General features: G+C 45.0%; 2 protein-coding genes and 2 long non-coding RNA genes across 6 annotated transcripts; 2 read left to right on the forward strand and 2 right to left on the reverse strand.

Moving 5' to 3' along the window:
• Nucleotides 1–27,879: 27,879 nt before the first annotated feature.
• LOC135369999 (uncharacterized) lies at nucleotides 27,880–183,106 on the reverse strand. 2 transcript variants are annotated; one of them, XM_064603644.1, is made up of 8 exons: nucleotides 182,868–183,106; nucleotides 159,909–160,051; nucleotides 130,955–131,011; nucleotides 130,768–130,898; nucleotides 97,157–97,215; nucleotides 88,346–88,436; nucleotides 41,676–41,729; nucleotides 27,880–28,192 (listed from the first exon to the last, which is right to left on the reverse strand). In XM_064603644.1, exons 1-8 carry the CDS (start codon nucleotides 182,962–182,964, stop codon nucleotides 28,006–28,008), a joined length of 819 nt encoding a protein of 272 aa, XP_064459714.1. In that variant the 5' UTR covers nucleotides 182,965–183,106; the 3' UTR covers nucleotides 27,880–28,005. The 2 variants fall into 2 exon arrangements, with proteins under 2 accessions (XP_064459714.1, XP_064459715.1); XM_064603645.1 differs by lacking the exon at nucleotides 88,346–88,436 and having other exon boundaries at nucleotides 28,034–28,192.
• Nucleotides 123,209–124,866, forward strand: LOC135370272 (uncharacterized). Its single transcript, XR_010415275.1, has 4 exons — nucleotides 123,209–123,316; nucleotides 123,454–123,548; nucleotides 123,618–123,789; nucleotides 124,787–124,866. It is a non-coding gene; the product is annotated as an uncharacterized LOC135370272 (long non-coding RNA).
• Nucleotides 183,107–243,425: 60,319 nt separating the features above from the next.
• Nucleotides 243,426–246,919, reverse strand: LOC135370357 (uncharacterized). 2 transcript variants are annotated; one of them, XR_010415310.1, is made up of 4 exons: nucleotides 246,726–246,919; nucleotides 246,467–246,532; nucleotides 246,318–246,402; nucleotides 243,426–243,614 (listed from the first exon to the last, which is right to left on the reverse strand). It is a non-coding gene; the product is annotated as an uncharacterized LOC135370357 (long non-coding RNA). The 2 variants fall into 2 exon arrangements; XR_010415309.1 differs by having other exon boundaries at nucleotides 246,318–246,532.
• A 6,200-nt stretch (nucleotides 246,920–253,119) lies between these two features.
• LOC135370451 (uncharacterized) lies at nucleotides 253,120–256,354 on the forward strand. Its single transcript, XM_064604197.1, has 6 exons — nucleotides 253,120–253,124; nucleotides 253,891–254,263; nucleotides 254,326–254,490; nucleotides 255,621–255,807; nucleotides 255,875–256,117; nucleotides 256,179–256,354. Exons 1-6 carry the CDS (start codon nucleotides 253,120–253,122, stop codon nucleotides 256,352–256,354), a joined length of 1,149 nt encoding a protein of 382 aa, XP_064460267.1.
• Nucleotides 256,355–288,358: the final 32,004 nt, after the last annotated feature.

Genomic DNA, 288,358 nt, shown 5'->3' on the forward strand with positions numbered 1-288,358 from the left:
ACCGGAACTGCGGCCGACCCTTCTGCTGGCATCCATACTGCGATTGCTCCCATTCCCAGGAACAAGTTCGAAGCCATCCTCGCCCAGTACCCTGCGTTGACGATGCCGTGCAATCTACGACTCCAACCCAAGCACAGCGTGACACACTGTATCGAGACCGACGGTCCACCTGTTTTCGCCCGACCTCGACGCCTTCCGCCGGATCGTCGCGCGGTAGCACAAAAAGAATTTGAAAGCATGCTTGAATTGGGAATCGTCAGACCGTCATCCAGTACGTGGGCGTCTCCACTACACATGGTCCCCAAGAAGACCGGGGACTGGCGGTCCTGTGGAGACTACAGGGCGCTTAACCGTATTACAAGACCCGACCGGTATCCCATCCCTCACATCCAGGATTTTACCTCAAATCTGCACGGCGCCACGATTTTTTCCAAGCTTGACCTTATTAAGGCGTACCATCAAATTCCCATGTACCCCGACAGCATTCCCAAGACAGCCATCACTACACCGTTTGGATTGTACGAATACGTCCGCATGCCCTTCGGCCTCCGGAACGCGGCACAAACGTTCCAGCGCTTCGTCGACTCAGTCCTTCACGGTCTGCCCTTTGCTTACGCATACATAGACGACCTACTTGTCGCGCGCGACCTACCGCGAACCGCGAAGAGCATGAACACCACCTGCACCAACTCTTCGCTCGCCTTTCTGAATACGGCATAGTTGTCAACGCCGCGAAATACCAGTTTGGAGTAGACCATTTAGAATTTCTTGGACATCATGTCGATAAAGAGGGCGTACGACCTCTACCAGCCAAGGTCCAGGCAATCCAGGAATTTCCGCAGCCTACCACCCTCCGCCGCCTCCGGGAGTTCCTGGGGCTCATCAATTTTTACCGCCGTTTCTTGCCCAGGTGCGCAATGCTACTTCAACCGCTAACCGATATGCTGGCCCACCTGACAGATCCCAACGAGGATTTGATTTGGACACCCGAAGTTGCAGAAGCCTTTCGCACGGTGAAGGGCCTTCTGGCGGATGCAACTATGCTCGCACATCCCCATCCTTCTGCACCCACCTCCATCACGGTTGACGCCTCAAATGTCGCCATCGGCGCCGTGCTTCAGCAGCACGTCAACGGCGCCTGGGTTCCCCTGGCGTTCTTTTCTAAAGTCCTCAACTCTACACAGCGGCAATACAGCACGTTCGGTCGGGGGCTACTCGCGGCATTTAAGGCCGTCAAGTATTGTCGCTTCTTCGTCGAAGGACGCGAGTTCTCCCTTTTTACCGACCACAAGCCACTCGTCGGAGCCTTCCGTGCCGCTGGATCAGGGTTATCACCGAGGGAAATACGGCATACCTCTTTCGTGCTTGAATTCAGCGCTGAGGTGCGGAACACAAAGGGACAAGACAACACTGTCGCCGACGCTCTGTCTCGGGCCGTAGAGACGCATGCCCTGACGGTGCCCGATCTGATCGACTTGAATGACCTTGCGCGCGCTCAAGAGCGCGACCCGGAACTCGCGGGCCTTCCACACCCTGACTACTCACTCCGACCGGAACGCGTTCCCTTCCCTGACTCAGACGTCCAACTCTGGTGCGACGTCTCCACCAACTCTCCCAGAGTTTATCTCCCCGCCCGTACGACGCACTATCTTCGAACACCTCCACAGCTTATCTCATCCCGGCATCCGTGCTTCGCAGCGCCTCATATCATCTCGTTACGTGTGGCACGACATGCGAACCGACGTGCGCAACTGGGTACGATCCTGCATACCTTGCCAAGCTTCTAAAGTACATCGTCATACCACTCGTCCTCTCGTCACATTCCCTATGCCAGACGCCCGGTTTGATCACGTTCATCTGGATCTTGTTGGCCCATTACCATCTTCGCAAGGCAACAAGTATATACTGACCATAATCGACAGGTTCTCCCGCTGGCTCGAGGCCGTGCCCCTGCCGGGCATCACTGCTGAGCAAGTGGCCCGCGCATTCGCGTCTTCCTGGGTCTCAAGGTACGGCGCCCCTCTCAGGCTCACCACGGACCGCGGTTGGCAATTTGAATCCCGCCTATTCCGGAACCTGGTCACACTTCTGGGCTCTAAGCATATCAGAACGACTGCGTACCACCCCGCAGCGAACGGACTCGTGGAACGATGCCACCGCCAACTTAAAGCCGCCCTCCGGTCCTATCCGTCACCAAATGACTCGACGGAGCATTTGCCATTGATCATGCTTGGCCTCTGATCCGTTATCCGCGATGACCTAGGATGCACCATTGCGGAGCTGCTCTATGGTACCACCCTGCGCTCACCAGGGGATTTCTTTTCATCCTCACCCCACGACCCTGAACCTACCGCCGAATTCGTCGAGCGGATGCGACGAAGCATGGCGCAGCTCCGCCCCACCGCTACGAAGGCCTCCGCGTCCCGACCCACATATATCCCCAAGGAACTACAGACCACCAAGTTCGTCTTCCTGCGCCATGACGCTGTCCGAAAGCCCCTGCAGCGGCCCTACGACGGGCCATATGGAGTGATTGAGCGTGGCCCGGCCACCTTCAAACTTAAAATCGGCGATCGCCTGGAGACAGTCACCTTGGACCGCCTCAAGCCCGCCTTTGTGTTTACGGACTCCGATCCTGGCCTCCTTCCTCCGCCTTCTACTGCGCCCTCTTCTCCTAAAAGAGTGCGCTTCCGGATTCAAATGGAGGAGGGAGAGTGGTGTAGAGAAAGAAGACGTCCTGCGCCACAGAGGCGCGAGACGTGACTGCATCTTCCCCTTCTACGTTCGGCCTTTGACCAGTAAAGACGTTCTCTCCCCCTTACAGGCTCGTCCCTTCACTCCTTTACTCATCATCAGTGATCTTCTTTACAAAAGCATATCGTGTTAGACTTTTTTGTTTACGTTTCACAGACAGGGTGCACGAGGTCCAAAATGACAAAAGCACAACTGTTTCAAGCTCCAAATCGTTCTCTTGCAATTTGCAGACAATACGTGTGTAGTGCAAGAGGGCCCTTGCACATCAAAGGGTAAGATGGGAGTCACAGTTAATGCAAAGGTTCCTATGAGAGACTTCGATGCTGATGAAAATTGTGCAAACTGCGGAAAGTGCCATAGAAGATCTCCAGAAAGCGTGTCTGGTCTCACAACGGTGCCCTTTTAGATGACGATGATACTGATTGGAGTTTCAGATGTGGAGCTGCATTTTTTGTAACGCGCTCCACATAACAAGCATGACAAAGCCAGTGCTGGATAGCAGGCTCCTGTCCCTAAGCAGCTTTGCTCACGCTGCAATTGTATTCAGCAAAAGCATGTGAGTACTCAAGATTGACATTCAGTTTGGCACAACCGCGCCTGCAAATACGCAGAACAAATGAAGGAAGAAACAAACATAGAAGGGCTGTACTTCAAAAAGAGATAAGTCCTGTGTCTCAAGCAGGTGTCACCACTTCCTAAGTAACTTAATTGATTAAGCTTACATCTCTACCTGATTAACTGTTCTAACGAGCGCGAACGAATTGCGTGAAGTAATTATTTGAGCTGCTTCGATGTGTCCATATTTGCGAGGCATGGTACCCATGTTATTCAAATGCAGATTTATTGTACTCCTGCCCATGACCATAGGGCTGCCTACAACCCCAACACATGTCGTTCACTAAAAGACTCTTTCTGCGGCGATGCTTGATATGAATCATACTAAACGCATACACGGCTAAAACAACGGCTCAGAGTCTACAGAACGATATCTTTCTGTCATACGAGTATATCTTTTCCCGGACCGTTCGTGACGGAACAATTTTTGTCCAGAACGCAGCACGGGATATTATATACATGGTTGTTGTTAACCTCACATCGTTTCATATTGAAATATTGGCTGGGAAACGTGCTATAGTACAATTCCCAGTGCTGCACTGAAGTGACGGTCTAGTTTCGGAATGCAAAACATAACGTGACTAAGAATCGACAAGCAGGGCACCTGCGAAACACTGTTAGGATACATCAGTATACTGGCACCTTACGAAATCGCGTGACGACAAACAATGATCAACGCCTGTAGCGCAATAAATACTCACAATCTCTGTTGCCTCTCATTGTTTCCTATGGGCACACACAGCGTTTTAGGGCCCACCAACATGGCGGCCCGAATGCGTGCCTCTCTCCCACGAGCCCCTCTCCCATACGCGATCCAGCCTTTATACAGAGATCAGTGGTCAGCGCTAGTGGTGGGCGCAAGAATTTGCACTTCAAACGACGTAATATTCCAAAAAGTGAGCAGCGAGGATTGCTTGCTCATTTGTCATTATTTGGGCCTGTAATCCACATCAGGGTTCAGAAAGGCTGCTAAATGCCGATGGCCAGCACAAGAAAAACGTGTTTGCAATGGTTTTTGTCCCGTCGCGGTTCAAGCGCATATACCTTTTTTGTGCTCCCTTCCTCTCTTTTCTTTCTTCTTTTTTCTTTACCGTTTTTTACTCTTGTCGGTTCGTTCCGGAGCCCTAGCTTGGGAAGCTGCTCCTGTTTAGTTTCGGTATAAATCGGAATGTGGGGGCAGGGGGGAACAGTCCACCGCTCCTCGGGTTTTCACGGTGGCTCTGCACCCCCCCCCCCCCCAAATTTTCGCTCTGAGGACATTCTTTTATATGCCGCACTTTCCAATCTCTAACTCCATGTCCCGCACTGCTCTCCTTCAGGTTAGGTTAGGTTAGGTTAGGCTCTCTCCCCCTTGCCGTGATGGATACTTTAGAGTTAGAGCGAGGTACGTGTATCTCCGCAATGGAAAACCTGAAACGGTGCCCTACAAACAAATGTCACCTCTGTGGATAATAATTTGAAGCATGCAGATGAAGGATTCATCTCACATCTACGATTGCCAGCAATTCTGCTCTTTCTGTTTCTCGAAAGAAAGAAAAACAGCTTCATAAAAAAAAGAAAAAACATCTTAGTGAATTATGAAAATTAGAATGCCAAAATACCTTGCAGATAAGGTTTTCCTCCACTTAGTGCGAAACTAATGTACACGTAGTCCTAGTTGTCTTATTTAAAAAAAAATTCTATTAAAAATGGCTATGACCACGAAGTACACATTAGTGGCACGTTCCTTTTCACGTCATTTTCACAGTTGAGTTCTACGGGCGCGTCTTTTCCAAGAAGGACCAAAAGATGACTAATCAATTAAATTCGTTAATTAACTCTAATAAGGACGTCTTGAACAAAAGCCAGATACTGATATGGGAAACTGTCCTAGTTAAAACCACACCATGTTTAAAATTTTTAAAGCACGTACGTGTATTAAAATATACATCCCTGAATTTTGCCATGCAAATGGGTCAAAACCGAAACCGTGGCAACTACGGTTGGGGTGGTGGTCTTCACGGTACGGGATCTGTATATACTTCTGTATGTCAACTGCGCTCGCAACTATATTGTCTTGGCTCGGAAACCGTATGTTTCTGGAACGTAGAGAGAGCAAGAATCACAAAACAGGAATATACTTCAAGTACTCTTCTCCTTAGGGAAGCGACAGATTATTAACTCTACGTTGCACTAGTGTCAGCGCGCTGAGCGGTTGAGCTGGAATTGGAATTAGAATCGGAAATGAATCGAAAATAATACTAAATAATACTAAAAAGAAAAAGAATGAAAAAAGCGTTATCTGAGCTGATCGAGGTCGGTTCACTCTCGGAATTGTTACACCGACGAATAGCGCCACGTACGTTCGAACTCACCTAAAATTGCTCCTCTGTTGAACTGTCCTTCTCGACTCGCATGGCCGCGCCCATGAAATCAGTAATCAGCTGTTCTCGTTTTGTAGAGTGTGCACCAAACTGTTTGTAGTTTAAGCTACAAGTACTTAATACGAGTGGGAGAGCTTCGGCAGTCTTCCTAGGGTTTCGTGGGTGCATCAACAAAGATGGGCATAGCTTTCGGGATGTGTGTGACAGCCGGTGCCTTTCTCCGTCTGTTACGTCGCCAGACAACTGAGATCACCGTCTTTGCGCGCTCAGGAAGCTTGAAATCTGCCCTGATACATATACAGTATACCTTCAATATACCCTGATATATATACGGTCAATAAATTGGGACTAGCTCCACTGCAATCTTTCCCGGAGTTTCACAGGAGACATTGTTTGTGGATTTATGCCTTACATTTAATCTATCGCAGGTCGTTCCACATCCTGCCCGAATAATTCATGCCACACAGTCAACCCTTGACTTGGTTTTAATTAACCTCCCATCCTGAGCACATCACTTCTTTGCATGTCACTGATGGTCTCAGTGACCACAAGGCCCTTTTCTTCGATATCTCTTCAAGTCGTCCAAATGTTCGTAAATTCAACGATAAAACCATATACGACTACGCTCGGGCTAACTTCCAAGCCATCAACAAGGGTCTTGAAGCTCTGTATGAAAATTCCTTTCATGGCACCTCGCCTCACTCCATTGAGGGTAACTGGTCCCTCTTTAGTGACAATATAAACTACCTTCCCGAGTACCATGTTCCAAGATAAGAGTGAAATCTTATGATCACAATCCTTGGTCCACGAAAAGTCTCAAAACCTTCCTAACCAAGAGAAAGCGTTTATTCAGGAAGGCAAAGCGTCTTGGTGACGACGTATCATGGCCTAAATTTCAGTACTGTAAACGGGAATACAGGCGCTCGATCAAGGAAGTGAAAAATAAGTTGTTTACCATCGACCTCCCGTCTCTCTTGACGAATAAACCAAAACAATTATCTCTGCCAAAATCGCACCTTCTCAGTCTAACTGACACCAACGGGGATACTATTGCCGACAGTGACCTCTACAACGCTTTTATACATCTGCACAAGACATTTACACAAGATCTATTTCCAACAAGATTCTATGTTGCATATTTACTCAGTGACTCCGAGATCCTGCTTTACTGCAGGACTGGAAGACGGCGAAGATTGTCCCTATATTCACAAATCAGGCAGCTGCCACATCGTTAATAACTGCCGCCCCATTTCACTCACTTCTATAGTATGTAAAATTCTCGAACGCATACTCCAATGTAGTTAAGTACCTTGAAGAAAAATGCTTCTTCAATCCCTTGCAGCACGGGTTTCGAAAGCTCTTTTCGTGTGAAACTCAACTAGCCAGTTTTGTTCAAGACACCTTTCTCCACGCAGACAATAATCATCACACTGACGCTGCTTTCTTAGACTTTTCCAAGGCCTTCGATATGGTGCCGCACTTCTATATGCCGCAATTCTTCTATGGTGCTTGGCTTCTATACAAACTCTCTCTGCTTAACCTCGACCCATATGTCGTCCATTGGATAGCTAAATTTCTGACTAATCATTCGTTATTTGTTACTTGCAACAAAGACCTCTCCCCAGATGTACCTGTGCTTTCTGGTGTCCCTCAGGGCTCAGTCCTCGGCCCTCTCCTTTTCCTTATCTGTATAAATGACCTTCCTTCAGGCATATCTTCCACGGTTCGTCTCTTTGCTGACGACTGTGTAGTGTACAGGCAAATCCTCTTTCTGACCAACTAACCTTACAAAGCGACCTTTCACTAATCCGGCGTTGGTGCAATGAGTGGCAAATGCCTCTGAACATTGCAAAGTGTATAACATAAATAATAATAATAATAATATATAAAATAAATAAAAAATAATAAATATAAATAATAATAATAAATAATAATAACATAATAATAAACATAACGGCATTTTGTCGTTTTCTTGAAGACGGGTCTCCTGTCTTCCTCCCTTTCCCTACACTCTAAATGATATCACATTCAGATTCTTACAAATATCTTGGAATCCACCTTTCCTCCAACCTAACTTGGAACGAGTACATCAACCACATAATAACTAACGCTTCTCGCTCCCTAGTCTTTGTTAGACGCACCTTCAGGTTGGCGCCCTCTATCTTAAGCTCCTAACCTTCACGGCTCTTGTACGAAGCAAGCTGGAAGCTGGAATATGCATCATCTATTTGGGACCCTCCCCAAAAGTATCCCTGTGATGCCATAAAAGCCATTCAGAATCGGGCTACCCGTTTGATTTCCAACGACTGCTAATCCAATATTTCTGTAACCGCATTAAAATCAAATCTTAATCTCGACTCACTCGAACACCGTTGCCATCTTGCCAAGTTAGCCCTCTTCCATAGGTTATTTTTCATCTTGCCACCGCACCGATCGCCCATCACTCGCTCGAGTGTCATTTTTCCTCGCATCGACCACACTAACAGGGTCACACGCTTTCATTGTAATACCAATGCATTATCCAGAACATTCTTTTGTTCAACTGCCATCGAACGGAGCAACCTCCCATCATCTCTGGCAACTATACAGTACTATACAGTACAGTATTTTGTAACACCCTCTCCCGTTCACTCCACCCACAAGACCACCACGCTTGTATGTCAGTTGCTATGAAATTTTTCTCCTCCCCCTTACCATATTTATTAACTATCTGTACTTATTGAACGAACTCCCTGTTTCATGCTTTAATACTTGTTTTCATATAAGTTTGATGGTCGTCGTTTCTTCATTTTCCTGTTTACTTACCGCTGATTGTGTTGTTCTTTTTTGCTCGCTTGTTTGTTTTGATCAAGTTGCTGTAAATGTATGTTACGCTCGAGTTCCCACCCCCATATAATATCCCCCGGACCTTTGGGGTTCTCGAAATAAATAAATAAATAAATATGAATGTTATATAGTGTGCGCAAGTAGCGTCTGATGTAGGTCCACGGTCTCGTCATGATACAGTGAGGAATACTGCGACACACTTGATTGAAAGCATTGCTGCGATTTAGCTTGTTTCCCGACTCATTGTGCGCTGAACTGAACTTGCATTTTTGTAAAACAACTTCAATATAATGCAGTCGTAGCGAGATAGTTTCCTTGGTTTTGTGGCATATTGCGCTCACTTCATCTTCTTTCACTTGGGCCTCGTTTGGGCTATCGCGGCCTCAATGGGGGTCCTGACACATGGTTTGGGAAACACTGAGGTATGCTGTATATTGTTACATGCAACATATTGTAGTGTACTGAAGCCAGCTTCACTGTTGTATTGCTTCTTCGCACGGTTACCTCTTCAGCGTTACTTGAATGAGGAATGCGGAGAATGAGGAAATGTATGCCTTGCATATTCTGGATGTTCTCTAATTGCGGACCCCCGCTGTTGTGCTAAAATCCAGCAACTACACAAAATGATTAACAGGTGCAGAACAGGAGACAGAAACACGGACACAATGGCACGATTGAGATAATGATATGCTGCCAATTTTTTCTGTGTCTCTGGTTCTACATCTTATGAACATGTGCCATATTGCCAGCACCCTTTCCCTCTAGCTACGAAGAGAGCCTCTCAGTAATAAAAATGCAGGTTGTCAAATACACCTAAACAGTGCTTACATTTTTTTGCGTCTTCGCTCATCTAATTTTTATGGCAGAAAATGCTCCTTAGTTCACATGGCATACTGAATATGAGTGTGCTCCTCACCCACATTGTAAATTAGCACTGCAGTATGTTTATTGGCACAGATTAAATTAACTTTCGTAAGTGCATCATGCAAGCTCATTGATTCTGATGCTAATTGCTCATGAAATAACATAGGGTGGGGCGAAACACACTGGAATCCCATGTTGCGTCACACAGTAAACTTTTTTACACTTTTTTGGTGTAAATGGCTTGTCCCATGGCGCACACCTTTTTGGTGTTGCCTTTACACTCAAATGATGAGTGTTTTCTAATGCACCCTTTAGTTAAGTGTATTCCTAATAAAACACTGTTATAATGGGTGTTTAAAAACAGAAACACCCTTAAAATGGGAGTATTCTATTGAAAACACCTTTTATGATGGAATTATTTGCTAGCAAATATTCCCTCGCAAATAGTGTAATAGGAGTTTCCGCGGCAGCATACCGACACCACTGGCCGAGACATACAGTTCGACGTTCTTGCTTCTATGGCAAGCAGCACCGCGAGCGCGGTAGACTTCTATCCGTCATTCCATCGTAGAACCTAAACCGGAGTGCAATGCGTCGCAGGCACGCCTCGTTAGCTTGTTAACACTGTGGGACCAACGTGAGTGCAGAGGCATAAAGAGACCTGGGGCACCCTCAGTAGCCTATATTGGCGTGTCGGATGTATCATATACTGAAATAAAATTTCTTGGGGCACGTTCGTTACATGTGGTGGGGCGGGAAACGTTTGTAACGGTGGCGGGAATGTGTTTTTGCAATTAGCACCCACGCTTGCAACGAGTCAAAGGTATAAGCTAAATTTCTAATATCCCTCCCTGTCAAATACTGTGTTTTTAACTCAGGTTATCGTCTATAATGTGATTACTTGCTGAGCGGAGCTGTGAAACCAGCATAATTTTTCTCTCACGAAATAAAACACCATTTTTAACACCATACTCCCAATTCAAATGAGTGTAAAAAAGGTGCATTCGACGGAAAACACCTGTTTCAACACCCCACTTTACACCCTTAATGATCCACATTGGATAAGACGTGGTGTATGTCGATATTACACCTTTAGTTATGCACTTTTTGCACTCTTTGTGGAATAGAAAAGGGTGTTTTTATAAGAATACACCTTGTTTGAGCCAATAAAGGTGTAAAATGATTTACTGTGCACTAGCAGTGCCGTACTCACTCAGCAGTGACATCAAAAGCAGTGATTTTTTCCACTGAAGCCTGCAACACAACGATGTAATTCACATCTTGATTGCAGAAAAAGTAAGCACATGTTTGTTATTACTTGGTATACAGCTGAAACTTGTTAATGTGATGACGGTCATTCTCGTGGATTTTGGCAATAAAACCATTTTAGGATAGAAAAACACCTGTCAAGGTGTGTCAAGGTAAATTGAGTGAGGCATTTTAAATTGCCTTTTTTCCTTTATATCTTCAATGCTGACATACATCAGCTTGTGTAACTGTCAATCTCGGCTATTCCAGCCAAAACAAGCCAGAGTTGTAGCTTGACTCTCTGAAAAAAATTGTGTGCATTTTTTACGCGATGCATATATCGAATGTAAATCATCATTTTGTTTTCTTGAACAATGGGGGCGCATTAAACTGTGCCGAAATATGAAGTTGTCGCTTACGAGCTTCCTTCTGACATCTACGTATACATCATTTGTGCGCTTTCCTTGCCTGGTGTTAGAGGGGAAGCACGGGTCTGCCATCTCAAAGGGCATGTAGAACGAGTATAAATCTGGTGACGTAATGTGAACTCAAGAACGGAGCACATTTTGGGTAAAATTTACGACAAATTTCCGGCAAATTAGCATTCTTGAAGGAGCCCCAGATTATTTATGCTTGTAACTGATTGCTTGTGATTAGCTTCACATAAAAATATCAAGCAGATCTATATCTACACTTGCAAAAAAAATTTTTTTCAGAAAGTATATTCACATATAGGTCGTCTAAAAGAAATCTTCCCTTATTTGTATAAGTCGTCCTCTCCTGTAACATATTGAAAATCTACAGGTTTATTTTTCTTTACAAAAACAAAAAATTTGTCACCATAATGTGCTGCAGCTTGTTCATCAGTTGAGGCCATCAAGGAAGAAAAAAAAAAGATGCCTTTGTGGCTGTCTCCCACGAAAATCGACACTCTGCTTTTCCATTTTGAGAACCTACAGGTGTATTTGTCCTTACGCAAGAAAAATGTTTCATCACCTCATTCATATCCCATCTGTATAACATTATAGCACACTTTGAACAAATTTTGCATTCAGCTGTTCGACAGATTAGTTGCAGTCGCTGCTTCATAACACTTTTGTCAACATTTATGATTGTTTTCACATACCTGAAGTCATCTGGAAAGTGAACAAATCTCATCATTTCATGGGCATACCCTCTCCTATAGCATGTTCAGAAGCTGCTGGCATGTGTTTTCTGTAGATCTTATAGCATCAGCTGACCATATTGGCTCAGATCATGTCAGAATGCGACGTAACAGCTTTTGGAAACAATTTATTATGATCTCGTGTGCCCTTCAACCACAACAGAAAAAAAGCCCACAGTCTATATTTCGGTGGAAATAGGTGTTTTTGCTGCATTAACAGAAGGTGGCTCAAAGTAATAGTACCTCCTTGTGGCCTGGGTGGGGCATGCCTCACTGTGCTTTATGTCCAGTAATTTATTCTCCAACCGTATATCTTTGGCAGTGAGCCACAACGTATGCAGTCTTCAATCTTTCTTTCATCAGGAAGAACAGTTTAGAGTCTGCAGGCATCAGAATTTCTGCACGCAATAGGGGGCTGCAATCTAGCCCTATAGGTGCCAACGTTTTAAATGGTACTGCAAACGCAGTCATAGTACCCTTTATCACGGCACAAAGCAATTATGTCAGCCATGCTTGTGGAGGCAAAGCCATGCTTGCCTAAGCCAAACTGATGCTTATGGACGGTTTTATTATGCCCTGCTGCTCAATGTATGGCTTCTGTTTTCAGCTGGAACAAACCAATAAAAAAAATCTCAGGAAAGAAATATGTCACCTTCAATTGCCATCGACCAAGCAAACTAAGTCAATAATGGTGGTTGTTATTCACTCTGCTATGTGATTGTGTTCATGATAATTCACCTGTTTGGTACTGTGGTACCAGCTAGCTTCCTTGTAGTGTAACATATATGTGACCGCATGGAGGACAAAGAGGGGGAATTAGCTAGTCTAGCGTAGGAGCTCTCACACTGGCATAGCCGGTCAAAAAAAAATGTGGGCCATACATCAATATAAAACACAAATACCAGTATATTTTCAGCAACCACTGGTTAATTTCTAGTAGGTGTGGTGCATATAGCGTGTCCATGGATTTTTTTATTCTTAGAGAAATCATATTTTTGTAGTTATAAGGGATGAAAATATGTTCTACATCCGAAGTGGATGTACTAAGTAGGTCTCGTTTAATTATTGGGAAATAGAAGGTCGGTGCAAATGGAACGTCGGTTTCCCTATGTGCCGCTATAGTTTTCAAAAGTATGCTCGTTACCATTTAGTGCGAGGACATGGCCCCGAAATAATGGTTGTGTGAGAGTAAGTCTCGGAGCGTTCTTTTTGCCTTTTCACTTGAACGGGAGGAAGAAACAACGCTGCAGAACTGCAAGCAGCACTTTTATTGTAATGTCATGCATGATGCAAGTTTTACAGCGATTTCATATTTCAGCACTAAATTTATCAGCTGTAAAAATAGGTGTAAGGGCACCATACAATGAAGTAGCTGGTACCGTAAATTTTAGACCTCTTCTTGGCGTGGATGCTTGGCATAATGAGTGGTCTGCTAATAAACGTAGTTGGGGATTTCTGAATGTGAAGATCATAGGAGAGAAAGGAAGGCAAACAAATACAACAGAGGGTGCCATTCATTTCTCACACTTCTGATTTCAGTTACTTATTGCGCTTGGGTTTCATCAGTTCCGACATCTGATAACCATGATTTCTGTGAGAAAATTTCATGGTTTTCCAGACCTTGAACATGGCGTTCTTAAGTTCCAGGGTATTCAAAGACCAGTGAAAACAAAGTGCTTGAAGTATTATGTCTAGATACATTTCTTGCAGCTTTTGCATGGCAAATCGTTGTCTAGGAAGGTGCGCGGATCAATGTGAATGTTCCTGAAATTAGAATCTTATTTCGTTACACTTTGGGATTGCCATATGCCGGTTACAAAAAATTACGGCACCTCTGCTGACTCAAGTTATTCATCCGAGAGAAAATAGTTTTTTTATTGCGAACAAACAAACAATTTCTTCACATTCATATGCAGCTTATTTGCAGAAATGCATTTCGATAGTCTATCCAGTACCTGTTCCCTGCATTTATCAGAACGTAGGCTCACAAGGAAAACCACAGGCAGGTTCCGACTTCACGATTCTACGCTTCTGAGGCTGGAACACACACAAACACATATAGACGGACAAACACAACACATCCACACGGTATCAGAATCAGGCTTTTTCGTCGATCGTCACTTTTGAACTCTACGATTTCACAACCAAAGGCAGCCCTGCAGGAGAATGGCGATGTTCGCGACAATGTTCATAATATAGCAGGTGTCCACCACAGCTGGAACAAACACCGGGAACTTCTTTGGTGACACGGCACGAATTGAGAGTTCGACATACTCAAATTTGACAGGCGGGCAGCAAAGCATTAACTGCAGTGCTAACAGAATCCTGATAGCCGGCGGAATATACAGTAAACGATTCGTCCAGACACGGTACTCTCGTTCCCAGCCCACCGCAAAAAGCCTCACCCTGCAGGAACTATTTTGAGACCCGGGAGACAAAAGCCTTGGCTGCTCTGAGGCTGTCGTGCCTGTCGACCAATCTGAGACGATTTATTTTGAAAGTTTGAATCTGAAGCATTTGTATCGCAAAAGTTGATTTTTACGGCTTTATCTTTACACCTTGGGTTTTTTCGTTATTTATTTCGAGGAGCTTATTCTCGAAGTTTATTTTGCGAAGTGTAAACCAGAGTGATCCCATCTGATACAAAGAAAAGGATGGAACTTGAAATCATCTGCATCTTAGCTACAATGTGCTGTATGACTTTTATTAAAATTTACATGATTGCATATCTTTCTTCCGCAATTTGGGATATCTTTTTAGCCACATTGGTAGCCACAATTGATCATACAATTGACAATTGATCGATCATCACGGACATATTGATCCAGTTGTGCCAGCGCAAATCTATACAACTGAACAGTTTAATGTAGTGAGCATGGTGTACTGTATCATCAAGGACAAAGCCTGGGAGCAAATGTATGGGACACAATGCTGAATTCGTGGTAAAATAATGTAGATGCCTCTGCACTACTAGCCATCTGACTTCAGTAATGAGTGGTGAACATGCAGAGTCTTCAGGCAACTTCTGGTAATTATTACATGACATATGGGAGATGGTTTCCAAGATACCAGCACCCAAAGCAACAGTTTCACAGATTCTGGTCATATGCATTACGTTGGCACACAAGAAGAGCATGTAACTACTTCGGTCCACTTTACTGAACTTTAGCACCCCTAAGAGTGCCATAGAAAATGTGTGTGTGTGTGGGGGGGGAGGGGTTCTAAAAAGAAACAGTAGTAGAGTGAATCTTCCACTGAAAAGAAATGAAAAATTCCACACACACAACCACAATATTTATGAATCTATCGTGAAGCTAGCTCTTACAGAGACATGTTTTTTGTGGGGCATGGCATGGTATGCCTATGCTAATGCCAGCCACATATTTGAATAGCAATACATTTGTATAGCAATTATTTTCTTCACGTACGGCATTGAAGAACTGCTTACCTGAAACAAAATAAATAATCAGGTCTGACACATATAAAATCGTACGTCACAGGCGTTTAGCGCCAGTCATGCTGTGAAAGCAGTGTGCATGAGACGCCACATATTCTCCTGGTGATGATGTGAAGCTTTCTAGCAGTACATGTATGTACATGGTATCTTGTATTGCAATAGCATTCAGGCACTGTTTGACAGCTCCATAGATGTTAGAATCATTTGTCATGATGCTGGTGACACATTCTTAGTTACAAAAGAACGTTGGGACCGTAGTACGCCCATATTCTGCTTATCCTCCCCTCACTGCTGTACATTTATGGGTGGAGTGCGAGTCAAGGAAGAGGAGAGCTGGTGCGAAATGAGAATACCAATGTGCAGGACATGTCATACAGCAAAAAACGTGAACACTTAGCATGCACCTGAGCTGGTGCAAGGAGAACAATTTGTAACTTAATTGAAGGTAAAGTGATGTTCTACACATATGCATATCAGCAGGATATTTGTTTGGTTCACTATTTTGTAACTCAGCTATTCAGAACACGTTGAAGACATGCACAACACAGCCAAATCAGAGGGTAGTGTTTCGGGTGTGTCGTATGTTGTTCTCGTCAATAAATTGTCCTATTACTATTAGAGGCATTGTGGCATTTGGAATAAATAGAAGCAGGATTGCAATGTGGATGCAGGTGTATATGATAAATCATGTGGCATGATTCCATAGGGATGTGTTTTTCGATTCGTAAGATTTCCCTGTACAGGATATGAGGCTACAGAGAAAGAGTGCACAGATCACACCATTGTAAAGCCGCAGTGCATCGAGCAATTTTTAACAGTCCTGCTCACAAAATGATGCAGAACAGCATGCGTACATTTTTGCTTGAAAGAAAAACCTTGAGCTTCAGGAGACACAAAAGGGACTCCGATTTTTTTTTTTGCTTTAGCGCTGTATTCACACAGAACAGATGAGCACATGGATAAACTCTGTGGCCATATGACAGCTATCAATGACGTAAATGGAGGGGAGCTAGTGTAACATGGGTGCTTGTTTACCATGCTTTACTGCTGTCGTCTATATCCACACTGAACACATGAGCACAGAAATAAACTATGCGGCCATACGGCAGCTGTTAATAACGTAAAAGAACGATCGACTGTTAACATGGGTGCATGTTCTTCCACGTGCTCGTGTGCTCAGTGTAGATATAAACGGCTGCAGTGGCTGGAAAAATCTGTACCCATGTTAAAGCAAGGTAACTTTCTTTTAAGTAGTTGAGAACTGTCATGTGGCCATGTACAATTTATCCATGCGCTCATGTTACAGTATGGGAGAACCACTTTTCCATTTCGCATGTTGCATGTTGCATGCATGTTCGCATGTTGTTTCCATGTTGCATGAACCAGCTGACTCCTATTATAATTGTCAATATTATCTAATGATGAGTCTATAGCCTATGTTTCTTTATATTCATCTGGAAGGTGCTCTAAGCAGTACTTGCAGTTGATCTAATTTTCAACTTTAAGTGCAGTTCAATGGGGGCAAGGGCGCTTTAAAGTTTCTGTACACATTGCCCTCTATGCCTGTGCAATTCAACTGTATTGCAGTACGACACCTCAGATATATTGGTTGAGCCAGCATGTGGAATAAGGGTATAAGAGAGCCATTCAGTGTAGGTCCATGCTGGCTTTGTAGGTTTTCGCTTCATTACAGGATGACGTCACGCGTACCTGGACCTCGTGTGTGAAGAGTGCTTGAAGGTAACGAAAATCATGCGTGCCAGGGATGGCTTTCGCCCTCTCGTAACATCTTTTTAGCCTGGTCTGTTCTTCCAGTACTTCTGAGCAGGAGACACACAGTGGGAGAATGTTGCGAACATTCTCTTGAGCCCACAAAAATAGTTCCTGCGAGGTTAGAATATGGCGATCGAATGGTCTTTAGAGACTGGCTTTTGATGCGAGTATCTTTACTGAGCCTCGAATCCCGTCGCAAGCACTTTTCCCATGCGATGTTTCGAAAAGGTTTGAAGTCGCACGTCGCATGAAGACCGAAGTCTTCGTGATGAAAGAAGAGGTTGGTGAAGTTTTTTTTGTTTTGTTTTGTTTTGCTTGGGAGGCAGCTCCGCTCGAAAAGTAGTGCAACCTTTTAAGAAAGTCGGTGAGAGAGTCGGAGATGACGGCATAGGATGAATGTTGCAATTGGTTACCTGCTCCATCTCAAGTACAGTGGAATGGAGTGTAATGTTTCCTGCGCCGTATTCCAGTGAAATGACTACAGGGAATTTTGCGCTATATATGTGCGGTTTTCTGAGCACCCAGCTGCACAACGGTTTCGCCTTGAGGAAGGCCTTGTTAAGCTCTTCAGATATGCGAACTGCACAGAACTTACAAAGTGGTGATTTTTCAAAACTTCGAGTGCATGGATGGGTTTCTCACAAAACTATTCAAGTGTTGCAACGAAGGTTTCCAGTGTTGCGCGGACCCCAGCTACCCACTGCTCGTAGTTGGTCTGGTCGCAGAACTCAGACGTTCGCAGTACATGTTCTTCAATCTTGACATGAAGCGTTCCAGGCCCAGGGCAGGCATGGCAAGCGCCCAGCGTCGATGTTTATTCGCAGATACTATATACCCTTAACTTCAGAAGCTCTTTGAAGGATTTTTGTACCCCTTCGGCGTTGAGCATCAGTTTCAGTGTCTGATGATAACTGCAAACACAGAGAATGCGCTCTGGGGCTCCCAGCAAGCACACACCAGGAAGCTCACAAAGAAGCGAACTTTGAAAATCTAGTCTTTTATGTAGGATTGCTGGCTTTCGACAGCTCCAACGCTTCATTTAATCCAGTCAGCATCAAGCGCTTCGGATGTCCCCTCAAGACATCCTTCTTTCCTGGCAAGCAGTATGTTATGAAATGGTCTCCGTCGCCGTCGTCGTCGTCGTCCTCGCACTCACTGATTATTTGGTTTCATTATCAAATGGCTGTTTTCCTCTTGCGGATGTCGGTTCTCTGAGGACGCCAGTCTTTTTCTTAATGTCCCTGGCTTTACGCACTAAAACGTCAGACGTTCTGAAGTAATCCATGTGTGAGACAGATACCATCCTCGCCGTTCTCCTCATTATTGGCGAGCTTCCAAAACATCCTTGCTCCGAGAGGATAGAGAGGTAGCAAGCGAGCTGGTGGTATAGATCCATAACTTAAAAACTTATTAGAAATGATTTTCGTTTAGACTCGTTGACACCTTTTGAAAGAGTTGAAACTTCGTGTAAAACCCACAGAACTGTGTATGTGAACTGTCGTTCTAATATTGTATATCAGATACCTCTGAAATGTGGTTTTTGTTATATCGGCCAAAGTAAACGCTGCCTTAATGATCGCTTGCGGGAGCATGCCCCCAAAGTAAAAAATAACGATTGTTCTTCCGAATTGGTAAAACACCTACAAGTCTGTAGAGGTTGTGCGCCCAGATGGCGTGAAACCTTTGTAATGTCCAGTGAAAGTGACCTCAACAAAAGGCTTATGAAGGAAACGTTGTTCATTATCTCTGCTGGGAACTGTGTCAGCAAGCCTTCCCTGACCTTCCCGTTGGTTTTGGGGACGTTCTTACGTTCTCCTCACCCTTCATTCTCACCCACTTGAACCCTTATATGTTTACCCTTATATGTTAAACCCAGCGCTGTTTAGTAAACTTTCAGCTGTGTTTGAGACCTTGTCTGTGTTTGTCGTTTTTTTGTCCCCTACTCTCGGGGTTTTTAAGTTATGGATCCTTGTTCTGTTGGTGGTCTGCCGGCAGAACAAGCTCGTTACGTTGGTAGTCGTTACAGAGCGACTAAGGTTTGCTGAACGTAGTTGCATCAAGTAATCGCGGTCCCACAGCCTCCAATCCCTGTTAAGAAGCTTCTTCCTTGTTTGCAGAATCTGGGTACGTGTGCTACCAGGATACAGCGGTGATATTCGCTTCTGTAAGGGCGGTAAAGCCATAAGTCACCTCCCAAGAATCAGGTGAGATGGAGATAAGGCTTCATATTCATTGTGGTCTTTGACAGCTGCGTAATCGGTCTTGAGTTTACAATGGCCTCGATCTCTGTCAGCACAGTTTGCAACTGCTGGAAATCAAACTCACGACGATGTAACGTTCCCCTTAGGGGCTACTTCACTGAGCGAACCACTCGCTCCCAAAATCCCCCCACAATGCAGCACGAAATTCCCATGAAATTTGATGTTGGGCTCTCTTGCACGTCTTGGAACTGAGAGGACATCATCGCAGGATACTCCTTTGCTGCCTTCTCAAAAACATGAGGAAATTGCCAGAGTAGATCTTGGTTGGTAGCCCCCAACGTGATGCGAATCTTGACGTGATTGCGAATCGCGAAAGAAAATTGGGGCGCTACGGGAAGAGAGACACGAAGCGTTTCTCCGTGTCCTTCGACGGGTGTCAGCTGTAGCAGCTTGACAAAGGGTTCCGGTACATGCATCCCTTTCAACGTTTTCAGAGAGTAGACGTTATCCGCGAATTCTAGCGAGGCGTAGAGCTTGTGCGTCTGAAAATACTTGTTGAGTGTGTTACGTAGGGACGTGGTTTCCGAATTCAAAGTGGCGTCACCGAAAGCGACGGGTGCGGCGTGCTTGAGTAAGATGGAGGTGGTTTCGCGTTCGCTCAATTTGGGGGGCTTCGCGCGATGCTAGCGAGGAGTCGAGCGCTTGTGCGAGCCGAGGGTCGAATTCCACGCCTTTGCGTCCACGGGTAAGACGAAGTCGTATCGCGAGTTATTGTACGCGAAAGAAACGTTAAATTCGGAAAGGGCTTTTCCCAAATCCCTCTCGAGATCCGAGGAGACACGAAAAGTTCTCCCGGCTTCGACCGTGTCCTCGAAAGAAACCTCGAATTTCTCATCTTCCCATTCGTACCCGACATTTTAAAAATTGTTGCTTATGCTGATATCCATCAGTACGAATTTTTAACGATTCGAGAGCTGAAGCGGACTATCGAATCCTACCGTGAATGCGTTGAGTTTATTCGAGGGAAACTTTTCCATGCTGGCGTTCGACAGGGGGTGGACGTAGATGTGTGACGTCATTTCCCAATCTTGAACACTTCACGGAACCCAACTGTCATGTTCTTTGTCATAACCGAACCAGGGAACCAAGGAGAAGCTCTGGCCGTTCACTTTCTTCTTTCGCAGCACTTTCGTTACTGGCCAAGGCTGATTGGCATCTCGGGTTTCGACGAGTACCTCCTCGGCTTAGAAAGATCCGTCCACTTCCTTACCCCGATAATCTCTCAGGTGCACGACGGGAGGAGAGGTGTCTCAGGCGGGAGACGGTGAAAATCAGAAGCGACCAACTCCCTTCCGAGCTCTTTTGAAAACATTTTCTGTGTAGTAGTACCCTAACTTTATCCCCCACTTTGAGCTTCATTTTTACGGAGGGTACGACGAGCTTCCCATTTATCTGATTGAACAGCTCCAATTCGTTTTCGGGTCGTATTTCGGACGGGCTCATGCCCAACATCCTATGTTTGGTGTTGTTGCAGTCCTGTACAATCTTGGGAAGCGCGGAAATGAAGTGGTATTTTCCTGTTACTCTAAAATCGCAGAATATTCTGTCGCGTAAAGTGCGTATCACCCGTTCTCTCTGCGATGCCTTGATTACGGGAGAGAAGGTGGAATACATGTGGACGTTCTTTCGTGACAGGTACTCCTTGACCGTCTTGTTGTAGAATCCCCTCCTCTGTCGCAAAAGGTGCGTGTAGGTGTTTTACCTCCCCGAAAAACTCTTATCATGGCCCTTTTCATTTCGGCGGGGCGCTTCGTCTTTAGCGGGAGGGTGCGCAGAAACCGGGAGAGGGAAAAGATCGCCACGAGAATATAGCGGTGGCTACCGTTGAACCTCTTGTATTTTGAAAAGTTGGCGTGATCCATTTGCCGCACGTAGTTGATCTTGAGCGCGATGATGCGTCCTCTATTAAACTTTCTTCTGGCCGGATGGTGTAGCGCGTAGGCGTGCAGCTTTCTCAGAATGGCGATAGCCTTGTTTCTGCCCATGTGACGCACTTTTCTATAGCGGTCCACTACCCCCAAACCACCCTCTGGCTTGTCATATCCCTCCATAAGTCGTCCATGCAATGGAGGCTTGCTCCTGCTGTTGAGGCTCGCGAGATTTGGGCAGAGAAATCAGGCGCAATAGTTTCGAGACTCTGGGGAACCATGAAGGTTTCTTCCCCATCTTACGTTGCGACAAATAATTGACGAGTTCGTAAACGGAGGAGTGCCTGATGGTCTTGCCCAACACGTAGACACAACCCTCGCGATCCCAGGAAATAACCTTCTTTACTTCCGAGACGACCTTTTCCGCTTCCTGTTCGTCCACCTGTCGAGAGAGGAGCGAATAGTCATTTGCAGCGTCGGACGCGTTTTCATTGTCGTAGGGGTCGAATGCGTACTCCTTGAGTATGTGATACAGTGCTTGCAGTATCAGTTTCGCTAACACGTCGTCACTCTCTTTCGAGGAAAGAATATTCCCGATAGAGGAGATGGTCACTTCGATTCTCTTGGCGATTGGCGAAGTGGTTCAACACAGTGGAAAGTAGGAGACGAACCACCGACGAAAGAACGCCCTGTCCTCGCTGCTAAGACAGATAGCGCTTCAAAAGCTGCGGATTATTATGAATCTTTTTGTAGGCGAGCCGACGTAAGAAGCGTTGGTGCCTCTTCAAACACGCGAAAGTGTCTGGAGCTAAAGCCACGTTTCCAGCCAATACATTGAGGCAAACTTCGGAGAGGTGTTTCATGTCGGACGAGGAAGTACGCCTCAAGACGTCGTGACGGCGCAGAGGGGGTAGAGTGCAGAGTACTTTGAGTAAAGTGAGACTCCAGAGTATCTGGAGTGAGACCAGAGAATACTCCAACCTTTCTCTGCCAAATAGCTGTTGCCCGAAATTTTCCATCTGGTGCATGCTGCGCACGGGGCACCACAGGACGACGTAACTGGCGTTGTAGGATATAGTTCTAAGATGGCTACTGTCGAAAAAGATGTTTTGAATGAGTAAGAAGATCGACACGTGGGCGCGGTGAGAATCCCGTATGAAAATATCAGTCGCCTCCTTCAAGGAACCCGCGGCGGTCATGTGATCGTCGACGACGATGAGCGCAGCGCCCGACGTGTCCCACTGTCGAGGTTGCTCCTTGGTAAATTTTACAGAGTCCCCAAATTCGTCCTGCATGCGCGGTGAAGCACATTTCTGTACGTATAATATATGTTACGGAACCTTGTCCGCCCTGTCGTTCAGATCCTCAGCTCGTTCGCAATAAAGGGGCCGCACATGGAGGGGCCACTTATTTATTTATTTATTTATTTATTTATGAGAATACCTCACGTGCCCTCGGGGAGCGTTGAGTGAGGGGGGGGTTACATCAGCAAGTCAGAACAGAACAGAACAGATCAGAATCATCAGAACAGAAGCAATTGAACACTTTGCAAAAAAACAAACAAAAAAAAAACACTTATGTGAAAACGTTAAGAAAACATATGCGATGATAATGAAATTAGACACCAAAACTGGCAGCTAGCTGGCTGCGAAAAACTGAAAAGTCGGAGTTAGCTACGATAGACTGGGGAAGGTCGTTCCAAGCACTGATGGTTTTGGGGAAGAAAGAAAATTGGAAATGAGATGTACGACATGGAATGTGGTCGATTTTATGGGCATGATCGATCCTAGAGGAGATGTAGTGGGCCATAGTGATGTACCCTGGACGGATGGTTGTGGTGTAGTAGAATTTGTGGAATAAACACAGACAAAAATATTTCCTACGGTGTGCAAGAGGAGGAAGATTGATAGAGGCCTTTAAAGATGTAATACTGGACGGAAAAGAATAGTCTGATAAAATAAAGCGAGCTGCCCGATTCTGTAAGGATTCAAGAAGGTCCACAAGTGTTGACTGGTAAGGATCCCAGATACTACATGCATATTCCAACTTCGGCCTGACTAGTGTTTTGTATGCAAGACGTTTCACTTCAGGTGGAGCAAGTTTAAGGTGGGGACGGATGAAACCAAGTTTGCGATTTGCATCGCGAACAATGGTATGAATATGATCTGACCAAGGGAGGTTTGAGGAGAAATGAAGCCCCAAGTACTTGTAAGTATGAGACTCACGGATGACATCCTGGCCTATGTGATACTGATGTGTTAGCGGTGACCTAGACCGTGAAAAGGGAATATAACAACACTTATATAGTACAGTACTTATAGTACAGCGAACAGGATGACGAGAAAACGAATAGGTTCGAGGGGCAAGACATGTCGCGTGCGTACAGGTTGCACGAAGAAGAGACTGAGACTCGTAGAGAAATGCATCGCTTTCATTTATGCGTCGTCGTCGTCCTCGAGATCGGAACTGCGTTCTCAATACAGATTATCCAGGCTAAAGTTGGATTTCTTTTTCAACAGTCTGTCTGCCGCTAAGATGCGGTCGAGCGTCTTCATCTTGTCCTGACACATTTCTTGACGTGCTTGCAACCATTCCAGGCGATGGACTTGGAAGACTTCCTCCACGATGCCGCGAGTACATTCGCGAAGTTCTTGGTTTTTTGTCTTTCCTCGTCGACGAGAAATGCAGGAGAATAAAGGGAAGGAGAACGTCGAAGGAGCAGAGAGCGAAAACGGAACTGCCCGCGTGACCCCCTCCAAGACGGCCAGGAGGGCGGGCGGACGGCGCAGAGGGCGCTAGGAGCCTGCGCGCGCGCGCATGCGTATCTGCCGCCGTGCGGCGCCCCAGTCACTTGCTCGCTGGATCTCGCGGAGCGCAGACATGCGCTCGATCGCTCCGCGCCATCTCAGTTTGTGCCTGGCTGCCGTGGGGAGCGGTCGCATTGTCGCCGCGGGGGAAAAGGTGAGTGATTTCCCGATGTTTGCGCGTTGTTTTACCGCGCTCCTTTTCACGCATGTTTGCCGTGCCGCGTACACGCATGCATAGACTTGTTTAGCAGTGAACAAGCCTTTTGTTCGTGTGGTCACATGTTTCGTGTTGTGTGTCTGGCGTTTTGCGGTTTCCGCCTTATGTTAGCTGTGTAGTGTTGTGCGGTGACGCTGTGGTTAGGCCTATCCGGTCGCCCTAAGCCTTTTCACTGATATGGAGTCTTTTCTGCGTGCTGTTTAGCAGTAGCGGTTAGGCGTTTTCTCTCGCATGCCTAGACTTGTTGAGCAGTGTTACAATTTTACCTGCCGCTAGTATCTTGTTGTTCTCGGTCTTTTTCGCATAGAGCTATTATGGTGGCGCCATCCGGTGTGATGCCTTGCAACTAAGAGGCCACCTGTCGTTGATCTCTGCAACTGCCGGGTGTCAACAAGCAACATGGCAGACGCTGATCACTCGGACATTCCGGAGCGGTTTCTTCGCCATGGCGTCCTTGATTTTCGAATAAATTGTTTCTCTCCACTCTGTTCCTATCTATTTTTTTTCTTTTTTATGGACTCTCGTAGCCCACAACGCACATCTTTGTCTAGACAAGAGTTAGATGCTCCCCAATTAGGCTCACTGGAGTGTGCTGATTAATGTGGGGGTCCCGATTAGCTCTAATTGCCAATTAAATCGTGTTTAGACCAAGATGAGCGTTGTGAACTACGAGAGTCGATCCCATACTTCTGTCATGACAGGCCGGCCATCAGCGCAAGACTCCTCCCTTAACTCCCGGTCCCCTTCAACCTTTACTGCCAGCTGTCCATCCTTTCCAACGGGTTGGCTTCTATGTTTACGGGCCGTTATCCCTATCGGTCTCGGGCAACCGTTGGATGGTCACTGCCATCGGCCACTCGACTCGGGATGTCGTTGCTTCTGCGCTGTCTACAGCTGCCGCCGCAGAAATTACCAAATTCTTCCTTCTCCGGATAGTTCATCAAGTTCGGCTGCCGTGCCGAAGGGTGCCACCAAACTGCTCGCTATCGCACTTTCGATGTCGAAACTTCCGCAAAGCACCGCTACGACAAAACCCATCCTCCAGTGACTTACCGTGCAGGAGACCTTGTCTGGCTATGGGTTCCCCTCCACAAGTCTGGACTGTCACCTAAATTCCTCTTCCACTACGTTGGCCCGTAGAAAGCCATACGCGCGCTTTCCGACGTAACATATCTCATTCAGCCCCTACACTTCCCCACCGACCATCCTCATCGTTCCTCTGAGTCCGCCCATGTGTCACCCCTCAAACCGTAAGTTGACCGTGCTTCATGGACGCCCGTCCTAGATCTACTGTGCTTCGCCCGGGGTGGCTCATTCGACCGGGTGGGTGGGGGGGGGGCAACTGTGAGACGAATATCATCCTCGTCTTTCTCATTCTCATCGTCATCGCAATAAAGCTCGCTTTTCGAAGCAACCTGACACATGGTTTGCTGTCTGGATCACGACGCCGGTACCAGCATTAATATCATCGCTCTTCGGGATGCGCTTTCTTCTGTGACAGAGAATTTCCCCATCAACCCTTGCAGCAAAGTCTTATAGTCAGCGACGAGGATGGGGCAGGGCTCTTCTGATGTCGATGGCGTTGCTATGCCGATGCCTAGCGTTGTCTCTTTTCTTGTCCTTTACTCTATTTTACGAAATTTCACTGCTGCGTATCTCTGTCGTTCTCCTATAGCCCTTTTTCATGTTACAGAGGTTTCACCAAACATTACGATTGATTCGTTCGGTGAATGGAGTGAGTCTGCGGTAGGCCCCCCGATGGCGTCCCAGGGCTCAACGCCATTTGAGTTTCACTTGATGTGCTGTCCTCTTAATTGTGCTTACATTCCATGTAACGATTTGAACACAGCTTGTCTACACGGACCATTTGAAGGGACACTCTGCGCTTAGCCAGCGTTGAAGGTATCATATTTGTCCCACGCAGGGTCTTTTTGTGTTTACCGAACAGGTTGACACAGCACTTTGGTGCCACCTTCTGGCTGTACTTTCGAATGTACAGCGAGTGATGAACCCCCCCCCCCCCACACACACAGCACTGATTGAAGGCGGCGCGCGCTTTGCACGTTCGGATATTAAATACTGGCCGTGTTCACTAAGATCGTTGGACTTGCTTAGAGAAGGTGTACGTGCGTAGGTGATCCACCCATTCGGGCCAAATGAGCGCACTGAGTCATCGATAGCCAGCGCTGAAGTCCATGGCACATCCATCGTCACGCCTGAAGAAATTCTGATTCCAGTAGGAGCGCTAGTAAGAACGTGGTTTTTTATGGCAACACTCTGAGCGTCTATCCTTCTGCTATACGCAATGAGGGATTGACATGACCTCGCTTGCGAGTGAGGCAGTGCAACCTGCGTGCTGCGTTCTGTGTTGTTGTTGATGATGATGATGATTGAGGTTTTATGGCCCACAAGCAACTAAGGCTATAGTGCGACAAAACAGCGGTGAAAATTATGACCAATTAAAAATCTAATGATTACGGCAGAGCAATATGATTTGGAAAATGACACACACAAATGTTTTGTATTGTGTTTTTGCAGTTTATTGCACGGTGCTCCCTTTCTCAGGTCTAAGGTCCGACCGGAAGCAAAATACTTCCTCCGCAATAGTACGTAACACCTCAAGCTTTGGTGTATTGCGGAATAATCTTCTTACAATAATGAGCAGTAAAAATTGCCGACACAGAGAGCGTAAGACTGCTATAGTTTACGACGACAGCTGGATTATGGTGTTCATATCTTTACAGCATCTATATTTTTTTCTGTTCACCAGCAAACGCGTCTTTCAACAAGAACGACCTGAGCCCGGGAGGCTCCAAATGTGAGACCAGCATCTTAACCGACATTTCGGCGCCATACGGAGCTGTAATGTCCGAAAGTGAGCCTGGTGCGCCAAAAGGTATTCTTGGCCCACAAGTTCACTTCAAAAAATGTTTACTAAGAGACAACAAATATAAGCCTTTCAGTTTATTTGCAGGCTTGATGTAGGCAGATAGCACTTCGTTTTGCCGTTAACGAACCGTCCGAACCAGGACGCCCGCATTGCGTTTTTTTTTCGGTCCAGTATTGCGAATTTTCGTAAAATTGCCATATTCGGCTAAATATTTCCCAGACTTTTCTTACACTTAGCAAAATGATTTTTCCACGTATATTCCATTCCCCGAACTACCAGCTTACCGAGTTGCATGTTCCTACCTCGAACTAGTGAGCAAGAAACAGATGTTGAGAAAAACAAAAAGTTCTCGTAAAATTGTGTACTTTTAGGCCGCCAGTTCGATACGAAACATGATTACGTCTGGGATATTTTTCATCAAAAATGAAAGAAACATGCTCTCTGTAATCGCTGACGGTGGCGGGACCCTAATATATTCAGCCATTTTTCCTGGAGACTTACTGATATGCACTCCACTTTGAGGGTAGGAGTTGACTTCCAGCGCCGCCTTGCGCTTCAACCATACCGAATCCGCCAAACTATTCTTTAGATATCTCTATATCCATGATACCAATCCGAAAAAAAAAAAAATGGTGTCAAAATCTGTGATGTTCGAGCCACGCCATGGGATCCCTTCTTGTGGAATGACCCTGCTGGAGTCTTTCACCCACAAATATCGTTGTGCTTCACATCTCACGTGAAGTTCGAAAATGTTGTAGCAATGCCGCAAAATGAAAGAACTCCAGAGAGCAATTTTATTTAAACAACAAAATAAACGTTTTAATGTCGTTGTGCACATTCGTGGGCATTCAAGCTGCAAAGCTACGCACCGTAGTCACAGTTATCATACCAATGACACTAAGGATATGAACCATACTCAGGATATTGAAGAAACTCAGGGTCATACTCAGGATATTGATGATACTTAGGATCATACTGAGGAAATGGATTATACTCTCCTGTGACCATCCCCTCCAATTTCACATCGCAGCACACGTGCTTCGTGTTATAGCACTGGTACCCGTCCAGTCCCATGAGTATCCTTCTGAAAAACCAAAGGCATCGTTTTGATTTTTTTTCACCTACGTCTAACCCAAAAGGCTTGCCACATAAAAATATAACATAATCCTACACTGGAATCCTACATAAGTCATAGTCCCACACTCTAAAAATATGACTGAACAAGATCTGCAGCACTAGGAACTCGTGTACCCCGCACCGACTACTTGTGACTGGTTCCAATGTTACCTATCAACGACAGCAGGGCACATGATCTAAAAGCTGAAGACCGACCAGCACTCTTCAGAGAGCACGGCGCCAGCTCAACGAAGGTGATAAAAATTTTTATTCTACCTTGACTGCAGATAACGCAACTATTCTCGGTCGAGTTTCCTATCACAACTGAACAAGATCTGCAGCACTAGGAACTCGTGTACCCCGCACCGACTACTTGTGACTGGTTCCAATGTTACCTATCAACGACAGCAGGGCACATGATCTAAAAGCTGAAGACCGACCAGCACTCTTCAGAGAGCACGGCGCCAGCTCAACGAAGATGATAAAAAATTTTATTCTACCTGGAGTGCAGATAACGCACCTATTCTCGGTCGAGTTTCCTAACACAACTGAACAAGATCTGCAGCACTAGGAACGCGTGCACCCAGCACCGACTACTTGTAACTGGTTCCAATGTTACCTGTCAACGACAGCAGGGCACATGATATAAAAGCTGAAGGCCGATCGACACTCTTCAGAGGGCACGGCGCAGCTCCACAAAAATGGTGCCAACTTTTCTATTATCTGCAGTGCAGATAACGGAACTATTCTCGGTCGAGTTTCCTATCACAACTGAAGAAGATCTGCAGCACCAGGAACCCGTGCACCCAGCACCGACTACTTGTGACAGGTTCCAATGTTACCTGTGAACGACAGCAGGGCACATGATATAAAAGCTGAAGGCCGATCGGCACTGTTCAGAGGGCACGGCGCAGCTCCACAAAAATAGTGCAAAATGTTCTTTTATCTGCAGTGCAGATAACGCAACTATTCTCGGTCGAGTTTCCCATCACCACTGAACAACATCTGCAGCACTAGGCACTGGTGCACCCAGCACCGACTACTTGCGGCTGGTTCCAATGTTACCTGTCAACGACAGCAGGACACACGATATAAAAGCAGAAGGCCGATCGGCACTCTTCAGAGCGCATGGCGCAGCTCCACGAAAATGGTGCCAAATTTTCTTTTATCTGCAATGCAGATAACGCAACTATTCTCGGTCGAGTTTTCTATCACAACTGAACAAGATCTGCAGCACTAGGAACGCGTGTACCCAGCACCGACTACTTGTGACTGGTTCCAATGTTACCTGTCAACGACAGCAGGGCACATGATATAAAAGCTGAAGGCCGATCCACACTCTTCAGAGGGCACGGCACAGCTCAACAAAATGATACAAAATTTTATTCTACCTGGAGTGCAGATAACGCACCTATTCTCGATTGAGTTTCCTATCACAACTGAACAAGATCTGCAGCACTAGGAACTCGTGTACCCAGCACCGACTACTTGCGACTGGTTCCAATGTTACCTGTCAACGACAGCAGGGCACATGATGTGAAAGCTGAAGACCGACCAGCACTCTTCAGAGAGCACGGCGGCAGCTCAACGAAGATGATACAAAATTTTATTCTACCTGGAGTGCAGATAACGCACCTATTCTCGGTCGAGTTTCCTAACACAACTGAACAAGATCTGCAGCACTAGGAACTGGTGCACCCAGCACCGACTACTTGCGGCTGGTTCCAATGTCACCTGTCAACGACAGCAGGACACATGATATAAAAGCTGAAGGCCGATCGGCACTCTTCAGAGGGCACGGCGGCAGCTCCACGAAAATGATACCAAAGTTTCTTCTGCCTGGAGTGCAGATAACTCAACTATTCTCGTTCGAGTTTCCTATCACAACTGAACAAGATCTGCAGCACTAGGAACTGGTGCACCCAGCACCGACTACTTGCGACTGGTTCCAATGTTACCTGTCATCGACAGCAGGACACATGATATAAAAGCTGAAGGCCGATCGGCACTCTTCAGAGGGCACGGCGCAGCTCCACGAAAATGGTGCCAAATTTTCTTTTATTTGCAGTGCAGATAACGCAACTATTCTCGGTCGAGTTTTCTATCACAACTGAACAAGATCTGCAGCACTAGGAACGCGTGTACCCAGCACCGACTACTTGTAACTGGTTCCACTGTTACCTGTCAACGACAGCAGGGCACATGATATAAAAGCTGAAGGCCGATCGGCACTCTTCAGAGGGCACGGCGGCAGCTCAACAAAATTGATACAAAATTTTATTCTACCTTGACTGCAGATAACGCAACTATTCTCGGTCGAGTTTTCTATCACAACTGAACAAGATCTGCAGCACTAGGAACACGTGCACCGCGCACCGACTACTTGTAACTGGTTCCATAGTTACCTGTCAACGACAGCAGGGCACATGATATGAAAGCTGAAGGGTGATCGACACTATTCAGAGGGCACGGCGCAGCTCAACAAAAATGATACAAAATTTTATTCTACCTGGAGTGCAGATAACGCACCTATTCTCGGTTGAGTTTCCTATCACAACTGAACAAGATCTGCAGGACTAGGAACTCGTGTACCCAGCACCGACTACTTGTGTCTGGTTCCAATGTTACCTGTCAACGACAGCAGGGCACATGATATGAAAGCTGAAGGCCGATCGACACTATTCAGAGGGCACGGCGCAGCTAAAAAAAAGTTATACAAAGTTTTATTCTACCTGGAGTGCAGATAATGCACCTATTCTCGGTTTCCTATCACAACTGAACAAGATCTGCAGCACTAGGCACTCGTGTACCCAGCACCGACTACTTGTGTCTGGTTCCAATGTTACCTGTCAACGACAGCAGGGCACATGATGTAAAAGCTGAAGACCGATCAGCACTCTTCAGAGAGCACGGCGGCAGCTCAACGAAAATGATACAAAATTTTATTCTACCTGGAGTGCAGATAACTCAACTATTTTCGGTTTAGTTTCCTATCACAACTGAACAAGATCTGCAACACTAGGAACTGGTGCACCAAGCACCGACTACTTGCGGCTGGTTCCAATGTTACCTGTCAACGACAGCAGGACACATGATATACAGATACATGATACACAAGAAATCTGCCACTACACCATAGTAAACTGTTGCTGCGAGGTGTGGAATTACGAATGGCAGCTGTGACTAAGTTCCTGGGGGTGCACATTGACTCACACTTATCCTGGTCATTCCACATAGATCATGTGCGTAAAAAGGTTACGAATGGACTATTTGCTATTTCCCGGTTGAAGTTTGTTCTACCACTACAAACATTATTGATGGTGTATCATGCTCTGATCCAAAGCCACATAACATATGCCCTTGAAGTTTATGGTGTTACGTATGAGTCCCGACTATCTGATCTTTACGTATTACAAAAACGTGCGTTGCGCATAATGTTACATGTGCCAGCTCGTGACTCAATTACGTATGCTTTCAAGTTATTGAACATTAAGCCCATTTTTGTTCTACTTAAATATAAGTGTCTATTACTTTTGTATATGATTACCCATAATATAGCAAGTTCATGTATGGTACAACCCAAGTTCCTGATACATGGACACAATCTCAGAACAGATACTTTAATGCTAACTTTGCCTTGTCCTCGTACTAATTTTGGATTGTTTTCCTTTTATTACTTCTCAGGTATATTACGGAATCGTATTCCCTATGTTATCCGTGATACCCCGTCATTCTTCTCATTCCGCCGCAAATTGCAAGGGTACCTCGGGTAAAAAACTTGTTGTTGTTCCCATTTTCGTTTTTTTTTTCTTTTACCTAGGGTATTTCTTTTGATATGCAATGTCTTCACCCTTAAGTCTATAGCAGAGGCGGTGCCTCTTTTTTGCTCCTTGAAATTTCATTGAAGAGCATACGAGTGTTATATTGTATGATTGGTGTCTTTCACCTCTTTTTTTCTGTATTGATACTTTGTAATTCTATTGTGCCCTGATTGCTGCAAGAACCACGTCACAGGCTTGCCTTGTGGTTCTGTTTATTTTGTATTTCTAAATATTGCACAAAATAAAAGACATCTGACCTCTGACCTCTATAAAAGCTGAAGGCCGATCGGCACTCTTCAGAGGGCACGGCGGCAGCTCCACGAAAATGATACCAAAGTTTCTTCTTCCTGGAGTGCAGATAACTCAACTATGCTCGTTCGAGTTTCCTATCACAACTGAACAAGATCTGCAGCACTAGGAACTGGTGCACCCAGCACCGACTACTTGTAACTGGTTCCATAGTTACCTGTCAACGACAGCAGGGCACATGATATGAAAGCTGAAGGCCGATCGACACTATTCAGAGGGCACGGCGCAGCTCAACAAAAATGATACAAAATTTTATTCTACCTGTAGTGCAGACAACGCACCTATTCTCGGTTGAGTTTCCTATCACAACTGAACAAGATCTGCAGCACTAGGAACTGGTGCACCCAGCACCGACTACTTGCGGCTGGTTCCAATGTTACCTGTCAACGACATCAGGACACATGAGATAAAAGCTGATGGCCGATCGGCACTCTTCAGAGGGCACAGCGCAGCTCCACGAAAATGGTGCCAAATTTTCTTTTATCTGCAGTGCAGATAACGGAACTATTCTCGGTCGAGTTTTCTATTACAACTGAATAAGATATGCAGCACTAGGCACTCGTGTACCCAGAACCGACTACTTGTGTCTGGTTCCAATGTTACCTGTCAACAACAGAAGGGCACATGATGTAAAAGCTGAAGACCGACCAGCACTCTTCAGAGAGCACGGCGGCAGCTCAACGAAAATGATACAAAGTTTTATTCTACCTGGAGTGGAGATAACTCAACTATTTTCGGTCGAGTTTCCTATCACAACTGAACAAGATCTGCAGCACTAGGAACTGGTGCACCCAGCACCGACTACTTGCGGCTGGTTCCAATAATACCTGTCAACGACAGCAGGACACATGATATAAAAGCTGAAGGCCGATCGGCACTCTTCAGAGAGCACGGCGGCAGCTCAACGAAAATGATACAAAATTTTATTCTACCTGGAGTGCAGATAACTCAACTATTTTCGGTTTAGTTTCCTATCACAACTGAACAAGATCTGCAGCACTACGAACTGGTGCACCCAGCACCGACTACTTGCGGCTGGTTCCAATGTTACCTGTCAACGACATCAGGACACATGATATAAAAGCTGAAGGCCGATCGGCACTCTTCAGACGGCAGAGCGCAGCTCCACGAAAATGGTGCCAAATTTTATTTTATCTCCAGTGCAGATAACGCAACTATTCTTGGTTGAGTTTCGCGTCACCACTGAACAAGATCTGCAGCACTATGCACTGGTGCACCCAGCACCAACTACTTGCGGCTGGTTCCAATGTTACCTGTCAACGACAGCAGGACACATGATATAAAAGCTGAAGGCCGATCGGCACTCTTCAGAGCGCATGGCGCAGTTCCACGAAAATGGTGCCAAATTTTCTTTTATCTGCAGTGCAGATAACGCAACTATTCTCGGTCGAGGTTTCTATCACAACTGAACAAGATCTGCAGAACTAGGAACGCGTGCACCCAGCACCGACTATTTGTGACTAGTTCCAATGTTACCTGTCAACGACATCAGGGCACATGATATAAAAGCTGAAGGCCGATCGGCACTCTTCAGAAGGCACGGCGCAGCTCCACGAAAATGGTGCCAAATTTTCTTTTATCTGCAGTGCAGATAACGGAACTATTCTCGGTCGAGTTTGCTATTACAACTGAATAAGATATGCAGCACTAGGAACTCGTGCACCCAGCACCGACTACTAGTGACTGGTTCCAATGTTACCTATCAACGACAGCAGGGCACATGATATAAAAGCTGAAGGCCGATCGACACTATTCAGAGGGCACGGCGCAGCTCAACAAAAATGATAAAAAATTTTATTCTACCTGGTGTGCAGATAACGCACCTATTCTCGGTTTCCTATCACAACTGAACAAGATCTGCAGCACTAGGCACTCGTGTACCCAGAACCGACTACTTGTGTCTGGTTCCAATGTTACCTGTCAACAACAGAAGGGCACATGATGTAAAAGCTGAAGACCGACCAGCACTCTTCAGAGAGCACGGCGGCAGCTCAACGAAAATGATACAAAGTTTTATTCTACCTGGAGTGGAGATAACTCAACTATTTTCGGTCGAGTTTCCTATCACAACTGAACAAGATCTGCAGCACTAGGAACTGGTGCACCCAGCACCGACTACTTGCGGCTGGTTCCAATGTTACCTGTCAACGACAGCAGGACACATGATATAAAAGCTGAAGGCCGATCGGCACTCTTCAGAGGGCACGGCGGCAGCTCCACGAAAATGATACCAAAGTTTCTTATACCTGGAGTGCAGATAACTCAACTATTTTCGGTCGAGTTTCCTATCACAACTGAACAAGATCTGCAACACTAGGAACTGGTGCACCCAGCACCGACTACTTGCGGCTGGTTCCAATGTTACCTGTCAACGACCGCAGGACACATGATATAAAAGCTGAAGACCGATCGACACTCTTCAGAGAGCACGGCGGCAGCTCAACGAAAATGATACAAAATTTTATTCTACCTGGAGTGCAGATAACTCAACTATTTTCGGTCGAGTTTCCTATCACAACTGAACAAGATCTGCAACACTAGGAACTGGTGCACCAAGCACCGACTACTTGCGGCTGGTTCCAATGTTACCTGTCAACGACAGCAGGACACATGATATACAGATACATGATACACAAGAAATCTGCCACTACACCATAGTAAACTGTTGCTGCGAGGTGTGGAATTACGAATGGCTGCTGTGACTAAGTTCCTGGGGGTGCACATTGACTCACACTTATCCTGGTCATTCCACATAGATCATGTGCGTAAAAAGGTTACGAATGGACTATTTGCTATTTCCCGGTTGAAGTTTGTTCTACCACTACAAACATTCTTGATGGTGTATCATGCTCTGATCCAAAGCCACATAACATATGCCCTTGAAGTTTATGGTGTTACGTATGAGTCCCGACTATCTGATCTTTACGTATTACAAAAACGTGCGTTGCGCATAATGTTACATGTGCCAGCTCGTGACTCAATTACGTATGCTTTCTCGTTATTGAACATTAAGCCCATTTTTGTTCTACTTAAATATAAGTGTCTATTACTTTTGTATATGATTATCCATAATATAGCAAGTTCATGTATGATACAACCCAAGTTCCTGATACATGGACACAATCTCAGAACAGATACTTTAATGCTAACTTTGCCTTGTCCTCGTACTAATTTTGGATTGTTTTCCTTTTATTACTTCTCAGGTATATTATGGAATCGTATTTCCTATGTTATCCGTGATACCCCGTCATTCTTCTCATTCCGCCGCAAACTGCAAGGGTACCTCGGGTAAAAAACTTGTTGTTGTTCCCATTTTCGTTTTTTTTCTTTTACCTAGGGTATTTCTTTTGATATGCAATGTCTTCACCCTTAAGTCTATAGCAGAGGCGGTGCCTCTTTTTTGCTCCTTGAAATTTCATTGAAGAGCATACGAGTGTTATATTGTATGATTGGTGTCTTTCACCTCTTTTTTTCTGTATTGATACTTTGTAATTCTATTGTGCCCTGATTGCTGCAAGAACCACGTCACAGGCTTGCCTTGTGGTTCTGTTTATTTTGTATTTCTAAATATTGCACAAAATAAAAGACCTCTGACCTCTGACCTCTATAAAAGCTGAAGGCCGATCGGCACTCTTCAGAGGGCACGGCGGCAGCTCCACGAAAATGATACCAAAGTTTCTTCTTCCTGGAGTGCAGATAACTCAACTATGCTCGTTCGAGTTTCCTATCACAACTGAACAAGATCTGCAGCACTAGGAACTGGTGCACCCAGCACCGACTACTTGTAACTGGTTCCAATGTTACCTGTCAACGACATCAGGGCACATGATATAAAAGCTGAAGGCCGATCGGCACTCTTCAGAGGGCACGGCGCAGCTCAACAAAAATGATACAAAATTTTATTCTACCTGGAGTGCAGATAACGCAACTATTCTCGGTTGAGTTTCCTATCACAACTGAACAAGATCTGCAGCACTAGGAACGCGTGCACCGAGCACCGACTACTTGTAACTGGTTCAATAGTTACCTGTCAACGACAGCAGGGCACATGATATGAAAGCTGAAGGCCGATCGACACTATTCAGAGGGCACGGCGCAGCTCAACAAAAATGATAAAAAAAATTATTCTACCTGGAGTGCAGATAACGCACCTATTCTCGGTTTCCTATCACAACTGAACAAGATCTGCAGCACTAGGCACTCGTGTACCCAGCACCGACTACTTGTGTCTGGTTCCAATGTTACCTGTCAACAACAGAAGGGCACATGATGTAAAAGCTGAAGACCGACCAGCACTCTTCAGAGAGCACGGCGGCAGCTCAACGAAAATGATACAAAATTTTATTCTACCTGAGTGCAGATAACTCAACTATTTTCGGTCGAGTTTCCTATCACAACTGAACAAGATCTACAGCACTAGGAACTGGTGCACCCGGCACCGACTACTTGCGGCTGGTTCCAATGTTACCTGTCAACGACAGCAGGACACATGATATAAAACCTGAAGGCCGATCGGCACTCTTCAGAGGGCACGGCGGCAGCTCCACAAAAATGATACCAAAGTTTCTTCTACCTGGAGTGCAGGTAACTCAACTATTCTCGTTCGAGTTTCCTATCGCAACTGAACAAGATCTGCAGCACTAGGAACTGGTGCACCCAGCACCGACTACTTGCGACTGGTTCCAATGTTACCTGTCACCGACAGCAGGACACATGATATAAAAGCTGAAGGCCGATCGGCACTCTTCAGAGGGCACGGCGGCATCTCAACAAAAATGATACAAAATTTTATTCTACCTGGAGTGCAGATAACGCACCTATTCTCGGTTGAGTTTCCTATCACAACTGAACAAGATCTGCAGCACTAGGAACTCGTGTACCCAGCCCCGACTACTTGTGTCTGGTTCCAATGTTACCTGTCAACGACAGCAGGGCACATGATGTAAAAGCTGAAGACCGACCAGCACTCTTCAGAGAGCACGGCGGCAGCTCAACGAAAATTATACAAAATTTTATTCTACCTGGAGTGCAGATAACTCAACTATTCTCGTTCGAGTTTCCTATCACAACTGAACAAGATCTGCAGCACTAGGAACTGGTGCGCCCAGCACCGACTACTTGCGGCTGGTTCCAATGTTACCTGTCAACGACAGCAGGACACATGATATAAAAGCTGAAGGCCGATCGGCACTTTTCAGAGGGCACGGCGGCAGCTCCACGAAAATGATACCAAAGTTTCTTCTACCTGGAGTGCAGATAACGCAACTTTTCTCGGTCGAGTTTCCTATCACAACTGAACAAGATCTGCAGCACTAGGAACTGGTGCACCCAGCACCGACTACTTGTGACTGGTTCCAATGTTACCTGTCACCGACAGCAGGACACATATATAAAAGCTGAAGGCCGGTGGGCACTCTTCAGAGCGCACGGCGCAGCTCCACGAAAATTGTGCCAACTTTTCTTTTATCTGCAGTGCAGATAACGGAACTTTCTCGGTCGAGTTTTCTATCACAACTGAACAAGATCTGCAGCACTAGGAACGCGTGCACCCAGCACCGAGTACTTGTGACTGGTTCCAATGTTACCTGTCAACGACATCAGGGCACATGATATAAAAGCTGAAGACCGATCGGCACTCTTCAGAGGGCACGGCGCATCTCAACAAAAATGATACAAAATTTTATTCTACCTGGAGTGCAGATAACGCACCTATTCTCGGTTGAGTTTCCTATCACAGCTGAACAAGATCTGCAGCACTAGGAACTCGTGTACCCAGCACCGACTACTTGTGACTGGTTCCAATGTTACCTGTCAACGACAGCAGGGCACATGATGTAAAAGCTGAAGACCGACCAGCACTTTTCAGAGAGCACGGCGGCAGCTCAACGAAAATGATACAAAATTTTATTCTACCTGGAGTGCAGATAACTCAACTATTTTCGGTCGAGTTTCCTATCACAACTGAACAAGATCTGCAGCACTAGGAACTGGTGCACCCAGCACCGACTACTTGCGGCAGGTTCCAATGTTACCTGTCAACGACAGCAGGACACATGATATAAAAGCTGAAGGCCGATCGGCAGTCTTCAGAGGGCACGGCGCAGCTCCACGAAAATGGTGCCAAATTTTCTTTTATCTGCAGTGCAGATAACGCAACCATTCTCGGTCGAGTTTCCTATCACAACTGAACAAGATCTGCAGCGCTAGGAACTCGTACACCCAGCACCGACTACTTGTGACTGGTTCCAATGTTACCTGTCAACGACAGCAGGGCACATGATATAAAAGCTGAAGACCGATCGGCACTCTTCAGAGGGCACGGCGCATCTCAACAAAAATGATACAAAATTTTATTCTACCTGGAGTGCAGATAACGCACCTATTCTCGGTTGAGTTTCCTATCAGAACTGAACAAGATCTGCAGCACTAGGAACTCGTGTACCCAGCACCGACTACTTGTGACTGGTTCCAATGTTACCTGTCAACGACAGCAGGGCACATGATGTAAAAGCTGAAGACCAACCAGCAGTCTTCAGAGAGCACGGCGGCAGCTCAACGAAAATTATACAAAATTTTATTCTTCCTGGAGTGCAGATAACGCACCTATTCTCGGTCGAGTTTCCTAACACAACAGAACAAGATCTGCAGCACTGGGAACGCGTGCACCCAGCACCGACTACTTGTGACTGGTTCCAATGTTACCTGTCAACGACAACTGGGCACATGATATAAAAGCTGAAGGCCGATGGCACTCTTGAGAGGGCACGGCGCAGCTCAACGAAAATGGTGCAAAATTTTATTTTATCTGCAGTGCAGATAACGCAACTATTCTCGGTCGAGTTTCCTATCACAACTCAACAAGATCTGCAGCACTAGGAACGCGTGCACCCAGCACCGACTACTTGTGACTGGTTCGAATGTTACCTGTCAACGACAACTGGGCACATGATATAAAAGCTGAAGGCCGATCGGCACGCTTCAGAAGGCTCGGCGCAGCTCCACGAAAATGGTGCCAACTTTTCTATTATCTGCAGTGCAGATAACGGAACTATTCTCGGTCGAGTTTTCTATCACAACTGAACAAGATCTGCAGCACTAGGAACTCGTGCACCCAGCACCGACTACTTGTGACTGGTTCCAATGTTACCTGTGAACGACAGCAGGGCACATGATACCAGTGCGCTCGTTTGTCCGTACATTCTTTTATCCGTGCCGTGTACTCATGGATTTTAATGCGGAGTTCGTACGTTTTTTGGATTACACAGGAAGCGATGTTCACATTTCGAAGCTGTAGGCCAAGATTAACGCCTGTGAACAGATGAGTGCTGTGCATCCCGTGTTGTTGGCCCCGAGGATAAAAAATGGTCTCGTGATAGCAAGACCAACCATGATAGCGTGAGTGTTAGCGAATCAGCGACGCACCAACGATGCCATGGTTTTTGCAACGGACCCATTGTGAGAAAATACAAACAGCTAATCACTACCTGCCTGTACGTGTAGGTCTAGGTTAGGAATGGACATTGAGTGAAACTTCCTGTTTATTTGTGGTTAACGTACCCTTCGTCAACACCTGTGATAACTCTATGTATTTCGAACTGATATGTGTCATTAAACCTGATGTGATTTATTCTTCTCTGTTCTCGTCTGGTACTGCTGTCCTGGGTGACTAGTATGGTTCGATAAGGAAAAGGGGACCACGGATACAACGCAAACGAAGTACGCGTATGCGAACGTGGCATGGATAATTATGCACTACTTATTATTCATGCTGCGGCGCGGTGCCCCACTCACTTGCTCGCTGGATCTCGTGGGGTGCAGACGTGCGATCGGTCGCTCCGCAGTCCCCGCGTTCGCTCAGTTTGTGCCTGGCGGCGCTTAGGATCGGTCCCACTGTGGCCGCCGGGGAAAAGGCGAGTGATTTACCGATGTTTGCACGTTGTCTGACCACGCTGGTATCAAGCCTTTTCTCGCACGTTTGTCGTGCCCTGTACGCATATGTTTAGACTTGTTTAGCAGTGACCCATAGCGGCCTTTTGTTCGTCTTGTCGCATGTTTAGCGATGTGTAGCTAGCGTCTTGCGGTTCCCGCCTTGTGTTAGCTGCGTAGTGTTGTGCGGTGACGCTGTGGTTAGGCGTAACCGGTTGCCCCTAAGCCTTCTCCTCGATGTGTGCTGCTTTCTCCGTGCTGTTTAGTAGTAGCGGTTAGACCTTTTCCACGCGCTCTGGCATGCCTAGACTTGTTGAGCAGTGTTGCCATTTTTACCTCCCGATAGTATATTGTTGATCCTGATAGTATCCTGATATTTTTACCTCCTGATAGTATCCTGATAGTATCTTGTCTTTCTCGCATAGAGCAATGGTGGTGGCGCATCTGGTGTGATGCCTTGCAACTAGGTGGCCACCCGTCGTCGATTTCTGCAACTACCCGACGCCAACAAGGAACATGGCGGGCGTGGTCACTCGGGCGTTCCGGAGTGGTTCCTTCGCCACGACATCGTTTATTTTCGAATAAATTGTTTCTCTTCACTCTATCTTTGTCTATTGTTCTTTTTTATGGACACAGGTTGCCACCAACTCACAGCTTGGTCTGGACACAAGTTAGATGATCCCAATTAGTGTGGTGACACGCTGGAGGGTGCTGTTTAATATGGGGGTCCCTATTAACTCTAATTGCTAATTAAATCGTGTTTAGACCAAGATGTGCGTTGGCGGCAGTCTGTTTCCAGTGATTGCTACTACACAGATAGTCACCATTACGCTCGTTTCCTTAGCAACTGACTTCTCATTCAAATTATTCTAGTGGCGGTAACGCAACATATCGAACCCCATTATATCGATTGGAAAGCACTTTCTCATTCATACATATTAGGTCAGTTCCTCATTCTTTCTATTGGCGCAGTCTGTAATACACATCGCTTCGGATCTCATTAAATCAGTAGGAAATCAACATTTCACGTTGACGCCTTCTAAACCAATTCGTTGAATGTGTCCCTTGCTTCATTGATGTAGTGTTCGCTACACACCACGGCGGAGCCGGGTTTCGCAAAGGCAGTTTCCCTGCTTAACTTCCCATTCAGTCAATAAGAAAGAGTCGGTTTTCACACGATAAACGAATTGGTATTTTGATTTCTCATTGAATCTCATCAAAATTTCGCGAAGAAATGAATGAGATCGAGTCTACCATTACCAGCAGGGAAAGTTACCTGTTGCATGAAAGTTCTATCAAAGTAGGGCTCATCTTTCGTCCGTTCCAATTTAGCTTATGTGGAGACCATGAATGGTGCATCATGTGTGAACTTACCTGTAGGCTTCCAACCCCCTGGCTTGTACTGCACCGTCGACTTCGTATCGAACCCTGAAATAAAAACAAATATGTCAACGACCAAGGAATACAAAAAGTACAGCAACACGTCTACAAACAGTTAAATTTAAGTTTTCTTGAGTAGATGCTGATTACATAAGTTTATTGTCTATATCTCCAGTGGAATGTGATTGGCTTAACAGCGCCATAAGTAATTTGTTTTCGCACAATTTCCTAACAATTCGCGAGGAAAACGGCCTATAGGTGGCGATGCGGTGGGCTCCTAGAGTGTGGATAGCTCGTTGGATCTGCATAGCGTGCGAAGCAAGTGTGAGAAAAATGAAAACAGCCTGTCCCTGTTGCGTTCCGCAGGATATAAAGCCGTTCTAAGGCAGGGACATGGAAGGCTGGACAAAACATCGCATCAAGTTGGCGTACAACATGCAAGGAGCATGGAAAGAAGATTTGGTTAGGACTGAAAACGGCTTTTAATTTGTCGTTCAGTGTGTACAAATCATTCTCGGAAAATATTTCGGCTGTCGAATGTTTTGTTACGGCACATTTCAATTTATCAGTTGCTCCCGTGGCCCGCCTCTCCTCATATTCGTTCCACGAAAAACAAGAGAGTCAAAATGTATTCTTCCTGTCTACGACTTATTGAACTGGTTGTACGATCGCAACTTTCATTCGCATTGCACTTGGACATCCTCAGTCCCTATTGGACGAGTGTTGGGCTCAATGCACACGAGTTCCTGATTTCGTTGTAGTGCGTATCCTGGTCGTGCAACCATAAAGAACCGAAGAAAGTTCACTGGAGAAATACGGTTCCGATGACCATGTTTCCAACGCCACGTTTACTAAAAGGGGCAAGAGTATGTGATAAGCATGCGTCTCTCGGGAGAACAGTGTGCAGAAAGAGCGAGCTGCAGCCAGTCGCTTCACCTGGACAGGTGTCGGTGTCCGATCGCAACCGACGTCACTAGCGAGCGCCAGGAGTGGACCCACATATAATGCCACATCATAACGGAGTGCCCGTCATTAATCACGTGGCCTCCACAAGAGTAGGAGGGAGGTGTCCGCACTGTTGAGAATCAATCGACTGCTGTGCGCGATTTTTTTCTACTATGCTCATATTTCACGTGTGAAAACGCCTTTTAGTGATGGTACATACCATCACAATAAAAAACTCTTCTTTTTTCTCTATCTTAGACTAATCATCCAAATATAGGAAGATGGTAGAGGTGAAAAAATAATTCATGGTGCAGTGACTTTCCTTAGTGCAATACATAGTGCACTGAACTCGGGATTAGTTTTGATGCCTACCTGAAGGACAAGAAGCACCACAAATTTCAGTGTGTCAAACTCAGGATTGGGAAACTGCTCACAAAATATGCGATGATGTGTAACAAACACTTCGCCAATGAACATTTGAGTACAATAAATCAAAACAACGGGGATACAGTTCGTTTCTGAGATCATCTTTGCCTTCCCACATTTTCCCGGTCCTCTGTGCTACTTGGGGAGGATCTTCTTTCCTGCCGCGTACTTCCTGAGAGCATTGTTGTAGAATTTCTCTCCTCTGTCGCAAGAGATGCATGTAGTAACACACTAATCAAGCTAAAAGCAGCCTTGAAGCTTGTGAACGCCGGCTCGTCCCCGGGAGCCGATAGAATCAGCTATGCCGCACTGCGAAACCTTGACGGGCAGTCACTCCAAGCTCTCCTTCGTGTGTATATTACTTCTTGGCAACAAGTATCTTTATCACCTACCTGGAGACGGCATAGGTTGTTCCCATCTTCGAACCAGACAAGCCCCCAAATGATAATATCCTCCTTTCGCCCTGTGAGCCTGACAAGCTGTATGGGGAAACTGATGAAGAGAATGGTTTCGCAACGCCTTGACTGGTGGCTCGAAAAACAACGTGCGTTCCTTAACGAAATGACTGAATTTCATCGCCACCGAAACTCCATGGATCCAGTTCTCGACCTAGTTTCTGCTGTCCAACATGCTCGTGCCCGTCGACGGATCGTCCTATGGGGTATCCTCGACATCGAGCGCACATATGATACCGTTTCGCACATTTGTGTGCTGCACGCCTTGAGCTCGTTTGGGGTATCCGGTCCGCTCTTCATCTGGCTCCAAGACTTCCTTACGGACCGAACTGTCGCTGTCCGTACGTCCCAAGCCCAAAGCCCTCAGCATCCTGTTCCTCAAGGAGTCCCCCAAGGAAGTATTCTAAGTCCGACACTCTTTAATGTAGTGATGGCCGGCCTACAATCAGTAATTCCTTGCAAAGTGTCGCTTTCCGTGTATGCAGATGACGTCGCCCTTTGGACAGTAGGAAAATCACGCTCAGCCATACAGCGCCACCTGCAGCTCGCTTTAAATAATGTCCACACGTACCTCACGCACCTGGGGATGGACCTTTCACCCGAAAAGTGTGTCGAGCTCCCTTTCACGCGCAAAGCTACGGCCAATTCCCCTCTTTGAGTTGGGGGAAAGAAGCTTGTACAGGTGCGCTTCCACCGCTTCTTTGACGTGGTAATCAACTCGGACTTGCGCTGGGCTTGCCACATTCAAACTAAACACCTTCAAACTAAAGTGCAGCGATGGCTCCCCGCAATTCAACATCTTTCTGGCTCAGGATGGGGCTGTGATCAGCGTTTTCTGCTCGCAGTTCACGCGGCGTTGGTGGAGGCGATTGTGCTTTACAGCCTTCCTATTCTGCACAGCGTATCAACAACATCATTAAATACCCTTCGGTCGCTATTTGCTCGAAGCCTTCGTCGCTGCCTCGGCGTTCCAAGAATGGCTGAAACACGGCGAGTACTGGCTGAAGCTGGTGAACTCCCGATTGAGGTTCTACGTGAACGTGAAACGGCTCGGCGCTTCCTACGTTTGCGTACTCACATTCCCCGTCACCCGCTCCTCACGAAAATTCGCTACCGCCCTGAAAGCGACTTCTATCGAGTACCGCAAAGGACACGCCAAACTCTCACTTGCTTCATAGCTAAGGACATAATACCGCCAGAAGCCCCCTGGTCTCTGCCGGTACCGCCGATTTTTTTAAGCCTTCGAAACCTTCTGGAAAGAAGAGATGAGGTCCCCACCCCCTCAAGTCCTCCGAGCCCATTTTCATGCTCAGGTAGACGAGAAGGTTTCTACGTTCACGGCAGCATATACTGATGGCGCATCCCGAAACAACAAGTCAGCTTGAGCATTCATCATACCATCCGAAAGCGTAGTGCACGGACGACGCCTGTCACATCCAACCTCCTCCACAGCTGCGGAACTCTATGTCATTTTTTTCTTTCTACAACACAACACTGATTTCACACCGCAGGAATGGGCAGTCTTCACAGACTCCAAATCTGCACTTCAAGCTATTGAAAATTCCGGCATACGAAGCCCATCCGCACCCCTAGTCACAGATGTGTTAATGGCTTACTACACTGTCTACACAGCAGGCCACAGACTAGTTCTCCAGTGGGTTCGAGCCCATTGTAGTGTCGTGGGGAACGAGCAGGCAGACAGCGCCGCAGAAGCAGCACTCTCATATCAGTACGGACCAGAATTGTTCTGCTGAGAGGAGACCGCCGTTCCATTCCGCGACGCTTCGTGACACCCTTGGCTTCCCGCCAATAGACAACCGACATTATCCCCCCCATCAGTGTTGAGCAGAGTTGATCCAACGCTCGCTTTCCGTATGCCATGAAACACCTCTCGTCAAGATGCTGCATTAATCTACCGAATGCGCCTTGATGTGGCCTTTACAGCTCAGTGGCGTTGCCGCTTGAGACAAGTTGACTCTCCCACCTGCTGCCACTGTGGTGCTCGTGAGGATCTGGAGAACATTCTTCTTCATTGCCCCCACTACCAACCTTCCCGAACCGCACTCTCCGAGTCTCTTCGTCAGCTGTACTCTCACCCCTTCTCCCTATCGATATTGCTTGGTCCCTGGCCCAATCCAGCAAGCAACGATCTGCGCTCAAAGTTCTTTTGGCATTTCTGGACACCATCGGACTTCGATCGTTATTGTGAAGGGGCTAGTTATTTTATTCCTCAGACCCCCACCAGCAATGGGGTAGAGTATCGCCTCTGGCGATGAACCTCCCCACTCTCCAAAGTCAAAATAAAGTTGTTGTTGTTGTAGTTGTTGTTGCATGTAGGGACATTACCTCCCCGAAAAAGTCGTACCATACCCCTTTTTATTTCGGCAGGACGTTTCGTCTTTAGCGGAAGGGTGCGCAGAAAACAGCAGGGAATCAAAACACAGGGAATCAATCGCCACGAGAATGTAGCGTTAGCCACCATTGAACCTCTTGTATTTTGAAAAGTTTGCGAGATCCATTTGCCACACGCATTTTATCTATAGCGCGATGACGCGTCTTCTATTAAACTTTCGTATCGCCAGATGGTGTAGCGTATAGGCGTCCACTTTTCTGAGAATGGGGAGAGCCTTCTTTTTGCTCAAGTGTCTTGCTCTTCTATAGTGATCCACTCCCCCATACCACCCTCGGGTTTCTCATATCCCTCCATAACATGTCCACGCATTTCAGGCTTGCCGCTACTGATGCTGGGTAAATGAGTCTTGAAATATGGAGCAAATGAGTTTCAGGACACAAGTTCTCATTGAAAGTCATTGGTTCCCATTGAAAAATTAGCCCCTGATTTCCGGGAAGACTCCTTCACTGTAACGTCTGTTGGAGCGTTCAAACATAAAGGCAGCTTTCTCACAAAAATTCTCATTACTTCCACGAGAAATAACTGCTTTATTCACATTAAATGTATTTGATGCATAAATTCTCATTGAAACTGTTCTAAATTGATGCGGGCGCTGAATGAGATCGAGCCTGCTTTTTTTCAGCAGGGGAGCGTGTACTGCCATTTTAGTTCTTTCGTGGTGTATGATGCATTGGCTCCGCCAGCGAAATCCGCCTTTCGAAACGATCTCTGAGGTGAGGATATAAGCGACGAAGACTACCAGTACGCGCTTCAAGTATTTGAACGCTTTGGATGCTCGAATCTGTGGGATTACAATGCATTATACCTGAAAACGGATGCTCTTTTACATGCAGACGTAATGCAGCTCTTCTTACGTGTGTGCTATGCCGCGCGTGGATCGCAATTGCTTCATTGTGTTTCTCTGGCGTTCTGTTTATTGCAATGCGCATAAATTACACGCGAGCAAAATTGGAGTTAACCATCGACGAGGTCATGTAGACAACAATTCAATGGGGTGTTAGAAGCGGGCTTGTCGGGCGAGCAGACGTCCTTTACGGGCTAACAACCCTCTGTTGAGTGAGTATGATCCCGATAAAGAGGAGGTGTGCATATCATAGGTAGATTGCAACCATCTTTACGGGTTAAGTATGATAAAGGACCTCCTGTCGGCGATTCCGAATGGGTCAGGGATTTTAGCTCCGTGAATTGTATGCGTCACCCCACGAATTTAGACGTGAGGTACGTGTGTCTATATGACTTGGAGTATTCAAAGTCTGTCCACGCTAAGACGCGGTACTTCCCTCTAGCTCCCGAGAAGGCGGCCGTCCCAAGGGCCCTTCGGAGGATTGATCTATCAGCCAGCTAACAGCAAAAAGCTGTTGCTCACGTGCAAGCACAAGGTCGAGTATGTCGTTCATTACGCGCTGCTTACACTCTATTGTAGATTACTGGTGAGTGTCACGAAAATCCACCGAATTCTAAAATTTCGTCAGGAACCGTTGCTGCGTCCCTACATTGAGGACAACGCTGCCAAACGCGTTGGCTCGGGCACGACGTCTGAGCAAAATTTCTAGAAAATTTCAAATAATGCGTTCTGCGGAAGAACGCTTTAAAATAATTAAATTGAGGGGTAATAGAGTAGCCCCCGATGAGGATATGGCGATTCGCCTCGTACGTAGGGCAAAATGTGTGAGAACGCTAATTTTATCTCCCCATTGCGTCATATACGAAATGCGCAAAAGAAAAGCGCGATGAGATTTCCCAATGCAGATTGGCCTTACAATTTCAGAAGTGAGTAAATTAGCGTAAATGCGTAAAATAGCGTAAATTAGAGTAAATGTACTCGTTCTACTACGAAGCTGAGAAAGCTCACTTGTCCGGTGATTACCTGCTACTTTGACACGGATTCTGTGACCGTCGGCCTATTCTGCAAGGACCACGAGGATCAGTTACGAGCGATCGCCGACCACCTTTTAGACTTGTCTTCCTTCGAGCGGGATCATCCACTGTACAGCGAGAGGAATCGTGGTAGGCTCGGCGCCTTCAAAAGTGAAACTGGTAGCATGCCCATACAGGAGGTAATGTGTTTGAAAGCCAAAATGTACTTCATCAAATTAGCCAGGGAAAACAAATTGCAAGAGCTAAAGAGCCCAAAAAGAACACTATGACCAAACACCTCCTCCATGATACGTACCGCGATACCCTATTCAAGCACACTTGCGCATCGCACGAGCAGGTGTCAATAGTGGAAAATAAACATTGCATGTACACCACCAGATATGGAAAAGAACTCTCATGGCGTACGACGACAAGCGATACTTCTACAATGATTTTGACTCTACCTATACGGAAAGTCCGAATATGGTAAGCTGGCGCTACATAGCTGGATTTCACCCCGTCTTCTTCCCCCCTCACATGATATAGATGATGAGAAGGAACAGTGTCACTTGGATTGTGTCACTGGAAGGATTTGTACCTTGTCACTCAATGCAGCACTCAGACGGGACGAGGGGTGGTTAAAACAATGAGACAAACATATCTGCAAACTCTCAACTGTCAGGAATTTATTTGCGCAGGCATATCTAAACAACAACAAGAATCTTTCTACCTATCTTTCTTATTGTTGTTTAAATATGCCTGCGCAAACAATTTCCTGGCAGTTGAGAGTTTGCAGTTACGTTTGTCTCCTTGTTTTAACCGCCCCTCGTCCCGTCTGAGTGCTGCATTGTAGCGACGTGAACTATCACCAACTCCCACTCTTCCTCCCTTCGTGGTACCTTGTTCGCGTCTCGCTCGTCTCATGCACGCTGGCAGTGGACGACAGCAACAGTAATAGAAACATCAAGGTGGAGAAGGATAAGCACACCTACGCACACGAATGCCCGGGCCATATTTTGGCCGTTAGAGAGTAAGATAGTACTATAGTGTGATAGTATGACAGTAGTCAGAGTATGACACCTATGCGGTCCAGCATTTACCTGGACAGGGATGCTACTTGATCGCTGTGCACGTGCATTCAATCGCTGGACGTGAGTGACAACTACGAAGATATCCAGTGCACGTGGAAGTGTCAACTTACCGAGGACGAAATTTTTCTTAGCACCTGCCCCAGAGACGCCTACATGATCCGACACTTCCGAGGAACAATGACCACCATCAGGGAATCATCTTTCGAAGACTGCACCCGCTCAAGGTTCAATAAACGCATTTCTCTTGTCTCTCTAAGATAAAGCTACAGTGGAGCCACTGCGGAGCACGCCATCTGGCTCTGTCAGGATGTGACAACCTGAAGGAACCAGCCACTCGTCGTGAAATGAGCGGAGCCAAGCGATCGATAGGCTGAGCATGGGGCCAGTCAACGTGAAGCGCCAATCGCTAGACTTAGAATCAGTGGGGAGGAGTTAGATGCGCCCAGTCACACATCTTCGAAGTATGGAAAATGGGGAGAGCCAATCTACGATCAGTAGAGTTGCAATGGACCAAACAAGTTGGACGGGCCAAGCCAGCTGCTTAGCATAAAGGGTAGCACAATCAGTAATCAGAGGGCTTAGCACGGACCAATCAGCATGTAGTCGGTGGAGCGAAGTTAGCTCATTAGCACAAAGGGTGGAACCAAGCTACCCAATTATCGATCAGTAGATTTGAAATGGGCTAATCAACGTTAAGGGACGGAGCTGAGCCAGCTCATTAGCGCGAACGGGCAGAGCCAAGCTGATCAATCATCGATCAGTAGGTTCGAATTGGGCCACTCATCATTGAGGGCACAGCCAAGTCAGCTGGTTAGCATAAAGGGATGAGCTACGATCGGCCAGTAGAATTTGCTGGTGTTGGATTAGATCAGGTCCCAGGTTACAGCTTGATTGAGTTCGATTAGAAATGAATTAGAATTGGCTTCTTTTGGATTAAAATGTATTGGCTGTCTGCTACTATTCCCCATTACTGATGACATAATGAAGTTACATAATTTCTATGCACCTTTGTTATCAGCCGGGGCGCAGAATAAATAAACCTGGATGAACCCATCACGAGAGTGAAAGCGTCCTGGATGGACCAAAAGTGAGTTAAGGAAATGCTATCGCATTTCACAACGGACCGAACCCTCAACTTTGGATCAGCAGACGAACCAGCTGATCCACCGAAGCGAGTATGTGAACTGTGATCGTAATATCCTGTCTTCATTGCTTGTCATTGGAAACAACGCTGCTGGAAATAGTAGGCACGATCTCATTCGTTTCTCCACGAAATTTCAATGAGATTCAATGAGAAATCAGACTGATAATTCGTTCAACGTGTTAAAGCCGCCTCTTTCTCATTGACTGAATTGGAAGTTGAGCAGGGAAGCTGCCTTCGCGGAACCCGGCTTGACCGTGTTGCGTGGCGAAGACCACATCAACGAAGCAAGGAACCAATTCCACGAATTGATTTAGGGGGCGTCAATGAGAAATGTCGATTTCCAATTGATTTATTGGGATCGAACGTGTTGTGTATTACAGACTGTGCCAATAGAAGGAATGAGGAACTGGCCTAATGTGTATCAATGAGAAAATGCTTTCCAATTGAATAAATGGGATATGTTGCGTTACCGCCACTACAATAATGAAGAAGTCAATTGCTAATGGAACGAGCCTAATGGTGACCAACAGTACATCATCACTCTCAAGTTAAGCAATAAGGTTTGATTGGGAAGAACGCTGTACATCCGTTTTGAGGATGAACTAATTCGAACAAATTCAAACAAATGAAATTCCAGGACACAGACCACATCAAAAATATTCAAGAGAAATTTGAATAAAAATTTGAAATTAAAATTTATTCTAAACAAATCGACTAAGCAGGCGACCGGACCGTCGGCCGCGATGTCGCCAAGAGGGAACGCCGTAAAACATTTCCCTGCCGCAACACATAGTGGCTCGTGCGAGCTGAAAATAGTTCGTGCGCGTTATTTTAAATGTTTGTGAACATATGCTCAGAAGTAGATGTGCCGTGGTACATTGGTATTACACCTCTTATTATAAGCTGTTTTTAATGCATTCCGTACAAGATTCAGTTGATGTATGTGGACGCGTTCTCCGTCAATAGTCAATGGATCAAGCTCTCACAAAATGTTGGAGCATTAGGATGTGCGCGTTCGCTCACAAGCATTCGGCGTCATTCGTGCTTGATTGCGAGGATTATATCTCCAGCATGTATGCTGTGGTGTTTTCTCTAAGTGTAAGTCCAAAAAATGCATCTCAGACGTCAATCTGAGCCCCACGGCACAACTCCTGAACACATCCAGCACTCCCTCAGCTCCCATCTCACCGGCTTCGTCATAAACCACTAAGAAATCATCAACGTACCTAAAGTTATGGCACTGACATACGTTGTTCAATTCCCCCTCAATGCGTTCGTCACATTTACCAAGAAAGATTTCACAGAGTATGGGCGAAACACCTGAACCAATGGGAGTGTCGCTTTTTTATCTAAAACGTGTCTTTGTGTTTGATCATTGTAGCTGCAAGGTAGGTAGACAGTAATTCATGAAATGGGCTTCCGGATCTACCAGCAGCATTCTGAAAACCTATCAACCCATGTCTCTCAGTTTGGGTTTCAACCGCTTGTTAAACGGCTGCCTGCCGGATTGAATAGAATAAATCCTCGACATCTATAGACAAGAATTCCCACCCTGAAGCACCATCCTGCTGAAGAAACTGCACATCTTCAGGTTGTCAAGTTGACTTTACAGCCTTGGAGAGCCCTTCTGGATTCTGAGTCTGGCAAATCCTACTAATGGATTAAACGCCGTTCTTTCTTGTAGCGGGCTTGTGGTCACAAAGTTCTTTTGCAAAGCCTCCGCGGTCGTCTGAAGAAAAACCTGCTCCGGAATCACAACGAAACGCCTTCCTTGTCGGATGTAATGAACTTCTTCACAGTGGAACTGAAATACCGCGTGACCTGGGAGGGACAGGCTCATGTGGCCCGACGTAGAGACAAGTATCGTTCCAAGTGAAGGAACCATCTGGTCAATGCAATCTGCCTGCGTTTACGGTGGAGCGCGCCCGCAATCCACTTGACCACAGCAAGCAACTCAGGCTTAGTGACTTTAGGCTGGACACTGAACTTGGGTCAAAGCTTCAGGATGCTCTCGACACTCTTTGGAACGGTCACGCCACCCATGTTAAACACATCCTGCTGGGGCGGGGAAGTTCGCGCACCAACTAAAAACAAACGGGAAAACGAAGAAGAACCCCCCCCCCCCCGCCCCATCAGGATGTGTTTAACATGTCGAAAGCATCCTGAAACTTGGACCCAAGTTCTGTGTCGAGCCCTTATGGCGTCTCCAGGCCTTGTTCACGCTTTGTAAGCTTGGACATTGCATTGCTACCACCCAAGCTGAATTCTGCTTCCTGGGCCTCCAGCTGCGGAAAAGACGGTTCGTCTCGTCTATTTGTGGCCATCTTCAACACCAGGACCTACCTTAGCAAAGGAAGAAGCTTCTGACATCACACTGACTTGTTGTGAGTGAGCAGTTTAAGTTCCTTGTTTCATCGGCGGATACCCTATGGGTACTGCTTCTGGGCCAAACTTTCGTCATACCGTGGAGTTTGCTCAGTGGACTGCCCTATGCAATTTTGCCTTCTCTTTCAAGTTTGCAGCATTGAGATCTTCCGTCCGTGCGCCTGCTCACCAGCCAAATCCAAAAAAAGCCGCCTTCTTGCTTTATAAACCCTACTTGTGCTTCCGTGTCTGCTCGCACAACTGCGATTTTATCAAAGGGCCCTAAGTTTTGTTTAAACTTTACCCCTTCCCGTTTAGATATAGCTGCTTGCAGCTATAAGGTTTCGTCTGTCATAACTGATCCGCCTTATCCTCGTCTTTCATTACTCAGCAGTACGCCACATTTCGCACACTCTGGCTTCCAGAAACCGTTCCGTAAACCGTAACCTCTCTCCTGTTAAGTTAGTTCGTAATGAATTGTCCAAAAATAACTTATGCCTGTTGCAAACAGACAAGTCTGCAAAATTCGCTGTTCTACCTGAAAGCGTTTTTGCATCTCAGAGGTCGGCAGCTGCTGGAAATGTTTTGAAACCGTATAACCATGATTAAGCAAGATCAAGAAGTCGATTTGCTCTGTTGTTCTTGACAATGATCTGACTGGCCACACTCTCTGCTTCCTCTGCTTCTCATAGAACTTTCGCCGTAAAGCTCCCGCTCAAGGATCAGAAAGTTGAAATGCCGCTTAGAATTGTGATCAATGAGAATCACACCTGGCAAAAAACTGTTTAGACCTTTTTACAAAATGAGTTTTCTTCTATATTTGTCCCTACTCTCAGAAACGAAACGAATAAATTTACGCTTACGTCCACTCTTACGCTTACTAAGCGTAAATTTCGACAAAATCGCAGACGCCGTATCCGTCAAGCTCTGTTTTATTCCTAGTACCCGTAAACGCGCTCGCTGTAAGCGTAAAGGGCGGAGTTTTATGCGTAAATGGCACGGGGAACATGATTTACTGTTTGTTTGTTTGACGGATAAAGTGAGGCTCTGCGTTGAAATATTACGCCTTTACACCTATATTGACGCATATTGTTTTTCAATTGTTATACGGGCCCTGCCTTTTGAGAACACGTGCATGGTTTCGTGTGCAAAGCGTCTTTTCTTTCGCTTGGTTAACGGTCACTCTGGCTCCTGGCGTCTCATGGTCTCAAATAATGCACGGTCTAGGAAATGTAAATTGTCACATTTGATCTGGGTGTCTGTAGTTTTTTTTATTTCTTATTTGATTTGTGTCAAACTTATCACAGGGAGAGATGGCATCGAACGAGATAACGTCGCACGATATGTGGCCAAAGCACGAGGACGCTCCTTGAACAGTTGTGATTCTCCAAGCTATCCCCGCGCTACAAATTCGCATGCGTACGCCCATTGTCCACCTGGTGATACTCTTTTTGTTCTCGTTTTTCTTGAATGTGCGTTTCTCCCCGTCGAAGCATATGTGTTACGTGGGGAAAATCCTGGGGATTTTCCCCACGTAACACATATGCTTCCACGGGGAGAAACGAGAAACGGGGAGAGACGGGAGAAAACTGGGGTTTTCCCCACGTAACCGCTAACCTCCTTATCTTTCGCTGTGTTTGCCAATTCTTTCCTGTTGTCCCGTTTCGTCCACGTGTTCGTGAACCTCCCATTTTCCTGTAACCGGTCAGGAGCCTAGATCAGTTCATTCATATAATCTCCCCCACACTCTAACAAAGCGGGCATTCACTCCGGCCGTAGAAGCCCGTAGGACCCTTTCTTCCCTCCGGACTGCTGACCCACAATTCGCATGAACCTTTAAACACGTCACACCTAACCCTTTAAATACCATGCCAATGATGAGGACGGTGCCCAGAAGAAGAACAGTCTCTGTTCGAAATATCGGCGGCTCCTGTCCTGAGGCAACTCCCTTCCTTCATCTTTACCGGTTCGCTATCTTTGACGAACAGTTGCTATGGGATGAACAGATTGAATACGTTCGTTGATGGGCAGGTTGGTACATGATCATTCGATGCATCGAAACTGGAATGAGGACAAGCATGAGAGACACGCTACGTTTAACATTGAATACGTTCAGAATAAACTGTGCAAAATATTAGGCATGACCGCTAGGCATATACATATGTTTGCTTTTGGAATTAAGCTACTACTATACCGTTCACTGTTCATGTCTCACCTAAACTATTGCCATTTAGTCTGGGGTACGACAACTAAGAATAGTCTAAATAGGCCTCCACATCATGCAAAATAAGATAATTCGTATTGTGGTCATTATTGGTTATTGTAACTCTGTGAAAGCGTATTTTAAAAAGTTTAATCTTGTAAGTGTGTTCAATCTGTATAACCATCGCTTAATATGTATGCACAGAAAAATGCCTAAGTTTCCTCATCTATTTACATTACAGACAAACGATTCCCCTTGTAATGTTGGGCAAAAACAAAAATGGCTTTTACCTATACAGTCTTGCTTTTACCTTAAATAGATGCTTGGAACATGGCATTGAAGCTGAGCCATGTCATTTCATTTCTCGGGTTGCAGTCACTTCTGGAACCGTGATAGTGTGTTTTATATGTGTAGTGTGTATGATTACTGGGCATTGTTTTCTTGTTATTGCGTTAGTTTGAAGGCTAAACTTTGGCATTGTTTCTTATTGTGCTGGTTCGAAGTGTAAACTTTGGGGATGAGAACCTGTCAAGCTGTCCTACAGCTTTTCTTCCATCTCCACATCCTAATTGTATTGCGTTGAGTCATTGTGTTCGTCTTGAAACGCCCTTTCTTCGCATATCAAGTAAACCGTATCGCAAAGTAGGGCAACGCCCCCAACAGTCTTTTTATGAAGGGTATCTACGGAAAATGCGTAAATTCGACAGCGCGCATCCCACATATTCCCACTCGTGACAACGTTCATTTTACTCACAAAGGTTCATCATGCGACTCAAAACAGCACCACAAAGGAAAACAAACAAACAAACAAAAATAAGTGCTTCAGAGATGGTCGAAGTGATGTTGCGAACGACGTTGAGTTACGAGCCTAACTTCGACCATCTCTGAAGCAATTTTTTTATGTGCTTTTTTTGGTCGCCATGATGAACGCTTGCGAGAAAAATGACAGATATTACGAGTAGTAATATATGGGATGCGCGCTGTCGAATTTATGCATTCTCCGTAAATATCCCTCACAAAAAGCCTGTTGGGGCGTTACCCTAGTTTACAATACGACGTACTCGCTATGCGAAGAAAAGGCATTTCGAGACGAACACAATGATGTAGATTACTTTCGGGTATCACAACTAGGGGATGACTAGTGAGGTTCCCAAAACATACCATATTTTACAAATGAGGCAAATTTGCGATTTTTTATCTCCTCGAAAGCAAATCTTAGGATCTTCACAACCTAGGATTCAATGCTACCTACCACAGACAATACGTGAAAAAAAAAAGTTATAAGCTGAGTATGACAAATAGCTTGAAGATGCGGGGCGTCAAGCTGCATATGAAGCTCACATCTGAATGATAATTCCTTAAAAATATCCACCAATTATTTTCAGCTACTTTCAGCGCCAATATGCCTCCTAAGGACAAGGCTTTAATATATGTTTAAAACAAAACAAAAATTGAAGATGTCGACGGGACCACTCTGCCTGATCCGGCGTGGAATCCCCCTATAGATAATTAGTTTATGACATGTCTACTATGGATTTCTTTTTGTATATGTCTGATATTCTGTGTACCTCGATGCCTCATACTGTGATATAACGCTCATTAAATGTTTTTACATTATAAACGTAATTTAATCAATTACTAGCTCATATAGCTAGTCTACAATTTATATTTTGTTGTGTTGAGGTGTTGTAAAGATGCACCGATGTCATTTCATATTTGTCTAAAATATTGCAGGTATTGTAATGTGTTGGTTTATGGCTAGTATGCTGTTCCCATTTTTTAAATGTTTAGTAGTAGTATGGGATGGACTCTCATAGTGCACAACGCTACAAGGCTTCTGGACACGTTTAATTAGCAATTACAGCTAATTGGGACCCCCACATTAATCACCACCCTCCAGGGAGCCACCACATTAATTGGGGAGCGTCTAACTCGTGTCCAGACCACCCGACAGTTGTGCACTACGAGAGTCCATACAAAATAAAATAAATAGGTATAAAATAAAATAGATATATAGAAATAGAGTGGAGAGAAACAATTTATTCGAAAATCGACGATGCCACGGCGAAGAAGCCGCTCCGCAACACCCGAGTGACCAGCGCCCGCCATGTTGGTAGTTGGCACCCAGCAGTTGCAGAGATCGACGACAGGTGGCCACTTAGTTTCAAGGCATCACACCAGATGGCGCCACCATGGTAGCTCTGTGCGAGAAAGACACTAGCGACAGGTAAAAATGGCAACACTGCTGAACAAGTCTAGGCATGCGGGAGAAAACCGCTACTGCTAAACAGAAAACAGTACGCATCGGGGGGAAAAGGCAATCAACTAGGCCTAACCACAGCGTCACAACACTATACACAAGGCGGGAACCGCTAAACGTGCGTCAACACGGAGAAAAGGCTTGGTCACTGCTGAACAAGTCTAAACATGCGAGAGAAGGCTTAACACGAGCGCAGTCACACATCGGCAAATCACTCGTTGGCCACCGCTAAACACGGCAAACATGCGAGAAAAGGAGCGTGGCAAATCACTCACCTTTTCCCCCGCGTCGACTGCTCATCAGCCAGGAGAAACTGAGCGAGCGCGGAGCACCCGAGCGTACGTCTGCTCTCCGCGACAGCCAGCCAGAAACTGACTGAGGCGATGCGCCGCGGCAGCTGCGCATACGCGCGCGCCCTCTGCTCCATCCGACCGCGCATGCGCGCGCGCGCTCCTAGCGCCCTCTGCGCCGCCGCCCGCCCGCGGGTGTTTTCGGTTTCGGCTCTCCGCTGCGCGCGCGCGCTCCTAGCGGCGACGGGTGGCTTCTGAGTTTCGGTTTCAGTCTCCTTTCTTTGCGCGCGCATTTGTCTGTATAAAGGCAGCGCGCACCGCGCTCACGTCATCAATACGTGAAGATGTTCAGCTACCACTCGTTACAAAATTGTTCCCGCACCCACGCTTCTTGGGAAGAAGTGGAGAAGGAATGTTTCAGCAGCGAAAGTCCCCGCAACGAGCTGGTCATCACTGCTTTTCGCTACGTGATCGACATGGTAGGCTTTGGCAATATAGGAGAGATCTCGCCGGGGCCGCTGCAGGAGATGGTTCGTCGGATCTACGCCCGTTACAAGAACGTCTGCATAACGGTTCCGGACGGACCCCTGGGACTGATGAGCGAATTTGTGAGTCTGCCCAACGCAGAATTCAACTACATCGCTGCAGACATCGTGGACCTTCTCGCTCGTGCCATCGCTCATATTAAGCACGCCCTGCGGAAGCATCGACATTTGCAAGCAGTCTACATCGCGAACTTTGTCACCGACTTATTGAAATACTGATTGGTTATTGACATGCAACGCATTAAACAGTCCGAATAACTTTGACGAGACTCTGTCTTTTCTTTCACTGAAACATGTTTATTGAATACATACAAAGGAGTTGGTCGATAGATGCCTGCACCCTCCCTGACCTACCTCAACAGAAAGGATGTGTGGAATCTTCATCGTGACGTCGTCATTGCGCGGGTCACGGTGCCAGTACGATGACGGAATGGTCATTCTTTTCGTACACCCATTCCGCTACCACACTGCCACGATGACCCGTGCTTCATCTGTCTGCGAGAGAGAGAGAGCGAAGCATGTCTCCGACTTTAACTTTTATTCTCGATTACATGCGCGTGCAGCTCTTTGTTCCATGGTTACTCGATGTCTGAGGACGACGCTCTCGGGCTCTCTTCCGGGTTTTCCGGTGCTGCACAAGGATAGAGTACTATCGTAATTGTATACTTGTCAAAACATAACAAAGCTCACCGTATTCGCAGCTTCCGTAAGGGAAGGAGTGTACGGCATCCACAAGATAGCGTTTGTCGTCGTAGGGGACGAAGCTCTTCTTGAGTCTCGAAATGGTGTACATTGTTTGCTTTATACTCTGGATGGTGCACTGCTTCTGAGAGACTGTCTTTTCATTGAACAGAGAATCTCGGTACACTTCGTGCAATAAGTGTTTCCTCACCACGTCTTTCTTAACTCCTTTCGCTCTCGCGATCTGTTTGTGTGACCCAGCTAAGAGAATGCTGTACATTTTGGCTCGGATGGCTACGACTTCCTGAATAACTCCGCCTCCCGTCTCGTCTTTGAAGTACTCCATCTGATTCGCGTGCTCGTCGTTGAAAGCGGGTGGTCCGGTGGATAGGAGACAGATCTAACTCATTCTCAATCTTCATCAGCTGTTCTTCCAGGCTTTCACACGTGAGAGAAAAAATTATGCTGTCCGTATCGCTATAGATCAATTGCACTGGACACGTTAAGCGAGAAAAGAGCGACTCGTAGATGAAGCTGTACATTCGGACTTTGGATATTTCTAGAATGGCAAAGCCCACGTAAAGGGGGTGCGTGCATTTGATGCGGCGCTGTTTCATCTCATACAAAATGCACTTGTCACTCAGAATGAGAAAATGCTGACTGTCGACGGAGCTAGCCTTTCGTAGTGCACTTTCTTTGTTGTAGGCTATAGCGTACCTTTTCATGCGTCTCACATTTGTATCGACTTACCGAACGTGCTGTTCCACATGGTTTTGTACAGAAGTCTCTCGAATTTCGTGGTCGCGGCATTCCTCAACGCGACGTTTCTCTGCACGAAGGTTCGCAAAATGTTGTCTTGGCGGAACGAGAGGATGCTGTGAACACGTTTTATTTTCATGCCCAACCTCACGTACAGAGCGAGCAATGCATAATGAACGACGTAGCGTTCTTTGTCGTAGCACGTCAGCAAGAGTTTCTTTGTGGGAGGGGCGTTCAGCGCCAACGCATCTTTCAGGTGTCGCTGGTAGGGGACAGTTCGTTCTCGTCCACGCTACTGTGTTCGGGTGCCAGGGGAAAATCCTTGGTGAGCGCGTGCAGTTCTTCGGGATACAACAAGTCTACCACATACACGTAACTCACGTCCGAATCGTGAGGAATGTTGAGAAAATCGATCTCGCTCCACCTCGAAGGATCGACCCACTCAAAACCACCTGTCGGGAGATGGAAAGTCATCGCGTACGGGTACAAACTGTTCACGTCGAGGTACTGGATAAAAGTCTTTTCTTGCTGGGGATCGTAATCGTCGCACCCCTCGTGATTAGCCCGACAGTATCTGTGGAAGCTGTTACAAATGCCTCCCCTGATTCCCTTCTCGATCGTTTCGTACATCTCGCGATCGCTCATGAGCTGGAGTTTGACTTTGGTGAGCTTCAGAGCGTTGCCCCACGCGTAGCTGGCGAGGGACACGGTGCGTAGGATATCTAACCTATCTGTCTCTAGTGCAATCTTCCTGAAATGCAGCACGACGTCGCAGAGCTGACAGGCGTCGAGCGTGACGTAGAGACGCGTGTAACCACCGAGGTTCTTACATTCGAACAATTCGAAAATATCGAGGGCGTACTGATAGTCCTCGTCCGTGATCTCTTGGTCGTTCAGGTCACTTTTGAAAGCTTCCTTTGGCGGTAGTGCGGGTAAATTGTACGCTTCGAAACTGTCGACGAAGGTGTACGGGTAAATGCCCGTCCTGAGGAGGCGTCGGAAACGGTCACCATACATTTGACGGGTACAATGAAACGCGCTCTCGCCACCGCTGGCGAGCAGGGTTTCCACCAGGTTCGACAAGGACAGGTTGAAAAACTGCGTGGTATCGCGGAAATGGAGATCGCCAATGTTGAACCCTCTTATCTTTTCCGTACACGAAGCTACCCAAGCAGCACAATGTACTGAAATCCGAGTGCAACAGGGGTGGACGGGTAGGTGGAAGGCCTTGAACACCCTCTTGCAACTAAAGAACATTGATAAGACACATACCGTCCACCCCTATTGCACTCGACTTTCGGTACATTGTGCTGCCTGGGTAAGATAGACGGCTCGCCCAGATTTAGAACGTCCATGTGGCGGAGAAGGGAGCTCAAATCGTATTGCAGGTTGTGCACGCACACGACGAGTTCTTTGGTATTACGACACGTAAGGTTACACGTATCACACAGCGTACCACACAGTAACAAAATTCGAAGAACCGGGCTCTACGAAGCGGGTGTGGTCGTGATGCGATACCTTCCGCGTTTGTCGGTTAAATTCGATTCCACAAAATTCGCAGTGCGTAGCGCTCGCGTGCCGAAAGTGGTCTTCCATACTCATGACCAACGGCGAGGGACAACGGTTTGATCGCTAAATCGCTTGAGCGAGAGCAAGCATTTCTCTGCCGCGTTGGGTCCCAAATAGCCATCTAGGCCTAGTATTTTTCCGTCCCAACTTCTCACTACAACGATGCAGTACGAGCTCATCCTGTGCACACTCACGGCGTCCTTCACGAGCGCGCCCTTTTCCAAAACGCTCTCCGTGTCCAACACCGCAAAATAGGGATAGGGATGCATGTACTGTATCTTGTTGAAAGAGACACGCTCCCCCGGTTTTGGCATTTCGAGAATCACTTCGTTTCCGTCGCGACACAGACGTTCGTGTTGCTGCAATGCCTCTCTCGTCCCGTAACCGGACGTGCATTTCTCGCAATAAAAGTAGTCACTTCGTCCCATGAAAGTGCAAAATTTTCTGATTCCATAGAAATGCTCCCTAACCTCGAGCAAGTGGACTTTATCTTTATAGAGCGTGCAGGGAACCCGTCCTGTTGTTATCGAAGTCGTCTGCTCGTCGAACACGTAGATGTACACGGAGATTTTGTTTTTTTCTCTCCCACAGGGAAATGTCTTCGTAAGTGACTGGGAAGCAGGGCGGCCAGTACGTTACGCGCGTCTGCGGATTCGAAGGGTTCATGTACTTGCGGTATCTAACATAATCGTTTGGGTTGTTCCTCAACGGATGCAAGAGCGCCAGCATGCTATACTTGAAACACTCGTTTCCGTGATTCGGCGGAAGTTTGATGTTTGTGAGAGTCGTTCGTTTTCTTTTTAGCAGCTCGGGAAGCTCGATCGTGCACCCAATCCGCTTCGGTTTCAAACGCATTTTTTTAGGTCGACACATTGGACGTCGTTTGAGGGGAAACCAGACCCTTCTCTCGCATAGTTTTCTACGCGTTGCGAGGACTCTGCGATGGCAGCATTTATCGCGCCTTCGATTTCTTGGCAGTTATGAACCACTCTCAACTGAAGGTTCACGTGGAGGAGATGAGGAGTCAACCCATCGGCTCCGTCCTTAATCATGAGCGATTTCGAGCACAGTCAAAATTTGAAAGGCATGGGATAAGCTTCGAGGACGCGCGTGATTACTGGAGCTATGCTCGGTAGATAAAGTCGCAAATCGTCGACGTTGTCGTCGTGTGGGGAAACAGGGAAGCGTGTACCTAGTAGCCGTTCCGTCAAATGCCTCATCTGTGACAAAAAAGGAAGGAATCGTCTCTCCGTGACGGAGGGATGATTCTGTACGACGTGTTCTCGTAATTCAACGATTCGAGGACCCTGGACAGGGTCAGCTTCGTTTCGAAATTCTGGGCTTGCATCTGGTGATTCATCTCTAACCCTACCAGACAGGAATGAAATCTGCATACGACTGATCCCCTTCCCACATGAGCAATTCGTCTGCATTGTCGTGCCCATCTAGGGGTTCGTCGTCGTCGTCCGTTTCAGGTATTACGAAAGGCGGACTACTGACTGTCATCGTCATCTGAAAGGACGGCTGGACTGTTACCGAGATTCTCTATTCTAGCTTCGTGCTCTCTTTCTACGGCCACGAGCATGGCATCGATGGGGTCGTACTGACATACGAGACAGCGTGGCACTGCGGTCAAACAAAATCAGTACGAGATTTCCTCTCACGAAACAATGCTCACTTTTCCCTTTAGTTGAGGAACGCTTGAGATTGATGATGAGAGAGGATGGGATGAGTCTTGTGTTCAGTGTCATGCGGTGACAGCGGCTATTGGTTCCTGAAAAACAATGTCATACATAGAATACACTCTCACAGCAGAGACGGTCAACTTACATTTTGCTCCACGAAATGCCTCGTGTCGTGGATGAATGCCCCTCATGGGCTTTCGATCAATCGACGTAGAACCAGCGCACCTTTTATAGTCGCTACACCGCTTTCCTCCTCCTCGCATTGCGACGGTGTCGTCTGTACTTTGACCACCCCGCCTTGCGTCTTTCGCGCCTTTTTGCGATGTCGCATATGACAATGATACCATCGACGTTGAATAAAACATTACACTAATTTCTAGCTAACACTGTGGGTCGACTTGTATATGACGACGAGAAGACCCAGAGTGGGATTCGAACCCAGGATCCTTCTACACTGGGCGCCACACACTAACCACCAGTGTAATTCGTGCCGCGTGACGTTTTTCGTATTGCGGGGTTCGTGTCTACACACGTCACAACATGTTCAAACATGTTCAATGACGTCATAGAGAGGGAGAGAAGAACTAGTGCGTGTCCAGGACCGACTTCGGCGGTTCGCCAGTGTCTGAACACGTCCGAACATGTTCAAACACGTCTTAACATGTCCAAACACGTTCAATGACATCATAGAGAGCGAGAGGAAAATCTTTACTATCTTTACTATAAATGTCGAAGCGAACGTTCGATCGTCATTCTCGTGCCATCATGATCAGCTTGGTAGATCCTCGTAAGTAATACCCATGACGTCATCATCGTCGAAATGTTTGAAGAGTTTCGTTTCCAGTTTACAACACTTTCGCTGCGCGTGAAGTCGGTTTTTTTCCGCCTCACATATTTCGGGAGATTGGCAACGCCCGCTTCTTCTGCACCAATTGCGGTGGATTGTGGTCCAAAGGTACGCTTCCTCGTTATTTTTCATACGTTCTATAATCGATCACATTTTTTCAGAGCAAAAGCATTGGACGGACCGATTGATTCGCCCGTTTCTCGGCTGTCGGACGGTACCGTTCGACGTACGCTGCGAAGGACTTCGACTATTGAAGGAAGATGGAGAAGATGGACCATCAGTGTCACTCTGTGACTGAAGAAGATTTTACGAGTGTGTTTGCGATAAAAAAAAAACACGCGTTTCTCACGCTCCTTTCGTTGCAGATTACGAATGGCTACTGACGGGAGACCTACCCCTGGTCCTAGCCTTCAAGCCTCCTCCGAAGACCTTCTTTTTGCGGATCGGCGATCAGCTGACCACCTGTCGTTGCGGTGGACTCTGGTCGAGAAACCCCAGCTATTGGTTAGACTCGAGCCTTCGTCCGTATTTGGGCTGTCTTCGCGGCTACGAAACCAAAGCTGGAGCCTGATTCATGTGTAACCTCTCACGATCAATAAAAAAGGTTGTCTACTCTGATTCCGTCTCAGTCATGAGGCCCGAGCAGCGGTTTGCAACGTTCGTGCAAACGCGAATGTATCGGGACTTGCTGCGATTACGCGATTATATTCATGGCGATAGCTGCGAGGGAGACTTTCGCTCCATTCTTAAGACGATACCCTTACGTCTGTTCACCGTCAGTGGGAAGATTGCAAAGAAAATGAAGCGTTTCGTAGATTACAAGCTCGAGCTGTTGGAAAAGTATAGACGAGGAGAGACAGTCGACCCGTGTCTCATCAACGCGACTTTCAACCGACCTATCGTCCGTCGCTACTGGCTTCTCCACACATCCCTCGACGTCACGGTGACCGGCGACGACGAGCGTCGGGTCAGCACGTTGGAAGATCGTCTCGCAAGCGTCTTGTGTATGTCGTGAAAAAGATAAATAGACTATTTTACGAAACGAGTTCGCTCACGAGGAGACGTTTTATTGTTTCGTCATTCTCTTCGAGGTTACAGGAAAACATGGATACACAATTTTTCAAGCTGTAGCGTTTCGACATGCGCGTGGCTACGTAGATACAAAAAATCCCGCAGTAAGGCGAAAGAGGCGATTTAATACACTTGTCGTTATACTCGTTCACTGCAGGTAAAGTCCTTCGAAGGTTTGCTTTGATGGGGGGAAGTCCATAGCTGTCGAAAAACACGGCAGACCGGTCGTAGTTTTTCAGGTAGAGCACCCAGTGCTGCCCGCGCTTTCTTCACTCTTCGGTTAGATGATTAAATAGCCGGGCTCGCGTAAAACGAAGGCTTCGTCAGAAGCGCAAATGCCTCTCAGCATGGAGAAAGCGAGGGGGTTCAGGGACACGAGTTCCAAGATGTCGCTCTCGTACATCTTTTCTATGGGAAGGTGACCGTACGGTCCTTGTCGACTCACATGAGCTTGGGACACTCGGAAATCAAGAGGACGGTGACCGCGTGTGGAAGGGCTTTAGCGAAGCGTAATTGCAGGCGACCGTTTCCTTTTCGCCACTCGTTCAAATGCGAAAGAGAAGAACACTTGTCCACGTCCAAGTTGAAGTAGAGAAGGAACCCGTTCGTTTTAAATCGCTCGTAGCTATACTTGAAATGTTTCTCACCCAGTTCTTGCAAGAAGTTAAAGCTCGCTGGCCGTCCACGGAGAGCATCGAATGAGACAGGTCGTAATGGCGGAATTTGTAGGGGTTCGATTGGATGTCGCCGAGAAAGTCGGACGTGGCGAGCAGGGCGACGCATAATTTGGAAGGTACCCTTTCGGGGTAAACGTTTTCAAAGTGAGCGTCCAAGCTCCCGGCACTCAAGCTCCGCACCTTGGTTTCCAATCCGCGTAATACGTAGATGGCCGGCGTGGTCTGAAGCCGGTGCTCGTATTCCAAAAACAGGGAAGGTGCCAGCGTCACCTTTTTCAAGTGTAACGTCATTTCTTTACTGTCCACCTCGTAATTGTACGTTTTCTTGTCGTTCGGGACCGATATGAGTTTAAATTCGTCGTTGTTTAACAGGAAAACGACACAAATCTCGACGGCAGGTACTATCAGGCGCGGCTGTTGAAACAGGTCGGTATTGATCTGACCGACCAGGTTAAAGTATTTTCCTCCCTTCGTCGCTTCGTGACGTTGTTTCGGACCGCGAGACGAGACGTCGTAATCGTTCTTTAAATGTTCGTCGTCCTCGACATAGAATCCAGCCGCGTGCACTGTTTCTTGAGCCAGGGGCGTGGAATGAATCACGACGTCCAAAATACTCCTGTAGGCGTACAACTCGTTGGAACTGACGAGCTTGTACGTCGCATAAACGGTGACCGTCTTAAACATGCCACTCAACAGATGGTTTATTGGGAAAACGACATCTTTCTCGTCCATTTCTTCCCCGCCGTCGCGAACAATGCGCGCGGTCAAAGACACGAAACTGCCATAGAGATCCAAGTGTGTCCTTTGTAAATTTTAAATAGAAAATTCGATCACGGAATTATTTACCCCGTTGACGGGATAAAAGAGTTGGTACGAAGTATCTTCCACACCGTATTGAATGGAAGGGGGTTCGAATATCATCACGTCACTCGTAAGACAATGCGGTGACCGTTGCGTCTGTATTTTTCCTTTCGTTGACGTCATGATGGACGGAGCGCGCAGCGGATGTGTGACCTTCACGGCGTACCAAAGATATCTGCAGGTGCATCGTGTGTCGGCGCCTTTTGTTGTCTTTTGCGACGTTTCTTTCCATTGTTGTTGTTGTTGTTTCCAGAGCCCTCCATGGAATCCAGCACGTCTCTCCCCGTTGCTATGGCCGTCTTTTTTACTGCGCGCGATATTCCTTCGCCATCGGCCAAATTCCGCGCCAAGCGCTTCAACGTTCTTTTGGCGATCGGTTTTATTTGCTGCCAGATGGGAACGATAAACTTGGATATGTTGCTCAACACACCGCCCCCTCGTTGGAAAAGGGGTCCCGTGTACACGGGAATTATTTTGGGGGAATTACGGTACATATTTGAAATGCAACGTTAAATTGGTTCTACTTTTGGACCGCAACGGTAAACGTCTTCCCGTTTCGTCCGCGAGAACGATCGTCACTGAGGGAATTTCGAATTGAGACAGGTTAAAAGCGTTTCTCCGTGTCCCTCGACGGGTGTGAGATGTAGCAGCTTGACAAAGGGTTCCGGTACGTGCAACCTTTTCGGCGTTTTCAGAGAGTAGATGTTATCCGCGAATTCTAGCGGGGCGTCCAGCTTGTGCGTCTGGAAATACTTGTTGAGTGTGTTCCGTAGGGACGTGGTTTCCGAATTCAAAGTGACGTCGCCGAAAGCGACGGGTGCGGCGTGCTCCAATAAGATGGAGGTGGCTTCGCGTTCACTCAGTTTGGGAGGCTTCACCGCACGACCTGCTTCGCGGGACGCTAGCGAGGCGTCGAGCGCCTGTGCGAGCCGAGGGTCCAATCCAAGGGTCCAAGCTTTCACGTCCACGGGTAAGACGAAGTCGTATCGCGATTTATTGTACGCGAAAGAAACGTTAAATTCCGAAAGGGCTTTTCCCAAATCCCTCTCGAGATCCGAGGTGACACGAAAAGTTCTCCCGGATTGGACCGTGTCCTCGAAAGAAACCTCGATTTTCGCATCTTGCCTTTCGTAACCGATATTTAAAAAAAATCGTTGCTGATGCTGAGGTCCATCACGCCGACTTTATAGCGATTCGATAGCTGAAGCGGACTATCGAAAGCTACCGTGAAGGCGTTCAGTTTATTCGAGGGAAACTTATCCATGCTGGCGTTCGAGAGCAGGCGGACGTAGATGTCTGACGTCATTTTCCAATCTTGACCACGTCGCTGCTCGGAACCCAACTGTCGTGTTCTTTGTCGTATCCGAACCAGCGAACCAAGGAGAAGCTCTGACCGTTCACTTGCTTCTTTCTCAGCCCTTTCGTTACTGGCCAAGGCTGATTGGCATCTCGGGTTACGACGAGTACCTCCTCCGGGTAGAAAGATCCGTCCACTTCCTTACCCCGGCAATCTTCCAGGTGCACGACTGGAGGGGAGGTGTCTCTCAGGCGGGAGACGGTGAAAATCTGAGGCAACCAACTCCCTCCCACTTATGAAAACCTTTTCTGTGTAGTAGGACCCTCACTTTATCCCCCACATTGAGCTTCTTTTTCACGGAGGTTACGACGGGCTTCCCATTTACCTTATTGAACAGCTCCAATTCATTTTCGGGTGTGACTTCGGACGGGCTGATGCCCAAAGTCCTGTGTTTGGTGTTGTTGTAGTCGCGCACGATCTCGGGAAGCGCTGAAACGAAGTGGTATTTTCCGGTTACTCTAAAATAACGGAATATTCTGTGGCGTAAAGTGCGTATCACGCGTTCTGCGTGCGATGCTTTGGTTACTGGAGAGAAGGTGGAATACATGTGGACCTTCTTTCGTGACACATAATCCTTGACGGTCTTGTTGTAGAATTCCCCTCCTCTGTCGCAAAAGATGCGTGTACGTGCGTTACCTCCCCGAAAAAGTCGTATAATGGCCCTTTTCATTTCGGCGGGGCGCTTCGTCTTTAGCGGGAGGGTGCACAGAAAGCGGGAGAGGGAATCGATTGCCACGAGAATGTAGCGGTAGCCACCGTTGAATCTCTTGTATTTTGAAAAGTCGGCGAGGTCCATTTGCCACACGTCGTTGATCTTGAGCGCGGTGATGCGTCTCCTATTAAACTTTCTTCTGACCGGATGGTGTAGCGTGTAGGCATCCAGCTTTCTGAGAATGGCGAGAGCCTTCTTTTTGCTCAAGTGATGCGCTTTTCTATAGCGGTCCACACCCCCAAACCACCCGCTGGTTTCTCATATCCCTCCATAAGTCGTCCACGCAATGGAGGCCTGCTGCTGCTGCTGTTGAGGCTCGCGAGATTTGGGCAGAGAAATCAGGCGCAATAGTTTCGAGAGTTTGGGGAACCAGGAAGGTTTCTTTCCCGTCTTACGTTGCAACAAATAATTGACGAGTTCGTAAACGGAGCAGTGCCTCATGGGCTTACCCGACACGGAGACACAACCCTCGCGATCCCAGGGAAGAACCTTCTTTAATTCCGAGACGACCCTTTCCGCTTCCTCTTCGTCCACCTCTGGAGAGAGGAGCGAGTAGTCAAAGTCATTTGTAGCGTCGGACGCCTTGTTTTTATTGTCGTAGGGGTGAAATCCGTACTGCTTGAGTATGCGATACAGTGCTTGCAGTATGAGTTTCACTTTGACGTGGTCACTCTCCTTCGAGGAAAGAATGTTTCCGATGGAGGAGGAGGTGCTCACTTCAATTCTCTTGGCCATTGATGAAAAGGTTCAACACGGCGGAAAGTAGGAGAGGAACCACCGACGAAAGAACGCCCTGTCCTCGCTGCTGAGACAGATAGCGCTTCAAACGTTGCGGATTCTTCTGAATCTTTTTGTAGGCGAGCCGTCGTAAGAAGCGTTTGTGCTTCTTCAAACGCACGAAGGTATCTGGAGCTAGAGCCACCTTTCCGTTCAATGCATTGAGGCAAATTTCGGAGAGGTGTTTCATGTCGGACGAGGAAGAACGTCTCAAGACGTCGCGACGGCGCGGAGGGGGTAGATTGGAGAGTACTTTGAGTAAAGTGAGGTGAGGGCGGAGATTCATGTCGGAGCGTAGATATATTGACGTTCACCCGGAAAGATATTGCTACGCAACCTGTGGTCCTCGTGCGTATAGTTGTGAAGATCCACGAGTAAATAAGCGTGGGCGACGACATCGCTTGTTTATAAGCGTCCAGAAAATACTCCAATCTTTTTCTGCCAAATAGCTGTTGGCCGAAATGTTCCATCTGGTGCACGCTGCGCACGGTGCGCCACATGACGACGTTGTAGGATATATTTCTAAAATGGCTACTGTCGAAAAAGATGTTTTGAACGAGTAAGAAGATCGACGCGTTGGCGTGGTGAGAACCCCGAATGAAAAGATCGGTCACCTCCTTCAAGGGACCGGCGTCGGTCATGTGATCGTCGACGACGATCAGCGTAGCGCGCGACGTGTCCCACTCTCGCGGTAGCTCCTTGGTAAATTTCCCCAAACTTGGTCCCCAAATTCGTCCTGCATGCTCGGCGAAGCATATTTCTGTACGTAGAATATTTGTGACGGAGGCTTGTCCACGACGTCGTTCAGGTTCCTCAGCACGTTCGCAACGAACCTAGATTTGCCGCACATGGAGGGGCCGCTTAAAGCTCAGCTCCGCCGATTTTCGACTGCGACAGAATGGAGCCATGCTTGGGCTGTGCGATCGTTTCCGCACAGGGAGCATACATGTGAAAAACTTTCACCCATTTGTTTGTAGTTTTTAAGAAAACAATTTTTTAAATTTTCCTGGCACGGCGGTCCTGTGGTCGGCAAACCCTGACCAATCCCGGCTTCCTCCTGGCTTAGCCACGCTCGTGGCTTGGCTAACGCCAAATCGTCGATGCGATGGCGGAGATCTATGGGCAAAGGTGAATGTTTTGGGTGTGTTCCGTGATAATTGCTGTCGTTAATAGCCTCAAAGATAGTTTTGCCGGTCTTCTTTAACAAGCCTTACAGGATGGGCTCGTTGTGCAACGACGGCCGTCGTGAGCGGACATTCTGTGCCGGCACTGCTTCATGCTACCAACAACACCTAACACCTAACGTGTGACATACACTTACGCATTCTCAATAGCTTTGGCAGCGCACTATGCGCGGACTTGCTGCGCGTGCAGAAAGCACCACGAAAGCTATTGAGAACGAGAACGTGCTCGAAGACGAAGTATTCCTTATAAGAAACATGATAAAACGGTGCGGTGGTAGCGGTGGTCCCCAATAGCTCGTGACAGCTATTTCAGCACGATACAGCGGCCATGACGGAGTGTAAACACAAACTGGTTGCCAGGCAGAGCTGGCTAGGTGTGGCTATCCAATCCGCGCAGTTCCAAGTATGACGTCACAAGTGGAACCGCCGACCGGTAGTTTTTCTCAAATTTCTCACGAAGGAGTATGGAAATTTGGAAAGCAATGTGCGTTTATGAATGAAGTTGGGACCACGGTTCTGAATATCTCAACGTCTTCATACTTTCGGAACAGCAGCGGAGCTGCACTTTAAGATACAGCGAAAAGGATGACGGAAACAAAAAGGTTCGGGGGAAGGCATGTTGCGTGCCTACACGTTGCACGAAGAAAAAGAAGAGACTGAGACTCGAAGAGAAATGCACACTGATCTCTATCTATAAAGGCTGGATGGCGCATGGGAGAGGGGCTCGCGGGGGAGAGGCGTGCATTCGGGCCGCCATGTTGGGAGGCCCTAAAGCGCAGTGTGCGGCCATAGAAAACAATGGGAGGCAACGGAGATTGTGAGTATTTATAGCGCTGCAGGCGTTGATCGTTGCTTGTCATCACACAATTTTGTAAGGTGCCAGTATCCTGATGTATCCTAAGAGTGTTTCACAGGTGTCCTGCCGTTCGATTCTTAATTACGTTATGTTTTGCATTCCGAAACTAGACCGTCACAGCAGTGCAGCGCTGGGAATTGTACTACAGTACGTTTCCCAGCCAACATTTCAACAAGAAACGATGTGAGGTTAACAACCACCATGTATGTAATATCCCGTGCTGCGTTCTGGACAAAAATTGTTCCATAAAGAACGGTCCGGGAAAGGATATACTCGCATGGCAGAAAGAGATCGTTCTGTAGAATCACAGCCGTTGTTTTAGCCGTGTATCGGTTTCGTATGATTTATATCAAGCACCGCCGCAGAAAGTGTCTTTTAGTGAACGACTGCGGTGCTTTGCCTCGCAAATATGGACACACCGAAGCAGCCCAAATACGTTGTGAGCGTGATCTAATTGCTTCACGCAATTAGAATACGCTCGTTAGGACAGTTAATCAGGTAGTGATGTAAGCTTAATCAATTAAGTTACTTAAAAGTGGTAACGCCTCCTTGAGACGCAAGATTTACCTCTTTTTGAAGTACAGCCCTTCTATGTTTGTTTGTTTCTTCCTTCATTTGTTCTGATTATTTGCAGGCGCGGTTGTGCCAAACTGAATGTCCTTCTCGAGTACTCACATGCTTTTGCTGAATACAACTGCAGCGTGAGCAAAGCTGCTTAGGAACGGGGGGCCTGATATCCAGTGCTGACTTTGTCATGCTTGTTATGTGGAGCACGTTCGAAAAAATGCAGCTGCACATCTGAAACTCCAATGAGTATCATCGTCATCTAAAAGAGAGTGTCGCAGCACCGTTGTGAGACCAGACACGCTTTCTGAATATCTTCTATCGCACCTTCCGCAGTTTGCACAATTTTGTTCAGCATCGAAGTCTCTCATAGGAACCACTTTGCATTAACTGTGACTCCCATCTTACATTTTGATGTGCAAGGGCCTTCTTGCACTACACACGTATGGTCTGCAACAGGATAACTGCAGCAGGACGATTTGGAGCTTGAAACAGTTGTGATTTTGTCATTTTGGCCCTCGTGTACCCCGTCTGTGAAACGTAAACAAACAAAAAAATCTAACACGATATGCTTTTGTAAAGAAGGTCACTGATGGTGAGTAAAGAGAATATACAAGTTCAAGTTTATTCAACATTTTATATCATACATTATATTATTCAACATTTTATATCATACATTATATTATTCAACATTTTATATCAAGTTTATACAACATCAAGTTTATTAAAGTTATTTCTTGCACTTATGCGTTTCAGGATACAATGAACGTGCAGGGAGGTCACAAAAGACTACATTTATTGTTTTATGACCTTGCTACAATGACAATATATATTTTAGGAATGACAATGGACAGGTACTCTCTCTAAATTTGTAACACTCAATTTTAGGTTAGAATGAGCAATGAATAGCAACTTCCCTCCTGGTATTTTCTGATATATGATGACTTTTGAATTTAATGTGATCAAATATGTGTTAATATAATAGTATATATAAGAATATAATATGTGATAAATGAATGTGATCAACAGTAGATGTAAACAACACCAGTAGCCAGAGAAGTGCATTCTCAAGAAATAATTTTCTTCTTATAGGATATATGTGCATGCCCTATTAACTGAAACAATTATCACAGTTCTCACGGTTTTAATTTCTGAGAGTGTACTGTAGAGACGGCTTAGATCTACAACAGTTAATACAAGGTATTATATACTGTGAATACGTTTAAAAATCCCATGTGACACATACTTTTTTGGAGGTGCTGTGGTAATCAAAGTTTGTGGGCATTACGTGGGCATTACATTTCTTGAGTATGTCGAGGCAGCTGTGAAGTAACCTGCATTGATGATGATTATTCCAATTTTTATGGTGCATCGACAACAAAGGAAATAATACACCAGAACATTGGTTTGGGTGCAACCAGTTAAAAATGAATATGTTGTTTAATAAATGCATTGGACAAATGTTAAAACATCATTTTAAAACATGGTTTACAATCCCTGTATCTTCTAAAAATTAAAAAGATTAAAAACTATTCTAAAAAGAAAATGGGGAACTCGTCTAAAAAGAATTATAATCTCTAATTATTATATTGCTGGGTGAAGGAGCCTAGAGTGTAAGGTGTGTTTCTGATGTGAACATGTAAGAAAATATGCAAAACCGAGAGAGGCTAACCACAGTGCGTGCACTGAGGTTGTTCCTTCCTGTAAAGTAGAAACCAGTGGATGAGGAACGTGATACTTACCTGTACACCCAGCCGTATCACACTACACAGATTATTCACTGGGTAGCCCTCATGACGAAACCTGTATTGAGAGACCACTTTTGCGCCACACCACCGTTACGTAGGATTCTTTGTCACAAATCAAACCAAGGCACAAAACAATACCAATACATGAAAAAAGGTGACAATCGTGGTCTCATTATGACGTAATACCGAACTTGTGCGTGAAGGTAATTCAAAGAAATGAATGTGGCACTTGCTTCCACAGAGAACACCGTGTACCATGCTAGCCATGCATGCAAAAAAGCGCTCGAGTGCTCGCACATATATTGATGACAACACTACCTGTGTAGTGTAACGTGTTCTTTCAAGCATATTATGCACTCAAACTGTATTTGCCGCCGGGTAAAATGCAAGTGTGCTCGATTTAACGTCGGAAGAGCGATCAAGCAACCTGCATCCAGTGCTCGTTTTGGACAAAAAAACACTTCATAATGGTCAACTAAATATACAGAATGAACGCCTATTTATTCCTCGATAAAGAGTGACTCACCTGTATAAATTTAGGCCCTGTAACCTTGCCAGTACGGTTGGTACGACCGTAATTGCAAGACGTTGCCATGATCGCTGCGGCGACTGTTGTGAGCACCGTAAGATGGCGGCCGGTTTCTTCACGCTCGCGCTCCCTATCCGCGATCCAGCCTTTTACAATCGAGATCAGTGGAAATGCATCGCTTTTATTTACACGTCGTCGTCGTCCTCTACATCGGAACTGCGTTCCCAATACAGATTATCCAGGCTAAAGTTGGACTTCTTTTTCGCCAGTCTGTCCGCCGCTAAGATGCGGTCGAGCGCACTGATCTCGATTGTAAAAGGCTGGATCGCGGATAGGGAGCGCGAGCGTGAAGAAACCGGCCGCCATCTTACGGTGCCCACAACAGCCGCCGCAGCGATCATGGCAACTTCTTGCAATTACGGTCGTACCAACCGTAGTGGCAAGGTTACAGGGCCTAAACTTATACAGGTGAGTCACTCTTCATCAAGGAATAAATAGGCGTCCATTCTGTACATTTATTTGACCATTATGAAGTGTTTTTTGTCCAAAACGAGCACTGGATGCAGGTTGCTTGATCGCTCTTCCGACGTTCAATCGAGCACACTTGCATTTTACCCGGCGGCAAATACAGTTTCAGTGCATAATATGCTTGAAAGAACATGTTACACTACACAGGTAGTGTTGTCATCAATATATGTGCAAGCACTCGAGCGCTTTTTTGCATGCATTGCTAGCATGGTACACGGTGTTCTCTGCGGAAGCAAGTGCCACATTCATTTCTTTGAATTACCTTCGCGCACAAGTTCGGTATTACGTCATAATAAGACCACGATTGTCACATTTTTTCATGTATTGGTATTGTTTTGTGCCTTGGTTTGATTTGTGACAAAGAATCCTACGTAACGGTGGTGTGGCGCGACTTGAATAACTCCTTTGTGTCTGAGCTGTATCGTCAGCTTGTTACGATAGTAATAATTTGTAGCGTGTCGTGCTATTTGTAGTAGTTTTAAGGCAAAAGTGGTCTCTCAATACAGGTTTGTCATGAGGGCTGCCCAGTGAATAATCTGTGCAGTGTGATACGGCTGGGTGTAAAGGTAAGTATCACGTTCCTCATCCACTGGTTTCTACTTTACAGGAAGGAACAAAGAAGAAGGTTAGCCTCTCTCAGTTTTGCATATTTTCTTACATGTTCACATCAGAAACACACCTTACACTTTAGGCTCGTTCATCCAGCAATATAATAATGAGAGATTATAATTCTTTTTAGAAGAGTTCCCCATATTCTTTTTAGAATAGTTTTTAATCTTTTTAATTATTAGAAGATACAGGGATTGTAAATCATGTTTTAAACTGATGTTTTAACATTTGTCCAATGCATTTATTAAACAACATATTGATTTTTAACTGGTTTCACCCAAACCATTGTTCTGATGTATTATTTCCTTTGTTGTCGATGCACCATAAAAGTTGGAATAATCATCATCAATGCAGGTTACTTCACAGCTGCCTCGACATACTCAAGAAATGGGTGCAGAACCTGCGTAATGCCCGCAAACTTTGACTACCACAGCACCTCCAGAAAGTAAAGGGATATGTGTCACATGGGATTTTTAAAGGCATTCACAGTATATAATACATTGTATGAACTGTTGTAGAACTAAGCAGCTTCTACAGTACACTCTCAGAAATTAAAACTTGTCAGGGAACTGTGATAATTGTTTCAGTTAATAGGCATGCACGTATACGCTATAAGAAGACAATTATTTATTGAGAATGCACTTCTCTGGCTACTCATGTTGATTACATCTACTGTTGATCACATTCATTGATCACATATTATATTCTTATATATTATTATTATATTATCACATTTTCGATCACATTAAATTTAAAATGTAGCATATATGAGAAAATATCAGTGGGGAAGTTGCTATTCATTGCTCATTCCAACCTAAAATTGAGTGCTACAAATTTAGAGAGCGTACCTGACCATTGTCATTCCTAAAATATATATTGCCATTGTAGCAAGGTCACAAACAATAAATGTAGCCTTTTGCGACCTCCCTGCATGTTCATTGTATCCCGAAACGCATAAGTGCAAGAAATAAATCTTGAACTTGAATAAACTTGATGTTGTATAAACTTGACATAAACTGTTGAATAATATAATGAATGATATAAAATATTGAATAAACTTGAACTGGTATATTCTCTTTACTCATCATCAGTTATCTTCATTACAAAAGCATATCGTGTTAGACTTTTTTGTTTGCGTTTCACAGACTGGGTACACAAATGACAAAATCACAACTGTTTCAACCTCCAAATAGTCCTGTTGCAATTTGAAGACCATAGGTGAAGCTGCATTGTTTGGAGCGTGCTCCACATAACAAGCATGACAAAGTCAGCACTGGATAGCAGGACCCCGTCCCCAAGCAGCTTTTCTCACGCTGCAGTTGTATTCAACAAAAGCATGTGAGTGCTGGAGAAGGACATTCAGTTTGGCACAACCGCGCCTGCAAATAATCAGAACAAATGTTTACAACAAGTGTTTAGCGGTGGCCAACGAGTGATTTGCCGGTGTTTGACTGCGCTCGTGTTAAGCCTTTTCTCGCATGTTTAGACTTGTGCAGCAGTGACCAAGCCCTTTCTCCGTGTTGATGCACGTTTAGCGGTTCCCGCCTTGTGTATAGTGTTGTGACGCTGTGGTTAGGCCTAGTTGATTGCCTTTTTCCCCCGATGTGTGCTGTTTTCTGTTTAGCAGTAGCGGTTTTCTCTCGCATGCCTAGACTTGTTCAGCAGTGTTGCCATTTTTACCTGCCGCTAGTGTCTTGTTCTGTCTGCTACGATGGTGGCGCCATCTGGTGTGATGCCTTGAAACTAAGTGGCCACCTGTCGTCGATCTCTGCAACTGCTGGGTGCCAACTATCAACATGGCGGGCGCTGGTCACTCGGGTGTTGCGGAGCGGCTTCTTCGCCGCGGCATCGTCGATTTTCGATAAATTGTTTCTCTCCACTCTATTTCTATATATATATATTATTTTATACCTATTTTTTATTTTTATGGACTCTCGTAGTGCACAACGCTCGGGTGGTCTGGACACGAGTTAGACGCTCCCCAATTAGTGTGGTGGCTCCCTGGAGGGTGCTGATTAATGTGGGGGTCCCAATTAGCTGTAATTGCTAATTAAACGTGTCCAGAAGCCTTGTAGCGTTGTGCACTATGAGAATCCATCCCATACTACTTTAGAATTTTCAGGCCATAGGTGCAATATTCTATAAACACATGCATGTATCTATTATTCTGGGCTCTTTCCTGCAATACAGTGAAATTATTTGGCGAATTTTTGTTGCATTACGGTTTAGATGCGTGCTACTAACGCTGTGGGAAGTACGTCCATGTATTCAGATGTTCTGATTTAAATGAGATAGCGGCGTAGGCGGGCTACAGTGAGAGGATGAACCCGGTTCAAGTGATGCACTCTTGTATATTGCTTGCCTTGCGCAAGAACGTGCATTTTATATCTCTTATTCACGTGATGGATGCGTTTGTCCGTGTCATACGATTTTGCAGTGCAGTGTGCCTAGCTATTGTGGCGTACGTGACTGTCAATTGCAAAGTCTTTTGGATGAGCAACAAGCTATGCCTATACCACGAATATCTTTTAAGCGATAGCATATAAAAGTGAACGGGATTCCGTGCGCATACATGCTTCGTGCACCTATGTGGTACTGCTGACGAGTCTCGGATGATACCAACTGTTTTTCCATGCCCTGTGAGATTCGTATAATCGAGTTCCTGTTGTAGCAGCTGTTCTTTTTTTCAAACAATTTACGCATCATATCTGGAAACCTTAGTCGCCGCGTGATGTCAGCGTCCCTTGGGCAGGCAATAGCTGCAATACAAAATTGACAGGCAATCTGATTTTCCGTGTACTGCTCTGGAAACTTCTCTCTGATGCTTTTGGCAATCGGGAACCACATACCGTTTTCCAGAACAGCCGCCGGAAAACCGCATTGCCGGTCATTTCGGAATTGCAGCCGTTGCCTGTGCAAGGACCTTGAGGTCACGTGACGTGTACGGTGCTCAGGTTTGACGCATACTATGTGGTATTTTTAGGTGCAGTAAGCCATATCATAAGGGTAGCCAAACAGCCCATAGAATAACCGGCATCGAACACCGCTTCAAATATGGGTAAAAAATTTGACGATTTTTTACGCTTACTATCCGTCATACTTTTATGCGTTGAGCGTTGACCCTTAGAATATGGGTCAAAAATTTGACGATTTTTGACCCTTACTGTCCGGTTTCTTTGTGAGAGTGTAGGGCGTTAACTCATTTGTGCTCGTAAACTCTATGGAAAATTCTGGATATCTCAATGCGAATTTATAATTGTTTCATGGAAAGAAACGCTTTGCTTTTTCCTTTGACATCAATGATCTATAATATTTACTGCATGATAATGTGTTGTCGAATAGAGCACTTTCAATCGGAAGTTGGTATATCTATGACTGAGTTTTTGCGCTTACTAAAACTTTGTCTGAAATCAGCTGCCATAACTATATTGACGGGCATCTGTGCACCAAAAAAAAACTGGTATCTCTATTGGCTCGAGTATCGCGCCTGTTCTTTCTGAGATTTACCGATTTTACTAAGATTTTAACTTGCAACGCTGTATTATCCTTTATATCCGCTCTACCTTCAAATGATGTCGTTGTAAGAAGTTTTGTAGCTGATCTGGTTTTCGTTTCCACCAATGAGAGTGCTACTGATGAATGTAAGAATGTGGTTGTGTCCCCGGCCCCGGAGCTTGTGTTCCTCATTGTTGGCGTGCTTCAGTTTCTTGATATCAGGCGTTTGTTCCAACCCGCTCTTTGTTGGTCTTACGGCAAATCTCAAGCTATACCCAATTTGCCAGCTTCAAGTTGCCACTATAAAACTGTAAAACAAGGTTTGATCACAGGCATCCTATCAAATGCCGTAAAAAATATTCTTGTCATCATATCGTTCCCTCTGCGGAATATCAACTTGTCCATTTGAATGATGCTGGTTACCCCCATCACATGTTACTTGGTGCTTTAAATGTTTTGTTAAACACCTTGCTTCCTGGTTCGCCTGAAACTAAGCCCTTTGTCCCCAAACGTGTAGCACTACCTTACTTCCAGAAAATGCCTCACAACTTTTGGATGTTGGGAATAAATTTCAACGTCGTTTTGAAGAACAACTTCCGTCTTGACCATTTCTCGCCTTTCGCGAAACCTGAAGTTACTTGCAAGAGTCACCGGAATAAATTTGTCCCCTGTTCTTCAAGCGATGTTTATCAGATTCCCCGAGCTTGTGGTTTCTGTTACATTGGCCACGCAAAACGTTGCTTAAATGGTCGCTTGAGAGTGTATCCATTAAAAGTAAAAAATAAAGCTTCAAACTTTGAAATTGCGAAACATTCGGAAAAATTATCAGGTCGCTTCCCTCTATGGGATGAAACAATTGTAAAGGCTTCCGATGTAGACCCTCACAGAAGGCGTTTGAGGGAGACATAATCATAATCTCTATTCTAATCTAATTTATTCATTATCTCTTGTGAGAAATGTGTCTGCAACCTATCCTTGAAGAGACTGCTCGTTCCCCCGAACTGACCGCCTTTTTTGTCCTCAACTGGTTGTTTCTTTTATACGTTCCCTTTATGTGGAGTAAAATTTCGAAGTATGTTTGGCGACTTCGTGTTGTGTGTGTCCCTTTGTGTTCCTTAGTCTCGGGGTTTTACATTATGCGTCGTTGTGTGGAACACCGACGTTTACCAACTGAAAATATACAGGCATACCGGCTCGATCTAATCAATTGCTCTCCCAGCTCGATCCAATGGGTTCTAGCCATGCGAATCACTTGGACCAATTGGCACCAACTGGTATCCCAACTCCATAAAATCGGTTCTAGCTAACCGAACCGTTTGCTCCATGCAGTTGGCAGCAACTGGCTTCCAAGCTCAATGAAGCGGGTTCTAGGCATGTTTTTGGATGCAACCGTTTGACAGCAATTTGAGTCCCGATGGTGAATATCTGGCAACTCGTGATTTACTAACTGGTGCTTTACTGGCCAGCCAAATGGCCATCCATGGTAAGCCTGTTGGGTAAACCCAGCTGGTGAAAAATATTTATACAATAGGAGCCAGTTGAAAGTACAGGTCAACAGCTCGCAATAGAGTTAACTTGAATGTCATTCCTGCCTGCGCACCCTGGTGGTGCTTGGTAGAAATAACAACGGTGTTTTGTTAGTCTATCTACAGTTAGAGGGGTGACCTTCGTTAGGAAGGCGTTGTTTTCTGCTAGGCGCTGCAAGGACGGCTCTCTTCCCGCTTCGCCGGCTGGAGCAGGGTTGATGTTACCTGTGACGCGAGCTGTGCCATGGAGTTGATTGCAGTCGACATTTCGTGGTCACCTCGGCGAGAAATTTCTACAATGCAGAAGCACATTGCAGCATTATGATGGTAAAGAGATGTATATTTATTATTTCACCTTTTTAGATTAGAGTTAATGTCTACATAGTATCACATCGATGGAGAACTGAACTGTCCTACTGCACATATCAGTTGCGATCTTCGGGGTCACTTGAAGCCCCGAAAAATATATACAAGCATAAAGAGAACTAGCATATGTTGACTGCACACCTGTACATATAGTTGAAGTAATGGGCGCCGCTAGGATTTTCTCCAAGGGGAGGGGGGCAAACCAATGCCAACGGGACGAGGTGGCCGAGGGGGGGGAGGGACCGGGCGTTTGCGTGCCGCGAGTGCAGGGCGGGAGCGGAGGTTTTCGGGCTGGTGCTCAACGTACGGGATATTCCCCTAGCTCTGGGTGTCGAATGCGCCCGCAACCATATTGTTTTCGCTCAGTTTTGGTTCAGTAACCCTATGCTTCGGAATTTTTACGTTTTGCCTTTTCTTGGCAACGCCATCCATTGTCCGTGCCAAGGCTCGCTCCTGACTTTTTCTTTCATAGTACGTTTGCTGTTGCCACTCCTGCTGCCCTTTCCGTCAGAGATTATATAATACAAGATAAATATCCTCAGTCAGCATAATGTACAGCAGGCCATGCCACTCACCTGTAACTGCTCACAAGAAAAGCCAGTCATTTAATTAACGAGGAAAAGAAGGTTCGTTACGCACCGTACCAAGCTAACCACGTAAAAAAGAAAAGAAAGAAAACGTGATTATGATCAAACGACCATGTTAGATGGGCCAGGGAGCCTGGGGCCAGGGGGGGCAACTGCCCCACTTGCCCCCCCCCCCCTCTGACGGCGCCCCTGGTTGTAGTGCTTGTGCTGCTCTCATGTTCATGGTCGTGTTGTCCTATCTCACGTGGCAATCATTTAGGCACTCCCAAGTGCAAAGTAAAATCAGTAAAATCTCTAACAACCCCAGTGCTGGGCAAAGGACAGAAACAAGGGCACAACGACGAATAAAACTGACACATAATATGCCGTTTAATGTTCGCTATCTGCCTGAATATACCGTTGTCAGAACCCCGAAGCATATGAACAAATATATTCTCGTTCGTCTGGGGCCGGGTAATCAAATCTGGGTGTTAAATGTCGCTTGCGGTGTGTCAGTGTAATGACACGACATCCTGTATGACCACCGGCAAACTAGGATGTCGGAACGCTTTGACTGGGTCTGATTTAGAAGTTATAACTGTGAATGGACTGAAACGAACTTACCTCGCGGGATCAGTATCCCAGTGTGGTGGTAGCCACAGCCAGAGTCCGGGCATGTCTAGTGCATTGAACGTCGTCGATGGAATCAATACTAACGTTTACAAGCACACAGAACCGTAGCGAGGCAAGTTTGCGCCCAGGGCGGGGTAAGTCTAAAGCGCCCCCCTTCCCGCTGTGTTTAGAAGTCCAGAAACAAAGAAGTGTAGCGCTTGTTTGCGCTGTCGAGATCGAAATTTCAAATTTTCTTCGTTCCCGCTTGATGTTGTCCAACCAACCTGCTAAGGCCCGCCGTCCGGCGCCCTCTCAGGCCAGGGCTCCCGGGTCTGCTGCCCCTTTTTCACCCCCGAGATGGCACCGCATCTGTAGCGTCCGCTGGTCGCCAGTGAATTCAAAAATGCGACCTGTGTCCAGCCGCTTTACACCAAAGTTTCGTAAATGACAGCGAGCTTGGAATGTGAGCAAGATCAATGATTGCCTTTCAATGAGCAAGATCAATGAATGATGATGCCTTTACCGACTTATGCCTAAATAATAATTATCATTTCTCTGGGACGTGGAATTCTCCGCAATACATATGCTTATAGTTAGTCAGTTTGGGTTTCTTACTTGACGTTCTATTTGGATGGCACATGCAAACCTTCAAGGTCAGATTCGTCTGGCCCGGGAGATGGGGAACATTTCTGCCCACGTTACCCACGAAATTGCAAAAGCGTATGGCAGCGTTGGATACACTGTCCTTTTACAAATGCTGGTTACGATTGAAACTCCCTCGTACATACTCTCGTGGGTTAAAATTTTTATTTGAGATATACTTTGTATTCTACTGATGGTCATTATGCTTCCTCTTGTGTACCCCATTTGTGTATCCCCAGGGTTCTGTGTTATCCATCCTGCTCTTTAAATTTTAACGAGCTCCCTTCCATTGGACACGCACATATTGACCATTACCTAGGCTGACGACATCGCGTTATCTGCCTCCTACTGGTCGTTATGTATGATGCATGCAAAACTGAAGGCGTACCTAGATACGTTGACTACATGGATGCATTCAGTTCAGCTCTCGTTGAATGTCCTGAAGTCAGCAGTGATTTTATTTCCCGCGATTAATTCAGGCCTGGATATCGACAAGGAAATTGGCATGCTCTCAGTTCTTCTAAGCAGACAGCTCAACTACTCGGGTGTATGGTTTGAACAGGCTGAGATGGTTCCATCATATTAGTAATTTGAACACAAAAGTTGCTAAGGGTCTCGGAATCGCATGTCGTTGGTCTATCATTAGGATCGGAATTCGTAGGATTGCGCTAATTTACGTGTAGAAACGTTACATCAGACGTACACTGGAGCCTGGTTGAGGCATCATTTCGCACCTCCCTGGTTTCCGCCTGAGGAAGCTGTTTGTCAGGCACTCCGTCTTAGTCTAGCGTTGCCCAAGCAGACTGAAAATGATGCGATATATCTAGAGTCCCATACGGCCGCTCTTGCCCTCCGCTTCCAATTGCTCACTTTGAGCACATTTCTCTCCCAGAGGCATACCTCTCTTGTGGTCAGAAACAGTGTTCTATTTCAGAGATATTTCCGTTTGGATACTATGGCTGTTGGCGAAAATCATGGAGGTAAGAAAGTGAGGAGATGCCCTAAGCGGTTCTCCCAATGCAAGCAGGCGTGCTCTGCCAGCGCATGGCATTGTTGTTAGTTGCCCACACACGTGACCCATAAACATCACGGCTATACGTCATAAAACATGGCGTCCTCCATGTCCACGGCGTACCTCACCTGAATACAGAAACGAGCTGCGGCCGAATAACTTGCTTCCGCTTTCATAACATCTTTGTAGTTAGAAGTTGTCATACCATTTTAAACACAAAATAGACAAGCCGTCTGTGGAAACAATGTATCACTAAATCGCTAGAAGACGTACGTCGTGACATCGTGACATTGCCTGGCTTCTCGTCTGTTTTGCTCATGTTTTACTGTGATTTATCAAGCATCAATTCTTGAAACACCTCATAACTGTCAAAGTATTGTACAAATGGATTCCTTGAAGTTTGCTCGAGATGAAGTTTGCTAAGCTTCCAAGCCTCCGCGCAGACCACCATAACACTGCAACATGTGGGGATCACGTGACCGGGCAACTAGATGGGCGTGGTATTGTCAGGAGCGACCGCTAGAGGATTCATGAGCGAACTGATGTCCTGTGGCTAAAGCAACATAGAAAGGACAAATACATACAAAGCCTCAGATTCCCTAAGCTTTCTATGTATTTGTCCTTCCTATGTTGTTCCAGCCTCAGGACATTAGTTCTCTCATGTTCAACGGTTGCCGCTTTCGTCGATCCTGTCGTATGAATCTGTGTATTAAGTGAGCAAAAATGTAAGAGCGAAAGGGGGATGAGTGAGAGAGAGTTGCTGGTTTGTCCCTTCAGATGACGCATCCTTGGAAGCCGCTGGGGAGGTGTGTTGGCTTCAGTCAATTGGTAGAGCCCTGGACTGGTAACCCAGAAGATGTGAGTTCGAGTCCTACAGCCGGCTAACCTTATGAGTGACTTTCATCTTTCATCGCTAGAGGAGTCTCACGGCCGTCCGTACTATCCTTAGTTTCTTATCTTCATAGCAGAAATCGAACATGCCTCAGTTAGTATTCGCGTAACAACTACTGACGCCCCTCAAACTGTCGCTAGCGAACCTTTCGCCACTTGTTGTTCCGGTTACATTAACCATTGTGTATGTCATTGATATGATACAGTTCAGCGTTGAAAAAGTTCCGCTGAGGATCCTCCCTGTCATCGCAACAACATGATACCTGAAGAAGAAGACTCAACGCTACCCACATACTTGGCCTTCAGGAGAGGAAAATATGTTGGGCTGCACATGTGCCAGCAGTGACGTCACGTGTCGTTATTTGCTGCCGCTGCCGCAGCCTTGCCGCTGGCTTCGCATGCGTATGCGCTAGCAGACGGCGATTTGCTCGAGGATACGATTTGTGCTAATGGTAAAGCAAATTTTCTGAATATTTCGTTCAAGATCGTCACTAAACACCCCTCGATATTCACCAGGTGAGTGAACGTTTCAGTAACGCTTGCGAGTAGCATGATCGGTGCAAAAGGTGAGGGCGCAAAATTGTTCCACGGGGTGCTCCGTTACTGCAGACTGCAACAAATGCAAGTCCACTTTTTCTCAACTGCACTCTCTTAGCCCAGGCAACAGCAGCACCAGTAACATGTACTCGACTTTCAAGCCAACTGAAACGCGCGAGTGCAAATCTAAAGCACATGAGTACGTCTCATGCTCTGTTTCACTGATACACACATGCCATTCGAATTCAACGCACTTATATTGCGGGTGTTGCAACAAATGATGCAGTGGCATAAACCTGCAGCATGGTGTGACACCCGCACTGCCGAGAACGACCAATTCGTGTGACGTACTCGCACTACCTAAATGAATCATCTGTTCCATCTCAACACAGAGCCGGTAAATGTGAAAGAAATATCGTGCTTCCGACAGTTACCAGTAAGCTTTAGTTATGCTTAATTATTTGTATTATTTTCTGTATGTATGTTCTGGTTGGACATTCAACAATGAATCTTCAAAGAGCGTACCATTTTCCAAATTGCAAAACATTAGAAACAATTTAGCAACATGGCTCATGTCTTGTGCCATTTCCAACTGACTGGAGAGTATTACCAGACCTGTGTCCATGAAACAGTCTTAGTAATAACTCGTTTTTCACCATACCCCAAAAAACCCTTAACCCCGCTAACAATGTTCTTGGGCTCAGGACACATGAACTCGCTTGGATACCATCTGTATGGTTTCTGGGCATTGTGCTCCATGAAAATACCGGGTTGCAACATCACAATTACTTCATTAAAAGTAGAACTACGTCTGGTGTCTTCACACTTGCTAAACTCAGATGCTGTTAACGTTCTCTGTTCTACGTTCTTATCCACTCAGATATGACCTCCCTCGAAGTTTATGGCCTCATATACACCTTCAACCCCTTCTCCTGACCGAGAAGCGCTTATATCGTTATTTTAGATCCTGATGAGTCTGTCTCATTTGCTTTTCCCCTTTCTGCATCTTCAGTGTAGACCTGCTTGTGAAGTACAAAGTAGCTCAGGTTAAGTGCCAGCTATCTTACACACCTCGTAAAGTTCAGTTAGCCATGCACAATTATTCCACACCCTTCTCTCAGGCATGAGCACAACTAATTCTCGTTTCCTACTTGCCACACTAATTTTGGTCTATTCTCTCTTTCGTCCTTGGGTAGTGAAATTCGGAACGACATCCCTCTTACGCCAGTGTTTCTCAAACTTGTCCAGTACGTAACCCCTTCAAACAGTACCAAATTAACCATGCCCCCTCCACCTTTACCTTCATCCCACCTTCCGAAAATTTCAATGAATTCCGAAAATACTTATTTTTCAATGACACAATAAATATTGTATACAATACAATATTGTAATATATTTAGAAGGCAATAGCCACAGAGAGAGCTACCAAAAGTACTTATCCATGTTTTTAACAAGGATTGATTTAATCACGCTCTTAATGAGAAGGATGTATTTGCTTTATTGATACACGAAAGTCAATACGTTGGTCTGTGTGGCTCAAGGCATATCAAGCTATGCAATCCATAGACCCAAAGTCCATGGGTCCAAGCAAGACCACTTGGAGCCTCCATGACCCCCAGAAAAAGGCTCATGACCAGCCATGGCTCATTTGGGGGTTATGACCCGCAGTTTGAGAAACATTACTCTACGCATGCGTTCCAAAAATAACCTTGCATCCATCAAGAACGCCAACAAAACGACATTTCTGCTGATACGTAGGGTGACATGCAATTACTTTTTGATTATTTGTATGTCTCTGCAGTGCAATACCTTTGCTAATTGATTCTTATAGTTGGCATGTGTTCTTGGTATTACTGTTCCTCTCAAATACTCTGTAGAGATTTGCATCGACTCTGTCTTGGACTGTTCAACAGTGCTTGCCCTCTCGGTCCTCTAATCAGTAATCAGCGTACACTGTCATGGAATACGAGTAAAAATCTGAAAAATAAAAAAAAAGAACTCATCTGAAACCCATCAGTCTAACTGGTTCTTTTAACAATCTCCTCACAAATGCTCAATGAATGATAGTTCACGTAACCACTCCTCTGTTTGCATGGCACAAGCCAGGCTGTTTGCATGGCTTGTACAAGTGTACAAGTGCGTGATGATGTTGTGCACAGAAACGAGCCCTAACAGGCCGAGGAAGTTTAGATAATGTGGTGCACCTATGAGTTTGTCAGTGCTTTGAATGAGCAATCATCGCTCAGAGGTAAAACTTACTGCCATCAAAGTGGAACTACACATTTTCTCCTTCCCTCCGCTTGTCTTTGTACCACGGACGCCACCAAACTAACTTTCTTAGTTTTTTTTTTGTTTTTTGCAAGAGCAGCCTTTTGGGAAGAAATCTCAAACTGGGACTCTGTACTTACCGAGCAGTGTTTATTAGCTGTTGGGGTTGTACAATGTACACCTAGGGACAAAAGTTTATGGAACATTGTGTCGCATTTCTCTATTGGAGTGACACCCTAGCATCAAACAAGAGCGGACACACAAACTGAGATATAGTCACCCGTTTCTTATTCGATCTCTTACTGGTGTAGCTGGTAGGGGACTGTTCCGTTGAAGGAAAGCACTAGTGCCGTCAACTTTTGTCTCAGGCTGTCGTGTCACTGCCATGCAAATCCTTAACTACATGCCACTTCTTAGATAATCTTTGGAAATTTTTCTATATTATATTATTTTCTATATTTTCTATACTTCTCTATATTCTTCTATACTTTCTTATATTCTTCTATTCTTTCTATACTCTTATATTCTTCTTCTATACTTCTCTGTTGAGATAGAACAGGCGATACAAGTATATAGTCCGAACACGCCACTCGAATGAGTCTAAGATGACGGGAACTGATATTCGAAGGCTGGAATACTGTGACTTCCCTCTTTCAGAATTACTCCAACTCTGCAGTATGAGTGTACATTACGCACGAGACTGCCGTTTTGTGCAACGTTTTGTGCAACGGCATCAGATGCTGTAACACCTGCGAAATAAGTGCATTGAGCGCGAAAGGCATCCGTGTATTAGTGTAACTGAGCATGATGCGTACTTACCATCTTTAGAACTGCACTGGTGCGTCTTAATTCACTCGGAAGTTGTGTACATTCATCTAGTGTTGGTGTTGCCTGGGCTGAGAGACTGCAGCATAAAAAAAAAATCACCTTTTGCATCTGTAGCGGTTGGACAGAGCGGTCCATGGAACAATTTTGTACAGACGCCCTCATCTTTTCAACTGACCATGCAACTCACAGGAGCTACTGAAACGTTCCCTCGCCTGGTAAACATCGACGGGCGTCTACTGAGGAACTTGAACGGAATATTCAGGAAATTTGATTCACCGCTACCACAAGTGGCATCTTCAAGCAAACCACTGTCCGCTAGCGCATGCGCACGCGAAGCGAGCGGACGGTGAAGCGGCGGTAAAGAGCGACACGTGACGTCACTGCTGCCGTATGCGCAGCGCAACTGATTTTCCTCTCCCGAAGTATCTACATGGGGGGAGGGATCGACTCCTCTCCCTGTTCTTTCTTACATCGTAGCCGAGGCTCATCACCCCGAGTCATGCAGCTGACAGGATCGACTATGGCCGTTCTATTGTGCGCTGCACATCGATGTTGCAATAGTCACCTTGCATATTTTCCAGAACAGTTCTTATTATATGACGCGTAAACTCGTGCCCTACGTATGTGCATACTCAACTTGACTGCACTGCGTGCAGATTACATCTTATAACGTTTTAAAATCTTCCCTATTTTCTTGACGCTGAATTTTTAAGCTGGCTTTTATAAACTGGCCCAATTATACGACGTATTCACGTCAAAACTAAATATGCCTTCAATTCAGTAACTTTCTCATGGAAGGCCTTCCGCTTCATTTTATATAGGAACGCTACTGTCGATGAAATAACGTGCCTGTCTATAAGTATAAGTTTATACTCCTTTGCTGTTTCGGATCTCCATGTGGAAAAGTAACTTACGTAGTCATGACGTCTGCGAGTGTAACACTGCCATATGGAGCAATGATAGCGATGCAGTTCATCTGGGTACAAATCATGCTGCTGTTCAAGTCTGTAATCGAGCAGATAAACGCATCTCTTGTGATCGTTCAACTACCACATAAAGCACATCTACAGCTGTCCACCAAATACATCAAATTTATTTTGAGATTGAGACGTGGTTCTATCACCGGCTGATCACCCCCTCCTGACGGCACTGGGTCCTGTAGTGGATCTGAGGTTGGACGTTTGGATCATTTTGGCATTTCAGCGCTCGCTTTACATCATGTAATTAATACATATATTTATGTGTACACCTATTGCCACGGACAAGCGCATTAAAGTGTGCGATCGCAGCATCTAACATGGCACCTAACTTTGACGTTGGCTGAACATACTAATCGTTCCACCTAGTAGAGTGCAACTGTAGCTTCTACAGTTTCCACTCCCTTGGGCCACGTGATTATCATCAGCGAATGGCGAAGCCAGGGCCAAAATCTGGCCCCAAAACGCGTCCGCTGACTCGATCGAACTGCACATGTACGCTGCGTGTTCTCTCCCCTCTCACACGACTTTGCCCTTTCTGCGTTCTGGGCATTCCCCCGGGTCGTCTGCTAATACTACTAGTATTACCGGGAAGGAGAAAATGAAAATCTAGAACACAATGAAATGCACATGTATAAATTGAAGGACACGGTAAACATATAAACAGGAAGCAACGGGGAGACTCCATCTCAACTCAGGCAAGGTGGTCCGGGCACCATCAGTAATTTTTATTTTACAAAAAAAAAATATATGTTGGAGACTGCCTCAGACTGAGAATAGAAAAGCCAGTATTTTTCTTCTAGTTTCCGTAGTTCCCGAGAAGTAGAAGTCCGAACGAATATTGGCTGATTCGACGCGTTTTCTGGCATAGCGATTTGGGCGGTTAATATCTTTTCAACGAAGGGTTCCTCGCACTGTCAGCGACATGGGCTTCCACTGCTTGGGCTTAGTTCCGGCAGGGATTTTGTTATTTTGTAGCTAAAAATACGCAATGTTGGTGTTGAAGACCAAAATTGCTCATATTCTTGCGGCTCTTGCGGTACTTGTGTACACGCCAGTGGAACGAGAAATGCATCCCTGTGTAGCGGAGGTCTGAGCTCTATAATTCGGTATCAAGTTTAGGAGTCTCGGCATGGTTGCTGTCCGCATAGAGACGTCTACAGCACGCAACCTTTGAAAAAAAAAAATGCGGTTTTTGAGCACTCATATCTAAAAAACGCCACCACAAAAATTATTCGAGCTTCGTATGCACAGTCTTCTGTATACGATATTTGAGGGTACAGAAATCTGAAGGTTTTTTCCTTGCACAATAAAAGTTAGAGCGTGCCAAAGTCTCAGTGCCCGACTGTAGTGCCCGACTGTAGTGCTCGTAATGACCATGAAAGCAGTGCGAGAAGTTAACTGGCCGATATTCACGTTTTTCTCGTGACAGCCACCTGTGCTGTTCGTGCTGCTAATTGAGAACCCAAAGAGACGAATATTTTCCCAAGCACTAATCGATTCAACTCTTCCATTTTGTATCTCCCATAAAACCACTCTTATCAGTAAATGTGTGTCTAATAGCTTACTGGTGTTGTCTGCACTGACGTTTTCGGTGGTGAGGTATTCCCGTTAGCGAGGCCAAGGAGAAATGGATGAACACTTGCAACTAGCGTCCACGCTGATGAAGCGGTGTAGTCATGCTACTTTCTGTTCCCAAAATATATTTCTTCACAGGCACAATGCCCACAAGATACACTTACAGTAAGCCTACTAAGATGAACCTCACTTTACATAGACGACGATACTTTCCGGCACACAGCATTCACAGCGTAAATCGATCTGAAACCGTACTAAAGTATGTTGAAAATAAGTCTGCAAGCCTTGCTCTGTCCGAGCTCAAAGCAGTGTACAAGTTAACAGACAACACAAAGGCAATGTCCCAGACAACGCATGGTGCGCTTGTATACGTCTAAAGGACATGTAAATGTAGACTTTGGGAATGTCTATTAGACGTCTAACAAAGTGTACTCTATTACTCCGTATCCGTCCCCAAGCCTTCCCAAGCCCTGCTAACGTTACGTTAAAATACGGCTATTATAAGGATAACATCGATTTAGATCTTTTTTCAGACCACTGCACTTATCTATACACTGAGCCGTCATACACAGGGCATTCCGGAAAACGTGTCTTTGAATTATAATAAAAACTACTCGAGCTAGAATCATGCAGTCAACGGCATTTGTTCTTACTAGGTTTTGCCACCTTCCTGATGTGAATGTCGTGTAACGTGACTTTAATTATGTAAATTTTTGCGAACTGAAGTCTGAAATTTGTAAAGTAAAGTAAAGGTCATTTTTTACCCCACCACTGTGAACAGCGTGTCTAATTTACTCAAATTAATGATAATTGACTTTCAGGGGCTATCCCATCAGAAAAAATAGCCGGACATCATGCTCTACGGAGCTAGCGCGCGACAAGTTTTCAGCACAATTTTGCAGACGGACGAAAAGAGATTAAAACCCAACCCACACTTGCAACAGAGAAAGAGATGGCTTATGACGTCTGACTTTCGCTGGGATCGCACTTTACCTCTCCCAATTTCAGGAACTGTCACTTTTTCTACTATCACTCGTTGGACTGGGTTTGCAACCTCCTTTTGTCGGACTGGGAGCGATTGCGCTCAAAAAGTCATCGCGGGTTCAGTGGTACGAAAAGCATGATTGTTCGGCTACTTTTCCCGATTGAATAGCTCGTAAATATCACTGTCATTTATCGTGAACTTGAGTGAATTCGGCACGCTCTTCATATTGGTGGGAGAAAAAACCTTTACTTGGCAAATTTCCGACTTCAGTTCGCAAATATTTACGAAATTAAACTTACAATACATGACATTCACATCAGGAGTTGGGAAAAACTTAGTAAGAACAAATGCCGTTGACCGCGTGATTTTAGGTGGCATAGTTTATTTTTTTAATTATAATTCAATGACATGTTTTCTGGGACACCCTCTAGAGTCTAGACACATATTAGTCATGATATCTAAAATGGTACATAACTTATACCTAAATTTTGGTACACGTTCCTCCAGCTATACGTTCCTCACGTGCAAATGCAGCTATCTGTGGTTCATGCACAGTATGTCTACAGGGTGTTCAAAATTCGAATAAAAGGAAACGGGTGCTATTTTTTTCCGTTCCTTCAGTAAGAAACAAGGTGCCACATCACTAGCAGCACCTGTTTCTTACACAAGTAGCGTAAAGTTATCATCCGGTTTCCTGTCATCGCTGTGTTTGAGTAGCGCTCGTAAAAGTCTTGTTTTGAACACCCTGTATACAACAAGAACAATTATTTCGGAATGATTAGTGAGGAGCTTCATCGCCGGGGGCGATACTCTACCCTATTGCAGGAGCTGATGTGGGAATGAAATAATGAGCCCCTTCACAATATCGATCGAAGTCCGATGGTGTCCGGAAATGTCAAAAGAGCTTTGAGCGCAGATCGTCGCTGGAATGGATTGGGCCAGGGACCAAGCACTTTCGATAGGGAGAAGGGGCGAAAGTCCAGCTGACGAAGAGACTCGGAGGGTGCGGTTGGGGAAGGTTGGTATTGGGGGCAGTGATGAAGAATGGGCTCCAGATCCTCAAGAGCACCACAGTGGCAGCAGGTGGGAGAGTCAACTTGTCTCAAGCGGTAACGCCAGTGAGCTGTAACTGCCACATCGAGTCGCATTCGGGGGATTAATGCAGCATCTTGACGCGAGGTGTTTCATGGCATACGGAAAGCGAGCGTTGGATCAACTCTGCTCAACACTGATGGGGGGAGACTGTCGGTTGTCTATTGGCGGGAAGCCAAGGGTTTCACGAGGTGTCGCAGAATGAAATGACGGTCTCCTCTCAGCAGAACAATAGTTGTCCGCTTACGATACGAGAGAGCTACATCTGCGGCGCCTGTCGGCTGCAAATTCCCCACGACACCACAGTGGGCTGCAACCCACTGGAGAACGAGCCTGTGGTCTGCTCCGTAGACAGTGTGGTAAGCCATTAACACATCCGTGACTAGGGGTGCGGATGGGCCTCGTATGGGAATTTTGAATAGCTTGAAGTGCAGATTTGGAGTCTGTGAAGACCGTCCATTCCCGCGGGGTAAAATCAGTGATGTGTTGCAGAAACAAAAGGATGCATAGAGTTCCGCAGCTGTTGAAGAAGTTGGACGTGAAAGGCGTCGTCCTTGCACTACACCTTCGGATGGCATGACGAATGCTGAGGCGGACTTGTTTCGAGATGTGTCATCTGTATATGCTGCTGTAGATGTAGGAAACTTCTCGTCTACCAGAGCATGAAACTGGGCTCGAAGGACTTGAGGGGGAACCTGATCTCTACTCTTCAGAAGGTTCGGAAGGCTTACGAATGTCGGTGGTAGCTGCAGAGACCAGGGGGCGTCCGGCGGTGTAACGTCATTAGCCATTAAGCCAGTGAGAGTCTGGCGTGTCCTCGCGCTACTCGATAGAAGTCGCTCTCAGGGCAGTATCGAATTTTCCTCAGGGGGGGGTGATGGGAAATGTGAGCACGCAAACGTAGGAAGTGCCAAGCCATTTCACGTTCATGTAGAGCCTCAACCGGGAGTTCGCCAGATTCAGCCAGGACGTGCCGTGTTCCCGTCATTCTTGCAACTTAAAGGCACTGACGAAGGCTTCGAGCTTTCGTCGCTGCTTAGAAAACTTAGAAACGAGGAAGGACTCGCGGTTTTTGTGTTTCAATCGGTGGTACAACTAGATTCCAGAATTGCAATAGACAGGTGTGTATTCATGTCGTGCCCGGGAAGATTAAAATGTATAGCAAGGGGTAGGGTGATTATTGACAATGTCGGATTTATGACTGTAAAACCTGACCTCGACGCATGCTGTTGGAGGTCTCACCAGTGTACTGAACATTGCATTTCGTGCATGTTACTAAATAACAAAAGTTAAAGGAGTTAAAGTGCAATAATTGTTAAACTAGTTTTATGTCTCACCTTCATTACTGCTCCGGCTGCATAGCACAGAATATTGCCCCCAAAAGTTTGCAGGGTCATGCTTCCCAACCTTTTACATTTCACTCTCCTTGAAGCTCTAGAAGATGGTCTAGCGCTTTAAAGCATGCGTCCATAGAACTGTTAAAATTTTGTGTACTGAGAGTTCATACCGAATTAGGGATATTAACAAGCAACTCCGGTACCTAGCACTAACAGTACAGCCCAACGAAGTGACGAAACGTAGAATCGTTGGATCTTATAAGCTCTCCAAACTACAATCTGTAAAATCCAAGAAAGCTAAACGTGACAACTTCAATACCTCACACTTTTTAATGATCTCAATACCTGTAATGTTCTAGTTGACATTACATATTGCACAACAACCTCAAGTGACATAGTTTTTAACTTGTTCAGTGCCACGCTAAATCAAGCTGATATTAGTCTACTGTGTAACGGTTTTAGCTTTGTCTCCACCCCATCATCTGTAGATGACGTAGATGGGTAGAAATCCAGCGAACCGGTAGAGATGTAGGAAGGGAGTTGCCTCAGGACAGAAGCCGCCGATATTTCGAACAGAGACTGTTCTTCTTCTCTGCACCGTCCTCATCATTGGCACGGTATTTAAAGGGTTAGGTGTGACGTGTTTAAAGGTAGTTCGACATATGCAATGATTTGCAAAGCTTAGGTAGGAGTATGCATTTGTAGACATTTTTTTCGTTGCTGCGCAATTACCAACACGAGCCCTTTTAAGAAACCCTCTATTTGGACCCCTGACACATCACCAACTAGTCCCATGATCGTTAACTACAACAAGGCGGTCTATAATCATATCAACAAGCTAGTGGTTGATGTTAAAATATTAACTTATCCAAAGCTGAGAGGATTGCTTTATGTAATCTTAAAACACGGGATGACATAGTGATCAGGCCTGCGGATAAAGGAGGGGGAATTGTGGTCATGGACACTTCCGACTATATTAACGAGGCCAATGAGCATATCAATGACAGGACTTTCTACAGTGTTCTTGATAATGATCCTACACCCTTGTTTTGCCAAATATTAAAGAAAAATATTTTCGCACTTTTTAATGATAATTTAATTCCACACCACATAGCACAATTCATTCAACCTAAGAACGTTAATCATTGTTCATTTTATCTCCTTATAAAAGACCACAAGGAAAATAACCCTGGAAGACCTATACCAGCATTCACACACCAACAGGTAACAGAAAATATTTCCCTTCAGATAGAGCACTGTGTTAAACATGTACCCCCACTACTTCCTTCATACGTCAAAGACACAAATGATTTTCTCCTTAAAAGTAATTAAATAATTCTATCAGCAAACAGTTCTCTGATCTGACCAATGACACTAGTAACCATGACAGTGGAATCACTGTATATTAACATCCATTCTTTTCCCTCCGACACCCTTCGAAATATCCGTTGATTTCAGGAAGCCCACTGTCCCAGCAATCTAATTGAAAATGCTTTCACCGAATCATGCTCGCTGGACATAGAGGGACTTCTTTTCACAAAACCTGACCAGTAACACAGAAACATTACTTTAGTGACCACCTACAACAAAGCCGTTCATAGCAAGAAAACTATTTTTCAGCGCCAACTTAACATACTATCCATCTGTTCTCACTTGTTCATCGTTCATCCTCCGAAATATCTGTTGATTTCAGGAAGCCCACCGTCCCAGCAATCTAATTGAAAATGCTTTCACCGAATCATGCTCGCTGGACATAGAGGGACTTCTTTTCAGCAAACCTGACCAGTAACACAGAAACATTACTTTAATAAAAGAGAGAAACTGATGTTCTGAGGCTGGAACAAACATAGAAGGGACAGATACAAATAAGGCCTCAAATTGCCTAAGCAATGGCCTTAATGGCCTTTTGGCCACCTGCAACAAAGCCGTTCATAGCAAGGAAACTATTTTTCAGTGCCAACTTAACATACTACACAGTGACAAAAAATGCAAAGAAATATTTCCTTCTGCCCCACTGCTACATTCCGCAGGTCACGGAATATCCGGTATATGCTTACTTCTCGTTTGCGCGATACTACAACGCCTGGTTCGGGTCCCTACAATGGTATACGCTGCCAAATTTGTAATCTTATGTCTACCTGCACCTCGGTCTCCAGTACCATAAATAACAACACCTTTCAAATTAAACATTCATTGGACTGTAACTCATTTAACGTTTGTTATTTAGTAGTATGTACGAAATGGAATGTTCAGTACATTGGTGAAACCTCCAGCACCGTAAGTCAAGGGTTTTACTATCATAAATCCGACATCGGCAACAATCGCTCTTCCTCCGATGCTATACATTTGAATCTTCACGGGCACGACATGTATGCACGCCTGTCTATTGCAATTCTGGAATCTGGCTACATCACCGAATGCAAACGAAAAATCGCGAGTCCTTCCTCATTTTTAAGTTTTCTTCTTTAAAACCATGGGGACTAAACGTCCATGGCGGTCCTCTGCAGTTGTTCAACGTATCATCCAGCTAAGATACTTTATTATTCACCTTCCATTCTGAGCATTCTTAGCTCCATTTTCTCTTCAGCCCAAAAGGTCACTCAGGTCTTCCCTCACAGTTCAACAGAAGCTGTGCTCTCCAAGTAAACAGCTAGACATGCGGCTGTGTCCCCGTTTTCACCACCAAATTTTTTGAACTCCAATCCTCCGAATGTCTCATTTACACATACAGTTTTTCTTTCCTGATTCTTATGTGACGGTTGCTCAAGTGATGCATTGTATTAGTTTCTGGTTGTTTTTCTGTTTCCTTGGTTTTGGAAACCTGTTTTATTGTGTCTGTTCTCTTGGGTTATATATGCTTGTGTCGCAGTTAGTTGTGTAACTTGAAGTACAGCCTCTTGCACGAAAGTTCTTGTTCCAATAAACAGTTGCTGCTAACCATTTTCCATGTTACATGTGTATATCCTAACTGTAGGGAAAAACGAGATTTCCAAGCATTTCCCTCTACCGTTACTATCTTGTCGTCCCAAAGTCCTATTTCATGGCTCTAAAACGCACATGTACCATTGTAGAATTATTCTTAACTCAATTTACAGACAGTATGGTGAGTCGACATCAATTCCAATGATCATATGTAATTCCTAACTCTGCAGGGAAACCCTACTTTCAACCTTTTTGGTCCATTACCGCCACTACTGTCTATTCCTCCTACGCACATAATTGATGTAATGATGACTTTGCGTAGAAAGTTGGGCTAGTTGGTTTTGACAGCGCATTGCGACGGCCTGATCGACAGCAACACACGACAACACAGGGCTAGCTCGTCCTGTACTGTCACGTGCTCCCTTTGCCCATTTCGTTGAAGTAACACATACTTAATGTTATATCTGTGAAACTACTCTGTGGTCAATTTACAGATACTATCGAGAGTAGGTATGAATTCCACGAGCTGTATGTCTGTTCTCAATATCGGGAAAAGTTCTCTCCCCAACCAATCTCCTCAGCCATGACTATATTACCCTGCCCAATTCATACTTAGTGGCTCTGTAAGACAGACAGCCTTAGTCAGTTACAGACAGTCTGTTAAGTCGGAATGAGTTCCATGAAATATGCGTGTGTTCTATGACAATCGAGAAATCCGATTATTAACAGTTATTGCGCGACCTCAAATACATTTATTGCGCCTTTTTGCTATGCAATGTATCGTGATTTTGTTACAACCTCCCTAAAGTACATGATGAATGATGTCGTACTTACAGTATGGACGCAAATATTCCGGCTCAGGATCGATTTGTCTACCTGGTAGCTCACGAATGCTGAAAAAAAGTAATTAGTAATTATTGCTTATTGATTCAGGAAGACAAGTATTTCAGCGCAGCACTTGGAAAACAGCTCGCATCAGAGTCATAATAACAATCAGGGTGTCTACGTCGCTAGACAACTGTGAGCATGAGCGTATTCGCGAATGTATACGCGACATCGTGGAAGATGCCTTTCACGTCCACCGCCTAGAATGGTTGCAAGCATGTCAAAGAATGTGTCAGGACAAGATAAAGACGCTCAACCGCATCCTAGCGGCGGACAGACTGACGAAAAAGAAGTCCAACTTGAACCAGGATAATCTGTATTGGGAACGCAGTTCCGCACTTGGGGATGACGATGTGTAAATAAAAGAGATGCACTTCTCTACCAGTCTCAGTCTCTTCTTTTTCTTCGCGCAACGTGTACACACACATTATTTGCGCTCGTTTGCACAACGTGTACACACGTTCACCGTGTACACAAACTACCACGAGAGTGGGACACGTCCCTTGCTACTTTCATCGTCGTCGACGATCACACTACCGACGCCGGTTCCTTGAAGGAGCTTACCGATCGTTTCATTCGGGGTTCTCACCGCGCCAACGTGTTGATCTCCTTACTCATTCAAAACATATTTTTCGACAGTAGCCATTTTAGAACTATATCCTACACCGCGAGTTACGTCGTCCTGTGGCGTACCGTGCGCAGCGTCCACCAGATGGAACATTTCGGGCAGCAGCTATTTGGCAGAAAACGAGTGGAATATGTTCTGGACGCATATACACAAGTGATGTCGTCGGCCCATGCTTCTTCCCTCGTGGATCTTCACAACTATATGCACGAGGACCAGAGGTTGTGTAGCAATATCTTTCCGGGTGAACGTCAATAAATCTACGCTCCGAAATGAATCCCCGCTCTCACCTCACTTTACTGAAAATGCTCTCCACTCTATCGCTCCGCACCGTCCCGACGTCTTGAGACGGATTTCCTCGTCCGACATGAAACACGTCATCAAAATTTGTCTCAGTGTATTGAAAGGAAAGACGGCTATAGCTCTGCTGTGTGAGTGTATTTTATATATGGTATTGTTTTTCAGGAAACGATAGCCGCTGTCAACACATGTCACTAAACACAAAGGGACATCCATCCAGCAACCTCTCCCATCATCATCGACATCAAGCCTTCCTCAACTGAAGAGAAAGGTGAGTATCCTTTCCTGACAGGGAATCTCGTACTGATTTTGTCTGACCACAGTGCCCCATCTACGCCATGCTCGTGGCTGTAGAAAGAGAGCACGAAGCTTGAATAGAGAATCTCGGTAACAGCCCAGTCGTCCTTTCAGTCGATGACGGTGACAATAGAGTCACTAGACCACCTTTCGTATTACCTGAAACAAACGACAATGAGCCCCTAGATGGACACGACAATGCAGACGAACTGTTCATATGGGAGCGGGATCAATCTGATGCAGAATCGTTGAGTTACGAGAACACGTCGTAGAGAATCATCCCTCCGTCACAGAGAGGTTTTCTTCCTTTTTTGTCACATATGAGGCATTCGACGGAACGGCGACTATGTACACACTCCTCTGTTCCCCGCACGACGACAACGTCGACGATTTTCGACTTTATATAACGAGCATAGCTCCAGTAATCATCCGCGTACTGGAAGCGTATCCCATGCCTTACAAATTTGGCCTGTGCCGAAAGCGCTCATGGTTTGGAACGGAGCCGACGGGTTGACTTCCCATGTCCTTCACGTGTAGCTTCACATGAGAGTGGTTCATAACCCTCTAGAAATCAAAGGTGCGATAAATGCTGCCATCGCAGAGTCCTCGCAACCTGTAGAAAACTATGCGAGAGAAGGGTCTGGTGCCACCTCGAACGAAGTCCGATGTGTCATCTTAATGCTAACGCGTTTGACACCGAAGCGGATTGGGGGTGCACGATCGAGCTGCCCGAAATGTTGAAAAGAAAACCAAGGACTCTCACAAACGTCAAACTGTCACGGACACGAGTGTTTCAAGTATAGCGTGCTGGCACTCTTGCATCCTATGAGGAACAAACCAAACAGTTATTCCAGATACCCCAAATACATGAATCCTTCGAATCCGGAGAGACGCATATCGTACTGGCCACCTTGCTTCCCAGTCACTTATGTCACCAGTCACCAAAATCTCCGTGTACATCTACGTGTTCGACGAGCAGACGCGTTATCTGCCGGACTGGTTCCCTGCACGCTCTATCAAGATAACGTCCATCTGCTCGAGGTTAGGGATCATTTCTATGCCATTTAAAAATTTAGCACTTTCATGGGATGAAGTGACTACTAGTATTGTGAGAAATGCGCAAGCGGTTATGGGACGAGGCGTTGGAGCACCACGAAAGTCTGTGTCGAGACGTAAACGAAGTGACTATCGAAACGCCAAAAGCGGGGGAGAGCGTCTCCATCAACAAGATACAGTATAAACATCCCTATCTTTGTTTCGCAGTATAACACACAGAGAGTGTTTTAAAAGAGGATGCAGTCGTTAAGGACGCCGTGAGTGTGCACAGGATGAGCTCATACTGAACTCATACATCGTTGTAGTGAGAAGTTGCGATCGAAAAATATTAGGCCTAGATGGCTATTTGGGACCCAACGCGGCAGAAAGATGCTTGCTTGCGCTCAAGGGATTTAGCGATCAAATCAACCGCTGTCCCTCGCCGTTGGTCATGAGTATGGAAGACCACTTGCGACATGAGAGCGCAAAGTACGTCGATTTTTGTCGCGACGCTGTGTGATACGTGTAACCTTACTTGCCGTAACACCAAAGAGCTTGTCATCTGCATGCACAACCTGCAATACGATTTGATTTCCCTTCTCTGCCACATGTACGTTTTCAATATGGGTAAACTGTGGATCTTAGCTTGAAGTTCGGAAAAAAATAAAAGGGTTGAACATTGGCGATCTCCGCGATACCACGCAGTTTTTCAACCTTTTCCTTGTCTAACCTGTTGTGAAACGCTGCTCGCCAGCGGCGGCGAGAGCGCGTTTCATAGCGCCCGTAAAATCTTTCGTGACCGTTTTCGGTGCCTCTTCAGGAAGTGCATTTACACGTACACTTTTGTCGACAGTTTCGATGCGTTTCAATTTGCCTGCGCTAGCGCCAAACGACGCTTTCAAAAGTGACCTGGACGACCAAGAGATCACGCCCTATCAGTACACCCTCGACATTTTCGAATTGTTCGAATGTAAAGACCTCGGCGGTTACAGAGAATTCTGGAGCTCAGTGTGAATTAATGGGGAACATTGAATCATTCTGTAGCGTCTCACTAGTCTTTAGTTGGGGTTCGGCTCACTCGTGACTGTTTCTTTTTGAAAACATGCGTGTACCTGCGTGCACAACAGTGGCACGAGTATATTAAACCACAAGAATTCTGGAGCTCAGTGCATATTAATGGGGAACACTGAACCATTCTGTAGCGCCTCACTAGTTTTTAGTTGGGGTTCGAGTCTCTCGTGACTGTTTCTTTTTGAAAACACTCGTGTACCTGCGAGCACAACAGTGACAGGAGTACATTAAATCACAAGAATTTTGGAGCTCAGTGTAAATTAATGCAGAACATTGAATCATTCTGTAGCGTCTCACTAGTCGTTAGTTGGGGTTCGGTTCACTCGTGACTCTTTCTCTTTGAAAACATGTGTGTACCTGCGTGCACAACAGTGGCAGGAGTACATTAAATCTCAAGAATTCTGGAGCTCAGTGTAAATTAATGGGGAACATTGAATCATTCTGTAGCGTCTCACTAGTCTTTAGTTGGGGTTCGGTTCACTCGTGACTGTTCTCTTTGAAAACATGCGTGTACCTGCGTGCACAACAGTGGCAGGAATACATTAAATCACAGGAATTCTGGAGCTCAGTGTAAATTAATGGGGAACATTGAATCATTCTGTAGCGTCTCACTAGTCTTTAGTTGGGGTTCGGTTCACTCGTGACTGTTTCTCTTTGAAAACATGCGTGCACCTGCGTGCACAACAGTGGCAGGAGTACATTAAATCAAAAGAATTCTGGAGCTCAGTGTAAATTAAAGGGGAACATTGAATCATTCTGTAGCGTCTCACTAGTCTTTAGTTGGGGTTCGGTTCACTCGTGACTCTTTCTCTTTGAAAACATGCGTGTACCTGCGTGCACAACAGTGGCAGGAGTACATTAAATCAAAAGAATTCTGGAGCTCAGTGTAAATTAAAGGGGAACATTGAATCATTCTGTAGCGTCTCACTAGTCTTTAGTTGGGGTTCGGTTCACTCGTGACTCTTTCTCTTTGAAAACATGCGTGTACCTGCGTGCACAACAGTGGCAGGAGTACATTAAATCAAAAGAATTCTGGAGCTCAGTGTAAATTAAAGGGGAACATTGAATCATTCTGTAGCGTCTCACTAGTCTTTAGTTGGGGGTTCGGTTCACTCGTGACTCTTTCTCTTTGAAAACATGCGTGTACCTGCGTGCACAACAGTGGCAGGAGTACATTAAATCTCAAGAATTCTGGAGCTCAGTGTACATTAATGGGGAACATTGAATCATTCTGTAGCGTCTCACTAGTCTCTAGTTGGGGTTCGGTTCACTCGTGACTGTTTCTCTTTGAAAAGGTGCGTGTACCTGCGTGCACAACAGTGGCAGGAGTACATTAAATCGCAAGAATTCTGGAGCTCAGTGTAAATTAATGGGAAACATTGAATCATTCTGTAGCGTCTGACTAGTCTTTAGTTGGGGTTCGGCTCTCTCGTGACTATTTCTTTTTGAAAACGCTCGTGTACCTGCGTGCACAACAGTGACAGGAGTACATTAAATCACAAGAATTCTGGAGCTCAGAGAATATTAATGGGGAAGATTGAATCATTCTGTAGCGTCTCACTAGTCTTTAGTTGGGGATCGGTTCACTCGTGACTGTTTCTTTTTGAAAACATGCTTGTACCTGCGTGCAAAACAGTGGCAGGAGTACATTAAATCACAAGAATTCTGGAGCTCAGTGTAAATTAATGGGGAACACTGAATCATTCTGTAGCGTCTCACTAGTCTTTAGTTGGGGTTCGACTCTCTCGTGATATTTCTTTTTGAAAACACGCGTGTACCTGCTTGCACAACAGTGGCAGGAGTATATTAAATCACAAGAATTCTGGAGCTCAGTGTAAATCAATGGGGAACACTAAACCATTCTGTAGCGTCTCACTAGTCTTTAGTTGGGGTTCGGTTCACTCGTGACTGTTTCTTTTTGACAACATGCGTGTACCTGCTTGCACAACAGTTGCAGGAGTACATTAAATCACAAGAATTCTGCAGCTCAGTGTAAATTAATGGGAACATTGAATCATTCTGTAGCGTCTCACTAGTCTTTAGTTGAGGTTCGGCTCTCTCGTGACGGTTTCTTTTTGAAAACACGCGTGTACCTGCGTGCACAACAGTGGAAGGAGTACATTAAATCACAAGAATTCTGGAGCTCATCGTAAATAATGGGAACATTGAATCATTCTGTAGCGTTTCACTAGTCTTTAGTTGGGGTTCGGCTCACGCGTGACTGTTTCTTTTTGAAAACCTGCGTGTACCTGCATGCACAACAGTGGCAGGAGTACATTAAATCACAAGAATTCTAAAGCTCAGTGTAAATAATGGGGAACACTGAATCATTCTGTAGCGTCTCACTAGTCTTTAGTTGGGGTTCGGCTCTCTCGTGACTGTTTCTTTTTGAAAACACGCGTGTACCTGCCTGCACAACAGTGGAAAGAGTACAGTAAATCACAAGAATTCTGGAGCTCAGTGTAAATTAATGGGGAACATTGAATCATTCTGTAGTCCCTAACTAGTCTTTAGTTGGGGTTCGGCTCTCTCGTGACTGTTTCTTTTTGAAAACATGCGTGTACCTGCATGTACAACAGTGGCAGGAGTACATTAAATCACTAGAATTCTGGAGCTCAGAGAATATTAATGGGGAACATTGAATCATTCTGTAGCGTCTCACTAGTCCTTAGTTGGGGTTCGGCTCTCTCGTGACTGTTTCTTTTTGAAAACACGCGTGTACCTGCGTGCACAACACTGGAAACAGTACAGTAAATCACAAGAATTCTGAAGCTCAGTGTAAATTAATGGGGAACATTGAATCATTCTGTAGTCCCTAACTAGTCTTTAGTTGGGGTTCGGCTCTCTCGTGACTGTTTCTTTTTGAAAACACGCGTGTACATGCGTGCACAACAGTGGAAGGAGTACATTAAATCACAAGAATTCTGGAGCTCAGAGAAAATTAATGGGGAACATTGAATCATTCTGTAGCGTCTCACTAGTCTTTAGTTGGGGATCGGTTCACTCGTGATTGTTGCTTTTTGAATACATGCGTGTACCTGCGTGCACAACAGTGGCAGGAGTACATTAAATCACAAGAATTCTGGAGCTCAGTGTAATTTAATGGGGAACATTGAATCATTCTGTAGCGTCTGACTAGTCTTTACCTGGGGTTCGGTTCACTCGTGACTGTTTCTTCTTTGAAAACGCGCGTGTACCTGCGTGCACAACAGTGACAGGAGTACACTTAATCACATGAATTCTGGAGCTCAGTGTAAATTAATGGGGAACATTGAATCATTCTTTAGCGTCTCACTAGTCTTTAGTTGGGGTTCGGTTCACTCGTGACTGTTTCTTTTTGACAACATGCGTGTACCTGCTTGCACAACAGTTGCAGGAGTACGTTAAATCACAAGAATTCTGCAGCTCAGTGTAGATTAATGAGGATCATTGAATCATTCTGTAGCGTTTGACTAGTCTTTAGTTGGGCTTCGGGTCACTCGTGACTGTTTCCTTTTGAAAACATGCGTGTACCTGCATGCACAACAGTGGCAGGAGAACATTAAATCACAAAAATTCTGGAGCTCAGTGTAAATTAAAGGGAACATTGAATCATTCTGTAGCGTCTCACTAGTCTTTAGTTGGGGTTCGGTTCACTCGTGACTGTTTCTTTTTGAAAACACGCGTATACCTGCGTGCACAACAGTGACAGGAGTACATTAAACCACAAGAATTCTGGAGCTCAGTGTAAATTAATGGGGAACATAGAATCATTCTGTACCGTCTCACTAGTCTTTAGTTGGGGTTCGGTTCACTCGTGACCGTTACTCTTTGAAAACATGCGTGTACCTGCGTGCACAACAGTGGAAGGAGTACATTAAATCACAAGAATTCTGGAGCTCAGTGTAAATTAAAGGGAACATTGAATCATTCTGTAACGTCTCACTAGTCTTTAGTTGGGGTTCGGTTCACTCGTGACTGTTTCTTTTTGAAAACACGCGTGTACCTGCGTGCACAACAGTTGCAGGAGTATGTTAAATCACAAGAATTCTGCAGCTCAGTGTAGATTAATGAGGAACGTTGAATCATTCTGTAGCGTTTGACTAGTCTTTAGTTGGGCTTCGGCTCACTCGTGACTGTTTCCTTTTGAAAACATGCGTGTACCTGCATGCACAACAGTGGCAGGAGTACATTAAATCACAAAAATTCTGGAGCTCAGTGTAAACTAATGGGGAACATCGAATCATTCTGTAGCGTCTGACTAGTTAGCTGGGGTTCGGTTCACTCGTGACTGTTTCTCTTGGAAGACATGCGTGTACCTGCGTGCACAACACTGGCTTGAGTACATTAAATCACAAGAATTCAGGAGCTCAGTGTAAATTAATGGGGAACACTGAACCATTCTGTAGCGTCTCACTAGTCTTTAGTTGGGGTTCGGTTCAGTCGTGACTGTTTCTTTTTGCAAAACATGCTTGTACCTGCGTGCACAACAGTGGCAGGAGTACAATTAATCACAAGAATTCTGGAGATCAGTGTAAATTAATGGGGAACATTGAATCATTCTGTAGCGTCTCACTAGTCTTTAGTTGGGGTTCGGTTCACTAGTGACTGTTTCTCTTTGAAAACATGCGTGTACCTGCGTGCACAACAGTGGCAGGAGTACATTAAATCACAATAATTCTGGAGCTCAGTGTAAATTAATGGGAACATTGAATCATTCTGTAGCGTCTCACTGATCTGTAGTTGAGGTTCGGCTCTCTCGTGACTGTTTCTTTTTGAAAACACGCGTGTACTTGCGTGCACAACAGTGGAAGGAGTACATTAAATCACAAGAATTCTGGAGCTCAGTGTAAATTAAAGGGAACATTGAATCATTCTGTAGCGTCTCACTAGTGTTTAGTTGGGGTTCGGGTCTCTCGTGGCTGTTTCTTTTTGAAAACACGCGTGTACCTGCTTGCACAACAGTGGCAGGAGTACATTAAATCACAAGAATTCTGGAGCTCAGTGTAAATTAATGGGGAACACTGAACCATTCTGTAGCGTCTCACCAGTCTTTAGTTGGGGTTCGGGTTTCTCGTGACTGTTCCTTTTTAAAAACACTCGTGTACCTGCGTGCACAACAGTGACAGGAGTACACTTAATCACAAGAATTCTGGAGCTCAGTGTAAATATAATGGAGAATTGAATCATTCTCTAGCGTCTCACTAGTCTTTAGTTGGGGTTCGGTTCACTCGTGACTGTTTCTTTTTGAAAACACGCGTGTACCTGCGTGCACAACAGTTGCAGGAGTACGTTAAATCACAAGAATTCTGCAGCTCAGTGTAGATTAATGAGGAACGTTGAATCATTCTGTAGCGTTTGACTAGTCTTTAGTTGGGCTTCGGCTCACTCGTGACTGTTTCCTTTTGAAAACATGCGTGTACCTGCATGCACAACAGTGGCAGGAGTACATTAAATCACAAAAATTCAGGAGCTCAGTGTAAATTAATGGGGAACACTGAACCATTCTGTAGCGTCTCACTAGTCTTTAGTTGGGGTTCGGTTCAGTCGTGACTGTTTCTTTTTGCAAAACATGCTTGTACCTGCGTGCACAACAGTGGCAGGAGTGCAATTAATCACAAGAATTCTGGAGATCAGTGTAAATTAATGGGGAACATTGAATCATTCTGTAGCGCCTCACTAGTCTTTAGTTGGGGTTCGGTTCACTAGTGACTGTTTCTCTTTGAAAACATGCGTGTACCTGCGTGCACAACAGTGGCAGGAGTACATTAAATCACAATAATTCTGGAGCTCAGTGTAAATTAATGGGAACATTGAATCATTCTGTAGCGTCTCACTGATCTGTAGTTGAGGTTCGGCTCTCTCGTGACTGTTTCTTTTTGAAAACACGCGTGTACCTGCGTGCACAACAGTGACAGGAGTACATTAAACCACGAGAATTCTGGAGCTCAGTGTAAATTAATGGGGAACATAGAATCATTCTGTACCGTCTCACTAGTCTTTAGTTGGGGTTCGGTTCACTCGTGACCGTTACTCTTTGAAAACATGCGTGTACCTGCGTGCACAACAGTGGAAGGAGTACATTAAATCACAAGAATTCTGGAGCTCAGTGTAAATTAAAGGGAACATTGAATCATTCTGTAGCGTCTCACTAGTCTTTAGTTGGGGTTCGGTTCAGTCGTGACTGTTTCTTTTTGAAAACATGCTTGTACCTGCGTGCAAAACAGTGGCAGGAGTACATTAAATCGCAAGAATTCTGGAGCTCAGTGCAAATTAATGGGGAACACTGAACCATTCTGTAGCGTCTCACTAGTCTTTAGTTGGGGTTCGGGTCTCTCGTGACTGTTTCTTTTTGAAAACACTCGTGTACCTACGTGCACAACAGTGACAGGAGTACATTAAACCACAAGAATTCTGGAGCTCAGTGCAAATTAATGGGGAACACTGAACCATTCTGTAGCGTCTCACTAGTCTTTTGTTGGGGTTCGGGTCTCTCGTGACTGTTTCTTTTACGCGTGTACCTGCTTGCACAACAGTGGCAGGAGTACATTAAATCACAAGAATTCTGGAGCTCAGTGTAAATTAATGGGGAACACTGAACCATTCTGTAGCGTCTCACTAGTCTTTAGTTGGGGTTCTGGTTTCTCGTGACTGTTTCTTTTTGAAAACACTCGTGTACCTGCGTGCACAACAGTGACAGGAGTACACTTAATCACAGGAATTCTGGAGCTCAGTGCAAATTAATGGGGAACATTGAATCATTCTGTAGCGTCTCACTAGTCTTTAGTTGGGGTTCGGCTCTCTCGTGACTGTTTCTCTTTGAAAACACGCGTGTACCTGCTTGCACAACAGTGGCAGGAGTACATTAAATCACAAGAAGTCTGGAGCTCAGTGTAAATTAAAGGGAACATTGAATCATTCTGTAGCGTCTCACTAGTCTTTAGTTGGGGTTCGGTTCACTCGTGACTGTTTCTTTTTGAAAACACGCGTGTACCTGCGTGCACAACAGTGGCAGGAGTACATTAAATCACAAGAATTCTGGAGCTCAGTGCAAATTAATGGGGAACACTGAACCATTCTGTAGCGTCTCACTAGTCTTTAGTTGGGGTTCGGGTCTCTCGTGACTGTTTCTTATTGAAAACACTCGTGTACCTGCGTGCACAACAGTGACAGGAGTACATTAAACCACAAGAATTCTGGAGCTCAGTGCAAATTAATGGGGAACACTGAACCATTCTGTAGCGTCTCACTAGTCTTTAGTTGGGGTTCGGGTCTCTCGTGACTGTTTCTTTTTGAAACCACTCGTGTACCTGCGTGCACAACAGTGACAGGAGTACACTTAATCACAAGAATTCTGGAGCTCAGTGTAAATATAATGCAGAATTGAATCATTCTGTAGCGTCTCACTAGTCTTTAGTTGGGGTTCGGTTCAGTCGTGACTGTTTCTTTTTGAAAACATGCTTGTACCTGCGTGCAAAACTGTGGCAGGAGTACATTAAATCAAAAGAATTCTGGAGCTCAGTGTAAATTAATGGGGAACATTGAATCATTCTGTAGCGTCTCACTAGTCTTTAGTTGGGGTTCGGGTCTCTCGTGACTGTTTCTTTTTGAAAACACGCGTGTACCTGCTTGCACAACAGTGGCAGGAGTACATTAAATCACAAGAATTCTGCAGCTCAGTGTAGATTAATGAGGATCATTGAATCATTCTGTAGCGTTTGACTAGTCTTTAGTTGGGCTTCGGGTCACTCGTGACTGTTTCCTTTTGAAAACATGCGTGTACCTGCATGCACAACAGTGGCAGGAGAACATTAAATCACAAAAATTCTGGAGCTCAGTGTAAATTAAAGGGAACATTGAATCATTCTGTAGCGTCTCACTAGTCTTTAGTTGGGGTTCGGTTCACTCGTGACTGTTTCTTTTTGAAAACACGCGTATACCTGCGTGCACAACAGTGACAGGAGTACATTAAACCACAAGAATTCTGGAGCTCAGTGTAAATTAATGGGGAACATAGAATCATTCTGTACCGTCTCACTAGTCTTTAGTTGGGGTTCGGTTCACTCGTGACCGTTACTCTTTGAAAACATGCGTGTACCTGCGTGCACAACAGTGGAAGGAGTACATTAAATCACAAGAATTCTGGAGCTCAGTGTAAATTAAAGGGAACATTGAATCATTCTGTAACGTCTCACTAGTCTTTAGTTGGGGTTCGGTTCACTCGTGACTGTTTCTTTTTGAAAACACGCGTGTACCTGCGTGCACAACAGTTGCAGGAGTATGTTAAATCACAAGAATTCTGCAGCTCAGTGTAGATTAATGAGGAACGTTGAATCATTCTGTAGCGTTTGACTAGTCTTTAGTTGGGCTTCGGCTCACTCGTGACTGTTTCCTTTTGAAAACATGCGTGTACCTGCATGCACAACAGTGGCAGGAGTACATTAAATCACAAAAATTCTGGAGCTCAGTGTAAACTAATGGGGAACATCGAATCATTCTGTAGCGTCTGACTAGTTAGCTGGGGTTCGGTTCACTCGTGACTGTTTCTCTTGGAAGACATGCGTGTACCTGCGTGCACAACACTGGCTTGAGTACATTAAATCACAAGAATTCAGGAGCTCAGTGTAAATTAATGGGGAACACTGAACCATTCTGTAGCGTCTCACTAGTCTTTAGTTGGGGTTCGGTTCAGTCGTGACTGTTTCTTTTTGCAAAACATGCTTGTACCTGCGTGCACAACAGTGGCAGGAGTACAATTAATCACAAGAATTCTGGAGATCAGTGTAAATTAATGGGGAACATTGAATCATTCTGTAGCGTCTCACTAGTCTTTAGTTGGGGTTCGGTTCACTAGTGACTGTTTCTCTTTGAAAACATGCGTGTACCTGCGTGCACAACAGTGGAAGGAGTACATTAAATCACAAGAATTCTGGAGCTCAGTGTAAATTAAAGGGAACATTGAATCATTCTGTAGCGTCTCACTAGTGTTTAGTTGGGGTTCGGGTTTCTCGTGACTGTTTCTTTTTGAAAACACGCGTGTACCTGCTTGCACAACAGTGGCAGGAGTACATTAAATCACAAGAATTCTGGAGCTCAGTGTAAATTAATGGGGAACACTGAACCATTCTGTAGCGTCTCACCAGTCTTTAGTTGGGGTTCGGGTTTCTCGTGACTGTTCCTTTTTAAAAACACTCGTGTACCTGCGTGCACAACAGTGACAGGAGTACACTTAATCACAAGAATTCTGGAGCTCAGTGTAAATATAATGGAGAATTGAATCATTAGGTAGCGTCTCACTAGTCTTTAGTTGGGGTTCGGTTCACTCGTGACTGTTTCTTTTTGAAAACACGCGTGTACCTGCGTGCACAACAGTTGCAGGAGTACGTTAAATCACAAGAATTCTGCAGCTCAGTGTAGATTAATGAGGAACGTTGAATCATTCTGTAGCGTTTGACTAGTCTTTAGTTGGGCTTCGGCTCACTCGTGACTGTTTCCTTTTGAAAACATGCGTGTACCTGCATGCACAACAGTGGCAGGAGTACATTAAATCACAAAAATTCAGGAGCTCAGTGTAAATTAATGGGGAACACTGAACCATTCTGTAGCGTCTCACTAGTCTTTAGTTGGGGTTCGGTTCAGTCGTGACTGTTTCTTTTTGCAAAACATGCTTGTACCTGCGTGCACAACAGTGGCAGGAGTGCAATTAATCACAAGAATTCTGGAGATCAGTGTAAATTAATGGGGAACATTGAATCATTCTGTAGCGTCTCACTAGTCTTTAGTTGGGGTTCGGTTCACTAGTGACTGTTTCTCTTTGAAAACATGCGTGTACCTGCGTGCACAACAGTGGCAGGAGTACATTAAATCACAATAATTCTGGAGCTCAGTGTAAATTAATGGGAACATTGAATCATTCTGTAGTCCCTAACTAGTCTTTAGTTGGGGTTCGGCTCTCTCGTGACTGTTTCTTTTTGAAAACATGCGTGTACCTGCATGTACAACAGTGGCAGGAGTACATTAAATCACTAGAATTCTGGAGCTCAGAGAATATTAATGGGGAACATTGAATCATTCTGTAGCGTCTCACTAGTCCTTAGTTGGGGTTCGGCTCTCTCGTGACTGTTTCTTTTTGAAAACACGCGTGTACCTGCGTGCACAACACTGGAAACAGTACAGTAAATCACAAGAATTCTGAAGCTCAGTGTAAATTAATGGGGAACATTGAATCATTCTGTAGTCCCTAACTAGTCTTTAGTTGGGGTTCGGCTCTCTCGTGACTGTTTCTTTTTGAAAACACGCGTGTACATGCGTGCACAACAGTGGAAGGAGTACATTAAATCACAAGAATTCTGGAGCTCAGAGAAAATTAATGGGGAACATTGAATCATTCTGTAGCGTCTCACTAGTCTTTAGTTGGGGATCGGTTCACTCGTGATTGTTGCTTTTTGAATACATGCGTGTACCTGCGTGCACAACAGTGGCAGGAGTACATTAAATCACAAGAATTCTGGAGCTCAGTGTAATTTAATGGGGAACATTGAATCATTCTGTAGCGTCTGACTAGTCTTTACCTGGGGTTCGGTTCACTCGTGACTGTTTCTTCTTTGAAAACGCGCGTGTACCTGCGTGCACAACAGTGACAGGAGTACACTTAATCACATGAATTCTGGAGCTCAGTGTAAATTAATGGGGAACATTGAATCATTCTTTAGCGTCTCACTAGTCTTTAGTTGGGGTTCGGTTCACTCGTGACTGTTTCTTTTTGACAACATGCGTGTACCTGCTTGCACAACAGTTGCAGGAGTACGTTAAATCACAAGAATTCTGCAGCTCAGTGTAGATTAATGAGGATCATTGAATCATTCTGTAGCGTTTGACTAGTCTTTAGTTGGGCTTCGGGTCACTCGTGACTGTTTCCTTTTGAAAACATGCGTGTACCTGCATGCACAACAGTGGCAGGAGAACATTAAATCACAAAAATTCTGGAGCTCAGTGTAAATTAAAGGGAACATTGAATCATTCTGTAGCGTCTCACTAGTCTTTAGTTGGGGTTCGGTTCACTCGTGACTGTTTCTTTTTGAAAACACGCGTATACCTGCGTGCACAACAGTGACAGGAGTACATTAAACCACAAGAATTCTGGAGCTCAGTGTAAATTAATGGGGAACATAGAATCATTCTGTACCGTCTCACTAGTCTTTAGTTGGGGTTCGGTTCACTCGTGACCGTTACTCTTTGAAAACATGCGTGTACCTGCGTGCACAACAGTGGAAGGAGTACATTAAATCACAAGAATTCTGGAGCTCAGTGTAAATTAAAGGGAACATTGAATCATTCTGTAACGTCTCACTAGTCTTTAGTTGGGGTTCGGTTCACTCGTGACTGTTTCTTTTTGAAAACACGCGTGTACCTGCGTGCACAACAGTTGCAGGAGTATGTTAAATCACAAGAATTCTGCAGCTCAGTGTAGATTAATGAGGAACGTTGAATCATTCTGTAGCGTTTGACTAGTCTTTAGTTGGGCTTCGGCTCACTCGTGACTGTTTCCTTTTGAAAACATGCGTGTACCTGCATGCACAACAGTGGCAGGAGTACATTAAATCACAAAAATTCTGGAGCTCAGTGTAAACTAATGGGGAACATCGAATCATTCTGTAGCGTCTGACTAGTTAGCTGGGGTTCGGTTCACTCGTGACTGTTTCTCTTGGAAGACATGCGTGTACCTGCGTGCACAACACTGGCTTGAGTACATTAAATCACAAGAATTCAGGAGCTCAGTGTAAATTAATGGGGAACACTGAACCATTCTGTAGCGTCTCACTAGTCTTTAGTTGGGGTTCGGTTCAGTCGTGACTGTTTCTTTTTGCAAAACATGCTTGTACCTGCGTGCACAACAGTGGCAGGAGTACAATTAATCACAAGAATTCTGGAGATCAGTGTAAATTAATGGGGAACATTGAATCATTCTGTAGCGTCTCACTAGTCTTTAGTTGGGGTTCGGTTCACTAGTGACTGTTTCTCTTTGAAAACATGCGTGTACCTGCGTGCACAACAGTGGCAGGAGTACATTAAATCACAATAATTCTGGAGCTCAGTGTAAATTAATGGGAACATTGAATCATTCTGTAGCGTCTCACTGATCTGTAGTTGAGGTTCGGCTCTCTCGTGACTGTTTCTTTTTGAAAACACGCGTGTACTTGCGTGCACAACAGTGGAAGGAGTACATTAAATCACAAGAATTCTGGAGCTCAGTGTAAATTAAAGGGAACATTGAATCATTCTGTAGCGTCTCACTAGTGTTTAGTTGGGGTTCGGGTCTCTCGTGGCTGTTTCTTTTTGAAAACACGCGTGTACCTGCTTGCACAACAGTGGCAGGAGTACATTAAATCACAAGAATTCTGGAGCTCAGTGTAAATTAATGGGGAACACTGAACCATTCTGTAGCGTCTCACCAGTCTTTAGTTGGGGTTCGGGTTTCTCGTGACTGTTCCTTTTTAAAAACACTCGTGTACCTGCGTGCACAACAGTGACAGGAGTACACTTAATCACAAGAATTCTGGAGCTCAGTGTAAATATAATGGAGAATTGAATCATTCTCTAGCGTCTCACTAGTCTTTAGTTGGGGTTCGGTTCACTCGTGACTGTTTCTTTTTGAAAACACGCGTGTACCTGCGTGCACAACAGTTGCAGGAGTACGTTAAATCACAAGAATTCTGCAGCTCAGTGTAGATTAATGAGGAACGTTGAATCATTCTGTAGCGTTTGACTAGTCTTTAGTTGGGCTTCGGCTCACTCGTGACTGTTTCCTTTTGAAAACATGCGTGTACCTGCATGCACAACAGTGGCAGGAGTACATTAAATCACAAAAATTCAGGAGCTCAGTGTAAATTAATGGGGAACACTGAACCATTCTGTAGCGTCTCACTAGTCTTTAGTTGGGGTTCGGTTCAGTCGTGACTGTTTCTTTTTGCAAAACATGCTTGTACCTGCGTGCACAACAGTGGCAGGAGTGCAATTAATCACAAGAATTCTGGAGATCAGTGTAAATTAATGGGGAACATTGAATCATTCTGTAGCGCCTCACTAGTCTTTAGTTGGGGTTCGGTTCACTAGTGACTGTTTCTCTTTGAAAACATGCGTGTACCTGCGTGCACAACAGTGGCAGGAGTACATTAAATCACAATAATTCTGGAGCTCAGTGTAAATTAATGGGAACATTGAATCATTCTGTAGCGTCTCACTGATCTGTAGTTGAGGTTCGGCTCTCTCGTGACTGTTTCTTTTTGAAAACACGCGTGTACCTGCGTGCACAACAGTGACAGGAGTACATTAAACCACGAGAATTCTGGAGCTCAGTGTAAATTAATGGGGAACATAGAATCATTCTGTACCGTCTCACTAGTCTTTAGTTGGGGTTCGGTTCACTCGTGACCGTTACTCTTTGAAAACATGCGTGTACCTGCGTGCACAACAGTGGAAGGAGTACATTAAATCACAAGAATTCTGGAGCTCAGTGTAAATTAAAGGGAACATTGAATCATTCTGTAGCGTCTCACTAGTCTTTAGTTGGGGTTCGGTTCAGTCGTGACTGTTTCTTTTTGAAAACATGCTTGTACCTGCGTGCAAAACAGTGGCAGGAGTACATTAAATCGCAAGAATTCTGGAGCTCAGTGCAAATTAATGGGGAACACTGAACCATTCTGTAGCGTCTCACTAGTCTTTAGTTGGGGTTCGGGTCTCTCGTGACTGTTTCTTTTTGAAAACACTCGTGTACCTACGTGCACAACAGTGACAGGAGTACATTAAACCACAAGAATTCTGGAGCTCAGTGCAAATTAATGGGGAACATTGAACCATTCTGTAGCGTCTCACTAGTCTTTTGTTGGGGTTCGGGTCTCTCGTGACTGTTTCTTTTACGCGTGTACCTGCTTGCACAACAGTGGCAGGAGTACATTAAATCACAAGAAGTCTGGAGCTCAGTGTAAATTAAAGGGAACATTGAATCATTCTGTAGCGTCTCACTAGTCTTTAGTTGGGGTTCGGTTCACTCGTGACTGTTTCTTTTTGAAAACACGCGTGTACCTGCGTGCACAACAGTGGCAGGAGTACATTAAATCACAAGAATTCTGGAGCTCAGTGCAAATTAATGGGGAACACTGAACCATTCTGTAGCGTCTCACTAGTCTTTAGTTGGGGTTCGGGTCTCTCGTGACTGTTTCTTATTGAAAACACTCGTGTACCTGCGTGCACAACAGTGACAGGAGTACATTAAACCACAAGAATTCTGGAGCTCAGTGCAAATTAATGGGGAACACTGAACCATTCTGTAGCGTCTCACTAGTCTTTAGTTGGGGTTCGGGTCTCTCGTGACTGTTTCTTTTTGAAACCACTCGTGTACCTGCGTGCACAACAGTGACAGGAGTACACTTAATCACAAGAATTCTGGAGCTCAGTGTAAATATAATGCAGAATTGAATCATTCTGTAGCGTCTCACTAGTCTTTAGTTGGGGTTCGGTTCAGTCGTGACTGTTTCTTTTTGAAAACATGCTTGTACCTGCGTGCAAAACTGTGGCAGGAGTACATTAAATCAAAAGAATTCTGGAGCTCAGTGTAAATTAATGGGGAACATTGAATCATTCTGTAGCGTCTCACTAGTCTTTAGTTGGGGTTCGGTTCACTCGTGACTGTTTCTTTTTGAAAACACGCGTGTACCTGCGTGCACAACAGTGGCAGGAGTACATTAAATCACAAGAATTCTGGAGCTCAGTGCAAATTAATGGGGAACACTGAACCATTCTGTAGCGTTTGACTAGTCTTTAGTTGGGCTTCGGGTCACTCGTGACTGTTTCCTTTTGAAAACATGCGTGTACCTGCATGCACAACAGTGGCAGGAGAACATTAAATCACAAAAATTCTGGAGCTCAGTGTAAATTAAAGGGAACATTGAATCATTCTGTAGCGTCTCACTAGTCTTTAGTTGGGGTTCGGTTCACTCGTGACTGTTTCTTTTTGAAAACACGCGTATACCTGCGTGCACAACAGTGACAGGAGTACATTAAACCACAAGAATTCTGGAGCTCAGTGTAAATTAATGGGGAACATAGAATCATTCTGTACCGTCTCACTAGTCTTTAGTTGGGGTTCGGTTCACTCGTGACCGTTACTCTTTGAAAACATGCGTGTACCTGCGTGCACAACAGTGGAAGGAGTACATTAAATCACAAGAATTCTGGAGCTCAGTGTAAATTAAAGGGAACATTGAATCATTCTGTAACGTCTCACTAGTCTTTAGTTGGGGTTCGGTTCACTCGTGACTGTTTCTTTTTGAAAACACGCGTGTACCTGCGTGCACAACAGTTGCAGGAGTATGTTAAATCACAAGAATTCTGCAGCTCAGTGTAGATTAATGAGGAACGTTGAATCATTCTGTAGCGTTTGACTAGTCTTTAGTTGGGCTTCGGCTCACTCGTGACTGTTTCCTTTTGAAAACATGCGTGTACCTGCATGCACAACAGTGGCAGGAGTACATTAAATCACAAAAATTCTGGAGCTCAGTGTAAACTAATGGGGAACATCGAATCATTCTGTAGCGTCTGACTAGTTAGCTGGGGTTCGGTTCACTCGTGACTGTTTCTCTTGGAAGACATGCGTGTACCTGCGTGCACAACACTGGCTTGAGTACATTAAATCACAAGAATTCAGGAGCTCAGTGTAAATTAATGGGGAACACTGAACCATTCTGTAGCGTCTCACTAGTCTTTAGTTGGGGTTCGGTTCAGTCGTGACTGTTTCTTTTTGCAAAACATGCTTGTACCTGCGTGCACAACAGTGGCAGGAGTACAATTAATCACAAGAATTCTGGAGATCAGTGTAAATTAATGGGGAACATTGAATCATTCTGTAGCGTCTCACTAGTCTTTAGTTGGGGTTCGGTTCACTAGTGACTGTTTCTCTTTGAAAACATGCGTGTACCTGCGTGCACAACAGTGGAAGGAGTACATTAAATCACAAGAATTCTGGAGCTCAGTGTAAATTAAAGGGAACATTGAATCATTCTGTAGCGTCTCACTAGTGTTTAGTTGGGGTTCGGGTTTCTCGTGACTGTTTCTTTTTGAAAACACGCGTGTACCTGCTTGCACAACAGTGGCAGGAGTACATTAAATCACAAGAATTCTGGAGCTCAGTGTAAATTAATGGGGAACACTGAACCATTCTGTAGCGTCTCACCAGTCTTTAGTTGGGGTTCGGGTTTCTCGTGACTGTTCCTTTTTAAAAACACTCGTGTACCTGCGTGCACAACAGTGACAGGAGTACACTTAATCACAAGAATTCTGGAGCTCAGTGTAAATATAATGGAGAATTGAATCATTAGGTAGCGTCTCACTAGTCTTTAGTTGGGGTTCGGTTCACTCGTGACTGTTTCTTTTTGAAAACACGCGTGTACCTGCGTGCACAACAGTTGCAGGAGTACGTTAAATCACAAGAATTCTGCAGCTCAGTGTAGATTAATGAGGAACGTTGAATCATTCTGTAGCGTTTGACTAGTCTTTAGTTGGGCTTCGGCTCACTCGTGACTGTTTCCTTTTGAAAACATGCGTGTACCTGCATGCACAACAGTGGCAGGAGTACATTAAATCACAAAAATTCAGGAGCTCAGTGTAAATTAATGGGGAACACTGAACCATTCTGTAGCGTCTCACTAGTCTTTAGTTGGGGTTCGGTTCAGTCGTGACTGTTTCTTTTTGCAAAACATGCTTGTACCTGCGTGCACAACAGTGGCAGGAGTGCAATTAATCACAAGAATTCTGGAGATCAGTGTAAATTAATGGGGAACATTGAATCATTCTGTAGCGTCTCACTAGTCTTTAGTTGGGGTTCGGTTCACTAGTGACTGTTTCTCTTTGAAAACATGCGTGTACCTGCGTGCACAACAGTGGCAGGAGTACATTAAATCACAATAATTCTGGAGCTCAGTGTAAATTAATGGGAACATTGAATCATTCTGTAGCGTCTCACTGATCTGTAGTTGAGGTTCGGCTCTCTCGTGACTGTTTCTTTTTGAAAACACGCGTGTACCTGCGTGCACAACAGTGACAGGAGTACATTAAACCACGAGAATTCTGGAGCTCAGTGTAAATTAATGGGGAACATAGAATCATTCTGTACCGTCTCACTAGTCTTTAGTTGGGGTTCGGTTCACTCGTGACCGTTACTCTTTGAAAACATGCGTGTACCTGCGTGCACAACAGTGGAAGGAGTACATTAAATCACAAGAATTCTGGAGCTCAGTGTAAATTAAAGGGAACATTGAATCATTCTGTAGCGTCTCACTAGTCTTTAGTTGGGGTTCGGTTCAGTCGTGACTGTTTCTTTTTGAAAACATGCTTGTACCTGCGTGCAAAACAGTGGCAGGAGTACATTAAATCGCAAGAATTCTGGAGCTCAGTGCAAATTAATGGGGAACACTGAACCATTCTGTAGCGTCTCACTAGTCTTTAGTTGGGGTTCGGGTCTCTCGTGACTGTTTCTTTTTGAAAACACTCGTGTACCTACGTGCACAACAGTGACAGGAGTACATTAAACCACAAGAATTCTGGAGCTCAGTGCAAATTAATGGGGAACACTGAACCATTCTGTAGCGTCTCACTAGTCTTTTGTTGGGGTTCGGGTCTCTCGTGACTGTTTCTTTTACGCGTGTACCTGCTTGCACAACAGTGGCAGGAGTACATTAAATCACAAGAATTCTGGAGCTCAGTGTAAATTAATAGGGAACACTGAACCATTCTGTAGCGTCTCACTAGTCTTTAGTTGGGGTTCTGGTTTCTCGTGACTGTTTCTTTTTGAAAACACTCGTGTACCTGCGTGCACAACAGTGACAGGAGTACACTTAATCACAGGAATTCTGGAGCTCAGTGCAAATTAATGGGGAACATTGAATCATTGTGTAGCGTCTCACTAGTCTTTAGTTGGGGTTCGGCTCTCTCGTGACTGTTTCTCTTTGAAAACACGCGTGTACCTGCTTGCACAACAGTGGCAGGAGTACATTAAATCACAAGAAGTCTGGAGCTCAGTGTAAATTAAAGGGAACATTGAATCATTCTGTAGCGTCTCACTAGTCTTTAGTTGGGGTTCGGTTCACTCGTGACTGTTTCTTTTTGAAAACACGCGTGTACCTGCGTGCACAACAGTGGCAGGAGTACATTAAATCACAAGAATTCTGGAGCTCAGCGCAAATTAATGGGGAACACTGAACCATTCTGTAGCGTCTCACTAGTCTTTAGTTGGGGTTCGGGTCTCTCGTGACTGTTTCTTATTGAAAACACTCGTGTACCTGCGTGCACAACAGTGACAGGAGTACATTAAACCACAAGAATTCTGGAGCTCAGTGCAAATTAATGGGGAACACTGAACCATTCTGTAGCGTCTCACTAGTCTTTAGTTGGGGTTCGGGTCTCTCGTGACTGTTTCTTTTTGAAACCACTCGTGTACCTGCGTGCACAACAGTGACAGGAGTACACTTAATCACAAGAATTCTGGAGCTCAGTGTAAATATAATGCAGAATTGAATCATTCTGTAGCGTCTCACTAGTCTTTAGTTGGGGTTCGGTTCAGTCGTGACTGTTTCTTTTTGAAAACATGCTTGTACCTGCGTGCAAAACTGTGGCAGGAGTACATTAAATCAAAAGAATTCTGGAGCTCAGTGTAAATTAATGGGGAACATTGAATCATTCTGTAGCGTCTCACTAGTCTTTAGTTGGGGTTCGGGTCTCTCGTGACTGTTTCTTTTTGAAAACACGCGTGTACCTGCTTGCACAACAGTGGCAGGAGTACATTAAATCACAAGAATTCTGGAGCTCAGTGTAAATTAATGGGGAACACTGAACCATTCTGTAGCGTCTCACCAGTCTTTAGTTGGGGTTCGGGTTTCTCGTGACTGTTCCTTTTTAAAAACACTCGTGTACCTGCGTGCACAACAGTGACAGGAGTACACTTAATCACAACAATTCTGGAGCTCAGTGTAAATATAATGGAGAATTGAATCATTCTGTAGCGTCTCACTAGTCTTTAGTTGGGGTTCGGTTCAGTCGTGACTGTTTCTTTTTGAAAACATGCTTGTACCTGCGTGCAAAACAGTGGCAGGGGTACATTAAATCACAAGAATTCTGGAGCTCAGTGCAAATTAATGGGGAACACTGAACCATTCTGTAGCGTCTCACTAGTCTTTAGTTGGGGTTCGGGTCTCTCGTGACTGTTTCTTTTTGAAAACACTCGTGTACCTACGTGCACAACAGTGACAGGAGTACATTAAACCACAAGAATTCTGGAGCTCAGTGCAAATTAATGGGGAACACTGAACCATTCTGTAGCGTCTCACTAGTCTTTAGTTGGGGTTCGGGTCTCTCGTGACTGTTTCTTTTTGAAAACACTCGTGTACCTGCGTGCACAACAGTGACAGGAGTACACTTAATCAAAAGAATTCTGGAGCTCAGTGTAAATTAATGCGGAACATTGAATCATTCTGTAGCGTCTCACTAGTCTTTTGTTGGGGTTCGGGTCTGTCGTGACTGTTTCTTTTACGCGTGTACCTGCTTGCACAACAGTGGCAGGAGTACATTAAATCACAAGAATTCTGGAGCTCAGTGTAAATTAATGGGGAACACTGAACCATTCTGTAGCGTCTCACTAGTCTTTAGTTGGGGTTCTGGTTTCTCGTGACTGTTTCTTTTTGAAAACACTCGTGTACCTGCGTGAACAACAGTGACAGGAGTACACTTAATCACAGGAATTCTGGAGCTCAGTGCAAATTAATGGGGAACATTGAATCATTCTGTAGCGTCTCACTAGTCTTTAGTTGGGGTTCGGCTCTCTCGTGACTGTTTCTCTTTGAAAACACGCGTGTACCTGCTTGCACAACAGTGGCAGGAGTACATTAAATCACAAGAAGTCTGGAGCTCAGTGTAAATTAATGGCGAACACTGAACCATTCTGTAGCATCTCACTAGTCTTTAGTTGGGGTTCAGGTTTCTCGTGACTGTTTCTTTTTGAAAACACTCGTGTACCTGCGTGCACGACAGTGACAGGAGTACAAGAATTCTGGAGCTCAGTGTAAATTAATGGGGAACATTGAATCATTCTGTAGCGTCTCACTAGTCTTTAGTTGGGGTTCGGCTCTCTCGTGACTGTTTCTTTTTGAAAACACGCGTGTACCTGCTTGCACAACAGTGGCAGGAGTACATTAAATCACAAGAATTCTGGAGCTCAGTGTAAATTAATGGGGAACACTGAACCATTCTGTAGCGTCTCACTAGTCTTTAGTTGGGGTTCGGGTCCCTCGTGACTGTTTCTTTTTGAAAACACGCGTGTACCTGCTTGCACAACAGTGGCAGGAGTGCATTAAATCACAAGAATGCTGGAGCTCAGTGTAAATTAATGGGGAACACAACCATTCTGTAGCGTCTCACTAGTCTTTAGTTGGGGTTCTGGTTTCTCGTGATTGTTTCTTTTTGAAAACACTCGTGTACATGCGTGCACAACAGTGACAGGAGTACACCTAATCACAGGAATTCTGGAGCTCAGTGTAAATTAATGGGGAACATTGAATCATTCTGTAGCGTCTCACTAGCCTTTAGTAGGGGTTCGGCTCTCTCGTGACTGTTTCTCTTTGAAAACACGCGTGTACCTGCTTGCACAACAGTGGCAGGAGTACATTAAATCACAAGAAGTCTGGAGCTGAGTGTAAATTAATGGGGAACACTGAACCATTCTGTAGCGTCTCACTAGTCTTTAGTTGGGGTTCGGGTTTCTCGTGACTGTTTCTTTTTGAAAACACTCGTGTACCTGCGTGCACAACAGTGACAGGAGTACAAGAATTCTGGAGCTCAGTGTAAATTAATGGAGAACATTGAATCATTCTGTAGCGTCTCACTAGTCTTTAGTTGGGGTTCGGCTCTCTCGTGACTGTTTCTCTTTGAAAACACGCGTGTACCTGCTTGCACAACAGTGGCAGGAGTACATTAAATCACAAGAATTCTGGAGCTCAGTGTAAATTAATGGGGAACACTGAACTATTCTGTAGCGTCTCACTAGTCTTTAGTTGGGGTTCGGGTCTCTCGTGACTGTTTCTTTTTGAAAACACTCGTATAGCTGCGTGCACAACAGTGACAGGAGTACATTTAATCACAAGAAATCTGGAGCTCAGTGTAAATTAATGGGGAACACTGAATCACTCTGTAGCGTCTCAGTACTCCCTTTAGTTGAGCTTGGGCCCCATCGTGTCTGTTTCTTTTTGAAAACACGGTGTATCTGTATGGGGAACTGCGGTAGGATTACATTTAATCACAAGCATTGCGGAGCTTAGTGTGAATTAAACATCACAATTCTACAAGTGGGGGTGGGTGGAGAGAACATGCGGCTAGTGAGGGGAGGAGGGCGTCCTCCTCGCACGTCCCATAATTTGTCACTCCTCATTCCTAAAACATCGCAGGGGACGTTCAGGGGACCTCCGGGAGACATATATGGGTGTCTCATTTTTATTTTATAAGGATCACTTGGACTTAGTTGTGGATGTCTTGGTGTCGTCCGGGACAACCCTTAATCTGCATCTAGCTGACGTTGCTCGGAGCATGTCTTGCTTCCTGAGGAGATCCCCTCTCGATACCGAATGTAACATTCACATTCATTTTGCGCAATTAATTATTTCTTAAATGATGACAATAGCAAACCGAAACCGAAATCCGAAGAGGACAAAACAGAGCTCCATGCCATACCGTGACGTCACCCAATAGTATCGCAGCTTCGCAACCTGCATTTTCCCTCGTCAGATGATGTCAGCAGTGTATTGCGTTCAGTGCTTTCTCGCTTCGCGGATGCGAAGCGCTTGCTAATATAAGATCTGCGCAGTTTTGGGACGAGATATTTCGCACACATGTTCCTGAATCCCAAAGGCTGCGGGTATACCACAACCTTTGGGGTGATTTTGTTGCAAAGTCCCGTTTTAAGGAGAATTGGAACATGCAGAGACGTTCGGGTAGCCAGCTGCTGAGCTAAGGAAACGCACGACCATACAGGCTTAAAGGTCAGATATGCCGATTTTGAAGTGCCGCAGAACTGAGCGATACTCGCGCTGTGTGTTCATTACCGAACACTGAATATGTGTGCGAAATATCTTGCTCCAACTGTTAGTAGTTTTTTGGAAAACAGTTTTTTTAGTTCCCACGCCCGGCCGTCAGACCGTCGGCAAACCCTGCGCACGGGCGTACCGACGTCACTGCTCTCGGTTTATCTGTCTTTGGCTTGGCATGGGCTCTTGGCTTTGCTGCTTGGCTTCTTTCGTTTCCTCCTTTGTGCATCGTACATAAGCGAACAGCTGTTATGTTGTTGCTAAGCCGGAAACAAAGCATGTCAATGTTTTTTTTTTGGCACAGCGTCGTTTGGAAAGTGCACTTCCTTGTTCTGACCTTGCCTTTTATGGGCTGGAGCGATATGATTCGTAAATATGCCACGGCGAAGTTGTCGAAGATGCGAGAGTGCTACGCTGTTAGAACAATTCATCGGTACATTCAAGTGTTACCTATTATAAGCTGCCAAAAGACCAAGCAGTGCGAAGCTCTTGGCTGACAGTGGTGCCTGCTAATTTCCACTGCAAGGATTTCGCCCACGAATGTTATCATAGGTTACGCGCGACTCCAGAGGCAATTTGGAATCTCGGCACGAAATCGTCTGATGAAAATCCGAGGTGCCCGACGCATAACATTTTGAACGTGCCACGGAGGATCAAGGCAAAAAACGAGAGCAAAAAATGGTAAGTCGAGGTTCAGATATAAAAAATAGCAAGCTTAATGAATCGATTGTGCAGCTGTCCTACTGCGCTTACTCTGATATAACCACGATTAACAACACAATAGTACTATTGATAATCTAACTTCTGAATTATCACAGGTGCACGCTGAAGGCGGAAATGAAGCATGATCTGGCTTGCATCTGGTCATGAAGAAATTGCTGACACGTTAGTTGCAGTCCACCTCCACCAACAGGTATGACAATGTGATGTTATAATTTGAGTATTCATCTATGTTCAACTTTTCATGTGCATTCGCATGCAGACATTTTGACACCACTTTTAAATCTGCCCTCAAAGTTACAACCTGTGCTTCGAGGGTGGAAAACAAAGATCGCCATTCCGATTAGCTGCTATCTCCCAGTTCAAGCACTTTTGTGTCTGGACACTGGTTCCTGTGGATGGGGTGTTACAAGCTTTACTGTCTGATATAGAAGGTACGTTACATTAGTTCAGTTAATTTGTCTTTTGCACATTTTTGTTACTGTTAGCTGGATTACTGTTGGACATACAATCCTTTGACACACCGAAGCTGATGTCGCCTCTGATAACATTTTAGAATTTTCAGTGTCATCAACGTCCATTGAGGAAGGTGCCTTTACTATCTGTGAATCTTCATCTGAAGAATAGCCCAGAATTCATGTTAACATTGTCTACTCTTATTAATTCACTGTCTGTTTTCTGAGAGGTAAGAAAAATGGAAACTATTTATTTGTCACAACTTCACACTGGATACTGGTGTAGTACTGGCTTGACATGTAAGCTAAAATACCTGGATTCTACAATAATTGTGTTCAACTTGGTGCATTACCGTGGGCAATGCCACATTCACTACATTTTTAGTGGGTCCGGTGCACAAATACTGTGTGCATACTGCATACATACATACTGTTCGATAGGCAAAAATACCTGAGCAGTGCTGTGTAGTCTTTTTACCTAAAGTCCATACTCTTACTGCAAAGTCACAGTACGTAGAACGGCAATGTGCAGGTATGCTGCGATAGAGATTCACAACAGAAAGAAGACTGTTGAGAGCATCTAAATTTTAATGAGACGAGACTTTCGTGCACAAGGCTGCTCTTGTTAATGTCTAACATGAAGTTACAAAATCCCAGAATATATAAAACATGTTGTAATGTAGAGAGTGAGGGGTGGTACAGACATAAAGATAATTATATAATCATATATAATAAAATAAAAAGGGGGTACAACTGCCTCCTCAACTCAACTCGACAACTCAATAACTATACTTATTCTCTACCTTACAACATGTCATATATTCTGGAATTTTGTAACTTGATGTTAGACATCAAGAAGTACAGCCTTCTGTGCAAAAGTATTCTTTCTGTTGTGCACAATCATTATGCAGTAAATGCGACTATCCATTTCTTGTCATTAAATGCTTTCCCTTTCTTTCTTTCTTTTTTTCTGCAGTGATGAGCATCCATAAGGACACATGCCAGAAAGGGAGTCTCTTTGGGATGACAAACCCTCATTACCTCATGAGGATACAATGGTTGACGAATGGTTCTCAAGCACATCGAAACTTCAAACAAATAATTCATGAAAAAGCCAGTCAGTGCTAGCACCAGGAATTGAACGTGGGCCATCCTGCTACCAGTCAGAGATGTTCAGTGGTGTAGCCACGGCGGGGCTAGGGGGGGCTCGAGCCCCCCCCCCCTACCTGCCACGGACCGACCCACACAAATCGTGCAAATCCGAGAACATTATATATGGGGGGGGGGGGACCAGTGTCACTATCGCGAAAGTTCTTGCAGTTCATGGCGTCTATCTAAGAAGCATTCTTGAATGGTTTTCAAAGTATGAGCTTTTCAAAATACTTCCAATCTCGTGACACCACTTCATTGGTCATGACAGCCTATACATGTAATCGTACTGTGAACGTCTAAATCAACTATTTCGTTCCCTTTTTTAATCCTCAGTTTGAAGTGTGCACAAGTATGTGTGTGTTGTCGACACAGGATCAGCGGGGGGGAGGGAGTTTTCGTATCGAGCCCCCCCTACCTTTGAGGTCGGGCTATGCCACTGGAGATGTTACATTTCAGGTGCTCATTGACTTTTGGTGAATTACTTGTTGACTTTGCCCCAAGGTGGAGCTCGCTACAGCTCATTTGCTATCTGTTAATGTTGTGGCGTGTGTTGCGTTTTTCTCTTTGTGTGTTCCAGACTCAGAACGGTTAATTTGGTTCAGGTCAGATACGTTTCATTTAGACATGGCAAACATAAAGTGGTGTTTCTCAACACAACTTAGCAGTGGTCTTCATGCAATACTGCTACGGCCATTAAGCGTGAATAGAAACCTAGCCAGAGCAGCTGATACACAGAGAGAACATAGCCCGTGTGTGTTTGTCTTTTCCACCGCAGACCTTGGGTTTCCTCCCTGATGGCTACACATGTCAGGGATAGGTTTCAGAACCGGTAGTTCCCGCCAAGTGTGAATTGCTTTTCAGGGGATCATCACGCTGGCAGATGAAACATATGGTTGAAATTATTTGCAGGACAGGAATTGCGCAGCTTCACACAAATACTACTACTACGACGTAAGAGTGGTTTAAAATCTATATTTTTTGTGTTCCTGACATTATCGCACAAGATGTAGTATCCATTATGATCCTTTATGTGGGGGGTATGTACAGTGCAATCAACAGATGCTATTTACAAATCTGTGTTTTCTACTATGTTGAAATAGGGTAGTTTGTATCTGAGAGCCATAGTGAAACACAGGCCCTCGAGAAACATGGCAACACAGCAGGGGCTCTGGATGCTGCCTAAATTTCCAGAACACACAGCTCAAGGCAGCGGTTAAATAACAAGTGGTTAGAGAAATCCAAGATAGTTGCATCCGTAAGCAGTCCGCTGTTGGATTTGCTTCTGTCAGAGATATGTTATCTCAAAGGGAACGCACGGACACACTCAGAATGATACTAGGGCTGCGTGTGAAATAGAATGAGGAGAGGGGAAGATATATAACCATTTTTCTTTTCTGTTATTCCATTGGTTAAATTGTCATTTTCTTAGCAGCATATGTGTATATTCCAGAGTCTGCTAATAAATATATCAGTTTAGAGCTAGCAGTCGCATTGTAGATGTCTCATCCTGCCCTTGGTTGCTTGTGATTCACTATGGCCATGCTTGCTAATGCAAAAACAGAAAAGAAAAAAGACAATAGAAAAACACGAAAAGAGCGACCTAAAAAGCTGCCTGTTCTAGAGCTGACATGGAGGCAATGCAATGAGGTAACATGTTCCATTAATGAACTGTGCATAGTAGTACATATCACAACGGCAACCGATTATTCAGATTTTTCTTGATGTACTTTGTTTTTTTTAGCTTTGTTTGCACAGTCTATTATTGAAGCTTTATGTGATTCCCCTCTTCAGATACTTTAAGATTGCTGATGCTGTGCAGTTTGTTAATTTTGAAACTGTACTGTGCTGAGGTACAAAAACAGAATTGTCATATCTGCATTTGAGCACATAGGAATAATTTGTAAGTACTTTACTTGTTGACATTAATATTTGCACCAGGTCACAACATTGTTGATTTATGGAAAATGTAAATAAATATATTTATTTGCTTGCCAAACAATGCGCAAATGTCTTCTTTTCTAGTGAGATATTCCCTGTTCACCAGACATAAATGTGGAAAAGTTAAAGGGGCACAATGATGGTAGAGTCTAGCGTTGCTTTTTGCCACTTCACATATATGCACTGTTATTCGTGTGCACATGTAGGAATAGGAAGGTAGAGGATGCGCATAAAAAATTTCGTATGCAGCAACACATATGGTTCAGAAGATTAATTAGATGATGTCCAAGCATATATAATTGTGCTTCATGTGCAATAGGTATGCTAACGGATTGCTTCCATGAAGCCTTTTTATTTATTTTTTATAAATTATTTTTATAAATGTTATTTTTTATTTTATATAAATTTCATATTACATATTGTATACTTATATTTTTATAAATTAAAAACTCAAGTTACACGGCCCTTTTTAAATGGTTTGGTAACGTGTCTCTCACTGTAAAGGTAAGAGGCCATTGAGAATGCTGCAGACAAGGTTGCAACTTACATATTGCTTATCACGTCCTACATACAAAGTGATTTGTACAATAATTCCTGAGCACGGAATTAATCCCGAGGCTGGCCAGTGATGTCACCCACGACGACAAGTCACATAATTGCCTTTAATACTTTTACACCCCATGGGCTGAGTTGTGAATTGAAAGAGCACTCTACAGAAGGATAAGGTGCACCTGATTTCTAGGATCTATGCTATGCCCTAACTTTTCAGGCACCACATTTCTAAGTGGCAATATGTGCTCTGGTACTTCTTTTGCGTCTGCATAGTGTGCAACCACATGGCTACTGGAGCTTTCGTGTGCATGTTTTTGTGCGACGGTGTTCATTACAAACAATATCCAGATGTTAGACATAAAATGCAGTAGTTTGTAGCGTACCACACAACGCAGCGTGACATGGGAGTGCGTGATTCAAAGAAAGCTTCTGGAAAATGCACAGAATCTCACAAAAAGTTTAAAATGTGATTTGTATTTCATTTTACGTCTTTCGTCGTTACATACCGTCGTCGACGCTGTTGCACATTGATAAATCGTACGTAAAACTTGTCCCATAGCAGTATGCGGTTTCTCAAATACATAGCACAATTTTCCTGCAGTAATAAAACGCTGTCGGCATTTTCTTGCTGACACGGCTGTCGAAACGTCAGCCTCTACAATGGGCAAGTGCTGTAAAGGGGCTAACGCAGACGCGACTTGATACAAATTGTACGTGCTCACAAAACACAAACGACGAATTCCAGTCACAACATCGCACAGAGGTTGGTTCGCGAATGAGTTCGTAGCTGCTGCACTGTTTACTTATCGCGGAACGGTGGAACCCGGCTGTCCTCCATCTTCAAGCACGGATACGTGAAGCCGCGAGAAGCCGTAGCTGAAATCCACTGACAAGTACGAAGGTCACAACGTCACAACGAAGGTACGAACGTCACAATGCCCGTTCGGGCGCATTTACGTCATAAAAATGGCTGCGCCCATGTGTGTTTCGGAATGAATTACCTATTTTTTTGACGTGGTACTGTACCGAACTGAGAGAATGAAGGTGTATTTTGGGGAGAGCTGGATGTGGGCTTTCAGAATATCACAACCGTTTCGACTATTTGGGATATCGGCATAGCTGACCTTTAAAGAAAATCGGACGATATTTACTACGCTATTAAAGCAGAACCTCACCACATAGTACGCTCCTAACCAACCATTATTCCGACTAATATCATTCTGTGTGCTTATTTGCTCAAAACAGGAAAGGCGGCTATCTGAGACAAGCATAATGTGTCTCAGATTCAGTCTCTCGGAATTTGGAATGATGGTTGGCTAGGAGCGTGCATTGTGGTGAAGTCCATACGTTAGGCCGACAACGGCAAGCCTTCCAGCTATCAAGAAGCACAGTCATCGCCAGAGTGCGGAAAGTGGAAGGAAGCAATGGAAGACGAATTGCGATCACTGCACGAAGCACGAACGTGGATACTTGTCGACCGGAAGCCAGGAATGAATGTTGTAAAGTCAAAGTGGGTCTACCGGATAAAACGAGACGAAAAAGGAGTAATTCAAAAATATAAAGCTCGCCTCGTTGCGGTCGGTGCTAGTCAAGTTCACGGCATCGATTACTACGAAACGTACTCGCCAGTAGTCAAGTTGACAAGCTTACGATTGCTACTTGCTCTTGCTAGTGAAGAAAGCATGCACTTGCGTCAACTCGACGTCAAGACGGCGTATCTCCATGGCGTCCTCGAAGAGGAGGTCTACATGGAACAGCCGCCCGGAAACACAACGAAACCAGACAAAGTCTGTAAACTGCACAAATCCATCTATGGCTTGAAACAATCCGGAAGAACGTGGTACCAGACCTTAGACAAGACTCTGCAAGGCCTCGGTTACAGACGACTCGAATCAGAAAGGTGCGTCTACGTTCTGGAAAACGCGAATGATAACATCATCCTGAGCGTTTACGTCGACGATATGCTTATGGTCGCAACTAGACAGCATGCGTAGTTCAAGGCAATCGATGACCTGGGGAAAAACATAGACCTGAAAGACTTAGGAGAGCCGAAATATATTCTAAGCATTGAAGTTAACCACGAAAAGCGTAACCGCTGCATAAAACTACATCAGCGGAAGTATATCGACGAAACCCTGGAGAAATTCGGAATGGCTTCATGCAAGGAAGTCGGAACGCCGATAGTAAAGGGCCTGGGAACAAAACAAGAACACGACGTGGATAAAGATGGCGTTTACGATGCAAACACGCAGCAACAGCGCAGTCCGAGAAACATTCCGTACAAAAACCTTATCGGAAGCTTAATGTATCTAGCCCAAGCAACGAGACCTGACATCGCTTTTGCTACCAGTTATCTCAGCCAATTTAACAACAACTTCACCGAATCACATTGGCAAATGGCTAAACGAGTGCTGCTTATCTCAGTGGAACGAGAAGCACCGGGATCACGTATCGTGCTTCTGGTTCTCAAACCACGGGTTACACGGATGCAAGCTGGAACGAGGACGGATCCGGCAAATCTAGGAGCGCCTACGTGTACATAATGTCAGAAGGCGCCGTCTCCTGGAAATCAACCAGGCAACATCCAATGGCCCTCTCAACTTGCGAATCCGAATATATTGCCCTGACAGAAGCAATGAAGGAGGGCAAATGGCTTAAGGCCTTCATGGATGAACCCGGTTTCCGACAGTATTGCACTGGGGAGGTGCAACTCTACTGCGATAATCAATCGGCGATTATGCTAATTGATAATCCCATCCATCATCAACGGTCTAAACATATCCAACTGCGCTACCTGTACGCGAGAAACGAAGTTGAGAACAAAGAGTTCAAGGCATCTTACATGCCAACTGAACACATGATAGCGGACTCCTTGACCAAACCTGTTCCCAGGGACAAGAACTCCTTCTGCGCAAGAGGCTTCGGCCTTGGCGTTACCTAGCGTCAACACATGCTTATCACCAGCTGGCTTGTGGGGGGGGGGGGGGAGTTTGTTGCCGTTCTCGCCAGCTGATGTCCGACAACACAGGGCTGACTTCGACTTCTTCTCTAGTGACTAATAAAAAACAGCTGATTGTCACGGGGCACGCGATGACACACGGTCATTCTGCCAGCAGCCTCAAAACGGTAATGATGCCTCTTGTCTGACTCTGGTCCTGTCTCATCAGAAACCACTGATCTTGTCTCAATGGGTCGGGTAATCCCCCGCACAGTCAAAATAATTGAACGTCGTGGATGACTATTGTTAGCATAGTCAGTGTACGTTGTGGATGTCTAGCCTTCATTCTATGATGATTCGTTCAGTGCTCAACTTACTCGTATACATATACAAGAAGGTCGGCGAGGGATGCCTCACGATTGCCACGAAGGTATGATTTAAAATATCCACAAAATCTTTCCGCAACCATAGGCGTTAGCAGGAACCCTCCAAGATTGATACCGGTGACCTGGAAGAAAGAATTTTGACATATATGTGATACAGACGTTTTGGACAAAGACCTACCATGCCTACTCCAGAAACCCTTAGGGGTGGGCCGTCCACGTCTTGGGGAGGGGATACCTACAAGACAGATAAACCATGGTGTCTCTGAGTAGCGATTTTTTGTGTCTCTCAGGCATATTAACTGCCAAAAGTTTGAAGCCTAACAGTTAATAACGGAATCCATTCCCTGTTATTTGTCCTCGTGGATTCTGGCTACAAATATTATGTTTTTCTGTTACGTTGCGTCTCTGGTTTGTACAGAAGCCGACTTGGCGTCCCACAATGGAAGAAGCAACAAACGAATTAGCAACAAACAGGTGGCCCAGATTTCAGCCCCCCTAAACATCAACCTGTACTATCTCCTACTGCCACCCACTGATTATGGCTCTTTCAACACACAAAAATAGACAGTTGTCCAAGTGGGAATATATTTATTAAAGGTTGTGGTGCTAGGAATTGGCATTGCCAAATGCAATGCCAATCAGGTGAAGGAGAAAACCCGAGCCAAAAAACTTCACGATCTGTAAGAGACAAGACAGTACAAGTAAAAATATTACATGTTATATTTACCTATTTCACAGCTTCCATGTGGGTATGGTTCATTATCATTAAAGGGATACCGTTTGTCGTCGAATAGCATGAGGACAAGCTTTGTTCTCCACGGGCCGTACATCGACCCGAGCACGCTAATATTGCCACACACAAAGGATAAAACATAAGTAAAGTACAAACAGAAAACATATTTATTAATACCAATCAATAGTGTGGGGCCAACGTCGTTGATATCTTAAACACACTGAAAATTTTATAATATCTGATTAACAGATCCGAAGAGAGCGATACCAGATTCGATGACCCCAAGCTGGCTATCGTACATAGCAAGTACACACTTTTAAATGAGATGGTATTTCTTTAAAGGGACTGTCGCATCCGGAACCATGGTTACGAATCCAATATCAATGTACTCGGTACACTACCACGAGCTATTTGCCAAATTTTCTCCTTCCAAAACTGCCCGGGTGATGAGGAATCGAATTTAAAGGGACGGTCTCGTACACCCTGGCCCATCCAAAAAGCGTACCATTCGATTCCTCATACCTGAAAACGTAATACTGTGAATTCGCTCGTCCGGAATCGTCGCGGTTATTAAATAAACGAATTAAGTTGATAAGAACAGCGCCAGCACATTGCGATTTCTGTTGGCAACAGCGATATCCGCTACGATGGCAGACCGCTTATTGGATGAACAAATCGTCTGCTCTCGCGCCTTCTTGCAGCGGTGAGAGCAGACGACTTCCAAAAGGTGCTCGAGGATCACGGCGACGGCAATAAATTTGCTGCATGTGGTGGTCAAACGAAAGATGCGTATTGTAAAATGTGGCCGAACAACAATGTCAATACGTCTCGCATCTTCATTTCGGGCGGCAGTTTACGTGGATGACTCCACCTAATAAAGGCAGTTGACGCTTATTTACTAACTTGTCTCGTATCGTTCGGTATTTTGAGCACTTCTAGTTTGTCTTACCTGCGAAAAGAATATTCCGTATGGAAGTGGTGGAAACGTAACCCGGGTGTATAACAACTCTTTTGTCGATGAAAATGTGACGAAAGTGGATATAGAAAAGCACCTGTTGGGAGTCACACACTCGAAGCATCTTCAACAAAAGGTCTGATTGTCACACGCGTGCGTGTACTCCGCACGTTTCGTTCACGATGCATATGAGGTAAGAGACGTTCTGCGAGCACGATATGTATGGGACGGTGCCGGACGCAGCTCAAACTAAAAGATGTCGGCCGTCACACAGTCAACTGTTAGCGGCAACGGTGTCCAAAGAACTGGATACGCGCAGTATTGAAATGTATGTATTACTTTGTTGATAATAGCCAAAAGTGATGTGTACAGAAATTATCGGCACCGCACGAAACGGCAGTCCCGCGTACCTCGGAAGGAAGTGCTTGATCCAGCAGGCTACATCAGTTTGTTTTGCATATAGCCTCTCTAAGGTTTTATCCCTACCGGAGCAGTATATCGCCAAACTATGCTCAATAATGTTGTCTTGTACCCCTTCAGTAGCTGACACTAACTGATGAGAGTGGCACTCCTTCCTGTGCCAGAATCAACACCTATTAATGGGTCACAAATATAACAACTCCAATGCGCAGGCTTCACAGCTCTATTTAATTTTTCCCTGTACATTGCTGAAGTGAGAAAAGTATTGCATAATATAAATATGTAAGTTATATCCACAAATCAGTGTTGTGATTATATGATGTTCAAGCAGCAAAAGACAAGACAGCCTTGTTGACAGGACAGGACGACAGGTTGCTCAGAGCTTGCTGCTTGAACATCATTATGACTACCCGATACCAACAACCCAATTTTAACACAATTGGTCGGTGCTGTGGACGTACATTACAATAAGGGACAATAAAAGATGACTACATAAACACTCAACTTCCGCAAACTTTATGTTCAACTTGTTGGACATGTTAGTCTGCAACCCCTGATATCGAATCAAAATGTGAGCCAGTATGGGCTCATGAACACACCGGCGTAACATGAGCAAAAATAAGACTGACGACATGTCGACAAGTTGCAAACCGCTGTTCCATCTTACAAATTTGTCATGCACGTCTAGGTATTTTTCATATTTTTTAAACATTTACACATCTTTCATATTCAACGTGCTGGACATCTTAGTGTGCAACCCCTGACACAATCAAAATATGAGCCAATATGAGCTCAGGAACACACTGGTGTAACATATGAGCAACAATAAGCCAGACGACATGTAAACATGTTGCAAACCGCTGTTCCATTTTACAAATTTGTCATGGACATCTAGGTATTTTTGATATTTTTGAAAGTTTTTAAACATTTCCAAATCTTTTATATTCAATGTGCTGGACATCTTAGTGTGCAACCCCTGACACAATCAAAATCTGAGCCAAAATCTGAGCCAAAATGGGCTCATGAACACACCGGTGTGACATGAGCAACAATAAGCCAGACGACATGTAAACATGTTGCAAACCGCTGTTCCACCTTCCAAATTTGTGATGTACGTCCAGGTATTTTTGATATTTTTGAAAGTTTTTAAACATTTCCAAATCTTTTATATTCAACATGTTGGACATCTTAGTGTGCAACCCCTGACACAATCAAAATCTGAGCCAGTATGAGCTCATGAACACACTGGTGTAACATGAGCAACAATAAGCCAGACGACATGTAAAGATGTTGCAAACCGCTGTTCCATCTTACAAATTTGTCATGGACATCTAGGTATTTTTGATATTTTTGAAAGTTTTTAAACATTTCCAAATCTTTTATATTCAACGTGCTGGACATCTTAGTGTGCAACCCCTGACACAATCAAAATCTGAGCCAGTATGAGCTCATGAACACACCGGTGTAACATGAGCAACAATAAGCCAGACGACATGTAAACCTGTTGCAAACCGCTGTTCCATCTTCAAATTTGTCATGGATGTCTAGGTATTTTTGATATTTTTGAAAGTTTTTAAACATCTCCAAATCTTTTATATTCAACGTGCTGGACATCGTAGTGTGCAACCCCTGACACAATCAAAATCTGAGCCAGTATGGGCTCATGAACACACCGGTGTAACATGAGCAACAATAAGCCAGACGACATGTAAACATGTTGCAAACCGCTGTTCCATCTTACAAATTTGTCATGTACGTCCAGGTATTTTTGATATTTTTGAAAGTTTTTAAACATTTCCAAATCTTTTATATTCAACGTGCTGGACATCTTAGTGTGCAACACCTGACACAATCAAAATCTGAGCCAGTATGAGCTCATGAACACACCGGTGTAACATGAGCAACAATAAGCCAGACGACATGTAAACATGTTGCAAACCGCTGTTCCATCTTACAAATTTGTCATGGACGTCTAGGTATTTTTGATATTTTTGAAAGTTTTTAAACATTTCCAAATCTTTTATATTCAACGTGATGGACATCTTAATGTGCGACCCCTGACACAATCAAAATCTGAGCCAGTATGGGCTCATGAACACACCGGTGTAACATAGCAACAATAAGCCAGATGACATGTAAACATGTTGCAAACCGCTATTCCATCTTACAAATTTGTCATGGACGTCTAGGTATTTTTTATATTTTTGAAAGTTTTTAAACATTTCCAAATCTTTTATATTCAACGTGCTGGACATCTTAGTGTGCAACCCCTGACACAACCAAAATCTGAGCCAGTATGGGCTCATGAACACCCTCCGTAACATTAGCAAAAATACGGCTGATCCATCTTGCACATTCGTAATGCACGTCTAGGTATTTTTGATATGAAATACTATAATCATCAATGATGATAAGAGCTTATTCGATGCAGAAGCATGGTCTTTGATGCAGATGTTGGGTGGTCCTGAAAAGGGCTTTTTTTTCATAGGCCAGGGGTAATTGAAGACGTTGAACAGCTTATCCTTGATTTTGTCATTTGCTCCAGGTGTAATGACATGAATGGAAAGCCTTCACTTATCACGTTGACAACCTCCTGCCGCTTGCGGGAATGGATAGAGAGAGCAGCTTTCTTCAGCAGTCTATCCAAGTTCTGATACATATATGACGAAATGCCCAAATCTGAAATTTTGCATAACGTACCATGAAACACACATTTTTATATGCAAATAAAAAGCTGCGCAACAAAACCAAACCTTACAACACCTTTCAGGAGAATACAACACCATGTGTACGTGACGGATCGAAACAGGTTCCAGATGGTGCGCAGAACACACATGCTGGTATTGGCGAGCAGTGTCTACACACACACCTGCAATGTTTGTACAATTTAGAAAGGTGTCACGATCAAGCGGAACATATATGCGCAAAAAAGTGCGCTTTTATAGATGGGTCTTACCCGTCAATCGATTCCGGATCATCCACTACTTTCACTGGCTAACCACGTTGTTGTGGCAAAGGGTCAGTAGCTAAAGGTTCATCAACGTCCCCGGTTCTTCAATCGATCGGCGCCGATGAGCTCATCTTCACCGCTTAGTGACAGGCACCCGTCACTATCGCTAAATTTGCTATCAGACATTACGACGTCGCGCGTGACAACTTTCAAGCGCAAAGCACATACACCTCCGACTGTATTGTGCATTGCGCTTCGGTCGCCCAATGGGCGACCTGCCACCATAAATACCATAACCACGTCACATGTGACGTTGCATGAGAGGGAGTTGAATCCAGCTGCGACTTCCGTCGTCTGCTGTCACGGCATATTCCTTCAAATTTCTCGAAAACCACTTCGTGTTCTGGTTGAAACTTCGCGACTGTATTTCTGTAGCACTCTTGAATATAATTTCAGCTAAGTTTCGGAATCGCTCGATCTGTACGAGACCGTCCCTTTAAAAGATCCGGTTTCGTTTTGGTCCTCGAAAGTGCCAGCGCCAACAACATCGCGTGACGCAAGGTGGAATCTGGCTAATCCGCGGTGAAGGACGCTGTCGTCTGCCGCCAAGTCTGGGGCTGCTTTGTTTTTTTCCTGCACGTCGCCCGTATTCACATGTGACACTTTCTAGTGAGGCGGATACTCTTTGTGAATCGGGAGAACCTATACGCTTGCATCCTTCGCGTGAGATGTCGTTTGGAAACCGCCGCAGCGTTCCTGGCTCCAGGAAAACTTCCTTCGAAAACCTCGATGTTTGATTTCGCACGCCTAAGGTACAGCTACAGCCAGACCCCAGACGAAGCGAAAGTTGGAAGCAGCTACATCACTAGCGGGTATCCAGATGAAGCAAGGAGTGTTCATGCTGTCCGTGAAATGCTGTCCGTGCATCGGTGAAATGCTCCTCGCATTTCACCGATAGTGTGTACCTGGATGAGAACATCATGTAAGTGCTACTTGGATTGACACAAAAAGGAAAGAGCTGAAACTTCCCAGACAACCATCAACGTCCCCAGGACATCCCAGTTTGGCCATAACGTCCAGGTCCATGATGGATGTCCACTGGATATCCCCTGGATGTCCCAAAGTATCCATAAATATCCTAGATTTATCCAGTGCTGACGTTGCGAGCTGGACGTCCCTTGGACGTCCTGTGGGTGTATAATATCGGACGTGTTGTGATACAGCCAATTAGGCTAACAGCTTTCATAGCAACGAAGGTGTGGTGCACTCTGGTCGCAACCAATAACTACACGCGTAAAATAACATAGCGCAAGATTTGGATGCGGGATCTTAGCAGCTATATTTTTATTGGCATCCTGCGAGTAATATTACACCAGTTTCATTTACTCAATAGCTCCATAAAATAACGTGCATAGAACTACGACAGTACCAACCGTATGCGAGCTATCGCCGTTCCGACAATGTTCCTCGAACAAAGGGAGCCAGCAACTTCGACAGTAAGTCACAATGTCTATGTAGTTTCCCCAATCGGATCTATCACTCTTGCGCGTGAGTAACTTAGCAGCAAATGACGAAATCGGTACAACATAACGTATCCCCTTACCTATGATTAATAAATAGATAGATAAAATACAATAAACAAGTAAAAGAACATGATGTCATTCATATGAACGTGATTGGATTTTCTCGTTGTTGGACGCGTTATCATGAAACTTTCCCTGTTACTGAACCTGTGACTTTCGTCTGCTTTTGTGGAATGTGGTAGACATGATTGGTTTTCATGTGTATTACAGCTGCAAGCAGCTCGACAGGGTCAAGCGCAAGTGGTAGGTATATTACTTAAATACATATAATGTGTTTACAATTTTTTGAGACAGAACAATTCGCGAACTATGAACCCCGATCACTAAAAGGAAGAACTGACGCTGTTTGTGTGCTGGTGTTAGAAACAGGCACTATATACAAGCAGTACCTCTGTCCGTAACATAAGCGCCATAAACCACTTCCCAGTTTCCTTTTATCTCGCTGTTTGTGTGCTGTAGGGCGGCGGTTTTTGCGGTTCTCGTAACCAACTTGAGGTGCACTTTTGACGTTCTGTGTTATAGAAGGACCAGGTGCTGCTGATCCAAGTCCCATCCATCCATGAAATGGCATCAAACAATGTACGTGTGTGCACGACAATTTTGCTGAGAGACCTGGTTTTTACACTAAGGCCTTTACGACGCCTCTGACAAATTAGGATCTTCCAGAACAGTGCTTTCTTCATCCAAGTTCAAGAAGTAAAGAGAATGACTTCATGGCTTCTACTGACATCTCACAGCTACATGCCAAGACAAAATAACTTGAAAGGAGGAAACGAAAAACAAAGAAAAAAAAGGTCCTTTTCAGGTCCACCCAAATGTTTGTGCAGAGGCTGACAACAACAAATTTATTGTGAGATGATGAATGATGCTGATGCAGCGTTGAGATTAAGCCCTTGTTTCCCTTTTTGCAATGCTATACATTACTGCCGGTTAAATGTAAAATGATGCACCTACCTCCAGACATTAAAGGGGCTACCAGAGATCTAGTGTCAATTCAACAGAAAAGCTGCATGTTCTACGAGGCACTGTCACATAAGCATTGGCCAAATTTGCTGTCCTGTGAGCTTTGATAGGATATGCCGTAGATAGTAAGAGGCCTCTTAATGTAAAAGGGAGGTGCATTACTCGAGTAGTGGGGTCTGAGGCATGAGGGTCATTTCAGGATGTACTAACCCTTCCAAAATTTTACACTTTGTTGTGCCCAGAGATCGATCCAGTTCCGCCCCCCTCCCCAAAACCCCGAGTTTTTTTCCTGTGTACCACTGTTATAATGTAACCGCAGCCCCCCCCCCCTTTTTTTTTTGCAACACCCCGCAAGCTTGAGGTTCTCGGTTAACTACTGATTGTGCGTTTGGAAAAGGTAAGTGAAGGTGGAACTCGTCTACCCCATGTTAATTACCCGAAGTTCACGAAACCGTCCAGAAATGTAAGGAACACACAATTCTAGATTTTCATTGCAATTGAAGTACTTACGAAGCTGTTTTTTTGTGAGTCCCCGCTTCAGATCCCAAGGGACATTGCCAGTGTGGTGCACGCTGATAACTGTCTGTGCATAGCAAATAATAAATATCTGTGCATGATAGGGAGAAAGGTCCCTATCCCATCCAGCCCAGCAACGCTCTGCGCTGAAAGCTCTTCTGACATTTCTGGACACCATCGGACTTCGATCGTTATTGTGAAGGGGCTCGTTATTTTATTCCTCCCATTCCCACCAGCAATGGGGTAGAGTATCGCCTGTGGCGATGAAACTCCCCACTCTCCAAGGTCAAAAAATAAAGTTGTTCTGTGCATGAAGAGTTGGATGTGGACTTGTGCAATGGCTCTTGAATGGACAACACTCAGTCAACACAAAGATTTATTCACATTTGCGTAACTTATTGCCTGTCATTATAATAATTATTATAATACATAGACAAGAGGTAATGCTCTGCCAAGGATCTCTGAAGTTACAGTCTTGAAAGCTGTTTTCAAAACAGTGGTGCTAAAAAAATTGGATCAATGACAGGTATCAAAATTTGTTTTTCTGTATCACGGCAGAACAATATTCCGTGGGAATGACAAATTTTGGACATTCCCAGACAGATGTATCACTTACTATGATAACGAGGTGTAACTGTACCATTAGTGAGTTATGAAACGTTACCTAAAATTATTTGACGTGTTATATCCCTCACATGCTATAATACTGCCAACGATAAGAAGCATTACACTACCATTAAAAGTATAACTGTCACTTATGGCCAGGTAGTTTATTGCTCCTGCATATTTCTTTGCACTTCTCGGGATTACTGTGGTAACATAGATTATGTTTCTCACTTCTCAATTGGAAACTACATCAGTCTATTATGGTGTAGGTGTGAACAGGAAATGAGGCACACTAAAGATGATAGCCCTGATAGGACCGGGATGGAAAAACGTTGGCGAATCATGCGGACGACACACCCAGGTATTTGTCGTATGTTTCTCGGTCCAAGGAATCTCCAAACTCAGCTTGTAAACACACAATAAGCAGTGAACCTGACGTAGCTGTAAAAAGAAATGACACTTTCCTAAACACGTAGCACAGTTAATTTCCTGACAATCATTCTAATTCTAACCAGGCCCTTGAGTTGCACAGGTGGTTAGAGCCTTCGTAACTTTCATGGGGCATTCGTGGTGTGTGCAAACAACGACGACAACTACGAAAATAAGGATTGCTCAACGTGCCTATCTATCGTGGATACAGTAGGCGAAGACTGTGATCGTCGCTGCAATACTGCGTTGGATACACCACCAGAAGTTCTGGCTGAAGACAGAGAGCTGGGAACAAAGTGTGATGCGTGCTTACATTGTACTTCGCCGTCATTGCACAACTCTGCCACTCACCAGCACTGCAGCATATAGGTACTCATCCGGTTCCTGGGGAGCACAGACGCTGCACAAACACTTGGATTGTTTCCTGCGTCGTAGTGAATGTCACGGGATCAAGTATTGAGCACTCTGATCACGAACGTACCTAAAGCAGTGGTCCTGAGGGTCGTTCTGTTGCGCTAACGCAGCTGCGGCACGTACGTCACCAGCGACTTGCAGAGGAAGCGGATCCGTCGAATATGGGCCGTCGTCAAACATGTACATTCGTCACGGGAGCTATTACTAAAGGCATTTGAACAGCTCGATTCGCCACTTCCGCGTTCCGAGTCCGCCATCTCCGTATGTGCTTTCGCCAGGCCTCCACAGCTCCCCGCATTTGCGGCAGTAGAAAAATGAAATCATGTCACAGTCACGTGGTATTACATCGTCAGGCATCATGACGGATGCCCATTGGCCGAAGCAGGATGCGCGCTCCGGGATTGGTTGATAAAGTTTCGAAATATCTGACAGCTCACTTTTCGCGGGAAGTCTGGTCTGGGCAGTCGCCCAGGCGGGCAGCTCCAAGCAAGGTCACTTCGTCTCCGCGGCTCGCCGATGTCGGTTGACCACAACGAACAAAGAGGAAGTGTATGCGCGGGTTTCTTCGTGAGTGATAGTGACTCTGGCCATGTACTGATCTCCGATAAAGTGTCAACGTACGGACATTCTTGCCGGGTCGGAACTGGAATGATTGGTGAGCTGACGGCCAGAGGAACACTTTCGAGCGCGGTCGCATTTTCAAATACAGTGACTAAGAAGAGAGTGTTCGTAACGACAAAAGTATTTCCCGTGACTGTGCATCGCCAGAATGAGAAGAAGATGCTCATCTGTGAAACGCACGCACTCGTGGACTTAGCTCGCCTCCAGAAGTAGACTGTGTGTGTGCTTTGCAAGTTCGAACTTGGTTTGGTTGCTGTCTATTCAAGGAACGAAACGCCCTGTACGCACGGTGAATATATGAGTCAAACATTTGAGTTTATACGTTGCATCAATAAATATGTATTTAGCCTATCAAAAATGTCTTAGTTATTTTGGAATAACGGGCGCCAGGTATGAAAACCAGTAGAAGTCAGTGGTAGCCAGGGCCGGCCGAAAGCCGAGCCAAACGGAGAGGTTGCTGATTGGCTGGCTGCTAGGCATCACGACGCATTTTTATTGGTCGTACGTGAGGCCGACAACGGCAAGCCCTACCGCCATCACCACCACCACCACCACCACCACCACCACCTTTTATTGGTCGTATGTCCAGTGTTGCCTGAATTATCTCAAACTATGGGCTCTATGGGGAGCTGTGGGCGCCTGCCTTCGCCTTCGTCTCCCTGACCTTGCTCATGCAAGCTGCAAGCCGCGGGGACTCCTCTGGCTCGCCGCGTTCTTATTGGTCAGATTCCTTGTGACGTTGCTAAAGATTCTCAGCAGGGAGTTCGGCTTGACGCCCGCATCCGTCGTCTGCTGTAGCGCCGCTTACACACGAATTACGCAAAAAGTATTCCGACTATCGGGATGGGACTTTCGGAGTCATGATCAGTGAAGGACGGGGAATCTCATTTCACTGTGGTTTCGGAATCGGTCTGTGGTCGATGCGACTGTCCCTTTAACGCATTTTTGGGCTTCGGAAGTGTAGCGTCAGTGGAGAGGGACGCTCGGCTGATAACAAACCGTTCTGCCGGCGGGGATTTAGCAGATTGCAAGGTCTTCACCAATGTGTCAAAAAAAAAAAAAGTCGGGTGTCGCCTGCAAGCGCGTTCACCTCCCTCTCGTCAAGACCAACTTGTTATTTTCACTTGTTGTTATCGTCCCACATCATCTCTCCCATCATCATCTCCCACACACTTACCGTAGTTTTGGTGCCCTTTGGCCTTCGTTGCCTTTGTGCCAATAAACTTATGATCTCTCTCTCTCTCTCTCTATAGGCCAGCGCCATGACCATTCATAAATTGCAAGCTGCGACCTACAACAAGGTAGTCTACTCCTGAGCAGGTCACAAGCGCACCACCTCGTCTATGTTGCCATGTCGCGAGTGACTAGCCTCGAGGGCCTGTACATGTCGAATGAGACTTGATATTTATCACAGGAACAGCAACGCCGACAAACAGCTGGCGAAAACAAGCGCTTCTAGCATAACCGTACCTCTGAGCATGGCCATAGCGAACGTTCAGATTTTGCTGGCACGCTGAAAGGACGTTCAGGGTGATGTATTTCTTACGAAGGAGCACGTGCTCCGGTTGACGAAAACGTGGGCTGATGATCCGTGTGAGATAGGCGGATGTGGGTGCATGTCGTTCCGCGTGCGCCAAGAAAGCAGAGTGATCGGTGTCGCACCTTACGCCAAGCAAGGTGAAGTGGGGTCACTTCCTGGAATCTGCCCATCAAAACGAAGCGAGAAGCAGGAGACGTGCGCAGCGCACTATCAATGCGCGTAGAACCATCATTGTCGCTGTCTACCTTAGAGACGAAATCAAATTCTTCCTCACTTGTAATCTCCTCCCGTGAACTCCTAAAAGACAAATAATTTCCCGAGGTAAAAAGAGCGCACTATACCGACGTACCACTCATTCTGTGTGCCTTTAACATTAACTCCAGGGACGGTAACAAAAGGTTGGATATCGACTATATGAAGGAGATGTTCAACTTGGACATCGTGGGTGATGCGAATGTTCCGACCATACGCAACGACACAACGATAGGCTGTGTGTTCGCGATAAGTGCATGCGAGTGTGAGCTACAGGGACTACATATCCTTCTACAGTATCCACAAACCGATTATGTGCGCTATCGCTAGAATTGAAGGTCACCCAGACGAAGAGAAATCGTCCAAGTGATCGTGTTCATTGGCACGTTCAGACTCATGGCCTTAGTAATGAATACAGAGTTTTAGCAGATAGGTAGTTCTCACCGATAATGCTTGGAAATACGATAAGTCAATCGGCTTACATCACGTTGCTGATGTTTGATTGGACAGCGTCCTTTATAGCGTCGTTTCCAAAGGGTTCGCGATCTGCTGAAGCTCCCGAAATTTTGCCTCTTTCGTATCCAAAACGGAGTCGTCGTCCTTCACCTGCTGTAAGGCTAGTAATGCGCATTTTATACGCGTGCGGCAGTGCGACAAAGAGTACAGTCATTTTTTATTAATGAATTTATCTGAGGAATGATTATTCTAAAGCATTGGAACCGTCAACGTCCCATTTCATAACATGCATTCACGATTCTTTTTCACAACTATTTTTAATATCGCAGGAATTCAAATCCAGCGGCAAATATCAAGGGTCGAAAGATGAAAGTCACTGAAAAGGTTAGCCAACTGTAGGACTCGAACCCACGTCTTCAGGACTACCAGTCCAGGGCTCTACCAATTGAGCTAAGCTAACATGCCTTCTCAGCGACTTCCACGGGTGCGTTATCTGAAGGGACAAACCAGCCGTTTTCTCTCACTCAACCTCCTTTCACTCTTATATTTTTGCTCACTCAGACACACATTCATACAACGGGATCGACGCAGGCGGCAATTGTTGAACATGAAATAACTGATGTTCTGAGGCTGGAACAACATAGAAGGGGCAAATACATACAAGCTTGCAAATACATTGAAAAGCAAGTACATTGAGGTTTTGTATGTATTTGTCCCTTCTATGTTGTTCCAGCCTCAGAACATCAGTTCTTTCAAGTATCAAGGGTCACAACGTCTGATAAAGGGGAACAGTATGACGACAATCAATATAGCATGACTGAGCTGATTACCAGAATGACTACCCAGCATGACAAGCCCGATGTCTTCCATAGATTTCCAGTCCTGACCCGGCCCGTACACGAATCCGCCGGCCCAGGCACCGCCCGTAACCGAATGTTTGCATGCTCAGGCCCGGTCCCAGTCCGCCTCTGCTCTATGTGTTCTCGAGGCCCGGAGGCATATTTTGATGTACTAAAGAGCACAGCTTATCGCAGGATATGTGCTCTTGCTATGCAGGATATGCTTGCAGTCACTGTTGAAACGTGTAAAAAAAATATCTGTAGATCCGAATCCGAAAAATCTGTAGACTTTCAAAACTCAGTTTCTTGAAGGTTTTGCTTTCAAATCTGGGATGTCTGTCTCTAAATTAATGGAAGAGCAAGAACTTATTTCGTTTCACTGCTGAAGAGAACAATCGGAATTCATTGCCGCGGCACACATGCAGTATGCGTTGGAACTTTCGGATGTCCCGTTTTTTTCTGACTGTAGCGGACTTATGTGTCCGCTCTGGCAGCAAGCCGCTCTGTGCTTGATGCCCGCTTGCTTGCTTCGGAAGGCAGTGCGCAAAGCGCGTGGGCGATATGTATGTACACTGCGGTTCAAGAGAGACTCATCTCCGCTCCATTGCGCATGCACCGGTGTTAGTTCCCCTTTCTCGAGCTCTCACGCAACCGAAATACGTCAGAGCACCTCACCTAACTGACCCTCGCACAGGACTCTCACGGGAACGAAATATGTCCTAGCACCTAAACTAACTGTCCCTCGTACGGACTCTGAGCGCGCCCGCCACGCCAATCGTCCCCAAATGTGTGAGTGCAACTGTGAAATCTAGACCTATTATACGAAATAAGCATGATCACATATAAAAAAAAGTGACAGTTCTCAGATGCGAATACCATGATATCCCACACCGAATGGGAAAAAAAGTGACATGAAAAATCAGCTGTCCAGTCTCGTGAAGAATGTTCGCGAACATGCCCGACCATGGCCGGAATGGTCGAGCCCGTACCCAGCCCGGGCCCGGTGGCTGAAACCCGAGCCCGACTCGGTCTCAACTTTGTTAATTTCTCTCAACAAGTTTAATTGAATTTCATTAAAGAATAGAAACCTGAGCTAGGATGGGCACGAAGGAACATGAAACACAATATCACGACGATTTTCTTTCTACCTGCAAGATGCTGCAGAAATTACTGTAAGCTTATTTTTCATGAATAGGGAATCCATAGCTATCTACACCGAGGAGGCAGCACACAACGTTGGCGAGGCGCTGGGAACTGACGGCAAAGAACTGGATATGTTGTACGATATAATGCGATCATGTTCGAAAAACAATTGGCGACAGAAGGTTCGAGAAAGACTGCTCCCACCTCGTTTTCCTGGGCAGATGGACGGGCGCCAAGCCTTACTGCCGCCAAGCGCTCAAGCGGTAATATTGCAGACTGTGGGAGACGCAAGCGCAAAGTTTGGAATACGACTGTCATGTTTGTTGTGCATTGGAATCGACAGGGGGTCACGATGTTTCTAGTTTCGATTCCTCGTGAGTCTTTTAAAGTCGCTGACTGTACGCTGTTGGGCGTCATATCTAGTAACCAGCTTGTGGCAGTCGTTCGTAGATGTGAATTTGTGCGCAGATGTCTAACGAATGCGGCGTTGCCCAATGCCTGGTTAGGACTTGCAGTAGTGTTTATTTATTCTGTATGAGTTAGTCTACATTTAGATTCTCAATAGAAGCACTCATTGAACAGTGAAGCATTCTTACAAAATATATGTTGTGATGCAAAGCGCAATAGTGTACGGTGTGGGTTATTCGAAGGCGGTCTCGACTGCTTGTTGAAAACGCTTGTACATGGCCTTCTAAATATTGTGCCTCGATTATTAACGGGTTGATAATTCAACTGGCTGCACAAGGATTATTGGTCAAATAAGTCACGATAAAGGCACTTACAATGGGTGATTTTCTCTCGATCTTGGTTGCGCTTGTTCTCCCTTGCGCATCCGTTTGAAGTCGAGGTTCAGCAGTTTTATCGTTCACCCAGTCTTGTGAGTGCTTCGCTGCTCCACCAACCTTTGCTCACAAATGTGTGCTCAACAGCGACGGACTTTATAAGTATGCCTCAATATTTTCCCCCAGACAGCGTGTCCAGATCGGAAAGACACAGGGAGGTATGGAGGAAGACAGACGCGTTGCTGAATTAAGTTGGTGAAGAGGGCAGTTCAAAAAGTAACGTGCGACAATTATGTTACCGCTAGTCTACGCACGAGTGCTGCTGCTGCCACGGAAAAAGAGGCCGACGCACAATGGAGTCCACAAGGAAGTTCCCATCATGATTACATTGCATGTGTGCACGACGTATCTTCGGAGAAGGAAAAAGCCTCGATCCCTAGGGAGACGGAGACCCAGCGCCAGCGGACAACGCGAGCTGCGCGTGGGACGCAGAGCCATGCGTCGATCCATACAATCGTGAGACTCGTGGGCGCCGGCTGCTCAGGGGGGCTTGGGGTCTGAGCCTCCCAAGCTCTCCCGGGCGGGGGGGGGGGGGAGGCCACCCAGGGATCCCGGCACCTGCGAGAAGTCTACCCAGCTGACACTCAAAACCAACGTTTCCAGCTAACGTTTCCATCCTAAAAATCGCGTGTTTCATGCGAGTGATCATGAAAATCCTGTAAAACTTTGCCTCACAACTTCCCGACCTCTGTGTATAAAAAGAAGGGGTTGTGCACCGGCCCTCTCCGGCAGGTCGAAAAATCTACTCCTGTGGTGAGATAGCTACGCAGCTAACATGGACAACTTACAGTGACGCATCTGCCGACGTGACTTCTTATGGGCCAATGAACAAATTGGAGAAAACTGAAGGAGGCTCTGAAGGTAACAGGCTTGAAAACATCGAGAAAAATCTAGTGAAGATAGCTTTAAAGCAAAATCGCACACATTTTGCTCTGAGTAGTATCGCTCATCGTATACCTCAAACGCACTGACGCAGGATCCACATTGAGCGCAATCATAATTAGGCAGCGATCGTGATCGCCCACAGGTGCGTTCAACGCGAGTCTCCGAGATAGAGACACCCGTCCCACTTTCTTACACGATTACACCCTTTAAGGAGGGATGGCGCAGACGCTGTGGCTCCTTTTCTGCCTCGAGTACTGGCTACTCGTCCTTCCGGTTCCGGCTTGGCAAGATCTCGGCGGCCCGCACGGACAAACGCCGAAATAACTGATATATCATTTGGTTCAATGTGAATTTCACTCATTCAGACATACTGAACAATACTTCCTTTTAATTTGAAACTTCAGTGGGTACTGTGTGTTCTCGCAAACTGGTGTCCAATGAAAACCTGGACCACAAACGTGGGGTGCGGACGGCGCAGGATCACGCAGGGGGTTGCGACGACCAGGATGGCGTGCTGACCCTGATTATGCACGACGGCGCGTTTGACGTTTGAATTAGCAGCTTTGGGTACCCTATTCCGAAAGGTGCTGGAACTATACTCAAAAGGGAACGCAGATCAAATATTGAAGCCGTCGATTTCATATATTTTGGACTAAGCGCGCAGGTTCTGAGAAAATTTAGTAGACGATTGTCGGAAACCAATCCAGAAGCTGTAAGTCAGCACAGCAAAGCGCACGAGCAATAAATCTCTGCGAGTTTAGTTAAGGTTCGGGTTTCCTTCTAAATGGTTGTCCTGACATTTGCTGCAGTCTTGCAACATTGGCGACCCGAACGTCCGATTTTCCGGGACACCAACGACCCCGTCAATGATGTTTCACAGCGACAAGTCCTCCATTTCACAGCCGACACCCCCATCCTCACAGGAGTCGGTGTGAAGCTACCACCGTTCTGGGATCTGAACCCCCCCCCCCCCCCTTCCCCTATCTGGTTCTCTCAAGGCGAGGCCCAGCTCCACTTGCCAGATGTGACCACACAGGTCACAAGGTCATCATATATCGGTATTATCACTATATGCTGCCGATGAAGTTTACGACATCATCGCCACACCTCCTCCAATTCATACGACCGCCTGAAATCAGCCCTTCTCCAAAGAACAACCTGTTCTGACTGATCATGCCTGCAGCAGCTGCTATCAGCTGAGGAGCGCAGAGACAGTCGCCGTCCTCAGCTTCTGCGGCGAATGAAGCAACTCCTAGGAAATAGCAAAATATCTGCTAAGGAGAGTTTCATACGTGAGCTGTTCCTTCAGCGACTCCCCGGAAATGTCCAGATGGTTTCGCCACAGCGTCTAACCTTGCCATTGACTAACTGGCGGCCCTCGCTATGCCTTCATAGAGGTCGCAGCTCTTACACCCGTTGGTGCGAATATCAACGAAATACCCCTTTCATCGAACAACGCGCTGCGCCCGAGTCATTGCCACGTCATGGCACAATGGATGCTCCCATTAAGTCAACAACCTTATTCAAGTTGTTACTGCACTTGCCAATCGCAGTCGCTCGCCAAGCCCGCGCCGCTCTCGCCAACGCCCTTTTTCTTTTTTTTCTTGCGGCCCACTTTAAAGTTCTAGGAGAACACAGAATGGAGTCGGCTGCTATTACCGCGGTTCCGGAGCAGCCATCCATCACTGCTTGCAACCTCGTTCTTGCACAGGAAACACCACGGCCAACCACTAATGGCGGCGAGTGGATATGGCCTAGAGGACAGCCGCCTCTTTTACGTCGTCGACCATGTCACAGGCCAGTGCTCCTGCTCTATACGCGTACTACTCACCAGCTCTCTCACTCCGAAAGCGCTTCACCTATCCCAATTTACTATGAAAAGACTCTGCTGCGTTTGACTACCTACGTACCTGGCTACTTTGGCGCAGGATGAATGGAGACATAAGCACTGGGTTCAGTATTGTCTGGAATGCTAACGCAACAAGATCCACGACATTACTCGTCTCGCCTCTTCCACGTTCCCACCAACGACCACTAGCTTCGATCACATTCATATTGATGTTGTGGGCCCCTTACCATACCGTACATCCTCACAGTCGTCGATCAACATTCCCGCTGGCCGGAAGCTGTTCCTACGGCAGGCTCTACCGCCTCAACTGTCGCCATAGCGCTCGTCAATGGATGGACCTCCCGTTTTTGTGCACCGTCCATTATCACCACGAATAGAAGTCGTCAATTTTAGTCTGCCTTGTTCACTGACCTTACACACAACCTTGGTACTAAGCGTACTCGCACTCGTACCACCCCTTACCATCCTACATTCAACCGAGACTCCACCGAGACTCCATCGTCAGCTCAAAGCAGCCCTCCGTGCATCACCTCCAATACCATGGCAGGAAACTTTACACATTGCCCTCCTTGGTATCTGGACCGCACTTCAACCATATTTCGGATGCACCGCGGCACAGATGGTGCAGAGCACGACTCTTCGTCGCCTCGTTGAGCTTGTCTCGTCTTCCGGCAGCGTTCGAGAACACAGCCCATCTATATGTCTCGCCTCCGCCAAACCATGGACGCTCTTCACCCAGGCTGTAATCGACCCTCGAATTGCCTCAAAACCTATGAGCACCCGGACTCGGGGCACTCTACTTACCCACGTGTTATCAGATATGATGCCGTGAAAAAAAAAAACCTTCAACCACCCTGCAACGGCCCGTCCCAAGTGATCCGAACGACGCGCCATCACTTCACACTTCTCGTCACCGGTCGTGAAGACACCGTTTTTACCGAACGCTTCAAGCCTGGACAGATCCTTGGTACAGATACTGTACAGATACTTGGACAGATCCCAACCCTTTGATCGGGATGTCTCTAGCATCCGCATTTCTTCTTGTCACCCGCCTGTCAGTCCCATTCCGCACCCGCAACATCCACGCACGACCCCCCGACCTCACCTTACGTCGTCTACCTCTCGTTCTCATCTCCGCACCACTCGTCGTTTTCGACGGCCTTGCTTGGAGGAGGACTGGTGGCAGCACCATCGCCACCGTAGTCAGCGGAGCAAAGCGCGCGAGCAATAAATCTCTGCGAGTTCAGTTGAGCTCGAGATTTCCTTTCAATGATTGTCCTGGCATTTGCTGCATTCTTGCAACACACTTGCAACGGCGAGCCCTTCCACCATCACCACCACCACCGCTACACATATAAATATTGACGGTGTCCCTGTGTTTCGGATCTTGGCAAAAAATATTTGGCCAGTGCTTTACTCAGTCCGTAATGCCATTAATAAAAGGACATTTGTGGTGAAGATGTTCTCTGGCACTGGGATGCCTCGCTGTATTGAAAAACTTGTCGCCCTATTTATGCGCGACATGAAAGGCTTAGAGGGTAGGGGCATTCCACATGAGGGTCTTGTAATGCGTGCCATATTGTGCGCTGTGGTATGTGATGTGCCAGTCAGATCATTTGTAATTCCATCCAAAGAATTTTTTTTTTTTGCCCATCAGGTGTGGAGGCACGAACAAAAAGCTGCAGGAAACTTGCGCTGCCACAAGGAGAACAGGAGCAGACAAACAATGTGCTAGACTTCCAACAAACATCTCTTGTACAAAGAAGATATTGAAGTGAACATATTTGCACTTGCAGATCACATTATATGATATTTGCATACTGTGTGGTTCTATGTCTGCGCACAAGTTTTGGCGTTTGTAACGACTTCTATGGGAGAGTGAGAAGGCACAAGTCCAAACAGCGAAACAGCAACAATAAAATCAGCTTCCAGCATTGACAACCGTGTTCAGCGTGTACACGCCTTGTTGATGACTACTTCTACTTCGATTACAACATCATTTTTGTATTAAAATAATCTGAAAGCATCGACATTGTTCTGTGCTTCTGCTATTTTGTGCGCAGTTTGCCATGTGCTGTAGATTTTGAGGCTGCACAATGTTTCAGGCTGCAAGGTTCTTAGCCCTGCATACTGGCCCTACATACTGACGGTTGTGCACACAACTACTGAACTCAGCACAGGATAAAAAATATAAAATTACGTGCTATCTATGTACAAAAACATGCACTTAATACGTATCAAAGAATAGGCAAACTGCTGTTCAAAATAGAAAATGTATGCTAGGTATCTATGTACACAGGTGTACATACACTAAACATATAAATAACAAGCACAGACTACTGAACTCTGCATGGCTGTCAAAATACAAATAACACAGTGCACTGGCATTGGCATTTCCAAAAGTGCACTATGACGCATCGTATGCTACACAGGAACAAAGGAATTACACGAGATCATGTGTACCAAATCTCAAACAAATCTCTAACAACTCTAGGTTACAAATGAAAGCACTGGATAGACAACACAACCATGCATATCCTTCTGCACGGAAAGAAAACTTCACAACAACGTGCAGATATTTCGTACTGAGTCTCGCTGCCTGCTGCACTGCGTTGTGACGTAACGTACTATTTCGTACTTCATCATTCCTTTGCCGTGCAAACCAGAACAGTGATACACTCAGAAAAAAAGTTTTAATAAATCATACACCGATAAAGAGCACAAACTCAATGTCTTTTGCACAAGTGTGCCCAACATTTCACACAGCTTGGACCTGACCCCTTGGGAGGTGAGGAATGTCTTGACGTTGTCTTTGAAGGCTTCCTCGCACGCACCCACAAACGTCGCAAGGGCAGGAACAGGAACCGACAGCTTTCCAAGGTCAGTACTGTCCACCACTTGACACTCAAATAAAGCAATAGCTGGCTACTGTCCTAAAATGGTGCATTCCTCCGAGGAATGTCCCATCTTCGATTTGGTGGTTTGAAATCGGAAAGACCACGATGAAGAAGAAAACAGCTATGACCAGTCAGAAAGCGCGCAGTCAACGTACGGCAAACTCGTAGGTAACAACATGGAGAGGGACAGAAACCGGAAGCGTACTCAGCTATGTCTACAACCTTACGTATTACTGGCATACGGAGCGAATTGCTATAATACAAACATGCATATTACATTAGTACACACATTATTCGCGCCTGCGATAAACTTATTTTTGTTTAGCTTCGTAGTTTGCCCCTCAACAACCACGCTCGCATGCGTATCATGAAGCGCGCAGGGTTGCTAAAACAGATTTCGTATTGCTCCCGCCTTCGCTACCATTTATATTTACCTTGAAACTTTAATCCCGTGAGCAGCTTTTTACTTTTCCTTCCACCACACGTCTGTAGAATACTATGGGGGATGCCTCTCGTGTGAATGCACGGTTATAGTACTCAAAAATTCAAGTAAAAAAAAAACAGAACAAACACAGTACAATGAAGTGAAAAAAACAGTACAATCAGAAAGCCCTGGATTACTTCTTCCCATATTCAGAAGATGCGTAAGAGAGATTGCCTGTATAAGAAGTTTTTGAAAACACGCGACCCACAAAAACTACGAGATTTCAAGAAGTTCCGAAACAAACTAAATGCTGAGCTTCGTGTGCTAGGGACCCATATTACCGACAACTGTTTGATGACTCTTGTTTAAGTAACTGTCGTGTTCTATGGAAAAGGATCGATTCTGTGTTGCATCGTAGGAACATCACGCCATCGGGAGCTCGAAGTGAAGGGTGTTGTGCTATCTGGAAGTGATCTAGCTGATTATTTCAATCAACATGTTGTAGGTATTTCCACAGATACTCGGCCGCAATCAACCTCTGCACCTGACCTTGGCTTTGTGAATGACTCCAAACACATCATCACACAACACACAAACATCAAAACATCACAAACAACCGTCTCCGGTTGTACTGGGTTGAAAACATGCAAGCATAAACAGTTACGATGTCATGGTATTTTAAATTAATTAATTTAATTTAATCCAAAAATTGTAGCAAATTGTGTGCGATTTTTTTTTTACTTAGTGACCTGTATTGAGTACGTCTCTCTTATCATTTTTTCTTTTCATTGTTCTTCTGTTTCTACATACTACAGAAAGTGTATGGGTACTGCCGTAAATTTTGCATGTTTTACTTTTTCTTTGTTTTTACTTACTGAGCTGCATTGAGTTCTTTTATTTTTACAATTTTTCTTCTCGCTATTCTCCTGTGCCATATTTGTACTTACTACAGAAAGTTTCTGTTTAGGAGAATATGTAGCATAGGCTAATGTGTGTCTGATTCTTGTGCATTATTTAGCTTTACTGTGTACTGCGTACCTGTTACTGTGTACTCAATTTCTGCATAGTGCTGTCTAGTGTCAGTGCGGCCCCCAGATGCACTCAAGCTACTTTGTTGTAGCTTTTTTTCCAGGGCCAGCGCCATCTTTCGTTAGATGGAAACGGAAACAATAAAAGAAAACACACACACAATGGATTAATTCAGATGGCACCCGGATTAAATTGAATAACATCTGGACTTTTTTTAGATGGCGCCTGGATTATTTGAGAGAGCACCTGGATGAATTCAGATGGAACTTAGACTAAAATGGACGGGAAAGCCTGTAGACGTTGGTGATGGGCCGTCAAGCTGGCTTGCTGGCCCATCCAAATGTTGTAATGGATCTTGTACGATTGATTGAGTCTCCTGGCGACTCTCTCCTGGAGTCTACTGGAGACCCCTCATGGAGTCTAGTAGGATTTTTCCATCGCGGTGACATGGTTTTCGACTAGCTTGAGTGGACTGCCGTCGAGCAGGGTGCAATGGGGACTACGTACATGACCCATCCGGTATGCCCTTGCCACGTGAGAGTGATCGAATTGAACACCCGTGTTTAAGGACCACCTGCGTGGCTTTCCTATGCGCAAAACATTTAGTAAGTTAATATTGCCATGATTCATAGCACTGCAGTGAAAACATATAGTAGTTTCAATGTGCTGAAAGGAGAAGAAAAGAGGGAACGCGCAGTGCAGAAAATCGGTGAAGAAAAAACAAAACGGTTCACGCGTCACTTGTGCGTCTTATGTCTGTCTGTGTGGCGTGTGTACTCCTGTTTCGGTTTACGACATCACTGTTCGTCATGCGACGGTATAACGTGACGAATACCTGGGACATGGAGACATATAGGACATGAACGAATGAACGATTATCTGGAAATATTCATTAGACTGAACTGAACTGAATGAACCGTTCACTAAATAGGCTATTACACAAAGTTGCACACGCCCCCATGTGAGAAGAGCGAGGAAATGTGTCTTGAGGGGCAAGGCAGCGTCCTCTGCTTCTCCACATGATAATGCATGTGGGCACGTCGCGCAGTGATATGAAAGTGCGGTGATCCACAGACTTCATGAAATTTGCAGGGTTGCCAGAAGGATCACCTTCCGTTCTCGCCCCGCCTGTAATACATTTTAGCCTGAAACATTTCATCCTGCTCCGTTTCTTCTTCTTCGTTCCTCTCCCTCAAATATTCCATAATACGTTGCCACTCGCGGGGCTGCTGTATGTGAAATCGTCTACTGAAGTGTTTTGACCATCAAAACCTAGATGTTTCCTTCCTTGCGCGGTGCGACTTCGCTTGTTGACTCCTGCGTCTGTCCACTGCCTCATTCCATTGAGGGGGTATGGCGTCTATGATGCCAGGCTTGTAAGCAAAGCAAAGTCTGTATAAGTTGTATGATGAGCACACAAATGAAGAATGGCAAATTTGCGGTGTAAGGTGAACCGCGTGACCGGTTTTACTTATTGCGCGCCTAAGACGGACTGGACGCCAAGTGCGTGAGACGTAGCAAAACACCGAAGCTTTTGAGGCATATACAGATGATCTATATATACTTCTCCTTCAACGCAACCTAGAGCAGAATCAAAAATAACAAAGACGGTTAAGAGCATCAGCTGTTTACTATATACATTAAAAACAAGACTTTCGTACAGTAGGCTGCACTTCTTCAGGTTTGAGGACCTGTTACAAGTGGTGAACCATATATAAAAAAAAAACAAGCCACATGATACAAGAGAAAAGGGTAAGGGTGAAGAGAACTACAAACGCAATACAAATATCAACAAAAATGAAAAACAAAACGCAATCAATAGGAGGTGGCTGGACAAGGTCAGACAGATATACAGACGAGTCGGAGTTGTACGTGGAGGAAACCAATGAACATCACATGAATAGGCACAGCAGCCAGTTGGCACAAAGAGCTTTAGAATGCGTACGGGGAATTAGGGCTCAAGGGCGAAGGATTGAGGACGCACAGCACCTTGATGGCTAAGAGCTTCCAGACTCTGGGAAAGTAACACGGAGTTGGTGGCTTACTGATTGTGTATCATCGTGTACGATGTGAAAAATGGCAGATAAGTGATAATACAATAAATAGCCTCATAGTATAAAGGACTGTAATGGGCCGCCGTACACGTTGGTGCCGTGCGGCTGTAACGTTGCAAATTTCGAAATGAAAAAGGATTCTCGATTTTTGCGTTTGATGTCATTAGCGTACCCGGATTCTAAAATGGTGATAAGTATATGCGTATGCAGATCATGTCCCGGAAGATTAAAATGTAGCGATACAGGTGACTGACGTTTATTAAAGGGACCGAAAAGTGAATGTAAACCTATTGAAACTTTATGTTCAGCGAAAAGCTTGATCCTTCAAAAGTTCGAATATCAAATAACTCCGCTGAAATTGCTGTAGTTTTTCTGTAATCGAATTTTCCATAATTGCAAGTCCAGGGACCTAGTAGGAAACCGAGCAGTCTGTCAACAATTGCATGACCCCGCGCCATCTGTCAAGGACGCATGTAATACGCGCACTTCCGGGCGCTAATCCGGCGGAAACAAAAATGGCAGTGCATTTGTGACCACCTTCTACTTCTACGTCGAGAATGTCGAGCCTCTTGAACATGAGTGCGCTGGAACTCCGCATTCGAGAAATGTCGCTCACACAGAACTGTTGTTCGTGCGTTAGCGTGCTGGAAAGTGTGTTCTTCGCAGCAGAAGATTCCTCGTCCAGAGATTAAACGGAGTAACATTCGTCCTCAGCAGTAGCTAACCGTGCCGTGAACATGGACTGCTTTGTGAAATTTCCATGTATCCGGGAGAAGCACTTGTGTGAGCCGAAACAAGCGCTGTTTTTTCGTTGTGCAGGTGTTCATGTGTGAAATGCATACCGACGGATACTACGGACGGATACTACGCTTTTTGCTGCCGAGAGGTAGAGAATGCGTGTGAAAAGCAGACAGACGATTGCATCAGAACTAACGAATATTTCGAAACACTGTGCCTTGACACCGAAGTATTGCAAGTGTCTTTTGCATACATCCGAGAAACCGAAGAGCATGGCAACATACACTTCAGCGCCGTGTGGTCTACGCGCTACTTGAACGGCAAACTGGACGGAAAACCATTATTTCTGCAGGAAATTCCGTTATACCACCTGTCGGCCATTCACAAGGATATGGGGTGCTCCGAGAAAATACAATAGAAAGTACTCGACTGGATCTCGATCTGCGTCATGCATGCTATTGGGATGCTTACCCATCAGTGCGCTGACCTGTAGAAATGTTGTCAGTATATTTTCATTTCTTGTTCGCTGCAAGTTTTTCTCATTGCTTTTTCTTTGCTGTCACAGTATAATTATTAGTTTGTTCCTGGAGGGTTAAGTAACCTGTGGGCATACATGTATTTGTAGGTCATACTCATGTCTCAATTGTATATGTGAGGGAGGAGTAAGTAAGACAATTTTCATCAGTGTCATTCAGCTGAACTGTTTTCATAACCTTTTAGTATACTTCTTAGTGACCACGTTTCCAAATGTCAACTAATAATTGAACCAAGATTGGGATTTAACACTTAATTAGCTGTTTTGCTAAACGGAGAACTTGTAACTGATTCATTATCATGTCACCAACTAACATTTGTAAAGAAGGACTTGAGGGCTGACTTCAAGTATTATTAACCATTGATCTGGGTTCAAAGTTAACCATGCACCATTGGTGTGCATAGTACTCCAAAATGGCTAAATAACTTTGCATAAGTTCTCTGTTGACAGTCCTGCAAATTGAAACTGGCTTCAGTGTACACTACAAATGCATCTAACATTTAATTGAAATATAAGAGCAGAAGCAACATTTTGTTACAACTCAAACTATATCTTTCTTTTTTATTATCCAGGGATTTAGGAAACAGAGTAGGACTTCCTGCCCTATGATGTTTTGACGTACTTGATAGAATTGTAAAACCTGCAACAAAATAAACAAGAGAACTATAAACAGTTTCGTCTTTCCTTTTGAATTTAACAAGCTAGTTATATTTTACCATTTGTTCACTTTTGTATTCTCTGTTGGTGAAAAGATTACAGGAACAATAATGCTGCAGATCAAACAATGACATGTCATCTTGATGAAGATCAGAACATTTCTTCAGGCATGCTAAGTGAGACAAAAGAAATGTACAATGAAGGTTGTCTCCGTCGACTAAAACTTTATATATGTGGATGTTACCACATCGTGTAGTTTCCATCCAAAAGTCGGACTAGGCAAGGTTGTTTGGTAGGTTGTTGGCATGTTGATGTGCTATACCGTTACAGCACATCAATATAGATGAGGGGCAAACACAGTAGACAGCGTGATGGCTGCAAACTCAATGAAGTTTATTCAACAGAACAAGAAACCGAAAGCATGAGTATAGAGAAAGGCAGTGCCCATGCAGTGTATGGTGAACCACATTAATCTCTGAGAAGGTAGGATCGGAAGAGCAATAAAGATAAATGACAGTTACGTCCTAGGTAGGGGAACTCTGTAAATTTATGACCAATATGATATGGTAACCTTGCATGGCTCGCTGCAGCTCTGACACACATTGAACAATTCCAGTAGTGTGGCTTCAAAGACAATGAACGTTTGCTGTTTCACTGGGCATTCAAGTGTAGAAGATGTATCTCTAGAAAATTAATTAGCGTTCCTTAGTCATAAAGTCATAACTAGATCTCAACACGAAGTATTCTTGTACCCTTCAAACAAGCTAGTAGTTCTCATCGGTTTCTTCTCCTCTTGTTGACGCCATACTAATGTTCTGCACCTGACCAAAGACTAAGAAAAAATGTCACAAAGTCTGCAACACGTAACAAATCTAGTGCTTCCATCTGTGGACTTTGCATACCTGCTTTCAGCAATTTCTGTCATGTCAACTTGAGTGCCTGGATCACACACACACGAAGCAGTCTTGCGCCACTTCAACACTGGAAGGCCCCTAAAATTAAATTTGTTGATGTTGACAATGTTGGGTACGGGACAAGTGGAATAACATAAGTTAAATGGAATACGTCGTCGCTATATTATAATTTATAAATGTGTGACGCCTGTACATACCTAAGACGCTGTGTTGAACTCGTCACCTCGGTGAAGCAAAATCACTGGGTATTGAGCATCTAGTGTGCCTCGGACGTCTTCGCGATTCGCCTTTTACGGCATCTTCGTAGTCATCGGCAGCAAAATGAGCTCAGCACACACGACACGACTGCTACATCTAATAATCGAGTGTTTCGAACCACATTCGTTTTCGCGCACTCTCCTGTTGAATCTTGTGGTAGAAAACGCCTGCCGCCGATGGTGAACGAACATGATTTTTGCATCCCCGAACACCAAAACTACACCAGGCATATGTAGGTCTCTCGAATAATTGACACAGCAACCACGAACATGTCATTCACTTCTCTTCGCGCGACCAACACGACCACCCACGACGTAAACAATAAACGCGATAACACAGACGGCCTTGCAGATGACGCGGCGGATCGTAGCTCGTATAGCGGCGAAGTAGCTGAATGCTTTATTAACGTAAAAGCTATGGAAGTGAGCGTCATCTTTAAAATGGCGTTTAGCTGTAAGATAATGTGCGTCAGCTTTGTTCTCTACAAAATTAACTCTCACGTGGTAAGGGTTGAACAATCCCTGGGAGCCCTGGACCTGAAACCCAAGTTGCTCTTTTTCGCCGTTCGCTGGCAGCACCGTCCATGTTCCGGCAATCTTCAAAATATTTATACGTAAAAAATATTCCGAATTGAGAAGTAATGCTTTCTGTATCTTATCAAACAACGATGTTGTGCACGACAGTGGGCAAAAATATGGGGGTTATTTTTCACTTTTCGGTCCCTTTAACAATATCTGATTTATGGCTATAAAATCTTTCACGGATGGTGTTACGTGTTTCGCATATGTATTGTTTATTGCACAATTTGCATGTAATGAGATAGCAGACATTGAATGACTTACAGTGAAGAGACTGCCGAATAGAGAAAGCGAAACCATTAACAGTGCTACAGGTGGAGGTACATGTTGCAATAAATAAGCAAGTTTGGCAGCGGTTGCTGTTGCAAGGAGCGCAACCGGGACTCTGTTGATTATTGCGGGAGGAAGTGAGTAAGTCGCGTATGTTACGTGATCTCCGAAATGTAATAGCCGGAGCATTAGGGAAAATGTCTTTGAGATATTGAGGGCCGATGCTCCGGCTATTACATTCGTACGATATCGCCGTTTAGTACTTACGGGATAGCGTTGATCGTTCTGCGCACGCCCAACCCATAAAGAGAGCTTCGCGCATTGCGCAGAACCACCAAAGCTCTCAAACATACGCTGTCCCCTTTGCGTTCCATGTACTAAAACTCTCCAATAAATCGCGTTGTGGTACACGTAACGACGACATACAAAACTATTGATCTTTTTAGTTAGGTGATGATAAGAAATGCCTCCTCTGTTTCTTCTTTGTAGAAATTGCCACACACTAAGATATAACGGAGAGCATTCGGTTTTAACGAATGTCTCCGTTTGAAATCTAGAAACAAAGCGCTGAGGAGTCATACAGACACACAGACGTACACAGGAAACGTCACAGCTAATGCACACATGCTGAGCATGCGGGTGTCTCGGTTTTATCTGAAACCCGAAATCCGGTCCCCGTGCCCAAGATCGCGGGGCCGCAGAAATGACTCGGGATTCCCAACACTAGTTTCCTCTACGAATGTCGACAGAACATGCGGAAAAGTAAAGACACATAAACCTACTTGAAACAATTCCTTTGAGCTGTTGTAAACGCCAAGCAATCCGGCTGCACCATATGCTATGTTGTTATATATGACATACACCTGCAAGGGCCTCCACTTGTACATATCGCTCTGCCACCCCTCTCGCAGGGGCACCGCCCAATCTGAAAGACATAACGTTCTCCGTAAGTACAGGAGCATAACTGACTTTTTTTTCTTATTTTACACCGATTTCCAACATTATTGCTCAATACTCGCAGTTCAGAAGGGGAAACTTTCTAAAACTTCATAGGCGCTTTCATGCAAGACGTATAAAAGCGCATAGAGTACAAAAACTATAAAACTATACAGAAATACGCAATTCCGTGTGTACAAGACATGGCGGCCCTATGTTTGTATTCGCAGTGTGTGAACAGGATGGGTGATAAGCGCAAAGTAACCGCTATCTTTCTTTACTGTTTAATTCTAGTGGCAGATTCGGAGCAAGTGGTGTTGCTCCGCCGAGAGCAAGTCTGTTCATTTGCAGATTGGGAACAGCTCTGGAGTCTTCCAATGGGAGCTTTGGAGCGGCATCGTCTTATCTATCGAGAGCCCCACGAATGTGTAAAGAACCTGGTGTCTCTACAACAATGAAGAGGAGGGCATAAACCGCAAGTCGAAGACATCGCTTGGACCTGGCAGTGGTTAAGCTGCTTCCGCATGACATCACCTACGCTGTGAAAGAAGCTGCGGTAAGACAATGCCATGCACGCGTTTCAACTGGTTGTAGATTGCCTGTTCTTCGCGTCTATTTATGACAGTGTTTAAGCTGGTGTCCCACAAGATGGAATGAACTATGTTATTGGTTACGAAGGGAGTTGCCCCAGGGCAGGAGCCCCCAATATTTCGAACAGAGACTGTTCTTCTTGGAGGACCACTGTGGTTTACACTTCGCAAAATAAACTTCGAGAATAAACTATTCAAAATGAATCACGAAAAAATCCACGCTGTAAAGATACAGTCCTAAAAATAAACTTTGGTGGCGTAAACGGTTCCGGTTCAAACTCTGAAAATAAATCCTCTCTGATTGGTCAACAGGCACAACAGCCTCAGAGCAGCGAAGGCTTTTGACTCCTGCGTCTGAAAATAGTTCCCCGCAGGGTGTGGCTCTTTGCTGTGGGCTGGGAACGAGAGTACCGAGTTCTGGATGAATCGTTTGCTGTATTTTTCGCCGGCTATCAGGATTCTGTTGACACTGCAGTTAGTGCTTTGTTCTGTTGCTCGCCCGTTAAATTTGCGCATGTCAAGCTCTGAATTCGGTCATAAGTCACCAAAGCAGTTCCCGGTGTTGGTTCCAGCCACGGTGGACAACTGCCATATTGTGAATATTGTCGCCTTGGTTGTGTGTCGCCTCGGAGAGTTGAACAATGACGATCGAAGAAAAAGCTCAATACCGGTACCTTGTGATGTGTTGTGTTTGCCCGTCTGTGTGTGTTCCAGCCTCAGAACCGTAGAATGTTGAAATCGGAACCTGCCTGTGTACCTTCCTCCGTGTGGTTTTCCTTGGGAGCCTATCTTCTGATAAATGCAGGTAACTTGTACTGGACAGACTCTCGAGATGCCTTTCTATTCTAACTATTATAATTATTTTCTCTCGGATGAATAACTTAAGTCAGAAGAGCCTTCATTTTGTGGAGCCAGCAGACGGTAATCCCAAAGTGTAAAGAAATAAGATTTTAATTTCAGAAACACCCACACTGGTTCGCCCACCTTCCTAGACAACGATTTGCCATGTGAAAGTTGCAAGAGATCTATACATAATGCTTCAAGCACTTTGTTTTCACTGGTCTTTGAATGCCCTGAAACCTAAGAATGGCATTTTCAGGCTATTAGAATTTAGAAACCATTAAATTTTGTCATAGAAAGTTGTGCATCTTTTTTACTCGAGTGGATATACAGTGCAAATTTGGTTATTTGATGTCGAACTGTAGAACACCTAGAGCAATGAGCAACTGAAATCAGAAGTGTAAGAAATGAACGGCACCTTCTGTTGTGTTTGTTTTCCATCCTTTCTCACCTATGATCTTCACAATCAGAAATCTCCAGGTACGTTTATTAACAGATCATCCTTTATGCTAAGCACCCACGCCGAGGAGAGATCTAGAATTTACGGTACCAGCTACTTCATTGTGTGAAATGGTACCCTTGCCCCCATTTTTACAGCTTATAAATAGTGTGCTGAAGTATGAAATCGCTATAAAACTTGCATCCCACGCAACATTACAATACATTTGCTGGTTGCGTTCTGCAGCGTTGTTTCTCCCTCACTTTCAAGCGAAAAAGAGAAAAGAACGCTCCGAGACTTACTCCCACAAAACCATTACTTCGGGGCCATGTCCTCGCGCTAAATAGTCACGAGCGTGCTTTTGAAAACTATAGCGGCACATATCCTTGCATTTGCACCGTACCTCTATTTCCAATAATAAAAAGAGACCTAATTATTACATCCACTTCGGATGCAGAACATGTTGTCATCCCTTATAACTGCGAAACTATGATATTTCCACTGAAAGAAAAACTGTGCACACGAGATCATAATAGGTGGTTTCCAAAAGCTGTTAGGTCGCATTCTGACATCATCCGATATGGTAAGCTGATGCAATAACATCTACAGAAAGCACACGCCAGCAGATTTTCAACATACTATAGAAGAGGGTCTGTCTTTGACATGATGAGATTTGTTCACTTTCCAGTTGATTTCGGGCATGTGAAAACAATCATAAATGTTGACAAAGCTGTTATGAAGCAGCGACAGCAACTAATCTGTAGAACTGGGAGAATAATAGAATGGCAACATTTGTTCATTTGACCAAAGTGTGCTGTAGCGTCATTCATATGGGGTATGAATGAGCGGGAGAAACATTTTCTTGACTAAGAGCAAATACACCTGTAGGTTCTCAAAATGGAAAAACAGAGTGTCGATTTTCTCAGGAGACAGCCACAAAGGCACCTTTTCGTTTTGTTTGTTTGCTTCCTGGACGACCTCAACTGCCGAACAAGCTGCAGCACATTATGGTCACGATATTTTTTTTTAAGAAAAATAAACCTGTAGATTTTCAACATGCTGTAGGAGAGGGCCGCCTATACAAATAGCTATAGATTTCTTTTAGATGACCTAGATTTGAATACACTATCTGAAAAAAGTGTCGCTTTGCAAGTGCTTGATATTCTCGAACACTTGGTTAAACAATGAATATAGAACAGCTTGGTATTTTTATGTGGAGAATCTCCATGCAGCAGTTTTCAAGCATAAATAGTCTGGGGCTCTTTCAACAATGCTAATTTGCCGAACAAGCTTCGTAAACTTGACCCAAAATATCCTCCGTTCTTCATGTCTCACCACATCACAAGATTTATTCTCGTTCTACATGCCCTTTGGGATGGCAGAACCCTGCTTCCCCTGTAGCACCAGGCAAGGAAAGCACAGAACTGATGTATATATAGATGTCAGTAGAAAGCTCGTAAAGGACAACTTTTTTATATTCCAACACAGTTTAATGCGCCCCCATTGTTCAAGAAAACAAAAAGATGAGAAAAAAAGGTTTGCATTCTAGTCAGGGTGTTTCATGTAACTCGAACCCTACCTTAAAAAAATAACGGCTCACTGCATCACAACGAAACCAACTGCATAGTATTACTAGTAGCCTAAAATGTTTCAGATTATTTTGCACTGCAATTATTTATTTAATTAGAGGAAATTAATCTAATAACTTGCTAGTCACGAGGATTACAACGAAGATGCCAATTGTGAAGTTGTAGGCGCTGCCATGAGAAAACGAATCCAGTGGGTTGAACACTCGAGCTCTAACGACTCGTTTTTTCCCCCGAGTCTGCAGAAATGTGCCCGGACTTCCGAAATCTGGATGGAGCATGTTTCCGTCATGCCAAAAAAGTGCTCGATGGCAGCGCCCTCCCACGTCCACTTGACGAAAAAGGAGGTATGCGATTCATTCCACCTACACTCTTATCTATCATTCTTGCATGGTGCCGTATCTGCTAGACGATCAGAGGGCGCAGTGACGATGACAACGCGGTTCTTTGTCATTTTATTGTTTGTTTGGTTTTTTATTTTTTATTTTTATTTATTTTTATTTGGTGATACGTTAAAGACCCAAAGGGTACAACACAACGGAGGAGGGAACGGCGCCACAGGTGCGCAAATAAAGAAAAGGAGCAAACAGGACGTGACATGAATTGTAATGGTCAACACAAAGATGAACTTGGTAGCAGTAATGCAAGATAACACTTGCGCTCTAGTTCTCTGTGGTACACTGAGGGAATTCGTCATACAAAATACATACAGAGTACACAAGAGCAACTAGCCATCAACAAATCGGCTCACTGCAGCTTTAAAATCCTGAGGGTCACGGAGATCAACAATGAACTGGGGAAGAGCATTCCAGGCCTTAGCCTCCCGAGGGCAAAATGAGTAGAGAAAGAAGTCGTGGTTGCAGTGAGTCAACCCTACCTTGTAGGAATGATCACCCCCGGATAAATAAATGATGCTCTCAACAGTAGCTCAGAGTGTAACATGTGATTATGAAAAATCTTATGAAATAGGCACAGACTGGAAACCATTCGACGCCTGCTGAGATTAATGATAGAAAGCTGAGTTTTCATGCTGGATATACTATTCTGGGAACTCAACTCGTTATAAATGAAGCGGACAGCTCGATTCTGTACTGCTTCGATAGCATGCGCATATGTGACTTGGTATGGATCCCATATTGGAGAGGCGTACTCAAGCTTAGGCCTTATAAGAGTGGTATAAGCAAGATTTTTTACTGACAGTGGGCTCAAGCGAAGATTGCGACGTATGAATCCTAGAGATCGACTGGCGCTAGAAATGATATGAGATAAGTGTTCTGACCATGACAAATTACAAGACAGATGAAGGCCAAGGTACTTGTAAGAGGAAACACGTTCTATTTCATAACGACCCAGAAGATATGTAAACGCATGCCCTGAAGACACTGTGCGAGAGAAGGTCATGACCTTACTCTTGTTGATATTAATTGGCATCTGCCAGGTATTCCACCATTCAGATATTTTATCTAAGTCAGACTGAATAATCTGATACTCAAAGATGCCACGAACTGAACAATAGACGACACAATCATCGGCGAAGAGTCGAACTCGAGAAGATAAGCCAACTGGGACGTCATTAATAAAGATTAAGAAAGTAGCGGACCGATAACTGATCCCTGGGGTATTCCGGATGTAACGGTCGCTAGAGAAAATGAAACGCCATTGGCAGTGACAAATTGCTTTCGGTTCGCGGGAAAGTTGCGGATCCAGATAAGAACAGACGGATCGATATTCAGACGAGAAAGTATCTGAAGAAGGCGATGATGTGGCACCCTATCGAACGCTTTCGCCTCAAGAAAGCTCGTCATGTGGTTAACGATAATATGCTCCAAAAATTTGCAAGGACGGGAAGTAAGAGATATTGGCCTGTAGTTAGATGGGCTGTGCTTGTCTCCGGATTTATACACTGGAATGATCTTCCCCACAAGCCAGTCACTGGGGATATCACCGGTCACAAGAGATTGTTCCAAAGTTAAGACCAAGTATTTAGCTGATATGTACTTGGTATTTTTCAAAAGTTTTGAGTTTATGCCATCTATGCCACATGACGAAGATAGTTTACAGTTATCAATAAGTTTTACAATGCCATTGTAATCGATATTAAATGCAGACATTCGTGGGAAGTCGTAGATAGGCGCAAGTGGCATACATGACATATCCTCGGTAGTGAACACCGATACGAAGTAATCATTTAAGATATCTGCACATTTGTCGCTGTGCACTACCGACTTGGAAGAGTCAAGCAAATGTATTTCAGAGCTAACATTTGGGTTAATCACCCTCCAGAAGCGTTCGGGGTTGCGTTGCAGCAATGAGGGTAAGGTTTGCTGGTAAAACCTAGTCTTAGCAGATGTTAAAGAGGATACAAAATCTTTTTCAGCATGGTGATATTTCTGCCATGCACTTGGAGACCTAGAATGTTTAGCCTTCCTAAACATACGCTTCTTCCTATAGAACGGAGACGCTTCAAGTTATTGTTAAACCATGGAGCTGTGGGACAGGAGGTGACGGTAAACGTCGGTATGTAGCGACTTTCAAGATAACTTAACTTATCTCTAAATAGATTCCAATTTTCGGCAACGGACCGGTGCGGGAAGTCAATAACATACTCAGCATAGTAAGACGAAAGTTCACATTTAATTGCCTCAAAATCCGCCATACGGTAATCCTTGATTATTTTTTTTAAGTTTTCCCACTCTGGGGGACGCGGTGCGAAGGTGGAACGATAAAAATTTGTGGTCACTTGGGCCATCAAAAGAGCAGAGATCAGATATCAGTTGCGGCTCATTTGTCAAGATTAGATCTAAGGTACTAGACGAAGACGGAGTCACTCTATAGTGGGCTCTTTGACGAGTTGAACAAGGTCAAAGCTGGAGCATAAGTTTACAAAATTACGCGCGTGGGAGGGAAGATGTACGTTAAGAGGATCTAGAACCCAATAAACTTGAGGGAAGTTAAAATCCCCCATGAGCAAAATCCGTGAGGATGGGAATAAACTGGTTATATTTTTAATATACAAAAAGAAGAAGAAAAGGAAGCAAATCAGAAAAGGGACAAGAAATGTTACCCTTCAACCGAAGCACCTTGATTCCTTGTTCACTTTCGTCTCCGTACACGCACTCCTTGTTGGTGCTCTGCGGGTCAAATAACGCCTTATTCCAACGAAGAAAGCGACCGGTTTTGTAATATCTCAAGTCTCCACAGACTCAAAATCTGCACTTCAAGCAAATTAAAATTCCGGCATACGAGGCCCATCCGCACCCCTAGTCACAGATGGGTCAATGGCATACCACACTATCGGAAACGAACCAGTATTGTTCTGCTGAGAGGAGACCGCCGTTCCATTCTGCGACGCATCGTGACACCCCTGGCTTCCCGCCAATGGACAACCGACATTCTCCCGCCCTCTATGTTGAGCAGAGTTGATCCAACGCTCCCTTTCCGCACACCACGAAACACCTCTCGTCAAGATGCTGCATTAATCCGCCAAACGCCCCTCGATGAGGCCTTTACAGCTCAGTGGCATTACCGCATGAGACAAGTTGACTCTCCCTCCTGCTGACACAGTGGTGCTCTTGAAGATCTGGAGCATATTCTTCTTCATTGCCCCACTACCAACCTTCCCGAACCACACTCTCCGAGTCTCTTCGGCAGCTGGACTCTCGCCCCTTCTCACTATCGAAATTGCTTGGTCCCTCGCCAAATCCAGCCCGGCAACGATCTGCGCTCAAAGCTCTTTTGACATTTCTGGATACCATCGGAGTTCGATCGTTATTGTGAAGGGGCTCGTTATTTTATTCCACACATGCCCACCAGCAATGGGGTAGAGTATCGCCTCTGGCGATGAACCTTCCCACTCTCCAAAGTCAAAATAAAGTTGTTGTTGTTCAGTCGGTTTACCCCTGATCATGTCCGTCCCATGACTGACGAAACGTCTGAGTAAACATTGTTAATTTGTTATGTTAAGTCGGAGTTCTCTACTTTTTTGTCTAGTAACGAAGAAAGAGCTGACATGGCGCTTGCCCTAAGTGCTGCGCAAAGCAATAAGGACCAGACAGTGAAGATTTTTCAGATGTGGAATCCCGCTAGGAGACCAAGCCCTGCGACGATTGTTCGTCAGCACGAGACGCTCCAAAAAAAGTTTTTTTTTTTCCTTAAGCGTCGTAGGTCATCGACACCTCCGGGCGACGTTCTAACCAACATCCTGGCGTTCTTTGAGGCACACCCTGTAGCCAGCATCCGCGAGGCCAGCAGTCAGAGTGGTGTTCCGTTGTCAAGGGTTTGGAGGGTAGCCAAAGAGGTCTGCCTCCATCCTTACCACGTTCAACTGCATCAACAGTTGCAGCAAGGAGACTTCGAAAACCGGCTACACTATGCCCACTGGCTTTTGCGCACTGTCGGTCAGAACCTGCAATTTTTGAGTAACGTCATATGGACGGACGAGGCAAACTTCTCCTGGGACGCGCAGGTGAACATGCACAACGCACATTATAGGCCTCCGGGACTAACCAGGCGGCGCCACCGTTTTCGTCCCCTGACGCGCCAAGCACGTTTCGCCCGGGAAGTATGGATGTCATCGTTTTACGCGCGGGCTTTAAAGAAATAAATAGCGAAGGTTTCTTTAGAACAAGTACCATCAACAGAGGAAGTGCCTTGACTGATGCACGTCATGTGTATGTCGTGGAGGAGCAGTTGTGGGCAGCAGTTCGGACATCGTGGCGAAATGCATAGCGGAAATGAAACTAAACTGCTCATACGACATCCAAATAGAGGTAACATTGAACGGAAATGTTTTGATCGGACACCTTTTGTTGCCATCTGTCAGGGATCGTTTGTCGCGAACATCATGAATGGCATCACAGCTTTCAGGCTCCCGGCAAATCAAGCAAGCAACATGTACCTGTAAAGTTGGACTCGATGGGCGTTGCAAGCACGTAGCGGCGGTGGTTTTGCACATGAATAGAGGTGACAGTGCCGCCTGCACCAGTTTACCACAGCGTTGGGGGAAGCCTGCTAAGAACCCGCTGAAAAAATCTGCGACGATCGACGAGCGTTTTCCAGGTAACTCGACCAGCGCATGTCGTTCGCGATGGTTGCGATTTGTATGTCACGGATTCTTGTTCAAGCGAGTAAGATTAGTGACAGCCTTGCAAATGTGTGAGCCCTTGCACCCAAGGATTACAATGTCACAACAGTACAGCTTATGGTTTGTTTACGCCACGCCAGGTTCTGAAACATATCCAACTGAGCGGGAACTTAGAATTTCAAGCACACAAGCTCATGTCATCTTGAGAAGCAGGGCTCGAAATGAGACTGAAATATTAGAAAGGCTAAAGAAAAAGTCGCAACCTCTGCATGTTCGCTCTGTTCAGTATGGATGTAAAATGAAAAAAAAAAAAAAAAAACAAAAAAAAACAGCACGACTGTGTTTTGAGAACGTACTAATGTTGACATTACACTTCTACACACTTCTACTTCATATGTATTATCTGCTTTTATTGAAACAGGAGAGTTCATACAATGATAGTAATATAAGGAGAAAATAAATAAAAAACAGAGGTAAATGTGTGTCTGTAGTGATTTCTTACTGAGATCTATCACATGTAGACCCTGAAGTTTTAGTGTTTAACCCCATGTTCCCCAAATATGCACCTTGAACCGTTCCCTTGTTTAGAGTTAAATTCGATAACTACCCACAAAATTGCTCTTAGCCATACTAACCTATCATAAAATATGCAGACGGCCTCTATACTTGTAGTACTTCTAAAACCCCAATAAATGGTACGACAAACATCAATCCTAAAATAAAGCCTGATTTCTCCCTGAATTCATTCTGACAAAAAAGTTTACCTCTGAATGTGCATGAATTCTTGACATGGAACTATTAGTCCGAATTCACCCTGATTTTGGGAAACAATAACACCAGGAAACTTCAGGGTCTAATCATATGTCTTGGTGAAGAAACACTGGACAGTTTTCAAAATACTATACTTGTGTTGCGTCAAGTTCCTGTATCAGATGAGAGTATACACAAAACAATTACACAATCATATCAATTAAAGGCAACTTTGCTACATTTCAGCACCGAAATCCACAGCACCGAAGCGTCTATTTTTAGCCCAAATTACAACGCGTGTCACGCGGCACTGGTGCCGTCGAAAGGCATGGGTCATGCTTACTTGAGTAATGGCTTCTTTGCTCTCCAAAGCGATATCAAAGTGAATCGTGCATGACACGCAGTTACAGAGCTATGAGCCTTGCAAGGGCGACAGGTTTTCGTTTCATGCGGTTTGACCATGTGTACCCCCATACCGAAATGAAAGACGTTTCACGTCAAAAGCACAGGAGTCTGGGAACCCTTCCCAGCATTACACTACACGTCTTCAGGTTTTATGATATGTGGCTGATAATTCGCTAGCACACAGCAGACATGGACAACCTTTTCCATGTAGGGTATGAGCGTCACAGGCACCTTATGATAGGCGGCGCCAGGGCCGTCGTCTGCTAGCTTTCTATCGAGAGTTGCAGCCTCCCTCCGCAAGGGGGACAGAAAACTTTAGCGCCGGAGGCCTATTGGAGTACCACCTATCCCCATTGGCTTCGCAAGTATCATCATCAATACAAATGGTCCCTCAACATCTGATGCGGCATTTGCGACTCGACCCTCATTGGACCGTCTTCCTTGATGGAATATTGACCGCGGACAGATACTTAAACGAGGTTCTTCAGGGCCTCATGGTAGAGTCCTATGCCAACCTCCCAGTCGCGTGATATGTCCAGTTGTGGTTTCTGCGCGATGGCGTCCCCGCAAGCTCCAGGCCAGCTCGCGCCTATCTCGACCACGGATTTCCTAACCAGTGGGTGGGAAGGTTCTGACCATTGCCACGGCCTGCGAGGTCTCCCGACCTTACGCCTCTGGATTTCTTCTTATGGGTATATCTGAAGGATCGCGTGTCCGTCGAGGACACGACAACACCTGATGCCCTCAAAGCGAAGATCACTAAAGTTTGCCATGAAATCCCTTTGGACATGTTGCGGAGGGCGACCGAGAACACAATCAGGAGATGCCGATTTTGTGTGATGACGCACGGCGACCTCTTCGAGCACCTGCTCTGAATGTTCATAGTATTGTTTCTGCTATGTGGAATACATGCGCGAAATGCAGACCTCAAGTTGTTCTATCTTAAAATAAGTTGTCATGAGAATAAATTACACAAAAAAGAGGCAATTACTTTAATATTGTTCCTTTCTGCTTTCCCAGTCCAGCAATTACGGGAAGCATCATGCCCGCTGGCTCTTCGCTGCAATAAAACATTGCTTGAGCCACAAACCATTTTACAGAGAGTAATGTACAGAGTAATTTACAGAGAGTAGTGTAAATGAGTAAATGCATAAACGGTTAAAGAGCGCCTGAACAAATGCCACCCACGACAGCTCTTTCTTCTGTTTTCCGGTTTGCTTGCTTTTTTTTCTTTTTTGTAAACACATGGTGCAGGTTCAAGGTGGTTCCGTGTCGCATACTTTGCTTCACGGCGACAGAATGAGAAAAGAGGAGGAAATCAAACAAACAATAAAAAGACAATGAACCGCGTTGTCATCGTCACTGCGGCCTCTGATAGTCTAGCAGATACATGACCATGCAAGGGTGATAGAGGCCGGCATAGAACAAGCGGGGTCCAAGAGAAAGCAGCTGAAGCGAGTGCAATATGTGACAAAACCAAGGAAACAATCTCACTACAACTGCAATATATTGGAGTTGTTTTACAAAAATGCATGTGCAGTTCAGCGCACAATCAGTCGGGAACCAAGCTAACGCGCAGCAATGATTTCAATCAATTATGTCGCAGTATTGCTCACTGTATCATGAAGAGACGGTGGACCGACGTCACTTGCGCGCAGTAGTATAACATTCATTTATTGCGTATGTGTCCGGGCAGAGTTCAAGGTTTCCAAGCAAGAGCGCGCACACACGTTCACGCACAGACGGAGAAAGACATCAGCTGTCTCACACATAGCCATCCCGAAAGCTATGCCCATCTTCGTTGATACACCCACGAATCCACAGGAAGACTGCCGAAGCTTTCCCACTCGCATTAAGTACCTGTACATTGAACAACCTATTTGGCGCGGCCATGCGAGCTGTGAAGGAAAGTTCAACGTTCAACAGAAGAACAAGCTTGTACAATTGCAATATGCAAATGGCATGCTCGGGAATGCTTAGTGGCCATGTAGTCGACAAAAGGATCTTGTAACAGAGGGTTAAGAAAAAAACTTGAAGTTTCCGTCAAGTCCCGTGCATGCGCTGCGCTAAACCCGTGGACGCAACGTACTTGTAACCACCTTTACAGGTGTAGTTCCAATTCTGAAGGAAATGCAGAGCTTCTGCTTAGCATGTTGAAAAGTATGAGCTTACGTATACAAATGAGCTGTCATTCAGAAAACAATGTATACAAGCTTCGAGATAACGTGTCTAAGTTTGACCTGGTACGCTTTCAACAGCCATGATAGCATTGAGGGACCATGTTTCGATATAAAGAACATAGTGAAGACGCTTAGCCATGATCATATCATATCTTCGCTGAGGATGCACATCACCTCCCGAGTGAAACACCAACAACTTGCAAAGATGTGAGCTACAATAAAATAGTAGCGGCCTGCAAAAGGACTCTGCCCGCATCAATGTCTACAATTGGACTGGTATGAGGGAAAACATGGGGAATTTATAATAAGAAACTGAGAAAGTGTTGCAAAGATGGATGTGCACAGAAAAGGTCTCAAATTTTTGTCAACGATAGGGGTGCCTCTGAAGAGAAGCCTCTGTTGATGCCATTGGCATGACCCCACCTGAGGCGTTCCTTTAGCGATAAAGTCATAAACTCGAGATTTTTATTTATGTCTATTTTTCTGGTGCCCATGAATGGCCGGAGGGTCTCCGTAATGGCGCACCATACAAACAGTCAATACAAATAAATGAATTAAAACACCACAATTACATAAAATAAAACAAAAATATAAATATATAAATGCTACGACAAAGACAAAACCATGTAGATAGCTGGCCTAGCTTTGGACACATCATGAAGAAGGCACTGAAGTTGGAGTACAGTGCCAAATAGGTCACCACTGAACAGATGAAAAACCTCGGAATGGGAGTTATATACAATGTGAAACCACAAAGACGGCGATTCCTCTAAATGTTATCACATACAAAAAATGTTTTGTGGGTTCTAGTGTTGCAATGAGGAACATAGAGAGTGAGCCTGATACGATCACAGCTGAATATATAGCTCCAGTGGCTCCAGTTTCCCTGTGCACTGAACAGAAGAAAAACATACATACATTGTGTTACCGGTTGGTGCGAGGTAGCACATGCAAATTGATATGAACACAGTATGGGGATGTTCTTCTTCATTATTTGCTTGTTTAGTGCTATCACTTGTATGCTCATTCATAAACACAGTGATCAATCAAGCAACATTACAAGTTTTGATGTGTGTCGAATGTATTTTACTGTGTAGTGGTTGTCTGGGTATTTCAGAAAGGTATATGGCAGACCTCTATTGTTTATGAAAGGGATACTGTTGTGATAAAGCAGTGTTCACGACCAAACCATCCAGTGTACTACTGTCAACATGGGAGGCCTTCAATGCTGCCTACAAGCACCTGAAGTGAGAAGTGAAGTGGTGAAGAAGAAGAAGTGAAGTGGAAGTAAGACCTTCATCTCAGTGAAAGCGGATAAACGCATGGTCAGACAGCACCTACTGCATCACATGTCAAAAGGCAAAAACCTTTGTATGCTTCAGAGGGAAAGCTTTCCCTTATGGCATGTAAAGAACACGCTTCGAGGACTTTTCTGCAGTGCTTTCTTTCCTAATGGTCCCCAGAGCCACCTGGTAAACTGTTTGTAGGCAACGTACCGAAACTTCCTGCATGTACCATGGACAGCGTAAAATTATGATATGTAACTTTACTAATAACAAACCGATGGCACACATGGATGAACTCACTTGTTCACTTTGCTGTTCCTCTTAACAGCGTACTCGTCGCTTTCTAGTAGGATACCTGGAGCAACTCAATCTTCAGCCACAGTATTTTAAAGTACGGATTTCTTGAAATGCAACCGCTGCGCTGCTTCAGTAACGTCTCATTTCGGGGCAACAAAGGCATTCTTCTGCTGTCGGCATCGGTGCACATTTGCCGCAGGGACACCTGAACCGAAAGCAATGCCATGTTTCCGTTGCGAGGTTCTCGACATTTTTCATTACACATGAAGAGTGTTTCCCACGGTAATTCATCCCCCGTCGACGATTCTGCGGATGATGCCGTCTCATGCTGCGTCTACCGCGTGCACTCGTAAGAACAAAAGTTTTGCGGGCGTGACTGCTGGACTATCGCAAGCTCGAGGGCATTCAAGTTTGGATAGATCAACATCACACGATGTGGACCTCAAAGCAACATTACGCCTTCGCCACAGACCGGGAGGCGGATTAGAAAGGCGAGACTAGCCGTAGCCGACACGAGCCAACCCAGTGTTGTGTCTGAGGGAGTACTGAGCTTTGCGCTCGAACGCAATCTTTGAATTCCGATTACTCAAAGAAGAAAGTGATTAAAAAATAAATATTCGCAACTGAGATGTACTCTTCCTAGGCTTACATAAAATCATAAGATAACTCTGGGTTGAAATTCCCTTTACAGTTCCTTTCAAATATTTTTGTACGACATCGCATACGGGGAAGTTAGCACAAGAAAGGCATGTACTCACTTTTTGAGCAAATATGTATTCAGATCGTTATCATTCTGAGCTGTGGTGGGCCTGCAGTTAGTTTGTGGTGAAGCTGTACGTACAATGCTGTACGTAAACATTTCCCCTGTTATAATTACTGTCTCCCACAATATTTCCAACTGACATTTCCGATACTGATTTATGACACGATAAAGTATTTCTAATTGTCCACTGTAATTTACTTGTTGTGGCAAAAACAGATGCCATGTTTCCGATCCCAGGACACGGGTAATAAATGTCACACAGGAAAACTACATCATGCTGTTTAATAGTTATCTGAACATGAACAACTCTTAGATTACATGACATGGATAGCATTTGTGGCCCATGTCCAATAGCATATGTTTTTGCACATGCTGCCCAGCACGGGCAAACTGAGTTACACATCAGAATAATAACATGAAACCCGAGACACGGAGGACAAACACGACTATGCAAACTCTGTGTCTCGAGTTTTATGTTGTAAATCATGTAGCAGCTCGCCTGAACATTGGCCCTGACGCACATGACAATGAGGGTTATGCATTGTATATCTACCACAGACATGCTATGTATAGTGTGTTGTAATAGTAATGCGGTTGCCAGTCAAAAAAATAATACTTAAACTGGATTGTTTCGATACCACAATCGTGACCAAAACATACCAAGAAAGGGGGCAACTGCATGACAACTTTATCTGGAAGTAACAACGTAAACGTCAGCTCAAGTCATTTCGTAATTAACATTCTCCATATACTGCTGCATATCATACCAGCAATACCACACCATATGTTCTGCACTTGAGCGCACCAAAATCCAAGCCGCCTCTGCAGGAACTCATTTGTGACCAAAACACAACAGCCGACATATTTATTTTAGATAAATCTGAGAAAAAAAAGTGCTCTTGCACACATGGTGCTGCTTGAATGTATGTCTTGAAGCCTCTTGAATAATAGATAATTTCTACCAAAAACACACCAGCTGGAGGATTTACATTTCCATTACACATGATTGAGAAAAAGAATACGCTGTTGCACACATGACGCTTCCTGAATGTAACCCTTGAAGGCACTGGGAAAACCTTATTTGTGCCCCAAAATACAACAGCTGAACCAAAGTTTGAATTTCCACCCTATTTAATTTAAACACAGAATATGCTGGCTTACATATGCTGCAGCTCAAATCTACACTGTAAAAGCAATGGAGCAAGGGCAATTTATTTGATAAACACACACACTTGAGGCACGGTTGCTCTAAGCTACAGCAAGCAACAGCAAGGGTATAGAAATAAAAGTAGTGGAACACAAGTGATGGAAAGCACCTCATTTATTAGAAAATGAAATGTCTCGTTTGTTTTTTCTCTCTCTCTATGTGTTCCACGTCTTTTGTACTATGAAAAGTAACGGTAGCGGAGAAAGACTCCACTGCTACCCATATTTGTAGCGGCAATACTTTTCCGTTACCAATGTGAAATGTAGCGCGATCACTACTTCGCTACTGAAAAAAAAAAAGTAACGAATACGGTAGCGGCGCTACTAGTAGCGCCGCTTTGTACAACACTGCAACGGATAAACTTCAGTTCGTGATGAGAGCACAGTGTACGAGTTCAACCGTTTGTTTGGTCCGTACATGAACGGTAGACGAATCTATCACGCCATGTTTTTCTTCTGGTCGATATTGTCTACACCTATCATTAGTGAACAGGGCGTTTTAGACAGACAACGTTTTAGACTGGGCTCACTATCCTAGGGCTCGGGTTTCACGATCAGTGTACATGGGTGCCCTCGGATGTAGTCGGGTGTAGTTCGCAATCAACCTGGATGCTAGTATTTTCCTCTTGTTGGTCGGACAAATATTGTGCAGTGGTTCTCCCATACTTTCTTTGTTGATGAACCGTATCTTCAGCAGAAGCAGAGTTGTAAGGGCAATGAAACAATGAACGAGTGGGTGCGCAGCTTTTATTATCCATGAACATCGAAACAGAAGAGACGCAGGTGACATCTGTAAAACCCATGCGTGACCAACAGTTAAAAACTATTAGTATCCAGCGAGCTGTGCAGCGAATGATATCAATTTATGCTACTCATTGAATGGAATGTAGATTTCATTATCCATTAACACATAAAACAATCTATGTATCCCAACTTCAACAAACTGGGAGAGCGAATAATACTCGGTCGGCTGCAATGTGTTTCGTGTGCTATTGCAGCTACGCCCCTGTATTTTTGGCCGCGCAGGCTTTTGGGGGACCATTTTCTCTGGGACCAAATTTTCGAGACCTTTTCCGAAACTCGTTATCACGACCGCTCCCTATTTTTTGCTTGGTCTGAAACCGATTTTACTGGTGATCATAAAGACATTCACATGGAAACAGTCACACAGTAATTTACTTTACCGACTACTCTACAAGTCTACAGTCTACTCTACTAGATCACAATGCAGTCGCTAAAGGAACACCGTTACGGCACCGTTCAATTGAATTGGATATTGTACCGAACATCAGAGTTAAAATGCGTAAACACCAAGTTTTTATGCTTACTAAGGACCCTGAAACGTATCTGCATGTCTTGTACAAGCCGCATGGTGACGCGTTGAGGGAAGCGGTATTCGATGAAATGGCGTCGATGAAATGGACGGAAACCGTGATAACCGTTGGTGCATTTTTCAGGGCACTCAAAAAATAAACAAACAAATAAAGCACTTATTGGTCATTCATTTACTTTCACAAATGTATTCAATAGCTGCGTCTCAGACTGATTTAATTAGTGAAAATTTCGCGTGTCCCACAAGTGCAAATTCGTATAAAAATAAAACATACCGATCCTCCTTTCACGAAGTGGTGTGCGCTGAGTTCTGAAATGCGGTTTAATACGCATGTAGGACCTGTAGGACGTGAAAACTCGGGGTCACGAAATTCGTTTCTTGCCTTTTTTTATTTTTTTTCGGGTTTATATCGTTCAACAGCTAGTATACAGGCTGTCCCAGAAAACGTGTCATTGAATTATAATAAAAAAACTACACCACCTAGGGTCATGCTGTCAACGACATTTGTTCTTACTGGGTTTTTGCCACCTTCTCATGTGAATGTCGAGTAACGTAAGTTTAATTATGTAAAATTTTGCGAGCTTAAGTCGGAAATTTGCAGGATAAGGGTCGCTTTTTTACCCCACGAATGTCAAGAGTGTGTCTAATTTAGTGAAGTTAATGATAAGTGACAGGGATATTCAGGAGCTATCCCATCGGAAAAAAATAGCCGAACATAATGCTCTACGGAGGTCGCAGAGAATAGCGCACGATGAATTTTTGCAGCGCAATCTTTGTCAGTCCGACGAAAGGAGGTTGGAAACCCTGCCCTCCCTGACATCGCAGAAAGAGATAAAACAGGCACGGCTTATCACGTCCGACTTTCGCTGGGATAATGCTTTCCCTCTCCCAATTTTAGGAACTGTTACTTTTTCTACTATCACTCTGTGGGCTGGCTTCGGAACCTTCTTTCGTCGCACTGAGAGCGATTGCACCCAAATAGTCATCGCGCGTTATGGTCCGGTGGCCCGAAAAGCGTGATATTCGGCTATTTTTTCTTGAATATCACTGTCAATTATCATGAATTTGAGTGAATTCGTCACGCTCTTCATATTGGTTGGGTAAAAAATGACCTTTACTTGGGAAATTTCCGAGTTCAGTTCGCAAATATTTACATAATTGAACTTGGAGTACATGACATTCACATTAGGAGGTGGCAAAAACCTAATAAGAACAAACGTCGTTGATCGCATGATTCTAGTTGGCGCAGTTTTTTTATTATAATTCAATGACACGTTTTCTCGGACACCCTGTATATATATTACCCTCGTATTAGGAAAGGTGCACAAATATTTTCTTAGATTTTCTTAAAGAGGGTAGAACGATTATGACACATGTCATACGGATTCTTAAGTTGTTCACGTATGCCATGTTGTTGGGGTAACTCGATACTGTAACTAAGCTACTCAGCCTATCCATTTTCAGTAACTTAGCTTAGCCCTTTGCTTTTGAGCTCCAGTTTTCTTGAGCAGTTCATTTCTCTCTCTCTCCTTTTGTTTTCTTTTTTGGTATGGGGGGATAGTTTGTCAGAGTAACTTGAAGAACGTTCCAAGTTCCTTTTGTTCAATTCTCATCTACAACCCCCCCATGACTTGAAATGAACGATGACAAACAACGATGATGAACGATGACAACGTTACAAATTATGTTTTTGCCGTGCATTAGGAAGCTCAGGTGTCGCGTATTCATAATGATAGAGGGCTTTTGTGTAGTAGGGTTAAAACTTGGCACGGTTCTACGATATGTGGATAGGGGACAACTCATAGAGCATGAACTTGCATTGTGCTCCTTTCATGCACCTTATTACGAGATGAAAATCGTCAAATCCCTCCCTAAAGAAGCCTCTAAATATAGGCTTACGTCGTCGTAGCAGATATTGATATCGTTTTTGTCTATCAAGGCTATTTTGAAAGGTCTTGAATCGCCCATTGTGACAACAAGGTCTGAATTAACCATATGGGCAGGTCAAGAACTAAAGAGTATATATATTGAGTAGCAAGTAACTCGAAGGTAACTTGTTACATTACTAACTTAGCTTAGGAACTTCATGTCAATTTTCATTCCGTTTTATTACGTGTAACTGCGTTTGAAATTTAGTCACAGGCCGGTTTCACGTCACTTGACACAGGGAGGTCCCATCGACCTTCTGGGTTTTCAGTATTTTTATCTTTATGAGCTCATCTATATTAGGATTAGGATTTCCGGTACCTACCGAAAACCACTGATATACATACGCCGGTAAAATTTTCTGTTCATGGAATGTTCGGTGGAAACGGATTTTGCACCGATAACCACCGTAAATGACCTTCTGAGGTTGCTCGGTTTTGCACCAAAAAACAAAAAAACAGGAATTTGGAACGGGCAAAGCAATCCAGCCTTCGAAAACGACGGTTATTCACTTCACTGTGCCACTGAACTTCACTCAGCTTTCCACGGGGGCAAAATCTGGGGGGTAGCTCTAAATAGTGTGTTCACACCTACACCAGTCTACTCAGGAACTAACGATGAAAGATGAAAGTCGCTGAAAAGGTTAGCCAGCTGTAGGACTCGAACCCACATCTTTCAGTTCGAGTCCTACAGCTGGCTAACCTTTTCAGCGACTTTCATCTTTCATTGTTAATTTCATAAGCAATTTGAGGCTTTGTTTGTATTTGTCCCTTCTATGTTGTTCCAGCCTCAGAACATCAGTTCTTTCGTACTCAGGAACTGCTTTGTAAGGGAGCACCGAATGTGACCTGATATGTGTAAGCATGCTTCGGTCGGAGAGACCTCACGGGATCTGAAAACGTTAGAGAAACTTGAAGCATCAGAAGTGGTCTGAGATTCGAACCGGGGGTCCTTCCCGCGGAGCGCCTTATCCACTGTGCCATGCAAGACAATGGCAGCACCTGCTACAAATCGCTACACCTTTCTTTCATGGGCACTCGTTTCACCCTCTTTCTTGTCTGGGAAAGAGAGTGAGGAGGAAGGGAGTAGTGTTATGGGTTACGTCATCTTTAGAGGTAAAGACCCTCATTGATATGCCAGTAACCTTGAATGACAGCACCCAAGCAGCACCGAAATAACTCTTAGGCATAAATGTACCTTCTACGCTCGAAGACAGTAACATTATTTCAAAAGTTATCCTGTTTTGAAATTAACGTTAACTGTTACAAGATTTAGAGTGTATAGCTAGCGCCAGAGTCGTTTCTCGCCGATTTTCACCGAGCATCATTGTTTAAGATATTTCCATCGAAAGCCACCGCTTCGTGATGAGCAGAATAACCACCGTTTCTCTAGAAAAATAAGCACCGAAAACCCTCATTGTGATCAACAGCGATAAAGTGAATAATTTCTACGGAGCTAATAACTGCTTTCGTGCAAAAAAATTGAGAAAAACCAGCCCTGAATTCGAATGTTTCAGTTTTGCTGTGTTCGCATGCGTATATATCTCGGGTGGTAAAAGATATTGTAGTCAATTTTTTTATGCTTTATTATGCCTACAGGCCAGCTGTCAGAGCGCAAATTTTGGCGCGCAGGTGCAAAGCTGTGCGCTATAAAAAATGGCGAACATGCCCTCTCGCGCAGTTTTTTCTCAATTTCGACGCGTGATTTCTCTGGATACATTAATTGTCCCTGATTGCCATACTTGGTATCAGCTCACTCAGCTTTTAATGCTCTTGCATATACTTCCTGTCTGTATCTTGAAATAGGTAAATGTTTAGGCATATTTTAAAAAAAAACATGGATTTTGCGCGTGTATTTCTGAAAAAAAAGGCTCCTCTTGATGCCAGAACATGGCCCGATGATAGGCCTTTCATCTAACGCAAAGAAACTCGCTTCAAATGTGTATACCGGTGATTAGCGCTTTAAATCGCGGTCATACTTTCCGTACGTACGTGTCCGAGACATCCGCAGCCAGAGCAAGAAGCGTCGAAGTTGGAACAAAACTGCGCAAGAGAGCATGTTCGCAGCATTTTATACAACACAGTGTTGCACCTTTGCGCCAAAATTTGCGCTCGGACTGCTGGCCTGTAGATATAGTAAAGCATAAAAAAATTCGCTACGATGTCTTTTGAAACCCAGGATGTATGCGCGTGCGAACACGGCAAAACTGCAACACTGGAATTCATGGCTGGATATCTCGACTTTTTTTTTTTTGCACGGAAAGTTTCCGTAGAAATGATTAATTTTACCCATGTTGATCATCATGTACGATGAGCTTCTAAATATTAAAGAATAAAAAGAAAAATAATGAAAATCGAAGAGGTCCATGGGACATCCCTGTCGGAGCTGACGTGAAACCGGCCTAAAATTCTCGCACAGTATAACTTGAGGCAGTTCTGGCTAACGTTTACAGTGACTTCCATCTTTCAACAGTCTAACTTAACTGGCAACGAGTACCTCTGCTCCCTATAACCTTTGTTAAGCGAATATTTGTGAAGTAAATAGTGTGTATGCCGGACTGGTGACACTCCTTTTTTAATTGCTGGTGAAGTGATGTCATAAAGAACCCATGTAGATGGTTACTATCATGCAGTAAAGCGTTTTCTACAATGACATATTGATTGCGTTGCTAAAAGTTGGGCAAATTAACTCTCGTGTGGAGAAGGAGGCACCCTTAAGTGTGCACTGGCTGCACCTCGGAAATTCGTTGGGGTACGATACAGGCTGCCGACAACGGACCATTAACATCCCCGCGTTGTAAACCGTATGCCTGACCATGGTCGGAAGCCGACCCGGTCGGGTCGGTTGTCGCCGGCGCACCGACGTTAGGTCGGCGCGCTTTGCTGCATGGCTGGCTTTCCTTGCCCTTGCTGAGCTTCTGAGCGCCCTAAATTATGACGCAGCTCCTCATTTCGTTTGGGGAATCGCCGATGCCTTTTCTTGTGTTTGCATAATCTCCGATCACTACCACTTCGGAAAGAAGGAAGATGGTCGAGGCGTCTGATATAGACTCATGACGGCATGTTTGTTGGTTCCTTTTACTATGCGGCGGCAACGTAAAAGTAACTTGTTACATGTGACTAACGACAATTCGTTACTATTGTATGTTGGTAACAAGTAACGTATTTAGTTACTTTTTTTCTGAAGAAACGGGCAGCGGTACTTCCTTTTATTTTCTTTTCTTTTTTTTTTTTTTGGTGACGGGCACACGTATGTTTTGTAGCCATACAGGTGACTGGAATAGACACTGAAGTGTTGGTCAGACTGACAGTTTTCCGATCCAGATGAGCCGAAGCGATCTCGTGTCCGCGCTGGAGGAGTGCATGGTTCTGATTGCGCTTCATTGGCATAACAAAGTTTGGCTATTTATATTTCAAAGTCGTGCTTGCTTCAGGATTTTTAGAGAACGTGGTTAACTCAAATAAGGCTTGCCTTGAACTTTGCTGCCTAGCATTTCCGTGAAAATATTCAATTGGAAAGATAAAAAATAATTTTAGGTAAAAGCCGTACAGTAGTTATATGTTCTTGGCCACAGCATGCTCGCCTGGCCGCGGCCCGTGAGAGTACATATTGCTATGATGCGACATAATACACATATTTTTTTTCTCTCTCTCTCTGTAGAACTGCAATCATGGCAGGCTATCTTCAGCACTCCCGTGCTGAAGCCAAGACCAAGACTATGCGGTAAAGATAACGCGGGTTCAACCTCTGTGCTGGGCGATGAAACAGCGCAACAAAAATCTGCACTAGCAGTGTATTGTGTGCAAAGCCTACCTGTAGGTTTATACAAGGCGTAAGAAACAGTGTGGACGGAGCAACCTTATCAATGCACGTAAAAAAGTAAAGTCCTGTTCCACACATCATTTATTGGTTGGTTCCTACCGTCCTGCTAAAAGCTGGGAAGGTGGCTGGATTGAACACCGCCTGTGCTGTCTGAGCTTTGAAGGCTTTCAAGAGAACTTCCTCCTGATGTCCATTATCGACGATCCCCTACGACCCTCACTTAGTGTCGTAGGGTTCATTTCATGGCTATAGTTGTGCATTTAACACTCAAGAAAAAAAGAAGAGATAGGCCAACTTACCTGAATAAGATGGATTAGCACACGTAATGCGGTGACCTCGGCAAGAAAGTAATGTCGGCTTCAGCAGAAACACGGCGAGAAGCGTGACTAACCACATAGTGAAGGCCGCACACAACTAACTATCACTAGCTAACACTGATCTAATCTTCGAAACCCGGTTTCCTTTGAAACTGTTACTGAAGGAACAGGCAGGGTTTGATTGATATCGTGTGAGAAGTAACACCACCTGACGCACCTGACTAAAGCTAAGACTTAAAGAAAGCTGCAAGCTCAAAAACAGGTGGCAATTTCTGTAATTTACGAAGGGCAGTAAAAGTGAGCGAGCCATTCAGTAAGTCTGACCAGCCTTTGTTTCTAGGCTTTGTCCAGTCACGAGAAAGCACTTACAAAATACACGAGTGAAAAGTGTGTCACGCTGTTTCGTTTATTCTTCCCGTTTAACGTGTATATTGTGTTAACGCTTTAAGAGGCACACGCTCTGAAGGAGAGAGAAGAACCATATCCTGATAACTGCGCAGAGAGCTCCGGCAGGCGAATTATATTCGACAAGAGCGTTTGTCAATATTATGTTAAAAGCCTCAAAGTTTTTTTTTTCTGTTTAATATAACACACTGGTCTCGACACGTCTCGTTCCCGACTTGTGCTTATCTAGACTTAATATTTTTTTGGTGCTCTTCTTCCTACTTTAGGTGTCGCCTTTGTATCCGTGAACCTTTTTGCACAATTTCATTTCCCTGTGATCAGTAGTTCCCGAATTTATTTATTTGTTTATTTATTTACTCCTCAAGGCCCGAAGGCATTACAGAGGGGAGTGGGTTATAACACACAAACAATATACAAAGGTAATAAATACAGGTCAGTATAAGCGCCACAGCACACAAAAAACCAAACAACTAGATAAATAACACGAAAATAAGTCTCGTAAGTTGCAAATGAGCCACATAAATAACAAAATGAACATTGTTATGCAGTACACCATATATATCACAATCAATTAGAAAACTACGTTAAAGTAATTAGTGCAGCATTGAACTTTGAATGGTCAAATATGTCAGTGATGTTACCTGGAAGGCGGTTCCACTCTTCCGATGTACGGGGAATGAAAGAATGAGAACAGGCAGATGTTTGGCAGGGAGCAATGCCAACTTTGTGTTCATGATCTAAGCGAGATGAAACATAGGAAGGAGGCGGTAACAACTGAGCGCGTAGCTCAGGAATATGATGGTAAACTTTATGAAATAGTGAAAGACGAGCAAGTTTACGCCGAGAGGCTAGTGGAGGAAGTGATAATGACTCTTTCATAAGGGTGACACTAGCAGCACGGCAATAGTTGTGGGTAATGAAACGTGCGGCATTATTTTGTATGGGCTCGATTGAATTGATCAAAGAACTAAAAGAGGGGTCCTATATGGACGCAGCGCATTTATAGTTTAGGCGGGACTACTGTTTTATAAAGTAACGGTTTTAGTGGACGTGGAGCTGCGGAAAAATTTCGTCGTAAGTAGCCTAAAGTACGGTTAGCGTTATTAATAACGGAATTATTATGGAGCGACCGCGTAAGAGATGAAGTAATGTGGACACCAAGATACTTATATGAGGAAACATGATCAAGGGCAGTGTTGTACAAGTAATAAGATGGAACAAGAGTATGTGTACGAGATACGCGCAGCAACTTGCATTTGTTAGCATTTAAATCCATCTTCCAAGTGTTACACCAACCCATCATTTTTGTTAGGTCGCGCTGTAGCATACTAACGTCATTGGCGCATGTTACTTCCCGAAAAATGACACAATCATTGGCGAACAGATGAATATCACAAGATACATGAGTAGTGTAGGCCCTAGGAGGGAACCCTGGGGAACGCCAGAGTGAACTGCAGAAAGAGGAGAGCCATGATTGTTAGCATAAACGAACTGCGAACGGTTAGAAAGAAAATGTGTCAGCCATGTTGTTGTGAATTGTTCAGTCGTTCCAAGCAAATCATCGGGTGAACCGGCAGGATCGATTGTTTTGCAAGCTTTCGTTCAGTACTTGGCGTACAACAATTGGAAAAACGGTCATATACAAGAGACAGCGACGAAAGTCCCGAATCATCATCATACAAAAGTGTTATTGTTGCACAGCCACGCGTCACAATGAATTCAATTTCGGCCATGGCAGAGCGTACCGTTACTCCAACACGGTTTAAGCAATTTGGTTCCTAAATCAGTAGATTTTTACACATTTTTGGTGAAATGGCTTGTGCCACAGCACACATCATGGTGCAATCCATACAAAACATCCTTCTAAAAGTTGTAATACGCACACAGCACACCTTCAGCAAGGCGTTAGATGAAAAAACACTGATTGAAACGAACGTTTTATAGAAGAACCACCATTGCAGTGGTGTGTTTCGGATACGGTAATACACGGACCACCCTTGTGTCCAATCTGAGATTTGTGGTACAGCAGATGCGCAATATAAAGCCATTGTGGCAAGGCACTGGAGGTCTCATGCAGATCAACAGTTGAGGGATTCAAAAAAAAAAAAAAGAAAAGAAGAGGAATATCCCGACAGCTAAACAACGCGCCTCAATGTGAGGAATATGCCTGGAACAAGCTATGAAGGCAAATGTATGTTTCTTGGCGCAGTACAAATGCATGTACATACTCGGAATTAAATTCGTTATAACGTTTTCCAGAGTGGAACAAAAATGAACTCTATGTGGAAAAAAGACAAGCATTCAATCCTTCATGACATACACAAATTGAAACAGCAGCCATTAGACAAAAATGAGATGAAAAGGCACAATGAAAATTTAAATCCACAAAAGACACCACGTAGATGCAGTACACCAATTAAGAAGCTAGAACGAATGTAGCACGTTGACACGAAAGGGTAATGGAAACTGCCAGCGAGGTTCTGTAGCAAGCAAAAAGAAAGCTTTGATAGATCTTCTCTTAAAGTCTAAACACAGAACACCCAAAGTAATTTCCCTGTACACAGCAGATTTGTATTTATTTTCAACATCATCGCCAACTTATATCGGCAACGACAAGTGTGGTTAAGAATAAATTCAGGGAAATTAGCATTCGTATTTCGTCTCCGGTTCCACTGCTCATACAATGAGGCAGACCTACATCGGCGAAAATTCATTTAAATGGAACATGTTGTAGAATATTGGTACAAACATGTTCGAATCTAAATAATAATAATAATAAAAAAAACTATGTAATGTGCATTGCCAGGTATGTTGAAAAATTGGCGTCTACATTGTCAGGAAAGTAGTAATCCTCTGACGCTTGTGAGAGCTGATTATCAAGATTCGTTACAGAAAACTGATAAAGAAAATAGTATATCGATATTGGAAATTGATATTATATCGATATGATATTATATCGATATTAATCGATATTGGAAATTGATATTATATCGATATGTGGGTGGACATCCCGAGGAAGAATATTGATATATCGATGCCTGATCCACAGCTTTTGAGATACTTTGTGCAACGGCACCTACATGTTGCGCATACATGTTGCGCTCATTTGAGCATAACCAGGTCTTTTCAGTTTTCTACTTCTAAGACATGTGTCTTTATATCGGCAAAACCTCAATATACATATCGATATGAATATCAATAAAGATATTGATATTTTTACTCATCTATATATTATCATTTGCAGTAAATATCTATATCGTTCCATACCCATTATATGCAATTATCACGAGATTGACTGGTACCAATGCGTACTCTCTCAGTCGGCCCAAACTGCAGTACTATGACTATGATAATGAGTGGAATATACTTACATATTGCATGAACATGTTTTTTACTGGTACAGATTTCTTCATAAATGAGCTCAGGGTTCCCAGGCGTGGACAGCAGCAAGGAGATCTGTAAAAGTCCAAACAGGGAACACTATTTACGGTTTTCAGTGAGACAACACAAATTGACAGTAGGTTAAAAAGCGATAAAAACCGGGCTGTTTGGTGGTACATCTTAAAAGCGATAAAACCCCGGTGCAGGGGACACAAAAAAGACAACACAGACACAGAGGGTCATTTCCACTCTGTTTTGATAATCCAGCTGCTTCGTGAACTCCTGGTCAAACTCATCTTCACTAAGAAGAGGTTCAATCTGACTATAGACTTCTTTGAGTGAGGCGTTGAGGCTCTGTAGCCTGTCGACGCGTGCTGCCAATTCGGCAATGTCCTGAGGTTCTTCACCCGCCGTTCGTCGGTCAAGATCGTTCTGGATCGTCGTCACCTGGTTCCGCAGAATCTTGCGTTTTTTGTTCAGCTGGGTGCCGTCCATCGCTCAAGCTCCCTGTAGTCTTCCCGGTCAGTACTTTTTGCGTTCTGTATCCTGGTCACGGCACCACTTTGGAATACAGTACAGGGAGAGCAAGTAGGTGACGATGTTTATTGGATGGCGCTTAGGAGAAGAATGAATAAGCGTGAGCAATTGCGTGGGCGTGCAGGCGCTGAGTCGTCGTCTTCCACATAGTATTCAACAGATGGGACGTACGACCAATACTGACCCAAATTCTGCCGTATCTCTCGGACTCTGTTTTCGACAAATTGACCTAGCTCAGTGGCGCTGCCACGAATCCATTGGAGCACGATGGTCGAGTCGGACCAGAAGTGGTTCATTGTCGTAAGCTTGAAGTTCTCCTGAAGGAACTTCAAGAGTCTGGAGGAGATAAGCGCTCCTAGAAGCTCCGGACGCGCGAGCCTCACGGTTTTGAGAGCAGCTAGCCGAGACTTTGAAGTGACCAAGTGTGTTGTAACTATACCTGTGTCGTTCACGATACGCATGGGGACAACGGTTCCATAGGCAAGATGACTTGCATCCGAGAAGTGGAGCTCGGCGCCGTTTGCGATAGATGCGCCTGGTGTTTAGCAGTGTGTCAGTTGAATGTCGTTCAGACGTTGCAGGTCGGTGTGCCATGCCTGCCATTTCGTCACTAGGTCTTCCGATAAGTTGTCGTCCCATGCGAGGTGACGTTCAGGTTTCCTGGAGAAAAATTTTGCCGGTTACTGTGCACGGTAGGACGAGACGTAGAGTGTCGTAGATTTCGGCTACAAGCGTTAGTGCCTTCCTTTTGCATACCGGGTTCTGGTTGTACTCTTGCACCAGAGACTTAATCGGCTGTGATAATACGTCCTTCTCTTGGTCCCATGTCACTCCTAGTATTTTGGTAGTGTTGTTGATCCGAATGGCGTTCGGCTCGTTCTTGAAGATGTCACGGAGTTTCGCGCTGTTGGAACCCCATTTCTACAAGGTCATGGATGCCTTGGCGAAGATGTCCTGAAGTTCTCGATACGTCTAGCAGGCATACTCTTCGTTAGGTGCACCCGTTATGACGTCGTCTACATAGATAGCGTCTGTTAGTTGCTCGACGGCTGCGGAGTGTTCTTCCGCAACACAACAGAGATGGTGACTTAATGTTGCTGCTAGGAGAAATGTGCGGGGAGCTGTCCCGAATGTCACCCTCGTCATGCGCCATGTCTCGACTTCAGGCAATAGCTGATCCGATGTCGGTAGTGTAGAGTACCATAGGAAGCGGTCTCAGTTTTCCTTGCGAATGGCGATTTGAAGGAAAGCATTTTGAACGTCGGCAACCAGCGCAATAGGATGGAGGCGGAAGTTCAGGAGTAGGCTGACGAACTACGCATTGGTCAAACCCGTGAAACCCGTTGTTTCCTGGATAGCCGTGTTATAGGCGAACGTGACGTAAGGCAGTATTTCGTCCCATGTCTTGTGCTCGACGTCCACCTACATCGAAATCATGTCGGGAAGGGTTTTGTTTAGGCGTTCGGTGAGCCCGTTCGTCTGCGGATGACGACGATGAAAAGTCTGTTGCCGATTTCCTGGATGACCTTACCGCCTATCAGACGGGTATGGGAATTTCGGACGAAGTTTTAATCCAACGCATCCTGCAGGTTGCCTTGGTCGGAGATGCCGCCTGCTGGCTTCGGTTGCAGTCGGAGTGTACGTCCTTTCAGGACATCCAGGAGCGGTTCAGAAACGAATTTCTTCCCCCGGATTACGAATGCCGTGTCCTTGAGGAATTGCATATGCGTACTCAACATCCTGTGGAAAGCTTATCTGAATTCGTTCGGGCATTGCAGGATGTGTACAGCAGAGCGGATCCCATTGCTACGAAAGAGCAGCGCGTCGCACGGGCTATCCATCAGTGCCGCCCGCGCTTCCGGCCCTACTGAAGAGCCCATCGCTTTAAAACCCCTGAGGCGTTGGCCGAGGACGCTTGTTCAATACAAGGCGACCTCCTGGCAGAACTCGAATACAGGCCCCCCTTTGTCCCCAGAGCTAGCGTTGGAACCGCACTCCGCGTGGCCGGGAGGAGCCGCCTCGGTCGAACGTCAGCATGCAACAGGTTTGGGTGACAACCACCATAAATCATACAATGCGGTGTCATCCCACCGAGCCCTAGATCCCTTCCTCTATGACCAGAGGACGGTTCCCGCAGGAACGAGCCTTGACAGACCCGTCCCGCCTCGAAGTCGCGGTCAACCTGGGCTTTCAGCTAGCGAAACCCCACGGCAGCGAGACCGGCACAATCATGCGCCCCCGCAGCCACGAGCGCCCAACGGCTGTTGGAATTGCGGTAGCCCTGACCATTTTCGTCGGGAATGCCCGCGACAAAGACCGAACACCCGTAATGTGCCATCGGGAAACGGTCGCAGCCGGCGTCCATGAATGCTCGCTCAACGACGTCGGCAAGTTGCGAACAAAGCAGCAGACGGTTACTATCCGTGGCCTTGATCACTCAAAAAACTAGCTTTGCAAGCGGTGAGACAACGCAAACAGATGATTTAGCTCCTCATGCTTTTTCTATCCGAAATTTCATTGAGGATAAGGAACCAAACATGGCCGTTCGAATTTTGGGTAAAGATTACATCGCCCTTATCGACACGGGAGCTACGCTTTCCCTTATCGGGGACAGTGCCCCAGCAGCACAATGTACTGAAAGTCGGGTGCAATAGGGGTGGCCGGTATGTGTCTTATCAATGTTCTTTAGTTTCAGAAGTCCGTTCAAGGCCTTCCACCTACTCGTCCACCCCTATTGCACTCGAATTTCAGTACATTGTGCTGCTTGGGTGTTTACGAACATTGCGTATTACGGCATGTGGAATTGCAATCCACAGATGTCACTCTTCGTCTTGCTTCCAATGACGCCGTTCCAGCACAGGCTGAAGTTGTGCTCTGAGTAAGTCTGGATGGGAGACGACGAAAGCAGCGCTTCGTGCGCATTCCTGGCGGGCAGTTCGTTATCCTGGGCTGAGACTTCATCATCCGGCAGAAGTTGCTGCTGGACCTGCCCAATGCAGGATACGTGTACACACGGCTCGTCGGGATTTTTCCGCTTAGCCGCAGCACGGGATCACTGCACAGCACACCAAGCTGTGGCAGCGTCCGTTGAAACGTCTGGGCTGCCGACTGTCTTGGGGTCATTCCATGGTCCCGAGGAGCAACGCAGTCAGCCTGAACAAGTACTGCGGCAGTTTGACTTAATCTTTACCGAAAAACCGGGTAAGTCGTCTGTGTTACAGCATAGCATAGACACCAGTAACGCTAGAACCTGGCGTTGTAATCCCAGACCACTGAATGTGCATAAACGTGCTTTATTAGACGCTGCTCTTAACGAAATGCTCCAAACCGGTGCAGTTCAAAGGTCTCAGAGTCCCTGGGCATTTCCTGTTGTTCTGGCTCCGAAACGAGATGGTACAGCTAGGTTATGCGTCGACTACCGTCGACTTAACGCAGTAACTGTAAGGGACTCTTACCCATTCCCGTCTATTGACTCAATCTTGTATTCCTTGGCAACGCAACTGTGTTTCCAACGCTTGATTGTAGTAGAGGATTTTTGCAAATCCAAGTTGCCCCGGAGGATGCCCCAAAAACAGCCTGTACGTGTAATAGAGGTTTGTTTTAATTTGTACGAATGCCTTTCGGTCTGTTCAATTCACCCGCCAGTTTCCAGCGGTTGATGGACACAGTGCTGGGAGATGCGAAATACAATTCAGCAATGGCATACATAGATGATGTCGTAGTGTTTTCCAGAAATTTTCAGGAACACTTAGAACACCTGTCAATCGTCCTTGAAAGGGTGAATGAAGCGGGCATAACGATCAACCCCCGCAAGGTGCAGCTGGCATCGTCTAGGATCAGGCTTCTCGGCTTTGTGGTGGACGGAGGGACCATCCGTCCGAACGACAAGCTAAAGGCGATCACGGAGTTTCCGGTTCCCGATAACGTCAAAGCCTTGCAGTATAGTTGGTTGGTTTTGGTTGGTCCTAGGTATGGCTGGTTTTTACAGACAATTCATTCCTAATTGTGCGGAGCTAGCGCGACCGCTGAATGAGTTGTTGCGCATGGACACGCGCTGGAATTGTGGAGAAGAGCAGGAACGATCATTTCAAGCTCTATCACAAGCACGGATACGGCTCAAGCACAAGATACGACTAGGCTTTATCTGCCCGACCTTAACAAACCATTAGTTGTGCAAACAGATGCAAGCCATTATGGTGTTGGCGCAGTTCTCCTGCAGGAGCATTGACGCTGTTATGACGCATTGACGCTTTTGCAAGTCGCACGCTGAATCCGGCAGAAAGGAACTACTCCGTGGCGGAAAAGCAGTGCTTTGCGATGATCTTCGCTTTCAGGAAGTTCGACCTTTACCTGGACGGCAGTACCTTAACTGTCCAGACTGGCCACCAGGCACTTTCTTGGCTGCAGCGGCTCCATAACCCGTCTGGACGACTTGCCAGGTGGGCCCTGAAGCTACAAGGCTACTTCTTCAACATGGAGTACAGGCGGGACTCAACGAACGCAGTAGCAGACGCGCTGTCCCGCGCGCCTCTACCGGAGGGGAAACAGGAATGCACCGAGGCGCCTTCTCAACTTCTGGCAGCAGCACAAGTGGCACGAGAAGTATCTTCGTCTTGGGGCACGGTCGTGAGCAGAGAGCAGCTCCTAGACGCTGAGAGAGCGGACGGCCTTTGTCAGCGGGTGTCACAGTGGATAGCTGAGCAAGACTCGGCGGACACCGGAACGACTGACGAAGGGCACGACTCCTATCTGCTGGGCGAGGATGGCATCCTGTTTAGATACATACCCCAGGCGGATGAGGACGACGGCTCATCCCCGCTAAGAGTCGTGGTGCCACAGAAGTTCCGTAAGTCTTTCATACGTTACTTTCATGACTCGGCCTTGGCAGGTCACGGCAGCGGCAAGAAAACTTATGAAAAGTTGTGTCGAAATGGCCACGAATGAGGCAGGTCTTAACAAAGTATATTCGTACTTGTCCGGTATGCCAGAGAGCAAAACCTCGTGGTGGTTTACCTCCTGGGCGCTTACGGCATTTTCAGAGCAATAGACCCTGGCAGATAGTTGCTTGTGATGTGGTAAGACCATTTCCCCGTATTCCTAGAGGTAACCAGTATTTGTTCGTGGTTACTGACCATTTCACGAAATGGGTTGAGCTGTTTCTTCTCAGAACACTGACTTCCCAGAGAGTGTGGGAGAAACTACTCGACACCTTTTGCCGGTTCGAGTTTCCCGCACATATGATCACCGACAACGCAACCTACTTTACATGTAAGGTGTTCTCAGATTCTTGCGTGACATTCTTGCGCTGTCTTAGGCATTAAGCATAGGAAGACTTCCCCGTGTCACCCTCAGGTTAACATTACCGAACGTGTAAATCGGAACCTGAAAATGGTGTTGGTTGCTTTTACTAGCCGGCACCACCGTGATTGGGATCTTCGCCTGGCTGAGGTGGCGTTCGCTACACGGACGGCGGTCAACGGTTCTACAGGCTTCACCCCGGCGTTCCTGAACTTGGGACGAGAAGTGGAGAATGCTCTGGGCCTCCGGGATGGTTCTACCGGGTCTCCTTATTCAAGGTTTGCTGAGGACGTCCGGAGTCGACTGGATGATGCAGCTCGGACGGCTCGGGAGAATCTGGACGTCGCAAGGTTGGACCAGGCTCGCCAGTACAACCGTGGACATCGAAACCTCACCTACAGCGTCGGTGACCTCGTCCTTCGACGGACTCACCCGCTAAGTGATGCGTCTCGAGGCTTTGCAGCTTCACTCGCAGATAGGTGGGATGGCCCCTTCGAGGTAAGTGCGTGCTCCTCCGGCCTCACTTACAGGCTTCGTCGCTGCGACACCAGCGAAGAGACTGGGCAAGTTCACATCTCGGACCTGAAGTCTTGCCACGTCCGACATCCTGACAGTGATAACGTTCAGGGACCTGCGTCCAGCCGCTACAACTTGCGTCCCAGCAGGCGGCGCACGTAGCGGGCACTATTTCGATCGCTAAGCATAGTCCTTGTGATATAGTGTTTTATTAGTGTGATTTCTGTTGCACAGTTTTCCGCTGTTTGTCCTAGGGAGTGCCCTTTCGGCGCTCGCGGCTTGGGGATTCTTCCTTATCGTTTTCCCTTTTTCTCGCACATGCAACGTCGTCCACATCAGAAGTCCCGCCCTGCTACTCCGAACCCCCACCGTACACTCTCCCGCTCTCGCTCTCGTGGAGGTCGTCGCCCGGATCCAGGTCCACCCCAGCACCACACTGTGGCCACTTGGATGGTTGTGTCTCACGGCTAGCCGGTTTACTGGGCATCCCACACACGGTGGGCTCATCAGCAAAGGCCTCTCCGGGGGTCGTTCCCCCGGAGTGGCCTTGGCTGGTGAGCCCCACACGGACCCCACACAGACTGCGGCTCCGTTTCGCGGTCTGACGCTCCCCCAAGCGCCACTCGACCGATCCCTTACAGCCCCTCATTGCGGAGGAGAAGCTGCCCGCTCTGCTTGGTCCCTGAGTTGCGCCGTCCGACATACCGCCTGGGCCTACTTCACCAGGCCCGAACGGAGGCCGCCCGGACAGCCAATGACGTGGCTACGGCCCTGTCACGGCACCGTTTTTTTGGTGGATGTAGAGCGAACATGCATTCCTGCGATGCTGTGTTTCTTTTTTGCTTTCGACGGTCGACTGATGATATCCTATTACATCCGGAACGAAGACCTATTGTTTTGCGTTCGCATATTGTGCGTTCCCCCGTTTTGACGCTGGTTGGATAACTATTGACGTGAGGAATAATATCAATTTATGTGGCTGTGAATAGACTTTGTGTTTGTGAGTGTTAAAATGTGAGTGTGTGTCTGTGTGTGTGTGCGCGCGCTGGTAACCCACTTGACAAGTAAGTCTTTGCCTTTTCGTATGACACGAGTGATGCATTTATGTACTATTGCGTGAAATAGTGGTTTAAAAAATACGGGTATTAGTCGCGTTTGCATTGCTATCTGTAGGATAGGACGAGCGTTTTTAATGGAATTGCCTCGCGAACCTGGTGAAGACTTTGTTTTGGGCGGGGTATTTTATGAGTGCCCGACGCCGGTTCTGTTGTTGTTTGTTAGTTAGTATGTATCTGTCACATTCGTAGCGCTGCTCAGGCTTTGATTTCTTTGCAAAAATTCAGACTTTATTGTATTAAGCTGTCCGGGTAGAAGTGACTTTCCCTGCTCGCTTAAGATAAATTGTGTGTCCTTTTTCTGTGCTTTCTTCGCTCCGGGACAGTGCAATTGAGTATTTAGCATTATGGAATAATTATATGATAGCAGAAATGGGTGTCTTTGTCACAGTTTATTAGAGTGTGCCTCATTATTTTATTTTTTTTCTCTTATAGCTATACGAGCAAAAGTGCGTGTAATTTTTCGCTCTCTTTTCTTATTTTCTCTACTTTTGCGCAGAACAAAGCCTCCTGGTAAAAGCTGAATAGTGTTCTATCAGTGGAAGTGGGGTTCTTCGTTTGATTTTGTTGGGTGTTCGATATCTTGATGAAGTAAGCAATGCTTAATTTTGCAGTCATGGGTTTTTGAGCAGAAATGTTGGTATCTGAGCACGGAGTAGAAATTCCTATATTTTTCTGCTCCCTAAGAAAATTTGTGCGTCGTTTTCCAAGCAGACCGCGTTTAGTTTACGCGAAATAAGTTGTGTATGCTCTATGATTTTCAGGCTTAGGCCTATTCCCCGATGAGCAGTATTTTGTATGTGATGTCACATGTCTGGACTTGTTCAGTAGTGTTGCAATTTTTACCCTTCGCTAGTATCTTGTTGCTGTCATGTTGTGCTAGCTGCGTAGCGATAAGCGGTGACTGTCCGAATATTCCTGAGCGGTTCGACTTAAGCCTTTTCCCTCTAACTTAAGGACATTTGTGTATCCGTGTCCTGTGCATGCTATCTTTACGCAAGGGCAATGCGACTGTGTACGTGGCATTATGCACGAATTATCTGGTGGTAGAAATGGGTGTCTTTTTCTCAGTTTATTAGCGTGCGCTACGGTTTCTTGCAGTTGCAGCTATTGGGGCACAAATGCGTGTAACTTTTCGCGGTTCGTTTCTTCTTTCACTGCTTTTACTCAGAATGTTGGTGAGGGGAAAAAATTAAGCATCCAGGTAGAGCAGGAGAAAGCCGGTCGGCAGAGGAGAGCTCATGATAATGGAATTTGTTTGTTTATTGGTATATGTTGTTGAGTGTCAGTATTCAATTTGCTTGATATGTTGATGGATTAAGCTGTATGCAGTTATAAGTATATGTGCAGAAATGCTGGTATGTGAGCGTGGAGGAGAAATTCCAATAAAGCACCTCTCCTTTTGCATTCCTGAGCTGATGTCTGTGTGTGCGTGCTTTTTTGCTGGTTTGCGAGGTCATCATGGCATGTTGGGGCTTGTTTAGTAGTGTAGCAATTTTACCCGCCTCTATTATCTTGTTGTTATCTTGTGTTAGCCGCGTAGCGATGCCCGGTGACTCTGCTAATACTAAGCTAACATAATACTAAGCTACTACTCTGCTAAGAAAGTCGCATGGTACAGCTGAGAAGTGGGTTTTTCTGCTTGTTTGTTAGATGTTGTTAGGAGCTCGGTATGAGTAAGAAGTAAGCTGTTATAGGTATCCGTGCAGAAATGCTTGCATCGGAGCGCAGGATAGGAATTTCTGAAGCACGGCACCCTCAGTGTAAATTAATTATTTTGGATATGAGTCTGCTTCATTGCATGACAAGGCTGAAATGGGAAGAGAGAAAAAAAATCGAGCACTTCATTATTAGCGATCCAAGTAATAGGGCAGTTATAGTTTCCATAGAAAGTAGAATTTTAATAGGCTCCTAAAATTATAGTTTTGTAGTAGTTTTTCTAAACTGCAATGCAAGATAGAAAATCATTAACATGGTGGGAATGCCGCCATATTCCCGTAAAGGCGTTCTGTCTTGTGCTTTATTGTGCGCGAATGGAACTTTGCCCCCCGGCTTTCACGCCTTTTTGCTCGCAGGTGTAGCCTCAGGCAATGAGTATACGAGCATAGAAAGGGTCGTGTGTTACATAAGCCTGGTGATGATGTTGTGTGGTCTCACTTATTATTTTAAAAGATCAGTGGTAATTTACTGGTGATGTGATTCTAATGACCATGATGAGCCTTTGGGGTGAAAATCGCTAATATGCACGGTGCTTTTTATGTTGAATTTTATTGTAAAAGTGAACGATTCAATAAATAATAGGATTGTGTGTCTTTGCCGCTGTCTTCTTCAGGCAGGATGTGATAACGTCATGCAGTCTGTAGCAATGCGTTGACCGTTACTGGAAAAAAGTGTAGCAATAGAAAAATGGTGCGTATTGGCCTGGACGGATTTATGATGAGCATTGTTTTTGAAGAAGAGGAGCGCGTGTGCTTAGTAATAGTTTGATGCTGGTTTTCTTCTTTGTTCAAGTGTTTCGCTTTGCTTTTTTCCCCCTTGTTGTCTGACAAACATGCGCTGACATGCCCTGGCCTGTTCTGTTATGTATTCATTCTACATGTAGTTTTTTTTCTTTTTGACAAGGAGCATTCTTGTCTTGACGATAGTGCTGCCCTGAGTGAGAGTAGTGGTAGAACGATTCTTTATAATTTTGCGATTCATTTAGCTCAGAGGGTAACCGCGAAAGGGACAGGTGTGTGACTTTATTCAGGAGGAACAAAGCATCATTATTCAGTTAGCTGCCTGGCTCATGGATGGGGTGGACATGTCTTGCTGAACCATTATTTTGTTCTTTTGCAAGTCCAATTTAGTAAGACTTTGGGAATGAAATGCTTAATTCCTACAATCAGCTTTTATGCATGGTGTTTTTCTGCAATAATTCTCTATGCAATCGTTATAGTAGAATAAAGGAAATAATCTTGGGATAGTGATTCAATAAATAACAGGTCCCCTGCTAGAGCGTACGCGTCCTTGAGCCACGCAGCTCATGATGACATCATACTGAGACACTACCCTAGTGGAAAAAGTCGTTCATTGTCCGTACGAACGTGTACCGAAGAACTGAACGGTCTTCTATGAACGACCCTGTATGGTGGCCGTACAGGTACGGCCCCCAATTGAGGTCATAAACGTGTGGACCCGTACGGCCTCTGTACGGGCCATACCCTATGGACAGCCGCTGTACGGACTCTACCAGTGGCCTCCGTACGACAGCCTGAGAGGAGCTTGATGTGTACTGGACTCAACATAATGAATGGGTAGACACTGCAGGCTTGAATACAGCAAAAATATATTTGTTCATTACATTCGTTTCAAAAAGTCAGCCAGATGGCTGTTCACCAGATCCAGTCTCTCGATCAGGCTTCGTCCTTTTCTGCAGTTGTTTTGTGATGCGTACCGCTGGAAACACCCTGCAATTTACACAGCAGTTGTAAATACATTGTATACCATTATATTCATGCCCTTTATCCTGACACCTATTTCCTGTTACACAGCAAAATTACTGACTATTGTTATTAATGGCGTTATATGAGAATGCTATTGACGCACTGTCATATGGGACATTTAATTAGTAAATCCCTGCTATACCATTGAATTACCTGGCCGAAAAACACACAAACTTGTATTCACGTGGGAAAATGTGGACGCAGTGGTCTAGGCAGCAAATATATGTGAATAACAGAAGGTAACAGTAACTGTAGCAGTTTAGCTGTATTTTATGTGGGGTCTTATTGATGGTCACAACAATGCGAAGGAAGCTAAGCCACAGACAGCAGCTCATATCTGTTGCTGTTGTGCCACATGTTGTCACTTTTTAGTAAAATTCCACAAGTTACAATGACATAACCAAGACAATAAGCAATTCCCCGAAACAATGAGGAAGACCAAAAATGATTTAGTTTTTTTAAGTAAATTATTGAGTTAATTATGGTAGAAATGTCATCATAGTTTCAGCCTGTTAGCAAACAGCATTCGTTTGAACACATGGTGCAACGCACTAAGCATTTGGGGAGTAAGAATATACAGGGTGTTTCACGAAAAATGAATGTTACAAAAAAAGGTTTATTGTGCACCAATAATACAGACTCCATAATGGTACCCATTGCTGTGAGGATACTCAAACACATGAGTACACACAGAAAGCAAGCTAGTGTGAGCTTTTGATTCGTCACAGGTACAAAGTTGCAAACAACAGGTTCCATGTCGTCGTATCACCCACTACAGCCTTCTCAACGTGCTCTAATCCTTATAACTAAAGAACTCACTAACTGATTTTTATGTAATTTATTAGAAAATGAAAATAGCTTGAGTATTCTCAGCTGTGTTTCACGTTTTTTTAAATTTGGAAGGCAAAGATCGGGTGCTATTTACACGTATGAGAATTCGGGGAGAAATGGGGTGCTATGATGTACGTTTTGATATGTCACCGGGGGATTTTCAGGTGAAACGAAAGGCACCACTGCTGTGACACTGGGATGATGAATGACTGCAGTATTCAAACACCTGCAAAATAGGTCTCTTTGCTGATATTATGATTAACTTTTCCTGGTGGTTGACAGAAAACGACAAGTTGAAGGACCGCCAGGATTTTGGTTATTTTAAGTTTTGACCGAACTCTTCGAAATTGTGGGGACTCATGATCATGGAAAGTTGAGTTTAACCCGAAAACGAAGAAGGCTAAGCATCAGCAAGCATCTCACACTGCAATTTAAGAAATTTGCTGAGCTATGCACAGCAATGCTCTGAAAAGAAGTGTTCCACATACGTTTCAGTGCTCCAATCTTCCTGGGTGTCAAAGCACGTTTGGCTTTGATGCCTTGTTTCAAGTACCGTTGACAGGGCTTCCCAGTGACACTACGCCCCCGAAGCTCCTCCGGTGCCCAAAGCGAACGTGCAATTTCCCGCACAAATATCGAATCTGTGCTGCTCAGCATGGCGATGTCTAGCTTGTCCTGTGGTATGTATACACCGTCACCAAGATCGGCCTGAAATGCAATTGCACAGTATATAATACTTAGTGCATCACAGTAAACAATTAGAAAATGTGAAACAGAATTTGCCATGCATGCTTCCAAGTCACTAAAGTTTAGTTCCAGACATTGGAGACACAATGATTGCCTCGCATACAATTACTGAGATCAGCACACTAGGTTTTAGCTATAAAGGATGATACCTCTCCATGAGTATCAGAGTATGTGTGAGGACTCAAGGGTTGCTGATAACTGCTTCACAATATGGTTGAGGCAGAAAAGACCATGTAGAGAAGAGTATACGAAAGGGTCCACCATGAGAGAATTTAATAACGGATACAGATGCCACTCAGCAGGCTGATCTGGGAGACAAAAGGGCAGGGTCCCTTAGCAGAGCGACCAGTGGTTACGAAACACATTTGCAACATGTTGTCATTCCAGTTAGTTTTGAACAAAATCTCAATGCAGAGTTTGGCTAAGTACAGTCGAGACCACTTATAACAAACTTTCAGTTAACACAAGCTTCTAATGACATGGAAAGTTTGTATCAACCCTATGGCGAGCTTCTCATTTTTAACAAACATGTTGAACCTTACTCGGAAAGAAGAGGAACCACCCAGGATTGCAATACGCGTGTATTTGCTACAGAAGCAAAGATTATGGTAACCTTGCAGAAGTGTGTGCCACAGCATATTGCTTGCTCATTAAAACCCAACCAGACCAGATAAATATTCAAAATAAGAGGAATTAAAACAGGAGCCCAAGCAACAAATATAGCATCCCACTGGATACATGAAACGTGGGTCACTGTGGTCGTGATATCCTCTACTACAAAAATATTTTCTCCTCTATACGAAAAAACACCCTCGATAATTTTTAATATGTTGTAGAGGAAGGCACGTTCTATAAAACTGCGTTGGTTTCAGGGGTCTCTTCCGACCTCTTCATTGCGTATTTTACGCTCGATTGTAGCGAATTTTGTAAAAATCGCATACTTCCTCTTTTTTTCCTGCAATGTCTATGAAAGTTACGTGTCTGGCGATTCCTCCTTTTGAAGTATGCCACGAGGCCTTGTCAGGGAAAAATATTCATTAAAATTTAATGGTTTGATTTTCCACAAAAAAATCGGGAATAAGAAGAAATTCGCGAAACTCCCGGCCTTTGTATACGAGCACAGATTACAGCACGAAGATCGAGATTTGAACGCTTTGTAGAGCATGGTATCCTCTATACGCAGAAGGAAACCGCACACTTGTAGGTGCTTTCTATGAGCCGCACCTGCCGTTCACGCCAGGCACGGTTTTCACAAGCGCTGCGAACTTTGCTCGTGCCTAGCAACAGCCACATTGAGATTTGGGAAGAAAAGTTTCGTCCTAGTCAACACACATTGTTGGTAGAATGCAGAATTAACGTTGAATATTGCTGAACAATGTAGAACGCAAAATGCGAACATTGATTCCGCGCTGACATTACATAGTCAATTCATCATGTCAAATCTTTTACGTGAATATAACGTGGATTTGTTGCACACAAATTAACAGTAGATTGTCATACGTGAAAACAGCGTCGATAACTGTAATGGAAAGTCACAGAAGGACAGACGTCGCATATACAACGTTGCTTTTGCGAAAATTTTGCCTTATGCCTTTAGCAAAAAGCATGCTCAAACAATGAATCTGCCGCGCAGGCCGTTCAACAGCGCTTTACCATGGTTGCTTTTGCGTGACTCTGCCTTAACATTGCTGTTAACATTGCAAAAGATCGTACAAAGAAAATATTAATATGGTAGTAATTCGATACGTCGGAAACCTACAGCTGATGGACAACCAGTAAGTGCTCACCCAGTAATCCAGACACGGGTATTTTATCAAATTCAGAGCATCTTGAAAACCCTACCTATAATCAAATTCTATTCATTTCAAAGACAAATAAAAGTTTGGGCGTTTGAGCCCCCTTTTCTCCGCCATCCGCCTTCACCCCATCCTCTTAACTCTGCCCCCCTGCCAGCTGAGACCCCCACACCACCGTACCACCGCCATGGCGCCCGGCCAGCCGGTCACAGGAGAAATCTGCGCAGAAGGCGTATTTTTTCGTCAGGCGCAGAAGAGAGAATCACGTGATGCCCTCGCCCGTTGCGCCGTTGCAGCGGTTAATTTCAAACTGTTCGAGACGCCGCTGGAGGATGGAGAGCTGAGGAACATGTCGGCGTCTCGATAGGAGTGCGGTAATTTCCAGCGCGAACAGCTCAAGCACAGGTTGAGTGAGTATCCCTCGTAGGTAACGGATGCACCACATGCGGCCACAGTCTATACAGGTAAACGGGCGTGGTGTCTTTGTTTATGAGCGTTCGTTTGAGACTCTATTGTTCTTCCAGTCGATTCAGCCCACCGAGTTCATGAAAATGAAAACGATCCTGGCTATGCTTCTAGGCACATTAGCGTGGTGTGCTACTTTTAGTTTGTCGTCGATTCACTGCAGTTTTCATCTTACATATTCTTTTAGGACTCGGAAAGTGTCTCTTTGAGCAAGCTTGGAATCATTTATCGTCTAATGCGCTACAGGTAAGAATGCTGCCTAAATCGGAAAATTCTCTAACGTCGAAATGTCTGTATGATGTCTGTGTCGTTTTTCTCAGTGTTCTTTGACGGCTGAACTTCTACTTGGCCGGTGAGTTCCAGCGATTGGAAAACACGAAGGAACAATGAAATCGGTTCGTTCATAAGGCAACAAGGGACCAGAGGCTACAGTTGCGTCGGCCTAGCAGGTAGGACCCGAGCTAATTATACTGGTGAGTAACATCGACGATCCTTCTTGTTTACATAAGGTGGTGATATTGTGATCGTGATCTATATAAACGGACGCTCTGTGATTTGCAAACATAAATAACCACAAAGTGGTCTTGACACAGGCATGAACAGCTCATCAGTTGACACTTCACGATATTTTACAGATGCAACATCCAAGTGCCTACGTGTACAGACAAGCAGAGGTACCAGCACAACCACAAGCCAATAGTGCAGAAGATAAACACGAGGGCTATAGCAAATTAAAGTCAACGCTTATGCCATATGTGCTTTGGGTAATAAAGTGATTATATTCCCCACTTTCCTGCGAAATTATTTTTATACCAGACTTGGGATGTCTAAATGAACATTCAAAGTGTTAAGGGGATATACTAAAATAAATGTAAAATTACACTGAATCTGTAATTTTTATCGTCATGGCAGCGTTGGAGAAACGTTGTAAAGCGCTGTTTATTTTATGCTCTCATGTCGTACAGTCTGGTACGTTGTATTTACATATAAACTGCATTTCATATACGATAAATTTGCATTGATCGGCACTTGTTAAATTAACATGTTTTCGAGCGGACATTTGACATCATTATTTCACGTTCGCTTTCATCGTCGATTCAACATTCATTTCGTTGATATACAACGTTTTTTTCTGCGTCGAATTTACAATAGTGTGTTGACTGGGGTGGTGTGTCGTTTTGCACTATTAGGGACTGCTAAAACATTTTTCATGAAAATATCGGGATCGTTTTGTGGAGGCCGAGCAGGCCCGCTGGATCATTTCACGTGGAATCGCCCAGCACTAACGCATACCTGTGGTCCTGAAGATGCGCACATGGCAGTGTCTTCTGTTCTGATTGTGCTCTTTCATGTGGTTTCCTTTGTGCGCGGCTCCTGCACTGGTACCTGTTCTTGCACCGGTGAGCATTCCAACAGCAATAATAAGACTATGCCTAATGGGCACATGATACGGCTAAAAAGCTGTTGAAACTAACAGCGGTTGAGGAACTCAAAATTAAAAAGCGTGAAACACATGGATTGTGCCAAAAGGGCACGAAAATGATACTAACAGTAGGCAACAAAAAGGGGCACTTCTCCCCCATGTCGATTAAAGATTGCGTGATAAACAAATATATAGCAAACAAAGCAAGTAATCAAGCAATTTATAAACAAACTTGCATATGTTATTACATTACACTTTTTTTCCAACATCAAAATAAATTGCGGGGGACTTATATTCGAAGCAGACTTATATGCGGCAATAATAAACTAGCGAGAAGAACAGCAAAAGCAAACTTTTGGAGAGATATATGTACATGTGATTCAAACAAAGTGCACGCATAGGCACCTTCTGGTGTGGGCTGTTCTCTTTCCACCTGTGAATGTGTCAACAGCAACAATAAGAACTGCCTGGTGGGGACATGTTACGACTAAGGAAGTCTGAATAAACCGACACGGGCTAAGGAACCACAAGTTGATTAATGCACACAGGATAAGGCAGCCTAACAGGTGGGCCATTCCACATCACATAACCCAGAGGTGCTGCTCCACCCCCTTTAGAATTCAATGATTTTTTGGCACTTCCTTATGACTCCGAAAGCAACAAAACATTGGTCTTTTCTAATGAAATTGAACTTATGGGGTGCAGAGCTCCTGAAAGCTGCCGTGCCTTGTGAAAACCTATGCAGTTTTGAGCAAACACTGCCAGTGTAAGGCACGAAGCATGTTGAAAGCACTGTAATTGATAGGGGAGAGTTCATTCAGGCATGGAGAAAATCGCTTAAATACCGTGATATGAACGCCCCTGTCAAGTAAGACTAACATGTTCCGTGCCATACATAGCTCATAATGTCTGCTCAAAGCAACATACATCTTTGCAAAGTACTGCATCTTTGAGGTGCTCTGCATGCCACAAAATTCAATTTCATTAGAAAACAGCAATGTTTTGTTGCCTTCCAAATCATAGAAAACACAAAAAAAATATACATACAATTCTAGAAGGGGTCAAGAAGCCCCTATGTATCACTTGGCATGAAATGGCTCAGGCGCAAAACGAATTGAACAGTAGGTGACAACATTCATAGCAACCACTATGAATGAGTGTACCTGTAGTCCAAGAAAGCATTGCGCGGAAGGCCCCAGTACTGGAACCGAGCTTTGGACACTTAAATTTGTCAACTGCAACGTAGGGTACGGCAGTATGGTTACAGGTGCTCTCACGAATACATAATGTAGAAACTACATGTGCTCGCACTTTTGTCATGTGTGCCATGTACAAGCACAAAAACTAGACCGAATGGTAGGAATTCATCAAGACTTTTTAGTTAGTTAATTATGGTGTTCGATTAGAGCTAGTTCTTGATTTAACAGGCACTGCACAGCAATCGACTGACACAGTGAAGTATGACAAACCATACCAGTTCTACTGCTGCAGTGCTGCCAAGTTGCTTGGTTGACTGTGCAGTCGGGAAGTATGGCTCCTCATTAAATGCTTGAGGCTGCAATGTGACAATGCTTTTATCACTGCAGTGTCATAGTTTTCACTCACGCATCGCAGTGCACTCTGCAGATTTGTGAACGTCCCAGGGTGCACTTCGGTGTTTGACACCGATGATGTCATGGTGCACGAACATTGCTACTGTGCCTTGAAGACTGTGTCTGGTAAACAAATTGCAATGATGGTAGACTTAAGTAAAGAAGATACGGCGATACTACTAATTACTAACATTGCAGTAACTTTGCATCTGAACACAGTGGAAACATGCCATATTACACATATACAGGGAACTACCGCAGGATGGCGAACCCGTTTCACAGAGTGTGAGCTTCTACGAAGAAGAAAAATATGCACATGCAATCTGTAACAAAGCTCATAAGAAACATCAGGACTGACCAAAGAAGCAAGGAAATTGTTCACATGACATCAGATTGAATACTATGAACTCTGCAGCACATTACCAATTTTCTCGAGGAGAGTTTCTTGAAGACGTTTGCACATCTCTCTCTCTTCACGCAGTTCTCCTCTCAAGGCCTGCAGTTCCACTTTCAATTGCATAGCTTCCTCTCGCGCTTCATGAAGAAGGCGTTTAGGAACAGTCTCTTCTTTGGAGCTGTTCGCGTCAAGGATCTGTCTGAGTTCCTTGTTGTGGGCAGTCCATGCATTCGCTCGCTTTTCTCTCGTAGAGAGCTCCTGAGATGCCTGCAGATAATACAATGTTGCATTACAATTTTTGCATGTCAGGTATGACAAGGTGTGCACAAATACCTGAGTGGGTGGATCAATAAACTCTCATCGAAGATGACAGGAATTGCTTTTCTCATCCGGTTTAATGCTGTAATCATGTCGGCCTTTGTCTCTGAAAGCATTTAACCTACTGCTCAGCAAAGTTGTGTCCAATGTGCGTTCCCAGGTAATGCGTTGCCAGCAATTATGCCTTTAGCGTTTCAATTAGCATTTCAAACAATTTTTCCAACCTAAATGTTGTAGCTGCATAGGGCCACCAGTTCAATGCACTGCCCACACTACACAAATATTTCATGCAGTAACAAAAGAGCGCGAAATCGCGTTGGATGATATAGTTTAAAAGAAAGACTAAAGCAACAGGGACACGGTGAAAAACATTGTACTACAAGGCGAAAATGGAGAAAAGGTGAAAAACTATTCATGCTATTCTACGCGAACAGCAAAATATACGTGTAACGTTACTCACCGCGAAGCAGAGTGATCCGTCCCTTGTAATATCCACGCACTTGACCGTCAGCCCAAAATACCTCTTTTGGGGATGACACGACGTCGTTAACGTCTCGTGGGTGAAAGTTTTTGATCATTGTCACGGGCAAAATCGCTTCCGCATTGTCAAGATACTTAACATATGCATACATGGTTAAAAACGCCAAAGATACACACTGGTATCCGGATCGATGATTTCAACAAACAGGACGCAGGAAGAATGAGCAGCAAACTTCCACACGATTTGCTGACAAGACGTACACACGCTGTTTTCCTACAGAAATAGGCGAGAAATTGTGTGACCGGACTGTAAATATTCTAGAAAACACCTAAAAACTCGAAGCAGGCAGACGCAAAAAAAAACAAACAAAAAAAAAAAAACGTCCTTCGTCCGCTAGAAATGTGCGACGGAAAGAGTTGACCTCACGTGACGATATACTCCAGCAAAACGACTGGCTCTACGCAGATATGGTGAGGTGGTTTATTATTCTAGAACAATGATGTACCAAAGAGTAGGCATGTGCTTTTAAGGCCCTTCTTTTTGGTTAGGTGCAATACCAGAAATACCGCTTCGTTCCGCCTCTGCTTTTGTGTTGCCCAACATGGCTGCCTTCATTGAAAAAAATTAAACTATGCCGCGCTAAACTGTTTTTTCTCTCTCTCTCTCTGTGTTTGGTGTTCACTGTTCACTTGAAGTGCTTCTGGGCGTGTTTTTTTTTTGCTCACGCTGCTCGTTCCTTTTTCGTTAGAAAGGACCGCCTGTACGATGGCAGCAAATGATGCGCCGCGAAATCTCAAGAAACTGTACAAGGGACGACGTTTCTCAGTTCCACGTTCAACAAAACATTACAGGGCAAGGCGGCTTTGTGACAGCACTCTGAATGCTACCAACTGCATGACAACTGACAGCAACAGCCCGTAAATGACAGGTCAGCCGGCTGAACCAAGCACCGACGTCCGAGGCACAGGAAAGTCTCTACCCGCTGGCCGTCAGAACTGTGAGTCTGATCTGGACGACAGCGACTACGGTGCAGCATTGCAAGGGCCGAAAAGAGAGGAAATGCACGCAGGAGGTTATTGTAACCCCAATGAACTCGACGTCTCACATGCTATAGATGACAATGTTTTTACATCGACGAACAGCCTGTCAGGGATGAGGGCAGACGATTACTGCTTGGAGAATTATATATATATATTATATATATATATATAATATATATATATTATATATATATATTATATATATACATATTTATATTATATATATGTATATATATATTATATATATACATGCAGGTCACAATGGACACGGAAGAGCAAAGCAGTGGGTCCACAGGTGAACCAGGCGATATTGGGCACGAGGGGGAAGATAGCCACCCCGAGGAAAGTGAAACGCCAGCTGATGAAGAAAGCCTTCCTGCTTTCGAAGAGGCCTAATTATTGGCAGGATGCCTGAGAGAGTTCGGTGATGAAACCCTGCCGAATGCGCCCACAACAAAAGCTGAGGCAATTGCCATGATAATGTCATTTGCGGTAGGCCATAGCCTTACATGGACATGTATAGAAGACCTGCTGAAGCTTGTAAATCTGCTGTTTGGATCAGACGTGCCCCCAAGGACAAAATACCTGCTACGAAAGCTGTGGAAACCAAAGGAGGAAAAGTGTGTAAGGCATCATTATTACTGTGAGGACTGCAGGACCCGGCTAGTACAGGATGAAGAAACACCATATTTGGCATGCACCACTTGTCCCAAGACCAGTGAAATATCAACCATCAGGAGTTCAGGAAACTTTTTTAGCATCCTCAACTTTCACCAACAGCTCAAATTTGTTATATCAAAAAACAAAACAGCACTTTACGAAAGACTGAGAAAGACAAATACTTCTGATACTGCGACTGGTATCACTGACGTAACAAATGCGAAACTGTGCAAGAAGTTGAAACAGGATGGTATCATCACAACAAATGACCTAACTTTTACGTTTAACACGGATGGAAGTCCAGTGTGGAAATCATCAAAGACATCTGTATGGCCAATACAGTTCATTGTCAACGAACTGCCACCTCATCTGAGATTCAATAATTGTGTGTTGGCTGGACTCTGGTTCGGCAAGTCACACCCCAACATGACGTTGTTCGTGACAAAATTTGTAGAGGAAGTAAACAACACCCCACCAGTTGTCTGGCAACACAATTCTGAGGTGCTGTCGTCACGTGTCTTCGGGGTTTGCTGCTGTGTCGACACACCTGCCCCTGCCATGGTTCAAAACCACATCTCATTTAATGGCTTCTTCCCTTGCACTTGGTGTCTCGTTTATGGTGAGTACATAGAAGGTAATTATTTGTCTCATGTTGTTGCACAAATTACCTCTTGCTCTGGTTAGCTGTTGCAACGTGCTAGGGCCTGTAGTCATTGACAGCTTAAAGGGGCACAAAACAGGTTGCGGGAACATCGCGGTGACCTCACGGAGCAATACAGCACTGAAAACATAATGCGCACATGAAATAGAATATTGAGGGTTTTTGGTACAGTTTGAACTGGTATCTTGGATTTGACAAGTAGGTCTTAGAGTTAGTAAGAGTTAGTACTTAGAGTGGACCTCACTTCTCGATATTACAACAAAATCAATGTATAAGTGTCCCACATTCTAAATGACTGATGATGCGCAGCGTCAAAATGATGTGTTGCTATTGTCGCCAGGACATCGCAGGGCGAGGCATGAGAACAAAAGAGTGCAGTGAACGTTCAATCGATTTGGAGCCATTATTTACTTTTTTGCGACAAGAACTTTTTGACAACATTCACTGTCGACAACGTATCACAATGCATTTATAAAAAGTGCACCCTCGTATACCTGTTTGTTGCCTCCTTAACAGTGAAGTGCAAAATACATAGCTGTGCTAGTAGTTGTATGTAAACAAGTAATACATTTCAATTTTTAAACCAGTGTACTCTAAATGAAATCACGTAATAGTCATTCGGGGCATGATGATCCTGGTCTTTTCTTTTTTTTGTACAGATGGGGATACGGGGGGGATGAGGCAGAGATGCTAGCTATGCTTTCTTCAGTCAGAGTTGGAAACCATGCAACGTGGGATAAGCTGACTTGACTTCACAATTTCTGTTTCCGTTACAGGTAGCATGAGATTCTTCTCTGATACTCCCGATCAAGAACGAACAGATTCATTTGTGAGGCGGGATATGGCCCTTGCACTGGAGGTGAGCACAACTGTAAATGGTGTGAAGGGCCCATCACCACTGATGAACTTGCCGTACTTCGACTTGGTTTGGGGCCAGACGGTCGATTACATGCACTGTGTGCTGCTTGGGGTTACCAGGCAAATCACAGAGTCGGTGCTGAACTTGTGTAAGTGCCTCTCCATTATTACCTGTCTTTATCTCCATAAGCACCACACAGCATGTCGCATTAATACATGGAGCTGTGGCGGCCACCTACCGTAAAAGAAGACGGACAGCATGCCCTTTTCACGCACACGATCTCGATCATCTTTCTCGCTCGCTCATTCTAGGAATAAACTGTCGCCCCATCGAACCTCTGTCCCAGTGTGGTTGCTCCTTACTAGCTCCCACATATTCGGTGACCCTGACGTTTCGGTCCTTCCTGCAACCAAGATTAAGCCATGGATCAACACCAAGGGGATCATAATCCGGCCACTGGTTCTACCCAGGTCAACTTTACCGACATCAAACTGCCAAGCTTTTGGCCCAGCCCTGTGGTTTGTCCTGGCCGAGGCCGAATTCACCAAGCGACACATCACCAGCCAGCACACGAAGTACTACGCCGCCTTTACTGCTTTGTCTGCCTCAGTCATGGCGGAGGTCCGGGACATCGTGACGAACCCTCCCTCCGACAACCCTTATGATACTCTGAAGCAGCAAATTATCAAACGCTTGTCCGAGTCCCAGCAACAACGTCTGCGGCAGCTGCTGACTACCGAGAAATTAGGTGATCGTAAGCCGACCCAATTTCTGAGGCGGATGTATCAGCTACTCGGAGACGAGTCCTCAGCGCTAGACGAGTCGATTTTGCGAGAACTGTTTCTCCAGCGACTTCCTCACACCGTCCTGATGATTCTCTTAGCCTCTCCCACTGTTCCCCTTCGCGAGTTGTCAGAGCTCGCGGACCGGATTATGGAAGCGACACCGCCTTTCGGAGCCTCCCACACGATTGCTGCTTTGCAGCTTTCCGCACAAGCGCCCTGCGCAGCATGAGCTCTGCAACCTGCTGCAACCTGCTGTAATTGCGACTCGCTACGCGAAGAGGTTCGCCAGCTCTACTCCGTGCTGTCTCGCTTATCCATACCCAGCTCCACCCCAGATTCAGCCTCTTCCCGTCGGCTAGAAGACGAAATCACACTACTCAAGACGCAGTTAGCGGCAATCTCCGCTCGCCCCAGGTCTCCAAGTCCTCGACGTTCATTCCGTCCGCGTTCCCGTTTCTCACCCAGCCGTCGTTTCTCGCCCAGGCGCACGCCACATTTCCAGCTCTGCTGGTATCATGAGCGTTTCGGCAAAGCAGCGACTAAGTGCCTGGAACCCTGCATCTTCCAGGAAAACACCAGCCCTGGCAACTAGGCGCGACCGCTGTTGCCGGTCCTCACCACGGTCGCCTCTTCTTTATCACCGATCATCCCTCGAAAATTCGATTTCTCGTCGACACCGGCGCCGCGGTCAGTGTCATCCCCGCCTCATCCATTGACCGCCGCCGCATTTACACCGGTCCTTCTCTACAAGCCGCCAACAAGAGCCCCATCAAGACGTACGGACACCGTTCGCTCACTCTCGACTTTGGCTTGCGGAGAACGTTCCGCTGGATTTTCTTCGTGACCGACGTCGCGCATCCCATTTTAGGCGCCGATTTCCTCTCCCATTTCCATCTTGTAGTCAACATGCGTCATCGCTCTCTTACTGATGCAAACACCAAGCTCTGCGTGTCGGGTCTGGCAACCCGCATCCCACCATCTTCTTTGCACCTGCTGCGCGCATCTTCTGAGTCCCCTTACGCCGCGATACTCGAAGACTTTCCCGACTTGACTTCACCATCTAACGATTTGCGGCCGGTCAAGCATAGCGTCACTCATCATATCGAATCAACTGGCCCGCCCGTCTTCGAGCGCCCTCGCCGCCTTGCGCCAGAAAAACTCAAGATTGCACGAAATGAATTTCAACACATGCTTGAGGAATTCCAGTGATATTGTGGTGTCAAGAAAGTTGATTGAGTGAGTTGAGTGTTGTGATGTAAAGTATATGGTGCTATGCGTGGTGCTCAGTACGTGTACGAACTTTTCAAATTCACGTTCCCCGTGTTCCCATATTATAAGTATGTCATCGATGTATCGAAGGTACATAGTAGGTTTTAATGCGAGAGCGCTAAGAAATTTGTTTTCTAGGAACCACATGAATATATTTGCGTATGTGGGTGCAATTGTGTGCCCATACTTGTGCCGTCTACTTGTAGGTAGTATTCGCCATTGAACTCGAAGGAGTTCAGTTTAAGGACCAAGTCCATTAGAGCGAGGATTGTTTCTATATCTTTTCTGGTGTTTGTTGTAGAAAGGGTATTGCAGAGGGTTGTGATTCCGTCGTTGTGTGGGATGTTAGTATATAGTGATGTCGCATCTAGTGTGGCGAGTATTGTGTCCCTACCAAACGTGTTCGTGTTGTTTGTATTATTCTCCGTTTATATTATTATGCTCTGATTATTCTGAGGAGGTGTGGTGTGTTTTGTACGTGGAATGGCAGTGTTGTCGGAATATGGTTTAAATAGTGGTCCAAGAATTTCGAGAGCCTTTCTGTTGATGTGTTGTTGTTAGATGCAATTGGCCTGCTGGGGATGTCAGCAGTATAGAGCTCGTTGGCATGCACCCTGTGGATTTTGGGCAGTAAATAGAAACGACTTGCTCCAGTGTTTGATGGGATGAGATATCTGAGATCATCACGTGAGATGAGTTTTTGTTGGTGGAAGTCCTGAATGGTATAGGTTACGAGCTCAGTGTATTCCTTTGTTGGGTCATGATCCAGTTTGAGGTAGTGTTGCGTATTGTTGAGTTGCCTATGAGCTTCAGAAATATATGTATCTGTGGGCCAGATGACGATACTCCCAGCCTTATCTGCGGGCTTGATAATGATATCATCTCTGTCAGCTAGCGCTTTGATGATTTCAGGCTGTGTTTTAGTGAGGTTGTGACCACGCGAGCTTTGGGAAATACCGCGAAGGATGTCGTTGCTTATTTGTTTAATGTACAGGTCTTGTGAGGGTTCTCGGCCACGATTTGGTGTCCAGGTTGATGGTAGTCGGAGCTCGTTATTGTGTTCTTGTGTTGTGTGCGAAGAATTCAGACGTAGTCGTCTCGCAAAATCTGATATGTCTTCGTGGATTGTCTATTAATTAACAGCATTGAGTGTAAGGCAGAATGTTAGCCCCCTAGAGAGTACTTGTGGTTCGTCGCTGGATAGTGAGCGTGATATATCTATTACGGTGCTAACGTCAGCGTTTTCATAGGGTGGCTCAGCGATGTCGCGCAGAGCTGTGTTTCATGTGCTGGGTGTTCTTTGTTAGGGTTCTGCGTGTGTAAAATGAAGGCTTCGTTGGAAGCGCAAATGTCTCGCGGCATGGAGGAAGCGAGGGGGTTCAGGGAGACGAGTTCCAAGATGTCGCTCTCGTACATCTTTTCTTTGGGAAGGTGATGGTGGTTTGTGTTGTGTTAGTGAGTCCGGTATTTGTGTCGTTGTTGGAAATAGGTTTTCCGATTTTTGAGTGTTCCTTTTTGGCTAGCTCGCGGTTGAGCTGTTGAATGCGTAGTTCAAGAGTGCTTGCCTCCGCGCCGGTGAGACTGATGTTGTCTATGTGGCCCTGGATCATAGCGAGTTGCGCGTAGCGCGTTTCCTTAATATTTCGAGAAACGTATGGGCTGTGCTGCTAGAGTTGATGTCCATTCTAGCTCTAGTTCAGGTGTCAGTTTTTCTAATGCAGGAACTATTTTGGGGGTGAGGCCTTCATATGTGCTGTGTTCTGAGCCAGGTGGTTACTGTAGATCCGTAGATGATGTAGGTACGAGCTACGTTTCTCCATGAGTTTTCGCATTCGTAGAAGGTTAGGTGACTGCATGGTAGGCTGGTGTTTGGATACTAGTTAACGATGTTTTCTGCCAGATGTACCCATGCGTCGTGTCTGCGGGTGAGTGGCTGTGGAGACTCGCTGTGTTCCTCAATGTCATCTGTCTGTGTTTGCGTGGTTGTGGTCTTCCGTGTCGCAGTTTGTGTGAACTTTGTGTGTGCGCGGGTGGTTTTTGGAGTGTTGTCGTTTGCTGTGTGTGTATGCGTGGGTAAAGTGGTATCAAAAAGTCCTTTTGATGCCGTCAGTCAGTTTGTCAGTACAGGAGCGTTTGAGCGTTTGTCAGTACAGGATGGCATCTATGGACCATTGGGTGCATGGTGTTGTGTGCCAAAGCTCGAACTCCTGCGTGGTCTGGGTGGATGCCGACCCGAGCGAGATGTGCTTCAGCGTGGTATATATACTGAAAAAATGGTCATCTGTCTTCACATCTGACTGTTCCCAGACAACCATATATGTCTTAGGGCATCCTCTGGACATCCATTTCTGGACATATGGATGTCCTAAGGACATCCACAAAACTCCTCAGGACGTCCTGTAGACGTCTGCTGGACGGTCAAAGGTGCATCCATGGACGTCCCCTGTTTGTCCACAAGACGTCATATATGACATTTGTAGGACTGAACCAGGATGTTGCCACCTACGCTATATGGGACCTATATTTCGTGTATTTCATTAATGCTCCGGCACCTATGCGTGCAGAGGCAGCATCCCAAACTACTGTAATCTACTGCAACGTACAAGGAAATAGTGGCACGTGTTAATCTGTTCCCTGACAGTTTCTGGTGCTTGCATGTGTAACAATACAAATGGAAAGAGAGTTTAAATGTATATTGAAAAGAAATTTATTGAGGAGTTTGCAAGGTACGCAGCAAATCACAGTGGAGTAACATTTATGAAACGCTTGTCGTCATATATATATAGGGTGTTGCACGAGAGAGTCACCCTTAATTATTTTTTAAAAAATTTACGTGAGATAAAAATTGGAAACCTATTGCACGACACTTATGAACCTTTTTGCCACCCAAACAGGAGGTTTGCATGAGTGTACCTCAATAATTAGGGTAATTATCTTGAACTCAATATTTTGTCGTGGAAAGGTTTCTCAGGCGGTTGTTGGGTGTTTTTGTGTGCCAAATTTTTGTAGAAACGTTTGCGAAACATCCTGTATTTGTGACTGAAATGGTGTGTTGTGGCTATGGGCCTTCTAATTAATGCAAAAAGGTTACCTTTTCTTGGCAAATTTTTGAGTTCAATTGCGCTAATCAGATTAATTAACGAGGGACACTCATAGAAAACCACTGTTTGGGAGCAAAAGCCTTCACAAGTGTCATGCAGAATGTTTTCAATTTTTATCTCACGTAGTTTTTTTGCAATAATTGATGGTCACTCTCTCGTGCAACATCCTCTGTACACATACCGTACATGAACTATTCATATCGACACATAATTTATCACAGCCACTCTTGGTGCTTTTAGCAAAACAATAATTGCAGCTACTTTCTTATAACTGAGGAGGGAGTTGTATGCCCAGACTCAAAGAAATAGGGTGCAGGTATATCACAGTTAGACACTGCCGACACTTCATGTGAAAGAATATCCCCGGCACACCTTGCATAGCTGTCTTGGCCGTTGCATATCGAATGCTAGAAACAAAGTATGTACGTGCTAACCAACAGCATTAAATTTTTCCGAAAACGGTACAGGTACTGACAGAAGTGTACGGAATAAGCGAGCTGCGCAATTTTTTTTCCGCCAAGACACCCGAGAGGCAGACGGAAGCAGGTGAGTTTGAGCGCGGTCATTGTTTGAGAGGCGTAGATGAGCGGGCTGCAAGCTACATACTGCGGTAGTTTCGGTATTGCTTCTCACTATAGTGCCTGCGAAGTGAGTTCGAAACCACTGCAGTGTTCTGCAGCACCATGTCACTGAAAGTTTGTGAAGACTGGGAGCTCCCAGGTATTATTCGGGACATAAAAATAAGTCATTGCGAAAACACGATAGTGTGTTTCCCAAATTAAAAAGCGAAGAAGCATTACATATGTTCTAAACACATTAATCGTTAGGGAACATAGCTGTGATTATATATTAAATATCTGACGTGACCAGATGACAGCTTACACAGTATTTCAGTCACGTGTTGGTGGAGAGCACGGCAGTGAAACCCAACGGGCGTCGTAGGCACGTTCAAGAGAAGCAATACCGAAATTACTGCAGCGAGTTCCTCACAGCACACGCATCCACGCCTCTCTCAGCAAAGAACTCTACCGCTCCCGAAGACCGCTTGGGTGCCGCACGAGAGAAAAAGTATGCAGCTCACGTGTTCCGTTAACTTTTGTCGGAAACTGTAGAACACAGCAAACAGTAGGCATAAGTTAAGCTAAAAGAGCTACACCCTGTAAATGTGACAGAAGTTCACAAGTTCAGAAGATGTCGCATACGTAACAATACACCAAATCAAAAATTTGACAAAAAACACAGTAGAAAGGAGCACAGGGTTGACACTCTTATTCATTTTGTGTTTGGTACCTCTTGGTAGTCTTATTTCCTCCTAGGCACACTTGTGCAGCTTTTGACGAAGTTTTTTTTCTTCTTAAAAACGATCTTTACCTGATAGCCCGCTCCTAGCCAACCACAATCCCGAATGACAAAGTTCTCGCCCCTGATTTGTTGAAAACCGGAGGCGCTGCCTTTTTTGTACTATCATGAAATTCATAAGTGGTACAAAAAAGGCGTACGCCTCCCTTGTTCAACATCGCACGGGCGTGAACGATGTCATTCGAGATGACGGCATTGGTAGCAGTGTGCTTTACATCACTTACATCATTACTTACTTCATTACATCGCTCGTGAACGAACCATGTACAATCGTGCTCGGTTCTCTTCTGTCTTGGAAATCACGTTGAGTACTTTTTGTTTCAAACTGTTCAGCACTCTCTGACGTTGAACAATAAGTTTCCACAACCTCCCCTGCGACGGATGATTGGATAACTACTGAAGACTCACAATTATCATCACTTCCATTCAGCATGTTTACTATAAAGACCTCATCTTAATTCCGGGATCAAGACGCACGGCACTCGCGTTGATCGCATTGCGTACTCAAAGCGTTAGCCGAAATCGTAAAGAGTTTTTTCTGCATCCCGACGATCCTTCATGCACACATATTTTTACCCTTAACTTTCGGCGTCATTGCACATTTCACAGGCTCACCTTGAAACTTAAAACTGCACAACGGAATGTGAACGTTCACAGTGGCGAGCGGATGATGATGATGACGACGTGCGTTATTCTCGATGCTCATGGCGCTTTCTGCTTTTGCGCGGCGGTGCAAGTTAATGCAGCAGACGACGCTCAGCAGTGAACGGCGGGGAACGTTTCTTTGTTTTTGTTCACAGGGAAGCTCGCATACGGTTGGTACTGTCGTAGTTCTATGCACGTTATTTTATGGAGCTATTGTGTAAATGAAACTGGTGTAATATTACTCGCAGGATGCCAATCGAAATATAGCTGCTAAGAATCCGCATCAAAATCTTGCGCTATGTAATTTTACGCATGTAGTTATTAGTTGCGACCAGACTGCACCACACCTTCGTTGTTATGAAAGCTGTTAGCCTAATTGGCTGTATCACAACACGTCCGATATTATACATCCTCAAGACGTCCAAGGGACGTCCAGCCCGCAACGTCAGCACTGGATAAATCCAGGATATTTATGGATATTTTGGGACATCCAGGGGATATCCAGTGGACATCCATCATGGACCTGGACGTTATGACCAAACTCGGATGTCCTGGGGACGTTGATGGTTGTCTGGGTTGTCTCGACAAGTTTCACGTGCGGCATATTAGTTCTGTCATGGTTTCAGTGTCTTCAAGCAGCGACTTTCAATACCGACAATAATAGCCCAGTAAACAATATATGTCACAGAAACGTCCACACGATATCCCACTTGGGATTTTGGGATATCCCAGGGACTAGGCTGAATAGCCCGTTGACGTCTCTGGGACAGACAGAGGACCCGTATTTCTTCCACATTTGCTGATCCAGGGAAGGTTCCAGGAATGTCTGTCAGGGATATTTGGACATATAGAGGACATATACAGGACGTATTATTATTATTGTATTTTGTAGTTTTTTTTGCAATTTTTACATATTCTACGGAAAATACTACTCTGCAACAGAGAACATCGTACCAACGAACTCTTGTTTATTGAACACAAACCAAGTACAGTGATGTTACATGCACTGTAAGAAACGCTCTTTCTAATAGTACAAAATATGATATTACAACATAAATAGGCTAATTATTAACAATATCGGGTGACACAGACAAGACGCATAATAAGACAATAATGGTCATAATAATAATAATCACGTGATTGCTACGCCACTTCGCAGCCGTCATCCCTGAAAGATAATCAATAACATAGTTAATTCCATCTATTGGGATAGCAGCTCAAACACTGCCATAAATAGGCGTAAAGAACAGACACTCTGCAAAAAGTGGGAACAAATGCAAGACAGTGACTTACCGCAGTTTCTCTTGCAGTAGAGATGGTTACATGCGGAAGCAGCCTAATCACTGGCAGACCCAAGCGACGTCTTCCGGTTTATGCCTGGCTCTTCAGTGTTGTAGAGACACCAGTAACTTTACACATGTGTGAGGCTATCCATGGTTGTGTGTGGATACTGTAAAACAGTCATGTTTTATTAATCTAGAGTCATATCGCGTCCATGTGACATTTAAGAAAGATAAGCGGTCATGCAAAAACAAGGAACTTTGAAAAACAGTGCAGTCGAACGTGAAAACATAACTGCTATCCTTTATTTGAAAGACAACTGTAGCTGAGCCAAGCTTATCTACTAGCAGGCTGCGCATAGTTAATAGAATTTGCTTCACCATTGCTTTGATCATTCCCAATCAAATCCTAAATCAAAGAGATGTGAAGAATTGGACTTGCACTTTGTAGCTGTACACACACAATCTCACAAAGTTCTGCCGTTCGCATGAGTTCGTCAGTGATACGCACCAGACTCTGCAGGTAAAGCAAACTACAGCTGTTTACTCAGATACAAAGCTGTCATTGCTCCACACATCTACAACATGTGATTGTTGAAAAAAAAACGCACAAATCTTAAGTGAGGCAAAAGGAAGAACGAACTCACCTTAACTGCAAAGCCGGAGAACAAAGGAACGCTAGCTCTCGCACACCACGACAATCGTTGTTATGCACAACGTAGTTGTTCGACGTACTGGCCAGTACTGCCTCGATGCTCCCGAGATTCCAGTACAAAATACGCATGATGCTGAGGTTCCAAAGACCCTTCCGTGTAACATGTCATATCCTACCGAACCGCTACGACGACACGACGCGCCTCGCCTGTTTGAAACGGCGGTTGGGGATGGCGATGGCGATGAGGCAGACGTCGTTACGCTTCGGCTCGCGCTTGTTGGGAACTTCATTCTTGTTATATCCCTCAACATACGTGACCGATCATTATAATTCCCGTGGAAAAGGTAAAATATGTTTTTTTTTCTCTCTCTCTTTTGTTTATTGACTATGGTGCGATACGTGATGAGTCGTTACAAATATGATTAGAAAAGGTATGGATAAGAGGGTATAAAATCAATATTGTTATTATGAGGAAAAAGTGAGAAATTGCCACGTCTGAGAATGCTGGAAATGGCTGTTATCGACACAATAAATCCTTGTAAGGTAAAGAAATGTCATTGTTGTGATATTCGTAGTATATCCACAGAATATTCACTGGGGGATATTTGTGACGTCTCATGGTGGATATACAGCGGACGTTGTGAGGATACGCGTGACATCTGTGACGTGTGAGACCAATTTGGGAGGTCTGTGGGATATTGATGGTTTGCTGGGAGTGTTGACTGGCATACTTATCGGCCTTTGGAAACCAGAGCTTCCGGAGGACATATTTACTGCCTGGTAGCACATCGCTTGAGGAACCATAGAGTGAGTTGATAAGCTTCAAGAGGTTGTCAACAACTGACCATGTTAGCCCATAGCTCACAGTAAATGTTATGTTCATGCAAATGGCCTCTACCTTTGTGGTTGATGAATTTGGCAGTGTACCTTCCCCATATTCACGGAAAGCGTCAGCAAGTACTTATGCTTCGGTGATCTCATCCGTGTTGTGGCTGTGCGCTGTGGTTTCAGAATCACTGATTTGGGGCTCTGGGTGTGATTCAGTGGCGCAGCTGTCAACGTTGCTCAAGCTCTCCTCGGGAGAAGCCAGATTATTTTCTATGTTTATGTCGAGGCTCTGCACGGGCTCTGTGGCGCAGGGACCGTCCTCGCGCTTGAGGGACTCTTGAATAACATTCTTATTCACTTGACAAGAACTCGGTACGCAACCGATCTGATTCACGGGTAGACTTGTCGGATTGCTTGTGAGATTACTTGTTGTTAATGACTCCATTTCGGGTGCCGTCGGGTTGCTGTCATCGGCTTTTGCCAGACCTTTACGTGGACTGGTGGTCTTTGCTTGGTCGTTTGTGCTTGATGTCGTCACTCTTCTGCTGTAGAATGTACTTCGGGGAACCTCAACCGATGCGTCCTGTTACAAATATATTATTTTTTTCTTTTTTTGCCTCTTCTGCTCTTGTTAGTGGGCATTTTCAGATAGTATCGCTGGAAGCCACAAACGTAACAACCGCGTTAAGAATGTGGACAGTATGCGGGAGTAGTATGGGATGGACTCTCGTAGCCCACAACTCACAACTGGCCTTAAACAGAATCTAATTAGCAATTAGAGCAATTTGGGACCCCCCACAGCAATTAGGATCATCCAGTGAGTCATCACATTAATTGGGGAGCATCTAACTTGTTCAGGCCAGTTGTGTGTTCGTGGGCAACGAGAGTCCATAAAGAAAAAGATATAGATAGAAATAGAGTGGAGAGAAACAGTTTACTCGAAAATCAACTACGCCCTGGTGAAGAAACCGCTCCGGAATGTCCGCGTGACAAGTGCCCGCCATGCTGCTTGTTGGCGGCCTGGTACTTGCAGAGATCAACGACGGGTGGCCACTTAGTTGCAAGGCATCATACCAGACGGCGCCAGCATCATAGCTCTATGCAAGAAAGACAGAACACAACAAGATACTAGCAGCAGGTAAAATTGCAACACTATTCAACAAGGTGTGCCAGAGCGCAAGGAAAAGACCTAACCGGTACTGCTAGACATCACGCAGAAAACAGTACACATCGGGGAAAGGTGATTGACTAGGCCTAAGCACAACGTCACCGCACAACACAATACGACAACTACAAAATGCTCTCAACACTAAACGTTTGTCAACACGGAGAAAAGGCTTGGTCACTGATAAACAAGTCTAAACATGTGCGTTCTGGGAATACGGTCTAACCGCTACGGCAAACATGCGAGAAAAAGTCACAGTAAAACAATGCACAAACATCGAGACTGGCAAATACCTCACCTTTTCCCCGTGAAGACGATGTGACCGATCCCCACGACAGCCAGGCACAAGCTGAGCCGGCGCGCGGATGCCAGAGCGACGAAGCGCACGTCTGTATTCCAGAGAGCCAGCGAGCAAGTGACTTGGGCCGCTCCACGGCCACTACGCATGGACGAGTGCTCCTAGTGCCACCTTCATTGGCTGGAATTCAGCAGTCAGCTCGTTATGCACGGTTTCAGTTTCGCTTTCTCCTTCCACTGCGCACACACTCCGCGGATTGCTTCTCCATTTTGGTTTTGCTCTTGTTTCTTTGCGCGTGTTTATTTGCATAAAGGCAGCGCGCACTGCGCTCGCATCATCATCATTCACACCAATACTTGGAAAACACGATGTGTGCTTGATTCTTGTGTGTTTCTGGTTGTCGCAAGGAAAAGACATTTATTCGCGGCATCGTGAAATCATGGAGAAAGCCTTTGAAATGCACTGCCAGGTATGGTTGCAAGCACGTCAAGAAATGTGTGGGGACAAGATCAAGACGGCCTTAGTGTCTTAGTGGTGGACAGACTGACAAAAAAGAAAGGCAACTTTAGCGTGGATAATCTCTATTGGGAACACAGTTTCGATTCTGAGGACAACAACGACGTGTAAATAAAAGAGATGTGTTTTGCTACGAGTCTCCGTCTCTTCTTTTTATTAGCTCGGCGTGTGCACATGCACCATGTCTTCCCTGGAACCTTTTCGTTTCTTTTTCCTACATCTTAAGTGGTCCCTCCATGTGCAGCAAATTTACGTTCATTGTGAACATGCTGAGCAACCTGAACGACTTCGTGGACAAGCTTCCATCACAAATATTCTTGACGCAGAAATATGCTTCGCCGAGCATGCAGGAAGAATTTAGGGACACTATAAAATTTACCAAGGAGCTACCATGAGAGTGGGCATGTCGTGCGCTACGCTCATCATCGTTGATGATAACATCTTCGATACCAGTTCCTTGGAGGAGGTGACCAATTCTCATTCGGGGTTCACACCAGGCCAACACATCGATCTGCTTACTCGTTCAAAACAACATTGCCGACAGTAGCCATTTTAGAACTATATCCTACACAGCCAGTTATGTCGTCCTGTGGCACACTGTGTGCAGCGTCCACCAGAAGGAACACTTCAGGCAACAGCTATTTGGGAGAAAAAGATTGGAGTATTTTCTGGACACATATAAACAAGCGATGTTGTCGCCCACACTTATTTTCTCCTGGATCTTCATAGTTATGTGCACGAGGACCACAATTTGTGTATCAATATCTTTCCAGGAGAACGTCAATACATCTACGCTCTGAAATGAATCTCTGCCCTCACCTCACTTTACTTAAAGTGCTCTCTACTCGAACACCTCCACAGCGTTGCGACATCTAGAGACTTTCTTCTTCGTCTGACATGAAACACCTCTCTGAAATTTGTCTCAATGTATTGAATTGAAAGGTGGCTCTAGCTCCAGACACGTTTGTGGGTTTGAAGAAGCACAAACGCTTCTTAAGTTGGCTCGCCTACAAAAAGATTCACAAGAATAAGCTACGTTTGAAGCACTATCAGTCTCAGCAGCAGGGACCGGGCGTTCTTTCATCAGTGGTTCTTCTCCTACTTTCTGCTGTGTTGAACTTGTTCGCCAATGGCCAAGAAAAATTGGAGTGACCAGCACCAGCGGAAACATTCTTTCCTCGAAAGAGAGTGATGACGTCAAAGTGAGACTCATACTGCAAACATTGCATCGCATTCTCAAGCAGTACGGATTCGATCTCTACAACAGTAAAAACAAGGCATCCAATGCTACAAATGACTTGGCTATTCGCTCCTTTCTCTTGTTGTTGACGAAGAGGAAGAGCAAAGTGTTGTCTCGGAATTAAAGAAGGTTATTTCCTGGGACCCCGAGGGCTGTGTATCCGTGTCTGGCAATCCCATCAGGCACTCCTCCGTTTACGAACTCGTCCAGTATTTGTTGCAGCGTAAGATGGGAAAGAAACCTTCAGTAGTATAGGGGGGACCGCTATAAGAACATCCTTTTTCTAATCCAGTTCTAGAAATTTCTAATCCAACACCAGCCAGTTCTAATCCAACACAAGCCAGTTCTAATCCCTCTGGTTGGTGGCCCCACTTTGACTGACAGGCCCCTTTTTGGCTCGCCCCCCATTCATGCTGATTGGTTTGAAATGACCCCACTTCGATTGACAGGCCCCTTTTTGGCTCCACCCCTTCACGTTGATTGGTTCAAAATGACCCCACTTTGATTGACAGAACCCCTTTTGGCCCCGCCCACTTCACGCAGATTGGCCCCTCCAAACCTACAGATTGCTGATTGATCCATCCACTTCGCGCTGATTGGCTCCTTCTAGGACAGCTGATCGGCCAACCCAGTGACCCCGCTACAGCTCTATCTTAGACAGACAAAAGGAATACATTGCAACGTTTAATGAGTACATCATGGCTGCCTTGGAGAGATTGATTCCTTTGATGCTGGGCATGGTTCCTCGGAAGTGACGAATCACGTAGGTGTCTCTGGGACAGTGGCTAAGAAAAGCTTCATCCTCCGTGAGTTGACACATTCCACGTGCACTGGACTCTCACGTCCAGTGGTTGAAGGCAGGTGCGTAGCGATCCAGTAGGCGTTCTTGTCCAGCTTAATGTCGGACCGCATAGGTACCACATGCCAATCTTTGATAGTCAAGATATCACCAGGGCATTCAAGCGGGTAGGTGTGCTTATCCTTCTCGAGCTTCATGCGTCTTCAGTTGCAGGCGTCCAGCGCCAGCGTGCATGAGACGAGCGAGAAGAGAACGAGGTACCATGTCGTTCCACTGGTCCAACTGACGCTACTCCTTCTCATCCTCTGCATTATCTGAGGAGAGAAAGAATGCCCAGTTAAATCACGCTATCTCCATCATGCACCAAAGCTTACCATATTCGCACCTTCCGTATGGGTAGGAGTCGACGTCATTGTAGAGGTATCGTTTGTCCTCGTACGCCATTAGACTTCTTTTCACATTTCTGATGGTGTACATGCACTGTTTCTTCCCCACTATTGACACCTGTTCGTGCGATACGCTAGTGTGCTTGAACAGGGTATCGTGGTACGTATCATGGAGGAGGTGTTTGTGCACAATGTTCTTTTTGACCCCTTTAGCTCTTGCAATTTGTTTTCCCCCAGCTAGTTTGATGGAGTACATTTTGGCTTTCAAGCATATTACTTCCTCTATGGGTATGCTACCGGTTTCACTTTTGAATGCACCAAGCCTACTACGATTGCTCTCGCTGTACAGTGGATGACCCCGATCGAAGGAAGACAAGTCTAAATGGTCGTCGGCGATCACACGTAACTGATCTTCTATAATCCTTGCAGAATAGGTGGAAGATCAGAGAATCCGTGTCAAAGTAGAAGGTAATCACTGGACAAATGAGCTTGCTCAGCAGAGTTTCGTAGTAGAACGAGTACATGGTTAATTTACTCAGTTATAAAATCACGAAGCCAATCTGCAAGGGGAAATCACATCGCGCTTTTCTTTTGTGCATTTCGTACATGACACAATCGGGGGACAACATTTCCATTCTCACGCAATCTGCCCGACTCCCGAGGCGACTCGCCGTCTCCTCATCGAAGGCTACTCGAATATCCCTCATGTTAAATTTATTTAAAAGCGTTCTTCCGAAAAACCGCATTATTTGAGATTTTATAGAATTTTTTTTCGAACGTCGTGCCTGAGGCAACGGGCCTGGCAACATTGTCCTCAATGTAGGGATGCAGGAATGGTGCCTGACGAAATTTTAGGATTCGGTGAATTTTTGTCACCCTCATGCCCAATCTACAGTAGAGTGCGAGCAGTGCGTAATGAACGACGTACTCGACCTTGTCCTTGCACGTCAGCAACAGCTTTTTGCTGTTAGCTGGCTGATACATTAATTATTCGAGAAGACCTCGCTGGAATGGCGGGAGCCATTCCTCCGGGACCACCGCCTTCTCGGGAGCCAGGCGGAAGTACCGCGCTAGAGCGTGGATAGATTTTGGATACTCCAAGTCACACACATACACATACCCCACCTCCGAATCCGTGGGGTGACGCATAAAATCTACAGAGCTAAAATCCTCGACCCACTCGAAATCGCCGACGGGGAGGTGCTTTACCATACTGAATCCGTAAAGATTGTTGCAATCTATGTATGATATGTACACCTCCTCTTTATCGGGATCATAGCCACTACACAGAGGGTTGTTAGCCCGCAAATGACGCCTGCTCGCCTGACAGAGCCCGCCCCTAACACCCGATTCGATGGTTCTGTAGATGTCCTCATCGATGATTAACTCCAATTTTGCCTGCGTGTAATTTAGAGCACATTGCCACGAAAGGACGCCAGAGAAACACAATGAAGCAATTGCAATCCACGCGCGTCGTAGCACAGTCGTCGAAAGTGCTGCATTACATCAGCATCCGTTTTCAGGTACAATGCATTATAATCCCTCAGATTCAAGCATCCAAAACGTTCAAATATATCTTCCCCCGTGAGATCATTTTGGAAGGCAGATTTTGCCGGCAGAGCCAATTCGTCGTACACCACAAAAGAATTAACGTGGCTGTATGGGAATATACCTTTACGAAGCAGAATTTCGTAGTCGTTTCCAAATACCTGCTTCAGGCACTGGAACGCCTCTGCGCCCCCCATGGATTTGACGGTTTCCACGAGCTCTCCCAGCGACGAATTTAGGAACTGCATGGTATCTCTGAATAGGAAGGTGCCAATTTCGAACGATCGAATTTTTTCCATGGAACTGGCAACGATGAAGGGAGCTCGCTTCCACCCGAGAAGGTGAAATTCCCGCAGCAGTCCGGCCAAATCGTAGGCCAGATTGTGCACCATGATCGGTAATTTTTCTCTCGTCGTGCACGCCACGTTACAGGGGCTGCACAGCGTCGCAATGTAATTTGTGTCCCCGGCAGTACATCGCTTGGAATGGTCGTGATGACGGACACGGGGTAGATCTCGCGTGAACTCCCGTTTACAGTACGCGCAATGGGTGGCAGCTCTGTGCTCGGCCCGTTGCTCATCATTCAGCACCATTGTGGTGGGGCAGGCATTAAGGGCAACCAGCTCGTCCCGCATTTCCATCAAAGCCTTCACCCACTGCCTCGCGGAATCTTCACCGTGGTGCGTCCTGACGCGCATCACCTTCGAGTCGTGGGTGCGCACGAGCACGACACAGAAGCTAGAGGTGACGTGACGCTGCATGCCAACACCACGGTGCGCGAGTACGCTCTCCGTGTCGAACGCGACGACGTAGTTGTACTGCTGCTTGTACTGTATTTTATTAAATTCTACAAAATTTTTGCCAGGTTCGCAAAATTCCAATAATATTTCGTTCACGTCCGCGCACAGGCGATGATGTTTCGCCATGCTCTTTTCCTCGTTAAAAGAGCACGTGCAACGTTCGCATACGAAACACCTATTGTCTCTCATCAGTAATCGTTCAAGGGACTTGATTCCAAAAAAATGTTCATCTATAGCCAATAAGTGAATTTTCTTTTCACACTCGAGTTTTGGGGTCGCGACACGTGCACTCTCTGATCGACGTACTCGTACACGTAAACGGATATCTTATTTTTGTCTTCGAATTCGTGCAGATCAGAAAATGAAACGGGGAAGTGGCTTAGCCACCAGTAATCTACTGCATAATTTTCACATTTTTTCCATGAATTCCTTTCCTGTGGGTGCAGGAGAGCGAGCGTATTGTATTTAAAACATTCGCCCTCCTTGCGTGCTGGTAAATGGATATTCGTTAACACGTTCCTGCGTTTAGCCAGATTCGTGGGAAGTACCCCATTGCACCCGAATTTTTTAGTTTTCACAGCAGAAATACACATTTGAACTTTTTGGACGTCAGTGGATACAAACCCACTACCCTCGCGCTGGTAATTTTCAATGCGCCCGGTGGACTCCTGAATCACATCCACCAAAGTATTTGCGATAGCTCCATCGCTGTGGACTTCGCGAGCAAGCGCCATAAAATGAGCTATGTGTGTGGTTACATCCCCTCGATTTTCTTTCATCATTAGAACGTCAGAACAAATGCAAAACCTAAAGGGTATCCTTTGCGCTCGCAAAATAGCAATTATATTGTGGAGGTGGTTCATTAAATATTGTCGCAAGTCCTCTACTCCCAGATCGTGAAAAGATGCCAATAGCACAAACGCTTTGACGATACCTTGAAATGCGCCATCAGTTTGAAGGGCAGGCAGGAAGGAAATGTCCACATAGGGATGTGATCGCTCGACGTGAGCATGCAATGTGGCCGGTGAAATGTCTGGAGAAGATGGTGAATTCTCTTCCAATGGCTCATCATCTCCGATATCATGAGGATCAAAAAAGCAGAACACGCATCTAGGCACTGAAAAAAAGAGGAAACACTAAGAAAACGTGCACCACAAAGCGTGGATGAAAAATACTTACTCTTGAAGCGAACTCCGCACACTCCCGAAGTGATGCGAAGACTGCTGCCTCTTTACACATCCTCCCCATTTATATAGCGGCGACCTCGCTGCATGCCGCAACATGCACGGGTGCGGCGAGTCGTCATAGCCTAAAAATAACCTGCTCTGCATGTTCAAGGTCGCAGCTTGCCCTTGGCTTCACGTAATGCTCCGTCCGCCTACACCATTGCCGCACCTGAGCGCAAAGTTCGCTCTCATCACATGTCATTGCGATATGCAAGTTCCTTTCATGAGCAGGCACACAACCATCCCTTTTTGTTCACAGTGGCTGTGGAATTTCAATAATATTACTTAAAAGAAACAAATTGCAGTGAAATGCAGATTCATCTCAGACAGGAATTTCTACCCTCAGCGTTAAACCCTCAGATACCAGCATGTCTGCTCAAATAGCAAAACAGCTATGACTTCAAAAATTAAACACGTGCTAACAAACTACCATAAACTGTTATCAGCTAATTATTGCATAATGCTAAACACTCAATTGCATTGCCGCTGCGTGAAGAAAGCACTGGACAAGGGTACACAAATTCACTTAAGCGATGAGGGAAAAGGCTTAAGACCTCAGGAATAAGCGCAGTCACCACACATCGCTACGCAGCCAACACAAGATAACAACAAGATACTAGCGGCGGGTAAGATTGTAACACTGCTAAACAAGCCCGAACATGCCATGATGACGTCACAAACCAGGAAAAAAGCACACACGCGCGCGCGCACAGCAGCTCAGGAATGCACAAGGAGAGGTGCTTTATTGGAATTTCTACTCCTGGCTCAGACACCAACATTAATTGCTCAAATACCCATAACTGCAAGATTAAGCACTGCTTACTTCATCAAGCACCCAACAAAATCTAACAAACAAACAAAGAAAAACAAACAAACAAACCCACTTTCCGTGATAGAACACTATTCAGCTTCACCAAGTGATTTTCTTCTGCTTTAGCAGTGAAAGAAGAAAAGAGCCATGAAAAATAACACGTACTTCTGCTTGAATAGCTATAACTGCAGAAAAAAAAGAAAAGAAAAAAACGAAGCACATGAAAAAATGCACTAAACGGAGAAAAAGGCACTCATTTCTGCTATCGGACAATTATTGCATAATGCTACCTACACGGTCGCGTTGTCCCTGTGTAAAGAAAGCGCAGGACAACGGTACACAAATCTAATTGGGAAAATCACTTCTACTCGCGCAGCATAATAAGATATACGCTGATTTTTTCCTTTTCTTTTTTTTTACGGTCGAAAATTGCAATAAGAAGCCACTGCTATGCAAGTGCAACAACCCTTATTTTTAAACAGAGCACTTTAAACTTTAACAGCAGCAGATAAGAAATTTTTAATTTTTGATGACTCACACAAAGTAATGAGCTGCTGGAAACGACAAAAATAAATACAAAATTGCCTAGCCTTCGTTGCTGTTTAACACGGCGAGATTGAGTCTATTTGGTGTCTCTTAAAAGAAAAATACGACGCGCAGCAGTTGCTTATTCTTGCGTGAAGTTTGCAATCAATGGTGATGGAATGATATTTTATCTTATTTGAATCATTAGTGACTCCCCTATTTAGTGAATGGTAGTGTGGCATGAACATATGAAAACTGGTTTGTTTAAAAATGATAAGAGCTACAGGGTGTAGTGAATGCTGTTCTCTTTTTACACTCTGTAATATTTCTTGTGAAATATTTATATGCAAGCAAACAAAAGTACAAAGAAATGAATCCCATTCTGTATTATAATTTCTGCACGCTGTTCTTGGATGTATAGGCAACATGCATTCCTGAGATGCTGTGTTTCTTTTTTGCTTTGGGGCTGTCGACTGGCGATATCGTATTACATCCGGCGGGAAGGCCTATTGTTTCGCATTGGCATATGCGTGTTCCCCGTTTTGACGATGGTTGGATAATGATTGACGTGAGGAATGATATGAATTTATGTGGCTGTGAATAGACTTTGGGTTTTTGCTCGTTGTGAGGCACTAAAAATTTGTGAGTGTGCGTGCGCGATTGTGCAGCTGGGACCCCACTTGACAAGTAAGTGTTTGACTTCAGTGATATTGCCGTATATTATGCCGACTGTGATTTTTTTGTTTGAAAAATAAGGTTTATCGCATTTTCAATAGAGTAGACTAAGCTACATATGATATATGCTTTCTCCAAGCAGCGTGCTTTATTCTTATCGAATCGCTCACGCCTGTATAACAAATTCAGAAAGCAGATGTGAATGGGTTTGTTACTCAGGTTGTGTGTTTGCCACACAAGCTTAATTTTTGCGAATATTGTATTATTCTGTTTAATAATTTTCTGAGGATAGAAAATGTGTTTTGTCATGCTTGACACTTTGCTATTCGAGCAGAAGTGCGTGTAATTTCATATTTTTCACTGTCGCTCATTGTGTCTGTGTTGTGTGTGTGTGTGTGTGCAACTGTGACCCCACTTAACCAGTAAGTACATTGCGTATGCGTTTACGTGTGACTCGAGTGATAAATTTATGTGGTATTGCATGAAATGTTGGTTTAAAAATAAGGGTTGTTGCACTTGCATAGCAGTGGCTTCTTATTGCAATTTTCGACCGTAAAAGAAAAAAAAAGAGAAAAAAATCGGCGTATATCTTATTATGCTGCGCGAGTAGAAGTGATTTTCCCAGTTCGATTTGTGTACCGTTGTCCTGTGCTTTCTTTACACAGGGACAACGCGACTGTGTAGGTAGCATTATGCAATAATTGTCCGATAGCAGAAATGAGTGCCTTTTTCTCCGTTTAGTGCATTTTTTCATGTGCTTCGTTTTTTTCTTTTCTTTTTTTGCAGTTATAGCTATTCAAGCAGAAGTACGTGTAATGTTTCATGGCTCTTTTCTTCTTTCACAGCTAAAGCAGAAGAAAATCACTTGGTAAAGCTGAATAGTTTTCTATCACGGAAAGTGGGTTTGTTTGTTTTTGTTTGTTTGTTTGTTAGATTTTGTTGGGTGCTCGATGAAGTAAGCAGTGCTTAATCTTGCAGTTATGGGTATTTGAGCAGAAATGTTGGTGTCTGAGCCAGGAGTAGAAATTCCAAGAAAGCACCTCTCCTTGTGCATGCCTGAGCTGCTGTGTGCGCGCGCGTGTGTGCTTTTTTCCTGGTTTGTGATGTTATTGTTTGGTCAATAATTAGCTGATAGCAGTTGATGGTAGTTTGTTAGCACGTGTTTAATTTTTGAAGTCATAGCTATTTTGCTATTTGAGCAGAAATGCTGTTATCTGAGGGTGTAACGCTGAGGGTAGAAATTGAATCTGCATTTCACTGCAATTTGTTTCTTTTAAGTAATATTATTGAATTTCCACAGCCACTCTGAACAAAAAGGGATGGTTGTGTGCCTGCTCATGAAAGGAACTTGCATATCGGAATGACATGTGATGAGAGCGAACTTTGCGCTCAGGTGCGGCAATGGTTTAGGCGGACGGAGCATTACGTGAAGCCAAGGGCAAGCTGCGACCTTGAACATGCAGAGCAGGTTATTTTTAGGCTATGACGACTCGCCGCACCCCTGCATGTTGGGGCATGCAGCGAGGTCGCCGCTATATAAATGGGGAGGATGTGTAAAGAGGCAGCAGTCTTCGCATCACTTTGGGAGTGTGCGGAGCTCGCTTCAAGAGTAAGTATTTTTCATCCACGCTTTGTGGTGCGCGTTTTCTTAGTGTTTCTTCTTTTTTCAGTGCCTAGATGCGTGTTCTGCTTTTTTGATCCTCATGATATCGGAGATGATGAGCCATTGGAAGAGAATTCAAGATCTTCTCCAGACATTTCACCTGCCACATTGCATGCTCACATCGAGCGATCACATCCCTATGTGGACATTTCCTTCCTGCCTTTCTTTCAAACTGATAGCGCATTTCGAGGTATCGTCAAAGCGTTTGTGCTATTGGCATCGATTGCTTCTATTGGTGTGCTATCGATTGGTGTGCTATTGGTTCACGATCAGGTAGTAGAGGACTTGCGACAATATTTAATGAACCACCTCCACAATATAATTGCTATTTTGCGAGCGCACAGAATACCCTTTAGGTTTTACATTTGTTGTGACGTTCTAATGATGGAAGAAAATCGAGGGGATGTAACCACACACATAGCTCATTTTATGGCGCTTGCTCGCGAAGTCCACAGCGATGGAACTATCGCAAATACTTTGGTGGATGTGATTCAGGACTCCACCGGGCGCATTGAAAATTACCAGCGCGAGGGTAGTGTGTTTGTATCCACTGACGTCCAAAAAGTTCAAATGTGTATTTCTGCTGTGAAAACTAAAAAATTCAGGTGCAATGGCATACTTCCCATGAGTCAGGCTAAACGCAGGAACGTGTTAACGAATATCCATTTACCAGCACGCAAGGAGGGCGAATGTTTTAAATACAATACGCTCGCTATCCTGCACCCACAGGAAAGGAATTCATGGAAAAAATGTGAAAATTATGCAGTAGATTACTGGTGGCCAAGCCACTTCCCCGTTTCATTTTCTGATCTGCACGAATTCGAAGACAAAAACAAGATATCCGTTTACGTGTACGAGTACGTCGATCAGAGAGTGCACGTGTGCGACCCCAAAACTCGAGTGTGAAAAGAAAATTCACTTATTGGCTATAGATGAACATTTTTTTGGAATCAAGTCCCTCGAACGATTACTGATGAGAGACAATAGGTGTTTCGTATGCGAACGTTGCACGTGCTCTTTTAACGAGGAAAAGAGCATGGCGAAACATCATCGCCTGTGCGCGGACGTGAACGAAATATTATTGGAATTTTGCGAACCTGGCAAAAATTTTGTAGAATTTAATAAAATACAGTACAAGCAGCAGTACAACTACGTCGTCGCGTTCGACACGGAGAGCGTACTCGCGCACCGTGGTGTTGGCATGCAGCGTCACGTCACCTCTAGCTTCTGTGTCGTGCTCGTGCGCACCCACGACTCGAAGGTGATGCGCGTCAGGACGCACCACGGTGAAGATTCCGCGAGGCACTGTTTGAAGGCTTTGATGGAAATGCGGGACGAGATGGTTGCCCTTAATGCCTGCCCCACCACAATGGTGCTGAATGATGAGCAACGGGCCGAGCACAGAGCTGCCACCCATTGCGCGTACTGTAAATGGGAGTTCACGCGAGATCTACCCCGTGCCGTCATCACGACCATTCCAAGCGATGTACTGCCGGGGACACAAATTACATTGCGACGCTGTGCAGCCCCTGTAAGGTGGCGTGCACGACGAGAGAAAAATTACCGATCATGGTGCACAATCTGGCCTACGATTTGGCCGGACTGCTGCGGGAATTTCACCTTCTCGGGTGGAAGCGAGCTCCCTTCATCGTTGCCAGTTCCATGGAAAAAATTCGATCGTTCGAAATTGGCACCTTCCTATTCAGAGATACCATGCAGTTCCTAAATTCGTCGCTGGGAGAGCTCGTGGAAACCGTCAAATCCATGGGGGGCGCAGAGGTGTTCCAGTGCCTGAAGCAGGTATTTGGAAACGATTACGAAATTCTGCTTCGTAAAGGTGTATTCCCATACAACCACGTTAGTTCTTTTGCGGTGTACGACGAATTGACTCTGCTGGCAAAATCTGCATTCCGAAATGATCTCACGGGGGAGGATATAAGCGAGGAAGACTACCAGTATGCGCTGCAAGTATTTGAACGTTTTGGATGCTCGAATCTGAGGGATTATAATGCATTGTACCTGAAAACAGATGCCCTATTACATGCTGATGTAATGCAGCACTTTCGACGACTGTGTTACGACGCGCGTGGATTGGAATTGCTTCATTGTGTTTCTCTGGCGTCCTATTCGTGGCAATGTGCTCTAAATTACACGCAGGCAAAATTGGAGTTAATCATCGACGAGGACATGTACAGAACCATCGAATCGGGTGTTAGGGGCGGGCTCTGTCAGACGAGCAGGCGTCATTTGCGGGCTAACAACCCTCTGTGTAGTGGCTATGATCCTGATAAAGAGGAGGTGTACATATCATACATAGATTGCAACAATCTGTACGGATTCATTATGGTAAAGGACCTCCCCGTCGGCGATTTCGAGTGGGTCGAGGATTTTAGCTCTGTGGATTTTATGCGTCACCCCACGGATTTGGATGTGGGGTACGTGTATGTGTGTGACTTGGAGTATCCAAAATCTATCCACGCTCTAACGCGGTACTTCCCCCTGGCTCCCGAGAAGGCGGTGGTCCCGGAGGAATGGCTCTCGCCATTCCAGCGAGGTCTTCTGGAATAATTAATGTATCAGCCAGCTAACAGCAAAAAGCTGTTGCTGACGTCCAAGGACAAGGTCGAGTACGTCGCTCATTACACACTGCTCGCACTCTACTGTAGATTGGGCATGAGGGTGACAAAAATTCACCGAATCCTAAAATTTCATCAGGCACCATTCCTGCGTCCCTACATTGAGGACAATGTTGCCAGGCGCGTTGCCTCAGGCACGACGTTCGAAAAGAATTTCTATAAAATGTCAAATAATGCGGTTTTCGGAAGAACGCTTTTAAATAAATTTAACATGAGGGATATTCGAGTAGCCTTCGATGAGGTGACGGCGAGTCGCCTCGGGAGTCGGGCAGAATGCATGAGAATGGAAATTTTGTCCCCCGATTGTGTCATGTACGAAATGCGCAAAAGAAAAGTGCGATGTGATTTCCCCTTGCAGATTGGCTTCACGATTTTAGAACTGAGTAAATTAACCATGTACTCGTTCTAGTTCGAAACTCTGCTGAGCAAGCTCATTTGTCCGGTCATTACATGCTACTTTGACACGGATTCTCTGATCCTCGGCCTATTCTGCAAGGATTACGAAGATCAGTTACGTGTGATCGCCGACGACCATTTAGACTTCTCTTCCTTCGATCGGGGTCATCCACTGTACAGCGAGAGGAATCGTGGTAGGCTTGGTGCATTCAAAAGTGAAACCGGTAGCATACCCATAGAGGAAGTAATATGCTTGAAAGCCAAAATGTACTCCATCAAACTAGCTGGGGGAAAACAAATTGCAAGAGCTAAAGGGGTCAAAAAGAACATTGTGCACAAACACCTCCTCCATGATACGTACCACGATACCCTGTTCAAGCACACTAGCGTATCGCACGAACAGGTGTCAATAGTGGGGAAGAAACAGTGCATGTACACCATCAGAAATGTGAAAAGAAGTCTAATGGCGTACGACGACAAACGATACCTCTACAATGACGTCGACTCCTACCCATACGGAAGGTGCGAATATGGTAAGCTTTGGTGCATGATGGAGATAGCGTGATTTAACTGGGCATTCTTTCTCTCCTCAGATAATGCAGAGGATGAGAAGGAGTAGCGTCAGTTGGACCAGTGGAAGGACATGGTACCTCGTTCTCTTCTCGCTCGTCTCATGCACGCTGGCGCTTGACGCCTGCAACTGAAGACGCATGAAGCTCGAGAAGGATAAGCACACCTACCCGCTTGAATGCCCTGGTGATATCTTGACTATCAAAGATTGGCATGTGGTACCTATGCGGTCCTGGACAAGAACGCCTACTGGATCGCTACGCACCTGCCTTCAACCACTGATGAAACTTTTCTTAGTCACTGTCCCAGAGACACCTACATGATTCGTCACTTCCGAGGAACCATGCCCAGCATCAAAGGAATCAATCTCTCCAAGACAGCCATGATGTACTCATTAAACGTTGCAATGTATTCCTTTTGTCTGTCTAAGATAGAGCTGTAGCAGGGTCACTGGGTTGGCCAATCAGCTGTCCTAGAAGGAGCCAATCAGCGCGAAGTGGATGGATCAATCAGCAATCAGTAGGTTTGGAGGGGCCAATCTGCGTGAAGTGGGCGGAGCCAAAAGGGGGCCTGTCAATCAAAGTGGGGTCATTTTCAACCAATCAGTGTGAAGGGGTGGAGCCAAAAAGAGGCCTGTCAAACGAAGTGGGGTCATCTCGAACCAATCAGCATGAATGGGCGAGCCAAAAAGGGGCCTGTCAATCAAAGTGGGGCCACCAACCAGAGGGATTAGACCTGGCTGGTGTTGGATTAGAAATTCCTAGAACTGGATTAGAAAAAGGATGTTCTTATAGCGGTCCCCCTATACTACTACCTTGCTGGTTCCCCAAAGTCTTGAAACTATTGCACCTGATTTCTCTGCCCAAATCTTGCGAGGCACAACAGCCGCAGCATCAAGCCTCCATTGCGTGGGCGACTTATTGAGGGATATGAGAAACCAGAGAGTGGTTTTGGGGAGTGGACCGCAACACAAAAGCTTGTCACATGAGGAAAAACAAGGCTCTTGCCATTATCAGAAAGCTGGACGCCTACGCGCTGTACCATCAGGTGAGCAGAAAGTTTAATAGGAGACGCATCATTGCCCTCAAGATCAACGAGGCGTGGCAAATGGATCTCGCTGACTTTTCAAAATCCAAGAGGTTCAAGAGTGGCACCTGCTATACTGTAGTGAAGATCGATTCCCTCTCTGGCTTTCTCCACACTCTCCCGCTAAAGATGAAACGCCTCGCCTAAATGAAAAGGGCCATGATAAGACTTTTTTGGGGAGGTAACACACCTACACACATCTTTTGTGACAGAGTGGGGGGAATTCTACAACAAGATCGTCAAGGCGTACCAGCCACGAAAGAAGGTCCACATGTATTCCACCTACTCTCCTGTAATCAAGGCATCACAGGCAGAACGGTTCACACGCACTTTACGTGACATAATATTCCGCTATTTTAGAGTAACCGGAAAATACCACTTCGTTTTAGTGCTTACCAAGATCGTGCGCGACTACAACACCACCAAGCACAGGGCATTGGGCATCAGCCCGTCCGAAGTCACCCACGAAAACGAATTGGAGCTGTTCAATAAGATGAATGGGAGGCCTGTCGTACATGAAAAAGAATCTCAAAATGGGGGATAAAGTGAGGGTCCTACTACACAGAATAGGTTTTCAAAAGAGCTCGAAAGGGAGTTGGTCTCCTCAGATTTTCACCATCTCCTGCGTGAGAGACACCTCCCCTCCCGTCGTGCACCTGGATGATTATCGGGGTGAGGAAGTTGATGCATCTTGCTACCCCGAGGGTAGTAAACCCAAGAAGCTAATCAGTGATGGCCAGTAACGAACGTGTTGAGAAAGAAGCAACCCAGTCAACACACATGGTTGACAGAATGTAAAATCCACGTTGAATATCGTTGAACAATGTGAAACGTGAATTGAGAACATGAATTTCACGCAGATTTTACGTGAAATTTCAACATGCTAATTGTAATGCAGGAATTCAACGCTGATTCAACACTCATATACCAGCAGTGGAATGGAGCACGTTATGACAGCGTTGATACTTACGCTGGAATTTAACGTAACCGAAAACGTAGAACGAACAACGTTGTTTCTGCACAAGTTTTACTTCAGGATTTCACATGCAAAGTGTACACGTAGAAATCACGTTGATTTATCGTACGTAAAGCAACTGCATTATCCAATCCAATCCCATCCAGGATCCAATTCAAGTCAGTTCCTTTCAAAGCGAGAATCGGGGAAGCCGCACCAGACGCCATTCTCCTCAGATCGTAACCGCCATTAACTGATGCTGGCGTTTCAAGTTTATTTCGCTTTTGCGGCTCCTTCTTCTTTGTTTCGTGGCTTGTTTTGGTTTCGAACCGGGTTGTGCTGGTGACTGTGATATCGGCAAGCACAGGTTTCACTCACACTGCTGGGATATACGAATCGGTTATGACGGTTACGACGGGCTCTCTACTACCAGGAAGCTGACTCAGAGATTATCGCCGCTGCTAGCAAGTCCAGTGTGTGCGGTTTATGAGTGATTCGGAGAAAGCGCAGGTATGTGCACGTCGGATTTGAGTTCATAACTGTGTTTACATTTGTAGAGTGTGCAAATAGGGCCACTATTACATGGTGGGCTCCCGAATTGTTTTTCAGCGTTGTTGGCCGTTTCAAATTCGTGTGATAATTATCGTCACTTGTATTTCAGGACAGAGAGCGATGCGTGAAAGAAAGGCAGATGTTGAGCAAAGGGCGAGCCTGTACACAGATGTAACGTAAGTTTTCTCTTAGCTGTTCGAATTGATCTTTTGCTTTGTTTGTGTTCACTTTTATGCAGGCGTAGTCGCAAAGAAAGAAGACAGCCTGGATGCCGAAACGACGTGGTTTCCCGCGAGGTTCTTGTGCATTTCAACAATTAGAACGGTCAGTTAACTGTCTTTATTGTTCACAAGAGAGTATGGAAAAATGTAGCAGTGCTAATCAAATGTAAGGAGAATAAAACCTTACGGCAAACATATTCTTGTGTCATTATTTATGACTATTATCAGAACATTATGCCTATTTGTGAAATAAAAGCATCGAGAAATAACATGTATTCAATAATAATTAAAAATGTAGTTACGTGTAATTTGCATTTTCATCGCACGTTAATTACACGTTGTCAGTTTGCTGTTGATTATTCCACTTTTTCAACATTGGTATACGTTGAATTCACGCGTAAACTACGTTTCAGTTACGTGGAATATGCGTTCTGGTCGCTGTTAATTTAACCCGTTTCTGGCTGTGACATTAGCCAGGTTGAATCAACGTTAATTGTTAACGTTGACCCTGCATTCACATCGTTGATTTTCAACGTGTTTTCAGCGTTGAATTTGCAATGTTGTGTTGACTGGGAAGTGAAGGGTCAGAGCTTCTCTTTGGTTCGGTGGTACAGTTACAACAAAGAACACGACAGTTGGGGTCCGAGCAGCGACATGGTCAAGATTGGGAAATAACGTGAGACATCTACATCCACCTCCTGTCGAACGCCAGCATGGATAAGTTTTCCTCGAATAAACTCAACGCATTCATGGCAGCTTTCGAAAGTCCGCTTCAGCTCTCGATTCGCTAGAAAGTCGGTCTGATGGATCTCAACATAACATAACATTTTTAAAATATCGGGTATGAAAGGTAAGATGCGAAAATCGAGGTTACTTTTGACAACATGGTCAAAGCCGGGAGAACTTTTCGCATCATCTCGGATCTCGAGAGGGATTTGGGAAAAGCTCTTTTGGAATTTAACGTGTCTTTCGCGTACAATAAATCGAGATACCACTTCGTCTTACCCATAGAAGTGGAAGCTGGGTAATTGGACCCTTAGCTCGCACAGGCGCTTGACGCCTTGCTAGCATCACGTAAAGCAGGTCTTGCGGTGAAGACTAAAAAATTGAGCGAGCACAAAGCCACATCCACCTTATTGGAGCACGCCGCACCTGTCAATTTTGGCGACGTCACTTTGATTTCGGAAACCACGTCCCTACGTAACACACTCAACAAGTATTTCCAGACACAGAAGCTGGACGCCTCGTTAGAAGTTGCTGATAACGTCTACTCTCTGAAAACGCCGAAAGGGTTGCAATTCCCAGAACCCTTTTTAAATCTGCTGCAGTTCACACCCGTCGAGGGACATGGAGAAACGCTATTCGTATCTCTTCCCGTAGCGCGCCAATTTTCTTTCACAATCAGTACGAAAACCCCTCGATCTTTGCAAGTATATTATTTACAAGTGCATTATGCTACACCCCAAGCACTCCTGGATTCGATTAACCAGCGCGTAGGCGAACGCGCCCGCTTCAGCTTCGACCGAAACAAACAGAAAAGTAAAATTCAGCTTTCCAAGGGCACAACCACCTTAAGACTTTCCGAGTGCTTGGCCGTGCTTTTGGGCTTCCAATCCCGCGCCGTTTTTACAGGGGAGGATGGTGCTACGAGCTCCGTCGAGGTACTCCTACAACCCACGTTTCACAACATAATCGTCTACACGGATATCGTGGAACCCACGTACGTGGGGAGCGGGAAAGAACGATATTAAAAATACTACCCTTTTATTACGAGAAAGACAAGCAAGTCCTACATGTTAGATAATATCCAGTATTTTAATCTGTCTCAGTTCGAAATTCCCTCAGTGACGATCGCTCTCGCGGACGAAACGGGAAGACGTTTACTGTTGCGGTCCAAAGGTAGAACCCATTTAACTTTGCATTTCAAATATGTACCGTAATCCCTCCACAATACTTTCCGTGTACATGAGACCCCTTTTCCAACAACCATGCAGTGTGTTGAGCAACATATCCAAGGTTATCGTTCCCATCTGGCAACAAATAAAACCAATTGGCAGGAAAAGTTGAAGCGCTTGGCGCGGAATTTGGCCGACGGCGAAGGAATATCGCGTGCAGTAAAAAGGACGGGCATAGCGACGGGGAGAGAGGAGATTCGATCTCTACAACAGTAAAAACAAGGCATCCGATGCAACAAATGACTTGGCTACTCGCTCCTTTCTCTTGTTGTTGACGAAGAGGAAGAGCAAAGTGTTGTCTCGGAATTAAAGAAGGTTATTTCCTGGGACCCCGAGGGTTGTGTATCCGTGTCTGGCAAGCCCATCAGGCACTCCTCCGTTTACGAACTCGTCCAGTATTTGTTGCAGCGTAAGATGGGAAAGAAACCTTCAGTAGTATAGGGGGGACCGCTATAAGAACATCCTTTTTCTAATCCAGTTCTAGAAATTTCTAATCCAACACCAGCCAGTTCTAATCCAACACAAGCCAGTTCTAATCCCTCTGGTTGGTGGCCCCACTTTGACTGACAGGCCCCTTTTTGGCTCGCCCCCCATTCATGCTGATTGGTTTGAGATGACCCCACTTCGATTGACAGACCCCTTTTTGGCTCCACCCCTTCACGCTGATTGGTTCAAAATGACCCCACTTTGATTGGCCCCGCCCACTTCACGCAGATTGGCCCCTCCAAACCTACGGATTGCTGATTCATCCATCCACTTCACGCTGATTGGCTCCTTCTAGGACAGCTGATCGGCCAACCCAGTGACCCTGCTACAGCTCTATCTTAGACAGACAAAAGGCATACATTGCAACGTTTAATGAGTACATCATGGCTGTCTTGGAGAGATTGATTCCTTTGATGCTGGGCATGGTTCCTCGGAAGTGACGAATCACATAGGTGTCTCTGGGACAGTGGCTAAGAAAAGCTTCATCCTCCGTGAGTTGACACATTCCACGTGCACTGGACGCTCACGTCCAGTGGTTGAAGGCAGGTGCGTAGCGATCCAGTAGGCGTTCTTGTCCAGCTTAATGTCGGACCGCATAGGTACCACATGCCAATCTTTGATAGTCAAGATATCATGAGGGCATTCAAGCGGGTAGGTGTGCTTATCCTTCTCGAGCTTCATGCATCTTCAGTTGCAGGCGTCCAGCGTGCATGAGACGAGCGAGAAGAGAACGAGGTACCATATCCTTCCACAGGTCCAACTGACGCTACTCCTTTTCATCCTCTGCATTATCTGAGGAGTGAAAGATTGCCCAGTTAAATCACGCTATCTCCGTCATACACCCAAGCTTACCATATTCGCAGCTTCCATATGGGTAGAAGTCGACGTCATTGTAGAGGTATCGTTTGTCGTCGTACGCCATTAGACTTCTTTTCACATTTCTGATGGTGTACATGCACTGTTTCTTTCCCACTATTGACACCTGTTCATGCGATATGCTAGTGTGCTTGAACAGGGTATCGTGGTACGTATCATGGAGGAGGTGTTTGCGCACAATGTTCTTTTTGACCCCTTTAGCTCTTGCAATTTGTTTTCCCCCAGCTAGTTTGATGGAGTACATTTTGGCTTTCAAGCAAATGACTTCCTCTATGGGTATGCTACCGGTTTCACTTTTGAATGCACCAAGCCTACCATGATTGCTCTCGCTGTACAGTGGATGACCCCGATCGAAGGAAGACAAGTCTAAATGGTCGTCGGCAATCACACGTAACTGATCTTCTATAATCCTTGCAGAATAGGCCGAACATCAGAGAATCCGTGTCATGTAGAAGGTAATCACTGGACAAATGAGCTTGCTCAGCAGAGTTTCGTAGTAGAACGAGTACATGGTTAATTTACTCAGTTATAAAATCGTGAAGCCAATCTGCAAGGGGAAATCACATTGCGCTTTTCTTTTGCGCATTTCGTACATGACACAATCGGGGGACAACATTTCCATTCTCACGCAATCTGCCCGACTCCCGAGGCGACTCGCCGTCTCCTCATCGAAGGCTACTCGAATGTCCCTCATGTTAAATTTATTTAAAAGCGTTCTTCCGAAAAACCGCATTATTTGAGATTTTATAGAATTTTTTTTCGAACGTCGTGCCTGAGGCAACGGGCCTGGCAACATTGTCCTCAATGTAGGGACGCAGGAATGGTGCCTGACGAAATTTTGGGATTCGGTGAATTTTTGTCACCCTCATGCCCAATCTACAGTAGAGTGCGAGCAGTGCGTAATGAACGACGTACTCGACCTTGTCCTTGCACGTCAGCAACAGCTTTTTTCTGTTAGCTGGCTGATACTTTAATTCTTCGAGAAGACCTCGCTGGAATGGCGGGAGCCATTCCTCTGGGACCACCGCCTTCTCGGGAGCCAGGCGGAAGTACCGCGCTAGAGCATGGATAGATTTTGGATACTCCAAGTCACACACATACACATACCCCACCTCCGAATCCGTGGGGTGACGCATAAAATCTACAGAGCTAAAATCCTCGACCCACCCGAAATCGCCGACGGGGAGGTGCTTTCCCAGACGGAAATGAAAAGCCCACGGTTGTCCACAGGATGTCCGAAGTCGGACATGCGGATGTCCGTGGGATATCAGCTATTTTCCACCAGACGTCTTAGGGACGTCCGAGTGGCCACCTCGCGGACATTCCGAAATACGTCCGTTCCAGGATGCGCCACGGACGTGGCTACTCGGAGGGTTTTTATTCATTTTTATTACTAATTATATCCGTTCCTGCAAGTAGAGCATTTGTTCATTATGAAACCACTTGTCACACTGGATGCAAATGTAAAAATAACTAGGTTTATTCATAAAAACCTTCCGGTAGATGGAAGCAAAATAACCTCACACATCAACAGCAAATGTGAGGCAAAGTAGCAAAATATTGCGAAGAACTTATATAAGATGTAAATTGCAAAACAAAACTTGTGTGAGAGATATATCAAGATGGTCATACGGTGCCTTGCGTACAGGGTGAACTTAGAGCACCGGCAAGATCATCGGTAAACTCACTATCACAAAAAATAGTCCTCTGCTTTGCCCTGAAGGCAGAGGTAAAACTGTACCTTTAGGTAAATGCTAATAGTTCATACACATGTATAAAAAGCTAAACTGTAAGGGTATAAAAACCACTGAGGTAAAAAAAGGCACATATACTGTGCCTTTTTATGGACGACCAGAGTAACTGGACACAGTTGTCTCAAAGCTGCAGTCTGTGGTCACACAATTCCCCATTGTCATCTTGCCAGAAAATAGGACACGGAAAGGACGGCAAGAAAACTTTGAAAAGATGCATCTCTCGGACAACCGTGCTTTTATAGCGCACGATGCTCTTGTTTGGCAAAGATTTTTTTGCAACAGGTATTGAAAAACAGCACGCTAAACAGATTGCTTGTTACTGAATTGGCTCTGCATATTCACCGGTAAAATGAATGTGACAAATACAACCAATCGAAATGAATAGTTGTCAACACGAGAAATTGAACTATAAGCAACGCGAAGCACTAAAACTTACGAAATTTGTGTGAGGCTTGCTAAGGTGTACAGGACATATTCCAAAATTGGAAAATCTTTATATAAGCTGTACATAATGTCATAATGGCACATGACCTTTGTGTGCACAGCAGCACAGAAGACTGAGTGTAAATTCGTTAAGCACCAGCAAGCCCATCAAAAGGTCACTACGAACACAAAAGGGCGCTCTGCTGCAGCCTAAAAGCATAACTGTTTGCACCTGAGGTAAATCTATAAATATCTAAGGTATAAAAGGTAAAAATCCAAACAGGTATCTAAATTACTGACCACTGTCTCTGTGGCCTCACATCAGTAATAAGACTTTTTTATGGACCGGAGAACATGGCACTTTTGTTTGGCAAGGGCGTTTGCAACAGGGACCAAGATTTACTTGGGGAAAATGCAAGTACTGAGACATCACAGCTGTTAAACTAACTGAATTCTCAGCAGTGCAAAGTTGTAAAAATTCTGGGAGCTTTGCTCAAGTATACCGAGCTTTTGCTGTAATGTCCTAAATCTTTTTATGTACAGGTATCCGCACAGTTAACCGATCTCCCGCTCCCGTGGCTTTGCTCCGATAAGTGTCCAACTAGTGGCTGACGACGCAAACACAAGAGAGCTCGTCCAGGGCGGGCCTCACCTCGCACTTACAAACGAAGATATGCCGTATGAGACACACACACACACACACACACAAAAAGAGGCAGGTTGCAGACTTCGTCTTTTTTTCTGCTGTTCTGTGCATGCGTGCGTGTTTTCGTCATATAGCACGAGTGCACACGGGAATACAGTAAAAGAAAAATCCAGCCACTCCTGGACGAGTTCACTAGTGTTTGCGTCGTCAACTGTTAGTTGGGCACTTATCGGAGCAAAGCCAGGGAAGCGGGAGATGGTTAACTGTGCAGATACCTGTACATAAGAGCTGAGCTGTTCAACCGGCCCAAAGTATGTAATGTTGAAAACTATGGGTAGACAACTGTTCATCACATGGGGCAGAGGCAAGACTTCAGTTGCAGGGTGGTCACTGTGTCCTCAGCATCTTGTCCTGTGCTGCCCTGCTGAATCCGCTTTCCGGTTCTGAGGTGCACGTTGAGACATGACCTCTCTTGTTGCTCCTGGGGTATACAATTAGGAGCTCTTGTTTGGAGTGAATCTGAGTGAAATGGTCAGGATCCTTAACTAAGCCTCATCTGGTTAATCACCTCCGGAATCTGCTTCACCCAGACCTGAAAGACAACAGTCGACTGTAAACAATGCAGACAACACAGTTCCTGTATTAGTCAATCTGGATCGGAAGCTTAAATGTATAGTATACTTAAGCGTGAAGTAAGTTTTCCCAATTCTCTTAGAACTATTCGATGGTCACTTCAGGTGAAATTTACATCCTTACATGTTCTACATAGGACGCAGTTTCACCTTCAACTTCTCCAATAACCTATTATTAAAAAAAGCAAGACGACTTATTTCCCTACACACTTGCAATGTAAGAATACCATTTTGCTGCCAACGGTGTACTACCAGACTAATAGAGACGTGTAAATATTGAAATTTCCGAATATGAATGGTATATGAGTATCTCAAAAATTGCACCTTGAATATCGGATGAAATTTATAATATTTCCCTGGAAGGTAAAATCTAGCAGTGGCATGAGTTTCTTGAAATCAAACAGGTGAGGCTGATGTTGACAGACACCGTAGTACTGAAAATGATATTTTTCATTATAAAATATGTAACTAAAATATTAGTGTGAAATATGCAGTCCTGCCCCATTAGTCACAAAACTACAGACTTCTATATATACAAGAACTGACTACATGATCAAAAATCTGAAATTTATAATTTTTATTAACAGGATTATTTTATTTAACACAGTTCAATTAAGAGGACTATTTTCCTTCAGTTGCGGTTTATCTAAAAGCTGTAATGAGACCACTGATGCAGTGTTTGCATGTGAACTCCATGTCCAGGCAGACCTTGCTGTTTTGTTATATACAGGGTGTTTCAAAAAACGTGTCATTCGGACTTTATAGAAAAACGGGGCGACGGAAAAATACGGGTAAACGGCATTTGTGTGGCAACTGAATTTGCCATCTTGCAAAAATATTTTCATTCGATTTTAATTAAAATAAATTGAATTTCTTAATTGAACTCCAAAATTTCCCAAGTCAACCTCTCGTTTTTTTTTACAGAATTAGAGAGCCTGTAGCGAACTTAGTCAGATCCACCAAGAAATCCGCCCGATATTGCAAAGGAAACTGCCCAAAAAAGTCCCGAAGTTGAGGCTTCAGAGTTTCGGGTATTCAACAGCGCACCAAATCAGACGCAAAGATTTGTGGAGAGGAGGACATGCTCCTGCTCCCATGAAAGATAGAAGGTCGAAAAAACACAGGGCGGGAAAAAAGAGGGTGAATCATTTTTGTTTGCCGCTTATCAACGTATGGTGGAATGTCACCTGCCTTGTTATCTGCGCGTCTTGTGCTGCACGCCGGTCCGGCGATAAACTGTTCTAGCTTCATGGGGGAAGGTGCATGTCCTGCCCTCCGCGCATTTTTCCGACTGACATGTTTTTTGAAACACCCTGTATATTATATATATATATATAGGTTGAGGTAAAAGAATTATCAAATGGCCACAAAGTCTTACAGAAGTTGAAAAAAAAAGAAGACGCGGAAACATATTCAGGGAAGTTACATAGGGAGACTTTAAAAAGTAAAATGGGCAAGGGGTCGACGTTTCGACAGTGGCACTGTCTTCGTCAGGACAAAAGAGTATTTTGTCCTGACGACAAATTTTCGACAACCTTTCCAACAACGACAACCTTTCGACATCGCCGCTGTCGAAACGTCGAATGCCACCTCTTAGTTTTTAATAAAGTTCCCCTTTTATTCCTTGTCCTGTAGAAGCACTGTCTCCACTTCTGATCTTTATTGGTATCTATATATATCTCTATAACCACTAGATGTGAAATTAAAATGAAACTTCATCAATATTTTATAATTAAAGCTTTTTCAGCAAATCCCTCATAGCATAAACGGAGGCAGTCCTTGTTTAAAGTAAGCAAATTTTTCAGAAATTCTGCAACTAATTTACTTGGGCTCTGTCGAACACGTACACAAGTGATCGAAGTAGAACAACCACGTACACCAAATGACCTTGTGGTGTGATGAAATTTGCCGAAATTTGAAATGAAGCCTTAATCGAGCTGATTGCAGTTTCAGTCCCCATGGCATAGCTACGTATCTGAACCGCAGCCAGTAGAGCAACATTTATCACTGTCAGCTGTCACACCAATCTGGCGCATATTTTAGTTGAAGCATTTGGCTCTCGAACAGAAATGGTATCGTAGTGCCTGCACTTCTTCCTCAATTTTGCCTTGCTTTCGGCATTGTAAAAGAAAAATCTGACCATAAATAATTCGTGTCACGTGGTCCTTTCAACAAGAATTTCCCCACGTTCTGCTGATCTCAGTAGTGCTCGAAAACCTCCAATTTAAATAATTATTGCAGTTAAGAAAATTTAATCAATGTATTTTAATTAAGTAGCCGTCTGGTAGTTCTATACTACCTCACACAAAATATTTGCTTACACGTAGGTCAGACCTGCAAAACAGCATTTGTGGTATCACATGAAATTAAACACCCTGTTTATAATCAACTTCCTGAAGTGGAGCGGTTCTGAAGTACGCAACGGTTTGACTGAAGTCCTATACTCAGTACATGACCTTAGTACATGATTACCATGTGCACAGGTAGTCACGAATTCCTGTATGGCACCCAACGTGCTGTGTACCAAATTCATCAGAATGTTCTCCAACACAGAAATAGCACACAGTATAACTTACGCATATTGCATAGCTAAATTACAACTTCCATAATACCTACATATAAAGACTAGGTTGTGACTCAGTATGTTAATGAGTGTAATGTACCTTGTCACACGAAATGAAACCTCCTGCTCCTTCGCTGGACTTTAGGCAGGAGAGCTCCGCAATGTGTTTGCAATCCTGGCTGCACCTGTGAGGAAAATTCAAAGGCACTACATGTTGCTACAGTTGTCTGCTGCATCCACAACACATACTGATTGTGTTCTCCGAGGTGTCCAGCTGACACTTCAGCACCTGGTTTTCCTTTTTCTGCACACCTTCTGCATGTCCAAGCATGAAAATAACACATATGTTACATAGAGAAAAACGTGGACGGTTGCAAATTTAAAAGGCATATCATTGCGCCAGTTTGAAAGCATACGACTAAGGCAAAGTTAGCCTGCGTGGCCATTATGAGTCGACACCTGCTTATTAATAAACATACCTCGTTAAATCCTAAAATTTCACACTCACCTTGCTAGCTGCTTTGCAGTGCGCGTCGTTCTTTTCTAACGAATAGTGTCAGAGAAGTTCCTTGGTTGATGTCAACACAGGCACACACTAACACACCAAGTAAAAGTCGCGGCCTGCACTGCAACTTGTGTCCTCCTTTTCGAGCAGGTACTGCTTGCCCGCGTGTTACGGCTCGACCCGGCTCCCCCAACGCATTCGTCGTCTTCAACGCTGTAACACTGGGACGAGATATTATTTTTATTGCAGCGCCCACATCGGTGTCGGTAAGACACGAAATTCATATAAGCTCACCAAAATTTGGTCCGGAACCGCAGTTTCTTCTTCTATCCAGCACACAGCGAGGACGCGGCAGGGCTGCCTTTCGATGCCATCTTGATTGTCTCGATTCTGTGAGAAGACTCGCTCCTACTCTAGGATCCGCTACAGCCCATTCCGGTAAAATATCCCTCTGCTGCTTCGCAATCCATCTCATACAACACATTCTGAGAAACCAGACGCGTACGAAGAAAACAGTTGTCTCACGTGCAAACACCGAGCTCACAAAAACGAAGATGGCGCCGGACAAGACTGATTCAGCCATGCAGATGCAGCCGTCCGATCGGCTCGGGTTTCGTATCTCTTCCAAAATAATTCTTAAAATATTTATGTTTTCCGTTCCGATAAAGTTATTTGAAGTACTTTTTAGTTTACAATTAACTGTTTGAAAACTATTTTTGATTTTATTATCGCAGTTCACATACTGCAAATATGGACACTATTGCAGCACATTGTAGTGTGTTATCATGCACAAGAAGAAGCGCGTTCCTTTCTTCTTTTTCTTGCTGCAAGCAGTGCACATGGACATCGACTTTCAAATTTTGACTGTGACAATGAATTAAGATATGTTCAAATCCATAGAAGGACGTCCCACGGATCACGAAATTTCTACATCCATTTACGGACGTCCGTCGGCTAACGAAGTTTCGTTGTCCGTAGGCTGATCTCCGAGGGACAACCTGCGGGTGTCCAGCCTCGGACACGGACGTAAGGATCAATCTCAGATGTCCGGGGGACAATATGTTCCGTCTGGGTTACCATACTGAATCCATAAAGATTGTTGCAATCTATGTATGATATGTACACCTCCTCTTTATCGGGATCATAGCCACTACACAGAGGGTTGTTAGCCCGCAAATGACGCCTGCTCGCCTGACAGAGCCCGCCCCTAACACCCGATTCGATGGTTCTGTACATGTCCTCATCGATGATTAACACCAATTTTGCCTGCGTGTAATTTAGAGCACATTGCCACGAATAGGACGCCAGAGAAACACAATGAAGCAATTGCAATCCACGCGCGTCGTAGCACAGTCGTCGAAAGTGCTGCATTACATCAGCATGTAATAGGGCATCCGTTTTCAGGTACAATGCATTATAATCCCTCAGATTCGAGCATCCAAAACGTTCAAATACTTGCAGCGCATACTGGTAGTCTCCCTCGCTTATATCTTCCCCCGTGAGATCATTTTGCAAGGCAGATTTTGCCGGCAGAGCCAATTCGTCGTACACCACAAAAGAATTAACGTGGCTGTATGGGAATACACCTTTACGAAGCAGAATTTCGTAGTCGTTTCCAAATACCTGCTTCAGGCACTGGAACGCCTCTGCGCCCCCCATGGATTTGACGGTTTCCACGAGCTCTCCCAGCGACGAATTTAGGTACTGCATGGTATCTCTGAGTAGGAAGGGGCCAATTTCGAACGATCAAATTTTTTCCATGGAACTGGCAACGATGAAGGGAGCTCGCTTCCACCCGAGAAGGTGAAATTCCCGCAGCAGTCCGGCCAAATCGTAGGCCAGATTGTGCACCATGATCGGTAATTTTTCTCTCGTCGTGCACGCCACGTTACAGGGGCTGCACAGCGTCGCAATGTAATTTGTGTCCCCGGCAGTACATCGCTTGGAATGGTCGTGATGACGGACACGGGGTAGATCTCGCGTGAACTCCCGTTTACAGTACGTGCAATGAGTGGCAGCTCTGTGCTCGGCCCGTTGCTCATCATTCAGCACCATTGTGGTGGGGCAGGCATTAAGGGCAACCATCTCGTCCCGGATTTCCATCAAAGCCTTCACGCACTGCCTCGCGGAATCTTCACCGTGGTGCGTCCTGACACACATCACCTTCGAGTCGTGGGTGCGCACGAGCACGGCACAGAAGCTAGAGGTGACGTGACGCTGCATGCCAACACCACTGGGCGCGAGTACGCTCTTGGTGTCCAACGCGACGACGTAGTTGTACTGCTGCTTGTACTGTATTCTATTAAATTCTACAAAATTTTTGCCAGGTTCGCAAAATTCCAATAATATTTCGTTCACGTCCGCGCACAGGCGATGATGTTTCGCCATGCTCTTTTCCTCGTTAAAAGAGCACGTGCAAAGTTCGCATACGAAACACCTATTGTCTCTCATCAGTAATCGTTCGAGGGACTTGATTCCAAAAAAATGTTCATCTATAGCCAATAAGTGAATTTTCTTTTCACACTCGAGTTTTGGGGTCGCGACATGTGCACTCTCTGATCGACGTACTCGTACACGTAAACGGATATCTTGTTTTTGTCTTCGAATTCGTGCAGATCAGAAAATGAAACGGGGAAGTGGCTTGGCCACCAGTAATCTACTGCATAATTTTCACATTTTTTCCATGAATTCCTTTCCTGTGGGTGCAGGAGAGCGAGCGTATTGTATTTAAAACAGTCGCCCTCCTTGCGTGCTGGTAAATGGATATTCGTTAACACGTTCCTGCGTTTAGCCTGACTCATGGGAAGTACCCCATTGCACCTGAATTTTTTAGTTTTCACAGCAGAAATACACATTTGAACTTTTTGGACGTCAGTGGATACAAACCCACTACCCTCGCGCTGGTAATTTTCAATGCGCCCGGTGGAGTCCTGAATCACATCCACCAAAGTATTTGCGATAGCTCCATCGCTGTGGACTTCGCGAGCAAGCGCCATAAAATGAGCTATGTGTGTGGTTACATCCCCTTGATTTTATTTCATCATTAGAACGTCAGAACAAATGCAAAACCTAAAGGGTATTCTTTGCGCTCGCAAAATAGCAATTATATTGTGGAGGTGGTTCATTAAATATTGTCGCAAGTCCTCTACTCCCAGATTGTGAAAAGATGCCAATAGCACAAACGCTTTGACGATACCTCGAAATGCGCCATCAGTTTGAAAGAAAGGCAGGAAGGAAATGTCCACAAAGGGATGTCATCGCTCGACGTGAGCATGCAATGTGGCTGGTGAAATGTCTGGAGAAGATGGTGAATTCTCTTCCAATGGCTCATCATCTCCGATATCATGAGGATCAAAAAAGCAGAACACGCATCTAGGCACTGAAAAAAAGAGGAAACACTAAGAAAACGTGCACCACAAAGCGTGGATGAAAAATACTTACTCTTGAAGCGAGCTCCGCACACTCCCGAAGTGATGCGAAGACTGCTGCCTCTTTACACATCCTCCCCATTTATATAACGGCGACCTCGCTGCATGCCCCAACATGCACGGGTGCGGCGAGTCGTCATAGCCTAAAAATAACCTGCTCTGCAAGTTCAAGGTCGCAGCTTGCCCTTGGCTTCACGTAATGCTCCGTCCGCCTACACCATTGCCGCACCTGAGCGCAAAGTTCGCTCTCATCACATGTCATTCCGATATGCAAGTTCCTTTCACGAGCAGGCACACAACCATCCCTTTTTGTTCACAGTGGCTGTGGAATTTCAATAATATTACTTAAAAGAAACAAATTGCAGTGAAATGCAGATTCATCTCAGACAGGAATTTCTACCCTCAGCGTTAAACCCTCAGATACCAGCATGTCTGCTCAAATAGCAAAACAGCTATGACTTAAAAAATTGCAAAAAAAACACGTGCTAACAAACTACCATAAACTGTTATCAGCTAATTATTGCATAATGCTAAACACTCAATTGCATTGCCGCTGCGTGAAGAAAGCACAGGACAAGGGTACACAAATTCACTTAAGCGATGAGGGAAAAGGCTTAAAGGTCAGATATGCCGATTTTGAAGTGCCGCAGAACTGAGCGATACTCGCGCTGTGTGTTTATGAGCGAACACTGAATATGTGTGCAAAATATCGACCTCCAACTGTTCGTATTTTTTTAGAAAAAGATTTTTTTAGTTTCCCGGCCCGCCCGCCCGACCGTCGGCTAACCCTGCGCACGGGCGCACCGACGTCATTGCTCTAGGTCTTGAGCGTCTTGACTTGGCCGTCTTGGCTCTTTTGGGTTTGTTATCTATTGTTGGCTTCGGCGGAACGATGTGTGGTTACTGAGCATTGAGCGAGGTGTTTCTATGGTTTTTACCGTCGGAAACAGTGGGCTCGCTTTCTAGTGAAAATAATGTTCGGTGTACGGAGAGAAATCTTCGTTCACTGCCACACACCGTAGTATGTTGTATTCCGTGGGTGCTTGGACAAAAAAGAAACAGGTGTTATTGACTAAGCGGCAATTATGAACCCCAAGGCCGGAAACAAGAATCCTCTTTGGAGAACCGCTCGCCGCTTGTGGACCTTTGATTAGCGCGGCATCCTAAGCTGTCGTTTTTCCTTTCCTCCTCATTTTCCCACATATGGATATAATGTATTTCTGTGGCCGGGCAAGAGCAATTGCTTGCTTGAGCCGAAGAGACGTCCACGCTCTATCTTCGTGCCACGGCGAAGTATTTGAGAATGCGACGGTGCTACGCTCCTGGTTGTTCGAACACATCATCCGAAAACCCAAGTGTTTCCTACCACAAGTTTCCAAAAGACGAAGTGGTGCGAAGCTCTTGGCTTTTAGCGATAGGTTCCCGTACGTACTGGGTTCCCTCGCCGAAAGCAACGATCTGCTCGAAGCATTTCGTCCCTGATAGCTATGAAGTTAATCCGCTGCTCCAGGAGGAATTTGGAATTCCTGCACGAAGGCATCTCAAGCGGAATGCAGTACCCACAATTTTTGACCCTGTTGCGGAGGATCAAGGAGGAAAAAGACAGCGAGTGCAGGTAAGTCGAGGCGAAATCTACGTTGTTCACAGAACTGACGCGCTAATGCATTCATGTGTGATAAGGTATGGATAATCTGATTTGTGAATGACCACAGGTGCAAGATGATGGTGGAAATGAAACTGGCTCTGGGTCACATCTGCTTCATGAGGAACTTACAGCCCAGCAACCACAAGCAGGTACGACAATGTCAAATTATAATTTGAGTAGAAATGAATATTTGGCCTCATTTGTCGGGCACTCCCACACAGACACTTGGGGACCACTGTTGAATCAGCCATCAACATCACAACTTCTGCCATCAAAGCCTCAAAACGAAGGGTACTGCCATCATTGCGGTCAGCTGCTACCCCCCGGTTCAGGCACACTTGGTGGCAGAACAGTGGCTCTGATCGATGAAGCAGTACAAACTTCACTTTCTGACATAGCAGGTACACAATATTAGTTCAGTTAGTTTGCCTTATTTTGCACATTTTTCTTGCTGCTGACTCGACAACTGTTCGAGCTACAATTCCTTCTAAAATGCAGCACCTGATGATGTCCCTCATGATGTCCCTGACGATCAACAAGTCCCGAGGTCATCAACACCCGTTGGGGAGGATGTCTTTCCTATCAGCGAATGTTTCATTGAGGAAGTTCCCCAAAGGTATCTTAGCATTGTTTACCTTTATTAATTAGTTGCCTATGTCCTGATAACTAAGGAAAAGGATATCTATATTTCAATCACAAGTTCACAGTGGATTCTGTTATTGGATTAACACATCAGAAATATACACACATTGTAGATCATGTATGTTTTATGCTTGGTGTGTTACTGTAATTTGCAATACCACTTGCATTGCACTTTTAGAGGGTCAGCTGTACAATGTTAGCACAAACATCATGTACACAAGCTCAGTAGGCAAAAATATCGAAGCAGTGTCATGATGTCCTGTTTTTAATTTGTACATTATGCAAAGTTCACCTCAGTGCAGAATCATTGTAACAGAGTAGATATCAGCATTGCTTTCTTGTTTATACTAAGTTTTTTTCCTCAGTGATGAGGAGCATTTAGGACTCGTGCAAGAAAGAGAGTCTCTTTGGGATGAAGAGCCCTCATCCTCTGATGTAGATTCAGTGGATGACGAGTGGTGAGCTACATTTCATTTTCACATAGCAGACCTGGATCCTGCGTTTCTCAGAGAAGCCTCATTGTCTAAAATCTTTCAAAAGTTTGTGCAGTTACTGTCTGGGTGCTGTGTGTGAAAGATGCACTGAGTAAGCATTATGTAGATGAACAACTGTGTGGAACGAAAAATAGTTTTTCATGTCTGCAATGGGGAAAGTACTCATGTAGGATAGAGGCAGGATAACAATGTGGTCAGTATATAGCTATTATAATTAATGCTGTACCACTGCAAAGAAATTCGCAATGAATGTGAAACTTCTGTAAATCTGATTGTTTAGAACAAGGGATAGACCACTTTCCCAAGCATGTCTAAGCATTCTGTGCCACTTTAGAGGCTTTTCAGAGTTGTTGTTTGCTAGCTGATGGTAGATGAAATATGCTGCTTCTTTACACTTCCTCGTTAAGAGGTTAGGAGACTCCACCTCGAAGAGTGCACAGGGGCCTGAATATGCTTGTTGCCATGTATTGCATGCCAAAAACAAGTAACTAGATTACTGTTTTGTAAAATATGACTCATGATAAAGAGGGTGTTTCTTTTTGTTACACTACAAGAATGCAGACATAAATCATAGATATAATAGCAACAGCAGAGGGGGGGGGCACCTCTGATGTTGACCCTCCCTCCTCCCCCCTTCCCATCCCAGAGGGCACCAAACACACACCTTTCGGGATGCAAGAATACATAGAGTGCAAATTTCCCACTTGTCTCCCTGGAGGCCAAAAGTAGACGTCAGTCCTGAACAACACATGTAGCTTGACTACATTTGTAACTGCAGTACATGCTCATGTATACTCATTTTCCCTGTGAATAGTGTTGACCCAAATGACACATCATATCGGCCAGAGCAGTGCAGTGAAGGTGACTGGTGAGTTCATTGTTGCATACCTGGCTGTCGTTACATGTTGTTTTTTACATTTGTCTTTGGCAGCTCATCTTTATATCTCATAAATTTCTAGCTCCATCATTGAAGAGCCAGAGGTCGTAACTGCATATGAAGCAAAATACATTGTCTTCGAGTCATGCCTGAAGCAGCTCCTCCAGAGGTGCCCACAGTGCCTGACTCCAGACTGTAGTGTGGACCTGTTCTGCATCGGGACAATGGTGAAGGCCACGGTTGTCTGCCCCCGATCACACATCACTAAGTGGTCAAGCCAGCCAATGTGCCAAGGAAAACCGCTGGGAAATGTCCTACTGTGCAGTGCAATACTGTTCTCCGGAAGCAGCCCGACACAGGCACTGAGGATGTTGAGCTTCCTGGGCGTGCAGACCTTGAAGGCAGCGCAGTATTTCAAATTTCAGCGGCACTATATTTTCCCTGCAGTTACTGAGGTGAGTTATATGTAACACAGTGTACCCTGAGGTGCACCAGGTGGCATTATTATTCTCGTTAGGTATGGAACAATGAGCAGCAGCTGCTGTTGACAGAGCTGAAAAACCAAGCTCTGTGCCTCGCTGGCGATGGCCGTGCAGATTCCCCGGGACATTCTGCAGACTTCGGCACGTACTCACTTATGGACACTGCAGCTAACCGTATTATTCATCTGGAGCTGGTGAAGGTAATGTTCTCAACGTCACATGTAGCACACCTTTAAGTTATATGCCTCCAAACCGACTAGGTTGTGGTCCATTTTATACTATAGTTTAATACCCCTGTCACACGGACTGATTTAGTGCCACTTAGAAACAGTAACACTTGCGCTTAGTGTCGTTTGTGTACTGTCACACAGGATTCTTTAATGACACTCCACAGAAAGTGCACTAACAATTTAGTCACTTCCTCAAACACACTTCAGCAGATCAAGTGGGTAGTTTCGAGAGCAGGCGTTGAGGTATATGTAGAAATATTGAAGGAAAGCCAAAGGCCTTGTCAATCACAATATTTTTAAACAAGTATTTTTGAAAGTGAGCCCATTTGATTTAAATACATTCTAACATTGTGCTCAAAGAAAATGTAACTACGAGGGGTGTGTGTATTCGAATATTTGAAGTCGAATGGGAAAAAAAATGCTGAATGCCGAATCGAATATTAGTACTAATTTTACAATACGTGCCTTTTGCACTAAAACTTTGCAATTTGTAGCCTGTGCCCTTAGTGTAATTTTTCTGCCATTTACTATCACAAGCGAGACATCTAAATATTCTGTGGGAATTAAGCCCCTACTCTTTTAATTTTACATGATAGTGTTTCCAGATTTTCAGCTGCGTCTACACTTACTGAGGCAATTATCTTGATTTCGAACCTTGATGCCATGCAATGTCATGTTACGCAGATAAGGCTGTAATATTATCTGAACATCCACAGGTCTCTTGGTAAACAAACTGGTGTCCTGCCTCAGCTTTGCCATGAACATCCTTTAGCTTCTTTGCTTTAGTGTGCATGTCTCACCTGGGTATGTTGCAGTGCTAAAATTTGGAACGTAATGGATGTTGCGTTTGAATGTAAGGGGATTTGCTGAAAAAAACAAAGCATCTGGTTCTTCTAGTCTGCAATGTGTATAAGCAAAACAAAAATATGTGCATTGGAGTTGTTTTCAGTCAAAGGTCAAGAGGCTTCTATTTGCAAATGACATTATCATACTAGCTCTACGACTACTGACCAGTGTCAACCGCAGTTCTAATTCCTTTGGTGACACAGTGGCAGAATTTCTATTCATGTACTATTCGCTCATATTTTCATTACATACAGCCTACTGAGGTTACCTCCAGCAATAAAATGGAAAAGGAAGGGCTACAAAGAGCTCTCAACTACCTACAGGACCAGGGCATGACCGTGAAAACACTCATCACTGACAGGCACACTGAAATTAAAGCCTTTATGAAGGCTTCACACCCAGAAGTGCAGCACCGTTTTGATGTCTGGCACGTAGCCAAAGGTACTAGTAAAATGCCACATTTCTATTTTTTATACATTTAAAGGATATACTTTTTATTTACGCCCAGGCATACGTAAGAAAATCAGTGCTGTGTCACGCACAAAGCAGCATCAGGTATTCCAGATGTGGTCCCCAACGATAGTGAACCATCTATATTGGTGTGCAAGGACCAGTGATGACAACGGAGAGTTGACTTTGGCAAAATGGAAAACGATCCTGCGCCATGTCATCGATATCCACGAGCATCCTGACAGCCTCCATGAAAGATGTGCCCACGGTGACATTGGGGAGAGGCTCTGGCTGCATGAAGGTATGTAGTGAAGCTTCTAATCACTTAGGTTAATGAATTTTACCAAATTATTTAACAACAGGGGCGGAAACCTTCAAAAGGCTGGAAAAAATTGTGGCATCACCTCTCTTGATGAAGGATGTCCCAATGCTGTCACCGCATAAACAGACCTTCGGACTTGAGGCATTCCATGCTGTAATCATTCACTTTGCCCCAAAGTCATCGAAGTTTTCACATGACGGCATGCATGCACGGTAAGCTCAAGTAATTTTGCTTTAGTTGAAGGGGTATTGAGTTTAGAGTACAGTATACTACAGAGGGTCACACAGAAAAGATATAACCACTCTTTCAATAGAATACACTAAAATGCAACAACGTTAAAATATGAATACATACATACACACTTATGCTGTTCATAATTCTCACAAAAAAGGCGTAAGCCTCCCGTTTTCAACAAAGTCAGGCCAGGTAACAATATCATTTGAGATGATGGTTGGCCAGGAGCGTGCTATTGCGGTGAAGTTCATTTTTAAGAGTGTACTATACACAGGAGCAGAATCTCAAACTATGAAGACGCGTTGTTAGCCAGAAACGTTCTGTGCATTTCTAACTCAGGTGTTGTGTAAATGAAAAAATAATTTGGTTGCTATACTGAACTTCCACAGATGAATTATGACAAACGTTCAGAAGCACTGAAATTATATCCTGTTCACATATTGTATTGTGTTCACACATTATGGCTTGCTACATTAATATGAATTGTGGAAATACAAAATGCCATGACCCCTGTAAACAATATGTCCTTTTAATCCTGCGCTCATGACAAACTGAGCTTTATTTCTACAAATGGTGGTGGAGCACAGGACAGAATGCTAGGTTCTAGCTTGGCAAGCTCCTTGGCTCCTACAGTATGAGCGGGCGCTATGTTCAATATTGTGCAAGAAACAACGCAAAAGAAAAGCAAGTTAACGTTCAGAAGTGCACATGTAGTTATGACTCGCTTATGTCGATAATTACACGTTTTACACATAGTGAGCCCTCAATTTGTGAACAGTAACAGTTTCGTTGAAAATTGTCCAGAAAAAGAGGAATTACTAAATCGAGGTATGAAAGCGGATCAGCGCTGATGAAAGTAAGAGGCTGACGGTTGATGGCAATTTTAGCCTATTCTTATTTCGTTGACTTCGATTAAGTGTCACAAACGTTTGTAATAATACTCTGGCGCATTGACTCTCCAGCGTTTATTTTGCCCAGTAGAGAAGAAAATAATGTGATACCAGAGACATCATTCTTGTCACCTAAAGCTCACATGGCCTTCCATTTTGGAGTTGGTCTCTAATGTGGCAGCATGCATGTGACAAAAAAGCAGAATGTAACCTTGTGCGGGCACTTCTGGATTTTCTCACTGTTAGTCATATGAGCCACTGTGTTACACCTCCACAGTCATCGACTTGCTGAATTTGCCATCCTCCGTATAGCCTCTACCCCAGATAATGTTGAATTGCTGTACCTCCCGTAACATTTATTCACCCTTCTGTGCTATTGACATGGGCGAACAGAGTTGCACTGTTCATAAATAGAGGTAAAAAATTGTTTCCTCTATTCAGTGCAAACAAAATATGTTCACTGTTCGGATATAGAGAGTTCATAAACCGAGGGAGAAATCCATGGGAAGTGTCTCGTTCCATGACAAACAGTTTGTAAATGGAGGGAATTCAAGTATCAAGGGTGCACAAATCGAAGGCTGACAGTATATGTATTCAGAGGCTGCTGCTGTTGCAATCTTGGTAACTGGTATGTATGTTAGCTTACCAATGCGACATTTTAATTGTGATGGAATAAAGTATTAACCTCCAGTGAAAGCCTTGCAAAACCCTTTAGCTGAGTGTTCTAGGGGAAGGTTAGCAACGGTACATCAGTAAATACAGTTTGCAGTACACCGTTGAGTGCATTCCTCCCACCCCTCCCCCCACCCTATGGACGAGCTTCCTTGGAATCACGACTTGGCTGATATAGCAAATGAAGTCCTCACGTACACATGCGCTGCCTAATACAGACTAGAGCAGTGGAGCAGGAAAAATGCTGGATAGATCAACATACAGTGCTTGAAGATCCCGTCTCATTTCCCATTCCTTTAGAAAGTATCTTCCTTGAGCGGTCAAGGGCACTACAGTTTCAGAATGGCCGAGAGCTGAGTGTACATTGAGGGTTTGATATCCCTGCTGTGGTACCTCTGCCTTATGCATGGAAGAAAATTATTTGCATTTAAACTTTGCTGTTTGTAGTATGAATATTCCATCCGTGATGTACCTATGTGGTGAATTATCTTTTTTTGCCCGCTCATATTGGAGATATGCCTAAAACAGTACTCTTACCACTTATAGAGAGCCAGGAGCAAAAACTGAGCAGTAATCTGTATCCTTTTTAAGATCTTTACAAGAAATTTTTTCAAATGTCAGCAAAGGGAACTGGTATAGAGCACAGGAAGGGATAGTTGAAGGGCTGAATTCACCCTGTGAGGAAGGGTAGCACATCTTTGAGGCACATAAGTGGCAACAATGTGGGGCTTGTATTGCTGAAATATTTGACTGTGAAATTTTTATTGCACTATGCAATGGGTACACAGATACTTTCATGTCAGTGGAGTTCAACTGATGACAAAGAACGTAGCAGTCAAATACTCAGTGTGCTTTCCTCAAAGAAGCAAAACCAAGAACAGTATAACACCAAGCAACACACCTTTTAGTGCTCGTAACTGTAGTGGAACATCTGAATGAAAGGACAAAATTATCACAATGCATGCTTTTAAAACCAACATCAGGACAGTTGCGTACCAATGAAGCCTCGATAAGATGGAGAGGAAAATGTGGGCCTTATTTTGGATACGCAGCAACCAGGGATCTTTTTACGCTTCCCTCGTCCAAGATGACCCCACACCCAGAACGTAAAGTTTGAGTATGCAGTGAACCGCAGCTTGCTATAGATAACATTTCCATTAGTGTGGCTACAGGTTTGCAGATATTCAGTAATAGTTTCTATATGCACGACTGTCATGCTGTAATGAGGAACAACATTTGAGATATAAAGATGATAAAGAAACTAATGGAATATGTAAGAAGGCTCTATAAGCTCTTGCTATCCAGGCGCACCTTGCTTACCCTTTACAAAAGTGTTCACGATGAGGAGCAAGTGAGGCTGCACTGTTTATCCAAATAGCCAAGATCATATTGAATAATCCAACTTCTAAACATAATTGAGCTTTGTATGTATCCTCTATTGACGTAGCTTTTATCAACTTCATAAAATACATGGCTTGTTGATGCATCTTTTGTGACAAGCTGCAACTATTCCGTGATCATTCCAGAAACTGCCTTCTGATAATGCCCCAAGACATAAAGCTACATAGCACAATGCTTTGAAAAGCTTACTTTTTAAACATTACCTGTTGTTATCAGGACACTGTTCCATATATGAAGGTGTGTAATATATCACGCGCCGCATGTGAACTTGTAACAATTCTTGGTTTAGGCATAATGGGTGAAATAGAGGATGCAAAGAAATGCAAGTGACACCAGCGCTGGTGCACATCCCTTGTATCTTGTCCACTTCGCTGCAGCAAGTATACTCGTCCGAATTTTCCGGGTTGCAGCAACAGCAGTCACACCTATTAAAATAAGGCAGTGAAGTAGTGTCTGTTACCGATGCGTAACGACGTAGTTCCTATATATAGTTACGCATACCGAAAATTATTGCGTAGCTCGTCGTCCAAGGGAAGCGGGCCGGTTTCGGGTGACGCACTTGGATGCTGCCGTTCTGCGCTTGCGATAGGGCGGGGATCCATACTGAAGGGACCATCATCAAATTCGTCTTCCAAAAACCAGTCACTTTGGAAATCATCGTAAACAGACGTCGCGTCACTTGTCGCTTCGTCACTCGACGATACGTTTGTACCCGTCCTTTCGAAGCTCATGACTCTTTCCATGGCGCGGTTTGACATTGCTACTTTCGAAACGTCTCACTAGCGCGCGGCGACTGGAATGTCCCATGTGCGAGATCCGAGGGAGTGCGCGCGCGCAGTGAAAGGTTGCACGCGCTCATTTCTAAGTTATGTTCCCTAACATTATCATACGTTGCTTGTGCACGTCTGTTAGAATGACTAATTCAGATTGTTAACAAAAAAAGCACGTATACTAAATGTCCATCGTGAGGTGGCGGCGCGTCATGAAAAAGCGGTAATGTCACCATTACGACGGGATAAAAAAAACCCTGGGCGTGGATACACCAACAGCAAATGGACAAGTAGTTTCCCTCTCCCAAATGCACAACCGAAGAAGGTTTATTCGCCCCCCCCCCCCCTCCAGGGGCAGATCCACAATTTTTCTGAGATGGGGTTCCAACCTTGGCCAGCATGGTAAATACAGATCTAGGTCAACTAAACACTATGTGAAGACAGAAACTGAGGAAGGAGTACGGACATCCTGACACCCCCTCTAGATCCACACCCCCCAGGCTGCAGCACTGCCCGCACATCACAATTTCTCGGTTTCTTACAAATAGCAGCTATTGCATACGTGCTATGACTTTACACATGTTGAACTTGCAGTATTCGAGGTGGTTGTGCCCAAATTGCTCTGTAACAACCAATTTTTCTACCATATCTGGGAATAACAGCACACATTGGAAAATAACTGTGACATTTGTTTTGCTTGCTCTAGAACCCTGATAGCAGCACTTCATTTCAACAGTAATGCTGGCAGAGAAACCGCAGAGTACGTGCTGAAGTTTTCAAAGGCTCGAAAGTCTTGGGCAGTCGCTGCAGTAAAAACTAAGCCCACATTCGGTGAGTATATATTCAGGTATATGTGCGTGTCACACATTTTTCAACCTATTCCATTCTCATGTAGTGGACTCACCAGTCATTAGTCATGATAGCCAATACATAATCACATCTTGAACGTTCATATTCTACAGGGTGTTCAAAATTAAGCTTTCACGAGCGCTACGCAAACACAGCGATGACGGGAAACTGGATGATAACTTTACGCTACTTGTGTAAGAAACAGGTGCTGCTAATTATGTAGCACCTGTTTCTTACTCAAGGAACAGAAAAATAGCACCAGTTTTCTTTTTATTCGCCTATTTATAAAGTGCTAGGTAAAGCTTAATTTTGAACACCCTGTATATTCGCATCTCTCATCTCACTATTTGCACACGTATATGTGTGCTGGCGCACTCCTGATTAGCAGGCGGAGCGGCTAGTTTTCAGATCACACCTCCCCTACCTCGGCGATCTGGCTATGCACCACTGATGTCACATCATAACTGCATACTTTACTTTCAATTTCAGAGTATGTCAGGAAGTTGACAGACTGTGTACTTGAACTGTGTTCGCGGTGGCCTTCCTACACCATTGCTGCATCCAATGCAAAGCGCACTCAAGTGCACAAGACACTAGCCAGTAGGGCAGGACCAAAGCCTCAACTAGAAGAGGCTGTGCGTGCACACAAGGGAAGGTACCAAGAGCATTAATCAGCATGATCTGGGCTGATCATGCTGATTAACGTGTAATGTATGTAGTCTCCAGTCCAGTTGGCTGGCATCTTTCTGGCATATACAGAAAGTTTCTATGCACTCCTTTTCTGACAGCTGGTAAATATGCATTGATGCATGCTGAGAATTTAGCAAAGTTGAGGAATGATGAGGGGTGCAAGATCAAACCCCAAACCATCACCCACGGTCGTAGTTGTTTCAATACATAAAGCCACAAATTATTTTCATTGTCCTTTCCTTTTCATTGTGTAGCACTCTTCATGTTCTGTAAAAGGAGTTTGCAACACCACTCCAATTTGAAGTAGTAGCTTTGTACTTCATCAATGCAGGATGATTGGCAGTGCATGAAAGCAGGAAGGAAGGCTGTCATTGCAAGACAAATGTTTATGTCAGTTGGGTGCACTTAACCATGTATTTCATTTCTCAGCTCGCTTTAACCTATTGTGTCCACCCAGGTCACACCAGTTCGAAATTGTTCATTTTAGTTAGTTTTCATCTGTGAGATTATGGGAACATAGCGCACTGTCTGGTGTTCCTTCTCATATTTCTCTCTCTCACTATTGTTGAAGTCTGCTACACTTACTGGAATTTTTTGTAAACTGAATATCACATTTTTGAAAGGAGCAATTCCATGAAACTATGGTTGCTTTCATGTGGTCTACAGAAGGCCAAATCAGAGTTGCTTTTTCAAGGTGGCAGAATTGTGGTAGGCGAGGGACAAGGAGCATCTGAGGTTACAGTAAAGTTACAGCTACATGGGGATGTGTGAAAGTGTTGTAGTGCTGGTGAAAGTGTTGTAGTGCTGGTTGAAGTGCTGGTGCATGGTGGTTGTAGTGCTGGTGTTGTAGTGAAGCAAAGCAAGAGATTGTGTCTTGTGCAAGCCTGGTCGTCCGGTCTCCCATCGGACACGAACTTTGAATAACTAGTGGAATATCCTGGTTTATTAAGCACTTGCACCCACATATTAATTGAACTGTTTTGTGTTTGAATGTAAGCTAGCCTGTATGGGATAACATGTCTATTATGCAACTATGCATGTCAACAATTTGCATTTTATCATTTGGGTGGTCAGTGTAACACAGTGCTTCTCCTGTAAGTATGAGCCTGTCTTTTTCATGTAGCACTTAATGCAACACTTTGTCTGTTGACAAAATGTGATCATCAGTCTACCTTCATGAAAGTGCTGCTCTCCGCCCATTTCTTGCAGCCAGTTGTATTATCATCATTTTTTGGGGTTGACGAGATAATTTTGTGCATCACACATTGCAATCTGAAACTGAGACTCCTGATGTTCCACTGATTTCCTGGAAATTATTAACCTTGAAGTTATACTGCCAGTCATTCAGTCACCCACAAGCATGTGGCTGCATCAAGATAGATTCTGTAATGATTACCTCCCCACATAATCCCTGACCTTCTAGCAGCTCTACTCTTCTGGCCTGTGCGCCAGGAGACTACGGCACTGTTCAACCAAAAATGGTTAGCTCTGAACTGAGATCAAGAGACACTAAAACTTGACATGACAGATGTTTCCGTGACAATAATATCCCTTGGTGAAGGAGACTTAGAGGTTAAATTCAAGTTGAGGGACCACTGATATCGGTTCAAATCTTAATCAGGGTTGGTCAAACAGGGCCTAAGGACGCTATAAGTTTTACCACTTCTATCCAACTGTGCTGGCAGTGTAAACATCTGGTTTAAGATATTTTGTTGACACTTATTTCATATCTTTCCACACAAAGTAGAACAAAGCGGCTTCAAGTCGATCTTTCCTCTGTAAGCAATATATTTGTACATTCAAATACAGTGTCTACTGTGATCCTCCATATACTTATGTGTATTTCTGTAGTGGAATTGTGTAGCTGCTTAATTGTTTAGGTTTTTTTCCTGATAACTACATCACGAAAAGGGCATTACATAAGGGGTACATACAAATCTTCATTCATCTAAGATATTAGAGCACATAATTTAGTCAGGTATTTTCGAGCATTTGAGTGACAATAATTATTTTTCTGAAGTACAGCATGGTTTTCATCAGACTTATTCATGTACCACTCAACTTACTGAATTCCATCATGATCTCGTCTCCTCTTTCGATAAGGGTGTACAAACAGACGTTGTTTTGTAGATTTTCGGAAGGCATTTGATATGGTTCTACACGCCTATGTTTTACACAAACTTTTCTTCCTTGGCATAGATAGGGATGTTTTACAGTGGCTTGCCGATTACCTAAGTAACAGGGTTCAACGTGTAGTAGTCGAAGGTAAAGCATCCTCGGCAAGTTGCGTGCGGTCTGGTGTCCCACAGGGATCAGTTTTGGGACCTCTCTTATTTCTTATTTTTATTAATGACATAACACAGTCAATCAACTCCAAAACTAGGCTGTTCGCAGACGATTGCGTTTGATGTAAAGACATTTTAAATCTTTCAGATGCCCAACTTCTCCAGGCAGATGTAAGTCGAATCGTTTCTTGGTGTGACAAATGGGGCATGAGCTGAAATACTAGCAAATGTAAGGTAATGCATGTTACAAGAAAATCTAGTGTAATCAAGTTTTCTTATAAGCTTCATTCTTTATATTTGGATACAGTTTCGGAGTACAAATATCTTGGTGTTTTCTTTAGCAGCGATCTTAGATGGGCCCACCACGTAAATTACGTTTCTGCGAAAGCAATCAGAACGCTCCATTTTATTTTTCGCAACATTAGACAGGCTGGTTTAAAAGCTACAAGTGATGCATATATTACTATGATCCGGCCAATCTTGGAATATGGGTGTACGGTTTGGGACCCGCACGAAATGTTACTAATTCAAAGACTTGAGAGGGTTCAAAATATTGTGGCTCGCCTGGTGTTTAGTTGTATGGGATCTATTGTTAGTGCAAGTGTAGAGTGTCAAGGGATTTGTATGGGATTTGTATGGGACTTAGCAAACCGAAGAAGGAAACTTAGATTGGAATTTTTAGGAAATATCGTAAATGATAAGACGGGCATAAGGAAGGAAAGATATCTGAAACCCCCTCTGTATATTTCTCCAAGATCCCATCATTACAAGAAAATCCAGCCATATAGGTGCAGAACACATGTTTTCCTTTACTCGTTTTTCCCGAAAACGATAGGCGAGTGGAATCGTCTTGAGTGCTGACCGGAGAGGTCGGTTCGCTGTGTTCGCATAGTGTTGTACAGGTGTTTTTGCTTACCGATGTCAATATTGTTACTTTCTTGATTTGTTGGTTATTGTACCCCGCTACTGTAATGCCGTAAGGCGGTGTAGCGTATGCGCATAAATAAAATATTTAAAAAATCAATGAACGCACACTTTTTAAGGGAGTGTTTATTTCAAAAAAGGCTGTCTCTGCTGAGGTATATGGATATTGCAATAGCATTCTGCTACTTCCGCAACACTGATCTTGAAAGCCCACACAATGATGATAGGCATATAGTTCCATTCATATACTTACATTTTAGATTTGGAAAGAGTCTCATCACTTCATCACATAAAAGATGCCTTGCAATGAATGCTTTCATTTTATCATATGATACTTGTAGTGACACAAAGAGCTAGTGTGGTACTGACAAAATACTTCTCTGACTGATGACCAAGTAAGCTAAATTTTGTTTAATTGGCAGTGCTGTGTAGACAGATTCTCACTTGGGACTTGAGGCGACCAGAAAGCTGTTCTGCAGATGACATAGAGGCAACATAATGAGATAGCGTGTTCCAGTCAAGAAATGTGTATCCCTATACACATCGCAGCGGCAAGCCATTATTCAGGCTTTTCTACTATATTCTTGCCTTTCGGAACTTTGAGGGTACAGCCTCTTGTTGGTGTTTTATGTGAAAATATGTGCTTAAGATATGTGAAAGCTTCTCATCCTGTGCGGTTTGTCAAAGTTTGTTTGTTAGGAGCTGCACTTTGGTTAAACATACAATCAACCATGACGAGGCTGTATTGGAATCTGGCTTGTGAAGGGTTCTTTGGTGACACTTCTATTTACACAGGTTCCTAACATTGCTTTGAAATATAAGCAAACGGACTGCACTGCTGGCCAAAGCATACACAATATCCATCTGTATTTGTAAAATGCTTTCTTTGCTGACACTTGTGTCTGTACCAGTTCCCAACATTGCTTGGTTGATGTGAAATGTAAATAAACAGATTGCACTGATTGCCAAAGAATGCACAATCTATATCTTCTCATTCATTGTTCACAAGAAATGAAACCTCTACAGTTGAAGTGTGGTAAAGCTGGTACATCTCTTTTGCCTTTGTGCATATTCCTATTGCCTGTCTTCAATTGGGCTGCACTTTCTGTACTAGTGCGAACGGTTTGATCTATTCAGCAGAGATTGCAGCCTCTGCACTACGCTCTACCATTCGATTGGGAAAACTGCAGTGGGAGTGCAGAACGAGTTCATGAAAACTGCACCATCTCCAATGTCCGTGCAACGTTTCATGCATTGTGGAGCAGATGATGTGAATAGGTTAGCTGTCATTTTGGGTGATATTTTATCATTGATATGGAGCTTACTGTCAATCAGTTTTGTTAAGATGGGCCTCTTGTTACTCCTTGTGTCAATTTATAGGCAACAATCCCTCTCGACGCAGTGCAAATGTTGTTGAGACTGTGTGAAGTTTACACCTTTCTTTTCTATTGGGCTCAGTGTACTTTGCACAAGAGCAGCACTTGTCGTGCACTTTGTTTGCACTCTTTTATACTGCCTCTTGCACTTTCTCGCTAATCGAAGACAGCTATTGTCATCTGTGTACACAGCTAAGGGTATATGTAACTACGAAAGAGGTCAATGGCACAGCTACGTGATATGCAGATATTTGTGTGAGCAGAATTAATGCACTTGATGACCACTATAATCTGCCCCATGTGGTCTGTATTACTGTAACGCACCATGCGAGGACATATGAGTTGGAAGAGTACAGCAAGATGTAGTCAACGCATGAGCTTATATTTCTGTTTTACACAAGGTGGAAATGGCGCACCTTCTGATGGATTTCAGAACACGTCTACACGACGCAGCATAACTTGCATCATTGTATAACGCCATAGTACTGTACGACTTCAAACAAAACTTCTGGAAAACATATGATCCCACAGAATGGTTGAAAGGGTGAATTGTACACTGTCTTATCTCGCCCGTCGCTCCATAATATGTCATCGTTGGTCTCGAACACTGATCAGCCATACGCAAAATTTGTCCGATAGGTTCACGCGACTTCTCATACACGAAACACGCTCTTTCTGTAAATAGGAAACAGAGGCGTCGGTTCGTTAGCGAAAACACTATCGAAATGGTAGCCAATTTCCTCCGATCTTTGCCACTACACGGTAGCTGTGCAACTGCAGTAAAAGGGCTAACGTGGACGAGAAATAATGAAGCACTTATGCCAAAGTCGTATTGCAGTCACAATCTCACACTGAGCCTCACTGAGATCACTGGTTCCAGCCTCAGAACATTAGTTCTCTCATCACTGGTGAGTTTGCACATGCCACACTGTTAACTAGGTAACAATCACCACGGAACTCTTCAGTAACAACGTAAACAATGGACCGCCATAACTAGACTTCGAGTATAGAATCATGAAGCCACGAAAAGCCGTAGCTGTAATCCACTCAGAAGTACGAAGGCGCGTACACGTCACAGTGCCCGGTCGGGCGCATCTACGTCATAAACATGGCTGCGCCCATGTGTGTTTCGGAATGAATTACCTGTCTTTTTGACGTGATAAGAGACCGAACTGCGAGAACGGTGGTGCATTTTCGGGACAGTTCAATGTGGGCTTTCAGAATATAACAACCGTTTCAATAGTTCAAGATATCGGCATAGCTGACCTTTAAGACCTCAGGAATAAGCGCAGTCACCACACATCGCTACGCAGCCAACACAAGATAACAACAAGATACTAGCGGCGGGTAAGATTGTAACACTGCTAAACAAGCCCGAACATGCCATGATGACGTCACAAACCAGGAAAAAAGCACACACGCGCGCGCACACAGCAGCTCAGGAATGCACAAGGAGAGGTGCTTTATTGGAATTTCTACTCCTGGCTCAGACACCAACATTAATTGCTCAAATACCCATAACTGCAAGATTAAGCACTGCCTACTTCATCGAGCACCCAACAAAATCTAACAAACAAACAAAGAAAAACAAACAAACAAACCCACTTTCCGTGATAGAACACTATTCAGCTTCACCAAGTGATTTTCTTCTGCTTTAGCAGTGAAAGAAGAAAAGAGCCATGAAAAATAACACGTAGTTCTGCTTGAATAGCTATAACTCAAAAAAAAAAAGAAAAGAAAAAACGAAGCACATGAAAAAATGCACTAAACGGAGAAAAAGGCACTCATTTCTGCTATCGGACAATTATTGCATAATGCTACCTACACAGTCGCGTTGTCCCTGTGTAAAGAAAGCACAGGACAACGGTACACAAATCGAATTGGGAAAATCACTTCTACTCGCGCAGCATAATAAGATATACGCTGATTTTTTTCTTTTCTTTTTTGTTTTTTACAGTCGAAAATAAGAAGCCACTGCTATGCAAGTGCAACAACCCTTATTTTTAAACAGAGCACTTTAAACTTTAACAGCAGCAGATCAGAAATTTTTAATTTTTGATGACTCACACAAAGTAATGAGCTGCTGGAAACGACAAAAATAAATACAAAATTGCCTAGCCTTCGTTGCTGTTTAACACGGCGAGATTGAGTCTATTTGGTGTCTCTTAAAAGAAAAATACGACGCGCAGCAGTTGCTTATTCTTGCGTGAAGTTTGCAATCAATGATGATGGAATGATATTTTATCTTATTTGAATCATTAGTGACTCCCCTATTTAGTGAATGGTAGTGTGGTTATGAACATATGAAAACTGGTTTGTTTAAAAATGATAAGAGCTACAGGGTGTAGTGAATGCTGTTCTCCTTTTACACTCTGTAATATTTCTTGTGAAATATTTACATGCAAGCAAACAAAAGTACAAAGAAATGAATCCCATTCTGTATTATAATTTCTGCACGCTGTTCTTGGATGTATAGGCAACATGCATTCCTGAGATGCTGTGTTTCTTTTTTGCTTTGGGGCGGTCGACTGGCGATATCGTATTACATCCGGCGGGAAGGCCTATTGTTTCGCATTGGCATATGCGTGTTCCCCGTTTTGACGATGGTTGGATAATTATTGACGTGAGGAATAATATGAATTTATGTGGCTGTGAATAGACTTTGGGTTTTTGCTCCTTGTGAGGCACTAAAAATGTGTGAGTGTGCGTGCGCGTTTGTGCAGCTGGGACCCCACTTGACAAGTAAGTGTTTGACTTCAGTGATATTGCCGTATATTATGCCGACTGTGATTTTTTGTTTGAAAAATAAGGTTTATCGCATTTTCAATAGAGTAGACTGAGCTACATATGATATATGCTTTCTCCAAGCAGCGTGCTTTATTCTTATCGAATCGCTCACGCTTGTATAACAAATTCAGAAAGCAGATGTGAATGGGTGTGTTACTCAGGTTGTGTGTTTGCCACACAAGCTTAATTTTTGCGAATATTGTATTATTCTGTTTAATAATTTTTTTCTGGGGATAGAAAATGTGTTTTGTCATGCTTGACACTTTGCTATTCGAGCAGAAGTGCGTGTAATTTCATATTTTTCACTGTCGCTCATTGTGTCTGTGTTGTGTGTGTGTGTGTGTGTGCAATGTGACCCCACTTAACCAGTAAGTACATTGCGTATGCCTTTGCGTGTGACTCGAGTGATAAATTTATGTGGTATTGCATGAAATGTTGGTTTAAAAATAAGGGTTGTTGCACTTGCATAGCAGTGGCTTCTTATTGCAATTTTCGACCGTAAAAGAAAAAAAAAAGAGAAAAAAATCGGCGTATATCTTATTACGCTGCGCGAGTAGAAGTGATTTTCCCAATTCGATTTGTGTACCGTTGTCCTGTGCTTTCTTTACACAGGGACAACGCGACTGTGTAGGTAGCATTATGCAATAATTGTCCGATAGCAGAAATGAGTGCCTTTTCCCCGTTTAGTGCATTTTTTCATGTGCTTCGTTTTTTCTTTTCTTTTTTTTTTGCAGTTATAGCTATTCAAGCAGAAGTACGTGTAATTTTTCATGGCTCTTTTCTTCTTTCACTGCTAAAGCAGAAGAAAATCACTTGGTAAAGCTGAATAGTTTTCTATCACGGAAAGTGGGTTTGTTTGTTTTTGTTTGTTTGTTTTTGTATGTTCGTTTTTGTTTGTTTGTTTGCTAGATTTTGTTGGGTGCTCGATGAAGTAAGCAGTGCTTAATCTTGCAGTTATGGGTATTTGAGCAGAAATGTTGGTGTCTGAGCCAGGAGTAGAAATTCCAAGAAAGCACCTCTCCTTGTGCATTCCTGAGCTGCTGTGTGCGCGCGCGTGTGTGCTTTTTTCCTGGTTTGTGACGTCATTGTTTGGTCAATAATTAGCTGATAGCAGTTGATGGTAGTTTGTTAGCACGTGTTTAATTTTTGAAGTCATAGCTATTTTGCTATTTGAGCAGAAATGCTGGTATCTGAGGGTGTAACGCTGAGGGTAGAAATTGAATCTGCATTTCACTGCAATTTGTTTCTTTTAAGTAATATTATTGAAATTCCACAGCCACTGTGAACAAAAAGGGATGGTTGTGTGCCTGCTCATGAAAGCAACTTGCATATCGGAATGACATGTGATGAGAGCGAACTTTGCGCTCAGGTGCGGCAATGGTTTAGGCGGACGGAGCATTACGTGAAGCCAAGGGCAAGCTGCGACCTTGAACATGCAGAGCAGGTTATTTTTAGGCTATGACGACTCGCCGCACCCCTGCATGTTGGGGCATGCAGCGAGGTCGCCGCTATATAAATGGGGAGGATGTGTAAAGAGGCAGGAGTCTTCGCATCACTTCGGGAGTGTGCGGAGCTCGCTTCAAGAGTAAGTATTTTTCATCCACACTTTGTGGTGCGCGTTTTCTTAGTGTTTCTTCTTTTTTTCAGTGCCTAGATGCGTGTTCTGCTTTTTTGATCCTCATGATATTGGAGATGATGAGCCATTGGAAGAGAATTCACGATCTTCTCCAGACATTTCACCTGCCACATTGCATGCTCACGTCGAGCGATCACATCCCTATGTGGACATTTCCTTCCTGCCTTTCTTTCAAACTGATAGCGCATTTCGAGGTATCGTCAAAGCGTTTGTGCTATTGGCATCGATTGGTTCTATTGGTGTGCTATCGATTGGTGTGCTATTGTTCACGATCAGGGAGTAGAGGACTTGCGACAATATTTAATGAACCACCTCCACAATATAATTGCTATTTTGCGAGCGCAAAGAATACCCTTTAGGTTTTGCATTTGTTCTGACGTTCTAATGATGGAAGAAAATCGAGGGGATGTAACCACACACATAGCTCATTTTATGGCGCGCGAAGTCCACAGCGATGGAGCTATCGCAAATACTTTGGTGGATGTGATTCAGGACTCCACCGGGCGCATTGAAAATTACCAGCGCGAGGGTAGTGGGTTTGTATCCACTGACGTCCAAAAAGTTCAAATGTGTATTTCTGCTGTGAAAACTAAAAAATTCAGGTGCAATGGGGTACTTCCCATGAGTCAGGCTAAACGCAGGAACGTGTTAACGAATATCCATTTACCAGCACGCAAGGAGGGCGAATGTTTTAAATACAATACGCTCGCTCTCCTGCACCCACAGGAAAGGAATTCATGGAAAAAATTTGAAAATTATGCAGTAGATTACTGGTGGCCAAGCCACTTCCCCGTTTCATTTTCTGATCTGCACGAATTCGAAGACAAAAATAAGATATCCGTTTACGTGTACGAGTACGTCGATCAGAGAGTGCACGTGTCGCGACCCCAAAACTCGAGTGTGAAAAGAAAATTCACTTATTGGCTATAGATGAACATTTTTTTGGAATCAAGTCCCTCGAACGATTACTGATGAGAGACAATAGGTGTTTCGTATGCGAACGTTGCACGTGCTTTTTTAACGAGGAAAAGAGCATGGCGAAACATCATCGCCTGTGCGCGGACGTGAACGAAATATTATTGGAATTTTGCGAACCTGGCAAAAATTTTGTAGAATTTAATAAAATACAGTACAAGCAGCAGTACAACTACGTCGTCGCGTTCGACACGGAGAGCGTACTCACGCCCAGTGGTGTTGGCATGCAGCGTCACGTCACCTCTAGCTTCTGTGTCGTGCTCGTGCGCACCCACGACTCGAAGGTGATGCGCGTCAGGACGCACCACGGTGAAGATTCCGCGAGGCAGTGGGTGAAGGCTTTGATGGAAATGCGGGACGAGCTGGTTGCCCTTAATGCCTGCCCCACCACAATGGTGCTGAATGATGAGCAACGGGCCGAGCACAGAGCTGCCACCCATTGCGCGTACTGTAAACGGGAGTTCACGCGAGATCTACCCCGTGTCCGTCATCACGACCATTCCAAGCGATGTACTGCCGGGGACACAAATTACATTGCGACGCTGTGCAGCCCCTGTAACGTGGCGTGCACGACGAGAGAAAAATTACTGATCATGGTGCACAATCTGGCCGGACTGCTGCGGGAATTTCACCTTCTCGGGTGGAAGCGAGCTCCCTTCATCGTTGCCAGTTCCATGGAAAAAATTCGATCGTTCGAAATTGGCACCTTCCTATTCAGAGATACCATGCAGTTCCTAAATTCGTCGCTGGGAGAGCTCGTGGAAACCGTCAAATCCATGGGGGGTGCAGAGGCGTTCCAGTGCCTGAAGCAGGTATTTGGAAACGACTACGAAATTCTGCTTCGTAAAGGTGTATTCCCATACAGCCACGTTAATTCTTTTGCGGTGTACGACGAATTGACTCTGCTGGCAAAATCTGCATTCCGAAATGATCTCACGGGGGAGGATATAAGCGAGGAAGACTACCAGTATGCGCTGCAAGTATTTGAACGTTTTGGATGCTCGAATCTGAGGGATTATAATGCATTGTACCTGAAAACAGATGCCCTATTACATGCTGATGTAATGCAGCACTTTCGACGACTGTGTTACGACGCGCGTGGATTGGAATTGCTTCATTGTGTTTCTCTGGCGTCCTATTCGTGGCAATGTGCTCTAAATTACACGCAGGCAAAATTGGAGTTAATCATCGACGAGGACATGTACAGAACCATCGAATCGGGTGTTAGGGGCGGGCTCTGTCAGGCGAGCAGGCGTCATTTGCTGGCTAACAACCCTCTGTGTAGTGGCTATGATCCTGATAAAGAGGAGGTGTACATATCATACATAGATTGCAACAATCTGTACGGATTCATTATGGCAAAGGACCTCCCCGTCGGCGATTTCGAGTGGGTCGAGGATTTTAGCTCTGTGGATTTTATGCGTCACCGACACGGATTCTCTCCGTGACACGGATTCTCTGATCCTCGGCCTATTCTGCAAGGATTACGAAGATCAGTTACGTGTGATCGCCGACGACCATTTAGACTTCTCTTCCTTCGATCGGGGTCATCCACTGTACAGCGAGAGGAATCGTGGTAGGCCTGGTGCATTCAAAAGTGAAACCGGTAGCATACCCATAGAGGAAGTAATATGCTTGAAAGCCAAAATGTACTCCATCAAACTAGCTGGGGGAAAACAAATTGCAAGAGCTAAAGGGGTCAAAAAGAACATTGTGCACAAACACCTCCTCCATGATACGTACCACGATACCCTGTTCAAGCACACTAGCGTATCGCACGAACAGGTGTCAATAGTGGGGAAGAAACAGTGCATGTACACCATCAGAAATGTGAAAAGAAGTCTAATGGCGTACGACGACAAACGATACCTCTACAATGACGTCGACTCCTACCCATACGGAAGGTGCGAATATGGTAAGCTTTGGTGCATGATGGAGATAGCGTGATTTAACTGGGCATTCTTTCTCTCCTCAGATAATGCAGAGGATGAGAAGGAGTAGCGTCAGTTGGACCAGTGGAAGGACATGGTACCTCGTTCTCTTCTCGCTCGTCTCATGCACGCTGGCGCTGGACGCCTGCAACTGAAGACGCATGAAGCTCGAGAAGGATAAGCACACCTACCCGCTTGAATGCCCTGGTGATATCTTGACTATCAAAGATTGGCATGTGGTACCTATGCGGTCCGACATTAAGCTGGACAAGAACGCCTACTGGATCGCTACGCACCTGCCTTCAACCACTGGACGTGAGCGTCCAGTGCACGTGGAATGTGTTAACTCACGGAGGATGAAACTTTTCTTAGCCACTGTCCCAGAGACACCTACGTGATTCGTCACTTCCGAGGAACCATGCCCAGCATCAAAGGAATCAATCTCTCCAAGACAGCCATGATGTACTCATTAAACGTTGCAATGTATGCCTTTTGTCTGTCTAAGATAGAGCTGTAGCAGGGTCACTGGGTTGGCCGATCAGCTGTCCTAGAAGGAGCCAATCAGCGCGAAGTGGATGGATCAATCAGCAATCAGTAGGTTTGGAGGGGCTAATTTGCGTGAAGTGGGCGGAGCGAAAAGGGGGCCTGTCAATCAAAGTGGGGTCATTTTGAACCAATCAGTGTGAAGGGGTGGAGCCAAAAAGAGGCCTGTCAATCGAAGTGGGGTCATCTCGAACCAATCAGCATGAATGGGCGAGCCAAAAAGGGGCCTGTCAATCAAAGTGGGGCCACCAACCAGAGGGATTAGACCTGGCTGGTGTTGGATTAGAAATTCCTAGAACTGGATTAGAAAAAGGATGTTCTGATAGCGGTCCCCCTATACTACTACCTTGCTGGTTCCCCAAAGTCTTGAAACTATTGCACCTGATTTCTCTGCCCAAATCTTGCGAGCCACAACAGCCGCAGCATCAAGCCTCCATTGCGTGGGCAACTTATTGAGGGATATGAGAAACCAGAGAGTGGTTTTGGGGAGTGGACCGCAACACAAAAGCTTGTCACATGAGGAAAAAAGAGGCTCTTGCCATTATCAGAAAGCTGGACGCCTACGCGCTGTACCATCAGGTGAGCAGAAAGTTTAATAGGAGACGCATCATTGCCCTCAAGATCAACGAGGCGTGGCAAATGGATCTCGCCGACTTTTCAAAATCCAAGAGGTTCAAGAGTGGCACCTGCTATACTGTAGTGGAGATTGATTCCCTCTCCGGCTTTCTCCACACTCTCCCGCTAAAGATGAAACGCCTCGCCTAAATGAAAAGGGCCATGATAAGACTTTTTCGGGGAGGTAACACACCTACACACATCTTTTGTGACAGAGTGGGGGGAATTCTACAACAAGATCGTCAAGGCGTACCTGCCACGAAAGAAGGTCCACATGTATTCCACCTACTCTCCCGTAATCAAGGCATCACAGGCAGAACGGTTCACACGCACTTTACGTGACATAATATTCCGCTATTTTAGAGTAACCGGAAAATACCACTTCGTTTTAGTGCTTACCAAGATCGTGCGCGACTACAACACCACCAAGCACAGGGCATTGGGCATCAGCCCGTCCGAAGTCACGCACGAAAACGAATTGGAGCTGTTCAATAAGATGAATGGGAGGCCTGTCGTACATGAAAAAGAATTTCAAAATGGGGGATAAAGTGAGGGTCCTACTACACAGAATAGGTTTTCAAAAGAGCTCGAAAGGGAGTTGGTCGCCTCAGATTTTCACCATCTCCTGCGTGAGAGACACCTCCCCTCCCGTCGTGCACCTGGATGATTATCGGGGTGAGGAAGTTGATGCATCTTGCTACCCCGAGGGTAGTAAACCCAAGAAGCCAACCAGTGATGGCCAGTAACGAACGTGTTGAGAAAGAAGCAAGTGAAGGGTCAGAGCTTCTCTTTGGTTCGGTGGTACAGTTACAACAAAGAACACGACAGTTGGGTTCCGAGCAGCGACATGGTCAAGATTGGGAAATAACGTGAGACATCTACATCCACCTCCTGTCGAACGCCAGCATGGATAAGTTTTCCTCGAATAAACTCAACGCATTCATGGTAGCTTTCGAAAGTCCGCTTCAGCTCTCGATTCGCTAGAAAGTCGGTCTGATGGATCTCAACATAAGCAACGATTTTTAAAATATCGGGTATGAAAGGTAAGATGCGAAAATCGAGGTTACTTTCGACAACATGGTGAAAGCCGGGAGAACTTTTCGCATCATCTCGGATCTCGAGAGGGATTTGGGAAAAGCTCTTTCGGAATTTAACGTGTCTTTCGCGTACAATAAATCGAGATACCACTTCGTCTTACCCATAGAAGTGGAAGCTGGGTAATTGGACTCTTAGCTCGCACAGGCGCTTGACGCCTTGCTAGCATCACGCAAAGCAGGTCTTGCGGTGAAGACTAAAAAATTGAGCGAGCACAAAGCCACATCCACCTTATTGGAGCACGCCGCACCTGTCAATTTTGGCGACGTCACTTTGATTTCGGAAACCACGTCCCTACGTAACACACTCAACAAGTATTTCCAGACACAGAAGCTGGACGCCTCGTTAGAAGTTGCTGATAACGTCTACTCTCTGAAAACGCCGAAAGGGTTGCAATTCCCAGAACCTTTTTTAAGTCGAGGGACATGGAGAAACGCTATTCGTATCTCTTCCCGTAGCGCGCCAATTTTCTTTCACAATCAGTACGAAAACCCCTCGATCTTTGCAAGTATATTATTTACAAGTGCATTATGCTACACCCCAAGCACTCCTGGATTCGATTAACCAGCGCGTAGGCGAACGCGCCCGCTTCAGCTTCGACCGAAACAAACAGAAACGTAAAATTCAGCTTTCCAAGGGCACCACCACCTTAAGACTTTCCGAGTGCTTGGCCGTGCTTTTGGGCTTCCAATCCCGCGCCGTTTTTACAGGGGAGGATGGTGCTACGAGCTCCGTCGAGATACTCCTACAACCCACGTTTCACAACATAATCGGCTACACGGATATCGTGGAACCCACGTACGTGGGGAGCGGGAAAGAACGATATTAAAAATACTACCCTTTTATTACGAGAAAGACAAGCAAGTCCTACATGTTAGATAATATCCAGTATTTTAATCTGTCTCAGTTCGAAATTCCCTCAGTGACGATCGCTCTCGCGGACGAAACGGGAAGACGTTTACTGTTGCGGTCCAAAGGTAGAACCCATTTAACTTTGCATTTCAAATATGTACCGTAATCCCTCCACAATACTTTCCGTGTACATGAGACCCCTTTTCCAACAACCACGCAGTGTGTTGAGCAACATATCCAAGGTTATCGTTCCCATCTGGCAACAAATAAAACCGATTGGCAGGAAAAGTTGAAGCGCTTGGCGCGGAATTTGGCCGACGGCGAAGGAATATCGCGTGCAGTAAAAAGGACAGGCATAGCGACGGGGAGAGACTTGCTCGATTCTAAGAGCGCTCTGGAAAGAACAATGGAAAGCTGCTATGCAAAAGAGAAGAATGGTGCCGACACACGACGCACCTGCAGATATCTTTGGTTCGCCATGAAGATCACACATCCGCTGTGCGCTCCAGCTATCATGACGTAAATGAAAGACAAAAAAAGAGTCGCAACGTTCGCCGCTCTGTCTGACGAGTGACGTGATGATATTCGAACCCCCTTCCATTCAATATGCAGCAGAAGATACTTCGTACCAACTCTTTTATCTGGTCAAGATGGTAAATAATATAGTGATAGAATTCTAAGAGGGCTCTGGAAAGAACAATGGGAATCTGCTATGCAAAAGACAAAAAATGTGCCGATGCACGACGCACCTTCAGATTTCTTTGGTTCGCCATGAAGGTCACACATCCACTGTGCGCTCCAGCCATCATGACGTTAATGAAAGACAAAAAAACAGTCGCAACGTTCGCCGGTCTGTCTGACGAGTGACGTGATGATATTCGAACCCCCTTCCATTCAATACGCAGTGGAAGATACTTCGTATCAACTCTTTTATCTGGTCAACGAGGTAAATAATATAGTGATCGAATTTTCTATTCAAAATTTGCAAAGTGCAGATTTGGATCTCTAGGGAAGCTTCCTGTGCTTGGCCGCGCGCATTGTTCGCGACGACGGGGAAGAAATGGACGAGAAAGACGTTTTCCCAATGAACCACCTGTTGAGCGGCGTGTTTAAGACGGTCGCCGTTTATGCGCAGCTCGACAAGCTCCTCAGTTCCAACGAATTGTTCGCCTACAGGAGTGTTTTGGAGGTCGTGCTTCATAACCCCCCTAGCGTAAGAGACCGTGCACTCGGCTGGACTCTTTGTCGAGGACGACGAACATTTAAAAAGAGATGACGACGTCTCGTCACACGGTCCCAAACAACGTTATCAAGCGACGAAGGGTGGGAAATACTTTTACGTTGTTGAACAGATCAATACCGCCCTGTTTCAACAGCTGTGCCTGATGATACCGGTCGTCGAAATTCTCGTAGTTTTCCTGTTAAACAACAACGAATTTAAACTCATATAGGCTCACAACGACAACAAAATTACGTTACACTTGAAACAGGTAACGCTGGCACCTTCCCTGTTTTCGGAGTACGAGCGGCGGTTTCAGGACACGCCAGCCATCTACGTGTACATGGACTGGAAAACAAAGTGCGGAGTTTGAGTGCTGGCAGCTTGGACGCTCACGTTGAAAACGTGTATCCCGAAAGGGTGCCCACCCAATTACGCATCACCCTGCTCGCCACGTCTGACTTTCTCAGCGACATCCAGTCGAACTCCTACAAATTCTGTTATTACCACCTGTCTCATTCGATGCTCTTCCTGGACGACCAACAAGTGCGAGCAAAGTACGACTTTAAGACCTCGTCAAAATTCCCTACTGGAACTTCTTGCAAGAACTGGGTGAAGGGCATTTCAGTTCAGCTACGACCAATTTAAAACGAACGGGTTCCTTCTCTACTTCAACTTGGACGTGGACAAGTGTTCTTCTCCTTTGCATTTGAACGTCTGGCGAAAAGAAAACGTTCGCCTGCAATTACGCTTCGCTAAAATCCTTCCACACGCGGTCACCGTCCGCTTGATTTCCGAGAGTACCCAGCTCATGTGCATCGACAAAGACCGTACGGTCACCTTCCCATATAGAAAACATGTACGCGAGCGAAATCGTGGAACTCATGTCCCTGAACCCGCTCGCTTTCTCCTGGCTGAGAGGCATTTGCGCTTCCAACGAAGTCTACGTTTTACGCAAGCCCGGCTATTTAATCATCAATACAAAAGAGGGAAGAAAGCGCGGACGGCACAAGGTGCTCTACCTGAAAAACATCTACAGGACTGCCGTGCTTTTCGGCAGCTACGGACTTCTCCGCGTTGAAGCAAACCTTCGAAGAACTTTACTAGTGGACGAGTATAACGACAAGTGTATTCAGACGCCTTTTTCGCCTTACTGCGGGATTTTTGTATCTACATAGCCACGCGCATGTCGAAACGCTACGGCTTGAAAAATTGTGTATCTATGTTTTCCTGTAATCTCGAAGAGAATGACGAAACAATAAAACGTCTCCTCGTGAGCGAAATCGAGGCAGCGCTGTTTTCAACAGGAATTGATCCTGTAGAAGACAGCGCTGCTGTCGAAACGTCGAATACCCCCTCTTAGTTTCTAACAAAGATCTCATTTTATTCATTGTCCTGTAGAGCACTGCCTCCACTCCTTATCTTTATCCTTATTAAATATCTTTTTTTGTCTTGGTCATCCGCATTGTTATTGAATACATATGTTCAACATGTAGCCAAAGATATTCTGCTAATTTTCTTCCCTTACTACTTTACTGGCTTTGCACTGGGCTTTCAGAGGTGAGTTCCTCATCCTGACGGGAGGACATCCGACGTGACGTTCCACGTGACCTTCCGACGCCACTCGCTCAAACGTCACTCACCTATGCACCGCTGATGAAGGCCCAGTAAGCCAACCTGCATATATCATGCTCCGAATCTGCAAAGGAATCGTTTGTCATTTGGAAGATGAAGGTCAATATTTCCGTCCACTGCGCTATCTACCTCAGGAGGCAGGCCCCGGAGTCGCCGTTGCCGCCTCCCGGGGCAGAATGACATCGCTTTTGGAGCCCAGCATGGAATGGGCGTTCTACGTGAGTGTGACTGCTGGCACGTTGACGGCATCATCGATGCAGCAGCAGAAATAGTTGGTTTTGACAACATCTACTGTGGGAAGCAACATCTGAGAAGCACCGTTTTCCAGGTGGTAGTCTCGTCGACGGCATACAGCCGTTTAGTCAATGAAAAGGGTCATCTGAAAATCGGAAATGAGGAGGTTAACATCGAAGCCGGTGGAACACGTCTCGTTGTAGTAACATGTCGGTACCTTCCTGCTTATGTCTCCTTGGAACAGCTCGTCCGAGCACTGCAATCGCATGGCAAAGTACTTGATGTCAACTTTGTCATGTATAAGGACAGACCTACCGTAAGGACTGGCGAGAGAACCGTGAAGATGGAAGTGTTAGAAAGCAACAAGTTCCGAACTTCCTGCGGGTAAACGGACTATAATCACCGACGAATGAGGAGAGTCAGCAGGAGACGCTAGAAGGAAGGTCACTATAAGGAATCGTGCACCACACCATTCTGTGACCGTTGCTTGGATTTTGGTCACGCTGGAGAGGGCTGTACTGCCCCATGCCGACGTTGCGGTGCCGCCCACGGGTAAGCGGACTGCACCAAGCGTAAAGCGTACTCGGAAGCGGTGAGTCCAGGACTGCAGGGTTTTCCGCCGCTAGCATCGTCTCCGCCGGCACTGGAACCAGTAGCAGTAGAAGGAGTCCGCGGCACCCAGATTCTTTTGAGTCGAATGTCGTTCTGGACACGGGATCACCTGTCTCCAAAGATGCCACTCCACCTCCTGCGATATCCAAGGAGCGGAATACATGCGAAGGTAAAGTCGAAACAGTAGTCATGGAGACATCGAGCGCGAGCGAGTCGTCGTCGTCGGAAGACGTTTGCCTCACCAGGGTAGACCGGGTTGTATGAGGGTTGGGGAGGAGAACATGGAAGTCCCAGGAATTGAAACGTATAATTGAACAGTACACTAAGGAATGCTGGGTATGCTTGGACGGGAACAGGTTTCAGTACACCTGGTCACGGCGACAGTCTTTCACATGCCTAGATAGGCACATGCGCACTGTGAAGTTCAACACTTCTAGTTAACTTGGGGAGTATCTGCGATCATCTTCCCTTAAGTGTTAAGCTAGAACTTCCCAACAAAGATAACGGCGGACCTTTGACGTGCCGTTTTGATGTTGGTAAAGATGATGGAAAGGAAGGAAAGATAAAGGAATCGTTGATAGATTCAGGTCAAGGAAAGTCAACTCGGGATGAACTAAAGAATAAGTGGCGAAATCGTTCGATCAATGCGGGAAAGCCAAAGAGAACTAAGGACACGACGCAGTTAAGAAGCATCAGGAAGAAAATGCAAATCGTCAAAAGGGGAGGGGCAGCGACTCTTGTTATGCAGGATTATCTCGAGTTGCTGCAAAAACGCTATTACCGAGTACGAAGGCTATCATTCCGAACTACCGCAGTTGTTTGTAACAGGAACACACATATCGGAAACCCGGAGCTGTTGAGGTGCATTCGCGACAGGGAAATTGCAAGAAGTTCCGGCTTACATGTAACTCAGGTTCATAAACCAAACGGGCAGTTGTCACAGTCCACTGCTGACATTGAGGAGGACACATATGCCAACTTTTTTGAGAATCTCTTCTCTCGGGAGATTGGTAACCACACGGACGAATTTCAAACGCGGCTAAGCTCTTTTCTGTCTAACTTACCCAAGTTTCCGAAAAATGTAATGAAGAGCTGCTTCGAGCAGCCACTTCAGAGGAGGTACGGAGAGGTACTTCAAGGCATGAAGGTGTCTTCCTCGCCTGGTTGTGACAGGCTCCCAGTTCAGTTTGATCAACGTTTCTTCCCTGTACTTAGTCCCAAGCTGGTTGACCTAATCGACCAGTTTCTTGGAGTGGAGAACGTGCCACCACCTTTTTGTAAGGGCAGAGTTGTTTTGATCCCAAAAGAGGACCAAGCCGGCATTGGCAACCCATAAGGATGGCGACGCATCACTTTGTTGAATGTCGATTATAAAATACTCGCTTCCCTGTTAGCTAGAAGATTGAAAGAGGTATTGCCCCATGTTGTGTCGCCATACCAATCCTCGACAGTGGTGGGTAGGAACATTTTTTCCTCGCTGTTACTGACACGTGACGTCATAGAATTTACGAACAGCCTTCTCAAGTCAGGTTTGGTCGTTTCTTTGCACCTGAAGAAGGCTTTCGATATGGTTATGGTTATATTTGTACTGTTGTGGGATAGAGTGGGAGTGTGTGGGAGTTTACATCGTTATGGAATAAGTACTGACAGAGAAAAATAATTCATGCATTCTTGTGATGTGTTACTCACGTACAGAGATGAACTATATCTGCATAACATTCTTTTCAGTCATGAGATCGTCAACTATAATCAGTGTTGGTATGTTCCCATCCCATGTCGTTCTTTACTAAATGTAATTTTACTGAATTCATTCTGTCAGCTAGCATCATATTTACTGACATAAATTATTTGTTTGTGGACTACAGTGAATACTGCTAAGTTTCTCAGGATGTTACGAACTAGGTAAGTTTTTCCTGACATGGAAGTACAGGTAAGTATAGGTTTACTATATGTCCACATATAATAATTCGCGCCGGGTGGATGAAAGAAAACGGTCTTATGTCGGACATTGCGTCGCAGAGGTAGAAATGAAACTGGAAATAAGATGAGTTGAAAACTAGATTTACTACCATCTAGTGCTCCCTCAACCATCGATTTGATAAATTGACTTTTCGCCGACAGTCGTTTGAGTTCAAGGAGAGGTTCATGTGACAAAACCTGCCTGATAGCATCAGCTTTTGTTTCATTTTGTTTCATTCTTGTTTTAGTCGCCATTTCTTCTCTTCAGGTGACTCAACCTCCTCCTCCTCCTCCTGTTCCTTTCCAATACCTTGGCGAAAGAGCTTCCGCATAGTTTTTTTTTTCCGGGGGTGAAAGTTGACGGTTTGGGGAACGAGTAGGAATATGAGGAGTTGACCATGTTCAATTTGTAATAAATGGAAGCGAGTGGAGAGGAGGTTGTATGATAATGTGGATTGACCACTCTTAAAGTGAAAGTTCCTTCCTGTCATTACTTCAAAGATGTCTGACGAGAGTGGTAAGTTTTTGCTTTGCAGTGTGGTTGTTTTTACTCATGAATATTGTCTTTTGTCAGTATTCAGCTCAAGCCCGCTGTTTTTCTTGAAAAATGATAAGGAATTATGATGAATATGTAGAGTGTTCAAAAGTGCTTTCATTTCTTGTTTCAGATCAGGAATCACCTCCTCCAAGGTATATGTAATAAGACAATTTTATTAATTTTGACTTTAATTTATGAGTTCCATTTCGGACGATTTTGCTGGAACTACTATATATACATATGTATATATATATATATATATATATATATATATATATATATATACTTGGTGAATGGGGTTCGGACGACCGCGAATATATGTAGCTGAAATGAAAATTGAGACACAGACTACGAAGGTACGGGAAGTAAGAAAAAAGGGATAATTTATTTACATTTAAGATACTTGGAATGCTAAAAGGGTTGTCGACATTTCGACAGTGGCACTGTCTTCGTCAGGACTAAAGATGCGTAGCTGATTACACATTTCTTAAATAGGTTTGCTACATGACGTCATAATCGGTACGGGCACGCCACAGGCGTTTGTCAGTGAGTCAGATTCGGGAATATTCCAGAAGGTCAAGTCCGGGTGGTGATGTCATTCGCCGTAGGTCACTGTCCGCTTTCGGGAACTGTCCGCTTTCTTCTCGGACAGCTTATAACCATAAAGTCTGATTTTTCCAAAGAAAACAGAGCTTGAACAGCGCTACGAACGTGACAGACTCATACAAACAAACAAACAAACAAACAAACAAACAAACAAACAAACAAACAAACAAACAAACAAACAAACAAACAAACAAACAAACAAACAAACAAACAAACAAACAAACAAACAAACAAACAAACAAACAAACAAACAAATAAACAAACAAACAAACAAACAAACAAACAAACACTCCTCTTCATTTCTACTGATAAAGGCGTGAACCACACTACAAGAACAAAGCACACTGCTTCAGGAAAGCGTATCAAATGCTACACAACAGGACCGGCTCTCATAAAATAGCCTGCCGAAAACAAAGAAGACTTCACCAGGTTCGCGAGGCAATTCCATTAAAAACGCTCTCGGCCTATCCTACAGATAGCAATGCAAACGCGACTACCCTTATTTTTTAAACCACTATTTCACGCAATAGTACATAAATGTGTCACTCATGTCACACGAAAAGGCACACACACAAAGAACTTACTTGTCAAGTGGGGTCCCTGGTTCAGAAAAGCATGCACACACAGACACCCCCCCCACATTTTCACACTCACAAACACAAAGTATATTTTCACAACCACATAAATCCACATTATTCCTCAGGTCAACAATTATCCTACCATCGTCAAGAGACAGCACTCACATGTACGCGAACGCAAAACAATAGGTCCTCGTTCCAGATGTAATAGGATATCGCCACTTGGCCGGCGCGAACCAAAAAAAAAAAAAAAGAAAGCAATGCACGTTCGCTATGCCTCCACGAAGAAAACGGTGCTGTGCTTCTACGCAGCGATCATTATACAGGAGTGAATTCACTTCGTTTAAATTTTACTTTCTTTCACCCATATCTTTTGCAAGAATACTATAGAGACCCAACATAGCAGTGCGATCCCATCAACAAGCCTTGGGCTGACCTTACACACCCCAAGCCTTTTCTGAATACATTCTGCTGGCGCCGGAATAAAGGCTACAATGTCAGCTGTGCTGGTGTTTAATTGATAAAACAGTGTGCCCGAACCGCGCCCCACGCGAGCCGCGCGCGGGCCCGTTCTCGCGGTTTGGACACGCGACGCGCGCGATTCCCCGTGCGAGCGCAACGCGGGCCTCGCGGTTTAGACGCGCTTTACTGATTCCCCGAGCGGGCGCACTGTTTTATCACCTAAACAGCAGCACAGCTGACAGTGTTGTAGAAGGAACGGAACTCCCAGCCGAGTACAGCTGTTTCGTCCTACTTGGGACTCATCAGCCCGGCGTAGGGAAGTGATACGGTCATTTTGTAAACATCTGCTCAACGTGCAGCCATAGAGCATTAGCTATTTTTCCTTTTTGTATGTATCCTTGCTGGCTTGCACTGCGGCCTCCACAGGTGGCGCTGTCACCGTGGAACATTGACGTCTCGCAGAGACGCACTGTTAGTGCCGACCCAAGATCGTGTCACTTCCCTACGCCGGGCTGATGAGTTCGAAGTAGGACGAAACAGCTGTACTCGGCTGGGAGTGCACGATCATTTTGTAAACATGTGCTCAACGTGCAGCCATAGATCATTAGCTATTTTTCATTCTTGTATATGTACTTGCTGGCTTGCACTGCGGCCTCCACAGGTGGCGCTGTTACCGTGGAACATTGACGTCTCGCAGAGACGCACTGTTAGTGCTGACCCAAGATCGTGTCACTTCCCTACGCCGGGCTGGTGAGTCCCAAGTAGGACGAAACAGCTGTACTGGGCTGGGAGTGCACGATCATTTTGTAAACATAAATATATATATATATATTTATATATATTCAATAAGGATCAGAAGTGGAGACAGTGCTTCTACAGGACAAGGAATAAAAGAGGAACTTTATTAAAAACTAAGAGGGGGTATTCGACGTTTCGACAGCAGCGCTGTCTTCAACAGGAATTCCAATGTAGGAACAATGATTCCTGTTGAAGACAACGCTGCCGTCGAAACATCGAATATCCCCGCTGAGTTTTTTTTTTTTTTTTCAGATATTCGGTTTCCACCAGCACATCAGTTGGAAGTAGAATATTAATGATATTATTGTTTCTATAATGAAAATGTGGTGATATTAAAATGTATATTTTCCAGATTATCCGGTGTGGCCGCAATACTGTATGCATTATTGAATACGAATGTTGATTGATGATGATTGATGATTGGGAGTTTTGTGGCGCAGCGACAACTAGGATCATAATGCGCCAAAACTCTGGTGTTATTTAAAACAAATTTAACTTAAAAATAGACTGATTTGTTTAAAATCAAAAGGAATCGAAAGAAGTTGGTTCGATAGGTGTGTAAATCACCATATAAAATGTGATAACTAAGATATTACAATTCATTCACTATGCGTATATCTCTTAAAAACAGGAAAACGTCCTCGAAAGGGATGAGAGCCTCATCCCCTAGTAATAATCCGGGGTGAAGGGGGATACAGTACTTGTAGAAGATATGAAAATGACGATGACGATGTGTCACAAAACAAGGACAACTAATGAGTATGTGCAAAATGGAAAGGTCTGCGCCACGGTGTGCACACTCAGGTGCTAACTCTCCTCGTAAAAGGTACCCATGGGTCAAATGTGTGTGACCCAACCTTAACCGACTTGACAAAATCTCGTGTAGCCGGTTTTTAAATACTTGAACTGGGGCTCCAATTTGAGGTTTAACTGTGTGCAATTTTTTATCTGTTTGGCCAGACCAGAAAGCTTGCCACTTCCTGCTGATGACCCTTTTCAAATCCAGCAGTAGATCAGGGAGAGGGATTTCAAAAGAAGTGGTGTCATAACCATGGGCAGCGAGAGCTGCACGGTCAGCCCTCTCGTTGCCGCTTATACCGACATGGCTGGGTACCCAACAAAGTTTCAAACTGTACCCTTTCTCATGTATGACAGTTGCTAAATGCTGCGCACGTCGAACTAAAAGATTTTTGTGTGGCTTGATGTTACAAATGGCATGTATGGAACTCAGTGAGTCTGTGTATATAACAGACGACGTTATCCGTGTTTCTAGAATATGATTTAACAATAATCGCATACATTTCTGCGCTGAAAATTGTCAGAACACTGTGGCGGCATTGCCAGCGCCATCACATCAAGGCGCGAATAATAAATAGCCTTGCCTCGCTCAGCCCGAGCTCTCGCTCTGACCTGGCAATTCCACCGCCATGTTGTTGTCTGGTCTCGTTAGTCTTCAGTAGCACTACAGTGGTGACCCGGACAATACCTTGGACAATACCTGACGGACCTGGACATGGCAGTCGTCAATTCCTCCGGCTTCTCGGAACTGCCCGCTCCGCTTGTTTCGCAGGTCAGCTTCGAAAGCTCCGCCCACGCCTTGTCTCAGCAGGTTCGTCACCTTACCCAGTTGGTCGCAAACCTTTTATGCCGACCAAGATCATCAACTTCCTGCCGCGCTGACCATCGCGCAGACTCCCCATCGGTTCCTGCGCGTTCCTGCTCCCGAACCTCCAGCAGACTTTGTCACTACCACCACCGTTTCGGTGCCGATGCACGACGCTGCCTCCTACCTTGCTCGTGGTCGCGACAGCCGAAAACCTTGTAGCACCATCGTCACCACGATCATATTCACCTGGCGCGATCATATTCAACTGGCGCGAGCTGCAGAGCCTTCCACCAGATCATATGTCATTAAACCACTTCTCGTTAGCTCTCGCACCATGAAGGTTGTCTTGTCTCCTTCATATTGGTGACCCGGACGTGATCTGACCGAGCCGCAACCATGACCGCTCCGCAGCCCAACCCTACAGGACTTCTCGGGCAGGAATCCCTTCCACCGGCAACGCCATCGCCAGGCCTTAACGCAGTTTCCATCAAGATTCCCCCGTTCTGGCCCGCCGACCCCATTCTTTGGTTCGCTAACATCGAGGCGCAATTCATACTCCGAGGTGTTACCACCCAGCTAACCAAATTTTACCACGTTGTCGGCGCCCTCGGACCTAATGAAGCAGCTGAGGTGCGTGACATTATCACCGTGCCTCCTGCAGACCACCCGTACGACGCCCTCAAGACAGCTCTGACCCGGCGCACCACCGCGTCTGAACAGGAGCGCCTGAGGCAACTCCTCACCGCTGAAGTCCTCGGTGACAGAAGGCCGTCCCAGCTGCTCCGACGAATGCAACAACTCTTGGGCGACCGCGCTTCAGCACTGGACGATTCCATCTTGCGCGAGCTATTTTTGCAGCGACTCCCGAACACTGTGCGCATGATTCTAACGACCTCCACCGCAGTCTCCCTCGAAGCCCTGGCCGAGATGGCTGATAAGATAATGGACATCGCACCGCCAACCATTTCTGCGGTATCATCGCAACCCCACGCGGTTTCCCCACTTTCGGCCACTCCCACGATGTCAGACTTCCAGATCCTTCGTGACGAGGTCGCGCGGCTGACCGACATGGTTTCGACTTTACGTTTCAACCGCCGCTCCACAACACCCAGGCATCGTAGTCCTCGTCGAAGCAGTCGGCGCCGCAGCCCCTCCAACCTTCGCTTTGAAGACTTGCTCCTCCCCGGCGCGGCAACGGCCGTAGCTTGCGACGTGTCGCTTGGACCACCGCGCCCGTTCGTTCCAGTCGCCCTGCGTCGGCAAGTGTTTGACATGCTCCACACATTGTCCCATCCTGGAGTACGGGCCACACAGAAGCTCATCGCTGCCCGCTACGTGTGGCCACGCATGCACGCCCACATCAAGCAATGGACGCGCTGCTGTCTCCAATGTCAACGAGCTAAAATTCATCGTCACACCCACGCGCCCGTGGCCGCCTTCCTCCCGCC

The sequence above is a fragment of the Ornithodoros turicata genome, chromosome 10 (genome assembly GCF_037126465.1).
Source record: "Ornithodoros turicata isolate Travis chromosome 10, ASM3712646v1, whole genome shotgun sequence".
Lineage (NCBI taxonomy): Eukaryota > Metazoa > Arthropoda > Arachnida > Ixodida > Argasidae > Ornithodoros > Ornithodoros turicata.

What these genes read in the sequence shown, in the direction of transcription:
- LOC135369999 (XM_064603644.1), bottom strand. Translation starts at nt 182,964, where the DNA reads ATGTGGTTAGTCACGCTTCTCGCCGTGTTTCTGCTGAAGCCGACATTA. An exon ending in GGAATATTTGCGTCCATACT is followed by an intron (nt 88,437 to 97,156) that starts GTAAGTACGACA and finishes GCTCGATTACAG; the next exon opens with ACTTGAACAGCAGCATGATT. An exon ending in CTCGCAGACGTCATGACTAC is followed by an intron (nt 41,730 to 88,345) that starts GTAAGTTACTTT and finishes TTTTTATTTCAG; the next exon opens with GGTTCGATACGAAGTCGACG.
- LOC135370451 (XM_064604197.1), top strand. An exon ending in TTCATCTGGAGCTGGTGAAG is followed by an intron (nt 254,491 to 255,620) that starts GTAATGTTCTCA and finishes CATTACATACAG; the next exon opens with CCTACTGAGGTTACCTCCAG. An exon ending in TGTCTGGCACGTAGCCAAAG is followed by an intron (nt 255,808 to 255,874) that starts GTACTAGTAAAA and finishes ATTTACGCCCAG; the next exon opens with GCATACGTAAGAAAATCAGT.